The 276250-nt window shown below is 40.5% G+C and overlaps 10 protein-coding genes across 12 annotated transcripts in view; 5 read left to right on the forward strand and 5 right to left on the reverse strand.

The window, feature by feature from the left end:
• The window catches only part of LOC128373359 (inositol polyphosphate-5-phosphatase A), a 142828-nt gene extending 120888 nt beyond the window's left edge, over positions 1-21940 (reverse strand). The window contains exon 1 of the mRNA XM_053333656.1: positions 21464-21940. Within this exon, the coding sequence (XP_053189631.1) occupies positions 21464-21541 (78 nt within the window). The 5' untranslated portion in view covers positions 21542-21940. The remainder of the gene's footprint in view (positions 1-21463) is intronic.
• Positions 21941-57697: 35757 nt separating this feature from the next.
• On the reverse strand, positions 57698-64771 carry pwwp2b (PWWP domain containing 2B). Of its 2 annotated transcripts, none has more exons than XM_053333651.1 (3): positions 64488-64771; positions 60499-62223; positions 57698-58250 (listed from the first exon to the last, which is right to left on the reverse strand). In XM_053333651.1, the coding sequence occupies exons 1-3, from the start codon at positions 64745-64747 to the stop codon at positions 58244-58246; spliced, it is 1992 nt and encodes a 663-aa protein (XP_053189626.1). In that variant the 5' UTR covers positions 64748-64771; the 3' UTR covers positions 57698-58243. The 2 variants fall into 2 exon arrangements, with proteins under 2 accessions (XP_053189626.1, XP_053189627.1); XM_053333652.1 differs by having other exon boundaries at positions 60495-62223.
• Positions 64772-65775: 1004 nt separating this feature from the next.
• Positions 65776-72118, reverse strand: LOC128372562 (leucine-rich repeat-containing protein 27-like). The gene is made up of 12 exons (XM_053332659.1): positions 72100-72118; positions 71443-71537; positions 71072-71323; positions 70761-70891; positions 70401-70459; positions 69882-70034; positions 68812-69013; positions 68247-68387; positions 67834-67939; positions 67203-67300; positions 66274-66394; positions 65776-65883 (listed from the first exon to the last, which is right to left on the reverse strand). Exons 1-12 carry the CDS (start codon positions 72116-72118, stop codon positions 65776-65778), a joined length of 1485 nt encoding a protein of 494 aa, XP_053188634.1.
• A 2288-nt stretch (positions 72119-74406) lies between these two features.
• LOC128373358 (serine/threonine-protein kinase 32C-like) lies at positions 74407-161505 on the forward strand. Of its 2 annotated transcripts, XM_053333655.1 has the most exons (13): positions 74407-74646; positions 112585-112640; positions 135088-135239; positions 143759-143932; positions 149658-149695; positions 150534-150623; positions 151288-151391; positions 151501-151617; positions 155478-155603; positions 155904-156032; positions 159542-159609; positions 161295-161403; positions 161437-161505. In XM_053333655.1, the coding sequence occupies exons 1-13, from the start codon at positions 74565-74567 to the stop codon at positions 161503-161505; spliced, it is 1314 nt and encodes a 437-aa protein (XP_053189630.1). In that variant the 5' UTR covers positions 74407-74564. The 2 variants fall into 2 exon arrangements, with proteins under 2 accessions (XP_053189630.1, XP_053189629.1); XM_053333654.1 differs by having other exon boundaries at positions 161295-161505.
• A 3655-nt stretch (positions 161506-165160) lies between these two features.
• Positions 165161-171856, reverse strand: LOC128373361 (placenta-specific protein 9-like). The gene is made up of 3 exons (XM_053333657.1): positions 171576-171856; positions 165915-166006; positions 165161-165453 (listed from the first exon to the last, which is right to left on the reverse strand). The coding sequence occupies exons 1-3, from the start codon at positions 171637-171639 to the stop codon at positions 165307-165309; spliced, it is 303 nt and encodes a 100-aa protein (XP_053189632.1). The 5' UTR covers positions 171640-171856; the 3' UTR covers positions 165161-165306.
• Positions 171857-177456: 5600 nt separating this feature from the next.
• LOC128373357 (uncharacterized) lies at positions 177457-188780 on the forward strand. The gene is made up of 11 exons (XM_053333653.1): positions 177457-177572; positions 180905-181232; positions 181910-182026; positions 182743-182984; positions 184069-184234; positions 184739-184838; positions 185052-185127; positions 185354-185479; positions 186404-186571; positions 186694-186751; positions 188100-188780. The coding sequence occupies exons 1-11, from the start codon at positions 177457-177459 to the stop codon at positions 188196-188198; spliced, it is 1596 nt and encodes a 531-aa protein (XP_053189628.1). The 3' UTR covers positions 188199-188780.
• Positions 188781-190163: 1383 nt separating this feature from the next.
• tmem254 (transmembrane protein 254) lies at positions 190164-194565 on the reverse strand. Its single transcript, XM_053333658.1, has 4 exons — positions 194412-194565; positions 192135-192238; positions 191334-191393; positions 190164-190957 (listed from the first exon to the last, which is right to left on the reverse strand). Exons 1-4 carry the CDS (start codon positions 194496-194498, stop codon positions 190837-190839), a joined length of 372 nt encoding a protein of 123 aa, XP_053189633.1. The 5' UTR covers positions 194499-194565; the 3' UTR covers positions 190164-190836.
• Positions 194566-198087: 3522 nt separating this feature from the next.
• On the forward strand, positions 198088-200267 carry mxtx1 (mix-type homeobox gene 1). The gene is made up of 3 exons (XM_053332660.1): positions 198088-198109; positions 198824-199008; positions 199539-200267. Exons 1-3 carry the CDS (start codon positions 198088-198090, stop codon positions 200265-200267), a joined length of 936 nt encoding a protein of 311 aa, XP_053188635.1.
• A 20342-nt stretch (positions 200268-220609) lies between these two features.
• rhoq (ras homolog family member Q) lies at positions 220610-239171 on the forward strand. Its single transcript, XM_053333497.1, has 6 exons — positions 220610-220821; positions 220853-221183; positions 221598-221656; positions 231186-231350; positions 234001-234096; positions 236305-239171. Exons 2-6 carry the CDS (start codon positions 221042-221044, stop codon positions 236464-236466), a joined length of 624 nt encoding a protein of 207 aa, XP_053189472.1. The 5' UTR covers positions 220610-220821; positions 220853-221041; the 3' UTR covers positions 236467-239171.
• A 6716-nt stretch (positions 239172-245887) lies between these two features.
• On the forward strand, positions 245888-254772 carry socs5b (suppressor of cytokine signaling 5b). Its single transcript, XM_053333496.1, has 2 exons — positions 245888-246140; positions 251941-254772. Exon 2 carries the CDS (start codon positions 251962-251964, stop codon positions 253645-253647), a length of 1686 nt encoding a protein of 561 aa, XP_053189471.1. The 5' UTR covers positions 245888-246140; positions 251941-251961; the 3' UTR covers positions 253648-254772.
• The last annotated feature ends 21478 nt before the right edge of the window (positions 254773-276250 follow it).

A 276250-nucleotide genomic window follows, 5' to 3' on the forward strand; every position in this document is an offset into this window, starting at 1 on the left:
TTTTAAAGTTCTGTTTTTATGTCGGTGCATGTCTGTGTATAAGGTCCACGTCTAAAAATGATTATGATATTGATTCTGGAGTTTGTGTCTCGGTGTTAGGGACCATTACTTGTATCGATTCGACCAAAAGCAAAGAAGGACATTCGGTCTTAATCTTGAGAGCTACCGCGAAAGACAAATGTCACAGCAAGTGCAAAAAAACAATCTAATAAAAGCCTTTTCTCTGGTTATATGAATAACAGGCTTCTAGGCTATTAACATGCAATGCTATTTACTGTTGCTATTGATTAAATATGTCAATCATGGCTTCCCTTGTAAGCAAGATCAATCATTTCCCTCTCGACAGAAGGTGCAATTCGGCGACTCACAATAGCCTTTCTGTTCATATTTAAAGTTCTGTATGTTGACTAAAGGTAAGTCTGGAGAGGTGTGACAACATGTAAATGAGAGACTGTGAAAGTAAATATTTAGGCATCAATAAATCTGTTAGAGCTGAAGCAATTAGTCTAGTAATTTACTGCCAGAAAACTCATCTGCTGCTATTCCCATAATTATTATTAAGCAAGAACATTAAGTGGTTCTACAATAGACTCTCCAATGTGAGAATGAGCTGCTTTTTATGGTCTTGCATTATAGCAAATTGATTGTCTTTGGGTTTCGAGCTGTTTTTTGGACAAACAAGACAATGATGACATTAGTGTGAGCTGAAGGAGATTGTGATGAGCACTTTCCACTGTTTTCTGGTGTTTTACAGATTAAACAATCCAATCCGTGTTGACCCTGGCAGCTGTAGTGGATATTCATGTGAGAGGTTATCAGTCATGACTAGGTCTAATGTGTATTTTGAGTCCTCCTAAAGGACACTGTGATACTGATACTGGGGTTTATTTTGTTACAAAACAGAAAACTCATTTTGGAACTTTTACTGCATCACGACCCACATTTAGATCCTTAATTTCTATTTTAAAGCCTACATTAGGAACAAAATGACCCCTGCAGATAAATCCACTGAATGACTGAATAATCTATGATTTAGAGGGAATAAAAAGCGCCATAATCATCCTGTAATCTGTTCCTGTGCGAGAATAACACGTCATTTCACCTGTAGTACAAATCCCTATCGCCAGTATCTCTGTGCAGTATCTCTTTTTGTCAACGCCTTGAGTCTGACCTTTTGTTTTCTGCTAAAAAAAAAAAAAAAGACAAAGTATCATGCCAGATCAACAGATCATCTTTAGATTGCCCCGGTAAATAAAGTCATTGTCAACTATTATCTAAGGAGGAAGTAACAGGAAATGGTTAAGAGTAGGAGGAGAAGACACAAGACAATGTTTGTAGTACAAGTTGGGTTTCCTTCAAGTGGCGGCGCGTACCCTCCTACTTCCTGTACAAGAATTGCATTATTCTGCTGATACTGTAACTGTACTACAGCCCTGCCTCTCTGCCTTTCCTTCTTCAGGTCATCAATAACTCATCCATGAATCATCAGTCTCTGCTATTTTTTCCTTCCCTCTGTCAATGCCGTCCTCTATCCTCTAACCCCTTAGTCGCCGTATTTTTTGGTCTTTCCCACTTGCCGTTGTCTGTTCTTATCTCGCGCCGCTCTCCTGCACACAGCATCCTGTTTGCACTGGGGCAGGACAAACATTGTCTCTGTGTGACGCCGAAGACATTTCACAGGCTATCACGTTTTCAGCATGGGCCTGATATCTCTATAATTGGGTTCTTCCTGCTGTGGGAGTGCTTGAGAGAGAGGGAGAGGGAGAGAGAGAGAGAGACAGAGAGAGAGAAACAGAGAGAGTGAGAATGGAAAGGGAAAAAAAGAGGGGGAGGAAAAAAAAGAGCAAGCAACAAGGGTCAGTTTCCATTTCCACCAGGACCCCCATTAAAATGTCTGTGAGAAGACCTGCAACAATTCTTTATGTCAACGTGTACTATGTAGAGCAGAAAAACCAACATGGGGATCCGTGTCAAACTAAAATAGCTTAAATCCAACATACTTCATCGGGCAAGCCCAAAACGGGACAAACCAGACTCTCCTCCATTCTTTAAACGGGGGGAAAAAACATGTCCAAATCGAGAATATATCTCCCACGTAGTCCTCTCATTTAATGGTTCCCCTCGGCATTGACCTTCATAGTGTGCCAAAAAAGCCGACTTACAAAATAAACAGTGGAGAGGACGCTTGATTTTCTACTACAACAGTGCCTGGGCTTCCTCAGACCTCAACCCAGAACCCAGAAGTGCAGGAGTCATGCCTCAGGAACACCACAACGGGCTTTAGTGGTTAAAAGCTGGACCGGGCAATGATGTTAAGACACACGACACGCTCCTTAAAAGATGGCTGAGCGGCTTGCTGAAGTAGTAGAAATGTTCAAGTAACTTCCCAAGAGCCTATATGTAAGGGCTGATGCTGCTGATGAATAATAAGTAGTATTTCCCCATGACACTACACTGTATGTTAACTCTGAATCATTCTTCTGGAGTTACATGGTTACTCTGTATTTGAGCCCAGCCCTGGTAAGATTACTGTAAAACAAAAGGCATACATGACTTCCTTTGATTATTTTCTCCTTTTTAGGCAATTTAAGTTGACTATTTATTATGACTTGCTTGAATAATTTCACAATCCAGTTTTGCAACTTTCTGATGAACTGACATCACAGAGCAGCAGTTGGGAAAGTGGTGAGGCTAGCCCACATTTCAGAGGACATTTCAACTGTGTCGTACATTTGGCAGCATGAGTGGAGTTAACTTATTTTAGAGTTAGAACACTTGGCCTAGTGGACATGTAGGTCATTTATAAGACAGAAGGAAGAAGGACAGGGGAGAGGGGAGAGAATTAGGGATAGATAGATGCTACTTTGAGTTGAAGAAGTGTCTTTAATGAAAAAGGCTTTGATCTAAAAGAACATGAAATTTCAGTTCAAGCATTCACGCATATTTTCTCTGTTTAATGAAGTCACAAGTTGTTTGATCTTTGGTGCATGGTCTACTGTAATATCACAATGTTGGATCTATGTGGAAAAACACTTTACAGTCTACAGCCATGCTTGTGGCTCTTAAAAATGCTAGCATCAACAAGAAAATGTAGTTATAACAAGCTCATGTTTTGCAAATATAATATTTACTGCGTTTGTTAGGCATGCAAACATTTGCTAATTAGCTCCAAACACAATATGCAGCTGAGTCTGGTGGGATGTCATTAGTTTTAGTATTGGAGTGTTGGGTTGGATCAAACATTACCACAAATGATCCTATGGAGACCATGAATGTCTGAATCACATTTCATGGCAATCCTAGTTGTGGAGACTTTACACTAAAAGACTAAAATGTCCAGCTCATGGTGGCACTTCAGGAAAAGTCCCCAAAGTCATTCACATTTGGCTTTATTATCCGAGGACCATGTATGTCAATGTACGAAATTTGTACCAATCCACAGTGTAGACGTACATGAGTCAAACATTGGCCTGGGGCAAGAAGAAAAGTTTGTATCTGTTCCAAATTTCCTGATAATCAATCAAATACTTGTCAAAACATTTCACCATAAAACAAAAATATCAACCTCATAATGGCACTAGAGGAAATGTCAGGGGATCAGCAATATTATTAAGATCCATCCTTTGGGACCGTTTTATTCCAATAGTTATTTAGACATTTCAGTCTGGATTCAAGTAGTGGGCCGAATGACCGTCAGACCAATCCCCAGATCTCTGCTAAAAATCATGGCTAAAAACATTTTAACTATATATGAAGACCAGTAAATGATCTAGGAATGTAGTAAATGCCTTGGAACTAAAAATAGATGTTGTATTGGTGTTTTTGTACTGTACAGACCTACGTGTGTTATTGTTGAAGCCAGCAGCAGTACAAGCTATCTAATTTGCGTGATTTGTGATTTTCACACATCTACCCAGATATAGTGAGAAATAAGGGTATTCCAAGACCTCAAACACACACTGCTACATCACAAAAGATGAGTGGGAGCTGTGATGTAGGCAGACGATGAAAACAGCAATTCACCTGAGCAGAGGCAAACACTTTTGGGGCACAGCGGACTGCCAAATCTGAGAGTTCTATTCCTACCCGCTAAAAATGATTCATTGTTTTTCAAGCATTATTTCTCTGGAACAGTGTCCCGGCCGTCTGTCGGGCAGCATCTTCAGCGGGCTCCTGCCTTGCAAAAAAACACCACCCGGGTTCCTATTTACTTCAGTCTGTTCCCATCCATCATCTGATATATCTAATCATGTCTCTGGGGTAGTCCGGTCACTCTCTGGTGACCTTGCACCAGCATAAAGGCATACAATAAGACAGGACGAAAACTGCCACACACCCACACCCACACACCCTCATCCCCACACACACACACACACACACACACACACACACAGGATAAGGAGTGCACACTGGTCATCATGAGAGACGTGTAAACAGGAATTGAGAGACAAAGTTCTATGTAATCTCTCTGTTCCAGATGCTTAATTCATGCAAACACCCATTGCTCACACACACACACACACACACACACACACACACACACACACACACACACACACACACACACACACACACACACACACACACACACACACACACACACACACACACAGTTGTTGTCCCTGACAAAAAACTAAACCATCTGAGCTAACTCAAACACCCTGTGGAAAAAAAAACTTCACTGAGTCACAGAGACAGATGCAAAACATTGTGTGCCTAAACTCACCTTCACTTCCCCTGAGGTTAAGTGGACGTGAGAAACACACACACACTCTGGGTTTGCTCATGCGCACTCACACTCACATAGACCCTTGTGTTAGGACATTGTGTGATCTTTAACTCTGCGGCCATCATCTCTTACACATTACTTTGAACACAAAGAATGGACAACTGGTAATCACAATGACTGTAGGTAGTGGAGGAAGATTTATGTGTGCCCTCCATTTGATCCTGTTTTGTTTATCCTATAGGCTTGCTCACATCAGCATTAAAAATGTCACAATTTTGCAGGAAGAAAAGTTTATTTAAAAAGAAGTGCTACGATCAGTATGTCAAACAAAATAAACCTACGTGAATGTTTCCACTGACAAACAACAAACAGTCTTGAAAGTGCTGACCTTTAAAAAGGGAGCTATGGTTGCATATAACACATTTATTTCATTAAGATTAAACACTATAAATTACTATATACTGATATTAATACAAATACTAATTTTACAATCAAATACTGAAACAACTGAGATGCTACAACTAGAAATTGGCATTTTTGATTCAAACATGACTTAAATGATGACTTAGTTATTAAAATAGTTGTTAAATATAATAGTTATTTTCTGTCGATCAACTAAAGAATCAATCAACTCATAGTTTAAAATCTAGAGGGAAAGCGGAGCCAGAGAGTCCAAAATGGATGAAGCTATCGTAGCATATTAGCCGTGTTGCATCATCTAGCCTAATCCTCTTCTGTCAGAGTAGAAACAGCTCCACAAAACAGGAATGGTTTGAAGCCAGTCATGTGACACGAGTCAATAGTACACATGTGACTCTTAAATAAACTACATGAGCTTAGTGACCGAGCTAACAAGCTTGCTAACTGACATTTAGAAAGCTAGCTAGCTCGCTGTTATGTTCCCTACAGGCTAGGGCGTTAGCCATTAGCTCAAAAGCTACAGTAGTTCTCCAGCTAACCCTGTAGCGTTCCCGTCACACTATTCTGCTTCTACCTATTTTATGAATTACCTTAGCTAACTAGTGTATATATTCTGGATATTTAGTGTTTCATGTTTTAATAAATGATCAAAATGAATGTTTTTGTTGAAAGTCTCGTTTTTATATTAGTGAATTATGGCGTTGAAGTTTCAATAGACCACATTATAACTTAGCTACAAAATCTGTTTTCTAAGATTCCACCTTTTGCTAATCAAAGTTAATTCAAGGGCTGGTTCATTTCATTTCAGCCCTTGGAAGGACATCATCTATACTGAGAGAGAGTTCAGTCAAACTAGGAAAAGTACTAAATGTCAGCTGAGGATCAAATATCTTTTTACTCCCCATTTTCATTTTTCTTCGTGTTTATACATAATCAGCTATGAAATCAATAAGAATGCGAGGGCAGCTACCTTGACAATGTAATTCTAGGAAAAAGTCTACATCAGATGTTGGCAGAGGTTCCCACAGTCCTGCACTCGTTTTTCAGGCTGAGAAGAGGGAAGTAGAAAATATGAAGAACGGGAAAGGCCGGACCCAGACCAGTCACCCCGGCCACCCATCCACTCAAGTATGCCTTCACACACCACTTGATCTTCAGTCAGTGGCCAATCAGATAAGTCAGATAAGACAATCGCTTTTCCACTCATGTCTCACTGTCACTGTGTTTAGATACATGTATGGGTGCATACATGTGGGTGAGCACAAAAGAAAGAAAAAGCACTTCAGACTAATACAACACCTAATGTGCTTGACTTACTGCAGAGAATGTAGCTGTACAGTAGATTTCACTTAGCTACCATTTAATCCAAATACTTCTACTGATCATGCACTTTTCCAACATATTTAAAACACCAACTACATACACACTGAAGCTGCACAGTACTGGAGCTGAGGATAATTGCTGAGCATTATTTAATCTCTATACGATCAGAGCTCAAAGTTGAAAAATTATTTATGCATGACCGGTCTGATGGATGCAGCTGCTTTCTTATTTACAGATAAACTCTTGAGTCAGAACCAGTGAACAAACAAAGGTCTGCTGACTGGAGATGCTGCTATTCAGAGGGGCTAATTTAAGCCAGAGCGCTATAGAACAGAGTTGTGTTTTTCAGCCATGTATCATAGAGTCACATCTGGCTACAGTACACAAACAGCAGAAAGATATATAATTAATATATTGAAATTAAATTATGTAGACTAACAGTAATAACAGTCTACTGGTTGCTACAACATATTTAGTTTTGGGGTATAAACTGCATGTAAAATAAATTCATGTTCCTAGACTCCATATGTCTGTATTTCTATAATAGAGATTTATAATGAAGATGTACAACATGCAGCAACAGTTAGCTACAGCTAATAATTTTTTAACTCATTTTACAAGACAGAAGCACCTAAACAGATGCCAGAGCTTGTAAACCCTTGCACTGTTCTGTGTACAGACAGTTTTATATCTATTGGACGGTTTTAAATAGCCTGTGACATGACTTTTTTTTAATGCTGCCATACTACTATAACAGTGGTACAGTAAAGCCAGCTGACACACTGGGAACATTTAAACATTTTTACTTCCGCAACTTGGTTTCCATCTGTCACGCAGACAAAGCAAATACCTATAAAAGCTAAATGATGAGCATTAGCAGGTGAATAAATGTACTCTTTTAAGCAGGCATTCGTCTTGTCTTTCTAACTAGCCTCTCGTCGGCCAAATTGGGTAATAAAAATCTGTGAGGCGGGCGAGGTAGAGACGGTACCATCTGTTCAGCTGGTATGTGGACGGGTATCTCAGGGGCCGGTCTGTCCCGCGTAAGCCCCCGGAGACGAACGGACACGTGCTCTTGTGAAGGGGAGTGATGACAGGCTGCGGGCGGATGGCCAGGGCAACCCTTCACAAGAGTGTGTGCGTGTCTGTTAGTGTGTGTACGGGCCAAGTGTGAAGCCTTTTTCCTTTTATCTAACACCTGCCAATCCGAGCTCACCCGCTGAAGTCAAAGCTCGACTGTCTGCTTTTCTGCTCAATGAAAAAAAAAAGTTTTAAAGAACTGATCTTCGAATAATCATTTAGACAAGTCCAATTAGAACTTAACCCTTAAAATGCCTGATCCCTACTTGTATGAATGTCTATTATTAGACTTTCGCCCTGGTTTTGTTACTGGAAGCAGTATCACACAGTGACACACGGTTTCCCAGGCTGGGACCCTTTTTCCTGACAACACCGTAAAGAAATAATAGGATGTCTTAGACAAAGATATTGTTTTCTTGTAGTTGAGGTCTATATATAGCAGCCAGAGGAGAGGGAGGGTCTGCATTGTTCGAGCTGTCCGCTGTGGAAACTTTACTGTCGGTTGTGGAAGACCAAGTGATACCCTCTCAGCAAAGGCCGGAGATTGATAAGGCAGTCAGAGGGACCACACACACACACACACACACACACACACACACACAAACAAGACTCTTCTGTATGCTGGAAAACTGGCGAAGCCCCAGTGACAATTTCAGAAACAAAGGGGAAATCAGTGGGGAGTGGTCAAGCCCCCACCCAGCTGTTCCCGACTCAGCAGACAAATCAGCACAGTGCACAATAGAAGTGCAGCTTTAGTGTTTAGATCACTATTAATAAACACAATGCTCTTAATTACAGGAGACAATATTTTATACTTATTTTTTCCTATTATATGAAAATGTCTTTCCCCTCATTTAATAATAAATATTGTTTAGAGGACGTCACCTGTTAAAAGCTCAGAGTTTGGACCTGCAGGATTCAGTGGTGAAGCTACACTAAAGAGCTGTCAGAATAATACGAGTGGCCATATATGTAGTTGTTATCAATGAATATAACACTTCTTTTAAATGAAACAATTCATCAAAATGTGATTGTAATTGCAATATGACCTACAGACTTAAGAAAACATCTTTGTTTGGTACAGATCCATGCTAAAATCCCACCATAATCATTTTAATGTTTTTCAGTGACAATAAGAATAATATTGTTAATCATATCACAATTGCATTGTCAGTCAAAATAATCACAATTCGATGTATTTTCAGAATCATTCAGTCTTAATCATGGCTGTACTGTTGAGTAATGTAAAAAAACACAACTAATATAACATCTTAATAAATGTGAGCTCTATGAAATCTGAGTCACTTTAATAACAACAAAGTTGATATGATCTTATTGTTGACTACAAATACAGAAGATATAATAATCTGAATTTAAATTGGATGGCAAGATTGCACAGTTAATAACAGTGATTAGATATTAACCACAGTGCATTGATCCGCATTTAATACTATCTACCTCAGGCCAGATTTATGCTCTGTGTAAGCAGAGCAATAAATTAGACATTTATCACAACAAACATTAAAAAAAACTGCCTACACTTATTGCAAGCTTCAGGGTCATCATGAAAATGAGTCTCTGTGTAAATTCCTGCTTCTCGCTTGGTTTCCTCTGTGGATTTATGGAAAATCTTCATTCTATATGCTGGTGCAAAGACTACTTCAGAACACAGCACTAATCTAATGATCAATATAGCAAACGATGAATGTATTCAAAGCGGGCGACATTGGCCTTGGTTTTCTCCAGAAGTGAGGCAGAGAGAGTGGGAGGACTAATGATGCAGTAATTAAAGCAGGTGCCAAGCTCCAACACCGCAGCAGCAGCTTGCCGAGGAGTAACACTCAATACCACCACCACCACCACCACCACCACCACCCCCTCCAACCCGCTCCTCCCCAGTGTGCAGCTGGCCCTTTATTTGCATCGGAGAGAAGAAAAACAACACAAGCATTTTTGGATGCAGCACAACAACTGACCCTTGATAACTACAAAAAAAACAAACATTTCCATGTTCTGCAATACACATCTACACATGCTTTTCCACAAGTCTATTGAGCAGAAATGTGTGTGTTAGTGTGTGTTAGTGTGTGTGTGTGTGCTTGATATTATAAATTGCCCTATTATTACCCTATTAGCGTGTATCTTGGCTTTCCTAAAATGGGAACCAAAGGGTGTCAAACAGTCAAACACTGATGTTCGCTGGAGTGGGAGTTTTCCGTTATGGCTTTGGAAGCTGTTGAGAGAAACCAGACGCAAGTTCTGAATGATAGAAGATCTAAATTTAAAGCGACGTAATGTTCTGGGCAAAATTTTGAAATTACTAAAAATGTGTGTTTGTGACCATACTTATCTATAGCAGAATAACATAGAATAATACCATCCAGGTGCTCTGACAAACAGCGGGACTCCAGAGCAGGAAACCCGAACACAAGAGGCTGAAGGAAAAAGTATAGTCATAAGTGTAGTCAGTACCAGGCTCCCGCTTAATGACTTGGCCAGACCGAGCTAGTACATTTTCAAGCTGGGGGCCATGCTGGAAAAAAAAACAATGGCCATAACAGGGAAATATTCACCCAGCCGACTGTACGGTGGAGCGGAGACAATAAGCACTCTCCATCAAAGGCTTAGGGTTAAATAAACACCCGTCCTGCTGGGAATGTGTGGTTGAGTGTGTATGGGAAAAAGATAAAGGGGGAAACTGGTGAGTGTAGAGGTCACAGCGGGGGATGAAAGGAGTAAAAGGAGAAAAGAAGTAGAAGAAGTGCATACTGTATACCAGCACAATAACAAGAATCTTGACGATAGCCTCGCTTTTGGTGAGAGACTGCAGGTGAAAACTTGCTAATTATCATCTTCCCTTCCCTCAAGTGTCCAAAATAACCTGCAAAACGAGTTCATCAGAGTTTGCCTCGGAGGACCTGTGACATGTGACTGTCATCGTGTAGCCTTCAGATATGCGAGAGGACATATTTTGTAAGCATTTGTGAGGACAAGATACGAGGATAATAACATCATTGAGTCAATTAGCTTGTTTAAAAACCACCAGCTGGGTTTAAGGAGCTATTTCACACCTGTCATGTAATATATAAATCTAGAATGATGGATGAAGCTTAAAGGCCTTACAGTGTAGAGTGTACTATTAGGATTTTTACTGAAGTATCATGTCACCTTGTTACCATATGGTTGACAAATATGTAACTGTAACTGCTGATATGGATTGAGGTGTAGTAGAGCCTACAACTACATTTAAAAGGAATAGTTCACCTTTTTTTGGGGAAGTACATCTTGCACCATTCGGTCCAAAGTCTTGATGTAATTATACAGTTTATATTTATTCTAAAAGCTGCAATCACCGACCAGATCTGGCAACCCTTGGGCAGACAGTGATAAGCACATTGACAAATTATATCTTCACAAATATGCTAATTGACTAATAAAATTCTAAAAGTTTGGTAAGTTTTAGGGGCTAATTCATCAATACCAAGCATAGATGTTATTTTTTCCCTACCAAAGTCAGTTAAAATTTACAAAAAATTTTTTTGGTAAATATCATCTTCTATCATCTCAACAGCAATAAACCAACAACTCTACAGTTTAGATTATACTGGGGTCAGGATAACAAGCAGCCAATCATTAACTGTTTTATTTACTGTATTAGCTGAGAGTCTGAGCCCAGACAGAATGATGGCTGTAAATAACAGATGCATTCAAATGCTAAAACACTAATAAAGTCATTTCTGGAATAAGTGCATTGACAGTGACGGACTGCTGAGCCTATAAAAATACCACGTAAAGCCAGTAGCAAATCCAGGCTTGCAAAGCTACGCCTCCCATTAATCCAATCTATAAAAGCATGTGATATCTGTGACCAATATACAATTTTCTGCATTTTTTTTTTTTTTTTTTAACAAAGTGCAGCTGCTAGTGATAAGAGTTGTATTGGTGTAATGCAGGGCAGAGTGGAGTGGACAGCCTATCCGGAGGCCTCGCTTTCTACGACAGAACGGGGCAGGCGCCGAGCCACGACTCCTTTATTTAAGAAGTTTGGCTTGTGTAGAGATAAAAAGAGGTATGAGCACTTCTGTAATCATTCAGCATGCGTGCGTCTCCCCTGCAGACTGTGAGAATAGTCTGCACGGGCAAGGAACGAGAGAGAAAAGCATGGGTGTGTTAACTGTAACAAACACAATGAGAGGTGTAAAACCGAGGCTAAGCCAAGTTACATGATAGATTCAAATATATATAAATGGGGTCGACTCGCCTGCTGTTGCTAAAGCTAAGCTCTTTTAAACACACACACTTTGGGTTTACAAGACGAAAACGAGCCAAAATTCCTTTGATAAACAGCACTGACGCAAGCTCAAATACTGAACACAAGTCCAGGTGTAAATACCAGCTATTTCATGACACATCTGCAAACCGACCAAAAGTCTTTTACCTCGGGAGATTGCACAAACTTTGACTTTTATTGCGTGTGTGAGCAAAAAAGCTGTGAACTTTCCAACCACATCAATATGTGAGGAGAAGAAAAACAAAAAGGTCATGATTCTCGTCAATGTATGGACAGAACCCGGATATGAAAAACAACCTTAAAAAATTCTAACTGGTTCTACTGACTGAAAACTTGGCTGCTTTATCAAATACTTACATCATATATACATGACACATACATACATAGAACCTTCTTTTCCTCCGAATGTGACAAAATTTGACGTTCTTACAACACATCATTGTGTCATAACTGTGTGATCAAGACACTAACACTTCACTTCCCTGTGATCAGGTCAGCAGAAGTGTACAACCCTTGTAGACACTACATTAAAAATGACTCCTAGTTTTGCCTTACAGATACTTTGTGGCTTTGCAACAAGGTTTTAAAGGTGCTTGAAACTTGAGAGTCGTGCAAGTGAAGTTTCATTCATTTTCATTATATCAAGACATCAGAGACAGCCATCTCAAAGAAAAAGAGAAAATGTATTCTTTTAATGATTTGGTGGAATTTAGTGCATCAAGGACCTCATAATATATCATGATTATCAACAGTCCTTTTGGTATTGACTCTCTCCTTCATTATCTCTCATTGTACCCATTTAGATAACTGTGAACACAAGAAGCGAGGAACAGTGGATCTCAACATATCGTAAACGCGCTCCGCACTCACTACACACTCCACTCATCATAACACACAATGAATGACGCAACAGGCCAGCATGTCCGGACATGGAGGTAATCCACAGCGTGTGTGTTCTGTGCTGAGATAACTTCTGTCTGCATGTCAACTAGCACTCAGCATCAATGCATCTAATCAGCTCAGTGTGTTTACCAGCTCAGAGCGCTCTATGCTTGACTAACCTATTTTTTTGTGTTGATGCATGTACTGTACATGTCATAAATAGGTTAATAACCAGGTTATGGCTCACACATGAAAAATATGGTTAGGATGCCTCATTTGGTGCTAATATTAATCAATTTATAGTTAGTACGGAAAGGTTTGACCCTTTTTATGGTTGTAGCGCTACATTTTGGTGTCAGTGAAAATTGGCAGCAAGCGGTGTCGATTAAATAGTACGTTGTAATTAATTTAGAGGCTCTTTTAGGCGCGATTTGTTATTCGCTACAGCAAGAGGTGATTGTTACCTTCTGTGTAATTAAATGAAATAGAGGTGTCAGATAAAATCAGCCACAAAAAAATAATAAAACTCAACACCCACATAGCCACAGAGGAGATGGAAGTTGATCATGACACAACACGATAAGAACCCATAACTCAATACCCGGGGGGTGAGGTGGGGTGGGGGGTGGAGTAGGGGGTATGTAGGGGGTGAGGGTTGTCCTGCTCTGGCTTTCCCATCCTAGATAATTATGGCTCTTGGAGTGAACCCAAACTTCCCTTGCCCTCCGCGTTGACACTCCCACCCTTATCCCAGTTCCTTATCTGTGTCCAATGGGGCCTGGTTGTTCATTGTCCCGTCCTTACACACACACACACACACACACACACACACACACATTCAATCAAATCCTACTGAGCGAAGGGGGGGGCTGTGTGGGGCGGGACAGCGGGGGGGTCACTGAACTCTGGAAAAAAGTTGGCTGTATGGACCTTGCTGTCTCATGTTATATATCACAGTCTCAACATTCACATATATGTCTGTGTATATGTGTCATATCCCCCTAGAGACCCCAACTATAAACTCCCCACTGTCTGGTTCTGAGTGACTGCTTATTTTGCCTGGTTAGATCAACAGTTCAGACCGGCCGGGGGCGGAGGAGGAAAGGGGGGTACCGATCGTTCTCCACATCTAGCGATATAGTCGTCTCCACACCTCTGCTCTCAGCTGGCTTGGGCCTACCCAGACTCTCGTATTGTTCCCAGGGCACGATGACCTGACTCAGCACCTGGGAGATAGAGCTGAGCAAAACAGTCTGATAAGCTGTGATACAGTACAAACAAACAAGGAGGATACACCTTCAACAATTCATCGGGCTTTGAGTGGGAAATCTGCTCCCATTTGACCAGATAACGTAAGACTGTACTTTAACCCTGTACTAATTTCTTAATTTGTAGTTTAGGATGAATCGCATGAAGCAACAACAGCGTGACAGAGACCTCCAAGAGAACCGTGAAGTCATTTGGGTGAAGCCAGGAAGCAATATGACTAAAAACAAAAGGGAAGTAGGCCACCATGCATATATCTTCACAAAATTCACACTTAGTTGGATTTTAGTTGGAGCAGCATGTAGCGTCCTCCACTTTGTACTCTCTGTGCCAAAACTGAACTCAATTCAATTCAAAAAAAATTTAAGACACTAAAAAAAAATTCAAGCAGATTTAATGATTTACGCCCTCGCCAGCAAATCCTCAGCAACTCAAATAAAATTAATTGAATTTCCCGTATTAAAATGATGCTGGTGTGACTCACAGCATTCACAGCTGGAATTCCTTTAACCGCTGGTGAATGGAATTATTTCATTAGAAGTTTGTGGTCTTTCCGATAATTTCAGATGAACGCTATAAATTAGAGAAGCCGAGGTCGAAGGCTGTGACGTCAAAAAGGACAGAAAGCTTGTCCTTCTTAATGAGATAAAAAGTTATCTCATTATTTTTGCTTGACATTTAGTGGAAGCTAACTTGTAACTGTCCTGCTGTTCCATCAACAGGCTCTGACATGTCGGTAAAGGCTGGCGAACATTCCATCATTAGAGGCACTGGCTGAGTGAAGGAAACCCCGGACCACTGAGTTTACCTCTCAGAACAGGGAGAGATATGTTTAATATAAACTGAGTGACAGGCTGTGTAGAGAGTGGCTTCCAGCTGCAGGGCTTCCCTCAAGACTTTAACACTTCCAAAATGAGATTTCCATGCAAATGATCTTCCATACAACAGCTTACCACATGCAAAACATGTTGTCTTAGTGTCAGGATTCATACCAAGTTATGCAAATACCTTTCATTTTACAATTTAAGTGTTTTAAAAGGGCTTTTTTTCTATGGGAACCTAGTATGTTCTGGAGTGTTATTTGGGAGCTGCTCCATTCAGCTGCAGCTTCTTTCCGATGTCTTTTCCTTTTTCTTTTTTCGTTTTGAAATTCTAATTCCCTGTTATGACAGGATGGAGGAGGGCAGAGCAGAGCGGGGGGGGGGGGGGAGACAGAGAGGGGGGAGAAGAGAGAGAACACCAAAATAGCATCATCTGATCTTTCTTTCATAAACTTTTCCACTCCTGCAGCAACACGCTGGAACAGAGTTTTGGCAGAGGAAGAAAAAGCGAGATGGGGAGCTGTCGGATGAAGTATTTAGTCACAGGCGAGCCGTTCTCCTCATAAAAGCGGCGCCTTGAAAAAAAAAAAAAAAAACACGGGATGCAAACTTTTAAGAATAAAGCCATTCTCATATCCGTCCCGACCCTTCTTATCGGCTCAGCATCGTGTCTGGGATCACGCTTTTGTTGCCGCTTTTCCTTACACTATAAATACACACCCTGAATGCTCAATTAGATTATTCAAGTTAGGGAATTCACTACCATCAACCATGTGACTAGAAGCTAAATATAGTTTCCAGGGTCTTTGCTGGCTGCAGTCACATCTTTATATGTTTAGAGGGGAAATACAGTTTGACCGCACTGCTCCTTCTCTACTAATGAGATGCAGAGGGCTGGATTTTGTCCTCGAATTCTTTAAAAAACCACAAAAAAAAACACATTGTATTACAGTCATTGAAGAGCTTCCAGGTTTGAGGACACAGTCAGTCAGGTATTTCTTCCCCCTGCTCTGTTCTATTATTAGTGGGTGTAAATATGGCAGCTCAGTGGGGTCTGGGCGTTGATAGCCTGAGCTAATGAGCTGTCAGTGGATAGAAGAGAAAAAGGGGTGGGGGGGGGGTATCTGAGACATGATGAAAAAATAAGTTGGAAGACAAAAAGAGCTTCATAGTAATCCATTGCATCACCATATGGTCATCTTTGGGCTTGGCAAACAAGAGGTGTATGTAATCAAAAACAAAGTGGATGTAATCAAAAAGGAAACCGCAGACATTGACCGGTGTTTACTGCACTCGAGAATGTAAGAACCAATCGTTAAATAAAAAAATAGTGCACCTTTCGAAATCATCTCATCAGCTTCCACATATTAAAAAAACTAAGCAGGAGAGTTTGGCATCTGTTTGTCAGGTTTTTAATCATTCCGCTTAATCTAACAGAGTTTTCCACTGGAAAACATCCAAAAGTCATGATATGATCTCTCAATTACTGTCAGAGAGCCAGCCTCGGTTTACCAGGACACACACACACACACACACACACACACAAACAGAACAGACAAGGACACTCACATGACACCTATAGTTATGTTGTGTTTGGAGTAAAAAAAGCGTAGGAAAATTGGTCGAGTTCATTTGGGTCCACGCTGAGGGGCCGCAAGTGAAACCAAGGCCTGTGAACAAAGACTCATAAGTGGCTCATTCACAGGCCTGAGCTGTGGTAGCTGTGGTCAAACGTTTTTTTGAGTGGTGGAGGAAGTTAAACTCAGTTGGATTCCAGCTCCTGTGATTTAAATGAAGCATGATGGACCCATCTGCACAGGCTTGTCTCTGATATATTCCCTCAGATGTTCATGTCAGATAAAAGACGGAAAAACATGAAAGATATTGGAATATGAACCGTTTGTTCAGTGAGGCTTCTCTGAGCGTGACTTTTCAACATCCTGACCTTATGTTTATGGACTTGTTTTCCTGCTTCTTTGTTGGTAAAGTGGATTACGGTCACAGTTCGAGAACTACGCCTCCATCCACTTTTCGACAAAAACAAAAGCTGCGCCTCAGGCGCCGCGGTGCGCTTATTTGGTGACACCAGAGTCCAGCTATCGTTGCTTCCACCTGTTTAAACAAACTAAAACTAAGCTAAGCAAACATTATTGGTGTGAAACACACCCAAATATTAGTATTCATTTCCAACTAGAAATGAATGTTGTCCTCAAGTCATTTTTGACCCAGGAGGACAACAGGTGTTAAATCAAAAATGAGGTGTAATTTCTTTCAAATGAGGCCTATTGACCCTTATTTCCAAACATATGTATAAAACCTAATACGTTTTGTGTGATGTTGGTTTAAAAAGGTCTAACACAGAATTGGGTGATCTTTATACTTTATGCTTTATGAAACAGTCCTTGGTATTACATAGCATCGCCTGGATTTGGAAAGTCATTCACATCCTCATTAACATCCTCATTAACTCACTTACTAAGACAGTGAAGCAGGATCATTAATCGGCTTTGTCTACTGTATGCTGAACTGTAACTTAAAGGCTAACTTTAGTTAAGGAATCCTGCAGCACCCATGGGATCCCTGCAGCGTCTTCCCACTGAGTCTTGAGGATGGGAACCGATGATAAAAAACCAACCCATGGAGAGAATAAACCCTGAGGTTTCAGGGGACTTAATGTATGTTATGACTTCACCATCATTTGGGAGCGTTTTAATATGTGGAACAACAGCATGTACCATTATTAGCTCTATATAAATAAAGAGACTCTGTTACACAGGGAGGCCGCTTTTGAGCGATATCAGTGAATTGTCAAAAAGCTCAACATGGCTAAACATGAGAAATGCTGTAGTTGACTGAAACAGGATAACAGTCAAAGTGACAGAATCAGGGCAGAATCTGGCAGGAATAAATAAATCAAGACCAAACAGAAGTGGAGGGGAAATTTTGGGTCGTGTATCATCTTCTACTTTGTGCGGTGGTGGCCTCTCGCTGCTGAACCCTGCTGAGTTCAGACTGACCAAATGACCGACTGCTAAAACTTAAGAAACAAACAGACCGGCTGTCAGCTGGAGGGATTAGTTTGTTGAGTTTGTTGAGTTTGTTGAGACTCAGCAAAACGCAAATAAAAGCTAAACTCTTGAAAGCCATTTTAAAACACGAGAGGGAATATAATGTATTCCATCATAATTAGATTCACATAGAGTCGGATTGGTGGATTAGAAAATGGCTTAAGCTGGAGGATGAAGGGTTGTATTTTGCTTTAGATGCTGCTCAGACAATAGCTGATAACTGGATCAGGATAATATCCTAATGAGCTGCAGGGAGATTATTTGCCATAATGAATAACAGTGTGAAGGGAATAATCAGAGCAGTGTTATGAGGTTAGAAAAATACGGAGACATCTAACTAGCAAAACAGCGTCTTGGAACAATATTATTGTATGACTAAATAATTACAAGGCACTGAGACTGACTGAGAGAGGTTCTCTTCCCTGTTCGCTTGTCTGTTTGCACAGTCTTGGTGTTTTAATGTGTTTTTTATAAACAGAAAATCTACTGATACTGTATGTTTATGGAAGGTTTGGGTGGTATCACAGTATTACAGTACAACGGGGTATTTCAAAATCCCAATGTTATGATTTTACTGTTAAAAATACAGACTCCGAGTAAACCTGGAGTTTACGAGAAGCACTTGAAGGCGCCCCCCTCTGACCACAATGTGAGTTGCAATGGCAGAGTGGTGCCGTCCACATTTCCGCTCATTAAATTTGGCGGAAAGTGAAGATTGCAGAAGCGGCAAAATCTGAGATATTTATGTCTTGTTATGTTCACGGTGAATGAAACTCTGAAGACTTTTCTTTGCTCCAACTGATACTGACGATATGCTTTAAGTACTTTAAGATCTTAACTTTAATTTGCTACACATTCTGTACATAATGGCAATATGTAAAGTATATTGAAAATTCATAGAAATATGCTATTTTTGTAGTAACTTTCTATACAAAAAGAGTCACACCAGCGATTTAGTATTTTACTTTCATAAAGTTGAAGAAGCCCCAAGAGACAGATTTCTTTTTAAAAGGATTTGTCACAATTGGTGCAGAGGCTGTAACATCCTGACTTTTAGTCTCTAGTATAGGTCAAGCTCCAGTAAGAGCGGCTCTTACAGTGATCCACCATGCAGCTCAGTAGCTTCTTTCATTACACTCTACCTGCTTCTTTCAAACTCCCACATCCATAATTTGTAATGCAGACTTTCTGCCTGGTGTCCAAACGCTGATAATAAAAAAAAAATGTCTGGGTCATTTGTTCAGACTTTGAAAAGCTCCCTGCAGAACCATGGAGGATATTATACAACGTTCACAAGCTGTGTCTTGTCATGTTGAGTTAACTGTAAAACCAGTTAAGTTTGTTGTTGAACTTTAAATTGTACAGTTAAAAAGATTGAAAATGTATCTGAACTCTGGGCTTCAGCAGTAAGTCAAATTTATTTGTGTAGCTTAACATGACAAATTTTCCTCTAAGGGCTTCAAAATTCACATCCAAAAACTCACATGTCGTGTGTAGGAGTAAAGGCCGCAGTCCTGGACTAATGACAGTAAAGTAATAATGTTACGTGAATCTAATTTCTTCCACTCTTCACATGCTGGAGAGAATGCAGGGTTTCATAAGGCGGCCACTTTTGGAAAGTTTAGGACAAACTCACTTTCAGAACAAACGGAGCAAGTCAAACTGACTATGTCTGCTGTATTCTCTACGCACACACACTCCCAATTTCATCTGCGTCATTCCAATCAAAACCCTTAAAAACCTGAGACACCACCACAACGCCACCCCCCACCTCCCCACCCCACCCCACACACACACACACACACACACACACCGAACATCATCCGATCCATCAGTCGCTGACATTGGCTCAGCGCTGCCTTTTCCCAGCGACCTCATCTTACCTTCCACCTACACCTTCAATCAACAGGAGGGGGGAAAAAACAACAATCTGTGTGCATTCAATGTTAAAGGCTTTAAATCGATACCTGCTGAATGACACTCCTTCTTCAAACACGCCACAATTCTTAAGGATGTTAATAGCGTGTTTACATTTATAATGGCTGTAAACACAGAAGTCTGCAGCCAAGTAATATGAGTGGCAACAAGCAAGGGAAAGTTTAAAATAGCATATTTTCCATCTGGAGATCAAACTATGTGAGATGATAAGGGAATATAGGTCCAACTTTGTCTTTCTTAAGCCACCATAACACAGAATCTTTTCATCTAAATAAGATCTAATTGTGGAGACAGCGTTAAAAACAGTCCACAAAGACTTCATTCAGCTCTCATATGCATCAAAAAGCGGCACCAGCACACTGAATATGATCAGCGCGTCCACTTATAGAAGGAAACACGCTATAATGTGCATTTTGACTCAGTCTGCTTAACGTCTGGTGGAGCAAGAGAAGAAAAAAAAATCCACGAGACACCCAAAGCTGGGCGCTTGTGAGAGGCGGGCTATTTATAGGCTTACTCCAGTGAGGGAGACAGCTCTTTCCTCATGTTTGGGATCAGCACTTCACACGGGTGAAAAAGGAAGGGGGGGTGGAGAAGAGGGAAGAGGGAGACTCTCTATTAACACTAAACTGAAAGTGACACAAAGTGTTTACACTTGAAGCATTTAATCAACCTTCGAATTACACTGTACACCAGTGCCATTAGGTGCCAAGCCATGGCCTAAGATAGATAAAAGGTAGGAGTCCAAAAATTCATGATAACACCCACAGATATCATTCAACATGAACAGGCACTCCTTAGGAGACTTGACACACCTATTTTTACACATAGCGTGCTTTTGCTTTCTCCGGCCGAACAAGTGTGTTGCTTTAAAGTGATATTTAAGTACTGCCTGCTTTTATAATCGTGCAAATAAGACATTGATGTGTTTGTGTGTGTGTGTGTATACAGCTTCAGTTTTTATCATAACACACTGTACTCACAGCTTACGAAATATCCTGTATCTTGTGTTTCGGGGAGATACTTGAGGGCAGCCCTTACATGAATGAAAAAAATGAACTGGATGGTGTCAAAACATCAGTTGCCACACTGTATGTTGCAGAGAAAAAACTGTCACAGGCAATAAAAGAGGAAAGTGCTTCTCAGTAATTGTCTTGTCAACAAAAAAGAAACAAAAAAACTCAGTAAAGAAATATGCTGTGCTGCTTTTTTCCCCCCCCTTTTAAAACTTACATAAGTTTTATTGTTAGTGGCTGTGATGCATACAAGCCTTTTACCTCAGTCTTAAAAAGGTGGGTGTACTCTGCAAAGGTAAACTGCATCCTTGTAGTTTAGGTTAGACATAAGAAAACAACTGGATCTTGTGTCGGCTCTCTTAACATTGCAGTAGTGATACACAGCTTTACCTAACCATTCATACAGGACAGGCAGGAAAATCATTGCATGTGTAGCCTGTGTGTCTTTCTGCATATTAAGAGAGGCCCATGTGTTCATACGTGAGAGAGTATATAGGTGTTCAGGCGAGTCGTGACAAGCTGAGACGTTATTTAGCATCACGTCAATGACTTAAATATGTGTAGAAAATGCATAAGAGTGGTGGAAAGACACTGACAGACAGACAGCGTGTAGCAGCGGGAAAACTCACATCCTCGAACAGGGATCCGACGTTGGCTGTCACCAGCAGTATTCCTGTGCCCTGCACTGTTGTCAGCTTCCCTGCCATAATTTCTCTCTCGCAGGTGGGTCGAAGGGGGGGACTCGAACAGCGCAATTAACAGGTAAGAAACGGGGGTAAAAACTAACTAATAAACAGGAGGCGGCGAATGTCTCTCGAAACTGGTTAAAACACTGAGAATTTGCGACTGAAGCCGGGGTTGAGGCGGCTCGGCTGGAGCATATTTTTCAGCAGTGGCCGCGCATCTACTAGGAGTTGCTTTGCAGTAGAAGGTCCGTTTGGCGGCGGCGGTTAGCGTGCTGGTGCTCTCCTGCTACTTTTTCACGTTCAGAGCCATCTCGTTAAAAGTTTCCCGTTTTAATCCACGGCGAGTGCTCGAGGGCTCTGGCTCATTTCAGCGACGAGTGTTCCCCCCAGCTTTGTGCAGTGTAAAAAGTCTCCCTCCTAAAGCAGGACTCTCTGCCAGGACCATTGCCTTCACTGTTTAGAGAGGATAGGCTGGAGTCCTTCAGTGCTCTGACGTCACCGTGCCAATGGAAACACGGGGCTCTCTTAAAGGGCCAGCGCACCGTAAACACAGCAGCTCCCCCCCTCTTCACTTCACGGCGCCCATTATCGGACACAGCTGGGTATCCCATGGGGAGAGCTGTCTTTTTCAGTGTGTCCACCACTTGTGTTGTATTCAGCTGAAATATTAAAGATCCCTTCCAGGCATGTTTTGTAAAAACACTCTACCTCCAATGTAAAAAACACTCTACCTCCAATTATAATGTGTGTCTAATATGTTTTTCCACACAAAAATGATCTTTAAAAATTCTTAAAACGCCCTCATTCATTTCATAATAAAAAAAATTGCAAATTCTTTTCATTTCAGAAGTTTCACTAATGGACACAAGATGTCTATGTCACTGTAAAGTCCATTCTTAGTGTTTGTGCACTGGAGGATTCAAGTGTTCACATCACACAAATCATGCTCATGGACCCATCCCTTACAATTCAATTAACACAAAGAAACTTTCCATTTTCTGAAGATGAATGTGAAAACCTATGAGTGTCCAACTCTGAACATACATTATTTTGCACAATGAAGCTCAAATTCAACTGTATGAAAAACCTTTTGAAAGGAGGGGATTTTAAGAACCTGTCCTGTTTACATAGTATTTCTATTTTTCTCATAATAAACAACAATATTCCATGTATTTGAATGAAATCAGTATATTAATACCATGTTAATGGAGTGCTTGGCATGAACAGGTTAAATTATAGAAGCAACACGCTCAATGAACAGCTTCAAGGTTCAGAGACATACACTACATACGACAATGCAACCTCTTTGTTGTGGCATATTTGTCACTGACGACATGTGTCCTTGAGAATGCCACAGGCATGCTTTATATCTGACACAAGCTAACACGAGCTTGTTCATCCTTCATGTAAGAAAAAAAAGAAGAAATTCAGTTGAGAATGCAGTTAAAATCTAGTCCACAAGGACCACATTGAACCACTGATGGATTCCTTTTACACTGAAGTGTGGTCAGTACTGCTGAAGTACTTTGATGAGGTTAGTCAATCTAGTCACAGAATGTGAATTAGATGAAGTTATGTGTAATAGGAGTTTACAGGTATGTGTTCCTTACCTACATTATTTAGGACTCTTTTTTCCCTTTTGTTTGCATTTTGTGTTCTTTACTAGAATATTTTAAGGTAATAAAATTTATGGGAGAAAAAATGGTGCACTTTCTTGGGTTAGTTTAAAACTAATAAGGTCTTGTTTAATGCTGGTATCTAGTATGTTTTTTCTAGCTAAACTGTGAAATATTACCGGTGACATATAGTATCATCTAAAAAATAAAGTATGCTTCTATGCTAATGAGATCCACTTCATAAGTTGGACCTGTCCTGCATAACAATGCCAGTTAAGTCTGTTTGACAGACAGCTGGAAATCTCACATTTAACCTTAAATTAACCACATTTTTGTGTGTCAGAATCAACAGATATGCTATTTTCATATTCAACATTTTGACATGTTACAGTCGGAAAATCACAGGTGTAAATAATAAAGGCAAGGCAAAGCAGTTTTATTCATATAGCGCATTTCATACACAATGGCAACTCAATGTGCTTTACATAAAACAGAAAAACATGCAATTTGAATGCCTTAGTTTCAGGCTCCTGATAATGTGTACTGTCATGGTTTACTAGGACACTTAAAGGTAAGTCATTGTTACTGTTATTAATAAGGCCTGTCAAAATTTCTTCTATAATCTATAATAATCTAATCCTAAAAGTGTGCAGGCATTCACACAAACATCCACAACTTCACCATCTAACGTAACGTTCTACTTACCTCATGCCATGTGGTGCATGACAACATACAGAACGTTACACATTTTACCGTTAAAGTTGTATTGAGTCATTTTGACCACTATTAGGTAGAAATGGATGTAAATTCGTCATTTACTCTCTAATAAGGTTAGCAAACCAGTTATAAGGTATTCATTCAGCAAAAGCAGGGCATTGTGGACAGACCTTTGCAGTCTTGTGTCTTTTCCAATGTTCACTGGCATGCTCACTGGCAATGTTTTTCCACCATGGTCCACCAACATAAAAAAAGTATTTATTTAGCTTTCTAGGTGTTTTTTCATCACCCATTTCACACTGAGCAGGTAACATAACTGCTTGCAGGCTGAGAGACTGGCTTCACATCACTTTAAATAAACCAGCACTGTTTTTGTTTGGTGAACCTAGACACGGAAATTATGAGGGGAAAATGGCCTGAGGTGATGAATTTGAAACTCTGTCAAATTACAGTGAGTCATTTGCTAATTTAAAAAATGCCGTCCAATGGCTTTAATGACTTTAAAACGGCTTGTTTAATACAAAATAATGAAATCTCTATAATTATTGATACATCGTCATCATATAACACCTCTAATTAGTCATGATAGAGCCTTGAAACATGTGGATACCTCACAGCATGTATCACTTTCATCTATGTAACTGGGCTCAATCAGCAGCCATTGGCAGACAGCTAAAATGGTCCTGATCTGATACGTATGTCCTAACATGTTGTGCTATAGAGTTTAGATTAGATAGACTTTTTATTTGATTTGATCAACTTTATCAACAAATATGTAATAAAAAAACAACCTTTCAATAAACAAACCAAAAACTACCGCATGTCCAAAAAGGAGCAGGAGGAAGTCATTTCCTGCCCCTTCTCTAATGCTGAATCATAAACCTACGTAGTATAGTTAGTGTTTATCACATATCTCCATACATGTATCTGATGATCAACAACCACAAAAACAACAATAATAGCATCCACCATGAGTGTCAAAGTAATGAGAGGAGCACCCCACTCTGTAGATTATTTCTTGCATGGTATAGTATTTGTAGTGTAATATTCTAACAGGTCCATGAAATTCATAGTCTGTAATCTTAATGATATTCAGCTGCTGTTTATCTATTCTAATGGTTCTTTTTTGTAGTATGCATAATGATTGTTGGGTGATTTACAGGTGTCCCCATACCTCTATTCTGTCTATGTTGATATTATTTATCATTACTGTGTCTACTTTACAATTTCCGCAAAACATGGTAATGAACAAAAACAAAACTGCTGTCGACTGTGAATAAAATGAATTTCAATAGACTTATATGTCATTATAATGTCATATAATGTCATATGTCATATACAAAACAAGCAGTTTAAGGCCAAATTCTGACCCCTGTGTGACTCCACAAGTAATGTCCAGGCATGTTGATTTGCATCTGAACAAATTGTCTGTTTCCCATATAACCTTTCAGCCTATTAGACAATTATTGCCCTTTCCATTGTGTGAGCGATCCTCGCATAGACCGGGATGTTCTTTGCCAAGTGTGGACACACACCCTTTGATCTAAAGATTTCCTATTTAGGTTTTTGGCAGGAGGATCTTGGAAACTAAATCATATTACATCTGGAAACCACATCAGTGTGCATGACTGGATTTTGCCAAGGTGCTCAGTTACAGCTAAATCTATGTGTAATGGATTATCATGATTGAGAATAGATTATATTGGCCTGTTGCTGGCATCACAAAACCTGTTTGTTGACAACATATTGCTCATCTAGTATTAGCTCACCTGTTTACTTACACAGGGCTTAGCACTGAGCTGGGAAATCAGGAAACCACACCTGAAAATTGACTGTTCGGTGCTGGCTTAGACTCAAGAGTACATTTTATTTCAGTTGGGAGAGCTCTAAACTGACTTTTTACTTTAAAATATGTAAGTATTGTTATATAAATGGCCTTGTACACCTGTTTGAATGCAGTGGGCTGCCAGTTGCAGTCATCATCTGAATTTCAGGGCGAAAAATGTCACCTTTTAACATTTGAAACCTAACATCTGGCAGCAGCACAGCATGACCCTCCTGCATCATTCACAGATCATCATGTATTAATTACAGCCATGCTTTTCACGCGGCATGATGTGATCTCCCCTGATGGTTTTGAGGGAGCCTGGGACCATAAATAGCCCACTCCAGTCAAAGGTTTGAGGTCAACAGCTTAGGGCAGGCATGTGACACACTGTATAACAGCGCAATGAGCTCCTGTTTCTGATCAGGGCAGATGAGGCAAGAAACAGGGTGAAAGCTTTCTTTTTTTTACCAAGGTAATACATGTCAATAAACATCTACTGGTGTCACTGAGGCAGAAGAATGGGATGATGGGAAAACATTTTAGGCCTCTGATATATAAATTGTATGTCACCACATTCAATATGCACCCAGCTGTGTGGAAATGACAGGAGGGAACAGCAGCAATCCTCAAATGACTAAAGGATGGTTCATAAAGCCATTATGTTAACAGCATCAGAGAGTGTGTGTATATGTGCGAAAGTGCATGTGTTTGGGAAGGGGGACCACGGACATGGCTGACTAAGAGTCTTTGAAGAGAGCTGAGAGATTATCGCCAAAATGAGAGTGCTCACAGCTGTGTCTGGCATGGGAGTGTGTGTATGTGTGTATGTGTGTGTGTGTGTGTGTGTGTGTGCGTGCGTGTGTGTGTGTGTGTGTGTGTGTGTATGTGTGCGTGCATGCGTGTGTGTGTGTGTGACTCCATGTCACGATTGTGTTTTCAGGAGTCTATGTTTGTTTGCCGTGTTTTGTATGTGTGAACATGATATGCCACTGGATATCCATAATCAGTCATTTAGAGATATGAATAGGATATTCAAAATGCTATTGTGTGTGTAGTTTGGTGTGCAGAGGACTTTAATTAAAAATGGATCAGACCACCCTTGAAAAGAATCCAAACTAGATTACATCTCTTTTGCTGAATGTTATATTCACCACTATCACAGTAAACTCAGTAGCATTAGAGCTGTATAAACTGTGTGGAGTGTACTGGAACATTCTTAGCCTTGACTGACTCATGTTTATCATGAAGTTAACAACTTTTTGTTCTTGTATAGGCTGAAGTCAGGCTGGGTTTGGATGACTGAGAGTTAATAGTTTTACTCAGGAGGAGGCCAAGAGAAGACAAAGCGAGAGAGAAAAAAAAAATACCATTACCGGTGTCCTTAATAGGCAGAAGAAGAATGAAGGAAAGAAGAGACGGAGGATGAGGAGGACAGAGGAGAGAAGGGAGGAAAATGAAGTGGGTGCCTTGCTACAAGTACAAAAGCTCAGTGCACCCAACATGAAATAACAAATGAAGCTAATCTTTAGAGGACTAGTTTGACATTTTGGGAAATAGACCTATTCGCCTTCTAGCAGAGAGTAAAGGCCCTCCAGAAAGAGTCACTGTGACATTCATCCTAACAGCTTGTCCTCACAAAACATTTGGGTCTACAAACTTGATGATACAGGGTGTACTTGCAGAGCTTATTGGTAAACTGCTGTAGCTAGTTGTTGAATGAACAGCTGACTAACCCGCTAGCTAGTCTGGACATGGTCTAGTCAGTCACAATGACTGACTGCCTGAGCTTCTTTCTATTCTCTGTACTGTGCTGTTTACACCCCTTGCATTTTGTTCTTAAGATTTTATATCATTTATTCAATAAAGAGTTTATTATAGAGGGAAGAAACCCTCCTCAAGCTCATGAACTCGCTGAAACTGTCACATAGCAAATTAGCGTCTACTTGCAGGGCTAACTGGTAACCTGCTTTAGCTAATTGTTGAATTAACAGCTAACTAAGCTGCTAGCTAGTCAGGACATGTTTGTGCTTGTCAATTATCTCCCTAAGCTTTTTTCTATTCTCTGTACTGAGCTGTTTACATCCCCCTGGCATTTTGTTCTCAGGATAATATATCAGTTCATTCAATACAGAGTTTATTAAAGAGGGGAAGAACAACTCCTCAAGCTCATGAACTTACTGTAACTGTCACATAGCAAGTTACCGTGCACTAGCACGTAGCTAGTTGTTAAATTAACAGCTAACTAACCCACTAGCTAGTAAGGACATGCTTGTGCTAGTCAATAGCTCCCTGAACGTCTTTCTATTCTCTGTACTGTGCTGTTCTTTATTCATTTTGTCCTCAAGATTTAAAATCAGTTCATTCAATAAAGAGTTTATTAAACTCAAGCTCATGAACTCACAGCAAGTAAGCTTGGTCACCATAGACTTTTTAAATAAATTATATACACAGTTTATTCAAACAATGTATTTAATGACTAATGTATTGTGAAGCAGTTCATACTTTGACAGAGGAGGGTTAAATGAATAGTTTGACATTTTCTACAAAAAATGTGTGTTAGCTGACACCACCACACTCATGTCGGTACCACAGCTGGTTAGCTTAGCCTTTCAGAGTGGAAACAGGAAACAGCTAGTCTATCTCTGTCTGAAAGTAAAAAAAACAAATGCATACCAGCACCTCTAAAGAAACTGACACATTATATCACATTTGTTTAATCTGTTGCAAATCGGAAGCGTAAAAACGTCAATTTGGTATTTCACAGGAGGTACAGTATATGCTGAACATTTACTTGGCTGGGATCATAACTTCCTGGATTCTCTGCTGTTAAGTTAATTTGCTTTAGCGTTGCTGATTGACAGATTATTCTTTTAAAGCGTTGGTCAGAGCCAAGTTACCTGTTTCTTCTTGTCTCCAGTCTTTATGCTAATCTAAACTAAGCCAAGCATCTCCTAACACCTCTACAGCTTCATATTGCACACATGAGAGTGGTATCTTCTCTATCTAACCCTTGGCAAGAAAGTGAATTTCCCAAATTTTCCAAAATATTTCATTCTTTTTGGATTCAATCATAAAACCCCAGACAACTGAACCATCATCTTGGTCTGCTGGTTTGTTTCTGCCATGGCGAGCATGCCTGCGTCACTTTTCTTTCTGCTAATCAAACAGCTTGAAGGGAAAGCAAGTGGAAATGGCCCTAAAAATAACAGGACAAATATGTGTGGAGGTCTGTGTGCACACAGATAACAACACAGGTAATGTGTTCCATGAGGGTCAGTAAATACTACACAGTTAGCTCTAGGGAGGATATCCCACAGGGAAATGTAAGGAGGGGGTAATGAAATTTGTCTGTGCGTGCATGTGTGTGTGTGTGTGTGTGTGTGTGTGTGTGTGTGTGTGTGTGTGTGTGTGTGTGTGTGTGTGTGTGTGTGTGTGTGTGTGTGTCCATGGCTGATAAAGAAGTTGTACGCACTGGCCGGGAGCCCCTCCTTCTGCACTCTGGGTAATGGAAAAAATTATGTTGGAATTCCAGACTGCAAGCAAGTATGTGCACTTTGACCCCCATCTCTCTACAGCTTAAATTCGCTTATCTAAAAATAGGAAAACCTGGAAATAATCTGGCTTTCTCATGTCTCCAAAGAAGTAGGGATTCAGCTATGTAATGATGTATTAAGACTGTCTCAACATCTAGTTTTATCTGTAGCTACACTCAGGAATCAGTCATGTAGACCTGATGTATGTATCCCAAGAGAGCCAGTTTTGTTAGCATGGGAATTTACCATGAGAAAACGGTTTCATTAGTGGAGGTCTGGGTGCGCTTTCTTGTGTGCTGGAGGATATGTGCGTATGTGTGTGCATAGTATAAGTTTTATCTCTTAGTTATTCCTGGGACAATTGTCAAATGTTTTTCTGACATTTCGTTTCCATGTTATTTGAATGCATCATTATCCTATACTATTTTCAAATTATTATATGTGTCCTTTGGTGAGGTACAGTTTGTATCATTGTGTATTTATTGACAATTTCTTTGACTGAAATACATAAATGCAAAATTCTGTTCATTCAGCATCAGAATAAGTCAAAAGAACACATTATTCAACACAAATTTTTAAGAATAAAACACTAAATAGCAGCTAAACAAGATCAACTGATAATGTAATGTCCACATAATCATCATTTATCATGCTGCATTTTTACGAAAAAAAAAAAGATTCTGTAATACATGGCCCTACATGCATTTTCACAGCAAAACATAATTTTCACCAGGGTAAGTTTGGGATTCAGCGTGAGTTTCACTGTTCTATTCCTTTTATGTTTTTAAAATGTTTAATCTCTTAACATACAGCCTTTTGTATTCTCCTTTCTAAGGTTTCGTATTCCACACTGACAGTATCATACTCTGTATTAGCTTGTTCCTGCTCTTCATTGAAGTGATGATGGACGTTCATTCTTGACCTTGGGAAAAGTAGTCTACCATGCACATCTGATGTTATCAGTGTGTGGAATTTACTTGGTTTCATCACGAGTTAAGTATGGATTTTTTTTTATACACAAAAATGTAGCCTATTTACGTATCTTTGGGAATTTGGGATTTGTGCTGGAATTCAATAGAGTTTTGTGGGTTTGAACATCTTTGGCTGCACAGCAAGTTGCGCAAAGCACAGTATGAGGTCGAGGAAGATTGGCCCACTGGCAGGCCACTCCTTGTTGAGGGGTTATAGGATGGTAGTAATCATATCATGTCATAACATGAATTTTCAAAGCATAAAAAAGAGTCCTTGATACATGCATCATGTCAGGACCAGAATTAACTAATATCAAACCTCATAGTTAGTGCTGCCTTATATTAGCTTGTGCTGAGTAAAGGAGTTGACATGTACATTGTCGTAAATGCAGTTTGTTCTAAAAGTCAAAAAGGATATTACTGATAATGATGTTCATTGAATCATCATCCATACAAGTGAACTCATCAAAGCAAATCTGATTCATGTGCCAAACAAATATATATGTAAAAAAGTAACTTTTTAAACATTTATTTGTGAATGATATATGAAATGTATGATAGCATATTTTTCATATACAGATCTTACTAATATGTTCAGTGTCTGTTTTATTTTCATAGAATGATTGTTAATTGCTTTAAGGAAAGTGACGGTTACTGAGATGGATCTCTAAATATTTGTCAGAATAAATAATAATTTTAATCATTTACTCAGAAATATGGCAGAAAACACTGACCCTCACACAAAGACCTAAACACACAAAGAGGGCATACATGGCCATGAAAAGTCCATTTTTCCAAACTGGGACCTTTAGTTAACCCTATCACATTATTTCAGTTGGGTCAGTTTAGAAAGTTAGGCTTTTCTGTCTGGACTGTACCCTTAAATTTCTGGCATATTTCTCCACCTCTCTCTCCTGGCCAGAGTAGATCCCACTGTGAGGAAGCCTATTTTGGAGCACCCACTGGGTGCTTTATAATATCGCCTGTACTAATTTATCCTCCCTTACCAATTAATTTGGAGCATGTTATTCTTCTGGGATAAAGGTCAGTTATTTTCTGAAAGAGGCTGCTGATGGCCTAAATCTTTTGATTTCAAGGGGGACTGCCTGAGCAATGAGTTGAAGCAGGGACAATTTTATCATACTATTTTTAGCATATTTTTAATGATGTAACTTAGAAGCTCTGTGGAAATCTATTGTATATTTATATGTTTAACTTTAAAAAAAATCATATCTTGAACCATACCTGGCTACCACATTTTTACTTTGATCAAATGACTTGTGCTATATACTGTAAATGGGGTCAATCATACTGACAAACACATAATGTATTACCCTCAGTTCCCCTCAGTTCTATGCAGCTTTCAGTTGTTCATCTTTCATTGTTTTAATTTGGCAGCCTGTAACTTTAATGCCTTCGTTCACTTTCAACATTTATATCAATCCTTTTTCCAGCCACAGAAGGTGGCTCCTAAAAAAAAAAACATTGCAGGCTACTTTCCCAGCAGCAAACAAAGTTAGCAACTAGCTGGTGAACATAGTGGAGAATGTGGCACCTGCTGTAAAGAACCAGATATTCCCCTCAGGAGCTGTTAGAGACCCAAACAAAGATAAAAACAGACTGAATTTTGGTCTTATATTAGTCATGTGGACAGAAACAAGACTTTGCATTTTGCTACCACTAAGAGGCCAAAGATCTGTACTCTTTAGTATTTTTTTTTTTTTTTTTTACAATTTTATAATCAAACAATGGATCAAATTGTTACATATAATGGAGTCATTTATAATTATGAACACTAAATCAACAACATTTTAGTGGCTTCCAACTCATTGTTTCCATTTTTACAGGTTGAAAGTTAACTGCTTTGGTTCATTCAAACCTCTCTCATCAATCTTGTTTCCAGTCGCAGCAGTCAGCTGTTTTCAATAAAGCTGTTACAGGCAAAGTAAGTGAATAGCTTGTGAACGTAGTGCAGCATTCAATGACAACAGATCCAGCTTCTGTAGGAGTTGGTGGAGACCAAAACAGAACTAAAAAGAGCGTGAATATCTGACCTTTACTTGACAGCAGATTTACACTCAACACAATTGAGAACCAACTTTGAGTGACCATAAATCGACCTTAGGTCTTTTTATATTTGACCCAATAATGGCCAGGAATGACCTACCAGAGGATCTAAGAATTCCTTCAGGCTCTTACATGGGCAAGGAGGTCAGCTGAAAATTCAAGAGCTATTAATATGCTGGTGAAATTTGAGATGGTTATTAAAGACAATGCTGAGTTTTCTACAAGAACAAGTAGTGTTTAATGAGAGGGCACCGAGATGGGAGGAAATGGAATTCTGAGATGTTTGAGTTCAACTGTAGAAGGTTTGACACTATCCAGTTCTTGGTATCTGCAGTGCAAGTGTGGAGGGGGTTTAATTGATTGTTGCTAGTAGTGTCAAATGAGAGATATAATATAATAATATAAAAGTGTACCATCAGTATAGAAATGGTAACTAACCCTGTGTTTCTTAATAATATGACCAACTGACAGCATGTACATGGAAAGTATTAAAGTACCAAGAACAAATCCATGTGGAACTCCATATCTATACCAAAGCTGATTTATAATTCACAATTTCCACCCAGAATGACCTTCCTGAAAATAAGAACAGAACTTTAAACCACAGACAGGAGTACAATATACTTACTTTAATATCTTAATCTTCTTATCTCAATGTGGTGTTTATAGCTTGTTTCCTTGACAAATGACAAAAATAGAGGGAGAAAAAACTGCTTTGCCCTCCTTTCTCTTATGGTCGAAGTGTGACCTTTCACATTGAATATAACCCTTACACTTGCCCCATCATTCTTCCTTGATATCTCTGTGGTCATTCCTTAAGATAGTGACCTCCGATGTAGTGCTTATTCTAACAAAATATAACTTGTCTTGTCTTGTCTTGTCTTTTCTTCTCTTCAGGTTGGACCAAAATCGACTGGCATTTACCGGTACGTGCATACTCTTCTATCAGTGCCATCTAGAGGGGATACACAAATCATGCACACCAGGTACCTTGCTTTTACAAAATGGCATAAACTTAGTGAATGATGATATCTTCTGTTACAAAGCATTTTGTATAAAAGCAGGATTTTTTCAGTAAATAGGGTCTGCTCAGAAATACTGTGCGTCACAGGCCTGAAGCCATTCACCAAAACTAAATACGACAACAATCATTTCAGTAACAGCAGCCCATCCAAAATACATAGGAAGTTGCCCAGCTCAGGGCCAAGATCACCTCTCCCACTCATTCCTCTATTCATTCAAACCATAACTGGCAATATGTCAAGCCAACGACCCCGTGATTCAGACTTGTTGTAATGAGAGGACTGTACTAAATATAAACCGAGAGGATTAAGCCCTTTTTTGCTGCTTGTCAAACACAAAGCTCCTGAAGGTGCTGAAAACAGGCCTGTGTGTATCTAGGAAACGGTTGCTGCCAAAATGGGAAACAAACCGTGCTCTGTGCTGCTCTCCAGAGCCTTATGTAAATGTCCCGGCAGAGTGGGGCTTAATTGACATCAACTGGTGGCCCCAGCCAGACTGAAAATGATGAAATTGTTCCATGTTGCGACCAACAGATGTTTGCTTTCAGGATCATAACTGAGCCTCCTTGTCTGACCTGTTTATATATGTTTTGGCGGTTGAGTATAAATTCCAACACAAATGTAGAAACAGATAGGCACACAGACTGGTTGAATAACTCAACTAAAATTGGATGCAAGAAATTTGAAATCATTGGATTAGCTTTTTCAAATACTGAATCACTAGGAACATGATGGTGAAGGGGGGAAAAAAGCATGCAATATACACAAAACTGTAATAAAACTATGACACTTGCATTCTTACTTTATTCCAGAAGATGGCAGTAGAGATCAAGGCTTTTATAACTTGTTGCAACATTAATTTAATTTCCTGTGAGGCATCTTGCACAGTGAAAGAGGATATGAGTAAACATATGTCAAACTTCCAGTCATTAGCTGAAGTGCTGGCCCCAGGAAGACCTGCTGGAGGACACCTCATGTCCTATTGTACATGATATTTTCCTATGCATTATACTGTTGTTAACATATTAACAGATTTTTTTTACCAGCCTGTCCTTCCATAGCATAATATTGTACATATCTAAGTGATGAGTCAATTTGATGTTTGAGGAAATTCTGTTTTCAACAAGGACACCCTTATCTTGATAAGACCGTAGGATAATTGCTCAGAAAGATAATTTCATGTTTGAGGTGTCAACATCTAACCTCCATTCTTAAAATCAGTGATTCTTAAATGAGTGTGTAGAGCCATTGCTGGTGGGAAAAATGTGAAACACCTCTATAGTCTAATAAATCTGACTCATTTGGGTACAATAAATAGTCATTTTGCTTTGTTGTTTTTTCAGCTTCTGAAGGGAGACATGATAGAAACGTTTGAGAATCACAAGTGTTATAACGGTCGGGTTTCATTATGTAAGATGTGAGTTTATTTATTCACAAGTACAAATAATAATGAACCTAGATCATGTAGCAGTATATGACAGTATTACAAAAATGTTTTATAAATCCAGCAAATGGAGGTACAGAGAATAAAATAGACCAAAATACCCATGATATAATAAAATAAGATATAGACAAATAAAACACATAAAACATAGAAGTCAAGGAAATGCTCAAGAAAAAGTAAGTCTTCTTCACTGGCTCTGAGACTGAAAAAAGGAGGTTAACAGAGAGGTCAAGCATGCCATCAAAACTGCCAAACTTAAATATAGAAGCAAAGTGGAGCAAACATTTACACGGGGGAATCTCTGCCCAGCTTTGCAGGGTCTCAAGAACATGGCAGCTGAGAATACTGCTTACACCACCTGCAATCTCATTGAGGTTACAGGTAGCAGCCCTGCATCACTCACTAATGACCTCAATTCCTTCAGCACCACATTCAAGACAGAAAACAGCACCCAGATAGATGCAACCATCTCCACACTCCAACTTGGTGGCTCTGCCCTCACCATTAACATAGAGAATGTGGTGAGAACCCTAAAGGAGACCAAAGTGAACACAGCACCTAGAACAGACCATGTCTTTACCTTGAGGTACTGTGCTACGCAGCTAGAGGGCGTGTGCCAGCTCCTGTTCCAGGGTTTCATGGCCTGCATCATAATGGAGTGGAAACCCACCACAGTTATTCCCATCCTGAAGAAAGAAATTACCTCAGGTCTTTGGGTCTCACCTCTCTTGTGATGAAGGCTATGGAGAGGGTAATCAAAAACCATATTATCAAGGCAACAGACTCACAGATGGACCTACTGCAGTTTGTGTACCATGCAGGCAGAGGTGCTGACAGCACAAAAGCATTCATTATAGACACCATACATAAGCATCTGGAACACCCCAACACTACAGTAAGACTCCTATTTCTCCTGTCCACATAAGATAGCAGTGGTGGATGACTGCAGGATCCTTTCTATGGTTAAGAAAAAAACCCTTCACAACATCCAGCCAAGTGAAGAACACTCTCCAGGAGGTAGGTAAATCATTATCCATGTCTAGCCAAAAGAAGACTTCATGAGAGCAAATACAGAGAGTTCACCTCAAGTTGCAAACCATTCATTAACCTCAAGAATAAAAAGGCCAGATTAGACTTGCCAAAAAAACATCTGCATTGTGACGGCTGGGCATGCATGGCTTCTAAGTCACGAGTGTTTATTGATGATGTGACAGAGGACAGAAGCAGCTGGATGAATTCTGAGATGTACAGGAATATACTGTGTGCTCAGAGTCAGCCATATTCAGCGAAGGTCACTGGACCACTCTTCACAGTAAAGATGGAAAATGACCTAAAACATACTGTGAAGGCAACACAGGAGTTTCTTTAAGCAAAGTAGTGGAATATTCTGCAATGGATGAGTCAATCACCTGATCTCAACCTGATCCAGCATACATTTTACTTGCTGAAGACAAAACTTAAGGCAGAGAGACCCACAAATAACTGCAGTATAAGCCTGGAAAAGCATCACATAGAAGGAAATCCAGCGTTTGGTGATGTTCATGGGTTCCAGACCTCACTACCTGCAAAGGATTCTCAACAAGGTTTTAAACATTTTATTTGATTATTTAGTTTGTCCAATTACTTTTGATCCCCTGAAATAAGTGGGCTGTGTGTAAAAATGCTTGCAATTCCTAACATTTTTAAACCATATTTTTGTCCAACTCCTTGAATTAAAGCTGAAAGTCTGCACTTCAGTCACATCTTGATTGTCTCATTTCAAATCCACTGTGGTGGTGTACAGAGCCAAAATTACGAAAACTGAGATGGTAGTGATCTTCTTTGACAAGCAGAGGGAACTGGCTGCAGCAGTCATAATCACTATCCACTGGAAGCTCATGTTGAGGAATATAAGTACCTGGGCACAATCTTCAATAAACTGCTGTGTTCATATTTGCCTCTAGCACAGAGGCGATCCTCAGGAAATGCCAGCAGCGGCAGTACCTCTTGAGGAAGCTCAACTCCTTTGGGGTCAGCAAAGACAACCTCACAACATTGTACCGCTCCTTCTTTTAGAGCATCAAAACATTCTCCTTCACCTGCTTGTTCTGCTCCATCAGCCTCCAGAACAGAAACTGCCTGCAGAGCACAGTCAAAGTCTGCTTCCTGAACCCCCTGTCAGAGCTCTCTCCACACTATGTGAGCAGCAGATGCTAAGGTCAGCTGGCAGGATCCTACAGGACCCCTCACACATCCTTTTCCCTGCATTTGAGTGGCTCCCCTCAGGATGCCAGCTCTGCTGCCCAGGCTACAGGACACAGAGGGCTACCTTTGTCCCCAAAGCTGTTCAGCTCCTCAACTCCCAGACATCCCTGTCCTTCTGCTCACCCTGCTATTGAATTGAAACATAAAACCTTGATGCAATATTTATAAAATACTTTTTCTTAAAGATATGTTTTAAGAAGTGATTTAAAAGATGTTACTCATTCCTTAGATGTTTTGGCAGGGAGTTACAGGGCTGGGAGCCCTGACTACAAAAGCACAGTCTCCTTTAGTCTTGAGCCAGGTCTAACAGCCAGAAGGGCCATCACTGAAGATCTGAGGCTCACAGGGGAACAGCAATTTGACAGCAAAAAGCCAGTTAAGAAAAAGCATGAAAAAGTACATAGATCTGTGCCACAAGGTATTAAAATGTCATACTGTACTGTAATAACATGACAGTTGTAGTTGTACTATGACCAGAACTCCACAGACAAATATGCCTTCAGCTTTGTAACCATAGAAATGTAAAACAAACTATTGACAAAAGCCAGTGAAGCCACATAAATAACAACTAAAACCAGTCAGTAACATCCTGAAACATAAAAAGAACATTACTTGCATGAAAATGTGTTAATTACAAAGCCTCATGGCACTATAAATGTATACAACAGAGTAAAACAAACACCTAGTCACCTTAAAAAACCTAAAAAATTAAAAGATGCAGATTCTCCATGTAATAAAGAAGGCCATGAGATATGGCTGAAAGCTTCTGAAACCCAAAGTGGTGTGTGGTGAGATTTATTTTTGTCAAATTCCAGTTTACAAGGTCAATAATGATCCAATAAGCTCAATTGAAAAAACCTATTTGGTTTCAGTAGCAAAAGTTGGGTGATTGTTTTTTATAAGATTTAACAACGTTACACAAGCACTGTTATTATACTTATTACTATACTATATTACACGTATTCTTTATTGTTCTTTTAATTGATGCACTTCTATTTTTAGTATCCAATTTGCTGCTGTACATTTCCCCACAATGAGACTAATGAAGGATTATTTGATTTTATATTATCTCTGTGTTAGAGTCCAGTTTCTACCACTGGGTGGCAGTGTTGCATTTATATTGCTTTAGTTCTCTAGCTAATAAAAGGCCTTTGGTTGTAATTGTAAAGACATTTATTTCATGTGAAGCTGGAGTGCCAGTTTGTATTGTCCAGATAATTTGGGCAGTCAAGCCTTATTTGACCTTGTGATCCTGCGATCAGGACAGTACTGCTGAGTACTGAAAATCATTCACTTGTCAATTAACACAAATGATTCCCAAGACACATTCAGTCTTACGTGAAATTTTGGTTCAATTTAAGTTAAACAGCTTTTGAAGCCCATCACTTCAAAGTTGTGGGTGGTATCCAGGAGCCACTGTCTAATGCCCACAGTGTCCAGAAGACCATTATCCAGTCCAGATGAGGGGGCATGATAACATTCTGAGTGACAGCTCTGTGGCAGCTGTGTGGTGAGGGAGGTTACCCCCACCCCACCCCTTGCCTCTGAGTGTCCATTCACAGAGGGAGGCGTTTGTTACTGTGTGACAGCTGTCATGGCCCCCTCTCGCCCTCACCCCTTCCTCCACCACAGCTTTCCACATCATTACCTCTCACCAGAACCTGCTGTCCCTTAAAACCTGAGACTTGTCAATAAAAGGAGAAATCTGCATGTGAAGAAGGAATTTGGGGCAATGATAAAAGTCAGACAAATTATGAGACTGCAAACAATGAAATTAAGCCTTAAAATTAAAATGCTTTGTTTGAAACAAGCAACACCTACAAATAGTTAAAATGTTTTCAACAGAAACCCAAGATACAAGATGTCATATTGCACACACACTTTATTTGATTGACAGATGACATTTGGGAAATAGAATGCAATGCATCAACAGGCATTTATATGACAGCTAATATGTAGCAACAAAAACTTAGAGGAGTGCAGTAAACCATTAAAAGAAGTTGTCGGGTTCTGAATACTAAACACTCACATTTCACTTCCCAGCCTATCATAAAATAAATAAAAACATAACTTGCATGAAAACATAAAATCAGCTTCTAACTAACCAGCGGATGCAGGTAAACTCTAAGTACTGCATAAGCCTGACAATACTGAACAGGAAAAGACACTGCTTCATTTTATGATTTAAAATAGTAATACATTTTAAATACTTATACTCATATGTTATGCCCTGGGCAGCACAAGTTCATGTCATTATAAGTAGCACTGAACTGCAAATATAAATATAACTGAACTGTGATTAATTCAACTGTGGTGTGGTCATCCTGGAGACCTAATCTAAAGGTGGTCCATGGATCAAGTTGCATCCCTGTGGAACCATGTGATATACTGTGCATACATATGTAGAAAAGAGGAGCAGTGCAGTTTGTGGTGGTGATTGAGCACAGATAGTCATGGGGTTGAGTGGGCCATTGCAATGCAAGCAGATGTGGCTTTTTATGACAGGATGAGTCATAAACACGTCAGTTCTTCTGCATACTTACAGTACCACTATATTTCATGACACTGTTATTTAGGCTTGGGCAATAATGGCTTTGACTTTTATTAAAAACTGTATCTCTTCCTGTTATTGTCATCAGTTCCAGAAATGATGATGCAGTATAAACGGATTATGAAACTATGTAAAACTGAGGAAAAACATCCTGTTTTTTGTGGGAAGCACTTAATCTGGACTGGTTCTGATGTGGCAATTCAAATTCAAAATTATCAAAATGATTCTAAAAATCTTTTTTCTGTTAAAAAAAAACCCTACTTTAAAAAAGAGTCACTTTTACTTATTTCTCTGTATCACTGCAGTTGAAATGTGCAAATGATACTGTATTAACTAGAATCACAAGATCTACTCTCTTACCTCTGCATAACCTATTGCTCATAGCCCTTGTAATCCCATTAGAACCTTGAAATTTGTTTTACTTTTTAATTCTAAAGAAGTCAGCAGTGAAGCAATTTTCTAATGAATGTCTCCACCCAGAGTTGTACTGTAACTGCAGTGTTGGATTCTTTCCTGTAAAAGTACAATGACTTTCTGACCGGGAGTACTCCTGTACTTTGCTTATCTCTCTATTGTGCTGTAAAATTCAGAACAAACTTATATAGTACAGAATGAACTATGAATCACAGTATCCCTTCCCAATTCCCTACACCATAAAAGTTAATTTAATCAGATATCAAATCTACTTAATGTTGAGCCTCCCTTCCAAAAACCATCTGTCTCCAGTGCCAGTCACCCATATATTATATAATTTATTTAATCCACTGCTTTCAAGGTTAACTCCAAAGCCAACTTCACATCCTCTGAATATTTAACAATGACTTTAAGGGGAATGTAAGGCTTTTAAAGGTAGCAACTTTTGGGTTTTTTTCATTGACTAATACCTGAATAGTATAGGACAATCCAGGCCGTCAGTCGAGTGAGTCACAGGCTGAGCTGCTAATTCAGGGAGGAGGTTAATCCAATGATGGTAATGACACAGACTTTCCTGTACGTACCACTGTCCTGTTGATTCATGGCTGGGTATCCACAAAGTCCCTGGCAATGTCACCTTGAAGCACACACGCACACAAACACACAGAAAAGATCTCACCAGAGATATAAAAATCTGTATGGTCTGTGAGTAACTGATGAATGAACAAAAGCAAATACTGTATTTCACTCAAAGCGCTGAATCAGAAACTTATAAAAACACCACAGCTGCACCTGCACCTACACTGTTGAAAATAAATCACACAGTTAGTTTGTAGCTTACTTAACATTACCCCAAAAAGTCAGTAGCTCCTTGTGATACTGTTAGAATTGGTCAAGGTTATGCTACTTTGTTAGCTTTGCTTGCTAGCTAAAAAGCTAACTTCAAAAGGACATCAAAGAAATAAGTCAGAAATTTCAGAGAAGCTGAGCTGAATGTTAGCTTACATTAACTACAACATTTAGCTTCTTGTAACTTTAAGGACTTTCCTTATCTTATTTAACTTTACACTTACAATATTATTATGTTGTATTACATTAGATTAAAAAGAACACACATATACAGGGTTGAATTCAGCTACTTTTTCATGGGGTAATTTAAAACCACTCAAGTGAAAATTACAAACAGATACAATGTTGGTTTCTTCCAAGGAACCATCCATCTTTTCCAGGTGGATAACAGGCCAGAACAGACATAAATTAACAAAATTGCTTGTCAGCCAGTCCACTGCTTCCCTTTACCTTTATAAAGACACAATCTGAACCAAAGCAAACAAAAGCTAAATGGCAAGACTATGGAGGTTATGGGTTTGTGACATAGTTCACTGCTTCTTTAATCCCGCTTTACATTTAAATCCAAGGTGTCACCATCATGTATGTAAAATGATTAATAGTACAAAAGAAAAAAAATGTAGTATGAATGATAAGTCAAGTTATTGTGCTAGAATGTATCAGAGCTACTCACAGGCACACACACACACAAATACAAAAAGCTACATGGCAGCACAAATAGAGGTCATATGATTGAGGGTTGATTTTCTATGCTGCCATTCATTTTTATCATGTTGGTTCTACATGCCTTTGTCCTGTATAATTCCACTCACCATGACTCACCGAGATGGCATCAAGGTAGTCTGGCTCTGATTCTGCTCAAAAGATTACACCACTCTGAATCACAATCTGAATCAGTTTACAGGCTTATGATTTTTGGTCCATATGGTGTGTATGTGTGTGATTAAATGTGTATTCAGTTACATGTTCACTGTGTGTATATTGTGAAAGCAGCAGCCTCTACACCAGGGGCGTTTCTATTAAGATATTCTATTTCACTTCAGCTGAGAGGGGAAACATGCAGGATAATTATTTTTAGAACTGACACCAAATTAAATACAGATTGTGTCATATTTAATTAGGGGGTGATTAACAGCTCTCTCTGATTAAGGGCAAATCTCAGTTACATTCACTGGGGCTGATTACTTCAAATACATGAAGCATAAGGTAGAGTATGACTGCTGTAATACTTAGTTTATGGCTGTTCCAAAGCTGCACTGTAGTGATTTTGTCCGTCAGAGAGAGCCATTGATTTCTACCATGCTGATAACTCTGATGTGTTTGTGTGTGTGTGTGTGTGTGTGTGTGTGTGTGTGTGTGTGTGTGTGTGTGTGTGTGCGTGTGTGAGTCACTCATCTCTGAGCTGGAGCTGGGAGCTGTCGATGAGATGAGTGGAAAACCTGTCAGAGTGAGGTGGCAGTTAGATACCACCATGGCCCAGGGGAGTTGTGGGTGAGAAATGTGTTCCCTGCTGGATTTCACCGTCGTCCTCCAACCATTAACAATGTGGGGAGACAGTGTAAAAGCACCTATTAATATGTTCCAGCTAGCCTCAGTTACACTAGCCTCTGTCAATGTATTTTATGGTTGATTTTGTATTCCATTGGTCTTTCTTAAAAGCAAAAAGATAATAGTGGGAGACAAAATGACAATTATTACATTCATACTAGATTTTGCATGGGCAGGCATGCAAGACCTCAATAGAGCTGGAGCTGTTCATAATCATTGCTCATGGATATCAAAAATATCCAGTTTAGCTGAAAATATCATATTTTAAATATAATATTTTAGGTTATTGGCTAATGAAAGTAACCCAGTATGACAAGAACATAATCTGGCTAAAGATAGTGTCAATTTTACTAGTGCTTTACAAGTACTAGTACTTGGCTTAAGTTTATGAACCAGTGTAACTCAGTTAGTACATTTTAAGTATATTGCTACTGAAGTATCAGTCAGATATCAACAAACATTAAAACACAGAATTACAAAAACCTTTGCAGTGATCTAGTGAAATGTACAGAGGCTAAGAAAGGTCACGGGGAAAAAAATAAATAATTTGTGCTCTTGATTTAATCATTTGTGCACACAGATTGCTTAATTAGTGCTCTCGCTCTATTGATGTGGTGCTGATGAGTGACAAATCATGGGTTAATTAAGGAGAAATGAAAAATGTGAATGAAGAGCAGATAAAGCTTATTTGACTTACTTCAGGTTTACTTACCCTGGACCCTGAAGCTGAAGAGTTTGTATGGACTGGATGCCATGAGCAAAACTATGAAAGCAGAAATGATTACATGGAGAGAACAAATTATTAAATCAATTATCAAATAGTTGCACCAAATGTATTTGCTGTCAAAAAATTAGAAATGGGAGGTTCTATTCTTTAAAACTGACTTGAGTTTGTATGAGTCAGTCATTAACAACGGTCCCTTGAATCACCAAGTCAGTCATTTCTATGATTTTTTCTTCTCAGAATTGTAAGCAAACTTTTGGAATGTTGCAAAAAAAGAAAATAAAATGAGTATGGGCAATGTTACGAGGAATTAGAGGAATTAGAGGAATTAGTGGAAACCAAACCAGTCATCCTAGACATCTATGAGAGAAAAATGGTGGTCTTCTGAAAGTTGTTTTAATTGGGCAAGTTGTAATTGTTCTTTCATGTCAGCAGGAATCAGCAGATCAGTTAGGTGAGTTCGGCTAAATGAAGAATTGCACAATAGTGACACTTCTTGCCTCTTCTTTGCAGTTTACACTAGCTAGCTAGTACCAGGTAAGAAGTGCTAGTCAGTGAACGAGTTATAAGAACATGTCCCTCCTAAGTGAAAAGGAGTCTTTCGCTTCAACCAATTTGTTCATGACGCACACATTACTACAAAAAATGCCGTAAATGACCACGACTTTTTGTAGATGTGGTGATGATCAACGCAGTTGTCACTAACCACAGTGACAATTGCATTTCCTGTAACAGCATTACCATTAAAGCCACCTTGTGTTTCATCAGCAGTAGCAGGAAATGTTGAGTTTAATTAGCATTACCTTGGTTTATGATACATAAATAATACCAAACCTATATAATGTCCATTAGCCTCAGCTGTACATTGTGTTTAGTGCTAATTAGCAAATGCTAAAAAACAACATGGCAAACAATATCACTGTTTTCACATCATCATATTGCCATTGTGCTGTGAGCATTTTGAGGTTAGCCACACAGAGCTGCTAGCATACTGCCCTTTTTAAAGTTATTGTTAAGGTACTTAGTTAAACATACTGTTTTGTATTAGTCATAAAATGTCATAGCCTATGAGAAAGCACTTAACCTAGTTTACATTTAAGCTTTTCTCATGACCTTTTCCAATCTAAACTGAATTTTAAGAATTATATCTGCAACTGTAGAATTGATTTAATACTCACATGTAAACAGCATATTTTACATTGCAAAATACACAGATTTTTTCCCTGCTGTCGTAATATCTTATCTGACCTTCATTCAAAGTGAATGCTAACATTCCTAGAATGCACCCGAGGGGACGAAGCCTCAAAATGAACTTGATCTGACGCCCTGAGACACAAAGCAGCAATTACAGAAAAGAAATTGCACTTGTTATCGCAAAAATACACTTCTCCTTTCCTGTGCCTGGATTCATGTTGATGTTTCACACAAGTGAGAGAGTCCTTGATGAGGCAGTGATACTGAACCCTCTTTAAAATGCTTGTGCGTTTCACATGGAAAGACAGAGATAATGACTGCTATGGGTATGAACGCACACATTGGCATTTCCTCCCTCTGGGAACACAGCCCACAATCAAGGCCTGAAACACTGATTCATCAAGACACATACTGTAGGATGATACAGAGGGAGAGAGGATTTCGAAATAAAGGAGGAGAGAAAACTGAGAGCCAGAACTTTTCTCTCTCTATATTTATCATTTCTTCAGCGTCAGATGTTACTTTAATAAGAGTTTGTCGAACATTTCAAAGGGTTTTACGTGGTCTCTGGTGCAGATGTCAGCATGCTTTTCCAGCTGTGGGGCTGCATATGAAGTGAGAGTTGTGGAATGACATGAGCAGCTTCTTTTACCCACTGCGGAGAGGGTGGTGGCGTGCAGGAGAAAGGAGCTGCGGTTATTATTCTCCTCTGGAGCACCATCTGATGCTGATCTGCCATACAAGGCCAAAGAATGTAAAAAATGAGGGAGGGCAGGGAGTGGATGAAGCCGTCTCTCTTGCTTGCGTATCACAGGACACACACATTTACTTTACACGGTTGTGAACTCGCATGGAGGCAAACATCCACATGTGCGCACACACAAATACACACACACACACACACAGAAATATTGAAGAATCAACAGTTCCCAGGCCTCAGGAGGTGGAAGCTATGCAAGCTCAGCTGCTCTGACTTACAGTAAGCAAGTAAGCTCCTTGGCTTAACCACAACCTGAGCACAGATCTGTTTTCCTTTCTCCCAGAGAGCCGAGCTAAGAACATTTGCACAGTTCACCCTCAAGCATTTGAGGTAAATTGCCCACTGTGTTGTAGTATGTTATCACATCAACACTTCTCACAGCAAAATTTGATACTGAAAACACTACATTTCAATGGAATTGCTACAATCAATGGATTTACTTGCGGATGCAGAGAAAAGGTACGCGCAGTGCTTTGACCAGTTGCAAACCACCTTGCCAGTGCTGACCTTTAAAGGACCAGTGTGTCAGATTCAGTGGCATCTAGTTGTGAGGTTACAGATAAATACCCCTCCCCCTCCCTTTCCAAGCATGCAGGAGAACCTACAGTGGCAGCAAAACTCTCGCCAGTGATTTATTTGTCAGATCCAGGCTACTGTAGAAACATGGCAGTGGAACATATTTGTCCAATTCAGGCTACTGTAGAAACATGGCATTGGATCATATTTGTCTGATCCAGGCTACTGTAGAAACATGGCAGTGGAACATAACCTGCTCCCTATGTAGAAATAAGGGCTCATTCTAAAGTAATGAAAACACAATGGTTCTCATTTCCAGGTGATTATACACTAATTAAAACAAACATTGAGAAAATATTATAATCAGTTTCTGCCAATAGATCCCTCTGAATTTCACACACTGGTCCTTTAAAGGAAACCATGAAACCTTGTGATCCAAAATGGAGGAAGCTATCATATTATCTGTGTCACATTATCCACTTCTAGATCACGCTCTACTGCTGGAGATTAAACAGCTCCATAAAATTGATGTAGCACAGTTTGGAGTTGTGAGATGATACAAACATATTCCTTTGAATTAAAGGATAGATTCACACTTTTTTTTAAGTGTATTGTAATGGTGACTACATCTCAAAAGCTTCCAGCACCACCTTTTTCATAAGGACACATAAATTAATTGGTGTGACAGGGCACTAATGATGACAAAAGATGTCTGACACTTTGGTTTTGGGGCAGGATTGTACTTGGCTTTCTTTCCATTGTTACATCTTGTCTCCTCTCTGCCGTAGGAGCCAAAATTGTGAATGCTGTCTCGTTAGAGGGGTCTGCTTGCTTTTCACTGCAGTTCTTCAACTCATACAATGAAGGTCTAAAGCATCACATCCAGATCAGGCTTTAACATTAATCGTTGAGTAAAAAACTTTTAACCCCTTCACTGCACTTAAGGTGATAATAGCCATGTGATTTTAGCTTATCTAAAATTTTGTAGAATGTGTGCATCTAAACTCTTTCTGTGCCTCAAAAGTATAAGAAAACTGGATGCAAAGAGGCATTTTTATATGGAAGAGGGTGAAATAAATGTAGTCAAGTTTCACACCAACAAGTTATCTCTCAAATCTCTTATTTTGTGGCACTAATGAACTGTTTCCTGTTGGCTGCCACGCATCTTTCACACTTGGAACCAAAAATCTAAAGTCAGTCTGATCAAGTGATTAATTTAATCTGGTGAATCACAGAAAGTTGTTCAGCATGCCACATGTTGAGGTTGCATGTGTATGTCCATAATGTTAATGGCTGACTGAGGCCATTTTCACTTTGGCACCTGTAGCAGCACCAGCCCCACCCCATTTTCAAAAGGTGCTAATCCACTGGATCCTGTTAACCTCACACACACGCAACCCCGCCACCCCCCACCCCGCCCCCCTTCTCTTCTTCTTCCCTGTTAATTAGATTTGCAGTCTGTTCAGTGGAGAGAGTTTTTGGGGGCCATCCGGGGCTCCAGTAAGCGCCTGTTGTGGTGGTGCTGCAATGTTAATAGTCCTGGATTAGTGAGACAATAGACAATGGAGGTGGTGCTGAGATCAAGCTGTGAGGAGGCATGGTTCACAGATGGGATCAGCATAGCTGCAGGGCCGGGCTACACACACACACACACACACATAAGGGATGAGGGAGTAAGCGCAAGTGTGCGACAAAATCTACATACACGTGTGTATGTGAGGTCACAGACATGGAGGCGCACACTTCTGTTATTCACATCTACTTTGCACCCATTTTCTCCACTGCTAGGGATCATATTATCACATTGCAGAGTCACATATGAACACATTCCAACCCCAAATCTGAACATTAACTGACATCATCTCCTCTGTCAAGTATCACATTATCACATCCCAGAATCCCAGACAGACACATTCCGATTTAAGATCCTTAAACCAAATTCCGATCCCTAATATGAGTGCACAGTTCACTGAGGAGAACAGGATCTGTGTATGTGAGTGTGTGTGTGTGTGTGTGCGTGTGTGTGGGTGCGTTTGGCTCTCTGTGTGTGAGTTGATGATCTTGGAATGTCCTTTTCCATTGTGCCTGATGCTTTTGATGTTGGCAACATGCTGTGGTTCAAAATAATAGATGGATAAAGAAGGACCAGAGCAGCCAGAGGGCACACGCTGACTGGAGGATAACTTTGAAAAGCCAAACAGAAAGAGATAGCATCAGATAAGCAACACAGTAAATACCGCCACATGTAAGGAATGTGTGCGTGTGTATGTGTGTGTAGACAGAGAAGACCGGAAAGATGAGAGACCAAAGATGACAGATGGTGTGTAAGGTTACATATTAAGATATGAACACACCCTGATCAGAGCGTGGGCCAAATACACCTCCCTAATGTACACAACACATTCTCACACATTTTCTGGTTAATAGGTGTCAACCTGTTACAATGCTGATATAGCTCTCCAGGGAGTCATTTGATTGGCACACACACTTCGAAAGAGGTTCGAGGGGAAATTAAATGTCAACCTGTTAAGATGTGAATACATAATCAGGTGAGCCTCGGCGGTTTTATCTATTTATATTAGCTGGGTTAGCTTCAGCTCATGACAAAATGCCATAAACAGAAGCATTTGGATGATTTAAAAAATGAATTCTGCTCATACTTCTGCAAAGAAGCTGTGATATTCTACACATACTGTGAGAAATAGTAAATAAATGTAGCATACAGGCTGCTTGTTAACATTAGCATTTAGTATCTAGTCATAAACCAAAACTAGTGTGTAGCCACTACTCTCCAAAAAAATAGGCCACTGAGAGACTTAGTGGGCTGTTATATTGAATGAAAAAAACAAACAAGAAACACCAACAAACTGTTGCACTATAAATAAAAATTGTGATATGATATGACAATATCTTCACAATGACAACAGTTAACAGAAAATATCAGAGCCCTATACTAACTCCCTTTGTCTGAAACCGCCACCCAAGTGAACAGTTAAAATAAGATGAAGTCACACCCATTTGTTAATCAAGCAAGTGGCTCCTACATAGTGGGCAAATGAAATGTTTGATCTTTGATGGCGCTGGATGAAAAGATAAGGAATTACCAATGTTATCACAATTCATCCTCAAGGTTGTGTACCAAATTTTACGACAATCAAGCAAGTAATTGTTTACACATTTCACTCCAAACCAAAAAAGGTAACCTCATGGTGATGCTGAAGTGGCCTAATTAGGGTTCATCCTCTGGGAACCGTGAATGTCCATACATTTAACATTGTACTTCCTTGTAGAGCCACGTTGCTGGCATGGCTAAACACACTAAATGTTATTGTGTAATTCAAAGCTTGGAGACATGTTTGGGCAAGCTCAAAACTGTTACAGCATCGTCTTTACAGTGAATCGCACTGTGACCTACTTGACTGTTACTGTGAAATACACTTCTGTCACATGAATGATGACAGTGGTGAATGCAATTGCCCTTGAATTTCCAGTTCTTACACTAACTCAAATAAATGAAGCATTGATGATATAACCACACCTGTGTGTTGACATGACTTGCTTATAGGACACATGGCAAGAAATGGTCACCCAGTATGCACCCGATATAATCAGATGAAAGGATTAACAGTTAATCAGTAACGTATTGAAAATGAATTGGCTCTATAATGTTGAAATAGTGAAAGGCTGAAAACACAAGCAACATTATAGACTCAAATTATATAATACAAGCAGTCTGGTGACTCTTAATGTCATGTACTGCTCAGTCTTTAACTCTAATATAACTGTCTTCTAATGTCGCATGGGTTGATTATTATGAGCGACCCCTTTTACATCACACTCTTTTCATTCACTATTTGTACTTTATGAAAATATTTAATAGTGCAGCTTTAAAGAAGAAGAATACAGACCTGGATGTACCAAGACTAGCAAACACAAAGTCTATAAACAACAAAAAGCTCTCAGTGGAAACAACCACTTGGACTTGTATATGAAAGGGCATAAAAAGTCATTTACAGCCTTACTGCTGCCTGTTCTCTTTCTAGGTCAAATGTCACTCATGCCCATTCATCTAGCACTTTAACATTTAAGATCCACCCATCCACCCATAAATCCAGCATGACCTTTTAACCACTCCACTATTTCTGATGAATTTCCGTAACAGAATATACAAGAATTCTTGATACACACATCTGCCAAAACCTGCCGCAAAATTGCGCAATCATCAGTAAGCTCCATCAACATTATCCTGGCATTTTATTTTCACTCAGACGCCACAGATTCTCTTCCTTCCTATGGTGACGTTCGTACACTAGTGGTCCAAAACCATTGAGGATGTTTCGCCTGACTGTGGCTTTAGTAAAGAACATTAGTACAGTCAACGGACAATGGAGGAGGTGGTAAACAGGAGGTTGAGAAAAAGGAGAAAGAAAGGGCCAGATGGGATGACACACAAAACTGAGACAAAAGACCTTGTACTGGTAAATGCTTTTGGGGGAAAAAACAAATGAATCAACTCAATGGGGTACGATTTACACACTTCCACATCCTTAAAACTCATTTCATGAAGACATGCAGAGGAATTGCTCATGATTTCTCCATGCTATATCTCTCCATATGATTGCCCATCCCCCTTTAGTCCCTGCAGTGAGAACAGAGCAGGCAGGCTGGTAAAGTTGGGGGCAGGGCGACTCTCTTTCTTTCTGTCTCTAGAGCCCGCTGACAGCTGCTCTGAGAGGCCTGGGGCTGCTGCTTACTGTCGGGCAGAGCCACAGCCGCATCCTGGAAGATTCGGCGAAGGACTCATGCACGCTCACGACCGTGAACAGGCCACAAAACTGGAGCAAGCCCCCGAAATAAAGACGGCCTTGACAAAGAAGTCCCGATGTTTACCCAATCTGTCCACTTATGTTAATATTTGAGGAATCCCTGTGTGGCTGAATGGAAGGGAAGAGAGACATGACACAAAAGCGTGCACTGTTTAAAGGTTTAAAGTCCATCGTAAGTGACGGCTGCTTCCTGTCAGGCCCAGACCATGATTACCCAGGTCACATGGCTTGACCCAAAGGCTGTCATGTAAACCGTCAAGTGGAACCGCACCCAAATCCTTGAGAAATGTATCTGGTCTTTTCCTGGAATTACTTGAGGATGTTTGGGAAAGATTGCATGTTTTGGCAACTGTTAACAGAAGGAAATTCAAAAATTGCATAATACATCTATTAGAGAACATACTTTTATTATAAAGTCTTTCCCCAGAATCAGAATCACAGAGACATATGAGAGTACTTAGATTCACCGAGTTTCAATACTTCTTTTCATCGTCAAACCAACAAAAAACCCTGAGCAAATTACAGAAAATGACCTACATATAAGGTTTTTATTATCCTTATTACATTATAAATGGAGAGAGAGAGAGAGAGAGAGTTGGAGGCAAGGTGCTACTGAATTTAAATGAGACACAGAAGTGATCAAACCCCAAATGATTAACCAGGATCAATAAAACGACCCAATCTAAAAAGCCCGGCCAGCAAACTTAGGCTGTCAATACTGATGACAAGAATGAGAAATGACTCCGAGGCATCAAGGACAAAAGAGGAGACAGCTCTCCCATGCACAGCTCTGGAGACAAGCCAAAGCCCTCTTTTGAAGCCACCATGTCATTTGCCTAGCAACTCCAAGGACAGGTGGTACATGTCAAATAAACACAGACACGTCAAGCTGGATGGTCCTCATTTTCTTCATGACTGCAAAGCGCAGAGTCGAACATTTTCACACGCTCACAAAGAGTCAAGTTTTCCACCGCACTAAATAACAGGAAACCACCTCCTCATAGGGACGCTTGTTATACGAGGTTCTCTAATCCTGATCAGTCCGAGAGAGGAGTATGTAGTGCAAAATTATTTGTTAGTGTTCTTTCTCTCTTTTCTATGGAAGCCCAGTGCTGCCAAGAAATGAGGAGACAGAAATAAAAATGCCTAACAGATGTTATATTTTTGCTTATTCAGTGTATGAGCCAGAATTATCCAAGAGGGGGTCAAATGGACCGAGAAGTAGTTTTCTAGGAGGTCAATGGTCCATTCAAAGGGCACAATAAACAACACTGTGACTACACTGTGAGTGCTATAAAATCATATTAAAAGAATGTGAGAACTGGATATTAGACATAATATTTTAAACATGTCTAACAACCCTGACTGAAGTCATTGAGGTTTTAATGTGATCTTCATAAAACTATAACCTTTTGTTAGCTTTCGCTGTCAGATGATGGTAAGTCTGCTACTTGGCTATCCAGCTATAATGTAATAGACTAGATTATGATGTGCGCAGTCAGCTAATGCAAGGCTGTTTATTGACTCACAGACCATCACTTTTAGTGTTTTTGAAAACCAAAAAGACACAATCCTTACCAATGTTTTAAATATCGTAATGGTATGGAGCAGAGATTCTATTGTTGGTCGAGCATATACATACACAGGTCTGCAATGCATATTTACTGTGTTCAACAGTCAAACCCTTCCTTTGGACAATTGTGCAGACAGGTTATAGTAATAGGACTTGTTATGTTTTAATGGGGCAGTCATAATTGTGACTGAGTGAAAATGTTGACTATTATCTCATATTTTTTACTCAAAGGCAAAGTTTTTATCTCACCATAAGCATTTTCATTATCATCATAATTGAGTCAAAATGTTATCTCTTAAAATCTTATAAGTGTATTTATTTTCATTATAAGAACACAATTGAACTTCCATACCTGACACTACCCAGTTATACAGTAACTTGACCTCAGACTCATCAAGTCTGCTTCAACACACCCTCTTAAGAAAGTTTTAGCAAAGTTCCGGAGGACGATTCCATTAACATCCGCATCATGTTACTCCTTACATGGGACCACCCAACAGGCCTAATCTGGGGTAGCAGACATGTTGTCTGAACAATGTCAAGGCAGGTTTGCTTTCTTAGCTTCTCTCAGCGCTGCGCCTGCGAGCATCCTCTCACACGAAGCTCAGACAGGCCAGGCTTCCTCCAAAGTTAATTACGGCCACAGCTTGCATGGAGGCATATCATTAGCAGTAATTGCACACAGCATCCCACTGCCATGTGCCTCCCGTTTTTTGTCCCAGATTTACGCTGCACTGATCCATGAAGGAGCTATGCACCACTCCACATGCGAGAATGGGAAATGTGGTGGAAGGTTGGGGAAGGAGAGATGCAAGTCCAGGCCTCTGTGTGCGAGCATGTGTTCACATCTATCAACGGGAGGAAATCAGGGTCTAAATCTAGGAGTGGCTTTCAAAGAAGACGGGGTAAAAAAAAAAGAAAAAAAAAAGCACATGTTAAGATGAATTGTACAGTTCCATGTCAACTCCAGGAAATACAGGGTTTAAGGAGCGTGTTTGTTGTGTAAGCATGTGTATGGGTACATGTGCATGTTTTCATGTCAACAGTGGGACAGTTGTTCTCTCTTGCTTGGTTGAAAAACTGGTTTGTACATGCTGAACCATGAACTGTAGGTTGTCTAATCCAAATGCAATTAGCCTGTTTTTCATCTCTTCAGATGGATGAAGCCCATTTAGGAGAGATCTAGTACATCATCACACTACACCTGTATAGAAACAGAGCTCCATAAAGATTTGAGGGCTTTACATCAGATGGGTCTGAATTACAGTAATGATATAACCTTCAGGCTACTTGCTCATATCCTGGTTAAGATGAATAGTTTTGGGAAATATTCTTATTTGTCAAGGATTACATGAGATTAGATTGATACCACACCCATTATTGTTAGTTAAATATAAGGCTTCAAGGTTTTGTAGGCACATTCATGAATATCCTGATAAATATAGACTAATATCAGCATGTCAGATAATATTACAATATGTGTTCCAAAACTCCCATTGTGAATAAACAGGAGCAGCCATTTTCCTCTACTGTACGCTCCTCGCCAAAAGGATCTTCTGTCGAAGGCGATGTTGGCTGCATTTCAATAAAAACCACCCCCAGCATGACAAATCTCTCCTCAGTGGTCACTACTGTCCTGCCTGCAGCTCTTGCAGCAAACAGTCTCTTTGTTTCATGCATGTTGTGTATAAATACAAGTGTTTTTGTGTGGGATTCTGCAGGTAGGTTGTGATAAATGCCTGCATTCCTCCCCTCCGATCTCACCTGCAGCGCTCGGTCGAATCACCGCTGAGCGACAGCCACCGAGCCAAAACACAGTCTCAGATGGCGAGGGCCTGCCTGCGGGGGAAGAACAGACTTAACACACACTAGAAAAACCAACACAGACACTACAGCTGCACTAAAAACAGAGGCACCACCAGATGGGTTTATCTAAACTATAAATCAGGGTTCTATTTCCACAGAGCCTTTTATAACTGTGAATACCATACAATCAACTCTGATATAAATGAGCTTCTTCTACAGCTAATAAGTGTTGGATATGATGATCCAAGTTGGGACTGTACTTGCTTTAGTCTTAGAGAGTTATGAAATGTCTGGCAGTACATACAGCCAGGTCAGAGGTATGAAATGAGAGCAGGCGTGGGGGGGGGGAAGGGAAGTCCACAGCTGAGCCTCTATAGTAAAATGATCTGATCAGGAGATAGCACGAGAGAGAGAGAGAGGGTCAACTCACCTTGACTGGCCTATCCGCTGAGCTGCACATGCTTGTTATGCAACAGACATACTTAACCACTCCTATTTGTGACACGGAGGCTACAAATCAACACGCATGGCATGGCCACAGCTGAGGAAGAGCCTAGAGGATGGGAGGATGGGTGAGGAGGAGGAGGAGAGAGAGGAGGAAAGGAAGATAGAAGGAGAGATACAAGGAGCAGAATGAGCTCAGTGTGCCACTAACCCGGCTTAATTTAGCTCTGTTTGCACTCAAAGCACTGTAAGGCATGTCTGCCACAAGCTCCATGAATTGATACATTTGCATTACTTTTAAATAGTTCCTATGTTAATCAAGAGCCGACAGGACCCAAGTTAGAACATTTCGGCAGTACACAAACAGCTCAAGTTGTTACTAAAGCGGAGTGTATGCAACCGGATGATGGCAAACATGTGACCACAGAGAAATCAGAGGACAAGCGGTTGAGTTACATATTGAAATGGACCCAAGAGCCAAGTCTACATTAAAGCTTGAGGCCGATCCGTTAAACATTAAAGAAATAGTTTGACATTTTTAGGAAATGTTTAGCTTCTTGCAGAGAGGGGAATCAGAATGTGGATACTACTTTGTGGGGTCAGTCTGCTATTTAGTATTGCATCTCTAAAAAGTCGAAGGATCCGATCATTGTATCATTTAACAGCAGGGGTTGACATATATCCTGACTTTGAAGCCTTCAATCTCTTGAGTCCCACATTTCATATAATGCAACTGGATAGCACCTTTCATCAGCCCCTCCCTGCTTGGTAAAGGCCTACATCTTTCAAGCTCTGCACCAACTGTTTCCTGACTTAATGTTAAAAATGTGACATCTCAACAGTGTTTACAATATGTTGGATGGATTCCTCTGTTAATGACTTGCGACTATTCATGTCATCTGACAACTCAGCAGGGCTGTATGATGACTGAGTTGGTCATATGAGGGTTTTAAAATATTGTGCATTGGCAAAATCACATTAGATTTAATTACATTTAACAACAGATTTGATCTGATGTGAGGGGTCTAGGATTGCTTGTATTTCAGGCATATTACATTAAGTAACATTATTTTTGTTCTGGGTGGTATGGGTTATTTCTGAATTGCTTATGTCTAAAAAGTAGAGATAAAGATCTATGGCTTTTACTCCCTTTAAACTTTGCCTTTGTAACCTGGATTTTCAAACAGGCAAATTTGCACATTTTCAATCACAAGTCAAAATTAACACAGTCTACAAAAAAAAAAGCAGAAGCAGAAGCTCATCTTGAGGGGTGAAGAAGCCTGAATCAGTGAGGTGACACTTCCTCTGATATATGACTTCCACACTTTCATCTAACAAGTTCCACTGCTTGAGCTTTGACGTCAAAAGCTTGTTATTAGACTCTGTAAGACCGATAACTCTGATTAAGTTCTTGAGGTATGTTTGGTTGGGGTAGTATGGGCTTCTGGATGGACTTAAGACCCCTGTATTTATACGAGCAGGCTATTTATAATCACTGGAAAGCTTTGGAACAGCTACTCAGCACTAAACGTGTCTGCAATGTTCCGGAAAACGGGTCAATTTCGAAATATCACTGTACAGGTCACGAAAAGGACAAAAGGAAGGGAGTGACGGCCACTTTCTATATAAAGAAATAACATTTACTACCCAGAAACCACAAAAATAAGCAGAATTAAGTTACGTAAAATGAAAGCATTATTAAGTATGAATTTAAACAAAAATCACATGGATGTTGGCATTAACGGTATTTACAAGTCAGAAACTGGTTGTTATGGTAATGCACATACATTTGAGCTAATGACATCATCAGCTGTAAAATTTGAATCCTTTCAACAAGATTACAAAATAAAAACCCTCGGCTATCACAGCAACACTATCTTGGTCAGTAACCAATCAACAACAGCACAGGTATTGCTTGTATATTTTATTTTATTTTATGTACAGTACATGTAAAAAAGAAAACAAAAAAAGTAGCCAATAACATTGACCGACGTGGGCAACAGTAGATAGCCATGTTGCTCATTACACGGGAAAAAATCCTGACGACCGTTTTTCTCCCTCTCAGGCGTACGTACGTTTTTTTTTTTTTAGACTCTCCCGTTCCTCGTGTAAGGCTGCCTGGGAAAAAAAGAAAGAACACTAGCCGGGCTTGACGGCAAAAAACAGTCAAAACCGCAGATTATCAAAATGAGGAGGAGTGCGTCACCTGCTCCCGTTCTAAAAATCAGCACATTTCTCTCATTGACCATCGACGGGAGCCGTTTTTTTTTTTTTCTTTCAGCCTTGATTGAGAACAAAAAAACTGTTCCCCCGGACGAGCAGGAAAAAGGAGACTGGGGCTGGTTGGCTGAGCGTGACTGTGTGTGCAATTTTCTGTACGTTTTCTTTTTTTTAATGCAGACCTAGCTGCGTTTGACAGCAGTGGTCTTTGCATCCCCCTCCCCTCCCCCTTATTCCAACAGTGCTGCTTTTAAACACAAAGGTCACTAAAGGTCAGCGTCGCAGTCTGCTTTTTTTTGCCCAACGCCTCCAATAACTGCTGGCTCCCGACTAGTAGCGAGCTTTTTTTCTTCACACTTTACACTCAGCAGTTGAATTCACAGTATTCTTACAGCATGTTATTTTTTTTCTCCTCCCAAAGTCACTCATAAAGCTTTAACTGATAATGCATAGGGGGCTTTGACACATTTGTTGACCCATGTTTCTCCAGTGGAAATGGAATTGTTTTGTTTTTTTTTGTAGTGTGTGTGTGTGTATGTGTGTGTGTTTGTATATGTGTGGTAGATGAGAGCTGAGAGAGAAACACACCCAAGTCAAATGCGAGAATACAGTGTACACAACCATCCGCAACAGGTGTCTGGTGTCCCCCGAAAAATCGTACAATAAAATAAAATAATTAAAAAAAAAAAAAAAAAAAAAAAAAGTAGGTTTTTTTTGTTTGTGTTTTTTTTAAACTCCAAGGCCATGGATAGTCAACCACAAAGACTTCTGGATTCCCCTGCTGCCTATCAGGGCTGTATCTCGCAAATAGTGTTTCAGACAGTGAGCTTACAGCAGGCCACCAAGGTACAGATAAAGTGCTTTTTTTTTCTTAATGTGACGCTTTAAATAATTAAAAGTGATGTAAAAATGGTTCTCAGGAAGAAAAAAAAACAATAACAATAATGAGTCGGAGGGGAAGTTTGCTCGAACGTGACACCTCTACACAAAAAAAAAAAAAAAAAATTAAAAAAATGAAATGGAAGAGAGAGACACATAACACATTATTCTGGAGAGGACAGAGTTCAGTATAAATACAGTACATCCACAAATCCAACTAATGTCGCAGAAGAAGGCTACGAGGATGGAACACTGTGATCGCTAGAAGAGCTGGAACAGTCACTACTGTCTCTGGATGGAGCCGTTCACATTTTCAGAAGTTAAGAGGATTCAGGCTAAGACTTCTTTTTTCTTCTTGTGTTTTTTTTTTTTTAAACCCGGGGGTAAAATGTCTCGTGTCCGTGCGAAAAAGAGGAAGGGGGGGAGGGAGTAACGGGGTAGTGGAGGGTGGTGGTGGTGGTGGTGGGGGGGGGGTTTCTTTGAGGAAGCCACCGGCGTCCTCCGGCTGGACGAGTCGGACCTCGCAGTGAACACATCGGGCGGCAAGGACCGTGATAGTGACAGCAGCAGACTGGGAGGTTTTGCACGACTGTAGTAGGAAGGTGGGACTCAAACCGTGACAGATAATAAATACATTCGGGTTTCCTGTAGTGTCATTATTTCGGCTCTATTATTGAAATATGATTGAATCTTAAAAAAAAAAAAAAAAAAAAAAAAAGGAAAACAAAAACAAAAAGGAGAGGAATTGTTTAGTTCATAGTAGACCATGAGATGCCTGGCCTTGTTTTTTTGCTCCCTTATCCAGTCTCAACAACACTCCACCTTGGCGGCCATTTTCCACCAGCCTTGTGAAAAAAAAAAAAAAAAAAAAACGGCATATAAATAGTAGCCATGGCAACCACACGTACTCCCCTCCTGGGTCTTGATGACAGAGTCTGAGAATTCAGGAAAAAACCTCGGAGACCTCTCTTTAGTCCTCAGCCTCTACACAAGAGAAAGAAAGAAAAAGAAAAACAGAAAGAGAAAGAGAGAGAAAGCACAAAGTAAAGACGATGAGCAAACAAAGGCAGGTTAGATATCCGGTCCAGGGTATTTCTAACTTAGCGTTTGGAGGCTCAGCATGGGCAGTGATGTGGCCTCTTGATATGTCATGTTAGTCATCTGAAGATTATGGGAGTGCTATGAAGTGAACGTCAGCTACTTTTCCAGCCTGCTCAAACCTCTATGTAGCTGACCGAGCAAGAAAAAACACTTCTCTTTATGAGTTCTGGAAAAAAAAAAAAAAAAGCACCAAACATAGGCTTGTCTTAACCCCTTACTATGTATATTCTCAACTACAGCCAACCTCTTCTTGGCTCCTGAGCCCATAACAGAGTAAACAGAGGCGTTGGAAGCTTCCTGTCTGTCCCTCATATCGCTCAAAGACAATATTTAACCTTTGAGTGTGTGTGTTAAGGACCTGCTGCTTGGCTACACAGGGCCAATGCATTTCAGAAACCAGGGGAACAAGCTTGGCGTGGCCTACAAATCTACCACAGCATGACAATGAGCTTTTAAGCTCATAACTGACAACCTATTTTTATGTACTTGCGTTAACACTGAAAACGTATGAATGGCTTTCTTTATGCTACAGCTGCACTGTCTGTTTGTTGGATCTCACGTTCTGAAATTAGCTGTGTTAACAAGCTATTCCTGTCCACAGTCAGCAGTACAGCCTGTGCCTTCATTAAAGCTGGTATTAATGTTTGTTTTGCTGCTTTGAATTCACAGCAGCTGCTTTATGACATAAATGTGGCGGGGTGTCCTCGGCCAACACGCCAGATCTGAAAGCATTTGTTAAAACAAGTGAGGGCGGTACAGACGTACTTTTAGTACTTTTAGAATTCTTCTAGTTTAACACGAATATCATCTAATGAGATATTAATGAAGGGTAGGACTGGTCGATACGACCTGAAACCCGTGTCACAATTAATTCTCACATTAAGTCACTCGTGATAAATGAAGTGACACCTTTTTAAACACACGTGTACAGAGAACTTTCTGTCCTTGCAGTCTAACTCGTCAGGCCTCTAAAAAATCATTCAGATTAAAAAGATTTATGGTTGAACTGCTCACGGCTCATGTTCACATTAAAGCCTCAACTTGAGATGTGGGGTCACTAATAGACTTTGCTTTATTCTAAAGGGGCCCCAAGCCAAAAAAAGGGTGGGATTTGGGGTTTTTAGGGTATGGAGCTGCATTAGTAAATGCTTGTATTACACAAGCATTTGCAGGACTGCTGTATCTTTTTCTTGGCCATAAACTGAACATCATATTGTATTACCTGGTTGTTTTTCATGTGATGGAACAAACTGATAGTGTTTCCTCTTGTAGCTGCAGCTACTTTACAACTATATTTACATTTAGCTTTGTTTCTACACTGTCTGCACTGACCAGCTCTGGTTTGATTAGTTGCTTGTATTCAGGGGCAGATATAATTTGTTGTTGCACTTTCAGGTGCAGTGAAGGGGTCGGCTAGTCTGTCTGAGGTAATCAATGAATCGACTGTACCAACATGACTTATATTGGGCGAGTGAGCAAATAATAATGTTTGCTTATGTGAATTTTCAATGTACTGCCCACCCTATTAAAGACCTAAGCACAGGGACACATTCATCTAACTTTAACAGTAGATGTGATACAACCACATTCAAAAATGTGTTCATAATTTTACCAAGTCTGTCTTAAAACAACAGTCAGGAGCCCAAATAAACATTGAAACCTGTTTTTCTTGTTGCAATCATTCCTCCTGTTCATACTGACCATTAGGAGATCCTTTCATAATGCACTTACAATGTTAGTGATGGAGGACTAAATACACAGTCATCCTTCTGAGGAAGTGTATTTAAAACTTTGTCTGAAGTTAATATGAAGACTCAGCTGTCCAGATGTCAAATCAAGTAGATATGTTTCAACATTACAATCTTTTCAGTGCCAAAGTTTACTTCCACCACAGCTCAACAAGGAAACACTGTCCAACACAAAGAGGGAATTTTACCATTTTTGCACAAAATGACCATCACTAACACTGAAAACACATTTGAAAGGGATCGTTTAACAGTAAGTATGAACACAAGAATGATTACAGTGAGGAAGAAAGCTGTTCATATGGACACCTGACTGCTGTTTCAAGACACACATGAAAAACTGTGAACCTTTCCTTTAAAAGTCTGACTGCTGTGAACTAACCTACGTGTCGCTGTGGGAAAGTAGCGATGTAATCTCTGGGCTCATGTGACCCACGGCCTTGGCTGCCTCCAGTATGGCTCTCCGGTACATCCCTTTCTTTTTGCGGTTGAAGCGGGACCTGAAGAGCTCTCTGAAGGGTGACAGTTTGGCGACCGAGAGTTGGGAGGTGGTCGGCGAACCGAACCACGCCACCTTTGCCTGGGGCCACTGCGCCTCGCAATTGGCCGACTCCTGTTTGCGGGTACCGCTGATGTTGAGGACGCGTGCGGGCCACCAGGGGAAACCGTGGATTTTCCCCCACACGATGTCGCCCACCGCCACGGCGTGACCCTCTTCCGTTACACACTTTGCCATGCTGCGGGTGTGAAGTCGCACCGTAAGCGGCGGCACTGTCTTGCAGTCCTCCCGAGAGGGTACGGAAGATGAGGTCACGGAAAGGTCTTCGCCGGGCGCCAAATCGCACAGCTCTGGTGATGTGCCATCCGAGCTGAAGGACTTGGACTCATCTAGGCTGTCACTACTGCAAACCGACAGGCTAGAAGAATCCGCTTTGCGCTTACGGAAATTGATGAGAAGGGTGAGGTCGCTGTGGCCGCGGTCCGCCTCCTCCCCCGAACTCCCTGACCATAACTCCAGAGAGTTCTTGCCTTCCCCTGAGTCTTCAGAGTGGGGGAGACACGGGCCAGGTACCCTAGGGCTACGTCTCCTGGCGCCTCCTACAAGTTCTGCCTCATACTCGACCACGCTCTCGTCGCCCTCCTGCTGAGGGGGTCTCAAGCGGATCTTTGGAGAAGGCAAGTCCTGACCCACGGTCGTGAAAGGCCTGGTCAGTTTGAGTTTGGGAATGGACACTGTGAGGCCAGACCTTGTGGCATCTAGAATGTGCCGTTGTTCCTTGGTAGGATCGGAAGTCATCTTGCCGTTTTCTCCCAAGCCGTTCTGCACCAGCTGTTTGGGGCAGAACGGCTTGACGGACCCGTGGACTCGCGCGGGGATCTTCATAACTTCCCCCTTGCCCTGTGGAGTGCTGTAGGAGATCTTTATGACGGGACTGTGGGGGATAACGTCACCTCCGGGGAACTTCTCCCCTTCAGTTTCCCCCCTTTTGTCCTTCCTGAGGCGCTTGCTGTCAAGGCTGGTTCCATTTTCCCGTCTCTTAGTGTCCTTAGTTGCGACTACATCCTCTTTTCGTGACAGCTTAGTGGGGGTATCCTTATCATCTCCGTCATCGTCGCTCTGTAGTGAGTTCTCTTTTCTAGAGGCCTTGGTGTTGCTCATGCCATCTTTGCTGTCCTCATCACTGTTCAGTGTGTTCTTGCACTTTTCACATAGTACCTGCCGTGGCCGCAGACGGATAGTACTCATGGTCATGCGGCCAGGCTCTCGTGTCCGCCTCTTCTTTCTCTTGATTGGTCGTGGAGGGGGCTGAGGTACCCATTGGCTGTAGCTGTGACGCACCCATAAGGGCTGGGGGAACGGGGCTCCTTCAAAATAAGGAGGGTAAGGAGTCTGTCCAGCGGGCACTGGTGTGGGTACGGGGCAGGGAAGAGGTGCAGTAGGTATGCTGCTTTCAGGGAGAGAGTTTTCATCCTTTGGTCTGTCTGAAGCCTGGCTGGGAGATTTGGAAACTGGCTCCTCACTCAGAACTTCTGGGATTTCACAAGCAGATTTAGATATCGGGCAGTCCTCCGGTTTCGCTGTAAATTCCGGTAGACAGAATAGCCCAGTCCTGCGATGAAGAAGAGGAAAAAAGAAACAAAAAATGAATAACAGTGCAGTTACTGAGCATTGTCACAGAGCTTGAGTGACATTCATCTGAACTGACAAGTCTCACAAACATTCTTGTTACACATGACAGGCATTTCTTGAATTTTTTTAGTTAAGCAATTTCCTTCACAAGAGCTTTAGTGTAATACTGCTCTTGTATTTCACCATATCAGATAACTTCAGTTCAGGGCCTGTGGGACAGCACAAATCGAATACGTCGCTGTTTGAATTAGGCCAAAAGAGAGAAAAAAAAGCACCCTGAGCTGGCCAAAGCCTTTCCTATAAGTGGCCTAGCATAAGCTGTAAGTAGGTAAAGCTAGTTTACCATTTTTATTTTGTGGACAAACTGACACTACGCTCCCTTGTCACCTGTATGCTGAAAATTCTTTACATGTGGGGGTGGGGGACCGCTGGGCAAGCAGGCAGGCGGTTATCTGTCATGCTGCCTTGGGCCACAAAAAGCGAGCAAGAGTATCACTAGTTCTCTTTGAGTGATTGTATGTCTTCTTTTTCATACTACAGGGCTTACAGACCTGCCCAAAGAAGGCCCAACTGCCAAGGAGTCTCTAAAGGTGTCTGGCAGGCAACAGTAACATGGCTGTGCTGCTTTAGTCAGGAGACAGCAGACAAAGAGACTACAGGATGCCCAGGACACCCCCTCCCTAACATCTGACTGAACAAAAACAATCCCATGAATCACTCGGGATTCAGAGATGTAGGGAAGGAGCCAGGAGATTTCAGTTTGTTTTTGCATCCGTGTCTACTTGGGGCTTATGTGTGGCAAGATTATTAATTAGTGCACATTTGGGGAGCCCGTCTTCCTCCCCAGGAGAAGAAGCTGGCAAGCACCTCTGAAAAAAAAAAAAAAGTCTCTCGGTGAGGCTTGTTCCTCTCACCTTTTTATATGCGTCCCCAGAGCAGTTGCATATTAGCCTTCGCTGTGATTGACAGGGCACAAACAGTGCAGCCTGTGACAGGGAACAGGCAGTGCTAGTTAAGCACAGTACAAGGACGCAACATATGATCAGGCATGATTCAACGGACTGTTGCCATTTCACACTGTGTACACTGTAACTAGATGCACAGATCAGCCTGAATGATAGGCCTAGGCGATGACATTAAAAAACACTGTGGGAAACAATGACAGGAAATGCATTTCCATGAGCTGAAAAGGAAGAAGAAGTCAAATTTTTGTCAGTGACAAGGCCTGAAATATAGGCCTATTTTAAGTTATTCAAGGCCTGCCTTTTCCCGTTTGGATGGGTTATTTTCAGGACAGCTTGAACTCTCACATGAAAAACCATCCACGCATACTAAGGGGCAAAGCTGGTCAGATTCTGATTCTGCTAGTCTATAAATAGTCTAAAGCCAGTGGCTTTTAAGGTGCACAACACCAAGAGCAACACAAGGCTTACACATGTGACACACACACACACACCAAGAGAAGCAGATAAGACATGACTGTTGATACATCTTTGATTATGCCTATATGCTTTTATGATTTGAACAGCATTGAATTTTCTTTTTAACTGACAAGAAATGAGCTTGATACTCAAATACAAGCTATGATGTTCACTGGATTTGTTTAAATACAAAGCAATACTGTTGTGATTTGTCAAATCCCACATGTATCTTTATTGTCATTTCCCATTGTTTCAATAGATGAAAAGTGACTGGATTTTAAAGGCTTTCTGTCAGTACAGCTAATGTATTTCAGTTTGTTTGAAATGTAACATCACTCCAGAGACATGGTAGACAATGCATCATAATCTATGTGAATAAAAACATCCAAACACAACTGATATACATAATGCTGTTCAGCCAGGGCCTACCATTTTACTGAATACGTTTGAGCTGCTCTGTTTGATTAGGCTAACAATAAGCTATAGATGAACCCATTGACATTAGCTATTGTTCATGAGAAGTCATCATCAATCTCTGTTTGACGGGTCAACTATCTTGACATACATTATTTCACCATGCTAATAAAATGTATTTGATCATGTTATTATCAGCTAAAATTAAATCAGTGCCATTAGCCAACAGGCTAGCTACCCCTGTCAGCTACAATAACCTATATGTCTTTTGTATGGAGGCCCAGTTAGCTCACTGCTAACTTTGCTAGCACTGAACGGTTAGCATCAAAGGTAGATTAGCCGTTAGCTGAGTCTAGCAAATGAATTTCAGACATAAATGTAGACATGGGAACGTCGAAATAACACTCACTTTTTGTCGCAATCAAGTAATATCCCCGTGTAACTCCTTTCTCGATAGGTCAGCGTCACCACCAGTGTATCGTTAACTATTTGATCGATAGTGACAGGTACCCGAGAGCCGGCCAGCAGCTCGTCGGCCACAGCCTCCATGTTTCCCGGGGTGAGGTGTCCGGCTCGGCGGTGCTCGATCCCGGCCAAGGGAGCCACGGTCGCGTCGGCCAAAGATCCGTCTCCCCTTCGCAATTGGAGCAGGAGGCTACAGCAGGGCATAAAATGACGCCATCACCCCTACCAAGTCAATTACAACAGTACTGCCACCGCTGACATCACGCTCTCTGTGCTAGAGGAGCAGGAGCTCGTAAGACAAGGCCTACCCTTCCTCTGTCTCACTTTGACTTGTTTGATGCCATTATTACCGACTTTTATCTCAGGAATGCCTCCGTTTTCTCCTCAGCGAGAGTTTAATGGCGGTTTGTACTGAACTAACACAACCCACCAAAACTGGAAATGAGTTTAAATGCGAATGCATTTTCTCATATGTTTGTAAGCAGTGCAAGCATACATTTTATTGGTATGAAATAAATATGATATTTATCCGAGTAAACAACATAAAATACACATCCTCAGTCTCAGTTCTAAGTATTTATACATTAATAAATGCCTTTGAGAGTCTTATATTTGACACAGTAGGCTACTTGAAATGTTCCCTTCTGCAAATCTGTCCACTATTAATTGACCCTGTTATTTATATTAGGCTATAAATGTGGGTCAATCCTAATCTGAAAATAAACAATAAGTCAATTGAGTTGAACCTCATTATATTATCATTGTCTAATTTATGCCCTTGCTTTGTTTAGTTTACAATGTGTGGTTGTAATTCATTTATTATAATTGACCCTAGGGTGTATTATGCCAGTCTGGTGAGTCACTGTTACAGAAAACAAATGAATAGCTTAATTTCACACAGATAATAAGCAACAGTGCCATATTTGTTTTGTATTCATTTTAAGGTATTAATTGTACTAAATGTAAGGTACTAAATGTTGATAGATTAGATAAATATGAATAGATAGATATAGATAAGATAAATGTTTATTTGATTAAGTGTGTCTTACAGAAATTCAAAGAGAAAGAAAGAAGGAACCATACCATGTCAAATTACCACTCACTTGCCCAGTAACAGAATTGAGATCTTTATTTTTAAGGTGTGAGCATAACAATGGCCATTCATAAGGTCTTTACAATGAGTGTGAATTCAGCATTGCAAAACTCAAATAGCAGAACGTGACTGATCCTTATCACTTGTCAAGGAAATTCGGCCAGGTGTCTCTACCGAAGATAGTAAAGCCATTTTCACCACCTCTTCCTCGTCTTTTCTCAAGAAGTCGAGCCTGTAACTTTCTCATCTGTCAGTCCGAAAAGGAGCACACGCACACACACACACACACACACATACACAACACATATTAATATAATTATGAATAATACAATTGTAGTTTGAGAGGTGATTTGTACTGTTCAGGATACAAAGCCAGTACAATGAATAGAAATGTGATTTTTGTATGTAGAGCGGAGAAGTCCTGTCAAGAAGGACTTTAAGGAAGAAGGAAATCATATATTTTTGTCTGTAATCCCTGGTGTACTGTTCTTGTGCTGTGTGATAGTGTTGGCTTTTGTTGTTGTCTTAAAATATATGAATGAAAAGAAAGCCCAAAAACAACCACCCCAAAAATTTCAGCTCAGTATCCCTTGACTGCAGTATAGATGGGTTGTGTGAATAATACAGTAAGTCAGACCTCCTCCACATCTTGATCTGCTGCTGCAATCTGCTCGGTGGCCGTGCCCCTGGGATTTCTGTGTCTCTCCTGCATCTTTTCAACATGGGCACGGATTTGCCGCTCCAGCCTGCGGGCTGATCTGGTGGCCCACACAGGTCAAAGGTCAAAATTTCATACAGAAGGACTGAATTTAATTGGGGTGCTTCGGTATGGGCAGTGGTATCATAGCCTTTATAGGTGGTAGTTAAAAATGTATGCTTGTGACTGTTTTGTCCTCATTCAATATTTATTCTATTAATGAAAGTAGAGGGGGCTTAGGTGCATTATCTAATCTGTTAATCAGTTTTTTTCAAAGGAACAATGTGGCTCAAGAAGAACAAAGAAACTGCTGATAGCCTACAGTGGGTGTACTCTCTCTGGCCACTAGGTGCCTCTAGTGTACTATCAGCACCTGCATGGAAAGCAATAGCAGACCATGAAAAATGTGATTTGGTGGATACTTTTATGCCTTGCAGTCAGGCCAAAGACCTGTTGTCCCTGTACCCATATGGGTCAGGATGTACTGGATGAATCACTGTGTAACTTGTACACACTGCAGATACAGTATGTACGGCATGAATCACATAATAAGATGAATACAAGTACGAGCCGTTGTGCCTTATTGATTTCCCTTATGATATATGTGCCCTTCACAAAGAGAAAGGGGACATTAACACACAGGCATCCACGTTTTAGAGAGGGATTTATGAAGTTTGAGACAATGTATCAAGGAGATTTCAGCAATATTTTGTACATTCAGTGTCAAAGCAACCAGTCGTACTGACATAGCAAACTAAAAAAAGCCAATGCGGCAGGTTGGATACTCATTTTTAATACTGATCCAGGTTTGAGGTTGTTATGGATCTGTACTAAAGCTTTTGTGTGCGGCCATATAGAGTTTCATTTACCTGGCCTCATCACACTCGGTGATGGACATGGCGGGCGTTTGCCTTTGAGGACCATCACTGCTGTCCCCCACGCCTTTCTCTAAATCTGTTTCTGCTTCCTGTAACAGAGAGAGGAGTTGTTCATTCTATTGTAAAATATTTTTTCTTTCCAGAATACAGAAACTGCAACACAACAGTCTCATTTGGTTGTTTTTACTGCATTTGTCAGTGAATATTTATACTTGTGTTGTGGTATAAATGCTAAAATAATAGGCTCATTTCAACAGTACATATAAAAATACAGCTGATGACAAATTGACTCAAAACTATGTATCTGCATTATTTAAAGTGCATTAGATGTGTACTGTACATCAGCTTTGATCACTAATGGAGAGCACTGCATCACAGGCACTTGCATCTGTTGCTGCCTTCATCCTTGGCTTGATGATAAAAGATGACAGACAATGGCTTTGTATTGCTATTACCTGAAAACCCATCTCTAGCATCTAAATAAAAAACGCTTTTCATCTTGTGGCATTTCATGTTTATTGTTACAGACCTCTATCCAACATGACAGATATGGTGCTCTACTGCCCCCCTGTGGCAGGAAAGGTGGACAGGAGGAAATTTAGGCGATTCATTCCAGACATACCTCTCGTTTTCTTTGCCTTTCTTGCTTCTTCTGGTTGTTCTCCAACATTTTCTTGTCCTGTATGCTCCTGGCTTGTGTGCGCCACTTACTAAGAGCCTCTTGGCTTCTATGGGAGAGGCAGATAACAATGTACTGTACTAGATGATCTATGTCAAGTAAAAAGGTTCTTGCACTATTGTTTCTAACTGGTTGCAAAGGGGTCTTTAAATGTCTTTACATACTGGACATAATAATTATCCACACAATTAGTTACACAATGTAGGCTACCCCTGCTTTCTGAATTAATGACCTCTGATAGCTATTGCATTACCTGACCTGAATATTCTCCCATTGCACTTCAAGAAAAGCAGGACAGTCAGTACTGTACATACACAATACTCTACTGAACTGAAGGTCTTCCTACAAAAACTTACTTTTTTCTCTGTTCGAGAATGGCTTGTTTCTCTTTCAGCTCCTTCATTGCAGCCTGTCTTCTTTCTTCGGGTCTCTTATATTGCTGAGTGTCAAACAAACGGAGCTCTGGGATTATGCCGGCCTTGGTAGTCGCCTTTTTTCTGACAAATAAATTGAAAGAAAATGCTTTATTTTTATTGCTCTCCTGAGCACTGAGTCCCAGTGGTGACAGTCTGGGAGATTTTTATCACTTGGTCTCCTCTGTGGAGAAATATCATTAAAAAGTGTTTTGCTATCCTTTTCCAAAGCACCACACTGAATACTTTGCTCTCTGCTGCATCTCCAGACCTCAGCACTAAAGTTATCAACTGAAACCAAACCAATTCATCTGCATTATCCTACTATAGATAGTCATTAACACTTTCACGGATATTATTATCATTTATGCTCAACAGATGTTTGCAGATATATACTAAAAAACAGACAATTAGTCATTTTGGCATTCTCATAGTTGTTACTGACTTTTTCTTTCTTTTGCACATATAACTAGTATTCCTTTCACCAAAATGGCTTTGCATTACTCACCTTTTAGTAATAGGATGAAGGCATGATTTTGTGTTTCCATCACCCTGAGCAACTGAGCCCAGTTCTGCTTTTTCCAGGAGGATCATCTTGTGTTTGAGTTCCATGAACCACTGCAGTTCGTCTTCATCCACTGACTCACCCTGCTCCTCCATGCTGGTCCCCATCAACCCTGATAGCTGGAGCTTCTCCATCACTGGCAACTCTACCAATGAAACAACCGTGGCAGCTACAAAGATGGTGTGGGGACAGCCAATACTTTCATCAATCACCAGTTGAAGTATATGATGATTGGTGATGATAAGTGGTACAATAGCAAGAATTCCTGCTAGAATACAGAGCAATTTTTTTCAAGTGCAAGCAAATTCACACAATCAATAATCATAATTAAGTCATTCCCTTCTCAACATCTATTTGGATTGTGAAGCAGAATATGTGGACAGCAGGTTTTGAATAAATTAAGAAAATAAGTGGCTGAATGTAACGTATACTCTACACACATGTAGGATAATTAGATTAAAAAAGGTTAAATATGCCATGTTATCCTAGCTGAAAAGGGCTGATGGCAATGGTGAATCATGTATATTCAAATGTGCTAAACTTATACTCTGAGTCACCTAAATAGAAGGATTCCCCCCCGGAGACTGGAGCCCTGTCTTTGTTAATAACCTTGTAGGCAGAGAGATAAATGGTTTGATTGAGGGGTTCAGCTCTGCTCATTGTGCATCAGCAGCCTCTCCTGTGGAGGGCTGTCTTGGGCTTCTCATAGTGATTACCTACAGACAGTTCTCTGAGACAGAGAGCTCCTGTTTAGAGCCCACAGGTTATCGATCATTTTCATCTGGCTAAAAATATTACAGAGCTGCAACGGGGGTGTGGGGGGGGAGTCAGCCGAGCGGCACGCGCCTTCTCCAAGGGAACAGAAGTCACACCAGTGAAGTGGTAACAGGGCAAGGAGCTATTTTTGTCACCACCCGTCCTATCTTTGACAAAAAGAGCAGATGGCGACGATGCACATGCATACTGATCACCTTGCTGCTGCATCGCTCAAAGTTAAAGTGCCTTTGATTCACCTGGAGGGGTCTTCCTCACGCTAACTGGTCGCTCAGCCATAACACTCCTCAGGTACTTGAGGATGCACTGGAGACCCTGGCGCACAATATCCTGTGGAGGGAAGCTGATGGGGCAGTTCCGCAGGTTCAGGCCTTTAAGGCTAATCACATATCCTAGGGAAAAGTGTAACAGTGATTACAGATGACCTTTTTAGCATTTAGCTGGGACTCATATCCAGATTCATTTACAATGAGTGCATCGGTAGAGAAAGTTTATGTAGGCTACTTTTCTTCATTCCCGATGTTAATGCACATGCAAGCCACAGTGCATTAGTAACAGTTTTAGCAACACCAGCGAAACATTTGAAACTGTTTTGTATGCGCTTTCTATTAATACATATTTGTTGTTCACTGAATGTAACCCGGGTCAAAATATGCTGCCATTGTGGCTTATTGAAAATGATGAAACAAAAGGAAAGGTCGTTATTTCAGTGAGCAAAGAGACATTGCAGTTGGCAGAGGTGAAGTGAGTCAACTCACCCAGCTCCGGTGGAAGCTCTGAGATGGGATTCCCTTCCAGTAGTAGAGTTTTCAGAGATCTAATTAAACAAAATTACAGATGATTAGATGGTTGCAGAGGCTATGTGTTGATCAAGAAACAAATGCGAGGTCATAAATTTAACAGGAGGCAAGATATCAAGACCAAAAATGCCCATATTTACTTTAAATCTGGTTTATCACCGTTTGTTTTGCATTTGTAGGAATCATATTCTGTTTACTATCACATGCTACTAAACTCTTAATATCAATAGAAATGGAAAAAGTCTGAAAAATAGACATACTGCATACACCCATTGTGGCCTAGAATCAATCAGTATACACTTATAAGAATTAGTTTACCTGTGTGAGCCAATTTCAGCAGGGAGTGATGCAATTTGGTTATTTCTGAGATCCAGCCACAGTAGGCTGGGCAAGCTGGAGAACATTGAATCTGGGAGACTGCATATCTGATTGCCTTCAAGATACAAATGCTGAGGACAAAACAACGAGACGAGTTAGAACTGATAACTAAAGCAGAATAATCAATTATACTGAGATATAAACTGTTTTGGTGGAGGCATAACAGATGAATTGCTTGAAAAACCACCGCAGCATATGTACTGTGGTTGGGTGGTCAGAGGTTACAGCTGCACATTGAAATCCCAGCTGACCTTCAGTGCGCTATTTGTCAAAATACTTTGTTCAACATGCTTCAGCTTAGTTCTGCTCAGACACAGAGTCTCCAGTGGATAATGTTCAGTGAGCTCTTCTGGCTCAGCATCCTTGGGCAAGGAGTGGGGGGTCTGTGGTGTAACAGCAGTCCTCCCAAAGACACAACTCAGCTGCAGGTCAGGACCCTCCCCCTTCTCCTGCTCTGGGGAAGACATGGTGGAAGTGATGCTGAGATATTCACTTTTCACAAACTAAGACCGCTTTCACTGTTCAGAGTTCTCAGGTTTTGTAATGGTGTTGTTCTCCTAGTGTCTGAAAAAGAAGTTCACGTTAGTATCAAATTAAAAGGGCAGATTTGCCATTATTTTACGCGAGTAGGGGAGAATGGGTTTGGTTGCCACACAGGTTGTTTGTCACATTCATTAGATCTCTGTCCGTAGTAGACCCTGTTAAAAAGTGTTGGTACTGAAAGTTTCAGAATTGGGGTGAGATGTTACTTCAGAGGTAATTTCCAGGATAAACTACTTGACATTGAGATTACAGAACGTTTGTGTTTTTCATGTGAAAATGTAAATATCCAATTGTGCCAATCCAAGCGTGATATATCTAGTCCTTTCTTTCTTTTTAGATAGCAAAATGAGCAGGATTTCAATAATTCAAATAAGGTAAGGATAAAAATGCACTTACAGGAATGATTTTTCCTGTTTATATTCTCTTGATGCAGGAAATGTGTTTGTGGTTGTTGTATTTCAATAAAACTTATTTAAAATGTTTAATTTAAATTAATTTCTAAGATTGCCTCCATTTTTTATTTCCCCCCATTAAAATAACACAGGGACAACCAACCCCATAGTGTACCACCATCCACTACCATCCTCACAAGATTGAAGATTGCAAAGGAAAGTAAAAAGTGTGATTACCAACCCCGTTCTCCCCTATTTAACTCGCCTTCAAGCTCCACTGGTTCTACATATTCACTGCTGTAAGCAAACAGTTCAGCGTCTGTTCAGCCACTGAATGAACTCACCTGTAAACTGAGTAAACATCTTGCGGCACTTAGTATCTTCAAATAAAACTGAAAGAAGTTAAGAAAATACCATGCTAACTTGGTAGCCAACGCTGCATGAGTTTGGCATCGTAACCATGGCAACAAGGGCAACGCAAACTACGGCAAGTGTCCACGTGCAAACAAGGCGAACTGCATTCATTAACCACATTTCTGTATCTCTCTCTCTCTCTCTCTCACTCTCTCTCTCTCTCTCTCACTCTCTCTCTCTCTCTCTCTCTCTCTCTCTCTCTCTCTCTCTCTGTGTGTGTGTGTGTGTGTGTGTTTGTGCACGCGCGCGCGTGAGTGTGTAAAATATTTTTATTCTATGATTGGCAGGTCAAAAATCAAAGCAAAAGTGATGCAATTGTTATCAGCATCGGATATGTCACACTTTATTATATGTGCAATAGTGTAACAGAGCAGCAACAGGAGCAAATGAAGCATAGAGTGTGCATATTGGAGAGAAAGTGTTAAATCCCCTTTTCCCCCTCAGTGATCCCGGCACCACCCATCCATCCTTCTAATGAGATTGTGGAGTAATTCGCAGAGGTTGATTTGGGTTTGGCAGGCAGAGGAGCAGCAGTTGTTTTTGGGTTGTTAGAAGAGATGCTGATTTATCCTGGCTTCACCTAAAGAGGCTGCTGCTTATTGTGTTCATATGCATGACAGTCTGTGATACACAGCGACGTCGACCACAGTCACTGGCCAGCAACTGTCACACTACTCTCACATGTGTCAAGGTAGACAGAAGTGTGTATGGTGACTTCCGGTTGTAGCTTTCAATATAAAAGTCTTATTGGTAAAAACATGAAAAAAGCAGCATTTAATTATATTTTCATTTTTTTTTTAATTATTTTCTATTTTGGAAGACGGATATATTTCTATGTATCTTTATATTTAACTGACCTAGGCCTACATTTATAACTCACTATGTTTTTTTATCCAGACTACATTTCATTACTCATAAATTCATTGTGTAGGCTATATCAGATATTCTACCATGATACTTATATCCAATATACCTGCAACAATTAGCTGATTAACCGATTAGTGATCAACTATTAAATTAATTGCCAAATATTCTGGTAATTGTTTAATGATTTGAAGTTATTATTTAATAAAAAAAATTAAAAAATTATCTGATTCCAGCTTCTTAGATATAAATATTTTCTGGTTTCTTGAATATGACAGTAAACGGAATAGAATCGGGTTGTGGACTGTTGTGCGCTGTATTACACTGCAGATCAGCTGTTTCTTTGGCGTAATATAGCATGTGGTATGTGTAGGATTTGTGATTGATTGCATTTCTGAAGTTTAGAAAATGTAGAGCCAATAGAAAGGGCTTTCCGATTGCAAGGTAAAGCAGTGAAATATTATAAATATAGCAAATATTATACTGATACTGGTTTTTGAGGTGAGCCTTTATTTGGGTAGCTATATATGTTTTCCTGCGGGCCCCATCCAAAGTACTACATTGCTAAATTGTATACTTCTCCAAACCAGGGGTTGTGGACTAAAGCCCGACCGATATTTCGGTCAACAGATATTATCAGCCGATCCTGACCTGGATGTCACCAAATATGTTGTCCAATATGTCTGTGCCGATTTTTTAAAATCATATAAACAGCATCTATGTATACTTGATAATTTATCTTATTTTAAGTTTAATATATGCATGTTTTTTTGTTCTGTGTTTTTTTATTCATAGCTAATTATAATTATTAAATTCGCAGTGAAGTTTACTGTTGTGCAAATGACGTCAGTGCGCTGAAGTCATTTAACACAATAAAGTTTATACCTAAACTGTTAAATATCATGGCCTCTATAATAGGCTCTATATTACATATGTTTGTCACAAATAAACATAACCACATTTGAGGGATCATTGCAAAAAGAAAAAAAGTGTGTTTATGTATATATTCTGTACCATTATCTGCAGCTTATACATTAACTATGGATACCTCACACAACCCTACTTTAAAAAATGCCAACTACTACTTTACAGCTTTTATTTTCTAGGCTCAACGGCGTGACTTCCGGGTTTGCTGTGACTGTATGAAAGTCGACGCAGTCTTCACTCTCAGCCCCGCAAACACAAGTCTCTAGGTTTGGCTGGTAGGCTACGGAAGACAACTGCACACTGCCAGTACCGAGTGATTATCTCACCAGTCCAGCTGTAACTAACCGAACAGTCTTGTGCTGAAACATATTTCTACAGTACCTGCTTACACTCATCCTCCCCTGCTCCAGGAAAAAAGACTTTTGAATCGCGGTTGCTGACAAATTTTCGGGGGAGAATATTTAACGGATAAAAAGCGAAATAACGGGAGCTGTGTTTTTTTGGGTGAAATGTTCGGTTATCATTGCCGCTTATTGAGGAGGGCTGTCCTGCACTGAGCTGTAGTTTCTCTTTTCAAGAGGCGAGGAATGCAATCTGAGCATCAATGTTTCACTGGGGCAAGTGGAAGAAGAGGATGGGAGCCAATAGTTCTTCAAAGAGACCAGTTTTTGACGAAAAGGAAGATGGTAAGTACTGAAAAAAGAGTTTAGGTGTCTCAATATTTGATATATTGTGTATTTTTTTACGGCATTGTGCTTAAATTGTCGTAAATGAGCACTAGCTTGTCATATCACTACAGACTTTACTGAAACCGAAGCTAAGTTGTCAAAGTTTGAGCTAATGTCGAGCACTGTTGCTGCTGAGGCTAGTTAATACTAAAATGACATTGCTTTCATTTAATAAAGTTTGTATGTGTTTTAGGCGTTGTAGAAACTTCTTACTAATATACAAGTATACTGTTGACAAGGTTTATTAACCAAAGGCGATAATAAAGAGAAGCAAACTAACACGCAGTAACGCCCACACTTCACTCACAGCAATGCAAATGAGCCTATAACAGATTAAAGAAAAACCCGAATACTTTCATTAATACGTGGCAGAAAGTGTAGCATTAACACTCGGTTACAGTAATAGGAAATATATCTACTTCCCATACTGTGAGAAAATACTGTAAAGTCGGAAGGAACCCTGTGAAATAAGGACTATTTGAAGACAGAGAGTTAATTGCGTAATTAAGGCAAGATTAGTGTCACGCATGGAAGTAATGTTAATTCATGATAGCTTGTCAGTATATTTGGGGGGGGGGGGGGGGGGGGGTGTAAGCCTCTTGGAAGTGCACCAAATAAGCCCAAGCACTGAATCACTGTGTGATCAGAGCTACTGAAAGCCAGTGTTGCTACACACACACACACACACACACACACACACACACGCATACACACAGCGAGAGAGAGAGAGCTACCATCAATATGTGCTGGCTAAGTTACTGTCCAAACTTGTGTAAATGAGGTCATATCACTGCAGGGATATGGTCATATGGCCCTTGTGTGTGTGTGTCTGTGTGTGCGTGTGTATTTAGTACACACTCCTACACACATGGATAACCCAGTTAAGATCACAGCTTTTTTTGTCAATAGCCTATGAGAAAAGTGTCCAGCTCTAATTCAGATTACCATCAGGGTTAATGATTATTGAACTGAGCAGGAGACGCTGCACAAACTTAATCAGTATGTTCTCACCCTTGCAGCAGTTGACCAAAGATGAGTCCTGCATTGACATGTTAAGGTTTAAATAGATATCAAAAGAGTATTCAAGTTCAAAGCACCATCAGATTGGAATAATGTACCTCTCAATGTTAGTTCCATGTTAGCATTTTGATTGTTTAAGCAGGCACTCATTTCTTCCTTTCAGTATGAATCAATGAAGCTGACATTCTTTACTGCTTACATCTATGGTACTAGTAGGTAAAACAATCCACTGTTCATCTGTCTGTTGGAAACCCCTTGAAAACAAGATCTCAAGGGGTTTATCCTAATAAATAAATCTGAACAGGTTTCTGTAGCTGTTGACTAAAGGAGAAACCTTGGACTTCTCAAGTTGAGATTTGGAGTTTCTCCTCTTTGTCTGTGTTTAATGTAAAGTACAGTTGCAATGATTACTCGATATGATTAATTGATTAGTTTGTAGGGCTGGGTATTGTTTAAAAAATGATGATATCAATCCAAGTACCCTTTATAATGATTTCAATACCAATCAAGTACTTCATTCTATACCCATCATGTAAATAGAAGCATTACATTGCATGAAATCTCACCACTCCTCCACATCTAAATGATTTGATTTGTACACGAATGTATTTTGAAAGTCTTAAAATTATTAATATTTATTTATTTATTGAAGAAAACAAGCATTGATTGGTTGTGAGGAAGTCCGTACAAATACTCTGGGTGCAAAAGGGATCTATTGCAGATATCAAATATTTTTCAGTCGATACCTTAAAGAAATACCCTGCCCTATTAGTTGGTCAACAAAACACATAACCAGCTGCAGCTATTTTTCTAGCAAAAATACAAATCGGTGGTTCAAGGCTCTTAAATGTCTCATGTTCTAGGACATTGTGATGAACCATGGTCTGATGTTTTATCGACCAAATGATTAATCTGACATCGGGAAAATAATGAGCAGATGAATTGATATTGAAAATAATTGTTAGTCGCATCATTACTATCAGACTTAAAATATTCTCTCATCATCAGTATGACGCAGGTGTACGACCTATGAAACACTAATAACTGCTGCTCTGGTTCCAATTTCCGTCCGCAGTGTCAAAAGTCAGCGCACGTGCATCATCACGGTCATCATCATCACCGTCTTAGTCACAACCACCGCAATGACCCGCAAATGCATAGACCGCTGACTCTGTTCTCTGTTGCAAAGGAGCGTTTGCTATACCAGACTGTGGTGAAATCCTCTCCTGCACAGTATGGTTGGTGAGAGGAGAGGTAGGCGTGGGGGTGGGGGTGGGGGGGGGGGGGGTACAAATGCATTCAAAAAGAGACAACTGTTAATGTCAGTGTGATCACCTTGAACGCTCATGCAGTGCTGATGCTGATTCTGCACGGTCTATAGGGTATTTTCAAAGGGGCTGCCTAGCACTGATAACACTGGGAGCAAACCATGGTGCACTGCGTTGCGGATGCGGACTCTAGATGTCTCCTTGCTTGCCTGTCAGGTCTCTTAGAAACAGTATCTTCTTGGCTTCTTGGAAAGAAATACCGGCATATGGCCTACATTAGACAGTAATATTAGAGCAGCATTTGGCATCAGAGGCTGCAAACATAATCAAATGGTCAGGTTGATGTCGAAGCATGGCTGCCAGAAGGGCTTTTTTTTTGGCAGGTAGTTTGATTAGCAAAGGAAGGCTGTGGAATTGATTGAGGTGCACTTCCTGTGTTGCTTATTCTCACTGAAACTGTTTGACAGCAGCAGTCAGGACGGGAAGCGAATAAAAATCAGTAATAGTTAAATGGTGTGATGGCTGGCCAGTCAAGTCTATCAGACATCTTTATTTATCATTATTTATTTACATTGATCATCTATTATTTAGACCTTCTTATACCCTTTGACTGCTAAATCAGTGAATATAGTATGTTTTTTCTGAAGTTTTCTCCCAATCATTTTGTCTTGTGACCTTTTTAAAATGAAAGATGGCTTTCGTGACTTCTATCTGTAGGTTTTCTTTCTCAGCGACCTCTAAATAAAGACTTGACTGAAATAAGACTGAAATAACATGATGAAGAGTCTCGCCTCTCAGATTGTGTAGTTGGAATGATTTTTGGAGGCTTGAAGGGGGGCATATATCCATCAATTTCACCAGAAAATGCCAATAGGAGAAGAAGTTGGAGATGTTTTTTAGTCTTGAGACCTCTCAAATACGACTTGTCTTGAATCATGATTAATTAATAGAATCATTTCTTAGAGTCAGTTATGAATACAAAACATAAAACATTTGCTTTTTTAGCTGATCAAATGCAAAAATGTCATTATCCTCGCTTTTCTTTTAATTTGAAGGACACTTTGCTTTCCCCATGAAGACATCACTGTGGGCTCTGGAAACAGCTGGTGTGTTTCTGTCAATGCTTTTTAAAATTTTTACAAACAACATAATTAACCAATCAATTGGGAAAAAAAGTCAGCAAATGAATCAATAATGATAACACTCATTATGGCTTTACTCAAGCACAAACACAGTTAGGAGTTATGGACAGTTCAGTTAAATTATTAGCTGGCTTTAGACACAGGAGCACTCCACTCTCTCTGAGTCCTCATCTGAACCTGGAGCAGCGCTGGCTCGTCCCTTTTTTGAAAGAGAGCACTTGTTGTGAATGTGCTACAGTATTGAGGAGAGAGAGTGCAGATTTGACTAATGCCTGCTTTAATTGTGCATGCACACACGGACCCGGCGAGCTCGTTATTAATGCTCCGAAGGATTTACAAAGCATTCCAAATGTGTGCATGATTCTGCATTCAGAGGATGCGCTTAATTGCGTTGTCTGTTTTATTGTGTTGTATTGCTGTATGCTTTTGATCGTCCTTGTTAAGCCAAAGGCAAATTTCCACTTCTGTGGACAATAAACTTGTATTCTTTGTGTAGGCAGGCGCATGTGTGCCTGAATGTCTTAAGAGTGTGCGTGACTGCTCTTCCCGTCAAGGAAGAAGCGTACGAGGCGTTGTGAGCTGATTTGGTTGAAGATAAAGATAGATGCAGACAGAGATGGCTGATTACTTGCACTGAATACTGAGGCACTCACTTTCTTTCATCTCTGTTAAAGCCTCTCAGTTTCTCTCTCTCCCTTTTATTCAACTCTACTTCACGGCTGCCTGCAGCTACTGGCCTCCTGCCACAGCGGAGTGCCGCCGTAATTGGCCCTAGCAGTAAGGCAATAGGTGGGGGAATACTGTCGCGGTCATATTGCGGTATCATCTGATCCTGGAGTGTGGCCACATATTGAGATATTGAGTATTTCCTCCCTATAGCATGTTAACACTTTAATGATCCAATGTACAGCAACAGCTCATGTCCAAAGTACCTGTCTCAAAAATACATTTGACCTAGAACTTGCAATTTTCCTGACCAATTTAGAGATTATTTTCTATGAATAGAACTACAGGCCTATATTTGTGGTCTGCATAGCATAATCACTAATCTGTTGTTTGTACATGAATAGAATCAGATGAAACTAGAACATTTTCATTGCCTAAAATATGTACTCATAACTGTTGGAATTGCCGAAATAGTGATAAAAGTGAAGTGGCAACCAAAAAGATATGTGGAAGTCTGAGTGTAAGCACTGAATGCAGTTGAAGTGTCTGTTTAAATGGAAGCCGAGAGCACAGTTGAAGTAACACTAATGAAAGGAATTGGAATATTTGGTTGAAGTTTAATCAGTGAAAGGAGTTGAAATGTAGGTGATGGGTTGACCTGGTAGTGGCAGTTGAAGCGGGAAAAACTGGAGAGAAAAAAAATCAGTGCCAGTTCAAGAAACTGAGTGAGATGTCAGTCAAAGTGTATGGACCGAAAGCAGTTGGAATTATATGTGCATGAGCAGTTGAAATACTGAGAAAAGTGAAGGTGAAGTGGCAACCAAAATACATTACTGGAAGAAGATCAAATGGTAGTTAAAGTGGAAGCGCTGAATGAAGTTGAAGTGTCAGTTTTAATGTAAGACCTTATAATAGTTGAAGTATCAGTTCAAGTAAAACTGCAGAAAGGAATTGGAAGAGTTAGTCAAAGTTTAATCAGTGAAAGGAGTTGAAATGACAGTCGGAATGTAGATACGTTGAGCTGGAATTGGCAGTTGAAGCGGGAAAAACTGAAAGAAATCAGCACCTGTTCAAGAAACTGACTGAGATGTCATTGGAAGTGTACGAACCTGAAAGCAGTTGGAATTAAATGTGTATGAACATCGTGTCGGAAGAGCTGACGATGTTTGTGTTCAAAGGTGAAAATCTCTCACTTGAAAGGGTTTGAAGCGTCATTTGAAGTCTAAGCGTTAGATGTAGTCGAATCTCCATCTGAACATGCAGTTGGGAGTGTAATCATTAAAAGCAGATGAACTCTCATTTAGAGACTTTCATTTCTCAAGATTAAGAAATGAAAGCAGTGAAACTGTCAGTTTTAGAAATTTTGTGATCTACTATTTTTTTTTTGTTTTTTTTTTCCCCAATCGGTCATAAAACAGTAAACATAGCTAGTTTTCTATGGAAATAATACAATTATGACATTCAAAAGTGTAGGTTATATTCATTGATAACAGCTGGGTAATAATGCTGCCGATGAGTCAGGTCTGACAGTGTTGGCGCGCTGCTACCGCTGACAGCTTTTTATAAAAACCTTGTTCACAGCAGACATTCAAACCTGGCATAGTAAGAAAAGCACAGGTGTTACTAATAACATCAACGACAACCCTGCACTATTCAACTGTGTGATTATTTCCACCTGTGCTTTGCTTACTGTCACATATGAAAAATGTCTACTGTGAAAAAGGTCTGTTGAAGCCGCTTGACGTAATGTTAGCTTCACGGACCAACAGGAGAGTCTCAAAATGACTAGTACTTAAAGGTTTAACGAGAAGATAGTGACTTGGGTCATTTAAGGATGGCATGCAGAGAGCATAATGAACGAAAAGAAAGCCAAGAGTCTATGTGTTATTTTGCCAACTCACAGAATTAATGTTTATTTGCTACAGCTGAGTAAATTTGTTGGCGACAGTTATCATTATAGCCACTGGATGCAACAATCTTTTGGCTTAAACTTTGACCTGCTACAGCTCCTTAAGATTAAAACTTGAAAATACCCTTTAATTCCTTCAGATAAGGACTAATATTAAAGTGCCAGTATTTGGTTTTTGTGCTCTCAGTATTTTAAAGGTAGCTGACACTTTTTCCCCCAATTGGTCACTCTTTCATTTTGGAACAAACCTCTCACTCCTCATAGGGTACAACACTTGATGAAAGCAGTTCTCAGTGCCTCAGGTGTACTCTTTGTCCATCTCCCCGGTCTTATGTGACCTTGTTTGCTTCAGGTGATGTGCAGGTGATGACAGTCGCAGCAGCTCTAGAGGCAGAGTGAAGGAGTCTTCAAAGAGATGCGCTCAGCTTGATGCTGAGATGACAACAGAGAGAAGAAAGGTCGCTCGTGCTTGGTGGTGGTGTGTGTGTGTGTGTGTGTGTGTGTGTACTTGTTTCTGTGCAAGGAAGAAGGGATTAGGATAAGGAGAATGCAATTGAAGTGGGCATGGTAGGGTGGAGGATTGTCTGTGTGGATTTTCTCACACCTGCTGTCTTTCTTTCCCTCATTTTTTTGTCTCTACATTTATACTTTCACAAGCTCTCTAAAGGGGACTCAGTTTTATTGTTGACCATAAATCAGCTCGACTTTGTCTTTGGGAAATGACAAACTAGAATTGATAAGAGGAGCATCTAATAAAGCAAACAAAATTGTTATCTGTAGACGCCCTTGCAGCAGTACTTAGTTTAGTTCAATATTTGGCTCTCTGGTCATATAGTTCTTTTATGGAGAAATATATTCCTGCTTTCAGCCTGTGTTCAGCTCATTCCCACTGCTTCAATTACTGAACTAGATTCATGACAGAGGGAAGAGAAGCGGCACTCTCGCCTAGCCAATTCCTGCGGGAACCTGAATGAAACTGTAAGTATATTTTCACTGTACCCATGTTCAAGTATGGAAGTTTAGGAGCAACTATACTTAAGTGATAATGTGAACTTGAAAATGAAAATGCAATTCCACAATGTCCTATAATTTTCCATTATGTGAGTAAAAATGAAAATGAAATTGCAATAATCTAATTTTCATTTTCACATAATCGTATGGGCGTCCTATGACGACTACGACTTTGAAAATGGAATGTCAAACAGCTGATTGATTTGAATTTTTACTCAAATAACACATGTGGATAATTATAATGCAATTGTAGAATTATATTTTCAGTTAACGTCATAATTTTATTCTAGTACCCCACAGAGCTTCCATACTTAGGCAAACCTGTAGCAAATAAAGAGGATGGGAGAGGATAAAAAGTCAGATTGCATATCACCAAATCAACACAATTTCCTTGACAGACTGACACTCTGCAGTTTGTAATCCCATTCTCTATGCTGGGTGTGTGTGCGTGTGTGTGTTTGTAGTGTCTGTCTGTGGGGATGCCTCTGTGCAGTGCACTGAGACTAACCCTTGGCTGCAACATTTTATTTAGCAGCCAGACCAGACATTATTGCCCATGGAAACCAATTAAAACCAGTTTTCAGACAATCTCAACGACTCTGCATTGTTACCATGTCAAAATTGTTTCCATTTAAAAAAAAAAAGAATAATAGGCTGATGGTTGTCTATGTGCACATTTTGTATAAACTATATGTTGTTTTTTTTTTGTATTTTTCAGAAAAGCAATACGGTTTTATCTGCTATTTCAAGATGTTAAACTGCAGTGTTTCTGTCTCTATGGCTGCAAAAGTATGCAAACTTTTACAGCGATATTGAAATGAAATCATTGCTTTATTACGGTTGACCTTCCGGGATTGGATTTTTTTTCAGGAGGCTATTTGTAACCGAGAGAATGAGGTCAGAGGAAGGTGACTGTGTTCTTCACATCACTGCGAGAGGACAGGACGGCCAGCTGGTTGGTTGGCCAGTCACTTTGATGTCAGAATACCACACCGCTCACACCGCCACTGTACGTCTTTATGTAGAGCTCTGAGCTCAACCGGTGTGCTGCCAGAGGTTTTGTCACATTCATTATCGTTACATGCACGAGAGAAACAAGGTTATTCAGGAAAAATCTCGTTAAGGCAGGAAGTCGGGGGAACGCTTTTACACACACATACACACACACACACACACACACACAATGCAATAACAGGATTACTCTAAAACCCATGTTTACATGCTGTTGGTCAGTAATCAGATTTCTTTCTTAGCCCCAACCATATTTTGTTAACCAAGAGCTTTGGATTGAATTATTTTGGACACAAGGATGCACCACCATGAGTAATAATCTTTTCTTTCATCCAGCTGCACAAAGCATTTACTTTGCTTGTCTGAAGTCTTTGTCACGCACAAGTGCTTTTGTAAAACCCCAAGTAAGAAACCCAACTACTGCTCAGTGCACATGTAGATGGAAAAATCTGGATTTTCAGCTGTAATCTAGCCATATATTAAGGAAAGTGAGTTTGACGGCACACAAGCACACACATCCATATTCTCATTCTTGAAAATACGGCACAGCGAATGGCCACTCAAATGTGACACTATTTAAACTGACAGACTCTCCTCCCTTGCAGCTGCACATTATTCCCCCGGGGGAGTGCGTATGCAAACGAAACTCATTCACTTCATAGATCAGAGGTCTGTAAAAACAATCCCGCTGTTTCTCACAGGTGTTGATAGAAACGCGTGTCAGTCGATTGCAAGGAGAAGTGATTAACTTTTATAAAATCAGGCGTTGTGTAATCATGTAAGGGTTTTTGAAACTGGGTTCAGGTTGATGCATCATGTGAGTGCGCACCTGACTGGTGAACTAGAATATATATATACAGCTCTACAGTGTTGTCCTCAATACCTGTGAGGACTAACAGAAAAGTCAGGTGTATCTGGGCCAGAACACGACTTGTCCTGCCTGTGCTTCAAATCGAGGGCTGCTAATGGGAGAGAACTAGGCCACAGTGTCCATTTCCTCTCACCTTAAACACACACTTAAATGCACTGTCATACATGCCAGGCTTTAACTCCAGTCCAGTATGGCAGTGAGGTAAAGCAGTTTCCTTTGTTTTTAACTCCTCAGTTAGTGTCATAATGTAAGTGTTTGCATATTAAACATTTCCTGAAAGTGATCCTAAATATGGGTCGGCGATGTCGTCGTGAATAATTTGCGATATTTCTACGTCTTCACTTCTGTGCTTTGTATATGTGTTCATGTGAAGACAGCCGGTGTTGCGAGTGAAGATGCATTATTCAGCCCTCAGTGTACTTTTCACCTTCTGAGGGGCTGAAAATAAAGAGTGCTTTTTTTTTTCTTCCAAAGCTCAGTACCTGAACTCACACCGGACAGAACTCTATTTATACCATCACAATATTTTTTTTTCCTTTTCTTTTAGAGACCCTTTTGTGATTGCTCTTCCTCCTCCTATGCTTCTACCGCATTCCCTCCCACCACCTCCCACCACGCTCTAAATAGATCCCTAATGTATCCCTCTGTGAACAGTCGAAAGGTTAGTACGGCATTTTAACCCTGGAGCGTGGTCCATTTCTTCACCGCAATGTGTCACAGTCCAGTGGTTTATGAAACCAGGTCCCACTAAAGATGTGCAAGGATGGTAAAAGCGGTTAAGGGGTTGGGTATTGAGAACTATGTCTTTTCTAGGTGATGGCAGGAAGTTTGGACCCATTGAGCAGCTTTCTACATTCACAATATGTTAGAAGCTGAAAAGTGTTGTCAAACTTCACATTTCCTGCAACATAATAAAATAATCCAACTTTTTTGATGTTACCAGTTGCAGAAATCCCCAGAATCAGCTAGAGATAGTGTGTCCAACTCCATTACAACAACCATAAAACAAAGTATTGAAAGATAGATAAAATGATAAGATGTTTTTCTTACCAAAAACAATTGCAACACTCATGTCATTAATGACAAATAACAGTTTTGTCACGTTAAATCTGCAGTAAAAAATATATGTTTTGGTTATAACATATTTAGCTTTGTTAATCAGATGAAATGCAAATAATCCAATCCCAGATTTAGTAGGAACCAGGCTCTATAAGCAAAATCAGAATTGGACTTAAAAAACTAAAAGACACTAGGGCTGCAACTAAGAATTTTTATTATGGAGTTGATTACCTATTATTTTCTTGATTAATCATTTTGCTTATTAAATTAATATAATTAGGGCTGGGAGATATAGACAATCAAATATGACGATCATTTGGACCAAATACCTTAATATCAATATTGCGACAATATTGTAGAGATGGCTGTTGGTGCTTTCACAATGAGAGTTTTGATAAATAATCATCAGTAATGTGGATATAATGACTAAGTAGGTAAATGTAAATCATAGAACAGCTAGAACAGTCTTGTAAGTTCAGAAAATGACATCAGTTTACTATAATGCACCCTTTCAAAGCAGGAAAAGACACACTTAGAAACACTTATGGCGCTTTTCCACTACACAGTTCCAGCACGACTCGACTCGATTCTTTTTTGTTTTTTTTGCGTTTCCACTAGGGCTAGTACCTGGTACCTGGTACTTTTTTAGTACCTGCTCTGCTGAGGTTCCAAGCGAGCCGAGCCAATACTAAATGTGACGTCAACAGACTGCTGGCCACTGATTGGTCAGAAGACTTGTCGCTGGAAGAGTCATGAGCCGTCCCACACAAGAATCAAACCCGGCATTTTTAAATACCGGCAACAGTGTTGTAGCCATACGGCTCAATTTTCTTGCTTTGTGTGTGACAGAAAGCCACACACGTATAAAACAAAGTCACGGTAGTTTCACGGAGCCGTGCTATGACGACCCCGCCCACGTTGAGTAGGTACCTTTTTGTAATGGAAAAGGTCCTTCCTGGAACCGTGTCGAGTCGAGCTGAGTTGAGCCGAGTAGTGCTGGAACTTTGTAGTGGAAAAGCGTTTTTAGGTGCCCAAAATCTAAGACGTTATCTAGTCTCATATCAGGATATTGATATAATATTGATTTATTGCCCAGCCCTACATATAATGATAGAAAAAAGCCCTTCACAACTTCCGTAGGTGTCTTTCATAGTCTTTCGTAGAGCAACAGTCCAAATCATGATATTCAGTTCAAAATGATAGAAGATAATAAGAATATACATACATCTGTTAATTGACTGGTCAATGAATCAGTTCATTGTTTAAGTTTTGGGGACAAAGACGTTTGAGGAGTTGGGCAAGGCTGGTCAGTAAATCTATTGCTTGTTTTCAGTAAAGTAACTTAACGCCACGCTACAGGGGTAATGTACACTGACATCGATTTGCATTACGGACAGTCTATATGTATTGTCTGGTTCCCAGTTATAATAATAGGCCATTGGTAGGTTTACCATAAGTCCAGCACACAATGCCTCCTCTGTGTTATTAATGAGCCAAAACATGATGAATACACAATGTGCCCATGCCGGCCCAGGAGTTGTGTGAATCACAGTGAATTAATTATGCCGATGCAGGGACGAGGAGATGATGTGGCAGCACTGTAACATAACGTACACAGGGAGAAAACATGCACACACACAGACACACACAATGGGACACATTGCCATGGTAACCTCAGAAGTTTTCACACGGTCCAGATGATGTTTCTTTGTGACAGTGCTGTGCATGTGAGAGTCCCCGTGCTGCAGTGCAGAATTATCCTCTGAAGTGTTCTCGTCTTGCTCCCCCTTCGTCTCAACAGCTTTTAGATGTAACGATACAGCCTCCTGTAGTGATTTCTTTGTGAGTAGAGGTCCAATTTCACATCTCCCCTTTCATCCTCAGCGGCACGGCTCCCCATTTGTGAAGATTTATTCGACATCTGTGCAGGGTTTTCATACCTCATTCAACTTTACAACTCCAGAATACAGTGCACGCTCACATCTACTGTACATAACTTTTACTGTTAGATAATTATAGTAAAACTGACTTGACACTGTATTGGGACACTACCACTGTGTGAGTTTGTTTAAATTCACGGGAGTTACATCTGCACACTTGTGTCAAACTGTAGCTGTAGTTGGTGTAACAGTGGATGGTACTTTCCCTGCAGGTAGTTGAGTGGTCTGCTCTGACAGAACACTACAGACCAAAAGACCAGGTTAAAGAAATAGTTTGCTGCCTTGGTAAGAGTTACTTCAGAAGATTGATACCTCTCACATATGTCCATGAAATAGCTGCATTCAGTCGGCCTGTCTTAGCACAAAGACTTGAAACGGGGGAGAACCACTAGCCTGGCTTTGTCTTGTAGGTAACAAAATTGACATGTTATATGTAATTTGTTTAATACACCCAAAAACCAAAGTGTAAGACAGCAATTTGAGGTTTGTACGTACCAGACTATTTCTTGACTGGTGCAAAGTTTTCCTGGACCTCAGAATATACTGTCCAAGATATAATGTAGTAATTAATGAGTGTTAAAGATGCTGCTAGTTACAGACTACATATTTTACCCAGTTTCCATTCTTTATACCAAGTTAAGCTAAGCTGGCTGATGGCTGTTGCTTCATATTTACCATATAGACACAAGACTGGTATCAAAGCTTCTGATCTAACTCTTTGCACTCTTTACATGTTGTCAATAGAGAAAGAGGTAAAAGTGAAAGATATGTATAGATGACAAAAAATACTCACAGCTCCCATAGCAAAGACCTTGTTCACAGCAGTAAACTTAAACTCAGAGAACATAATTAAAGACAAGGAAAAGAGATATGGATATCTTTAAGATGTAGATATGGCCACCTAAATTACAAGCCTAGATGTCTCCATCCACAGAAGTCTAGGGATTCTGTATTGTAGTGGTTGGTTAGTGGTTGGTGAGTGATGCATGAAGAAATAAACAGGCATGACTGCCCATAGAGACAATCAGTAGTTTTTATCAGTCAACAATGAAACACCCAATAAAACTTTGGCAGTTGATGCACGCACCACTAATCAATGCTCTCCATTGATCCTCTGTAAGGCACCAGCAGTGCAGGTTCATCTTAATTTGATAAGTAACCTTAGCAACAAGGGAAGGGCTATGAATCCACTGCCCCACAAGTTGTTTTTGAATACAGGTTCATCACATTAGCGAGGCAAACACAAACACAGCGAGGAGGAAAAAAATAGCCAGATCAAGCTTTAATGGATGCTTTAATTTTCCAGCATAGTGATTCTTTTGTGTCATCATAAAAAGCTGCCCTGCAGATGAAGATCAAAAAAGCACTCTCGGGGTAATTAATGCACATGCAAGGAGACTCAAAGACGGTATAACCGCGTGACAGTCGGCCCGCAGGGATCGTGGACTCACCGCTGGAATTGAATACAGTGCTGCACCGGCACACCCTCTGTGAGTATGTCCCTATGCCTGTCCAATTATCAGCAGAGATCCATAGCTGGAATTGTCACGCGTGTAAAAAACAATGAGCTCCATAGTGCCCATGAATATTCATGCTACGCTCTGTTTAAAGAGCCCGCAATTAGGCTGTATTAGCGCTCCAGTGTACAAGGAGAAAATGATGATGATGGCTGCTCGGTGATGATAGTGATTTAAGTAAACAGATTCATCAAATGTGGCCTTCAGCGCGCTGCTGAAGCACTCTTTCCCCCGTCATGCCTGAATTTTTGTTGTCACAAGTTAGAGAGTAAACCTTTAGCTACAAACAAATTTCTGGGAAGAACAAGGGAAACGGTTTCTTTAATGAACTCTTTACAAAGGAGGTAGTTCTTTATTTGTCCTGAACAAGCAATAAATCTTAGGAAATTGAGTGTCACAGTGTTGACTTTTTTACTTGATCCTTATTCCTCAAGCTTTCAGCAAATACATTTTTCTTTGCACCTCTGAGAGCACTATGTTAAAACTTGAACTACTTGAACTGAAGCGTGCCGCTAATGTAAAATATTTCAAGCCACCATATTCTCTTTATCACTATACAAGGCACATGCAGCCGATCAAAAGAACATGTGAGTCCCCCCACCACCACCACCTTCTCAATGTTGTAATGAGAGTCCCATCAATACAGATCAAAGAAGATCAGTGGAAGGTCAGGATCAAGATGGTCTTGGAGTAGGGCTCAAAAACTAAGCTAACATGAAAAATTGAGAATGTTAATAGTAATTTGGCTTGGCTCTACAGTGAATTAAATCGTACAGTAAGTCCTCCAGCATCCAGCTCTCAATGCATTCGATTGGATGCTCAGAATCAAAGACCTGAGTGTGTCCCAGTAGCTTCTTGACTACTACAGACCATGAAATATGACTTACTACTGCAATAAAATATTCAGTAATCATGTGGGAGAAAAAGCTGCTGTAAAGCAAACAGTTCTTTTTAGACCCGTTCTTACTATGATTCTAGCTGCACTGTGTGGAGTCACATGCACAGTGAAGTGTCACATGCTCTCAGACTCTTATCCCTCTGCCAGTGTCTGTGTAGAAATACCAAACTACCGCCATGAGAACTCAAGCAAAAGCACATCACACCCAGCGGTGCCTGCTGCTGATGCCTCTAAAGCTGCCGTGCACGCTGCATAGTGTGTCTATGCACCGTGTATGCAAATGGAAACCTGTCAGCAAAATCTGAGAAATGGCTTGTACACAGGCTGATAACGTAGTGCAGAGGCAGACAGCACAGGATTGGATTAGAAGCAGAGGCGTATTCTCAAAAGGCAGAACAGGAAGGGATCGATGCTAGGAGGTTTTTTGATCCCAGTCCAACGGGCTTGTCCACACAGGGCGGGCTCACTCTGTGTGATTTGATGGCTCAGTTGGACTCTAAATGTACTGTGCATTAACATTTCAGAGAACACTTTTTGCATAGTGTCAAACTACTTTACATTTTAAAAGGCTTTTAGATATGTATTCACTTTACCCACTCTACCAATATTTCAATATTCCGATAATCATTTTAGCATTAGTGAAATAATGATTGATTGAGTGGCAGTAATGTTGGACTTTGTTCTAATGTTGGCGTGATCCACCACTTTTACCTTAGGTACAAATGATGTGTAATACAGTCCTGTTATGACTAACACAATCAATAATCACTCTCAATGAACCTCTATGATCGTCTTACTTCTTTCAGACTTTTAGATGCAAGAACATTAGTCAAGGCAGACATAGCTGTGCAAAGTGATATTCAACATCTGGATCTACTGGAAGGATGGTGTCAGTCATAGACATAGCCAACTTTTACTCTTGCATTATATGTGCATTTTCAATCTTTACTAATACTGAGGATTTTTTCTTGCCAATTAAACCTAGCATAGCCTTAGCTCATGTGTGAGTGGATAGGTCACTGAGGTTTTTCAATGTAAGTATTTTTACATTATAGACCATGTGACAGAATTCCTGCTGCAGTCTCTGGCATTTACAATTCAGCCCTCTCAGCACAACACTTTCAGACGTGAATGGAATGAGCACAGTGAACATGGCTCCATCGTATTAAGTGGTATCACGTAGATCAATGCGCTCAAGCTCTACTGACATCAAAGGTATTAGGTTGCCCCCCCATTAGGGTAGTGCTTTGCCTCTTTCACAGCCCTCTGTAGCATTGTTGCTCAGCTTGATACATCCATTGCCGGTGACAGTGGAACAGTATCATTGGTCCGCTTTATTGATTACGTGGTGTTACTCTTCCAGTTAGATATCGCCTCTTTGGGGATCCCGGGGTGAAATTGGAGGCCACTGAGGTATGCATCAATACTTAATCTTCTGCTCTCTCAGTGGTTTTTCATTAAACCCCACTGAAATTCACTTACTCTCTCTAAGTGAAGCTGATGAGGACATCTTGAGTTTAAGGGGAAATTGGGACAATGCATCACATCAATCACAAAATTACAGTGACCAACCCAAAGGGGACACTACATCAATTGTCCACTGATTCAATTGTCATGCACAGTATCTCAACAATCTCTTCGACAAAACCTAGGAAAATTCTTTATTTAATCCACTCCATTCCATAGTTTTATATCATACTGTTCGGCTCATGATTGAGCTACAGTTACAACTCAAAATAAAGTCACTCACAAAATATTTTTACTGATTGAGACAGTTGGCACGCTAATTTTTGTGCTTGTCCACATTGCAGCCATTGTAGTTTTATCACACTCTACAACACCGTAAATAGTGAGTCACGCTAACTTTTCATAAGCATGCACCATCACATAAACATCACAAACTCACAACCTTGGAGCGTCAAGCATCTGTTTAGTGAGTCATGCAATAGCTTTCTAAACTGCAGGTACTCATATATGAATTGAACTCATAATTCATCAGCATCTGTGCTCTTGATAGATTGCCTCCCCTCACACAACCCTCTTTGTGCCGGGAGCAGCGACTGTGATGGTGATTAATAAAGAACGTCTCATGAAAATTACATTATCTTAGTATTCATAATTAATGCCAAAATACGACCACAGAAAGTTTTATGCCACACACCAAATTCATATTAATTTTCATACCTTTACGCTATTTCTCTGTACCTGTCAACATGTTATCGATCTCTCTAAGATCCCAGCTTTTAATTGCATTTTTTTTTACCATGTTCCAGTAATGACTATCTTCTGATACTGTACTTGTCTTGAAAGATGAAAGATGAATACCATCCTTGTCCTTTTGACTGTTGGTTTTTTTTTTCTTACTTGATAAAAGTTATCTAGTTAAAGAGAACTGCTTTAATATTTTATCCCTGGATCCCAAAACTCTCCAGTTCAGTATTTCCCAGGTTATAATTAGCAAGGTTAATGATCCCTTTGCATAATGTATTTTTTATGGTCTTGAAGGTGTCCTCCACATGGTTCACCTTGTCTAGCCTTCTCTCTTTTCTCATCCACTGTATTCTAATTAATTGTATTCACTGCAGTCATTATAGAATTGAGCTGAGCTTTTGACCAGCTTGTATGAGGACCCTCACCCCACTCTTAATATAACTAGTGCTTGTTGTTGCTGTGATGGTAAGAGTCATCTCCTTTTATAATACCCCACCTTCAGTAGCCTCAAGCAGTGCTGAAACAGGTGATGGATTTATAATAGACAGTACAATAATCAACAGTTCAGATTAATCAGACACTGATTAAGCAGTTTATCAGGTGCTGTTGCTCAGACAAATGCAATGTGGATTCATCACCTTGGCCAATTTTCACGATTTTGTAGATTGTGGTTGGTAGTTTTTCATCCAATAATTCATAGATTTAATGTTATTGAATGTAATTGTTATTAATTGCATATTAATTGCAATTACCTGTCCAGACCATTGTGCCAGAGAGCTGTCTGTCATGCTTCTGACACCCCAGGGAGCCCCAAACTATTATTCTTGCTATTGACTTTGTCTTAGTGACTCTAAACGCTGCCAGTAGTAAGAGGAAGCGAAAGGTAAGGTGGCAGATAATTACAAGACATATCTTAATTGAAATGTATATAGAGTTGCAATTGGGTGGCCTTATTTGGGCAATCTTGAGGTAAAAGTCTGATTCACTTTTCCCATAGACGATGTTGTGTAACTCACAGCTGAAGTACCTTTCCTACTTTGATGGTTCAATCATCAATATATAAGATGAACAGCTGTGATAGAAAATATCTGGTTCTTTTGATAAAAAGTTGAAGGTATAAGCCTGTAGAAATAAAAACTTAAGAAGAGAAGTTAACTATGACTGTTTACAGTAGGTGCATTTTGGCGATCCCATCACTTAGAATTGTGCTCCATGCTCTGCTAATGGCCGGCAGACATTTGCGGTGTTGAGAAAACGGATAAGACAATCTGGAGCTTAAATCAATGAATTCTTCTCCATAGCATCGGAGTGAGTTATATTTAGTGCTGTCTGCCATTTCAAACTTTGAAACAAAGTTTAAATGATTTAAAACTGGTGGCATACTTTTAAGTATATAGAATTGTAATGTTATCCAGGAGTCCTGTGGATATCATTAGAATAAATATTTTAAATAGGAATTCGGAGAGAGGAAAAAAAACAAAACTTTTTGTCTCAGTTGTGACTTCGGCTCAATTAAAGGCTTTAAGTACATAGAGGAAGACACACACACACTCACACACTCCCTGAGACCAGACTAACAATTTGAATGCCCCTTGACATGGGCTTTATGCCAGTATTAGCTCTTCCATGGGAGCCAATCACCCACTGAGGACCCCTGCAGAGCCTACTCAGCATATCATCCTGGTTTGTCAGCAGCTTTCAAGCCCCTACAGAGGAAAAGATGTTGTCGTTCTCTTCACAGTCTCAATGGTAGATCAAATTCACTCACACGTACATGCTGCAGCTGTCTGCAGGCTCTGGCCACAGTCTTTTTGTGCAGCATCCACTGAAACCTGAGAGTGTTTGATAAAGCCAATTCTATCTGCAGACACTCTTTTCCCCCCCCTATCTTTCTCCGGCCTTGTTTCTGTTAACCTGCTGGTTTTTCTTGAGTACTACTTGACCATGAAATGACATAAATTACTGTCAGCAGTGCTCCATTGATTTAATATGACTATGGTTATAAGGAGAGCAAATGAAGGTAATTGAAGCCTTTCACTCAGCATGGATGTTCCATGGAGAGGGCCATTGTTTGTTGACTGTAGTTTATCAAATGAAAGCCCTCTGTCTTTAACTCATTTGAGATCACACCCACAAAACAGCTATGTACAAATCAACACTTGAAGCTCAGAAAGAAAAGTACTGCATACCTAAGGGCTCTCTCATAGACAGCACTAGATTAACACTCATTGAAATGCTGGTGAATGGATAGTCACACAGGGTTTGTTGATTAAGTCCAAGGGTAGAGAGAAAAACATTAGCTTTCAGATGATGACTGTCAAGGCCGTTATTGGACAATAAACCTATTTATTAGCTGAACTACTTCACCTTTGCAGTGTGAGGTGATTGGTCAAGGAGTCCAGAGAAGGTCTATGTTTTGATTTAAGTCAGCGTAAATCTTGTATGACATGAAAGATCTATACTGCCTCCCACATAACTCCTCTCTTCTACCAGAATGTGTGAACCGGCCTGGCAGTGGTTACAGGAAATGCCACGTCTGCTCTAATTATCCCCTTACCATGCAACAAAGCCCAAATCTCTTATGCCCGTGAATGTGAAGAGCAGTTCCTTTCACGAGGCCAGTTAAATGGATAAAGGGGTGGTGGTGGGAGGGGGTACTTTTGTTTTCCCTTCCCACTACCCGATGACTCATACTTCGAGGAAGCGCTGCTATGCTGGGGACATGGATCGATGGGTAAAAAGAAAGGTTGAGGTGGATGGTTAATTGTGCTGTCTGTCATGTAGAATCATGTGCAAGTCTTTCATAGTGAAATGACATTTCTTGAGTTCTTTTTAAATATATCGACATCATGTGACGCAGTGTGTGCTGGGGGAATGTTGGCTTCCTCATGCAGAAGTCAGCACTGAGGTTGAAGTGTACTTTTTCAGACCAACCACATTAATACATTATCAGAGTTGGAAATGAATACCATCTGGTACCCAGATATTACAAAAGCTGTTTGTCTGATTTAGATATTAAAATTAGATTTTTAATCTTGCATCAATTCACTTTTTGGCCACTTGGAGGCAGCACAATAAACTGTACACATGACAAATTATCACTTTAGAATGTAGGTGCAGGCTACTTGAATATCCACCAACATGAAGCAACATTAACATTGATTTGAAGTCATGTTTTGATGATCTAATGAATCCATTTTTCTTTGTTTTGGTCTACACCAACTCATTAGGAAAAAACCCATCTGGCTCTTTAGTTGCTAATTGCTCTACTGTGCTCACCAGGTACTCGCTAACTTTGTCTCCCTGCTGTGTGGTGCTAGGCGGGTAGTGTACATTGAGTTCATGAAAGACTTTTTGTTTACAACAGCTGCAGTGGGAAGCTGGGTTAACAACAGCAATGAGTCAATCAACACAGTAAAGCTGTGGACTGTAAAAGCTAAACAATGACCTAGAACTAAAACTCTCCATAGATCTGAGGGGAACATGGGTTCTTCACTACAAGCAACCCCTTATACATTACACATAGTCAATTGATCCATCGCTTATATTAAAATATTCATTAGTGCAGATTCAAATTTCTTTATTCACAAGTCTACATTGGCTCACCTGTGAATTGAAAACTTTAATATTATGTTGGACCCTTACATTATCAAACAACACGTAAACTGGGTTAGCTGTTGTACCAACTGCCATTGCTGTCGTGTGTGAGTGACCTGATTGTTGGGACACCTCTGCCTGGAGTTTCAGCCTGTTCAGCAGACTCACTATAAGTTAATGTTGGTATGAGAACTGGAAGGAAATGCATCGTTATTCTCACCCTCATCTGGAAAAGCACTGCTGAGTCTGTGAACCCACCACATTATATACAGAAGTCTCCACATTTCCCTTTATCCCTTTAATACCTCCTGGATGGTTATATTCATGGTACAGTGTCTCTGTGTGTCGGCACCAGGGTGCAGTCAGAGCCATGCCATATGAGAGGATTAGCCATGTACAAAAGACTGAGTGGGGAGAATCCACACTGGATTAGTCTGTCTTCCAGACGAAACATGCAAACCACACCTTGTGTCTTTTGTCTGGATACAACTAGCAATGTGGGGTTTTTCCCCTCATTTAGCACAGGTCAGCTGGTTGTTGGTCCATCTGAAGGAAACCAAACCCCAGCATGTGTTTTCTCTATGTCTACATGCATATAGAGCTGAACAGATCAGGATGTGAGCTTCAGAGCCTGAGTGACTTTTAAGGAGGAGCTGTGTGACTTAGGCTCAGGCCTGCTGTGCTCACATCGGCCTGGGGCACTGCTACACACACACACACACACACACACACACACACACACACACACACACACAGAGAGAGAGAGAGAGAGAGAGAACAGAATCAAGTCTCAATCAGTTTTACTGATGATGGAGAGGAGGTCGGTCAGTAGCCAGTAGCCTTCATCAGCTCACATTGCAACACTTCAGTCCAAAGTAATAAAAGACTGACTGATTCCTTTGGCTTCAATCAGTACCAGTGCATTTAAAAAAAAAAAAAAAAAAGCCTGTAAAATGTAAGTCTAAACCTTTTAACACCTTTTAAGTAATGCAGCCCAAAATCATCACTATATTCATCATCCTCTGAAAGGAACAGAAAGCAGACCAAACCATTAATCATTTTTATTTTGTATTTGCAATAGTAGCAATTTCAATTTATACAAATGTCTTAACAGGCTGTAGCAAGTGAATGTTTAAGCTGATACCTGTTAATTTCACTGCCTATAATCACAGCTGTTGCAGAGAAATGTATTTAGCAGTAGCATAACAAGAAATAAGAGATCCTGCCTGTTTTCTCATTCCTATGCTCTCTGCATGCCAGCTTCTGTATTATTTATGCTTGGTCAAAGATGGTTTTGTCAAAGAAGAAACACCACTGTATTATTCAGATTTATTTTATTTTTTTTTGTCTACTAGTCTTTTCGCATGGTCACAAAAGATCAACAGTGACAAGTCCTTTTTGACATGAACAACCTAGGTGATTACAGCTAGCAGCTTTAAATGACAGCTGGAGTTGTTGGAATCTCACAGTTAAACAGTTCAGCACACTATAAAATCATTTTAAGCTTATAAGTCTAGAAATAGACACCCTCAGGATTCAGTGTCTAGCAATCTGTCATGTCAGCATGGGAAGGTAATGCTAACGTTAACTTACAGTGCGGAGCTGGACAGTAGTATCTCCCTAAATCTCGGATTATCTTTTGTCAGTGTTAAAGTTTTGGTCATGTCCTCCACTGAATTTCTGTCATCACTAATCTCCAACATATTGAGTGCAATATTGTCACAGTTTTTATTCATCTCTGCTGTTACTTCTTAGTTCTAAGTCTTTGGTCTCATTTGATGAAATGATCAACTAAGGACTAAATGCAGTGAGCAGGGAAGCATTTCATACGTGGTTGGAATCCAACTCACCTGTCTCAATTCTTTTGCAGGTGTTTTTTTAAATATATTTTTTGGCATTGTTGTCCTTTGACAGTTGAAAGTGAAGATGGGAAACATGGGTAGAGATGCCGTTCATGGACAGAATTGAACCATGGATGTTGTGGGATGTTGTAGGTGTAGTCATCAACACGTTGGTTCATTGATGCGAGTGGTCCTGACTTGTCGTACGACTTGATGATTTGTACAAATCCGGAATGAATTTCGTTCATACGTCAGAATGAAGTTTACGTTTGAATGACTTGTTCTTACATGAGACCCCACTGATCTTAAACATTAAGAAAACATAAGTAAGGACCTTTTTAACACCATATACCCTGATGCATGTCTTTGGTGACCAGATGCCATTTGAAACAAAGCTGTTGACTGACAGATGTCAAAGGTAGTTATGAAAAGCTACATCAGGTGAATGTAACAGTATTTGTATAACACTGAATTTTCTGAAAAGTTTGCACCTAGCCATAGAGTGTCTACTCAGTCCTCCAACGTGTCCACTCTCTCAATGGCACTAGCTGACTAGCAGGATTTCATTATAAGCAGAACTGGCCAACTATGTAATGGTTTTCACTAAATGTAAAGCCACATTTGTAATCATTAGGTAGACTAGGCACTTGTCAGGTATTAGTAACATCTTAAGAAATGCAATATTGGCATTATTTGATGTGATTATACTAATTCTAGAATAAAACAAAATGACTTTGTGATAATGCAAAGTCCAAGTATATCTTGTTTAGTTTTATGGGCAGTAGTAGTTTATCTTTCTGGGGAAAACTTCAATTTAAAATCACAATCTCAGTATTGGTTTTCCATAAATCATAAATAGAGTTGAGCCAACACCCCACTGATAAGGCCTCAGCAGAAATGAGAACTGTTATCAGAGATTATTTATAGTGGGACTGTTTTTAGGGCCCAAGCACTACAGTGCGAAGGCCCTATTGTAATCGTACCGATTATTATTAGGGCCCAAGCACTACAGTGCGAAGGCCCTATTGTAATCGTACCGATTATTATTATTATTATTATTATAGTTCCTATAAAGTAAACGCCTTTTTGCCCCCCTGAACGTGCCCCAAAAGTCACCAAAATGTGCAATCATGTTCGACCCGGCGAAAAATTTGATATTTTATGGTTTGCATAAATGGGCGTGGCAAAATGGCTCTGTAGCGCCCCCTAGAAAATTAAAAAAAGCGAGCCCCACCCCTGAGATTGTCCTAGACAAACGAAATTCAGTACACATATGTATCGTGTAAAGACGCACAAAAAAGTCTCTTGTACCCATACCCTCACTCCTACAGGAAGTTGGCCATTTTGTATCGAATATGCGTTTTGGGCGATTTCCACGCATCTCATTTGAGCTAACTCCTCCTAGAGATTTAATCCGACCGACTTCAAATTCACTCAGAAACATCTTGAGACATTGGAGATGAAAAGTTATCAAAAACTTTCTGATTAGGGATCCGGTTTGGCCGTGGCGGCGCCGACAATTTCCTTCACCATTCGATCCTTCGCCATGAAATTTCAAACCCTCATAACTTGACTCCACATGGTCTGAGCTTTTCCAAATTTAATATGCTTGTTCAGTGTCCCGGTCTGAACACATGTACAGTCTCATATTTAGTGACAGTCATAGCGCCACCTAGTGGCAACAGGAAGTCACTTGCTTCAGTCTTTCACTGATTACTCCCATAATCTTAAGTATTTATAACTGAAATTAACTCAGCTGAGACATAAGACCTTGGTGATGCTACATTCTGCAACTCATGACCCATCATCAAATACTATTGGCATGACAACGCATTCAACGCCATGAAAATACGATTACAGTTTTCAGAGGCAAAGGATGCCTCCACGGTAACGAAACTCGACACACACGTCTGGAGTGGGGTCATTTAACATCCTATATACTTCAATTGGATGGGCGTGGCTAAACGGCTCAATAGCGCCCCCTTGAATATTTCAAAATTGAACCTCAGCCTTCCCGATTGACATAGAAGAATGAAATTCGGTAGGTTTATGTATCATCTCCAGACGCACAAAAACGCCATTTGGACCCATACCCTAAGTCCAACAGGAAGTCGGCCATCTTGGGAAAAATATTAAATTTTGGAGAGTTTTTTGGTCATTTCCAGGCCTCATATTTTAACGAACAGATTGACATACAGAAACGAAACTCGGTACACATGTTCATCATGTCAAGACGCACAAAAAAGTCTAGGGGTTCCATGACGTCACTCCAACAGGAAGTCGGCCATTTTGAATCAAAGTATTGATTTTAATGCAAATTGTGGCATCATATTTGAACGAACTCGTCCTAGAGTTTTCATCCCATCCATTTCAAATTCACACACAATCATCATCAGACATTGGAGATGAAAAGTTATGAAAAGCTTTTTCGCCCGTCTTTCCTGGTTGCCGTGGTGACGCGGCGAATTTCGATGCTTCGCCATGAAATTTCAAACCCTCATAACTTGACTCCACGTGGTCTCAGCTTTTCCAAATTTCAGATGCTTGTTCAGCCTCCTGGTCTGAACACATGTACAGTCTCATATTTAGTGACTGTCATAGCGCCACCTACTGGCAACAGGAAGTCACTTGCTTCATTCTTTCACTAATTACTCCCATAATCTTAAGTATTTACACCTGAAATTGACTCAGCTAAGACATAACGCCAGTCATCAAAATCTTTTTTATGACTTATTCCTGTTGGGCGTGGCTGTGCAAACAATTTCGATGCTTCGCCATAAAGCAGGAAGTCCTTATAACTCCTACAGACATTGTCCCACCTACACCAAATTGATCACACATGTAGAGGGTCCAGCCCTGAACACATCTATGCATCAATACTGCTTCATATACACAGCGCCACCTACTGGACACAGGAAGTCAGCCTCATATGACAAACATTATCTGATTTACATGAAATTTACAGGATGTGTTCTCCACATCACACACTGCAACATGACATATAATTGGTGGGTGATCTCTAGCGCCGCCTCGTGGACACATGCAATGTGACTTAGCCCCATCACACAATGTTCATTACGAGCCCGGGTGCCAAGAAGTCTACGTGCCCGCTGTGTCTGCCGTGTGACTGCAGCACGCACCGACATGCGCGTACGGGGCGGTGCGTGGGGGGGCTTGGGCCCGATCATCGCTGCTTGCAGCTTTAATTAGGGCCCAAGCACTACAGTGCGAAGGCCCTATTGTAATCGTACCGATTATTATTATTATCGTTCTGCCTAAACAAACGCGTTTTTGCCCCCCTAAACGTGCCCAAAAAGTCACCAAAATGTGCAATCATGTTCGGCCCGGCGAAAAATTTGATATTTTAAGGTCCGCCAAAATGGCGGTGGCAAAATGGCTCTGTAGCGCCCCCTAGAAAATTAAAAAAAGCGAGCCCCACCCCTGAGATTGTCCTAGACAAACGAAATTCGGTACACATATGTATCGTGTCAAGACACACAAAAAAGTCTCTTAGACCCATACCCTCACTCCTACAGGAAGTCGGCCATTTTGTATCGAATCTGCGTTTTTGCCGCGATTTCGGCGATTTCCACGCATCGCATTTGAGCGAACTCGTCCTAGGGATTTAATCCGACCGACTTCAAATCCACTCAGAAACATCTTGAGACATTGGAGATGAAAAGTTATCAAAAACTTTCTGATTAGGGATCCGGTTTGGCCGTGGCGGCGCCGACAATTTCCTTCACCATTCGATCCTTCGCCATGAAATTTCAAACCCTCATAACTTGACTCCACATGGTCTCAGCTTTTCCAAATTCAATATGCTTGTTCAGTGTCCCGGTCTGAACACATGTACAGTCTCATATTTAGTGACAGTCATAGCGCCACCTACTGGCAACAGGAAGTCACTTGCTTCAGTCTTTCACTGATTACTCCCATAATCTTAAGTATTTATACCTGAAATTGACTCAGCTGAGACATAAGACCTTGGTGATGCTACATTCTGCAACTCATGACCCATCATCAAATACCGTTGCCATGACAACACATTCAACGCCATGAAAATACGATTACAGTTTTTAGGGGCAAAGGATGCGTCCACCGTAATGAAACTCAACACACACGTCTGGAGTTGGTTCATTCAACATCCTATGTACTTCAATGGGATGGGTGTGACTAAACGGCTCAATAGCGCCCCCTTGAATATTTCTAAATTGAACCTCAGCCTTCCCGATTGACATAGAAGAATGAAATTCGGTAGGTTTATGTATCATCTCCAGACGCACAAAAACGCCATTTGGACCCATACCCTAAGTCCAACAGGAAGTCGGCCATCTTGGGAAAAATGCTATATTTTGGTGAATTTTTCGGTCATTTCCAGGCATCATATTTGAACAAACTAGTCCTACAGATTTCATCCCATCAACTTCAAATTCGCACAGAGTCATCTTGAGAAATTGGAGATGAAAAGTTATCAAAAGCTTTTTCGCCCGTCATTCCTGGTTGCCGTGGTGATGCGGCGAATTTCGATGCCTCGCCATGAAATTTCAAACCCTCATAACTTGACTCCACATGGTCTGAGCTTTTCCAAATCCACCAAAGCAAGCAGACTCGCCGAAAAATTTCATATTTTATGGTTTTTGTAAATGGGCGTGGCAAAATGGCTCTGTAGCGCCACCTTGAGAAATGAAAAACATCCATCCCCTCGCCCCAGATTGACATAGAGAAACGAAACTTGGTACACATGTTCATCATGTCAAGACGCACAAAAAAGTCTGGGTGCCCATGACGTCACTCCAACAGGAAGTCGGCCATTTTGAATCAAAGTATTGATTTTAATGCCGATTGTGGCATCATATTTGAACAAACTAGTCCTACAGATTTCATCCCATCCACTTCAAATTCACACCGAGTCATCTTGAGACATTGGAAATGAAAAATTATCAAAAGCTTTTTTGTCCATCATTCCTGGTTGCCGTGGTGACTTGGCGATTTTCAATGTCTCACCATGAAATTTCAAACCCTCATAACTTGACTCCACATGGTCTGAGCTTTTCCAAATTTAATATGCTTGTTCAGCGTCCTGGTCTGAACACATGTACAGTCTCATATTTAGTGACAGTCATAGCGCCACCTACTGGCAAGAGGAAGTCACTTGCTTCATTCTTTCACTAATTACTCCCATAATCTTAAGTATTTACACCTGAAATTGACTCAGCTGAGACATAACGCCAGTCATCAAAATCTTTTTGATGACTTCTTCCTGTTGGGCGTGGCTGTGCAAACAATTTCGATGCTTCGCCATAAAGCAGGAAGTCGTTATAACTCCTACAGACATTGTCCCACCTACACCAAATTGATCACACACGTAGAGGGTCCCGCCCTGAACACATCTATGCATCAATACTGCTTCATATACACAGCGCCACCTACTGGACACAGGAAGTCAGCCTCATATGACAAACATTATCCGATTTACATGAAATTTACAAGATGTGTTCTCCACATCACACACTGCAACATGACATATAATTGGTGGGTGATCTCTAGCGCCACCTAGTGGACACATGCGATATGACTTAGCCCCATCACACAACGTTCAATACGAGCCCGGGTGCCAAGACATCTACGTGCCCGCTGTGTCTGCCGTGTGACTGCAGCACGCACCGACATGCGCTTACGGGGCGGTGCGTGGGGGGGCTTGGGCCCGATCATCGCTGCTTGCAGCTTTAATTATTATTATTATTATAGTTCCTATAAAGTAAACGCCTTTTTGCCCCCCTGAACGTGCCCCAAAAGTCACCAAAATGTGCAATCATGTTCGACCCGGCGAAAAATTTGATATTTTATGGTTTGCATAAATGGGCGTGGCAAAATGGCTCTGTAGCGCCCCCTAGAAAATTAAAAAAAGCGAGCCCCACCCCTGAGATTGTCCTAGACAAACGAAATTCAGTACACATATGTATCGTGTAAAGACGCACAAAAAAGTCTCTTGTACCCATACCCTCACTCCTACAGGAAGTTGGCCATTTTGTATCGAATATGCGTTTTGGGCGATTTCCACGCATCTCATTTGAGCTAACTCCTCCTAGAGATTTAATCCGACCGACTTCAAATTCACTCAGAAACATCTTGAGACATTGGAGATGAAAAGTTATCAAAAACTTTCTGATTAGGGATCCGGTTTGGCCGTGGCGGCGCCGACAATTTCCTTCACCATTCGATCCTTCGCCATGAAATTTCAAACCCTCATAACTTGACTCCACATGGTCTGAGCTTTTCCAAATTTAATATGCTTGTTCAGTGTCCCGGTCTGAACACATGTACAGTCTCATATTTAGTGACAGTCATAGCGCCACCTAGTGGCAACAGGAAGTCACTTGCTTCAGTCTTTCACTGATTACTCCCATAATCTTAAGTATTTATAACTGAAATTAACTCAGCTGAGACATAAGACCTTGGTGATGCTACATTCTGCAACTCATGACCCATCATCAAATACTATTGGCATGACAACGCATTCAACGCCATGAAAATACGATTACAGTTTTCAGAGGCAAAGGATGCCTCCACGGTAACGAAACTCGACACACACGTCTGGAGTGGGGTCATTTAACATCCTATATACTTCAATTGGATGGGCGTGGCTAAACGGCTCAATAGCGCCCCCTTGAATATTTCAAAATTGAACCTCAGCCTTCCCGATTGACATAGAAGAATGAAATTCGGTAGGTTTATGTATCATCTCCAGACGCACAAAAACGCCATTTGGACCCATACCCTAAGTCCAACAGGAAGTCGGCCATCTTGGGAAAAATATTAAATTTTGGAGAGTTTTTTGGTCATTTCCAGGCCTCATATTTTAACGAACAGATTGACATACAGAAACGAAACTCGGTACACATGTTCATCATGTCAAGACGCACAAAAAAGTCTAGGGGTTCCATGACGTCACTCCAACAGGAAGTCGGCCATTTTGAATCAAAGTATTGATTTTAATGCAAATTGTGGCATCATATTTGAACGAACTCGTCCTAGAGTTTTCATCCCATCCATTTCAAATTCACACACAATCATCATCAGACATTGGAGATGAAAAGTTATGAAAAGCTTTTTCGCCCGTCTTTCCTGGTTGCCGTGGTGACGCGGCGAATTTCGATGCTTCGCCATGAAATTTCAAACCCTCATAACTTGACTCCACGTGGTCTCAGCTTTTCCAAATTTCAGATGCTTGTTCAGCCTCCTGGTCTGAACACATGTACAGTCTCATATTTAGTGACTGTCATAGCGCCACCTACTGGCAACAGGAAGTCACTTGCTTCATTCTTTCACTAATTACTCCCATAATCTTAAGTATTTACACCTGAAATTGACTCAGCTAAGACATAACGCCAGTCATCAAAATCTTTTTTATGACTTATTCCTGTTGGGCGTGGCTGTGCAAACAATTTCGATGCTTCGCCATAAAGCAGGAAGTCCTTATAACTCCTACAGACATTGTCCCACCTACACCAAATTGATCACACATGTAGAGGGTCCAGCCCTGAACACATCTATGCATCAATACTGCTTCATATACACAGCGCCACCTACTGGACACAGGAAGTCAGCCTCATATGACAAACATTATCTGATTTACATGAAATTTACAGGATGTGTTCTCCACATCACACACTGCAACATGACATATAATTGGTGGGTGATCTCTAGCGCCGCCTCGTGGACACATGCAATGTGACTTAGCCCCATCACACAATGTTCATTACGAGCCCGGGTGCCAAGAAGTCTACGTGCCCGCTGTGTCTGCCGTGTGACTGCAGCACGCACCGACATGCGCGTACGGGGCGGTGCGTGGGGGGGCTTGGGCCCGATCATCGCTGCTTGCAGCTTTAATTAGGGCCCAAGCACTACAGTGCGAAGGCCCTATTGTAATCGTACCGATTATTATTATTATCGTTCTGCCTAAACAAACGCGTTTTTGCCCCCCTAAACGTGCCCAAAAAGTCACCAAAATGTGCAATCATGTTCGGCCCGGCGAAAAATTTGATATTTTAAGGTCCGCCAAAATGGCGGTGGCAAAATGGCTCTGTAGCGCCCCCTAGAAAATTAAAAAAAGCGAGCCCCACCCCTGAGATTGTCCTAGACAAACGAAATTCGGTACACATATGTATCGTGTCAAGACACACAAAAAAGTCTCTTAGACCCATACCCTCACTCCTACAGGAAGTCGGCCATTTTGTATCGAATCTGCGTTTTTGCCGCGATTTCGGCGATTTCCACGCATCGCATTTGAGCGAACTCGTCCTAGGGATTTAATCCGACCGACTTCAAATCCACTCAGAAACATCTTGAGACATTGGAGATGAAAAGTTATCAAAAACTTTCTGATTAGGGATCCGGTTTGGCCGTGGCGGCGCCGACAATTTCCTTCACCATTCGATCCTTCGCCATGAAATTTCAAACCCTCATAACTTGACTCCACATGGTCTCAGCTTTTCCAAATTCAATATGCTTGTTCAGTGTCCCGGTCTGAACACATGTACAGTCTCATATTTAGTGACAGTCATAGCGCCACCTACTGGCAACAGGAAGTCACTTGCTTCAGTCTTTCACTGATTACTCCCATAATCTTAAGTATTTATACCTGAAATTGACTCAGCTGAGACATAAGACCTTGGTGATGCTACATTCTGCAACTCATGACCCATCATCAAATACCGTTGCCATGACAACACATTCAACGCCATGAAAATACGATTACAGTTTTTAGGGGCAAAGGATGCGTCCACCGTAATGAAACTCAACACACACGTCTGGAGTTGGTTCATTCAACATCCTATGTACTTCAATGGGATGGGTGTGACTAAACGGCTCAATAGCGCCCCCTTGAATATTTCTAAATTGAACCTCAGCCTTCCCGATTGACATAGAAGAATGAAATTCGGTAGGTTTATGTATCATCTCCAGACGCACAAAAACGCCATTTGGACCCATACCCTAAGTCCAACAGGAAGTCGGCCATCTTGGGAAAAATGCTATATTTTGGTGAATTTTTCGGTCATTTCCAGGCATCATATTTGAACAAACTAGTCCTACAGATTTCATCCCATCAACTTCAAATTCGCACAGAGTCATCTTGAGAAATTGGAGATGAAAAGTTATCAAAAGCTTTTTCGCCCGTCATTCCTGGTTGCCGTGGTGATGCGGCGAATTTCGATGCCTCGCCATGAAATTTCAAACCCTCATAACTTGACTCCACATGGTCTGAGCTTTTCCAAATCCACCAAAGCAAGCAGACTCGCCGAAAAATTTCATATTTTATGGTTTTTGTAAATGGGCGTGGCAAAATGGCTCTGTAGCGCCACCTTGAGAAATGAAAAACATCCATCCCCTCGCCCCAGATTGACATAGAGAAACGAAACTTGGTACACATGTTCATCATGTCAAGACGCACAAAAAAGTCTGGGTGCCCATGACGTCACTCCAACAGGAAGTCGGCCATTTTGAATCAAAGTATTGATTTTAATGCCGATTGTGGCATCATATTTGAACAAACTAGTCCTACAGATTTCATCCCATCCACTTCAAATTCACACCGAGTCATCTTGAGACATTGGAAATGAAAAATTATCAAAAGCTTTTTTGTCCATCATTCCTGGTTGCCGTGGTGACTTGGCGATTTTCAATGTCTCACCATGAAATTTCAAACCCTCATAACTTGACTCCACATGGTCTGAGCTTTTCCAAATTTAATATGCTTGTTCAGCGTCCTGGTCTGAACACATGTACAGTCTCATATTTAGTGACAGTCATAGCGCCACCTACTGGCAAGAGGAAGTCACTTGCTTCATTCTTTCACTAATTACTCCCATAATCTTAAGTATTTACACCTGAAATTGACTCAGCTGAGACATAACGCCAGTCATCAAAATCTTTTTGATGACTTCTTCCTGTTGGGCGTGGCTGTGCAAACAATTTCGATGCTTCGCCATAAAGCAGGAAGTCGTTATAACTCCTACAGACATTGTCCCACCTACACCAAATTGATCACACACGTAGAGGGTCCCGCCCTGAACACATCTATGCATCAATACTGCTTCATATACACAGCGCCACCTACTGGACACAGGAAGTCAGCCTCATATGACAAACATTATCCGATTTACATGAAATTTACAAGATGTGTTCTCCACATCACACACTGCAACATGACATATAATTGGTGGGTGATCTCTAGCGCCACCTAGTGGACACATGCGATATGACTTAGCCCCATCACACAACGTTCAATACGAGCCCGGGTGCCAAGACATCTACGTGCCCGCTGTGTCTGCCGTGTGACTGCAGCACGCACCGACATGCGCTTACGGGGCGGTGCGTGGGGGGGCTTGGGCCCGATCATCGCTGCTTGCAGCTTTAATTAGGGCCCGAGCGCTGACCAGCGCGAAGCCCTATTGTTTTTGCCATGATTATTATTCTTCTTCTTTTTCTCTCACAACGACGGCCTTTTTGCCCCCCTGAACGTGCCTTAAAAGTCACCAAAGTTTGCACGCAAGCCACACCTGGCGAAAATTTCGATATTTTATGGTCTGCACAAATGGGCGTGTCAAAATGGCTCTCTAGCGCCCCCTACAAAATCAATAAAAGCGAGCCCCTCGTGACAGATTGACATAGAGAAACGAAACTTGGTACACATGTTCATCATGTCAAGACGCACAAAAAAGTCTCTTGGACAAATACCCTAACACCAACAGGAAGTCGGCCATTTTGAATCAAAATATTGATTTTAATGCAAATTGTGGCATCATATTTGAACGCACTACTCCTACAGTTTTCTTCCCATCCACTTCAAATTCACACAGAGTCATCTTGAGACATTGGAGATGAAAAGTTATCAAAAGCTTTTTCCCACGTCATTCCTGGTGGCCGTGGTGACGCGGCGAATTTCGATGCTTCGCCATGAAATTTCAAACCCTAATAACTTGACTCCACATGGTCTGAGCTTTACCAAATTTAATATGCTTGTTCAGCGTCCTGGTCTGAACACATGTACAGTCTCATATTTAGTGACAGTCATAGCGCCACCTACTGGAAACAGGAAGTCACTTGCGTCATTTGTTCATTAATTACTCCCATAATCTTAAGTATTTCCACCTGAAATTGACTCAGCTGAGACATAAGACCTTGGTGATGCTACATTCTGCAACTCGTGGCGCATCATCAAATACCGTTGCCATGACAACACATTCAACGCCATGAAAATACGATTACAGTTTTCAGGGGCAAAGGATGCCTCCACGGTAACGAAACTCAACACACACGTCTGGAGTGGGTTCATTTAACATCCTATATACTTCAATGGAATGGGCGTGACTAAATGGCTCAATAGCGCCCCCTTGAATATTTCAAAATCGAACCTCAGCCTTCCCGATTGACGTAGAAGAATGAAACTCGGTAGGTTTATGTATCATCTCCAGACGCACAAAAACGCCATTTGGACCCATACCCTAAGTCCAACAGGAAGTCGGCCATCTTGGGAAAAATGCTATATTTTGCTGAGTTTTTTGGTCATTTCCAGGCCTCATATTTGAACGCACTAGTCCTAGGGATTCCATCCCATCCACTTCAAATTCACACAGAGTCATCTTGAGACATTGGAGATGAAAGGTTATCAAAAGCTTTTTTATGACTTCTTCCTGTTGGGCGTCGCTGTGCAAACAATTTCGATGCTTCGCCATAAAGCAGGAAGTCTTTATAACTCCTACAGACATGGTCCTGTCTACACCAAATTGATCACGCATGTAGAGGGTCCCGCCCTGAACACATCTATGCATCAATACTGCGTCAAATACACAGCGCCACCTACTGGACACAGGAAGTCAGCCTCATATGACAAACATTATCCGATTTACATGAAATTTACAGGATGTGTTCTCCACAGCACACACTGCAACATGACATGTCATTGGTGGGTGATCTCTAGCGCCACCTAGTGGACACATGCAATGTGACTTAGCCCCATCACACTACGTTCATTACAAGCCCAGGTGCCAAGACGTCTACGTGCCCGCTGTGTCTGCCGTGTGACTGCAGCACGCACCGACATGCGAGTACGGGGCGGTGCATGGGGGCGCGAGGGCCCGTTCATCACTGCTTGCAGTTTTAATTATTATTATCGTTCCTATAAAGTAAACGCCTTTTTGCCCCCCTGAACGTGCCCCAAAAGTCACCAAAATGTGCAATCATGTCCGACCCGGCGAAAAATTTGATATTTTATGGTTTGCATAAATGGGCGTGGCAAAATGGCTCTGTAGCGCCCCCTAGAAAATTAAGAAAAGCGAGCCCCACCCCTGAGATTGTCGTAGACAAACGAAAGTCAGTACACATATGTATCGTGTAAAGACGCACAAAAAAGTCTCTTGGACCCATACCCTCACTCCTACAGGAAGTCGGCCATTTTGTATCGAATCTGCGTTTTTGCCGCGATTTCGGCGATTTCCACGCATCGCATTTGAGCGAACTCCTCCTAGAGATTTAATCTGACCGACTTCAAATTCACTCAGAAACATCTTGAGACATTGGAGATGAAAAGTTATCAAAAACTTTCTGATTAGGGATCCGGTTTGGCCGTGGCGGCGCCAACAATTTCCTTCACCATTCGATCCTTCGCCATGAAATTTCAAACCCTCATAACTTGACTCCACATGGTCTCAGCTTTTCCAAATTTAATATGCTTGTTCAGTGTCCCGGTCTGAACACATGTACAGTTTCATATTTAGTGACAGTCATAGCGCCACCTACTGGCAACAGGAAGTCACTTGCTTCAGTCGTTCACTGATTACTCCCATAATCTTAAGTATTTGTACCTGAAATTAACTCAGCTGAGACATAAGACCTTGGTGATGCTACATTCTGCAACTCATGACCCATCATCAAATACCGTTGCCATGGCAACACATTCAACGCCATGAAAATACGATTACAGTTTTCAGGTGCAAAGGATGCCTCCACGGTAACGAAACTCAACACACACGTCTGGAGTGGGTTCATTAAACATCCTATATACTTCAATGGGATGGGCGTGGCTAAACGGCTCAACAGCGCCCCCTTGAATATTTCAAAATTGAACCTCAGCCTTCCCGATTGACATAGAAGAATGAAACTCGGTAAGTTTATGTATCATCTCCAGACGCACAAAAACGCCATTTGGACCCATACCTTAAGTCCAACAGGAAGTCGGCCATCTTGGGAAAAATGCTCAATTGTGGTGACTTTTTTGGTCATTTCCAGGCCTCATATTTGAACAAACTAGTCCTAGAGATTCCATCCCATCCACTTCAAATTAACACACAATCATCTTGAGACATTGGAGATGACAAGTTATCAAAAGCTTTTTTATGACTTATTCCTGTTGGGCGTGGCTGTGCAAACAATTTCGATGCTTCGCCATAAAGCAGTTAGTCGTTATAACTCCTACAGACATTGTCCCACCTACACCAAATTCATCACGCATGTAGAGGGTCCCGCCGTGAACACATCTATGCATCAATACTGCTTCATATACACAGCGCCACCTACTGGACACAGGAAGTCAGCCTCATATGACAAACATTGTCTGATTTACATGAAATTTACAGGATGTGTTCTCCACATCACACAGTGCAACATGACATATAATTGGTGGGTGATCTCTAGCGCCACCTAGTGGACACATTCAATATGACTTAGCCCCATCACACAACGTTCAATACGAGCCCGGGTGCCAAGACGTCTACGTGCCCGCTGTGTCTGCCGTGTAACTGCAGCACGCACCGACATGCGCGTACGGGGCGGTTCGTGGGGGAGCTTGGGCCCGATCATCGCTGCTTGTTTGGTCTTTTTTTTTCTTCTTCTTTTTGTTCACTAGAGAGTAATTTGTCATTACAAGGCTTAAAAGCTGTTTCTCATCCCTCCCATTCAACCAGGGCCCATTTCACTTTCAGGTCGTATTTTAAAATCTGTACCACACACAGGACAGTTCAATTACTCAGCAGAACACACACCCACTGAAGGCAATGAGCCAGAACATTTAACTATGCCATTACACATATTGATAAAATAAAATAAGATGAATAATTGCAGTGCTGAGTGGTTTTTTTTTCTTCTTTTCTTTCTTTCTGAAATTAGAGTCTCTCTGATGTTCCAACCAAATAAGCCAGAAATCCTTATTAAAAGTTTTCATGTAGAGAGGAGGGGCTTTTTTAATTCTTGTTTATTTGCACCATTTTAAGCACGTAACATTTGATGGTGATGATGATAATTGTTGTGGCTGTGTTCAATTTCTGCGGTTTTCTGCGATAAATCCAAAGCAAATTTATTCATTTGCCACGCTGTGAATCATTCATGACTCATTCTCATTCTCATGATAAGACAGAATGGAGAAACTTTTGCAGACCATGCCTCAGTAGACATATGAATTGAACGACATAAAAGGCATAATCAGAAGCTTTGCAGAATATAATTATTTGTTGTAACTGTTCATATCGTACATGTTTCATGTTTTCATGTTGTGCTCTGATTTTCAATGTTCCACACTTTGTTCCAGTTTAGTGGAAAATATCCTCTTTGTTGTCTTGATTCTAGCAACCCAATGTCCTGTACAGTGCAGTCACAAAGCATTAGGACAGTAATGTGCTTTTGATGGTTGTGATCCTCCAGCACATTGGATTTGAAATGAAACAATGACTATTAGGTTAAAGTGTTCGCCTCCATAGTGGATGAACAGTGAAGAACTCATTGCCCTTTTACTTTAGGACGACGTAGCACGACTTTGCCTCAAACAACATTTTTGTATTCTTATGCTAAAAAACTCACTTTTTTTCTGAAGTTTGCTCATATGAGTAATTCAAGTCAGATTCAACAAACTCTCCTAACTGCCTGTACTTTTTGCAAATCAATTTTTGATCATTAGCATAATTTACATAAATGCACACAGTAAGTTGGCAAGCCATGAACAGAATATACAGCCATCAACCACTTCATTAGGTACACCTGTGCAATCTAATTCAATCCAATACAACAATTCTGCCATAAATTCTATTTTTTTGAAGTTTATACATTTTCATTTTTTGTTGACATTGTCAAAACATGATCATTTTACTGTATGTTTATTACTAAGGTTATATTAAGTGGTGGTGGCGTACTGGCTTGGGTTCTATTGACTGGTGTTCCTAATATTTTGCCTCCCTCATGTATGGTAATGAAGTGGACAAAATATTAGGACAACCATAGTACATCACCATCACCCACTATGACCTCAATAATAAACATAAAGTAGAATTATCACCTTCCTGACCATATCAACAAAAACTATAAATGTATAAGCTTCATAAATGTAGAATTTAAAGCAGAGCTATTGTATTGGATTGCATAATATTGCACAGGTGTACCTACTAAAGTTAGTGAGTTAGTTTTACTTATAAGTTACAGACGTAGTAAGCAAGGACCTTTTTAACCATATACTGTATAATGTTATAAACATAGCACTCACCACACCAAAAAGTGAAAAGGCTTTAGCACAGGTCTGGCATCAGAGCATCACATTTAATCGCCTGCTGATGTCTGTGGGTGATAAACTTTAACGATTTATTGATTGCAGGGATTTAGATTGGCTATGAACTGTTAATAGTAATGACATCATGTTAAGTTCTGTCCCATAAAATGAGGCAGTGTGTATAAAAATGGATTTCTTACACTTTGTAAACACCTTCAAATGAATGCTTCAAGTCAGCACTTCAGAGCCATTGTTTCATTTCAGTTTAAATGTGCTGCACAGCTAAAGCAACAGCACTTATATCACTGTTGTAACACTATGTGACTGCACTGTATCATGAAAAGCAGCTGAACTCCTGCTAACACATTCTTTCTCTTCTCTCTCTCTTTTTTTTTCTTCACAGTGAACTTTGACCACTTCCAGATATTGCGGGCCATCGGGAAGGGAAGCTTCGGAAAGGTAACGCAACCTCCATTTTTCATGCAGACGGGCGCTTGTGTTCTGCACCTTCAATTACCCAGCACAGTCATTATCTCTGCTAAAGAATCAGAGGAGAGATTACACAGTAGCTCCCCATCATATTATGCTGCTTAAAAGACAAATAATTTTTCTATTTTGGTAATGGTAATAAATACAGCTTATGTAATTCCTTCTGTAAAGTCAGTTAGAGGAGAGCCAATTTACTTTTCATCTCCTGTTAGTCAACCTGTTGGGAGTTTTGACCCAACGTCTCCGTTTAATTATAGAGCAGAAATGGTGTGGCTGCATTTGTCGTGATGCTCAGTGGTTGTGCTGAACAGAGCTAATGGAAAACTTAGCGTGTGTGTGTGTGTGTGTGTGTGTGTGTGTGTGTGTGTGCGTGCTGTGTATTGTGAAACCAAATTACAGCCTATCTTTTTTAACCTTTTCTCAGGTGCCAATATCATCACTGGCTATTGCTGATAAAACAGACATTTTGGATGAACTCACAGGCCATTTGTTAGTTTAAGAATTGTTTGGTGTTCCTGTTGAATGGCTCCGTGAGACTTCCGTAATGAATTCCGAGGCGAGACCCATGTGTGTGTGTGAGTGTGTGTGTGTGTGTGTGTGTGTGTGTGTGTGTGTGTGTGTGGGGACGCACAATCGGGCTCAAGAGATTGGAATAGTTTATCTTCATTTTGAATCCCAAATATCACGGCTAATATTTGTTCATTATACTGGTGTCTGTGCACGCCTTTGCAAATTCTTTCTGCTTTGCTCTCCTCAAAAAAATCTTCTTTTTTATTTTTTTGAACATGGAAAGTCATTGCCCAATGCTGAATACATTACCATGTGAATTTATGTTAATTTTACTTATTGCTTTGTTCCCTCAAGCTGCTGTCACTTCACTTGAAGGGAATCTGCACTAAGCCAGGAAATACACTCACTACAAGCAGGCCTCGCTACAGAGACCCAAGCAGGGCAGCTCAAAGGTTTTGGCGCATTGGATACTTTATTTACTACAGTCCCAGTTTATTGGCAGTAGACGCCAACATGTCACTAAAGTCATTCATGTTTTTGGGTTTTTGAAATTCAAACATAAAGATGGAAAACGGCTTAAAGTAAGAATAAGCAAGAAATGGATGTGACAGTAAAGTTTAAATATCTTTTCGTCCTTCTCCTTGGGTCAGCGCTCTGGCTAAAGCATCAGAAAAGAAGAGAAACCAGCCGCTTCATCCAAGAGGAAGGCAGAATACATGTGGTTCTTGTCTAAGGGATCCAGATTCATAGTTACGCAATATCTGCAGCACAGTCACACACACACACACACACGCACACACAGACAAAATACACTCAGACAGTCGGACAGATGCTCACAGAGACATCCAGATAAAGTTTGTCCTTTTGTTGGAGGTCATCTTGTCTGTGTGTGTTTTGCCCGGTGTGGCCTCGCGCTGTGTTGCTGCTGTTTCTGAATACTTAACAGCTTCTCACACACACACACACACACACACACACACACACACACACACACACACACACACACACATACTAAGACCTGGGTTAGTGTATGTGTGTGTGAGTGGAAAATGTAATTGGATTAAGATGTTAATTCATTACAAAATAAGACACATTTTTTTGCATTATAAATAACAGTAATTAATATTCTACTATTATTTATGCAATGATGGTAACAATCATTGATACCGTGTGAACCACTTTAAAAGCCAAATCATAAAGAGTGAGTTGTGTGCATGATGAGGGAGATGTTTACCTCACACTGTAGGACTGTGAAACAGGATCTGTAAACTCCAGCTTGTGTAAGTGAAAATGGGTTCTTTGTTGTTGTGCAGTACTGTAAGTGTGTGTGTGTGTGTTTGTGTGTGTGTGTGTTTGTGTGTGCGTGACATTCATGGCAGCGAGAATACATGTCGTGGCGCTCACTCTCACGCAGCAGGAGGCTGCCAGGTAGCACTTCGGAACTGAGAACGGGGAAGCCGCCCCCTCCCCTCCAAAAACTGCTGTCTACAAGCACGACTGACAGCAGCTCCACTCCGCTCTTCATCTCTCCGTCTGTCTTCTTTCTTTCTACCTCTTCTTTTTTTTTAAATTTACATGCAGTCTTAAGGCAGGTGTCTCTTTCTACCAATCTTCCTCGCTTGTCACGCTGTCAACACAAAAAGCTTCTTTCTACGTCTACCCCCGTCTTAAAGCCTGTGCAGACTACAAGAATGTCAAAAAAAAAAAAATCTTGGAATTGTTTAGTTTTTTTCTGCTGTCGTATTAACGCGGGGGCGTGCATGCTATGCTGAGCTAATCCTGTGGTGCATTCCACCCACGGCCGAATTAAAGCCTGTGTCTAAAATTCTGACGATGTGAGAAATTTACAACGAAATTTTTACAATGTGATTTCTGCATGACCCACATGGAGAAAGAATTACCCTGTCCCCTATGTGAAAGCAGTGTGTGTGACCATCAGTGACAAAATCAGTTTGATTTCTTTGTTTTTGACCTGAACTTTTGCCAGATCACTTGAGTCCAAAGCACTGTAAAACATGGTGTTAAAGTCGAGGAACTGATTATTTCACATCATTTCACCACGAAAACCTAAACAAAGTAGCAGCCAGCTGTGTTTTCTACTTTAAAAAGATATCAAGCACTCGACCAGCTTTTACTTGAGTGCTTCCGACTTCGGTCCAAACCCAAGCACGCAGCTGATGCGGGTACGCGGTTTGATTTGCATTTTTAACAGACTTGGCGCGGACAGAAAGCTTCTGATGCCACACGATGCAACATGCTGTTTGGACATGGTGTTCCATGAAATAACAGAATACACCTGCAGCTGCTGGCAAAGCGACTCCGTCATAGTTATAGATGTGCAAACCATAAATATAGGCTCATTAGTAGATTAATCTCTGCCTCTGCTCCTCCTCTGTACTCTAAAAGCCTCATTTAAGCCTTAATAGACTAATAAACAAGAACGAGCATGAGTCAGGTTTTATATCAGCGGATCAGGTCGGGTCCAGAATTGATTTCGGGGACCTGGTTTGTTCTCTGCAGTTGAGCCAAAATGACTTAATTGTCTTGATACATTTTCAAAAAGCATGACAGGGGTGCAGATGGATAATGCTTGTTTGTGACATGTCTCTGCTTGCTCACATTTGCATCATTGTGCTACAATTCCCCGTGTTAGACTCATCTCTAAGGGCCTCTTGTTTTTGGCTCTAATGAATTGTGCCTGTTGTGACGAGCACAAGCACAGATTTTGAACCGAATTGAGGGTTTTGTGCCTAAGATATCCAAAATTTTATCCGGAATAGGCAAATCACGGCACAATTTGCAGCGTTTCCTCTCAGCTATAAAATCTCACACATTCTTCTCAATGTTCTGGTGAAATCATTCATCCTTTTTCTCTTATTTTGATGTATCTGCACAGGTCTTTCTCTCCCTTTCTTCCCTCTTTTTACACCTACTATTATTTCTCTTTATCCCCTTCTGTTCCTCTCACAATTCAATTCAAGTGTGTTTTATGGGCAATACAGTAAAGAAAAGCTGTGTTGGCAAAGCAATATAGTATAAGTAAAAAGAGAAAAAGAATGGCATTGATATTGTTTGAATTCCCTCTCTGAGCGCAGTCTCTCTTCACTTCTTCCTCTCATGTTTTTCGGAGCATCTGTCCTCTACCGGTTGGGGTGAAGAGATGATGTCTGCTAGGTGTGATTATTTCCACAGCAGCGGCCCATATAGCTCATTTGTAACACGCCTGCTACCGGGGCTGGATGGGCCATACGCGGCACCAGAGGAAGGATAATTGCCTGATCCCCTGTTGCTGCCTCTCTCTCTCTCTCTCCTTCACTTGTTCCTCATCCTCTTCTCTTTTACTCATGTGCATCCCCTGCATCCCTTCATCCCCACAGCTCAGGCCGTATTGAAGACAGCCGTTTGTGCCGCAGCGCTCATTAAGGCCCGTACCAGGGAGAGCTTTAGCGGGGGAATTGACACTCGAGGGAGACGTGACAGTCATTGGCAGTGACAGCAGTTTAGCGACAGCTCCTTAATGCCAACAGTCAGACGGACAGGTAAACATCTAAACAGCGGGAGGAGAGCGCCGAGGGAGGTCAGAGGTAGCGCAGGAGCTCAGCTGGTGGTTTCCCGCATCCCCTTCCTCTCTACAGTCCACACACTTCAGTGGGAATGAACCCTCATTAGAACCCAGTGTGATGGAAGCGGTGAGACAGGCCATCAGAGCACGGGCACAGGAAGTAGGTGGGTGTGGAGGAGAGAAGGAGATGATGCACAGAGGGGTGAAAAGGACAGCGACAGAGGCTGTGGCACCCTCATCATATCAGGGATGGTACCGGGTGTCTGCGGAAAGGTCAGGAGATGATGAAGCCTTTGTTAGCGTTTTCTCTCTCTCGGTTAGCCCTGCAGGGCTCCTGGGCAGCACACAGAGAGTCCTCCCACCTCTAAACACTCACTCATAAGGACTTCTCCCACTTTTTTTTTTTTTACCTTCCAGCTGCAGGTGTCGAAAGGCTCGGACAAGGGTCGGTTTTTTGCAGAGTACAGCTTTGCAAGCACAGCCCGGCCTCAGCGGTAGCCCTCGGCAACCTGTTAACCTAGAAACGTACAATCTTCCATTACAGTACTCCTCCTATAGGTCTTACAGTATAAAGCTCTAAAAAAAAAAAGCAGAGCCATATGGATAAAATAGCTTGAGGACTCAAAAAGCTGTTTGAACACAACACCCAGAGAATTCAGACATCCTGAAATGCCCCATGTTCACTTATTTTGTTTTTCAAATGTATTTATAATAAAATGTCTGGATAGATTTAGAATCCAGAGGAAATAGGCCATTTGGAGGCGTTCCTGTCAACATTCCTGCCAACAAAATATAATATACATGGTTGGGAAACGATGGGAGCAATGATGGGAGCCAGAAAACTGTCATGACTTCTAAAACATTTCACCATCTTATTCTATCATCATTCAAATATGTCGAAACATACCTTCACACATAGACTATAATTACACACATGAATCAGCTATGTATCAATATCAGTGTTTAAGAATTTCTGGAAATAATTAGCCTAACCCTAACCCTAACCCATCCTGAAAATACTGCAGAATTTCAGCATTCACACAAACCGTGTTATTATTTAGCTCAGTGAGAAAGAGCTGGAGAAAGAGTTTTGTTCCACCTCCACATTTTTCATATCTGAGCAGCTCCACAGAGAATAATTTGCAGAACTGTAACGAGAGCCAGCATTTCATTTTTTGTTCTTGAGATGAGGTGATATTTTCTTAGTTAAAATCTGATACAGGACTATGATGAAAATGACTCATTTAGTAAAAGTGAAGATAAGAATTCCATCAACCACACATTCAGTGTCCTTTCATCATCAATGCAGCTGCTCTAAGCTGGATGTTAGGATAGTCGATCACATACTTTGCCTTTGAAGATGATTTACACTGATATCATTACAGTGGTATCAGTGTTGATCATAAAAGCAGTCATACAGTCATGAATCCTGAACAGATGTATTGATACTTTAATCTATATGAAATCTGAATAAAAGCTTACATGAGAACCAATTGACTGCAATTCTCCAGAGTTTAATGTAAACTGCATTCATTAGCATTAGCATTAACATCAGCATTCATATCTGGTCAACTAGCTTAATACCCACAGTAGTGAGTGAGACTTAAGCTACTTGCAAGTTTGCGTAGTACCTCATAAACTAACTATATTAGCTTGTAGGGTTACAAGTGATAGTTTTAACCCAGTTTACTACCAACACATCCACCGTGTAGCACTTCCTCTCTGTGTGGAAGCTAGTCCTAGATGCTACCAGAGTTATCAGTGTCAGTTTATGAGTTAGCACTTAATTTTAGCATCTCTGTCATGCTCTGTATTGATATTGGGGAAGTTTACTCTCCATTAACGACAGCAAACATTACCCGAAATGGTGTTTATTTGTTAATACATTAGTTCATACCTATCCTAATAACCTTTTCTCTCATAATGTTGTCTTTTATAATGTATAAAGTTATGCTTAATAGCCAAACAGGGTTATGTTGAAAGAAATAACAGGCTAATCTGACATTTTTACTTATCATATTAATGATAGTAGTAAGCTAGTAGTAATGATAGTAAGCTCTGTACTCATGAATACAAGAACAACTATTTTGTTTTTATTATAAGGCTACTTCCATGTCTCTCATGAGGACTATCAATTAGGGAGGAAGCTGACTTTTTGCCTGGTACATGCTGTTCTCAGCCTTTTAGCAATATATCATACAGTATATGTTAGGCATCAAATGCATACTTAAGACCCCCTAAGTATACACTTGATGTCCTCATTTTAGTAGTTGAAATGAAAGTCCAAACAAAACAGCATTTCAGAAGTATCAGTTGCAAGCCTTCAAACCATCTAGAGTTCAAAGCAGTACAGCCTAAAAACCAAGATCTGACTGTATAACAGCATTGTTAAATGAGTTCTGCTGTACAGCTCAGAATGCTGGAGACTGGTTGAGAGGGATATAAAAAAGATCAATGCATGTCTCTGGAAGATATGTTGCATCTTTTAGCCCAGGAAAGATCTTCAGTGAGGACTTGTACAAAAACACAAACTGTCACAGCGTGGTGCTGGAAATTAAACATCTGTGGCTCCAATGTCTCGGTCATGTCCTCAGAATGGACCAGGGCCGCATTCCTAAAGTAGCCTTGAGATAGACTCCACCTGGAAACAGGAAACGAGGGAGGCCAAAACCAACCTGGCATAGGACTGTGACCTTGGAAATAATAACTGCTAATCTAAATTGGGGGGAGGCACAACAGGCTGCACAGGATAGGACCAGATGGAAGCTAGATAGCTAGTCACAGCATTATATGTTCCACAGGGAATGAAGAGGACTATGTAAGAAAGTAACTTCTGTATTGTGATATATTTCCAAATGAAACAGGATAGACAGGCTGGGCATATCGTTGGGAGGAATTTGATTTGAACAAAATTGGGCATGTCATGAATCTTCTAAAAGTTGAAGATTGATTGCTGAGTGGATGTCATGATCTGGTTAGTTGAAATTGGTTGATTCAAGCTTTTGAAAGCACACACATTTTATTTCACAGGAACAAAACAAGATTAGATTATTAGATATTAGATTTTGATCTAAGAATAAAAAGAAATTAATAGTTTTTTATTTTCTTTTGGCATACACTATATTATACATTTTTCATTTGATCTCAGCTTTAAAAAGTCACGTATTAGAAGCTAACTCTTGGTGCTAGCTAACATTGGCTCAATTTTGCTACAGTTTGCCTTTTTTAAAGGATCTTTATTGAATTACAAGAACAAATACAACAAAAACTGATAAAATCAGTCTGTGTCTCTCTGTGTGAAATCAGAGATATTGTTTGATGGTAAGTCCACCATCATTATCTTTGTAAACTGAGTATATTTGCTGTGCAAGAACAGAAAGCTTGACAGACATTGCAACAGTAATACAGGAGAGCGGGGCTTAGCAAACAATCAATTGTGAACGTCAAAGTGCTTTCACTATTGTCAGTGTTGAGGGTGGTCCCCCGGGGATATGAATGTAAACCGACTGACATTCTCCCAGCTCAGAGAACCAAACCTTGGAACAGAGCTGCGAGCTGTCACACACAGGGTTGAAAATACAATGTCAAATCCCTCAAGTTAACAAGAGCAGGATCGAGGTAATTGAGCAGGATGTCAATCATTGTAATGGTCAATTTTATCCCTCACTGATTCATATTATGCTTTAATTTTAAAAGAAGACGTGATATATTAAGGAGTTACAGCAGTATTTCCATTCATCACCTTGATGAATATGTATGAGATATTCCACCTTTAATGAAACATGCCGTTACACCTCTGGGAAACCTAAAGAGAATATACTCCAATAAGCCTTCAGGCACTTTTTGTGCATCTTTAGTCTCCTTTACATCCTGTGATGCATGTAATCCTCATTACGCTGTCCTTATATTTTCCCCACCTTCATACACGAGTGACTTCAAAGTCCTTCTGTGTGCTTCATGTAAATTGGATGTAAGTACAGTCTCAAGGCAAGTCTTGTCTAAATATTTGTGCTCCGACAACAATTTGGGGTCTTTAGCCAGGAGGCTTTTTAGAAGTTTCATATCAGTTGAATCATGAGCATTATTTTCTTCTCTTTTCAACATGAAACACAACAATTAGAAGTGTGCGTCATACTGTGAATCACCAATCTGATACTGTTAGGTAGTGGGGCCAATACTGACCATATTAAATGGATTGGGTATGAGCCATGACATGACTGAGCCACGATAGATACAGTTTTGTCCTATTATTATTCAGTGTTTTATCAGTTACACTCATATCAGTCACAGCAGCCTGCTGAGTCCATTTTTAGCATCACAGCTAGAGTTCAAACCAGTAGTTGATAAATCGATCAGAAAATCAATGGGAAACTATTTGGATAATGGTTTCCAGTCACCATTCTAGCAAAAATGACAGCTTCTTATATGTTCATCTTATAAGATTTGCTGCTAACTGTTAGTCGAAATATTTTGGGTTAACTATTTTCTTAGATATTTTATTGGCAAAACAATGAATTTAAATAATTATTCACAGATTCATTGATAGATAATTGCAGCCCTTGTTACCTTACATAGAAAAAATGAACTCATTTAGGTGAAATGCAGTTAGTTAGTACTGGTATCCTCAGTATTGGATGATACCCTGAGTTGCTTTGTTTTTGTTTTGGTCTTTGAAATGTCAGACAAAAAAAAAAAATCCAATTTCTCACAGAGGAAGTCTTTGAATGTCTTATGTTTGAACAACAGTCCAAAACCTAAAGATGTTCAGTTAGCTGTTATATAAGAAGAAGAAAAACACAAAGAAAGTCATCATTTAGAAGATGGAGCAGAGACTCTTTGGCCACTTGTTGTTGAGGGAGAAAAAGTCCAATATTATATCCATACTTACTTTTTTGGTTGTTGTTATGGACATGGAGTCATTGCTCACACTGTTCAGGCGTTCCCCTTGGTGACAACAAATCCCTGTATAATTTTCTCTCAACTCTCAGGCTGTCAGAGGATTATGTGTTTATGTATACACAGCATATGTGAGGCTCTGATGTGTGTCAGCACAAAACGTAATGTAATGTATTTGAGATGATTTTTAAATTTGCAAAGAGAACTTCTTTTTTGTACTATAGAGATTCACCCAAGTGAGTCTCAGGGAAGTCTGTACCATGACTGTTCTTATTAATGGTCGCGCCTGGCGTAATAGTGCATCCTGGAGCTGTGCAAATGGAGGGCCAGGTTCAGTAAACACTTTCATTTCCTGCAGGCTGACAGCAGCAGCTGCGGAGCAGAAGACATCCAGTGGAATGAACCAAATGAAACAGCAAAGTATTCCTCCTTTTCCCTGGATGACATGTTCATCAGACCCTGAAAGTGCGTTTGCCTCACTCTCCTCTCTCAAAGCACTCCTGCCCAATTGCGACATTGGCTAGATCAAGAGTGCGTGCGTGCATGTTTTCAGGTTATCCTGTACTCATGAAGCTCTTTTTCCAATCGCTGCTTGCTGACGATGAGCATTGAACCAATCTTACCAGCAGTAAACACATGCTGAAATGGTTCTCTCATATATACATATATATTACTCTCTTTCACAAATGTGGAAAGACAGGAGGCTGTCCATGTCAGATGTGGAAAGACGTGGCTTAGGTGAGGAGTGGCAACTGGGTAGAGTGTGCAGAAGACAGGACAGAACAAAAAAACTACGCTCCATCTGTAATATGGTGTTTTTAAGCTTTTCACCAGGAATATTTATAATATTTATTTGACAAATCACAGGAAGTCGTCTCTCCCATTCAGTCAAGCATTCAGGCCATGGATGTACAAACAGAACTGGATACAGTAGCCCATTCATTCCTATGAAAGCTGCTCCATGGCACACAAAGCCAAAAAAAGTTCTTCCAGGTTCTTCTTCTTCTGCTTTGCTTCCACACCATTGGGCCCATGGAGCAAGTTCTTAACTCCAGTTTTGGAAGACTCTGGCTAACTTGAATGAGAATAAAACAATCTAATCATGCAGCTCTTCTGGACTTTCAAAGTGTGATCGGACCAAACGGATCGAATTCTGTTAGTAAAACGAGTCATTTTGCGCAGTTTGTGGCACTCAACGACTCCTTTACTAATAGCATCACGTGATGTTGTAATTACATAGTTGGGCCGCTATGGCAAATAAGCTTCAAAGCCTGGCGCTCTTCCTGTGGCCTTTGTTCAGGCCCAGTCAAGACAATGGAGCTTAGCTGGTCTGCTGCGTTTATTCATAACCAGTCGCATGATAGAAGCATCATCAACACGCCCAATCACTCACTGTGAATTCTTCTTCTGTAGTCACACCTGGGCTCAATCAGACATTACATGGACTTTGAACCAGGGAGCTGGCAGGGTAAAGCCCCTTTAATATCCGGTCTGACTGATTTGGACATTGCTGTTCGCACATTACAGCTCCACCTGGTAATGTCCGATAACTCCAGGGTCACAGTGAATGTATGAGAGGGGCTTGAGAATGATGTACAGTAGATTTCCACTGAACTTAGGAGGAGACACACACACTGGTCTCTCTCTCCCTCCCTTCCCCTCCACTCTTCTATCTGTTCGTGCTTCGCCATGTGTCTCAGTCAGAGGCTTCTGGCCGACTTGGCACTTACCTGACCTAGAAAAACAGAAAATCCGCAGCTTCCTGACTAAGTCCACTAAATTTAACACCCTACCCCTTTTCTCCCTCTCTGCAAGCCTTGTTGTCTCAGGAGCTTTAGACCTTCTGACAACAATTGATAGGACTGCTAACTATAGCAGAAGAGCGGAGGGAGCGAGGAGGAAGAAGAAGGCGGATTGTAAAGGTAAACAACATGTGGGCCAACCCTGGGATTTAACAGTGACGCCTCGCTTTGAAGCGCGACATGAAAGAGCTTTTTATTTATTTTTTTTATTTTGCGGCTGAGTGATTTGTTCTGCTAATAAGCATTTAATAAGTGCACGTATTCAAGGAGCACATAGCATTGAGATTAAGCAGAGGGAGGTCTGGGTAAGACGGAGAAGAGCTGGAGGCTGAGGCAGATGTCTGGGGAGCTGCAGATCACTTGTTTTGAACATATAAAAGATTTAGAGCGGCAGAAGGGGAATTTGGACTTTTTTATTTGTTGAGATTCACCTACAGGGCCGGGCACACAAGGACACAGAGAGAGAGAAGTTTCAGGTCAGCCTACTCCGATACCTTATAGGACTATGAATCCCAGAGATATGATACCCACATAGTACTAATAATCCATGAAAGTGTCCGAGTGGTAAGAGAGTCCGCCCCAAGACCTTGTGTCAACCTTCTGGTCTCACGGTCATTGTCTAATTGTGACCAATGAGGTTGTGGTACTGTAAATACACAAGTGGATAATCCATGACTTTGGGTGTAGGGTCATTTTAAAGCAAACTATCTCTCCGCTGATTTTACATGTCAAACTCCATTACCAGTTTATCCACTGAGGCTCTAAAAACAATTTTGTAATGTCTTCTGTGGTTTTTAGGGAGCCTTGGGTCTGGGATTCTAACAAAAGACACTATCAAATTGAATTATGGGAAGCATGGGACCCAGTGTTCTTTGACTTTGACTCATATTGGGGACTAAGCACGGCACTAATTTTTAACCACCAACGTTCTGTTTTAGATGTCTTTTAAAAGTCCTCTAACATTAATGCTAGTGCAATACAAAAATAGCTGATGTGCTCTTCTGAAATAGTTTGACACTGGTTTTATTTGCATTTTCAAGTAGGGCAAAAAACATGAAAATGCTGACAAAAGCCAAATGTGCAAAAGTACAATGGCAACAAACTTACTTACATGATGACATCGGATCTTTGTGGAGTGATGAGGAAACTAATATTCATTCAATACACAAAACAGAAATGTGATACTTCCATCATGTTTTCAACATTCTCTTTCACCATTTGATGTTTGACTGGCGCCCTTTAATTAAATCATCTTGTTGGGCCTTCATCTCCTGCGATAGTTTAATGGTCCCCCAACCAGAACATTAGCACCACCAGCTGTTTATCTTAGTAAACCATCTCCTAATATTCACGTAATGGCTGTGGATGGAAATGTGCATTCATTTGAATTATCTTTGGTCATTTCCTGGAAATTTGGGCAGCACAATGGTAGTAGTGTTTAGCACTGTCGCCTCATAGCAAGAGGGTTCTGGGTCCAAACCCATCTTCTGTGGCCCCTCTATGTGGAGTTGGCATGTTCTCCCAATGACGTTCTCCCCCAGACTAGAAGTGTGGAGGTTAGGTTAACTGGTGACTCCAAATTGCCTGTCGGTGTGGATGTGAGTGTGAATGATTGTCTCTATATATACCCTGTGATTAAGTGGTGACCTGTCCAGGGTGTATCCCACTTCTTGCCCAATGTCAGCTGAGATTGGATCCAACTTCCCTGCGACTCTCTACATGATAAACTGTAAAAAACCTTACATTAAAAGTATCCTTCCATCCTTTTAAGATATAAAGACTCTCAATAACAAAACAACTGAAACAACATTAACTGGAGTGGATGTGTCCTCCCCTTACTTCATATTACATATTATGCAGCTCTGATGTTGCTTTTATCTACCAGCTCATTTTCTATAGTGAAACTAATCTGAAACACTATCACATTTGCCACGAAAATTAGAGATTCTTCATTTTAGTGAGCACATTGTTCTCTCATCTTGGATTTCAGTTTCATTTACTGCTGATAAATATCTGCTCAGAAAACAACATGATTAATTTGCTCATTTGAGAGAGAGTAATTTGCATTTTGTTCTGTCAGTTACAAGGGGAGAAAAAAAGAATAAATTATGACCCATAAAAATGATTCTTGCATACTAATACCTTTAATGGGACAAATAAGGAGATATAATAATAATACAACACTCTAAAGCCATACAAGCTTTACTTTTGTGTTGTAATAATCTATTAATCTCACCCAGCTCTGTTATTAGATGAAACAAATCATCTTGTATTGTTTCTAAACTAACCATGAGCCCCTTAGGGTCCTGCCAAGGTTTACAAGTACAATACAACCCTTTAATTGCTACTCTGCATCACATGCTACACTCTTACCTGTTAGCTCATTGTTCAGCCTAACTGAGAGATAAATGTCTAGAATATGTAGGTTGTAGTGTTTAATACCGCTGCCATGATGGATATCACACTTTATTAAAGGATAATAATGAACTTCCCTGATGCCTATTTTGAGCATAGTTTGAGGCCTTGCCTGTAGGCATGTCTTATTGTTCCAGTTTATTTCCATACATCTTCTTGCATAAATCTGGCAGCATGACACCAAATTGTTGGAAATCCGTTAGTTAATAGAAGCAGTAATCAACAGCTCTTCATCACGGGCTCTTGAACTATTTTTCTTGTAGGACTATTGGCGCCCCAAGACCAAATGAGGCTTTAATGAAATTGAACGAAAAAGCATCTGCTGGGTTTAATTAAGTCAGGGAAAGGAATTACCTGCATGACCTAATGGACTGATGTTTTGAAATTAGTATTCTTCAACACACACCGGTCACTTTCAGAAACTATTTCTTCAACCACAGTAAATATGATTCTTTTTTTTTTTTAGTGGAGAGGATGATGCTCTGCGGATTCATAATCCAATAACCTCCTAAATGAACTTCATCCGCCCATCTCGCAACGGGGTAAAAAGGCTCAAGTCAGAGCTGGATGGAGCATCTCAGTGAAATATATAATTAGCCTCATGATCTGCAGTAGATGGGTCACACTGGCAGATAGGTCACACTGACTCTCAGAGGGATTTATTTTCAAGAATATTCAAGAAGGACCATGTTGTTGTTTGAGATCTTAGACTGAATTGTATATATTTTTATCTGGTATACATTTCAAATTACTGACGCTGCAATAAAGCCCATACCGTATGTCCACCCCCCTTTTTTTTGTTAACAGTTAATCATCAATTACGGTATCTTTGAATAATCTGTACTCTGTCAGCAGGCTGCATGGTTTGTTGTGCAGTGTCTGACAGGCTGTGAAAATACTGAATTATTAATGAATTACTGTTACTTTTTTTGGTTTTCTGTTGCTTTTTAAACACGAGTTTACAAGTAGCTGCTCCCATCACAAAGCATGGAAGACCCCGCCTTTGTTATCCTGTAATTGCTGCTCGTATCACCTCATTAGGGACCCTCAAAAGTTTTTTCAAAAATGTGGATAAAAAACTGTTGTGGTTTTTTTTAGAATTGCGGCACTTTGAACGTGTTGTTCAAAATGGCAGGAACGTGTTTTCTCTGCCTTGCCAGGCGCCCCTGGCTGACGCCGCGCAGATTAACTCCAGGAAACAGCCTGCTGAGCTCCTCGTTATTAGTGCTGTTCTCCTTTCTCAGCGCTGATTAAATAATGATCGTGCTGCAGAAAAACAAAGTTAGCTCCATGCTCCATAGCTCAAAACTATTAAAAACTGAGAGACGGAGCAGTTGTGATGAAAAGGAGGGTTTCTTTGAGGATGCTCATGAGACAGACAGGTGCTCCCATCTGTGCGCTGTCCTCTGCTTCCAATTCCTTTACATCATGTGACTCCACATTTCTAAAACTGTCCAGAGAGAAATCGATGGGTCTTGCCTTTACATGTCTGTGTGCGTGTGTGGCTGTCTATGTGTGTGTGTCTACTCTAAAAAGCTCTCTTTAGCAGAGATAAACAGGTGCTATGTGCAGCTGGTGGTCAGAGATTACAGCCAACGTTGTGACAGCATCTCACCTCGGGCCAGCGCTGTCGTCCCCTCCCACGGCTTGGAGACAAATCTGGAATTCGGAGCCAAGTATAAACCCTGGACACAGCCCTTATGAATGGCCCCCTTTTTTCCACTTGAATTGTATTTGCCCATTTACCGCAACACCATTTGAGTTCCGTGCATGGGACTAGTACAGCCTGACAGCTGCAGCACTGAATATATTGTCACCTGGAGCGTAACAGCTAGTTTTTTTTTACCTTCATGCTCTGTGTAAATACAGCCGGTCAAAACACATTCACTGTTCCTCCTCATCCCTACCTGTCTCCATACATTACTGTATTCAAAAGGTCACGATAAACAAGGGAATACAAGTAAAAGCACCTTAAATATCTTTAGATATTTCCTATATTTTTCTTATTGTCAACAAATCCCATGAAAACACCAGAAGACAGATGAGTATTGTCTATATCCTAAGCCTGGTACAGCTTATTCCTCTGTGCCATGGAGCTCCATTGTTGCCCAAAAACTATTAAAAATACATCAGTGAGCCTCACTGTTGCACAGGGTGATATGTTCCCCAGTTTTGAGACGTTATCTAGCTTTTTAATGAAAATATATATTTATGAACCATTGGGCTTGGATAGTGTCATTCCACATACAGGTTAGCAAGTTGGATTGTTTTGACATGGCTAAGATATAGAATATCTTCTACCTTATCCTTTTAAAGGTGCAGTGTGTAGAATTTAATGGCATCTACTGAAACAGACTTGACAGAAATGGGACATAGTATTAAAAAGTATGTTTTCATTAGTGTATAATCACCTGAAAATAAGAACCGTGTTTTTGTTACCAAAGAATGAGCCCTTTATATCTATATAAGGAATGGGTCCTCTTCCATGGAGCCTGCCAATCTCGTACCGCCACGTTTCTACAGTAGCCCAGAATGGACAAACCAAACACTGTGTCTAGAAAGGGACCATTACATTTTTCGCAGCTAACGTAGGTTCTTCTACATGCTTGGTGTATTTATTTGGTTGTAATGTGCAATTGCCACTAAATCGTACACACTGCTCCTTTAAGTTGTTCAGTAGACAGCACAGTGACTTTCCTTTGATGGAAACTGATTCTGGGTCCAGGTAAGGAAATGCAGAGTCTCGTCTGGTGAATGTGCCAATTTCTTAGCCAGCTCTTCCTGCAGATGCCAGCCAACCAGCGGAGAGATTTGGCACCATAATCGGGACTCGCCCCTCGCTTCCACCCTGCCTCTTGGAAAACAAAATGACCTTTATCTCTGACAAATATTCAAAGAGAATCTGAATAGCAGGTGTTCCCAAATTAGAATTTAACAATGGAAACCTAGCCAGCAGTGTAATAGACGCTTGGCTCGTGCCGACCATTAGCATTTTGGAGATAATGCTACAGAATTAATTAGGGACACTTTAGTGTCCATTACTGCTCAGAGGCAATCGGTCTCACAAGCCATCACTGTGTCCTGCATCGGTCCTGAAGCAGCATGTCAAAGCGATCGCAGGAATCTTCCATCTCAACCGATTTCAATCAGGTGAAAATGTGTCCATTCATATGCAAATAGATTGCAAAACATTCAGCCTCACACATCTCGCCTCAAAATTGTTACTTTTTTTCTGCTCCATACTAAACTGGTCTAATGCATTGAATTGCTAATACGCTCTATGAATATATGAATAAATCCTTTTTAAAAGTCATCATTTCACTCCACTGACCGGCTCCTGAGGATTCTAGATAAGACGGAGCTACTCTGAGATGACTGACAGTGCAGTATCTGATTGGTTGGGAAATGCTGGGTTTTACATTTTTACACCGCTGACCACAATTAATAAAGAGGATCTAAAAATAGCTGTATGTGATGCCATACTCTGTGCTCATGAACACAGAGAATAGTATGTTCAGCAACACTGAAAGACATCTGATCAGGAAAACATGAATCCTTTCTAAATTAAAGTCTCAAGACAATGAAAACTTTAACTTACTGAGACAAAATGACATTTTGGGTGGCAAGTAGCTTAATCAGAATAGAGCAACTTTATATTTTATGCTGATTCACCTACTGGTTGCCAATTTGAAATCAGCTTTGAAAACGGGGTCTCAAATATATCTCTCTCTGCCTTTCAGCTCTTAGTTACTGTAAACAATGTGCAACATTGGTTCATGTATAAAGCTATATTTATCTAACCGCAGTCATATTTAGTCTACAGTGCAAAGCAACAACGAGCTCCAAGATATCTAGTACAAGTTGATTAAGTCAGTAATACACAGAGATCCTACATGGGCAGAAATACCTCAAAAGAAATGTACGCTTCACAGGGGTTCAAGCCCTCATGTGGTGCACTCTGCACCAACTAACTGACTAATGAGAAGCACTTTAAAGCTCATGGCTTCAGGCTGACGTGTAATCCAACCGTAACTGCTCAGCAAATCACCTAATATCTACATAATGTACATCAACAAACAAAGAAAAAGAGATGTTCTTCTCAGTTTAATCTTCAAAAGGAATGAATGCTTACAGTAATGATGATGACATCATGGCTTATTGAATGGGAGCTGGAAATGCTTTTTCGCAACATTAATTACAAGAATAGGATAGCAGGGGTAATGGGAATAATAATTATTTTTCATTTGGCCCAGAGGAGCAAAAAGGGCAAAAAGGGGCAGAAGCTTGAGCCACCATGCTCCCATCCAGTGCACACCCCTGCATTTGAATGAAACCTTATGAAAAATTCAAAGAATAATAGAAGTGGAAGCTGAAAGATGATGCTAAAAATTGAGAGTATGCATTTTACATTATTATTAACATTTTCTAAATTATGCTGTATGGTTTCAGATTAATTTCCTACCTTATGATCAGTAATGCTTTCCATTCATTTCATCTTATGACTTCACATACTTGAAATGGATAATCCTCTCCAGTGAACATTCATCTCAAAGTTCTCCACATAACGAAGATGTGAGCAGGACCATTTCTTAAAAACACTCTCCTCAGGGCTGTGTTCAACTTAACAGATCACCATCATCTCTTAGAAAACAGTGTTCTTTACCAGTAATAAGAAATAACTGCAATATCCACTGAGTGATGTACTACTTATCCAGATTAGGTGTTGGTTTTTCATCAGTCACTCATAGGTTTCACACTATACAGAAAATGTACTTTCTGCTTAGTTATGTAACCTTTGGCAAGCTTTACCCAAGAATGTTGCTTACGCTCTCAATAGTGCCTTAAAGAGATTATCCAAAATGTGTCCTGAGCCAGTGAAATGCCAGTGTCTCTAAAAATTGACTCTGCTTCTTGTTCCCATGTGACACCGACATGAAAAATTGCTCAAACGTAAATGGGTTGCGGCTCACGTGGGGGAAAAAAGTCTTATTTGTCTTAACGGCAAAAGAAGGATGGGTAAAGGGACTTTTTCGGATTCTTGTTTTGCAAGATTTAAAGGAGTTTATTTAGACTACCTTCTAGCACAGTGCAGATGGTACAGACTGGCCTCGCTGAGAGCAAAGAGAAACTGGGTCTGTGCTGAGCTCAACGAGGGAGCTGGGATAAGGGAGGGCCTGGAGCTGCGTGTTATCGCTGAGGGCTAAATAAGAAAGTCTAAAAAAGAGGTATGCTTGAACTGATTGGGAATCTTGGAATCCAATGGGGATTTTTTGATTTAATTAAAAATGTTAGTGTTGAACATATAAGTTTGACTTTTTCAACATAATGGTATATTTCCTTTTTAGGGAAAAGGACAATAGTCATTATAAGTATTTCAACCATGAAATAATGAAAGTCTGCTGTAACAGATAGTGACAGCAACATTGATAACAATACCTTGTAAAGGTTTATTGATTCTTACCTGAAATCTGATTGAAGGGTTACATGAGAATCAGTTGTCCATTTGTGTATTGTTTGAAGGGCAGAGAGAAAAGGAAGTTGGTTAGGAACACAGGAGGAAAAAACAAAAATCCAGATACACAATGCTCTTCAAAATAAACCCATGGGCATTGAACCTGCTACAGAATACATGAATACAACTCAAATACACACACATCTCTACAACCTCTCTTATCTGTAATAAACAGAAACCCTAAGACTGTAAGCTGTGTGAGTTCAGACCCGAAAGAAAACAAAGACAGGCTAACTAAGAAAGGCAACTTAAATAATATCATGTTAGATAGTCTTTCAAAACTGAAATAAGGGGAAAAGTCTGAGGGTCTTTGGAGGACTAGAATGGCAGCTAGACAAAGACAGTGACAGAATCATGACAGTGAGCTAGTTGTCCAGCTAACTAGGTTACTAGCTACAGCAGTAGCTGAGCATTACTAAGCCCAAGCAACGCAAACTTCATTAGATTGTATGGTATGACTAGCGCTTTTGCTATGTAGTACTTTCCCATGCGGAGGAAAGTCATGAATGCTATCAGAGTTCATGGTAACATTAGCTAAAGTTCATGGTTAGCGGAGTACTAAGCTAAGTTCATGAATGGGGCTAAGGCTAAGGCTAACCTTTCCTGCTCTTTACTCGTTTTGAGGTAACCCAGAAACCACAACACATTTTTAATACATTTCTGTTGTTATGTTAGGAAGGCCAAGCAGTGACTGCATTTTTTTACTAGTTTTGAGGTAACCTGGCCTCAACTCATTTTAAATTAATTAGCATGTCCAGCTAACTAGGTTACTAGCTACAGCAGTAGCTGGGTGTTACTAATTCCAAGCAGTCCTAATTACCTTAGTTTATAGAGTTACATTTTAAAAAGGCTGTTTTATGACTAGCATCCACTGTGTAGCAATTTGTGACGTCAGAAATGGTTCATGATAGGCAGAGTGCTAAGTTCACAAATGGGGCTAAGGCTAATGCTAACCTGTCCTGCTCTTTACTGCTTTTGAGGTAACCCAGAAACCACAACTAATTTTTAATACATTTCTGTTGTTATGTTAGAAAGGCCAGGCAGTGATGGCATTTTTCAATCAATTCATGGCACTTATGCTAGCTTAATTAGCTTGTTAGCTACACCTGATGAAGTCTACCAGTGACAGTTATCAAATCAGCCCCCAAAATCAACAGTCACCGACATGTGGAGCCTGCTTTGTCTAACTGTCTGAAATCAAGAACCCATTCTTTCAAAAATTACCAAGATTTTGGAGTCAAAAACCTGACAGTATTATCATTGTAAATCGTATATGTGCCAAGAATGAACTGCAGCAGACAAGTCAGCAGTAACCAAGAGAGGCAGGATTGAGCTAGCAGTCAATGTAGGCTGCTCAGACAGTCTCTCCCTCAGTATAATCTGACACTTAATGAATGAGGAGGAACAAGTTTGATGAATTTCAGCTGTGATGAGCTAATGAACATGACAGAAGCAGGGAAAATCTGAGCTCGGAGATCCAGACGGAGGAAACAGGAGAGAGAGCAGTCAGACCTGGCACTCATTTGAGATCTGTGCTCGAGTGGAAACCACAGAGCACAATTAAATAGACGGTGTCATAGATTTCCTTCTGTCACCATACAGATAATGTCCATTTTAACACCTCATTTAGTTTGGTATTCAGTCATAAAAATCTTTTTATTTCCACCGATTCAATCAAGAGAAGAATAAATCCTCCTGTGCAATGAAAAGAATGTGACAGAAGCATTTTTTATATTTATTATTTGTTTACAGTGCAGAGATCAACTGAATTTGGCAGAAAACTGCTTTTCCAACTCATTTCAAGGGAATATCACCATATTCATGAACAATGTTGAACCATACATCTGCACAACTGCACAAACATCCATCTGCAGTGCAAACAAGAGAGGTATTCATTCCATATTGAGATTTTTTTTTCTCTTTTGTAAGACTTGAAGACTGAACAAATGCTAAAATAACTAGCTGAGATGAATGTTGTGTTTTTTTGCAGTCCGTTTTATTTGCTGGCATCTGGGCCAGAATGCTGTATAACAGCCATCTGTCTGGTTCAAAATATAATGAGGAGACCTGTGTTTTAGTGGACAATTCAATCCAGCTAAGGCCTTCTGTTTATAACAGAAATAGCAGGGGGCTGTTTAGCTTTTAATGCCTCACAGGATGGTCAAGTGCTGCACTCGGCCCGTTGTGGGACTCTGTTTTTTTTCTCTCTCTCTTTTTGGGCCAAAACAGCTGGTTAGCTTTTGTTCCTGAAGCACTTTGACAGAGAATTACGGTGTGAGCTTTCTCTCTTTTTGCATAGATTTCATACTCACCATGCTCACGTGGCACGCACAAAACCAGGTTATTGAGAGAAATCAAGTTAAGGAAGGAGATCAGAGACTGTGTTTACATGCAGGTGGTCGGTAATCAGATTTCAACCCCCACCCCCTATCTAAGCTTTGAAGCAAAGGCTGGCATATTTTAAGTGCATTACAAGGATGAGTAATATTTCCTGTTGCCGAACTGATGCTTTTCCGACCTTGTTTGTGCTTGTAGAAACCCAAATAAACGTGCACATGAAGAAATCAGCTGTGCGTCTACCAAAAATCTAGCTCAGCTCACCAGATTTGTCTTAATTCTTCTCTTTCCCTGATTGAAGACACCATATTGGAGAAATCCTGTTAAAGAAATAAAGGCATAACAACATTTTTTTTTGTGCAACGTGTCATTTTGCAATTGAAGCTAGTGTAAATTTGTGTTTTCCCTCTGGCCCACTTAAGCATTTTACTGCCAGTGGTGAGGATTGGTGGCATCCCCACTCATACAAATGAGATATTACCAGCCCGTGAAGGCTGCTGTAAAACCACATTAAAGGATCGGTTCAATTTTTTTTATTTTTTTTCTAAATTTGTTGAGAGAGTTGTTTGCTACTTATTTGCTATTGAGGCAGTGTGAACAGAGGAATTATTACAGTGGCCAATAACTCCCTTGGCACACATACAGTATAGCATGTAAGCTTTGTATCAAGATAGATTGGAAACCATTCTAAAGCTATCCGGCAACCATCTTCTTTTCATGTCGTCAGCCATTGATTTAAAAATGAAAAGGTATCTGAATGAAAGAAGATAAATAAGCAACCTCAGGAGATTAGTTCTTTGTTTGTCTGCCAGGCAGGGTTTGCAGATAGGTGCATGATCCGTTCAGCGACTGCGGTTTGACAGTAATGATACTATAATGACTCTGACCTCTCTGGAGTCTTGTCCTACTCCTGACCTTTCACAACCACTTCCTGACAAAACCACAAAAGAAATAAAAAACTTGTAATAAATAAATAAATACATAACGAGACGACTTGTTTGGAAGCGGTTTGTGCCACAAACTTATTCCGTTTTTGAAGAGGACATTTGTTAGAGTTGCTCGGCGTGTCAGTATTTTTATGCATCGGTGTGCGGTATCCATCCCAGTGACTGTCATTAATCAACAGCTGAAAGACGCTGTGGGCTATTTTGATGCTTGACCACATTTGTGGAGTAGAAACTTGGCTTAGACACCTCAGCAATGATAATATTTCTTTTACAGTCAGATCTGATTGTGTGTGTTCATGAAGTATGTTTATTTGCACATTTAATCTACAAACTGTCTATATACATACATGTTCATCATGTGCTTGCATGTATTGATTTGTTTCTTCTGATTTCCCCCGTCTCTTTCTCTCCCTCCTTCTATCTTTACTTGCTGCAGGTATGCATTGTGCAAAAGAGGGACACGGAGAAGATGTACGCCATGAAGTACATGAACAAACAGCAGTGCATAGAGAGAGATGAGGTCCGAAACGTCTTTAGAGAGCTTGAGATCCTACAGGAAATTGAACATGTTTTTTTAGTAAATCTCTGGTGACTATCCTATGTTTTTACACTTTCAATGTGGTCTGCTCTTGCCTGTGTCGGTCGCCTGATCTGTCTGTTTGTGCGTTTTTGTATATTTTACCCAAAAAAGAGATTCTCAATACAGGAGTGCATGCAACCCTAAAATAGATGTCCTCTTGGTGAATATTATGTTCCTTGTGTTGCATGCACTCTATTTTCTAACATTTGGAACTGAGCAAAGGAGGAAAAAAAAGTTTTGTTAGTTTCACTTAGCAACATTTCCTTATGAAACAATTTACACAAGAGTGATATTTTTGGGCTGTTCATTTTTGACTCTGAGCCAATGAAGCACACATTTGATAATTACTGCGGTTTGAAATGACCTCACACCTCCCTTGAGTCTGATATGTGGGTGAACGGAGGCTGCTTTCATTATTCAACGCTCATCTCCAAGCGGGACACATTTCTAAATGTAATTGGGGACCTGGCACGGCATTCATGGCATATTACACAAAGCACTTTACTCCTCCGTAATTGGTAGAATGATATTACACGTGCCTATCTTTTCTGAACAATTACTGCCACAATATTTTGTTTTTCATATATATTATGATGGGTTGTATACTTAGTAAGTAGATGAGCAAAAGAAAAGTTGTGTTCTGGACCCCTTTTTTCCCCTCATCAAGTCTTGAATGATTTAAGTTTAATCTACAGGATATTTTTGTCTGCTAGAAAAAGCCACTGTACTAGAACAAACTGAGGGCATTTTAATGAGCGTATAGTAGTAGGCCTGGGTATTTTTTTATAGTATAATTCCCTGCAGGAGTGTATTGCTGCCAAAGCCTTCTGTGTTCTAGTTTTCCATGTGCTCTGCTGCTCTGCTCTCTCCTGCTCTGCATCCAACATTATTTCAAATGCCCATTAGCGACAAAGACGCTAAACTGTATCATTTCATCTATGTGGGAACGAGAAGCCTCACACTTCACACCTCCTTCGTCTGCTTTCTAAGTAGGCTGCACAAAGATGCTCCAAAAATGGCCTGTCAATCTCACGGGGAGAACATATTGTAGAAAACATGAGCTCAGCCAGATTCCCTCAAACCAAAGTTGTGATGGTCCCAGAATCAGCAGTTCCATTTACCTCAGGAGATGGGAGTCAGAGCTGGTAATGACACACAGAGTCACACTAGAGTTTTAGGTGTTCAAGAAGTCAGAAAACCAGTTCTAGCTAGGTTAGCTATTGATAGCAATACCAGTTGATAAAAAAAAAAACATTTCGCTTTATTTTACGCATACAAACAACATAGCAACATGTCCATAGATAGAAGTTGGGCAACTTTCACACTTTTGATGCATGAGGACAGCTTGGATTTTGAGGTTGGGGCTGGTGAGGTTCCTCCGACCTTCCAAGCTGGATATCCAACTTCGGAGAGAAATCCAGTTGAAATTCCCAACTGGGAACTCGGAAATTCCGACCTCTGAGTAAAAATGGAACGCACCATTACTCTAGATGATCCACATACTCTGTTATGGAACCATTACCTTTCTATTCTTTAATTCTGAGGCTCATTGACATCTATAGACGTTTTTTTCATGCTATAGAAACTATATTTAATGTGGATTCACACATCAATCATTGGCGCTGGTATTGCTAAACTTAAAAACTATTCGCTAGACTAGATACCCCTAAACTGACCCCTTTAAAGGAGATTGCCTTTGTGTGCACCCGTCCTGTATCTACAAATAAAAGCCTAATGCTGAAAATGCTTGAACAACAATGTATCCTAATGTTACCCCAAAAGGGTCCAAAATTTGAAAAATCTACAAATTTAATGAGTCTTCAGACAGCAGCTTTGTCAATCTGCTTGCTCAGAGCTTGCCTACATGTATTTGACTGGCCCTCTTGAAAAGCATAGGGGTGCTGTCAACTCTGCATGTCAAATAAAGCATCACAGTGAAGAGTGCACGAGGCAAAGGCACGTCCTCGACAGGCTGCTGCCACTGCCAGTTCAGACTGTGTGACAAGGGAGAGATGGTTCGTGAAACCAGCTGTGTGATTGTGTCTGAATGCAGCTGTTACTATACGAGTCTGTTGGCATAGCAGGCACAGACGCTGAACGTGGGCAGCTGTGTTGATGTGTTAGCGTCACCAGACCTTATGCAAAGCCACCAGAGATTGGCAGAATGTGCTTCAACAATGACTTGTACTCTCATTGTGTAAAACTAGTCAGAACCTGACCACATTTTGGTTTGGTTCCATTCACACCAAATAGCTGGATTCACATAATACTTTCCTAAAGATCATCTTCAAGGACTAAAAACCTTCCTGTGTTGGGTTTTCTCATTGCATGAACATGTATAATTCAGAGAAAGTCTTACACTGGTGAGAGGAGAACACATCTTGACATAATGGAAATCAATTAATAGCTTGAGTCTATGGTAAGTTTGTTATTTCTGCTTCAGTTTATGCAGACATTCTGTGAGCATATGTGCGTGACAGCATTGTTATGTGTTGCACCTGTATGCATCGCATTAACTGTCTCATTCATTTAGCTGCAGTTGCGAGAGACAACATCTCAGCCGGCCAGGTAATGAGATAGGACTGATGAGAACTTTGCTTCATCTTCTCATCGTCTCCCTTACTGTATAACAACGAGCAACCTAATTGGTTCACCGTGTGCGTATGCCGTTCAACTGATTCCCTGTAGATCAGACAGTTTCCAATATCCATAGGCTTGTCAGACAGAGCATTATGATTTCTGACACTTAGCATTTGGGCACTTCGGTACATCATTAATGAATGTGCAATAGAGCAGCTGGGGATTTGGGGAAATGCCTATTCTCAAAAACAAACAAAAAAGATGCAACTCACGAGAAACCAGCTTTGATCAAGCTTCACAGGAGTGTTTTTATTGATACAATGCCAAGAGGGAGCCATAGACACAGTCAGGAGTCAGCGAGAATGTGGGAAAAAGCACCAAACAGCTGTCAGAGAAAGTAATGATTCCTGCAATCACAAAGAGGGGGGAAAAAGTAGAGAGAAGGGGTGTGCAAGACAGTGCAAAGAAAGTATTTGGCATTGATTTGTTTTGTCAAAAAAAAAAGAAAAAAAAAAGACTTGCAGACTAAGGATTTGTAAGGTTTTCCTCCATCTCTTACCTACACACACAGACGCGCTTTCAGTCACGAAGCGGGTTTTGCTTTCATTGAGACATCCTGAATTCTGCTGTGCGGAACAGCTCTGTCCGTCGCTACAGAGGAAATTCATTAAGAAGAAACCCTGTGAAAGCCCACACTGAATCCCATCAGCTTGGGCGAAGGCTGCCTTAAGCTGGGCGGATGTCAAGTTTGCAGCCCACAGTAATTGCTGCGACCATACCCTCGCCGCATAGATATGATGTGTAGGAGTTGAGGGTACAGTGAATGGATTACCTTGGAGGAGGAAAAATTGACTATCATGTGCTGAATGCACCAAATCCACACAAATCCTTGTAAGGATTTGCATCACACAGGAAGTCACTGATGTCTTTTTTCCCTCACATATGTTTGAAAACCCAAAGTGCATGGGTCAATCCCCCCCCCGACCCAGTAGCAGAGAGTAACCAGCGTTAGGGTGTAGCAATGAATTGGATCCCCTGGCCTACAGAGTGTAGCACATCATTATAAAAGCAAGGTTTCGCCTTCAGCATTACATCACAACAGATCACTCTCAAACAGCATCACCCGTTCTCCCCAAGGGCCCAGACATGCAGGAGTGAATCATGACCAAATGGACGCTGTGGCTGCACTGTTGAAAACTGAGTCACAGAACAGCAAGAGTAGCTAGGGATGTTGCAGCGACTATTGTCAAGAGTCAGACCTATTAAGACAGTCCTTGGAGACCATCGTTAACATTTTTAAAGGTTTTAAAGCAAACAAAAACAGGTGAGTCATGCGGAGGAGCTGGATGATTCCTCTTATAGTCCATCCCCTCACCACAGTCAGAAAGCTAGCAAGAGGAGTGGTGAGGATGGATGGGCTGTGTCTTGTTCAGCCTCCATTAAGAATATTGATTTCAGGCCTGGATGGAACACGGCAGTGGGAGACTGTGGAACAAATTAGCCTCTACACCCCAGTTCAGCAGTTCTAACGAGCCCTGCGAGGGGGCTTAGTCTTAAATCATCCTCATAAAAGGCAAAATATGGTGCCATTCCCAGCAGCACAAGACTCTGTTCTCTAATACAGCACCCACTGACTATTGCCCCGGACTTGCAGCCCTGGAGGACTTTTACTGAAACTGCCCTTAAAGAAGAACTTTTTGTAGGACATGGCCTTCAAAGTGCACCTTGTGAAAGTAGGACAGTGGATGTGGGTGGGGTGTCTTCAGGTGGCTGGCTGAAGGCCACTGAGAGGAGAGGCAGCGCTCACTCAGACAATTGTTGCAGCAATCCTCCGAGGAGAATGCAAGTGTCTTGTGATTGAGTCATACAGCCGGTTTCCAGTCAGCCCATCTCTATCATTAACTTTATGTAGGCCATTGAAACTTTGCAGACCAAAGACAGCCAACAAAATCACAAGCTCTTGTTTTTCTCTGGCTTTTTCCTCAAAACTGTACCCTTCTTCTTCTGTCCCTCTTTTTCCCTCTCTCCCCAGGCTCATTTGTCATTGTGGCCTGATTATTTCAGCCTGTTCCTTGTACTCCTTCCAGCCGGCTAACCTTCCTTTCTTAGTCTCTGTGACTGTCACAGCCAAGTCTTACCCTGGCCTTTCTTCCTGGTTTCGGACAGTAACAGCTCTACCCAAACCTCAGATTACTCCAAGGCATTCATGTGTACCCAGCGGTTTCACCCACAACTCGTCTCGTCATAAATTCTGTTCCCTTTTCAATATGAAGAGCAGCAGAGGGCACATAAAATGAGTTTATTGGTATAAAACATTATTTTGACCCATTTGAGTGTCCCTATCTTGCAGTCCTTAAGTTGACAAAGTTCAGAAACAGAACTCCAAATAAATGCTAATTTTGCTCCATATAGGCTGGATGTGTACGTAAGTTTTATAACATTCGCCTTTAACGGGCAATTAATGTTGTGTTTACAGTTTGCTGCACTTCCTGCAAGTAGCAAAAAAAATCAATACATTTGAGGCAATGTCATTAGTTCTGTTTTCATCCATGGGTACCATTCAGTATCATAACTGCAGCATCGTAAGGTAGTAAACTTTGGACTCCAGTTACTTCAATTCAAGACTGCTTCTGTCATCATGCTTTGTAGTTGAGCTAAGTAGCAAACAGTTTTATTGATGTGTGTAGCCTATTACTAACAAACTTTTCAGGATCTTCTTGTGGGTTGTATATTCATGAAGATACAAAACTACACTCTGAACAAGCTTGTTACACATGTTGCCACAACCAGATTTTTTATCCCTATTAGGCCTAAGCCTGGAAGGAGATCATGTGTTTGTGTGTGTGTATATCTGTCTACAGATAATCTGACATACTATTAGACTAATAGCCTAATATTTTCTATGCAAGGACCTGTCGTGGTTGCAGTGATTCACAATTACTGAGAAACCTTTTTTATAACTCGTTTTGTACCACCACTATCTGCTGGTGTCCTCATTCCTCTTTACTGGCAACAACCGCAGAAAAAGGCATTTCCGTCCATTGACTAGGACAATAATAAGTCTGTTTCAGGCCACACTGCGGCCTTTGTTGCGACTCAATAACTGACATCCATGGAAAAGTTTGGGCTCATCTCGAGCATCTCAAAATGAATTCCATAATTGAGTGAGAGGTAGAGAGGGTTTCCTGTTTGTGTTGTGAGTTACAATAAAATGTTCTAAATAACAGTGTTTAAACTGAGAAGTTTAGGCTCATCCTCCCATTTAGTTTCCTTGTTAAGTTTATACAGTTAGGCGAACCCAAGGCACTCCAATATCATTACACTATTCTATGCATCTTAGAGAAAACTGAGACTATACACACCTGGTGGAGATCTGCACTCTTGTAGTTTCTACATGTATTCTTATTATCTGTGCCAAATGCTAGCACCACCATTATTCTAAATTTAGATCTGAACCCTTCACATTACATCATGTATACTAACCTCTTAAAAGTAGTAATAACCTTGAATATTAGCAGCCAAAGGGACCAACTGAGCAAACCCTCGGGGACAAAGTGATAAGCTCTGAAAACTGAAGAGAACTATTGCTCCTTTGCATTGAAAGGAGACAGTTGAGGTTGTGGCATCTGACTAGGATTTGTCATACACCCTACGTCATGTCTACCTGGGAGGTAACCCAGAGGTGAGCCCAGAGCATGCTGGATGGATTGTGTATCTTATCGGGTGAAGGAACATTTTGGGAACCCCCAAGGTAAATCCTGGAGGAAAAGGCTCTAGAGAACGATGTCTGGGCCACTGAGCTTCTTCTGTTACCACAAACCTGAATGCACACCAGAAAATGGATAAATGTTTCCAAAAAGCTTTAGAAACAAGTCCTCTTCAACTAATCCTTGTCACTTTCCTTTTCTCGATTGCTTAAGCGGTATTCCTTTCCACTACCACACAGCAGGAGAGTCCTTTTTTGATTCTGTAGGACTGTCAGATTCGTGGACATCACGTTGCGTTGTATTTGGAGCGAAATGCTCCCAAAAACGGGCTAGAATTTGTTTGTGTTTCTGCTGCTGTCCCATCCTTGGTAAGAGTCTTCAAGGTGACAGGGCTTGTCAGCGTCGAGCTTTCATATGCTCCAGTTGTCTGCCCATATCTGACATCTCCTTGTCACCTAAGCAAAAGCGGGGAAGGAAGTGACAACCAGACTGAGCGACTGAGCCACTGTACTTTCTCTTAGGGAGCCCAGATTTTTTTTTTTTTTCAGCGGTGGATTGGTTAGGACCGTTGTGTGTGGAACACCGAGATAACGAGCGCCGCCTCAGAGGAAGCTCATCTGTCAACTAGATACTGGGAAATCAGACTGTGACAATGAGGTGATAAAAAGGTGACAGTGAGAAATGGCTGCTAACGGCAAACATCATCCTGAGGGCCGGCCATCTGCTAAGGCCACTCCATGTTTTAATAGTGAGGTTAATCTTTGTAGGGTCAGGGCAAGTTTGGTTTACTGTGCCTAATGTAGGTGGTTCTGCTGTCATCTCCTGTTGAGTGCATTCACGCTCCAGGACTGTCTTGCAGCACTGGTGGCAGAGTGTCTTAAAAAGAGAAAATGTAGGAGTCTTGAACAAAAGTCCCTTTTAATTTTAATATAAAGCTGAGTTTTGGTGGCAAGCTTGTTGTTTAATGTTACATTTTTCTCTTGCAAATAAGGCTCATAATAAAATACATCAGGGGAAATGCTATATGTGTTGTTTTTGTGTTCACCAGGAGTCAGTGGAGTGTGCTTTCCGCCCATTATCTATCCTATCAGATGAAAGTCGAGGCCATTTCATCAATTAATCTACGTGATGTTTTAGGAGAAGAGAAAGACCTCACAGTACTGCAAATGTTTTTTTTTTCATTTCTCTTTGGCAGAACCACCAATCTGTGGATGAGATGGAATGATTTTCTCTCCGCAGCACAACACAGGCCCCCATTTCTCGCTTATAGTGAGGCAGGAAATTGCACCTGAATAGGACCAATCAGAATGTCCCCCTGACCAAGCCTGAAGATATAGAGGGGAACCTGCAGCTATATAAAGAAGTAATACAGCCCACAGTATCAAAGCCTTAATGGGAAAACAAAGAATTGGCTCAGAAACTACCACATTAAACTGGGTTTGATACAATAAATCTCCAAGGCTTAGTTTGTTTTTCCCTCCTCCACAGCAAATTGACATAGGGGGCCTATTAAGTTATTATACTGCTTTTATCTTTTCTTAGATGAAAAATTAGATTGTTGTAAAGGAAACAGTTGGTTTGCCCATGCGGCTTGATGTTTTGTTCAGTGTCTGGGGCCAAATGTGGAGTGGAGTGTTACAAATCCCCACCCAGATCACCGAGAGGCTGTGTTTTTAATTTGATGTGCATGATTAGTAAGCCTGATTGACAAAAAAAAAGTTAAGCGGACCACGAGCAGCCTTCAATTTAGTCACATCGAGCAAAGACGGGGCTGCATTCCTTCAAATAAGTGGCATGTTATTAGGATAATGATGTCTGTTACTCTATTACAGTGCGTGTGCATTTTCTGAGCCTGCCAAGAGAGGCACATTCATACACAATCTGCTCATTGACATCAACACATTATGCATCAAGGTTGCAGTTTTAGTTATTTGTTTGTACAGGGGGAGAGAGAGATGCATGTTTGAGGCATGTTTTCTTGTAGCTGTACATACTGTGTATATCTGCCATGTTTGCCTTTGTGTGTGTGGGTTTATGTAAACATGCATGTGTGTGTGCAGATGTTTACCGTGTAAGCTTTGCACATGTTTACTGCATGCAATCTCAAGAGCGTACAAGTCCCTACTATATGTGTGTTGTTTGTGTGCTCAGTCTTTAGCTTTGTTTGTGCATTGTTTATTCTTAATTTGGAGGGTGACTGAGCCTTGTGTCCTTCCCCCTACCTTCCCCCTCACTCCCAGGTACTCGTTCCAGGATGAGGAGGACATGTTCATGGTGGTGGACCTCCTGCTGGGAGGAGACCTGCGCTACCACTTGCAGCAGAGTGTCCAGTTCAGCGAGGACGCTGTCAAACTTTACCTCTGTGAGATGACGCTGGCGCTCGACTACCTGCAGAGCCAGCATATCATCCATAGGTACAAAGTCATCTTTTTCTTCTTTTTTTATTTGCTCAGCTCAAGGCCTCTCACAGCTTTCAAGCCTTTTGTCAGTATTTCTAAAGAATTGAGTAAGACGTGTCACCATCAACTACCTGAAAAAAATGACCATATTACTTGAAATTTTTGGATTTTTTTTTTTTAGAAACTAGCATTATATGAAGACCATTTCTCAGTATTTCTAAAATATGTAGAAGCCAGTAAGTCCAAGTCATTTTGTTGACCATAGAAAAGTTAAAGGTGCAGAGCGCATAATTACTGGCGTCTAGCAGAAGGACTTGGCAGAAATGTAATTTTATATCCATAAATATGTTTTGATTAGGGTGTAATCCCAAGAAAAATAAGAATCATGGTCTTCTCATTACCTTATAATGAGCCCTTTATATCTACACAGGGAGCGGGTCCTCTTCCACAAAAGCCCACCATTTTTCTACAGTAGCCCAGAATGGACAAACCAAACACTGGCTCTAGACAGGGCCCTTGTTTTTTCTAAGTTTTGCAGCATCTCTAGGTTCTCCTACACGATTGAAATGGAGCATTGGAGGGGAGTCACTAGATGGCACTAAATCCTACACACTGCACCTTTAAAGCAACACTGATCTCTTGTTTCTTTACAGGAGGGTTGGTACTTGGGGGCATAAAAATAAGCTGTAAACTCAACACTGACATATTATCACCTCATAAAATTGATAAGTGGTATATGTTGGCAAACATGCAGCAACATTATCATTCATCTGGAGTCAAACCTCTGTCTGATAATTACTTTTCTTCTTCTTCTTCTGCATTTTTTCCTTTTGATCTCCAATATCTCCTTGTGCTATGTTCACCAGCCTGTCTAAGTCTGTGTGTCTGCTGGTTGGCGCCGGACAGGTAGCGTACTGTGGGTTTATTAGATCTTTTTCATTGAAAACAGCTGCTGGCTGCAACTGGACACAATATGGATGAGAGCATTGAGGCTGAACCAGAGTAATAAAGCTGCTGGCCGTAAGAAACTAAAACAATCATAAAACGCTACGTTGAGCTGCAGGGAACTGTAGTCAGGTGATAATTCTGTATGGGTTTGTTACTTCAAGCAACCAGTTTCACAGTAGATAAAGAAAACTGTTTAACGATTCATGTAAAAGTGTAGTTTTAATGCAGCTTTAGTTTTTATTTAAAAAAAACTAATGTTATTTTAAGTCTGTGCCAACAATTTATTATAATAGTATTCCTTTGGGTTCTTGGTGTTCAGGTTTTACACTGAATAAAATGACTTGAAGGAATAACATTAAACATAATGACACTCTGGAGTAGATGTCTTATTTTCTGATATCAGCCAAACTATTTTGATCCAATTTGCAAAAAACAGCAGTTCAAAGACAGATCGGCACATTCAACTCAAATATACCCAAGTATTTATTTTCACATTACTTACATTGCAATCCCAAAAAACAGCCAATAAACAAGTGTCAGCCCATTACATCATTATATTATGTTTCATCAGATATACCGATCTTCAGCTCAAAGCCTGGATATCCTCCTAAAACTCTAAAGATCCCTTCGAGGTCGTAGCGGTAACTTTTAGAGATTTTGCTCATGGTACCTGCCGGTGATCAGTAGAGGTCTGCTTCCTCAGCTTGCAGCTATAATATTGGTGATTCATGAATTTAGAGACTGGAAGTCAAACACCAAACTCAATTCTAGCAAACATCTTTTTTTTTTTTACATCATTCATTTTCTCCCTCTTTATTCCAGAGGGACTGCTGCAATAATCCATTTCCTTTGTGTCATCAGTCTTAGTTTGTCAGCGCCTTTCAAACCAGCTTCCAGTGCACTTCTTTAGGCTGTAAACATGACTCAAATGTCTCAGTATAGATATATATTTTACACCCACTCTTATCATGTCCTGGTGACTAATCTCACCTGCTTCCACTTTCACCTTACAGTTACCATCACGTCCTGTCAGCTGACACTACATTATTCTTCCAGAGGGATGGATGGTGCATGTAGTCATGTCGTGTAGTCATGTTCTTAGTGAAGGTGTATGTACATTTTCTCTATTGTGCATCAGCTATGACTTCCTGTTGTATCCACATACTAATGGCCACAGTATGAAGAAGAAATTGTTTGCTATTCTCTATTTTGTAGTCCACTGAGCATGACTAAATCTCTTGTCAGAGTGATTAAGATTAATTATAGTTGCGCATAAAATTATAAGACAAAAAAATAAACCTCATAAGCAAAACATGCCTTATGCAAGCAGACTGTCCTGAGGCTTTTGTCATATATTCAGTTTCTCATTGAGTATTACCTAACATGCGGGCATCCCTGTTTATATATACAACATCTTACATACACATATAAAGATAGCTCTCGTGTTTGTTTCAGTAATTGTTACCATCCATCATCTGTAACTAGGCTGGATTTGCTGTCCGCGTCTTTTTGTCCAAATGTGCTGAGCTCAGCAGTAAGTGTGTGTGCAGCCCAGTAAGTAAAGGGGCTGGATCCCTGCAGACTGCAGATTTACTGCCACAGATTGCTGAAAAAAACCTGTTTGAACTGTGTTCAAAACCTCATTTGGGCTACACTTCTTCCTTTAAAACAACAGCTGTGTGTGTGTGTGTGTGTGTGTGTCTGTGTGTGTGTGTCTGTGTGTCTGTGTGTAGTATAAAGTTGTGCAATCTTGCATGTCTGTACACAGTGAAGCATACCTGTATCTTCCTAGTTAGTTTTAGTATTATGAAAAATAAGAATAGTTATGAAGCAGCATGTGCAAGTGTTTTACAGATTAGAAACAAGCATGAAAGCTGCATATCATAAATCATAAGTGTTTAAGGAATAGTTCCAGTTGGAAAATACGCTTATTAACTTTGTTGCTAGGAGTTAGATTGGAAGACTGATATTAATATTGATTCTGTTTAATCTAAAGCTTACTAGCTGGCTAACTTGCAGGTTAAGTTTGTTGTTGTTGTTTTTTTATTAATCTACCAGCAAAGCACACTATTAAAATAGTATATCTTGTTTGTTTAATCCATACAAAACCTGTGAACTATATCTAGCTTTCCATCTAAATGTAACTAAACACATTTCCATGAAATCTACAAAAGAAGATTGGAATGAATGTGGATTTTCATCCTCTGCAGTTATGTGAATATTTGGAGTTTGTAGGTCAAGATAAACAGCTGGTTACAGTATGAGGTCATTAAACCATCACAGAAGAAGAGGGCTCAACGGGTTGATGTGAAAGAGCTCCAGTTTAGATGTTGAAAAACGATGTAAAACATGATGGAAAGAAATAAAACATGATGGAAAGATGTAAAACATGATGGAAAGATGGCATTTTTGTTTGTTTCCTGTATTAATTTTTGATGGGTTACAGTCTCCAGTGGAGCAAAAGCATCAGTAGAAGTTGCTATTTCCATTGCACTTTTTCTTTTATCAGGACACAACTTTTTTTTAGTGCACAAATTGACACTTTGAAGTTTTATGCTGGATTGTGTGTGAGACAACTTTTTTTGGCTGGGAGCAGTGACTTCCTGGAGTCTCCTCTGGTTGTCTGATTGGCAAACTCTGAGTGATGGCAGCACTCCATCCAGCCTGCTTGATGATTAGCGCTACTGATCTTCTCATCAAACTGTGCAAGACAGTGAATCCCCCAAAATGTAGTAAAGCAGATTCAAGCATTATTAGTACATGAATCACATAGAGAATATGCAGGAAGCAGATTCACATATCACATCATAACCTTAATGACTTCCATATATGATATAACAGTCCAGGTGTGTGTGTGATGCAGTGTAGCAGAGACACTCATTTCACTATATAACAGGTAGCCACTGTTGGAGTTGGCAATTATGTCCATGATGTACCCTTCAACACCTCCAGTAGAGAAAGGTGACAAACACTGCTTATCTGTGCTTTTTTTCCTCTCTCAGTGTTTTTTCACCCTCTCCTTGACATCAGCTGTTTTGCCTTTGACACAATTGTGTCTCAAAGCCGTAATCCAATCCCTGGGTATCCATGGCCGTCCACAGCTCTACAATTTAGTTCCACCCTGTAAGTTTTTGACAGGAGAATACTATACAATTATTTTGTTGCACCAACTGAGGGAAGAAGGGTCTCTGGTCTCCTAGCAACAGTCAGCTGCCACCATGCCCGAGAAGGTAAAATTAGTCCTGTGAGAAGAAGGGAAGAAAAAGTGGAGTCTTTTCTCTTCTCTTCTCCTTTTCTTTTCTCTTCTTGTCTCTTATCTCTCTTCTCTAATCTTCTCATTTCTCCTTTTCTGTTCTTTTCCTCTCGTCTCTTCTGTCCTGTTCTCCTCTCCTAACCCTTCTTTTCTTTTCTCTTAATGTGTCTTTTCTTCTCTAATCTTTACTTGATCTCTTTTCTTCTTTTCTTTTACTCATTTCTCTTCTCTTTCTCTCCTGTCCTTCTGCTCTTCATTTCTCTTCTCATTCTTTTTTCTTATTTTCTCTTAATTTTTCTTCTCTTCTTTTCTCTTCTCTTAATTTCTCCTCTCCTCTCTCCTCTTCTCCTCTCCTCTAATTTTCTCTTCTTTTTTTCCTCTTCTCTTTTCCCCTTATTCTCTTCCTCTTCCTCTCCATCCCACTTTCAACATGTTAAAAAGCTCCTTTTGTCGGATCACCTCTCACTGCTCACCCTGGATGTTTGTTCCCGTATAAAATGACATTCACTTTCTTTGCTGTTTCAAGTTGAATAGCTGTTTCTGGGCTCGCTGCAAAATGAATCAAAATGTTGAGTGAATTTTCACACATCAAACAAAATGGCACGTTGCTGTAGCTGGCACTTGAATCAGGATCCCTCCTGTGAACATGTATGTATTCCCCCTCCAGCCTTGTACTGCTGAATCAGTACACCCCACCCAATCCCCCCACCACCCTCCTCCACCTCCAACTCTACCACTCCCCTCTTCCAAGAGTTTTGGCAGATGATATTAGCATCAGCTTAGTGCTTAGTGTTGCACAGCCACAGCGAACACATGTGTCCTGTGGGGCGTGTAGAGGCTCTCTGCGGACCGTGTGTATTCTCCACACCAGCGTGACGTGCGGCATAATTAAATAAGCTGTGTGCACTCCGTTAATTGCCTGTGGAGGGCTTGGAAAGGGCTGGGAAATGTCGAGGTGTGTGTGTGGCGTGTGTGTGTGTGTGTGCATGTGTGTGTGTGCGTGTGTGTGTGTGAGAGAGAGAGAGAGCGTGCCTGAATGTGTCTGCTGCTGCTGCTTGGGAGCCCGGTGTAATAAGCATGTGCTGACAAACCTGCGAGAGCCTCCAGGGTGACGGACGTGTTTCTCGTGCACTCCGGCAACGTTTTTTGAAATGCAGGGAGGGAGAGTTTTCTCCTTGTCGTTGTCTCACTGATACACACACACACACACACACACATGCACACTTAACATGTTGCACCAACATGTAATTCGCACTTACATCAGCCTCCAAACACCTCCTACCGACTTTCACATCCACACATACTGTACACATCTAATCCCAGCGTTCCTCACCTCAACATAAAGCAGAGACACCGTGCTTTGATTTCACTGAGAGATGCAGAAATCATCATTTAGAGACACTTGCACTAACAGCAACACTTCAGCAGTACTGTATTTAAAACATGTGTTTATGAATCACATAAAATGACGCTGAATTAATGCATTAATCTTATTTATGTGTCTTCTTTTTGTGTGATTTGTGTTTCTGTCTTTTTTAGAGATGTCAAGCCAGACAATATCCTGTTAGATGAGCAAGGTAAGGATGTGTTTGTTTTGTGTATTAGTGTGTGTGGGTGCGTGTGTGTTTTAATTAGGGCTGGGCAATAAATGAATATTATGTTGATATTGTGATATGAGAGTAGATATCCTCTTAGAGTTTGGGTATCGTAATATCGTAATATGACAGTAAACTGATGTCATTGTCTGAACTGACCAGACTGTTCTAGCTGTTCTATGATTTGCATTTACCCATTTACTCATTATATCCACATTACTGACAATACAATATTATCGCAATATCGTTATCAAGGTATTTGGTCAAAAATATCATAATTGATTCTGTCCGTATCACCTAAAGTGAAGTGAATGAACTTTCAAATACATCCTCAAGACATATGTGTTTTCTCTTCAGTTCAAGCCCTGATATGTGCCTGTGTGTAGTACAGTAGTGTGTACATCTGCTTTTTAACAGTAGTAGGAGGGGTGGGAATGAGTGCGAAAACCTTTGAGCCACACATTGCACTGTACATGCAGGAGCACATCTGTCATGACAAGCAGGACACACAAAAAAATGACCCTGCACACTGCTAATGAGTCACAATGGTAACCAGGTCAGAGGAGTCAAGGATGTGTGCCTGACTGTCTGTGTGTGTGTGTGTGTGTGTCTGTGCGTGCGTGTGTGTGTGTGTGTGTGTGTGTGTGTGTGTGTGTGTGTGTGTGTGTGTGTGTGTGTGTGTTACACAAAACCACAAGGACACACTGATCCAGTTTACTGAAATGATTTTTTTTTTTTTTTGCCCTTGCTGAAATATTACCTTAATATATATGTTAAAAAACAGAAGTTTGGATGGATTATTGTGCTTGTTTGTCCTCAGGCCACGCTCACCTGACTGACTTCAACATAGCGACCATAATTAAGGATGGAGAGAGAGCCACGGCCTTAGCTGGAACCAAGCCCTACATGGGTAATTTTGCTTTATAGTTGCATCACAGCTTTATCAACCAGTGCTGGAGCCATCATGGAGGTCTGACTGCTTCAGGCCAGTAAATACTCTTATTGGCAGGAAGTAGAAGGTTTTTATATTCTGAGCACAAGTCAACTGAATAATGTAATGGAGGAAACAGTCTTGTTTTGGCTCTAGTCTATAACCTCAGATGTATCCTGAAAAAGAGACAGACAGCTCCATTAATTGGAACAAACTGATGTTTTCCGACTTTGTTAGACAGCAGACGACCTCGGTAAAGATGTCACAAAGCCCACAGATTTGATTGCAAGCATGTGACAAGCTTGTAGTAGATTCACGCTTTTGTGCAAATTACACACTGCTGCCAGAAGGTGCTAGACTCTGATTTCTGCTGATTTCTGAACCTTTTTTTTCCTTCCCTCAGAACATGCTCATCATCACTGAATAGACACTTGTGCGAATTAAATGAGAGAAATTACAGATCTCGTGTTTTATTTCTGAAAAGCTGAGGCAAAAAAAAGCGTTCTGTCTTGTCTTGTGATTGCTGAGGTAAAATGAAGACTTTCTGTTGGTGTTTTGCAAAGATGCTTCCTTTTTAATTGCACATCAAGCAGTTTGAGAAGCCTTTTCTTCTCCTGAAGTGATTCTCCGCTTGTACTTTCAGCTCCAGAGATCTTCCACTCCTTTGTAAGCGGAGGGACGGGCTACGCCTTTGAAGTAGACTGGTGGTCGCTAGGTGTGACGGCCTTCGAGGTGCTGCGTGGATGGGTAAGGCCTGATTGTTGCTATAGTTTTGATATAGAGATTACAACACCCAACTTTCCCTTCTTCATCTTACCATGTTTCCCTTTTGTTTTACATTGTTTCTTCCTACCAGAGGCCCTATGACATCCATGCCAGTAACTCAGTGGAGTCTCTGATTCAGCTCTTCAGTACAGTCAGTGTCCAGTACAGTCCAGCCTGGCCCAAGGACCTGGTTTCCCTCATGAGGAAGGTGAGCAATTTACTTCACAGTTTAAAACCCACTGAGATATTAAAACTCTCAATTTGGGTCTATGGTGGATGTTAGTGATTTTGTGAAATAAAATGGCAGATGTCTCTTAGATGGAGACATCTAAAGAAAACTGCTTCAATTTAATGAGCGAAATTGGACATTTTCCCTTTTTTTACTACACTAATATTTCTGATTTGTGATTTTATGTGGATGCTTTGACTTCTTTTGAATCCAACACCCTCTTAATTTGTGGCAGTGTGTGGTAGCTGAAGAAATATCATGATCTACTTTCCTTAGATATACGCTTCCTTTTGATAGTCATGTTTTTACTGTAGTTAAACTACTCAAAATATCATTCAAAATCCTCTCAAGTGTTAAAAATGTGGCTCAGTAAAACTTGAACATACATTAATACATATACTTATACGTTAATGATATAATGAGGGAATGTAGATGCAGATTACAGTATTAAGTGAAATCAAAGTGAATTGAGCCGGAAGAGCAGGTACTGTATGAAAAGATGTAGGGAGGGCAGGGATGTAGAGGTGATATAGAGGGTTCATATTGAGGTAAAAAAAAAAGGTAGTTAAGCCACATGACCGGAGGATGCAGGTAGGGGAGGTCTGGAGCTGGAGGGAGGGAGGATGAGCTGAGACCCTTGGGGCAAAGGAGAAGAAAAACGACAGATGGGAATCTGAGGGATGGAAGCACAGAAAGGGAGCAAGTGGGTTAGAGAAGAAACTGTGTGTGCGTGTGTGTGTGTGTGTGTGTGTGTGTGTGTGTGTGTACTGCTGACAATATTAATCATAACAAGTAATTTAACCTCATATTGAGGCTGAAAGTGTGCTTCAAGTGAAAATCTGCCAGTTTGATGAGATAATTCCCTTTGCGTCAAAATGGGAAATGGAAACAAATCTGTTAAACGCTCGCTTGGATTAACAGTCATCTTCTCTCTACAATAACAATAGGCTGCTTTAGTCTGCCAGTATTTCTTGTATGAGGATTTTTTATTTTAGGAGAGTGCACGTGTGAACATGAGTGCGTGCGTGCATGTGCTCTGTGTCTTGAGCGTTCTGGACGGAGCGTTGATCTCTTCCGCTCTGCTGCTGATCGATTAGCGTGTCTGGACTCCAGTAAGACAGACCTAACCCTAACCCTGCAGGAGGAAAACTGAGTCAGCCTGTCACCAAAACATAACAACAAAAGCCACATCCTATTACCATTCCCAATGTTCACCCCGAGGTACAAACACCAAACAGATGGTATTCCATTAAAAACACAACTGTATCAGCAGCAGTTTTTTTCTTTTTTTCTTTCTTCTCTGCAGTAGAAGAGAGACACTAATGTGCAGCGCGTGTGTCTGGATCCCTGCAACAACTTAGAGTCAAAGCTGATGAATAGCTGATTTGATTAACAGTGCCCCCTGTTGGTTTGTACATCAGTAAGGGTCCTCTTCTTGTTAAAGTTTGGTGGCAAGTCTTACCTAATGCAAATAGACTTAAACTTACCTGATACATTCTTACCTTTACACACTAAATGCTGTGCTGACATACAGAGTGCAAATGAATAGTTCCATACATTACCTGTTGTGTGAAGGTTTGTGGAAATGCATACAAAACACTCACAAATCCAATTTTTATACTACATAAAAGAGCAAATTTAGAGGTCTGGTGGACTATAAAGTTAAAAGTAAGATTTATCTAGAGACTGTTCCAAATGTGAATGAGTCAGTATGAATTAAGAGGAATCTGCATGTTTACAAAAATGAAGAGTAGAGCGAATAAAAAGCAAAGTGTATATCAGTTAAAGAAGTCAATTTGTGGAATATACTTGAAAAAGAATTGAAAATGTGAAGATGAGATGATTAAATATAAAACAGAGGCATACATATTATTGTAAGAACCTTGCTACTTGTGGGAATATATAACTATGCATATATATATATATTGTAAATGTTTTGTGTTTGTTATGTACATAGGGATCTGGTTGAATGACTATTGTAAAAAGGGTTAGTGTTAATTCTAATCAAATGCTTCAGCATACACTTGATCAGTCAGAAAGTTTATTTATTTCCCTTTTGGTTTGTCACAGTTTCTAAGGGAGATGAAGAAAACAAGGGCATGTGATTATTTATATATGTGTATTTGAGTTTAGGGACTGAAATGAACTAAAGTAAAGTATTCACATGCATATTGAGTAGTATACAGACACACCAGTTAACAGATCACTGAATCAATTCAACATGTGTTTGCAAGCACTTCTTCCCATTTTAACTTTAGATTTGCAGGTGATGTAAATATCTAATGTAGTGGTGATTTGTCCTTGAAAATAAAAGATGAAAATAAAAATATGAAGAAAAATGAATAACTGAACTCAAAATCAAACAGCCACTGAGGCACCTAGGGAACCAGACAAAGAACAATGTCTGCCTCTCTTTCCCTGTTAGAGCCAAAGCAAGACTGTTTCCTCCCATCAACCCTTCCCGGTTCCCACTGCTCCATTTCCCTGCCTACATATAGAAATAGATTCACTTTGTGTTCCCAAACTGACCCTTACTTTTAAAACAAAAGCATTAACCAGTACTCAGATTAATTAAATATTATAATCAAACTAATTCAGCTATATTCTTTAAAACAAAGACAGCAACAAAAAATAAGCTGTGGTCAACAGAAAGCAGAAATGATCATCTGATGCAGTGAAGTACAGTCATAATTATCACATTACCTTGTAGCAATGTAGGATTTACTGTACTGTTAAATCAGACTAGACATTATCTATATTTACGCTGACACAGCAGAATCACTAAATAAAATGCAATGCTAAAGATCATTTCACATACTGACTTTGCACCTTTTTTTTCTTGAGGCTATTTCTATAATCTGGAGGATATTAATTATTCAAATTCTATTGTGATAGGCATTAGTTACTGGTTGACAGCACAGTTTGATAACAATCATTTCATTTTAAAATGCAACACTTAATTAAAATTTAGAGGTGAATATTACATACTTTGATGTTCTGATAAAGCGTATCCCATAAAACCATATAGAGTCTATTATTTAACCCTTACTTACTGTTTAGGCTCAAATGTGACCCATTTTTACTTTTGAGAGCTGTAAAAACAACTTAGACACATTTTCATTAGCTGGACTTGTCCTAATGTAACCCAGAATATACAAAAATGTAAATAAAATGCACCATTATTTTTATTTATTTATTTCTGTGCAGTTGATACACATTTATATGTATATGCAAATGTACAAATTTGACCTGCATTTATTTATTTATTTTTAAATCTTCATATTCTATAAAATGTTCTACTGGACCATAATATAGTGATTGTTAATGTCTTAATCCAACATTTATTAATGACTGTATTTATGAATGTGACTTGGTTTAGAAACTAATTATGAGTCAGAATATGAATAGTATGTAAGAGTTCATATGATCTCTGCAGTGGCTATAGGGAGAAATATAGAATATCAGATGTAAAGGTTTTAAGGTAGAATGAATTGAAGGAGACCAGGAAGGGCTAGAAATGTAACCAAATGTTTGTGGCTCTTTGTTATGTTACTTAAGCTACCCAACCCACACATGCTGGCAACACATCTTTATTCGTGAGCTTCTCTTTCAAATTGCACAATAAAAAAAAAAGGAGAGAAACCCTCCCATTGATTTTTACTTTTCACATACAATTTGTCGAGTTTATCTCACCTCCCTGAGAGAAAAGCCTGGCCACTAGCGAGGAGAGAAGTTGTGAAGGTGATATCGCTACTTGGGGAGGTGACATGATGTAGGTGACATTGTGCGTGTGTGTGTGTTTGTGTGTGTGTGTGTGTTTGTGTGCCCTTTTCCTCCAGCTACTGACAGTGAACCCGGAGCATCGTTTCTCCAGCTTGTCTGACATGCAGACATCTCCCTACCTCGCTGACGTCAACTGGGACGCCGTGTACGAGAAGAAGATGGAGGCCGGATTCGTTCCTAATGTGAGCGTGAAGTAATCAGACATCAGCCAACGCACACATATAATAAACACTTAAAAGCCTAGCACAGTCACTTCATGTTTGCTGATCGTAATGAGCATGCAAAGCAACTAAATAATGCAAAAGAAACCAAGCTTCTCTATAGTGTGTTTGACCATGCACTTAACTCTACATTCTGTGCATGTGAGTGCATTCATGTGTGTGATGCAGTGTATGCGGATGTGCACTGCAGCTGATTTATGATCCCATGTGTAAGTGTGTGTTTGTTCTTCTAATTATCGCCTGTGCTTCTCCCTGCTGCAGAAGGGTCGCCTCCACTGCGACCCCACCTTCGAGCTGGAGGAGATGATCCTGGAGTCTCGTCCCCTTCACAAGAAGAAGAAGAGGCTGGCCAAGAACCGGTCTCGAGACAACAGCAAGGATTCGCAGTCTGTGAGTGAAGCTTCATCCTCTACACACTGCTAATAAATCACATAGATGGCTGCAGGGTCCATCTTCTGCAATTACCTTCATCATTTTCTCAACCTAAAAATGTTTATTTTCATACTTTAATTGGTGCTTGCTTCAGATTTGATAGCTTTTAAGTACCCTGTATATTATCACAGTGTCTCCCAGTATTGCAGCACATTTCAGGTTTGGTTTATGACATAATATTTGTTTTATTCTAATATATTCATATTTATACAATGCAAGTTAATAGAGCGTCACAGATGATAAAAGAGAGAGAGCAGATAAAACGATAAAGATCTCATTGCCCGCAGTGTTTTGACAGTTCACCAACCTTCACCAGATGGATACAGGCATACCATTATCTGACTGGAAAAACACTGGAGACTAAATAGGGCAGATATTGAAGATAATTTAATTACTGGTTAGTGTGTATGTGTGTGCGTGTGTGCGTCTGGATTAATCAATCAATCATTAGGTCTATAAAATGAACAAGATGATGTCATAAAGTCGCCTGTTTTGTTAGACCAGGAGAACAAATGCTACAGTGGCCTCTGAGGACAAAACGCTTACAAAAGCAAAAGTACTAAAAAGTATTAAAGCTGCCCCGTGGAGTTTTCCTGTAAACAAACAAAAGTTCTGTTTACATTTTGTGTTTCTCGCCAAAACTCATTGTGTGAATGCTTGAGGTCGAATAAATGTGTTGAACACATTTCCTTCCTGCTTTAAAACATTTGCAAAGCTGCTGATTTTTTTTCTTTTAGTATTCTAAATCCTGCATTGTTTACATCAGTGTTTACTTGCCTGCCGTCTCCCTCATCCTTGCCTTTGTGGTGCATTGCTGCATATCTCGGTGCAGTGTAGCCACCTATAGATCAGGCGAATAATGTGAAAACATCATGTGGTGTGTATGACTTCTCCTACATATCCTCGTGTGTGTGTGTGTGTGTGTGTGTGTGTGTGTGCAGAAATTCCACAGGGTAAAGAAATGCAACAAACACTGAAACATTTATTTCATTGCATTTGGGTTCGGGTTTCTGTTTTTACTTTTGTCTGTGTTTTTAAAAATTTGCATAGTTTTGGATTTGCGAACAACAACGTTTCAAGTCTTGTATCCTTGACCGACAAATAAACCCCACATCTTAAAAGCCTGCAGCCGTGATGCACTTTGTGTGTAGATGTGCCTTTCTTCTCAAAGGATATCTAATAATCTTCACCATCTCTCATACTTGAGCTTTAGATGAGAGAGATAAAATACTGAAACGCTGCATTACCTCAACATTAAAAATAATGTGTTGAGGAGGAGGATTTAGCAGCTGTGAGCATGAAGGTGGAAATTCAAGATGTCACTGAATCTGTTAAAAAGCTTTTATTCCCTTTGATGATGGAAACGGTTATTTTTAGTCCCCTTTCACATTAAAAAATGCTGTTTACCATTAAACAATGCTATGATTTTTCTATTTGACCCTTTTAGCCTTATTATTTTCACCATGTAGGTGTTAACAGCAAATGAGGACACTAGCACACTGATCAGAACAAACTATTTCTGCAGGCAGTATGCTGCATGGGATTTTGACATGGGAAATGACTTGCCCATAGGCACAGTATACATGAATAGGCAGTACCAGTCTGCCTGGGATAACAATGCAACTCATCAGGTTTATGTTGGTCTCCAGTCTGTCAGTTCTTATCAAAACTGTATATTTTTAGAATAGCGACGGTGCAAATCTCAGCATTGTTTTCTTTTTTTCTTTGCGAATTATCTCGGCTCTTAGCTCACAAAGCAAAATGAATAATGTTCTATTGAGGGACTCATTGTATAAGCATATTAGCTGCAGGCATCATGCAGCCTGATTAGCTATATTGTGATCTTTGGAGATTTTATACCATCACAAACAGTCAATAATCTCTCCATATTTTACTCCTTTTATCTCTATCCTGAACAGAGGGAAATATGATCAAAGGATTCTGAGGTTAAAGTATTAGTAAGAAAATCGGCACCACTCTCACATGTATACGATAAATATGAACCTGTAGCCAACTTCCATTAGCTTAGTTTAGCTGAGAGGGTATTTGTTGTTTTTATTTTTGTTTTTTGTGTAGATATAACAAACATGAATACTATAAATCAGCTGTAGAGTTGCTGTTAGTACTGTAGATGGATTTTGTTTCTTTCGGACAGAGCCAGGCCTTTTCCCTGTGTCCTGTCTTTATGCTAAGCTAAGCTAACCTGCAGCTAACTCTATCTGTTAGCTGTATCTTCATATTTAGCTAATCTCATGGCTGGTATCTTTCTCACTATCAGCAAGAATGTGAATAATCATAATTTCTAAAAACGTAACACTACTCCTTGGAGACCATTTAACTCGTAAAAATGATGTGATAATCCTAAATATTATTATGTATGCTGTATATCTTTAAATATAACCCATTTTTGAAGTAGCACAAGTGGAAAACAGTTATAAAGTCAGTAAAATGACTCAGTAATGTCTGTTATACAGCAATATATTCTGCAATAAAATTGGCCATTATAAGCAAGTGGTCCCACCAGACCAAGAAAGGCAGAAGCAGCAAAACCCTTGAGTGTAGTAAAGTGAGCAGGTGCATTTTAATACTTCTGAATTCAACAAAAGGAGAAAAAAATGTTATTTGTTCTTATGAAAGTTGCATAGTCTGGTTTAATACAAAAGTTATTATTAGAAATCATACACATTTTTGCAGAGCAGTTGACTAAAATGATCAAACCTGTCCTGATTTACCCTGCGTATGCCTAAACCAGGATGATACTGTAAGTAATGGAGTCTCTTTGTCTCTTCTGCCTTGTTCTTGTGTTTGATTGAGACATTATTTACCAGACACAGGAGATATCCTCTCTGTATTTATGAGAAACAGCCTGTTCCCATCAGACAGTCATCATGACATCAGTGTGATTAACGTCAGTCCTGTGTGTGTGTGTGTGTGTGTGTGTGTGTGTGTGTGTGTGTGAGAGAGAGTGTGTGTGTGTGTGTGAGAGTGTGTGAGTGTGTGTGTGTGTGTGTTGTGTCACATGTTATCAGGACTGATCAGCGTGTGCAAGGAGTGTGTACCTCTAACTATGGCAGGGTTATGAGACTTGGAGTCTACGTGCATGTGTGTGTGTGCGTGTGTAGCTTGTGTGTGCTCATACTGCGTTATTACCAAGATGATTAAATTATGAAGCCTTCAGTGGTGTTGTCATGGCCCCAAGTGCTTTCGGAAATATGAGCTTCTATTTCTGTCTCGGGCCAAACATCCAATTTGAGGAGGGCTCACAAACAATTCATGACTTGTTTTAAAAAGATCAACCGAGGAAGAGGGGGGAAAAAAAGGAAACGAAGAAAAAGACATTTTCAACACGGAGGTCACGCAATTGACTGATTCAAGTCGACGTCAGAGTTAGTTTTTTTTCCTGTTGTTCTTGATGAAAATGATGTGGATGATGAGTAGGATGTTTTGTCTGTTGTGATTGCCCGCAGGAAAATGACTATCTACAGGAGTGCCTTGAAGTGGTGCAGCAAGAGTTCATGATCTTCAACCGTGAGAAGTAAGAGAACATCAGCAGCAGACCGTCAATAACACACAAGTTAAAGCAGAGTTTCGTGGTTAGTCAGTGAGCAGTGGTGCAGCAGCAGATAGAAAAAAATCATCCTACTGGACTAAATGCAAAGGTCAAGATACGTCGATGAGTATGCTTCATTTACCCTTTAACGAACATAACAAATGTGACTCTTGTTGGAGCCCAAGAGATTCACATGTCTCCATATACACAAGGAGACACTACAATATTAATTCTCTCATTGCTGAGGTAGTGGAAATTCTTTTTTTCTACACTTTTCTGCTTTTTTCCATCATTTCTATCAATCATTAGATCAATGAACTCACCCAATTAGAGATCTAAGAAAATGGGTCCAGTGGTGCAAGAAACACATTTCAACTCATGTTTATTTGAAGGTAAATTTGAAGGTTAGCACACCTGCTAATAATTCCTCATCACAGAGAACAACATTGCACACTACTAGAACTGAGCCAGCCAGAAGTAAGTCAGTAAACTGTGAAGGATCTTAACAAGAGGAGGCTTTAGGTAATAATATTGCTGTTCAGCTTTGTTTTCAAGGTTGGTTAATTTGGAGGTTTGTTTACAACCTGTCTGATCATCTGACTGCTCCACTTTCTGCCCTGTCAGACTTTGTTGTTGTTCCCAGATCTCAGCAATGACTTCAGGGATTATAATATTATCATAACCACTAAAAATAATGGTGAGGAAAGTAAAACCCAGCATGTCATAGCAGATACAAAGTTGACAATAATGTTTTTATAGTAATGGACTGGCCTGCCTCAAACTACAACTTTGACCAAAGCATGGACAAACATGGAAATAACACTGAAAACACCCTGCAGCATCACAAAACACATGTAAGAAACAGAAAAACACAAGTGTACATGAATAAGCAGCAGAAAGTGAAGAGGAACTGCACTTGAAATGCACAGCGATAACAATCTTATGCCCACTATAAAACAAAACCACAAAGCATGAAGTGTATGTAACATGTCAAAGTTACTGAGGAATGTATTCAACTTGAAGGAGAGCACTACAGTACATATTACTCCAAACCTGTAAGACATTCAAGCCTCTTTAATGAAGTGACTTGAATGTGTAAATCATAGACACATAGAACACTAAACGGATTCCACCCTGCTTTGACTTAATATTCTGCATCTCATATGTTCTATTTCATATATCTTCTGTACATTTTAAATATAGACTATGAAGTCCATGTATCATTGAATGTGTCCTTGCTGCAATGTAAAGGGTGGAATATTGGTTCAGCTCTGCTCTAAATTATTGCCTCATATATTATTGACCAGGTCCTGCCACTGTAGCATTACTGAAATCCTTCTGTATGGCAAATGTCTTATTATATCCTATCACTCTAATTAATGGCAATCTAGTTCTATTTATAATTGAGGACATGCTATCTAGAATTATGCACAGCAGAGGCAAGTAAGGCTTCTAATTACATCTAACTACTAACTGTTTCTTTCTCTATTTGTGTGTATGTTGGATTTGACTTCATTTATGAGGCAAAATGTGTTGGTAACAATAAAAAATAATGAAACTATGTAAAAAAAAATCAGACATTTTTTTCTGCCTGGTGTTCCAAAGGGGGTTAAAAATGATATATTATAATCTGTTATATGATTGTAAGTGTTTTTCTCCTCATGTTGAAGGTTGAAAAGGCGCCAGGAGGAAGGCCAATCAGAGGCTGGCGGTGACGATGCCGGCGGTGACGATGCCGATGGAGACGGTGACGCCGATGCTGGAGCCACCGACGATGACGCCGCCGAGCCAGAACCAGAACCCGATCCTGAGCCGGAGCCCGAGACATCCTCCAAACTGAGCATGTGTGGCTCGGTCTGCTCCTCCCCCGGCAGCTGCTAGCGCCACACTTCGCAGCGACGAAACGCAGGTCTCTCTGGAGTGTCTGTGCCACGCCGATAGATACGTTCTCACCTCACTCCTCTGCCGTAGCCTGGAGCAGAGGAAAACGCACAGCACAGGGCGACTGACGCCCAGCAGGACCCAAAAAATGGCTCCCACCGATTCCTTTATTTAATTAGTTTTGTTCTGTAGCATCCTTCCGGTAAGGCATGAATGAAGCAGATTTCCAGAGAGTCCCCGCCTCCCCGTCCGCCCTAGAGTAAGCTCTAACTTCTATGCAATGTTACAGTATAGCATGACAAATAAGGTATCACTTACTAGGAAGTGTTGTTCACAAGCAGAATGCTCCACGAGCATGACGACATCCTGAGCAATAGCAGTCCACGTTTTTTTGGGGGGTATCGGGGGTTGTGGTGGAGAAGCCTCCCCAACTCAGCCTTCCTCTTCTAAATCTGATGGGGGACGACTGAATTATTCAGCACACACAGGCACTCAGTTAATGTTTTTGCCTATGTCTTCAGTTCATTCTTCCCCTCAGCCTCTTTCATGTAATGTGTGCCCTAATTTGGAACAATTGTTCTTCATTTTCTCCCCGGAGCGCCTTCCTCCTCTTGCAACACCTTTTCTGAGACGAATTCTTCTCGGCTGTTTTCAGTCGGCGAACACAGTGTGACTGGTTTCCTGTTGTGAACCTGTTTAAAGAAGTGGTGCCTGTTGACGATAATCAGTATTTGTTAATTACATCGTAGCCATGGATGCGTTAAGGTCAATGCTAGTTTGATTTTCCTCTTTAGATTTTTGATTTCTGAAATATGTTCCAAGCTTTTTCGTAGGGTGTTAAGGTACTGTCATTTATGGGAAAATCAGTGCAACAATCAGAATGAAAGGTTTTGCTTGTCACTGTGTCTGTAATGGTTAAAAGATTTGTAGTATTTCAGCCCTTTGCGCTTTGCTCTGACTTAGAGGGCATTCAGAAACACTGCTCTGGGGAATAAATACCAACCATCACCAACAATCCTTTAAGAACCTATTAGAAAGCTCTGTTTGCTTCACTGCGCATCCTCATCATCTCTAAGTGCTTGGTTAGTGTAAAGATCATCATCTCCGTAGAGCTTGTTTTGGGGCTGTACCTAAATGTGTAGCTGTGCCCTGTTGGTACTTCAAATTGTGTAGATGAGCTAGTCTATTACTGCCATAGTGATAGTGGTACATTTTAAGGTGGCACCATTAATCTCAGTTTGAACAATCTGGGAACATGTAGCAAAGGTCCACCTTAAAACCGTAAGGCCTAATAAAATGAAAAACCATGTAAATAGCATACAGTGTAGGTAATTAAACTCACCACAGTTTTATGTGGGACTGCAAACTCGACATGTTAAACTCTAGGAAGAGCCGTGTGAAGTCGAACCTTCATAACTGCTTCATTCTGCTCTTCTTTCCAAGTGTGCAGGCACAACTTGTAGGCAAAATATGCCAAAGCTTTTCTACCATTTGCATAACCATTTCTAAGGAACTTTGATTGTGTGAATGTATGTCTCTTTTTTCCCAGTATAACATAAATTCAGTGTTCCTTCTGCAAGTGAAAATAATATAATTTATACAATCATATTGTGATTCTGTATAAAGCGTATATTTCAGGTAAAAGGGGGGGAGGGGGGCGTTGAAGTAATAGTTTTTGGGAAATATGTTTATTCACTGCAAATTTTAGATGAGATGATTGATACCACTCTTATGTCTGTACATTAAATAGGCGATTATTTTAGCATAGCTAGCTTAATCTATACACAAACAGTGATCCAAAACTGATACTTGATATAAAGGAATATAGATCATTTAGAGTTGGAGCACCTTTTAATGTGTTTGGTTGACTAATGAAACTAAAGTAACAATTAATGTAACTACTTTTTCAATGTGAGTAATTTACTAGATTTTTCAAATAACTTGCCCAACTCAGGATACAACAGTTTTTATGGCAAATGGTGATCATAAATATGCTAGCAGATGTTTGCCAGTATCAGTTCATGCTTGGCTGCTTCTATTGGCCACCCTTGTCTTGAAGGTTGAAGTGGCCTCTTGAGCGTTTTATGCTAAGCTAAGGTAATTGCCTCCCAGAATGGTATCAATCTTTTTATCTCACTCTGCGTGAAAAAGGGTATTTTCCGAAAAAGTTAAACTATTCATTTAAACGCTATATATTTTGATTAGATTAAGACGCTTCTTTAAACGGATATAAAGTGGCCCAAGTCTGCTAAACCATATGATGAATTTAATAGTCTCAATCCCTGCGCTTGTTTGCATGTACCTTTACAGTATAAGCCTGTTTTTGCCGAAGCCTGGAGCTTGAGCCTTACTGGCTGATTTTGTGCATGCACAAGCTTTTTTGGTAACCGCATCCCACGATGCTCACCTGATTATTGACACAGTCCAAAATCAGAATATACTGTAACTGGCCTGCGTGACTGTTTCTGGACAGTGAGTTTTGTGATCATTAAACTGTACAAAAAAATGGTATAATCCCAGTGTTATATGGACGGCATGATATTTTTTAGATGATATGCAGTACCCTTTGGCATCCTGTAGGTTGTCTTAATGCTTTGTTCAAGTATACAGGCTCGTACCCTTGCTGGATGAGTGGAATGAGGTTGTGTGTGTGTGTGTGTGATGCTCTGTTGTGGGTTAAGTGTTGCGTTATTGTCTGTGCGGCAAAAGGAAGAAGAAATCGGAATTGGGGTCGATTTACACTTCACCCCAACACAGTATTTGCTGCATTACTAAAAAACTGAATGTCTTCATTTGTGGAAAAAGAAAGGTCAGTTATTTCTAAGACTCATTCAATCAGTCTACACTCCATCAGAATTAACATAAGCCTGAAGTGGATGTGTAATTATATGGTAATCATTTGTAAATGGATAATAACTGATTTTAAGTGTAGCTTTTCCTCTAAGTTACAATCTGCAGTTTTGGCATTTGTTCCTCGATATCAGTGATGATTCCTAATTGGACAGTGCTTGCAAACCCTCCCGAAATGTTTCTTTCTGTGTTAATGTTTTGGATGCTGTTAGGTGTTTCAAAAAGGCGTTGTGCTAGTGTTTGACCAGCAAACAGCATGTCTCCTATACCGTTTTCTTTCCGATGGATGCTCATGAGGCGTACCGTTCCTGTAGATGTCTTAACTCCGTGGATACAGTTTGAAACTCGGTGCCCTGTTGAGAAAAACAAAATCGAGGAGAAGTGAAATGTAATTTACGCCACTTCTTCCCGCCACGTGATCCTATTTTGCATTCTTGTGCTGCAGGATTTTTACGGGGAATCAGTGAAAAGCCTTGTACTGTACCAACTGGAACTGCTCCGTGTGTTTAAAAAAAAGATGCTGCTTTTAACTGCTTTGATAAAGAAATAAAACTCCTTCCAGTAATTTGACATCTGCCTGTGTGTGTGTCTTTGTCATTTCCACTCAAATACAGGGTGAAGGGTTAATGGCACAGTTTGAGACAGTAGAGGGCGATGGAGAGCAGTGGTGGGAACTAACTGAGCAACGATCTTCAAACATGAGTTGTGCCACTATATCCTGCAGGAGAAAGAAACTCCTGAAATTAAGAGATGAGGTTGTTACAGAATTAATCAGAGTAAATAATGCAAACACCTAAGAAGCCAGCCTCTTCTTTTATGGAAAAAAAAACTTTTGTATTAAAGCAATATGCATACATAGATTTGCATTTAACTCATGGAAACAGATACATTATAATCATTCAAAGTCCAAGTATAAAAGCTGTCTCCTTCATTCCTTCATGGATGTCTGGTTTAGGAGTGGCCCCTCTGCCCTGGGTCCTCCAGAATGTCCACAGGCTTTCCTCCTTTGTCCAGCAGGGGGCGCAAATCTGGGTCTTCAATGGCATCCAGAAGAGCAGCCAGTTCAACCTCCAACTTCCCAACCGTGTCTTCCACATTCTGCAGGAGACAGAAGGCATATTTGTGTGGTTGCTATATAAATAATACAATAATAAGTTGTAGTATGAATAATAGAATCATCTCTCATGAATAATACAATCACTTATTCATATGAATTATACAGTTGCCCAAAACAGCTAGTAAGGTGAGGTCAGAGTAGGTCTGCAGTTTATCAGATGAGATGAATTTAGAGTTTCTCAGCATTTTGGGGGGGAAAAGGTGAGACATTCTAGTGTTTTTTTGCACATTAAGTAAGAGTGGATGTGATGTTGAGTCACAGCTTTGTCGACATCTTATCCACGAAGGGAAATGCTGAGGATTTTTTGGCCGACTCAGAGGGAGAGAAAGCTGACATTTAATAATGAAGTCGACAACAGGGAGAAAAACATCCTGAATCCGGATGATTTTAAACTGCTGCGGGCTAAATGTGACGTTGGTTTGAGAGGGGGGGGGGAAAGCACCTTCTCTACTACATCCAGGCGACTGTGAAGATTTGCATGCTCCTGACAGGCGCTTGAACGCACTGCTCGAGGCCGCAGGTCAGGCTCGGGTCCTGAAAGCAGAACAAGTGAATATCTGAGTAAGATAAACAGTGCAGTGTATAATGTAAGTTTCTAACAGCAAACAAACTGCTGAAAACCATACAAAGCATCAATATACTGATTTTAAAAGGAGTATTTCACTTAAACTCCACTCTAAAGTATTAAGATAAGATAAGATATTCCTTTGAGTCCCACAGTGGGGAAATTTTTATTATTGCAGCAGCAAGTGGATAGCAAAAATAGAAAGAGTGTCAATAGAAAGAATAAAGAGCCATAAATAACATGTAAGTATACAAACAATTTTAAAAAATACAATAGTAAAAAATAGTAACATTATATACAAAAGTAATATTGATATAGAACGATAATATACCTGAGTTTGATATTGTTATTGTACAGATTCAAAGTGAAAAAATATATGTATATATTGTATATATATTTATATATATGTATTGCACAGTCATGTACATTGAAAAGTGCAGTTTGTGAAATTGTCCACGTCAGAAGTGTGTGAGGTTGTACTAGGGAGCAGTGCTGGTTGTACTGGGAGCAGTGCTGGTTGTACTGGGAGCAGTGCTGGTTGTACAGTCTGACAGCTGCAGGGAGGAAGGACCTGAGATATCACTCCTTCACACAAAGTGGATGAAGGAGTCTGTCGCTGAAGTAGATCTTCGTCAGACCAGAAGTAAGGAACAAGAATTAGCAGGAAGTGTCTTCTATGAGAGTAAAAGATACTTCAACAGTTCAACCTATTCTTAAAAAATAGCAACATATATTCCACACATCAAATAGTTTCTCCCTAAAAGAGCAATACAAAGATATAAACTCCAATTTAGGATGCTAAAGGAATAGTTTGACATTTTTAGAAATATTGTTTCTTTCTTGTTGAGAATTAGACAAGAAGGTCGAAACCAGTCTCATGCCTGTACTTGCTATGGTAATTGCTACTGTAGAGCCAACAGCAACTTAGCTTAGCTTAGCATACAGACTGGGAACAGCCGAGCACCCTCATAGCCATTTGGTTACAATGCATGCCATATACCTGCAACGTCTCTGGTCCGAGCCTAGCAAAGGACCTTTGTTGCATGTCATACCCCTTTCTCTCTCCCCTTGTTTCCTGTCAGCCTCTCTGCCACCAACTGTCCAATTAAGGCAGAAAAGCGCAAAAAATATATTTAAAAAAATGAAGAGTGGAAACAGCCTAGTTCTGTCCAAAAGTTATCAGATAGATAGTCTGCAAAAACAGAGAATAAGCATTTTCCAAAAATCTCCTTTATGTGGAGCCTTTGGCACTACAAAATACATGTAAAAAGTGAGAAATAAACTGAAATATCAGCAGCTAACAAGAGTTTTCCAACATATTAATGTGTCTGTCAAATAACTTGAGTATAAATAATATGAGTGGTGTAATCATCCTCTCTCACACAGCATCTAAAACAGAGAATCAAACAGTGCATCAGTCAGCCCATTGAGAAGAACTGTGATGCTCTCGGTGTGAATTAACTTGAGCAGGGTGAGCAGGGCAGCACATGCATTGTTCTGCCACTTCCCTTCACAGTTATGTTTCCAATTATCTGTTTCTCTTTGATGCAGACATATTTGAGGGCAGGCCGGCATTCTCTCTCTCAGGACTTCCATTTTCTAACACCTTCTCAGTGGCTGCGGGCCAAACTTCCATTGATAGCGTTTATACTTTATAAATGAGCGAACCTCTCGTTCATTTACTGAGTGCTGGCAGCGGTTCCGTCGTCAGATGAAATATTTGGAGTGTACACGGACAGCTAAATCCTGACTGTGTGCACTGTTATTGAACATTAATGATGCTGAGGTGGTGTGGAATGGAGCTTCTGTTAACATCATTCATACGGTGGCTGGCTGCCAATGACCAAACAAGGCTGGAGTTTCACCTTTTCTCTTGGAAAAATACAGTTAGGAGCTCCTTTCCTTGCCTCATGTTTGCAAAACCACATAAAGTTTACTCTAACTGCCAACAAACAATGAGAAAACAACTTCAGTATAGTATATTTCACGTGTTTCCTGGTTCAACAGATGACCCAGTTGAACACTTATCTGACAACTATGAGAAAGACATAACTTCCCACCTTTTCCTGCCATTTAATCCTTTCATTTCCCATTTTCTGGCATTTATAACCAGTTTTCTTCTCTTTATTTGAAAAGACATCTTCACATATGATGGAAATTCTAATTTCAGAACAAAAACACCGGGTATTCAGTGTACTGTGACATAAACACAGACGGTGGATTTCTTCTTCTTCTCAGCTGTTCAGCAGCAGCAAATTTCTGATACAGACTAAAAAAAGATAAATTGGTGTTTAAAGTCCTTATTTTTCATCTTTTTGCTCTTTATCCCTATTAGAGAAATATAATAGGAAGATACAGACCCAACCCTAGCAAATCTTTTAGGCCATCATTCCGCCAGCAGAAACAGCCAGAAATGATTCTTGTATCTTATTCTGCACGTTTTGGTCCCGTGTAAGTCCACAGTCATGCCTCTGCATCGGGCTGCCTTGATTTTTACAACGACATCCCTTGGAAACATTTTACAAGCTCCATTACACCGAGCAGAGGGGTGCCAAGTGCAGTACATGCAGGAAACAGGCCAAGAAAAAAAACAAGGGATGGAGGGAAGGTACAGTAAGAGCCGTCTTTGTCAGATTTCTCTCACTGAGCCAACAAAGCAGATGCCTGCCCTAGTGTGACCTGCACGGTGGAGGCTTTTGTTGAGCTCAGTGGGGCGCTGGAAGAGTTTTTGAAAGTTTATCTCTTCAGGTTTGAGTGACGGATGAATAATCGGCTAAAGAAATAGAAATAGGTGGAGGTGGATTCAGATGTGTAGTTATCAGAGTTGTGGTTTACATGGTTGTATTTCATAACAACCACCATCTTCAGCTGTTACAAAATGTGCTGCTGGTTTTCCGATCAGCCAACAAAAAAGAAAAAAAAAAGAGGGGTGGGGCTGGGGAGGGGGGGGTCCAAATTCTCCCAAACCGCAGCTGTGCTTCCATCCATGTGTCAGCTTGTGTTTGTGTGATCAGTGTGTACACAGCACAGCCTGTGCTTTAAGAGAGGAAAACTTGCAACAGAGAGCGACATGCTGATGTTCTTGATGAATGTCTCTCCGACCGAGTCTGCCAGAACTCTTATGAAAAGGAAGGAGCGTCTGTGTCGTATGAAATAAGCGTCACATGTGATTAATGTGGCTGATACAGAATAAGATGACTGGCTGAAAAAGAGTTCTGTTCACACACACACACACACACACACACACACACACACACACACATACACACAAGTCTTTGTTTCCAAACAGCAAGAAGGTATTTGTTCCCGTTTCTGTTGGCTTTCCTTTTTTGGTCCCATTTTTTTCCCTGTCAGAAGTGTTCCAGGAAGTTGGGAAATCACATAGTAAATTCCCCCCTTCTCTTTCTCACACACACGCACACACATGCACACACACACAAACATACACACACGCTCCAAGGAGACACACTTGAGGAAAAGCAAACACAGAAAATGATGATCTAACTCACTGACTCCACCCGAAGACAATTGTGAATGACCATGAGTGTGTGTGTGTGTGTGTGTGTGTGTGTGTGTGTGTGTGTGTGTGTGTGTGTGTGAGTGTATGTGTGCAGGTTCTTCTGGCTCTGTGGGTTTCTTGCACTGACATGAGTCTCTACAGGGGAGAAGAAGGAGTGCAGTCGAGTGCAAAATTGAGAAGTCGGTGCAGGTCAGAGTGTGAGTTCACTGCAAGCTGAATTCTGGTCTGATAGACGCTTGTGAAAAAACCTCACATCAGCTTAGAAGCACCATCATGGACTTTAAACTCCAGTCTTGAGATGTGTGTGTGTGTGTGTGTGTGTGTGTGTATACCAGCATGCACAAACACCTGCATGTACCCTACCATCACTAACACACTTCTTTTTCATGCTTACACTTCATCTGACAACTTTCAATGAACACTTGAACTACTTTCATCTCTCACACCTCAATAGACATTTCACAATTTGACACTTCAGCTGTCAGCTCATAAAATTGCACCAACACTTCATCTGCTTTCATTCATCAGCTGATATTTCACACCTACAGATATTTGAACTGCTTTCATCTCCTGCCCTTTGACCAACGGTTCGACTGCTTTCAGTGCTCACACCTTAACTGACATTAAACTTCTCTTGTCAATTGGTGGGACTAAAGAGGCTTAAAACAGCCCTGCGCTACAACAAGAACCAATTTTGGTAACAAGATGGGGGAATTTGAAGGCTTATCAGATGCCAAAATACTGCACAGTAATTTATAATCATGGTGGCAACATTAAGCACAAGCAAACACACACATTCCTTCAGAAAATGTAGGTATTTCTGCTTTTTCCTCTTCACTTCACTGCTAAAACGATTTGTTGTCAGGTCAAGGAGTTTATTAAGATTAAGCCTTATGTTCATTCCAAACCGCAACATATTTAAACGCTAAATACCTTCAGTTTCCAAAAAAAAAAAGAGAGAAAAGGATAGACTGCTCGTCCTACGCAGCAGCGCTCACTGGAGTAGGTGGTTGGACGGGCCTGATCCTCTACCTCTGTGCCAGCTGTGCACTGAGCGTTTTCAGAGTGAGAGAGACATAAATTAAAGCAAAATACATCATGGATGATAATTATTATTCATGTCTATCACAGTCTCAGTGAAAACTTTCTCCTAACAATCAGTGTGCTACTCTCCTGATCTCTTCTCTCCCTCAGACAGTCAATCAAAAAATGACAAATGACAGCGTAAAAACTGTAACAGCAATTTAATTTAATCTTTTCTTAAATCACATCTAATTTTTTGACACCACTATAGAGCACAGTACCCTACGAGGTGGTGTTCATTTTGCTGTGTGCCTCTCGTACTTGTACTTGGCCATTCTTGCAGTATGAAGTCACTCTAATTCACACTTGAGGTCATTCACTCACAAATTTGGCTGGATTCACTTGGCTCACATTTTGTTCATTTTCCACTGTGGTTTAGTAACATCCGGTAAACAAAGCATACGTACACAGCTAAGACGCAAGCAGACCAACACGCATGAAAGAAGACGTTGTTGTGTGTGACGCTGTGCTGACAGTTTATCAGATGAAGTGAAGCTGGAGTTGTGGTCAAATTAATAACAGATGTGCAGGAAAAAAAAAAACTCCCCCGAACACACACACACACACACACACACACACACACACACACACACACACATGGATTCACGTATATGTGTATGAAGACAGGATGTCAGCTCAGCTTCACATGTGTTCATCCAGCCATCATCTATACACACACTTACACACATCTGGGAGAATCTATGAAACATTGTACCATGATGATATTCACAATAGAGGTGAATTTTTTATCATTTGACTGATGAGAAAACTGTTAAGTTATACTTCACTCATCCATAAATCAACACTCCCAACAGACTGAAGTAGTGATTTGCCCGGCTGATTTTCCAGCTGTGCGTTCTCTGCCCCTTCCTGTGTGACTTTTGACCCCTCTACCTTCCCTCTCCTCCAGACCGCACCCCAACTGCATCCCTTACCTGCTGCAGCGTAGCCAATCAGGAGCAGGAGGAGTCCAACCGTAGAGGTGGGGGGACGGATCATTGTGAAGAGAGAAACCTGTGGAGCAGCTTCTGACAAAGAGTGTTTCAAAGAGTGTTTTAAAAGGAGAGAAAAATCTTCAAATTCAGAACCAGCCTGAAAAAAAAAAAAGGATTTCTCCTTTTCCTCAACTCCTCCCTCCCTCCCTCGTTGCTCTTGGGTACGCTCGCTCGCTCTCACTAATCTCTCCCTCCTTGGATTTGGTTGCGTCCAGTTTCCTAATGAAAACATTAGATGCAGAACAAAAAGCTCAGTATCTGAGAAGGGGCGGGAGGGATGAACTGGGGAGGGGACTCGGATCTCAGCTCACAGCCGCAGACTTTCTGACTTTTAAGGAGGGAAATCTGGTTTTACTTAATTCATTCTGCTGTGTAGGTTTTGGGTTACATCTGTGGCCACTGGCGTTTTCATGTTCACAGTGAATATGATAAAAAAACATGACATAAAGGAACTAACCCCTGTTAAGGATTATTTACAATGTACTCAGTCTCTCTTTGGGCTTCGAACTGAGTGTAAGAAAATGCTGTGATGCATTAAAGATAATTCATCTTTACCCAAGGTGAGGTGGAGGTAGATAGCCTCTCTTTTGATTTTGTTTGAACTGTATTTTTTGATAAAATCAAAAGAATAATAAAGAAGTGGAAGCTGCAGCTCTGGTAAAAACAGCAAGTGTATGTGTGTGTGTGTGTGTGTGTGTGTGTGTGTGTGTGTGCAGGGGGAAGTCAGAGAAATCAAAAATCAATTCAGCAGCAGAGAATGCCCTTTATTATAGCATTGATTGGTTCCTGTTATTCCCACTGAATTGACGTCTCTCTGTGTGACTCACAAACACACACACACACACACATACACACACACACATACAGGCAGACAGGACTGTTACGTAGTAAACGTAGTTATCTTCATTAAGCCAGACTGTCTTCAGCCTCGTGCTGTGCTCACTAGTCTGGCCTCTTAAGCAGATCTGCAGGTTAAGCAGCAGAAAACAAAACTGGAGGAAAAGTGAACCACAAAGATCAATGAGGAGGAGAGAGACAGGAAACATGTTTTCTGTCAGTAGGTAAAAAAAAGCATTGCTAGAGGTCAAGGACAGAACAGTCACTGTATATAAAAAGAATTATAGACTATACTTCACACATGAACAACCTTGTAACCCATTGATTTATTCTATAGATTTAAAAACATCACTACAAACTCCTACGTCTGGAAAAAGACAGAAAAGATTGTATTTTATTCTACTTATTTGTTGGTTTAATAAGAGCAACGTGCTTTAATAAACACTGCTGTAAATATGGCAGAGCTAGCCCCTGGACACATGTTATATAGTCACCCTAAAGGAGAAAGTGATATTAAGATATTATATAAAAGTTATTGGAATGGTTTATAAGCATGCAACATTACAAAAGGAGAATATTAATGTTAATAAAGATATCATTCATCCCACCATTATGCTACATTGTGAGGCACTAATTAAACCCTGTGCACAATACACTAAAGCAATAAAGTGGGGTTATTAAAAAGTTCTCTAATGATTTGATATTGTGCTCCTAAAACATTGTCACACTCACATTATCTTTTTTCTTCAGGTATTAAAATGAAGACAGTGTAACCAGAGATATAGGATTTTTTTTTCTATTTTCAATCCCAATTGATGCTGATTTAAGTGACAATCTATCAGACTTCACACAGCTCCCACTGCAACTACAAAAGGCTTCATACAGCTTCTTCCACATATGAAGTCACCAAGACCTGTAAACAAACAATGATGTATAAAAGCACAGGAATTCCATTTTAATGGTAAATGGAGTGGTATAAATGTTATATAATTAATGCAATTTACATCCCAACAATGTCAATTTGATTTCCAATACTAGAAGTAATTATAAACCCCCCTTTTCCTTACAATTGAGGTTATTTTTATGAAGTATGTTTTATTTTATGCTCTATTTGAACATTTTTATAATTCTAATGTCCTCAGTAATTCTGCACATCGACAAGTTGTCATGTGAACGGTGCATGAAGCATATTTGTACTCTATTTTAGGTTGTACTGTTTACTTTAAAAATACTACTAAACAAATACCAGTATCATGGCACTGACTCTCAGTAATCTCCTGAGACTTCCATGAATCAGAATAATATTAAATGTGAATGTATGTCAAAGTTCAGCTTGTGACCTGTCATTCAGGTAGTGAATGTTGGGTCAAATCTGACCAGCAGACACATGCTGAGGCACAAAGCGTCTACATGGACACAGAGTGAGAGGATCATGGCGTCCAGTCATCTGGCGTCACGCTGATCTGTGGTGTGACAGACTGCTAGAGGCGGGGTCACCTTCTCACCGTCTATTTCTGTACAACCCTCTTCTTTCTGCTGTCGATGTGTCTGTTTGTTTTGTTTGATATAATGCCCGCCAGTCATATGGTGACCGAGTGTCCTCATGTGAAAGATGAGTGACATCTCTCCAAAAACTGTGACACTTCAGGGTCAGGACTTGTGTTCAGAAGTAATGAGGGATGAGGATTAGGTAGGGGTCATAATAATGGAGGGTAAAACGTATTTTAGTGTGTACAGAATGATAGTTAATGTGTGGTCCCCGTAAGGATAGTAAGTCCCCGTAAGTCCCCGTTTTGCACACTGCAGCCATTAACCTATGTGACACAGAAAATAAAACCTGAAATCTTTCTCTATTAAATTGAACAATATGCACCGTCACCTTTCATTATTTCATCCAGTCTCCCCGTTATCTCCACCTGAAAATGGACCTCACTAAACCTTGTTGTTGCCAAGAACTGAGCTCAGCCTTCGGTGCCCGTCTGGCCCCTGGCATACACTGCCTTCCTGCCACCGTTTAAGGAACTAAATCTGATTTGGGTGAGGTGTGTGTGTGTGTGTCAAGTCTTTGACTTCATCAAAAGGAACAAAGCTGCGCCTTCTGCTTTTTAAGACAAGCAATTAGTTGACCCTTAGTTTACTTTGACTGTGTCCTAATCCTATTGTAGAAATGATGTACTTAAAAAAATCAGCAGGGTTTTCTATGTCTTCCTGTTTGATACAACAACTGTGTCACAGTGCGTCATCACTTCATCATATAATACTGTATTTATCCAAAAAATGTAGATAGATTTATTAACAATTCAAACTGGTATTACCTTTTGTTTCCATGGTTTGTAAATTCCTCCAATTTGTAATCCTCATCAGTCCTCAAAGGCTCAAATTACAATAAGACATTTTTTCCATGCCTTGATATTTTCAGCTGCCTGGCACACATAACTCAGGACATCTAAACAACACAAGTTATATTTGAAATCCTGCAGACTAAGTGATCGTCTGCTGCTAAAAGATTGCTCTTTTTGCTCCTAAAGTGTCTCTTTTAAACTTTTATTCAAGTCAGATATGTTTGTGTGTTCTAATGGGACACTTAAAAGCATAATTTTGCTCTTGTGTGACACAAGAGAAACATTTGAAGCACTTGAAGTACTTGAAGCAGTTAAAGCAGTTGAAGCACTGAAGCAGTCCAAATGTCCCCATGTGCCCTTCTGGAAGCCTTAATGGTTTTCTGGTTGGGTCATGTGTCTCTCTGGTTAGCTGAGGTGTTGTTGGGGTTTAACCTTAAAAAACTATCATAAAGGTTTAGCATTGCATTCCTATCATATTTTCAGTTTCATGATGGACAGTTTTATTGTTAAGAATCAATGTCCGGGGTTGAGCATAGCTCAGCGGGTAGAGCACCCGCCCCATGTGTTGAGGCTATAGTCCTCATTGCAGGCGACCCCGGTTCAAATCCCGAGCCAACCGGTCTTATCCTGCGTGTCATTCCCCTCTCTCTGCCTCCTGTTTCCTGTCTCTCTACACTGTCCTGAACATTAAAGGCAAAAAAGCCCAAAAAATATACTGAAAAAAAAGAATCAACATCCATGAAGCAACACCAGAAACATAATCTTTCTTAACTCCATGCATTCTTCCTCCTTGTCAAAATTGCCCACATTACCCATAATGCACATTTACTTGATTCCTTCAGCTATACTGATTAGAGATTATTTGTAGCCTTCAGCCCCAATCAAGTGACATCAGTCAAGGCAGTTTGTGTTTTTTCACATATGCAGCAGAACTTCCCAAGACCTTTAAGTAGACTCTGATGTGTAATGATGAGTTCCCCTTTAAGTACAACATACACTCAGTGAGTCACATAGCACCTTATCATTTGACACATCAATTTACACCTGCCCCATGTTGCTGGGATGTGTCAACCTGGGGAGCAAATGTGATAAAAAATTCAGTTTTTCTGAGGCGTTGCTGTACTTTGATGCTGGGAAATAGGACAGTGGAATACCCTGATGTGTCAGCACTTATCTCATGTCATGATGCTGCCAGTGTGTGTGGCCCTTTAGGGACCAACCAGAGTGGTTACCTTGTGCAAGATGGTGATGCTGTCTCTTTTTATTTTATAGTATCTGTGTGTTATTGGCCTGGTCAGTTCCATGTATTGAATTGAGGAATTGAGGCTTTCTATCAAGCAGGAAATCATTTTATCAGTGAGCCAAACAATCAACACACTTGTGTAGTTCTTTATGGACTATCAACACACATATTATAGTTTACAGGCAAGTGTCAACAAGTCAAGTCAAGTCAATTAGACCTTTTGGGCGGATCTAGATGGAATAGTACCTGTAGATACTGATAATAATATCAGTATAAAATAATAATTACTGGAAATGTAGATAGTTACTGGAAAACATCTCTACATTAATTTCCTTTGCTGTGTCCGATTGCTTACGTGATAAGATCTGCACTATGCTGACACAGTAAACCCCACCCATCTTACACTGCATTCACTACTCTCATATTTACCTGCAAATACTTTTTGAGCCATGTCTGCCGAAGGGATTATCTCTGATTATACACAATCCCGGAGTGGTCTGAGTTGGTGCACAGTCATTATCTGGAAGGTGCCTGTCCAGTGGATGCATCACTGTTGTTCCCAATTTTTGGATTTGAGGGACATGTTGAAAATTAGATCAGGGCTGAATTGGATCTGGACTGCCTGCTGAGTGCTGGCAGAAGCCAATTTACCTCTTCTCCACTTTCCCCCAAAGTCTCTGTTATCTGTCTGGCTGGCAGCGTGTCTCTCTCTACAGTTATACTGCATGTTCTCTTCGGTTGTGTTATTAAAACTTTTCCAGGGCAGTCGTGCTGCCCTTCAGCAACATCCTGCTTCATTTTTTTTCCTACAGCTGACATCTGACAGCAATGCACCGAATGAAGATTGTCTACTGATGACCCTAGTGTATCTCAGAGAGGCTAAAGGTGATTTGCCTCGCATCTTGATTCTAGACACGTAAAATGGAGATATGAGTGTTACTTATATATCTTTCTCAGATCTGGCCTTTTTCTGGGTGCAATCCTTCATTTCTGATCCTCTCCTCACAGTTGTCTCTTCTGTTTGGTTGAGCCTACAGATCACTGCTCCCTAGATAAACCCTAAGTCTGCATCTATCTCCTTAGACCGTCTGATTAGCACTACGTCACAGAAAGGAGAAGTAATCCCGGTCTGCGACCAGGAATAGAGCCCTGGGAGGGGCCAGGCCACTGGAGAGATGCTGCAGAGCCAACATACATGCGTCCCTGGGTAATCCCGTCTTAAATAGCCCCTGGGCAGGGAAAGAGGGAGGGAGCTGGTGCAGGGGATGTTACACTGTGGTAGCAGTACCTGTCAGTGTCCACTTATCCCTCGGACACACCACAGCAGCCTGAGGAGGAGAGGGACCAGGCTACAGATACAAGACTTTTTGGACTTTAGGAGGACGTTGCTTTTTCCAGGATGAACTTTGCAGCCCAATTATTCTACTCAAGCTACCTGAGCGAGCGTCTCGAGCGATTGTATTGTCCAAGGCCTGCAATCAAAGACTGCGATGAGAATGACCCCTTCTGGCAGAGGTGGGAAATTGCAACATGTAGTAACCCAGACCCTTCAGATCCCTCAGAACCCTCCCCTACCGAGATTAGTACAGTAGTGACAGATTTGGACCCTGCCCTGGACAAAACTCAACCTCCATCCCAAAACCAGGACAAGCCACAGATTCCTGCTGCACTTTCTAGTACGAGTTCAGAGGCAGATGCTACTTCTGCAGCTTCAGAGACTCTTTCTCTTTCTCCTCCTCTTTGTTTGCAGTCTCATCTAACAAACACACCCTTAGCTGTCGTATCTCCCCCTCAGCCACTTTCCCCTCACCAAAATCTTGAAAGGGAACCAACAGAAGCCCCTGCAGACTCCAAACTCCCTTCTGAAAATCAACCCTCTCCTCAGGTGGTTCTCCCCAAACCTTCTCCAGCTCCATCCAAGCCCCCAACAGCAAACAGCAAATCTTCCACTTGCCCACCTGTTACCTCCTCTTCCTCAGCTCTTGTTCCTTGTAGAAGAGTGCTACTCCCTTCCATCCATGCCCTGGTGAACTTTCTCCTCCACATGGTCCTCTACGTTATTCTCCTTTTTTTTGACAGGTAATTCTTATATATTTTAAGAGAGACAGAGAGTTGCAGAAAGGATCAGAAAGTTAGTGAAGTAAAGAAGTGGCTCCCTAAGAATCTAGTGCAGTACTGTGCCACCATACCAATACTGTTTGATAAATATAGAAGACATCAGATCCAGGGTCAAACAGGGGATGCAATACTTGTGTTTGTTGTAACCAACGTGGAAACTTTCTGACACATCACTTCACACTTCTGGTACCTAAGTAGGGTAAAACAAACCAGACAACGACAGAAAAAATGCTGTCTGACCCAAGTCTGGTAGATGTAAAAATACAGAATTGTGCTTATGATGATGAATAATCAGGGTCATATAGTGCTGGGAGATATTTCCTCCCACATGCGCTTTGTTTCAGTGGGGAAAGGAAGTAGTACAACAGGCAGTTACATTTCAAAAAAAGCCTAAGAAGCTGAGATAAGTACAATGATGAAAGCCTGGTGGGCTATAATGTCTCCTTCACTTTTTGCTTCATCCTCACTTTCGTTTTATTTTTGTACCATTTAAAATGAAAAGGACCTATTTTTACCATTTCAGCTCTTCATCTGCTCTTTTTGAGGTTTGATACTGACTGCTGTGCTGCTCTTTTTGCACCTTTTGATGTTGTTTTTGAACCCTGCTTTTGAACCAGTGCACTCTAATCACAGGTGTAGCCTTGGACTTTACCATTTACAGCTATGCTAAAGAGCACACTGTGTGCTGGAATAATGGACTGACAAGTGGGGCAGAGGGCAGCAGTGGACACAGGGGACCAGGTGAAAGGTCACAGTATTGTTTATGGCAGATCATTGTGATATAAATAGACCAGGATGTTCTCTGGATAGTGCTGGCAGCACTTGATGAAATTCAGTTTTTGTTTGGGAAAGCTGCTCCACCTGGTGGCCTTTTGATAGCAGATAGGACATTTGTCAACCTCAGCTCTCCATTTGTTTTTTATTTTACTCTTCTTGAGTTAAAACGTAGACCCGTATACAATGTTTCAAACTTACTTGTTAACCATTTGTGATCTGCTTTAGTGGCTGGGTGACAGGGTTAATCTCTGTATTATAATCCTATTATTATGTTTACTCTGTGTAAAGGGCCTCCTGGGTGACTACATGGTTACAGAAGAATCCACAAATGAGTCAAGGTGTTTAATCCAGTTTTGTGCAATGTCATTTGAGAAATGAAAGTAGAATCAGTGTTTGGAAAGAATCCAAGCTATTTAAATGAGTTGTACTGTTTGATTATATTCAATAGACCTTAACTGAGCTGTTATATATCAAACTGTACTGCCTTTGGCCCTAAATTGCCACTTTAATAGTTTGTTTCCTAAAAAGAGGAGCTGAACGACCCAAATTTTATATTTTTATTTTTATAGATGTAATCTATCACAGGAACTCAATGCTCGGTTGACATGAAAGGTGAATCAATTCATCTTAGACTGAAGGATCGTGTGTGTGTGTGGGTGGGTTAGAGGAGGTATCATTCACATACTTTAATGTCAGGGTTGAGGTCAGTTCAATTTCAATTCAATCAATTCAGGAAGTAGATTTTCTTCAAAAGTCAAAACTGTAAAATGTGTCACTTTAGAAAGTTTCTTACATTGAGCCTTAAATGTCAGCGACTGTGTTGCAGTTTCAGTGTATAATTAGAATTTGGTGAACAAATAGTGATATTTAAAGCCTGCTGTGTGTGGGTTGGGCTTGCAGGTTAACAGATCATTGTCTCTAACACTATATAATGATGACTCATGCTGATTGTCTTCCAAATCCTTTTCCTGACTTAAGATATTGTCTGCCAAAGGCCACGCAGACACATCACCACTGGTTCATATCCAATAGAAATCTTTATTTGTAAATTGACCGACGTAGAGTCTATGATGAATACAGTACACTTTCACCCCTGAAAGTTTTCTGTCCAAATCAGTTCTAAAACAGCTTGAAGTTTACCCATTTCATCAGAGTTTGTTCCAAGGGACCCACTTATGGAAATGTTCTTGTTATTAGTGATTTAGATTTGAATTTCATAAATCGCGGCGATATAAATTAGGTCAGCTTTTTGTGCCGCCTTCGGTACAGTCATTTTTCGACAGACTAATTTTTGCTAATTTTTGGAGAAGTCAACAAATCACACACACATCCCCAGCAAGCATTTCCGAAGTATAATACAGTATTTTGGGATTTTGTGAATATTTATGCACAGATTCTAGTAATCCATCAAAGTTGTTGTTGCATAATAGTTTGGTGGAAAACATGCAATTAAATGCATGAATTGATCTGAAAAGTCTTTTGGGAAGTTCCAGCATCATTGGTTAACTATTTAAAATCAACAAACTATCAAATTTACATAGATTTGGATTTTACACAGCATATATGTTTGCTAATTGTTTATCTTCTGAAATGAATTTTAAATCTTATTTAAAACATCAGAGCTTCCTGACCACAAGTATTCAACACACAACACTTGATACATTTTAAACCAGTCAGTGATTTCCATACTGATGCATAAGCATGCAACAATTACATACAGCAGGTTTTAGATGTTAATTTTGATTTACTATACTGAAAGTAATGAAAGTTTGGAAAGCAAAACTGAATGGAAAATGATTGTATGTGACTGTACACTGTTCTATAGGATTTATCTATGTGTGTCCCATATGTCAAAATGTTATGGTACTTGTATGAATTGTCTGTGAACTTTCTGACAGTAATCTCAAGAGCAGCATATCTCACATGGATATTCGCCTCTTCTTTCTGTCCAGAGAGGAGTTGCGTCTGGGCCCCTCGCAGCCTGGCGGCCCTTACAAGGGAAGTTTTGTCGCTAATGGCAACGTAGGCCGCAGACCCACCCTCATTGAACCGGAGAGGCTGAAGGACTTTGGTGAGGAAGACCTTCTCAATGGGGACGTGAGAGTCTATGAGACCAGGGTGGTCGGGGGCCCAGAGATCGTGCTCATGGACCCGCCCAAGACCAGACGACTCAGCGAGTTCAGGGCCGTCGCCAGACCTCCTATTCAGTACCTCCGCTTTGAGGACATCAGTGCTGCGGCCTTCAGGATCCAGTCAGGGATACAGAAGACACCCTGCACGGTACACTCAGATAATATGAGCACACATTGTGTGCAGTGATGGGGGTACAATGGGTGATCATTGACCTCTTAGGAGAGGAAACACAATCTCTATCAATACATGAACATAATAGCAGCTGTTCTGGTTTGGAAATGAATCTAAAATGATGTTTATATACAGTACATCTGTGACAAAATATGAAAATCCTGCATACTCTGTAAATACAATGTAACTTCATCAGCTGAATTTTCTTCTTTTTATGAGGCAAATATCATATAAAGTCTTTCAGTATATATCATATAGATATCAAATATCATTAAATGCAATAGCTGCCCTTTTTTAAAACTAAAATTCTGTCCTCAGGTGTTATTAAGCATAATATCATATGTTTCTGCTCAATATCAATGGAATTGTTAGTTTGCACATTTGCTGTAATGACATTGTGTTACATTATTTAGTGCTGGGAAAATGCAGTTTCTAAAATATAATCTTTCAAGTTAAAGCTTATCAAATCAAATTCGACATAAAATATATATTTTAAGACGTATGAATTTATTGTTCATTTCATTTCAAACCCAGTTTCCTAAATTATCATGATAGATCAACTGAATTTAGAGTGTTTGACCTTCTGTACAGCACAGATTCCTTGTGTGATTATACACAGAGCTGTTCTTAAAACTTGTCTTTATGTTTTTCAGTACTCCAGACTGTCTAAACAGTACGGTATGGAGATATATCTGAAGAAGGAGCACCTGCACTACACAGGCTCCGTGAAGGAAAGAGGAGTGCTGTACCTGCTTACCTCCCTCACACAGGTAATACTGAGAGAGAGAGAGAGAGAGAGATAGAGAGAGAGAGAGAGAGGGAGAGAGAGAGAGAGAGAGAGAGAGAGAGAGAGAGAGGATGATCTCTTCCGGTCTGTTGGGTCAAGTCTGTAGAAGCTGCCTCGTCAGTGTGATCTACTAATCTGTGTGTACTAATCATGCATGTTAAATAAGCATACTGACCTATGTGGACAAAAATAGTCTAAATGCAGTGTTTATAGGCATTGGCTTTAAAATGTGCCTTTTTGCATTTGTGTACTGAGTCATATTTTAATCATTGTCAAGACTACTAGCAAATTTTGGGTTTTTAAACTTCTCAAATGTCAGCTTTAAGCTATTTTGAGTTTAAGTGCTGGTGTTGGATTGAGCACACTGATGGAAAAAACACTTCCAACTTCTTTATCCTCTTCAGTAAAGCCATAAAACTGAAGAGGCAAGGCTCAGGCCAGGAAGCAGGAAACAACTCCACTGATAAAATTAGCTTAAGAAAGATCATATGGAGAATTTCACTGTGGTTGCAATGATTATATGCTATCATAAGGCCAAACTCTTAATTAAACTGATGATGAGACAATGTTTTATGTTGCTTATTTAAAGCCAAAAATCAACCTGACTGATGAAGAGAAAAGAGTTCATCTTATTTATGCTATATTAGATAAATGCAAAGTGTTTTATAACATCTTTTCTCTCACTTCACGTCTCTCCAGGAGCAGCAGAGGAAGGGTGTGATCGTGGCCTCAGACTGTAACTTCTCCATGGCTGTAGCCCACCATGCAGTGGAGTTGAAGATCCCGGTGTTTGTCATCATGCCGTCATGCTGCTCTTCACCTCGCCTCAGGATCTACAGAGACTACGGCGCCATGGTCATCTCCTACGGCAGCACCAGCCACGACTCCATGAACCACGCCCGCCATCTGGCCAAAGAGAACGGATACCTCTACCTGGAAGAGTCAGTCTCTTTAACATTCACTCAGACATTCGATGTAGCAGAGTTCAGAACTATGTGTAATGGCTACTGAATTATGGGGGCATGTGAGCCAAACAAGTGAAGAAGAATCACTCTCTGGAACAAATCTATACAGTGGTATTATGTTAATTAAGAACTACAACCGAAATCATCTCTTTTTTCACTTGAATCATGTAAGCATAAACATAGAAACTACCCAATAATCAATCAAATCAACTTTTTTTCACAAGGCAGGAAAAAGACAGGTGTAACTCATGACGTTAATGATGGCTGCGTCCATGACCCTGGTCATTGTTAATGTTAGTGAACCTGTGCTTCTTCTTGTAAATCATAATATAGACTGGTTTCATCTTCTTGCAAGGTGCATGGATGAAGGAAAGTGTCTTGAAGGACCACTGTTGTAAGATTTAGGAGATCGGTTTGCAGAAATGCAATATAGTTTTCAAGGTATGTTTTAATCACCAAAAAGAGGAATAATTAGGTTTCCTATTCCTTAGACTGAGCCCTTTACAGTATATCTACACAGGGAGCAGGTCAAACCTAATGCTGGCTCTCCAGTGGGCCTTTCTTGTGGGAACCTGAATGATGAAGAAAAAAGAAGTCTTTCACCTATATGTCTTTCACTATGTTGGTTGTCAACTCTACCCGCCCCATCTAGCAAATTTGCACATTAAGACCCAAATACAATGTGTTCAATTTAACAAGAGTGCTTATTAATAACAGACACGGGTCACATGTTAATACCAAGTCTGAATGGAGTCATATTGTAACAGAAGTCAAGAAGTTTCAGAAATGTAGAAATCTGAAATAAAAACAACAAACTAATGTATAACACTATGTTTACTTCTCGATGCGGTGATAGAAGTTCAGAAATAGAAATAATATTCATACCACAATTTCCCTTTTGTTAGATAACAAAGACAGATGTATTAATTCTGTCATCTACTGAATTAAGTTTTCTGAGAGAAGGTGATAAAAACGTGTATAACAATACAAAAAACTTTATGAAACCCACAAGGTGTGCTGATCCCAGAACCTTTTTCTTTTTCTCTTTTCTGGTGTCCAGAGATGAAAGTGCAGCGTACCTGGCAGGACTGGGCACTGTGGGCATGGAGATCTATGAACAAGTGTCCAAACTGGATGCAGTGGTGGTTCCTGCTGCTGGGCAGTATGGTCTACTGGCTGGTACAGCTGCAGCCATCAAACACCTCAACTCACGAATTCTTGTAATCGTAAGTAGATGCTCAGAGGTTAGAGTCTAGTGATTAAGGGAAGCAAAAGAGAGAAGAAGCTCACACCAGTGGTATTGGTAGAGTGAGTCTTTCTCAAAATGAAGTCACATTTCCCATACACCCTTGTTTCTCATTGTAAATGTGAGGTTGCTACCTGCCTCCTACATCTCACTGGCGTTGATCCAAGTGTGTTTTCAATGTCCTCAGATTTCTTTATCAAGATCAGTGTGCTTGAAATGTTTCCCCTGTTTTCTCTCTTGTTCCATCATCTGCAGAAACACAGCTGAAACTCTCACTATGTTTGACTGATAGAGGCATTGAAGATGTACAACATCTATTAGTCACTGCATGTTATATGTGCATACATTGAGTGTACAAACATATCTGCATCATATTTAAGAGAAAACACCACTTTTATCCTTAAAGGGGAAAGTTAGATGAGGGAAGGCTGTAGAAGAAATGTTGGTTTGTGAATTAATCAACTGTATGGGCTTTCTTCAACAGGGAATTGAACCAGAAGGTTTCCCTCTGCTGCTACAATCCCTGAAAACAGATGGTCCAATCAAAGAAATGCACAGCAACCCCAATAAGAAACTTTATGGAGGTAAACTTAGTTCATATCTGGAAAGATGTTTAAAACACTTGCAAGATAAAATACAGAAAGGATCCATCATAGTTCACACATTTAGTGCAGAACTGTAATGTGATGTGTAGGTTTAAAAAAATCTCATCATTATGTGCACATTTTCCTGTTAGAGGCTCTTCACTCTCTCTGCTGCAATAACAGAACATATGTTGATCTTCTGTCTGTTCTCAGATCTTATGCAGCGCTCGCTCGGTATTAACACCTTCCAGCTGGCAAAGAAACTGGTAGATAAAGTCATCTCTGTCAGGTACTGCATCTCTACATCACAGCACATTCACACTTCCAGCCTTCTTTTGAAAGCTTTAATCTAAACTTAGATATACATTCTGCAAAAATTACATTTTGTCTTTTAAAATACTGCCTGCTGAATATCAGATACTTGATTTTAGAAACTGGCTTAACTTTAGGACGTGCAAGTTATTCAACTTGAACTAACGCAGCTGTCCCGATGTCTTTTCTTTACTTGCTCACAGTGAGGAGGATGCTTTGGTAGCGATGTTGCGCTTTCAGGAATTTGAGCGCTCCACTGTGGACACAGAGGGAGCCATGGGACTGGCTGCCATCCTGGCCGGACAACTACCAGAACTGAGAGGCAAAAAGTGGGTCCCACTTGTTAATATCATGTATACCTCCATGAGGTGCATAAAATGTCCTTACAGAGAGGTCAGAGGTCAGAGTCAGCTGCATATGGCTGGTGATTTTAGCAGAATCAAGTATTGTGTGTATCCATAGCCTGATATATCATTTTCCTCTGTGCCGTTGACCTCCAATGTTGCCCAAAAACTATTAAAAACTCGTCAGTGAAGCAGATGGTTGCACTGGTAGTAATGTTCCTTTGTTACAAAGAGTTTGAGCATGGTACTTTGTGTAGCAACAGCTCCAAAGACTAATAACAGTGATCATGTTTCAGTCTCCAGAGAACAGTTCTGTGTATGGCAAAGGAACCACATTCCTGCTGTACCAGAACTACTCTCTGGAGACTGAAAACATCATTGCTGTTAATAGTCTTTGGACAACAGTGACGGTCTACTGCACAGAGGAATGACATAAATCAGGCTTTGGAGACACACACAACACTTGTAAGCAGGATTGATTTATTTTTGGTTTGCCTCTGCACAAGAGATTTGCAGACACTAATAAAAATATTATCTATCCTGGCCCTGGAACTTATAGGGAATCAGTAAGGGGTTGAAATTGTGTTCTCCTGTTGAAGAAAGTTCTTACTTCACTGCTATCTGCTAAGGTCAGCGTGATGTTAACTGCTATGAATATACTTTGATTTATTTAACTTAAAATATGATTTCATGCCTAAATATTTCCTGTGTATGTGAATCCGGGTTGTTTGAAACAATGTCAGAGCCATTTTTATCATTGTAACTACAGTTCAAGCTCTGAGGGTTGAGACATTTTTCTTAAAGCCTGAGAAAAGCTGACGTTTTGGCAATACGGTGATGTCAGCACACTAATCCGATTGGCTGCAGATGAATCAAGTTTCCCGTTCTGTATTCCTGTTTCTGCTGCAGGGTTGCTGTGGTGGTAAGCAGCGCTAACATGGAGCTGGAGCTGGTGAGGCAGTGTGTGGACCGAGCCTTGGTGCTGGACGAACGGGTCAGTAAATTCTCCGTGCAGCTTGGAGAATGGCCAGGAGACATGGCCAAGCTGCTGGACATCCTGTCCAGAGAGGATGTCAGGTGGGTCAACATCTCAAACATGTTTTGTAATGCTCCTGCAGGCTACAGTTCAATCTCTCAAGTTGTTACAGCATAAAAGAAGACTCTTAATTCTCTGCTCTCTTTGTCTTTTCCTCCCACAGGTTGTTGGATGTCTGCCATCGGAGACACAGTGACAGGTCAGACCTCTTCAAGGCAAAGGTAGGCGACTAATCTCTCCTCTTCCCCTTCTTGTCTTTCCACCACCTCCATGCCAATCTGCTCATCTGCTTTTGTTGTTGGCATTGATTTGGCAGGATTTACAAGGCCAAGAATAGTCGAATAAAGAGATATGACTTCTGTTTTATATTTTTGGAAGCAATCTGTGTTTAGCTTACATTGCAAGAAATATTAGTACCACCATCTACTTTAACAAGACAACCCTTATAAAAAGGTTACAAATTGTAACTTATGTCTTTAATAAGGGTTAATACATAGTTTACTCATACTTTATGGAACAGTAATAAACAATGAATAAGAGTAATTTGGGGTTGCTGAAAAATCCCATTGAATGGTTGGACCAATTGATCACTTCTAGAAAAGTGCTGCACACAATTTGAATCAAAATCCACTTACTAACAACATATCAACACTTACAACTGCAGGCCTGATGACTTATTAAGTGAGAAACACTGAAAATTGAATAATGATTGTTGTTTGAACATGTATAACTGTGTTAATACCAGAGTCGATAGACAGCAGTTTTTACAACCTGATTATAAAGTATTAGTAAATAATTGAGTAATCATTAATAAAGCCATACATTATAATGTATAATATCTTTATAAATGATGCCTTGTTCGAAAGTGGTACCAAAATATGAGTTGCACTAGGACAAGGTATCTCAATTGTATAGGAGTGTAAAAATCAAATTTTTATTTTAAACAAATGGGATTTAAAAAAACTTGATTCCTTTTATTCAGTAAAATGTCTGTTTGTTAAAAATAATGAAAATTGCATTGGAAACAAGCAGAATTGTCTCGTTATGGCTCGCCTCTGCATTATTTCCTCTGCAGTATACACTGTTAAATTGGCATCAGCTATTCACTATTTATTCACCAGCAGTGTCAAAAGGTGAAAGGTGTTGCATAATTAACTGGCAACTTGGTCACTGCTCTAATTGTGTGTGTGTGTGTGTGTGTGTGTGTGTGTGAGAGAGAGAGAGAGAGAGAGAGAGAGAGAGAGAGAGAGAGAGAGAGAGAGAGAGAGAGAGAGAGAGAGAGAGAGAGAGAGAGAGAGTTTGACTTAAGCCACTTTCGGGGACACAAACTTAACACCAATTAATTGGTTAATTGGTTAATTGGGGACAGCTTGTGCAACTGGGGACAAAGTGGGGACAATAGATTTTTGGGTCAGTGGTTACAGTTAAGGTTAGTGTAAGTCAGGAAATTAATGAAAATCTATTTAAGTACCCCAGAAGTGACAGATGTAAGCCTATGTGGGTGTGTGAGTTTGTGTGTGTGTGTATATGTGTGATGTCAGAGAGCTAACTGTAACTGTGTGTTGGCAGGTGGAGTGTGTGGTGGAAACCAGGGATAAGACACAGAGCGTTCAGCTGCGCAAGACGCTGAATGAGCGCTACCCTTATCTATGCTGGCTGGACCGGTGATCACAGCAACATCAACAAAGACAAACTGTATTTGCAATAGGAAAGTTTTAATAAAAAACAAGAAGATGAAGTGACATATTCAATAAAATGTGAGATGACTTGCAAACACATCCTGTAACTATGACATGAACTCTGTTACATAAAACTCATTAAGACAATGGCTGTTCAACAAACCTAAGTGTATACAGACAAGCCTTGAGATTATAGAGCAAATATTACTCATTTTACTTCTACTACTTACGCTGCTATTGTTCTTGAATCACGCCACCCTGTAATTACAGTGAAGTGGTTAGACTGCACTGAGAGGATGAATTATAGTTCTTATAGTTTACCATGACTGTAGACGCAGGCTTCCTCCTCCATTGAGCTCCTGAAGTAAGTAGCTCCCTAAAACAGGCATAAAAAGATATATTTTTCAATCCATACTGTTTTTAAACTGTTGTATATATTTCTGTATTTATACTGTTCAAGGTGGTAGTGTCAATCCAAGTACAATTGTTCTCCAAATAAAAATGGACAAACCTCCATGACCTGCCCTGACTTGTGGTGTTTGGAGGGACAGTAAAAGAAAACCCTTGATCATTTCCCTCTACTTTGTCTCTTAAATAACTTCTAGAGCTCTTCTTCATGGTTGGTTTATTCTCCTGAGAGTAAAAGTGAAGCAGGATGTGAAAGTAGTTCCTACACTACCCATTCCTGATTGATGGCTGGAGACAGCTCTAGTGAAGACTGGGCTGTTTAAGACGGGCTAATGCTCTTAAGTTCATAAGCAGAGGACATTGTGACCCTGTGCCATTGCTTCAGCCTTGTTCAGGTGACGTCATACTTTACCTGTATGCCACAAACACAAAGGATTCCTGGATCGAGGCTGCTCTAAATCAATGTTTTAATATTGTCTATGAAGATGGTGGAGTGTAAATCGGAGCTAGAAGGAGAGTGAATACTGGGTTTAATATTTGCCAGACTGCTTGAAACATCACTCATATGAACATTCATGTTTTTATATTCCTGTTGGATGTGTTCACAGTGTTGAGCATAAAGTACAACATTGGCTAACATGTTTGCTTACCTTGTGAGGCAGCTGGATTCACAAGATCACGACATCAGTGTTGCAAATCCAGCTGCTCAGTTAGGTAAGACGGGGACAGGCAGACGGTTCATCCAATCATTTGGCAACAATTTTTTGAAAGTGTTTGCCCTTTTCCAAACAGTTTCCATGAAAAACTTCTCAGATGTTTGTATAACAAACCATCTGCCACATCAAGCTACATGACATGTTTGCCATGTCAACTTATGTTGCTCACAGTGAGGAGGACGCTGTGTATGTTAATGTGTCAGTGTTGTGTTTATAGCTTTATGCTGTTCACAAGTAGTCAAACAATCTGTTAGGTAAGACTGGAATATTTGCTTTCTTTTAGCCAAGCTAACAGTGCAGCTCCAGTATAGTTGTGTTGGTTGCTTTAGTCCTGACTGAAAAATCTCAACTACAGATTAGCATGACATTTAGCACAGATATTAATGGTGCCCAGAGGATGAATCATAATTCTGATGTTCCCCTAACCATTGACATTTGTGGTTTTTGAGTGCAATGTCTCTATAACTATTAGAAAAATCGCTGCAAAATTTGGTACATTCATGTCCCATGGTGATCCCTTTACTTGTCATTCAGCATCATTGTCAGACCCAACTTTTAAATTCCCCAATACTTGTGGGTTTATTTACCAAATACATTCAAAACTAATGATATTTCCATCAGCTGGACTCAGCAGCACTTGACAAATGTTAGCATGCTTACATGCTGGACTAAGATAGTGACCATCCTAAACATTACAGCTGCTGAATGCATGTCAACATTGTCACTGAGAGCATGTTAACATGCTGATGTTAGCATTTAAAAATTCTATGAAATACAGAGTCAGAGCATTTTGAGCATTGTCAGAGGAGTAAAAATGCAAGAAATCACACTTTATGCAGTTTGTAAGTCTCTTTATTCTGCAGAGTTAGCATTAAGAAATTCCAGTCTGTAGTTTAAAAAATTGAGCTCACAGCATTTCAGTATAGGAAATTTAAAACGTGTATAGAGCAGCTCTCCTCTTTCTTTTTATTTTGGAGGATTTGTGAAGCCAGTGGCAGCGCACCATCTGCAGCCAACCTGTCTGACATTATGTTCAGTACAGCAGCTGAGAAAATTACTGCTGCCATCCAAGCTGAATGTAAACATCATGAGAGTATAAAACCATTTCAGAAAATATTCCCCTGTACTGCACAAGCTCAGGGCAGATTCTTAAATAACTTCAGTTAATATTGTTCTCAAAGCAAACTTTCAACATATTATCTCTAGGGTGCTATTGCCTTCAGTCAGCTTGTATATAGAAAATCTATGGAATGAAATTGAGATTAAGGCTGATTGTAAGAATACATGGAATAAATTAAGACATGTATGTAGTGTCAAATGATAGTAGTAGATCACTTCAATACTTTATGTTAAAAGAAACACTACAAAAGAGAAGACTCAAGTGTCTTCCTCCACTCTGTGCCCCTCAGCAGGTTTCATATCAGAGGGGACGACAGTGGAAGATGAACAGGCACAAGGAAGCAATTGATTCTCAAGGCTGGTATTGTTCTGTAGGCTGCCGGGTCAGTGCTGCTTGGGGCGCTCAGGGTCATACTTGAGCAGCAGGCCGAGAGACGCGAAGCCAAACAGAAAGGTCTGGAAAAACCACATGCAGCGAGTGGCCGTGTTGTTGATACCTTTGTTGCTGTGGAAACGTGGAGAAGAGCCAAGCCAATGTTAATTTAGAAGCTATCTAAATAGGTCCAAAGTCTAACAGTGGCCTAGAATTGTGTAAAAAATTTGAAGACTTCTGCTTACATGATGTGTTTTTACTGTTCACATTTGCCTTTTAAATAGTATCTTCCAGGTTTTGATTCATATTAACTCTCCATTAAGATCAAATTAGACAAAATGACATTTACATTTGGTTTGAACAGTGTGTTTGAAATGAGTTTTAAGGCTTTAGGGGTCATTAAACTTTTCAGAAGACCTAATTTAACAGAAGAGTTGTAGGAGAAAAGTCCACAATACAGGATATTACATCACCATCTAGTGGACAATATGGTTCATGACATTCTTACCTGCAAACTTTTAATGCAACCAGAGCCTCAAAGACATGGACGGCCCAGGCAGCCAACCACCTGTAACAGAGAGTTTCTATTCAACTGAGTAGTGATAACATACACATCAAAGTTAAAAATCACAGTCTTTAGTTCGTGGTCTGAAACCTTAACAACATGTTAAGGTTTCATAACATGTTGCATCTCATGCAAAGATGACTGACACCCTGCAGCCATGACGTCACATGACAACCTACACAAAGATCAGCCACAAATTTTAAAAAACACTACCAACTAAATAAATGAATAAAAACCCACCAAAAATAAAAACAAACAAACAATGCTTTCCAGTTTAACACTCTTCTTAGTTGACACTTAAGGACTGTTCTGTATGTCATGTGACCATATGTCATCTGACTTCACCAACATCAATACATTATCCTTTCATTGCCATCTTAATACTCAACAGCAGTCATGTGACTTAAACAGCTAATTAGCAAAGTGCTCCCCCTGTGGAGATGGTGGTAACGATGCGTAAATGGTGAAAAACATTAAGGCGGTAGTTGATTAAATAGTGGATTTCAGCTCTGTGGGGACACTTTGCGCATCATTTGATCGTTGATGCTGCTTTTGCTGTGAGGGAAATCTGTTACTGCCTTTTATTATAATAAGGGGTAATCAATACACTTAGAAGGGCATGTGAGAACTACAGAACTTTTGTATTCTAGATCAAATTCGGACATGTTTTCATTCTTTTACAGAATCAAACTGTACAGTAGGTGTGCTGTATGTATTATTTACACACACTAAACAAAGCCTTACCCTTTGTACATAATGGAAGCATAGTTGTCCACAAGGTATTTGCAGAAGGTGCCAAATGGACCGAGAAGCTCGAATGGGATTTTTTCTGGCACGAACACGGTGCACTGCAAAACACAGATGGAGCAGTTAAACACTTAACTGTGTAAACCATAAACACATGCTGTATAGTATGAGAGAATTTTTTTTTGCAATTTTGTTAACAGAGTAATACATGAGCTTGTTCACCCCAAATCATGTTCGGAATCAGTGCCGTGATATAAAATACATTTCAAAGGGCTGATTGTGTCGGTAATGACTGCGGAGTGATCTGGTTTGTACTTCATGGCTCACAGCTGAAAATGAAATATGAATAATAGCTTCTTCTTTTAAAAAGGACACACTGTAGTTCCCAAAGTTCTGATCAATTTGGTCGCAACACTCATGTTCTTTTTGTAATGTTGGTTGATTCGACTATCTCTCTGCTCTCAGGCGATGAGCTGAATGCAATGTGATAATGTTAATAATCAGCAGTGTGACTTTATGTTTCCTATGAATGGTTCCTATACAGCATTTTTTGGGACCATGTCTGCACTCTCTGCATGTAGCGCAAAGGGCAAGCCTTGTGTGATACGCCACTGAAATGACATTTGATACAGTTCTGGAGGTGAATTAGTTCTGCACCATGTTGGGTTTTTTGGTGGGTTATAGTCATATGGGTGTGGGTCTGGTCATGGGAAACATGCCACAATACATCTCTTCAGGCTTTGAGCTTCCCTCCATATTTTCTATATTACAGCCAGAATCTAAGTTAAGTTTTTTCCCCACATTTATATAAACTGAATCTGGTTAACCTGACAGCATCTCTATCTCTGCTCAAGTCTACAGCAAACATTCAAACTTCTTACTACACAGGAGAACAACGAGGGTTGTATTGTGTAGCTGTGCAAAACAGAGTGTGTACAGAAAAGCAATCCAAGGCACTTAAGTTTTAGAAAATGCATCAGATTGATTAGCATGAAAACATTTTGATCAGTTATTTATCCCAGCAGCTGTTGCTTCAGTCAATAAAGTTCTTAAAATTTAAGGATTTTAAATGGGGGGAAAAAACTATAACTGAAAATGAATCTGAATGCTTGAGCTGTATATTTTGTCCCATCATATACATTTATATACATTCTGTACTAAAGTGTTACACAAATACAGCCCTCAGATAAATAAACATGACAATTAACTAATAACATTAACATCCTATAGTACAAGAAAACATGCTTGAAGTTTGAAACACACACAGAGTTATACAACAGACAATAAGTAACACTGAAGCTCTGATGACATAACGTTGCATTGTGTAAGGCTACTGTTGTCCTCCTCTGTCTACCTGTGTCATGTCAGGTATGTGTCCATGTGGACTGAGGCTGCTGCATAGAAAACACAAAGGGTCATTGTTGGCAGGGGCCCTTTGGACACAACTGCTGTTTGAATGTTATAACACTTAAACACACCTACAGACTGAGCTTGTGTTCATTCAGCTACTATTGATTATGACATTATGGAATTACTTGTCTTATCACACTGTGGTCTAGCATTATGTTGGTGTGAAGTAGTGGTGAATGTTTTTATGTCAATTTGCCATCCATAATGTCGATTTAGATGGAGAATTACATAATAAAAAGGAAACACTTACATTACATTACTAGGACATTACATTAACTAAAAGGAAACCTAAACTCTTCTAACTACCTGTTAGTTTTAGGAATACATTTACTGACAGACGCCGATTGAAACACTATCAAATAAACATTTGAACAGTTTCAAGTCATGTCGATGTCAGTGTGTACATTAGCCAAATAACATACTTCTGCATAAATTCACCATATTTTGAATGGAGTTTGGCGTACTGGCTACTAAATGGCTACTAAAGGGCGGGACGTGCCGGACAGCTGTGCTAACTTGCTCAATGGACTTTGCACAGATGTTTGTTTGAGCTGTCAGAAGACTGAATGAATCCTGATAAGATAAACACTGACTATCCATAAAACTATGACTTGGCAATGACCTCGAAGACTACACAAAACCAGTTTCACGACATATCATAAGTTAAACAGCGAAATATAAAAAAGACATAGATACAAATGTCCCTGAAAGTTCATTACAGTAATGTTGTGTGTTTTTAATCAGAATACTAAGCGAGCCGGAGGACATTGAACGCGACACGACAGGAGAAACAAAGACAAACATATGCTTTATCTTTACTCTGCCATACTTCTGCTTCACCTGCAGCTCATTGAATGCACTTACAGTAAAATATCCCATCCCCAGAGTCACGGAGACGATCCAGAACAGGCTGGTCCGTTTAAAGAAGTCTCCTCCATCACTTTTAGCCATAGCTGCTGCTCTGCGCTGGTCCAGCTGACAAATACGTCCGTGTGATTACAGCAGAGGGAGATAAACAGGGAGGACAGCCTCAGGGAGAGAGCATTACTACGTAGTTACATACACGGAAAACTAGAGTCATTGTATTGAGAAATAGTCTTTGAGTTGACCTTGTCAGTCACTCTCACTGTAGCATTTTATTACTGTAATATATAATGATAAAAGTTATAATAAACTGTATCTTACATACTATAAAACAGCATTTCACTACAGTGCTGCCCCCTTGTGGCTCTTAAGCTTTCCATCATGTGTCTGTGATTGTGTGGGGCTGGAAGCATAAGACATTTTATAAAGCATTAAATGAATAAATTGAGGTGGACATTGAATTTAAAATAATATAATATAATATAATATTTATAATATTTTATGCTTATATAATATGTGGAAAAGATGTGAAGATAAATAGGGTAGATTAGTTTTACTGTGACACATCAGATTGCTGATAGAACTTTGAAATTATTTGATTTTTGTTGATTATTTTCCAAACATAAACAGCAAGTATTCTTTTATTACATCATTTATTATGATACTATACACTATATGTTATAATATGCTATAATATTATTGTACTGTTCAGGTAGATAGAAAGTTTGACAACAAATGAACAAATGAGGCGTACTGGAGGAAATGATCTTCTCACTTTCTTCCCAGTGTGAACACACCACAGTTAGGATCAGTATGGCTGGTGTACAGATGAAGTTCGCAGCTGCTGTGAGGAGATGCATTTATTAACAGACTTTGTCCTGCTGGCTCTGTGCAGAGCTGTAAACTGGCACACATCCCATCTATTACCATGAATGAGAAAGTGTGTCCAAAGTTTGGACTGTAATTGAGAATTTTTACTTAATATAATGAATAATGAAACAGTGGACTGTCAGCCCATACAGTCACTGTAGTATTTCAGACTATAAGCATCTGGCTATTGACAAACACTTCATTAAATTTAATTCATTTTGTAGCTATGCAGTTGCATACAAAAAAAGAAGAGCTTGGATGTAGAGAGAATGCTCTTAATACACATAATGTTTTCTATCATAATCAGTATGTCTTCCATTTTGATAATATTAATTATAGAACATTTATTTTCCAGTATTTTCTAATGTCATAATCATGTATCTTTTCACACAGAGCCAAACCATTAACATATGTCAGTAATTGTGTATTCATAAAAAAATCAAACCTTCGTCTCATCTTGTTTTTTTAGATGATTTCCCACAAATACCAACTTCAAAACTAACATATTTCATATAGTACAGAATATCAAATGCATTTTAAACTTCTAATTAAACATGAAACATACAAATTCAACCTTATCTTATTTCCAAAATGTGGTGTATAAGTTATTTTGTCTGTGCAGCCTTGTGACTCTCTGACAGCCAGAGTGTCAGCATCACTGTTTTCCTGTATGAAGAATTATGCTCTTCAGCTCACATGAAGAGATAAGCTGATCAGATGACTTGTTGCTTGTTAAAATATGCAGATCTCTACTGGGTGAAGACAAAACTAAACAAAGCACTTTACAGTGATTTTGCATTACTTGAATAGCCTATGGGCTCAACCAGTGTTTAGTCATCTTTAATCACTCGATCATTGTATGTAAACTTTGGCATAGCAAGTATTTAATCTGCTTGAAACGGTTCATTGATAAGACTCTTTCCCATCTTATTATTTTATCATACTAATTTTAGATAGTGAAATATACAGAGCAAGTTTGAAATACGGCGATTCAGATTTTAATAGAAAAATTAATTCACATTAGTGAGTTTAGGATCTTCTAGAGTCTACAGAGTGTTGCGTATGATGTCTGATAGGATTTGGATTAACCAGAGGGAGAGTTGGTGGGACTTTCAGGAGCCGTCTCCACACATGGAGACATTGATTGTGCTGGCAGTCCAGATAAAGATAAAAAGACCTTACTGCAGATAACTTTGGTAAACTTCAAGCTGCATTGTTTTCTAATACACTTGCAAATACTGTAAATCTGTGCCTGCACTTTGCCCTTTTGTACTATTTGACTTTTGATTCAGTATGGTAGAATTCACATTTCCACTGCATTTCTAGCTGATGCTCTTATTCATTGTGCAAGCTCAGAAATCATAACAAATCAACTAATGGGAAAGAGGTCAAAGGTGAAGGCTATTATGTAAATGGACACAGGATGAGATATGTTTCACGTATCACATTTATAATTAAATAAAACGGGATATTTTATTTCGGCAATCACGTGGCTGCTTTCTGGCAGGATGAAGACACATTTGACATATAGAGGTTAAAGGTCACAGCATCTGCATACAGCTTGGTGAAAGCCTGGACATGTTAAACCATTTGACAAGCTCACTTTGTTGCCCACTGTAATGAGGCTGCTGCATGGGACCAAACAGCCATCCAATTAATCACTGAATAATTACCCACCTTTGTCTTTTCTCCTGTGATAGCAGGGAGCTGCCCCGCATATGAACAGAAAACAGGAGCCGCTGATAGGCTTCAGCCTCAGAGTGCTGTTTTGTATTTTGCTGAGGCCTGTGAGTTAAATATTTCTCCAGGGCTATTGTTGGTTGATTAATGTTCAACAGTTTGCAAAGCATCTAAGGTTTGTTTGTGCTTAAGACTGATCAGATGACTCACAGTAGCCAAATTTGAATTAAGGGACCTCCATGATCTACCATACTGCAATCTGGGCAGGGGGCCCTTGAGCAGAAAGGGGCCCTCAATGATATTTCTTGATATTATTATCTTATTATTATTATGGTCATTATCAGAAACCTAGTATGTCCAAAACAAATGATGGAGTTACAAGGTTTTCACTCAACAGCAATGTTATCCAATCAGAATAAAATAACAGCTGTTTGAGTGACAGTGCCCAGGGGCCCCTGGAGGTACTAATGCAGCCTTGGAGACAGCCCTGAAATATTAAAGAAGAACAACATTGCCCTTATACAGTGTGTATCAGTATGCATTATTATGATATGTATTAATGACTAACTACAAAACCACAAGCACCACAAAACACACTGAATCTATCATCATTAAAATAGGAGCTAAAGACACAAATCATGTATGTAGTTTAACAATGATGAATAAATGTTTCTGAATGTGGGGCCTGGCTTGTATATTGCCTAATGTGTCACATGTTCAGCAACACACACATACACAAAAACCTAAACAAATAATTTCTTATATGAGTACTTGTCATCTATGAGCTAAGTGGTATCGACGAGGCTAATGACCCTCATACAGACTTTCTTTTGTTCTCGGCCCAAATCATTCTAGTGTGTCATATTTGCTATTGACCTTGCCACCACTTTGATAGGGATTAGGTGATAACAGGGGGTGGAAGAGACCCTCTGCACAGAGTACTTCTGTCAACTGGCCATCCTCAAAGCAAAAAAACGACACCCCACCCTGAAGCCTCACCATGGCCTTCTGAGGTCTTCAGGTGATCAATATATAAGGTACCCTGACACAAGCAGGAGACACACTCAGAGACTCCCAGTGAAGGAACACACTATCAGAAGTGCATTAGAAACATTTCATTGCTGCAATGTGGAAGGACTCTAGTAACGGTAAGACCTGCTTTATACTCTATAAAATTAAAAACAGGGAACTTTGCTTGCTTATTTTCCTTTGCTCATCTATAGATTGAATAGTTCAGTATGTGTTTAAACTGCTTGGAGAACTTGGTTGATAGTTTTACTGCACAGTGATGACTAAGACAGGTAGAGTCAGGAACAATGCCAACAGAACAGAAAAGCATCTTTAAAATTAAATACAGATCATTGTATTAAGTTATGCAAACATATTGACAGTACTTGCATGGCAGATGTAAAACCTACCACCTACAAAGCTAGAATTTGCTAGTATTAGAATAATAGTTTGGTATAATAATATAATATAATAATAATATAATAATATATAATATATATATATATATATATATATATATATAATATAATAATGTTTTTTAGGCAGCACACAGCATCACAAATCAGTGCTTTATTCTTGTTACTCTTTTATTAATTATTCTCATTATAATTGGCGTCATCGTTTGCTTTTTTCTGTACATATCTGTTTTGTATGCTTGGTGGTACAGCATCTATCACTGTAAATCTTCATTGCAGCAGTCAGGTTTACTGTTTCATTACAGTTGTAGATTCAATCCTGTAGTGTGATCAAGCAGTCCTTGGCTTAGTTTACAACAAGAACTCTGTGACTGGAATTGGAAAAGATTTGTTATGGATCCCATCTGATGTAGAGCATGCTCTCCTCTCTTTCCTCAGATGATGCCAGACCTGTGGGCTCCGGTGGCACCTCCTCTCGCAGTGCCAGCCGTAGAAAGAGGACTAGTTTCTCCAAAGAGCATGTGGAACTCTTGCGCATCACCTTCGAGACTGACCCCTACCCTGGCATCAGCCTCAGAGAGAGTCTATCCCAGACTACAGGCCTTCCAGAGTCACGCATTCAGGTATGTAGTCACCTCTGGCATCACATCAATTGCAAAAAATCTGTATTCTAGAAATTATGAAATTAATTGTTTAGAGTCAGTGAAATTGTTGGTTCAGATTAGTTTGAAAATTATCTTTATTTGGGGAATTGGATTCTGGTGTTTTTCCAAGATCAAATATACACAATTGTGCACGCTTTGCACATCAGTATGTCAGTAAACACACATGGTTGTGTGGTAAGTCATATTGTACTGTGCTTTCTTATCATTAGAAGGACTCTGTTTCCAAATGCATCCTGCATAGAATTTTTGATACCACTATCACTCTCTCACTTGATTTCCCTATCTTTAAAGATGACACAAGCTGTTTTTATCAGGATCTTGTTTGAGGTGACAGATAGACTGTACAGCAGGCTCTGACAGCTGACAACTACTAGATCTGCTCCCACCCCCCACTCCTACACTGGTGCCTGTTTGCCCAGAAAAATGATTAACAGAACAGAATGTGTTGTTTATCTGTCTAAGCTCTTCTCTTCTTTTTTCCTATTCAGGTGTGGTTTCAGAACAGAAGAGCTCGCACCCTGAAGTGCAAAGGGGCAAAGAAAGCACTGTGGCAGACTGATAGTTCAGTCCAGGAGGCACTACCTACACCCCACGCTGGTGCCAGGGGCCCTCAGGCTGGCTCAGTCCCACAGGGTCCCCCACCAGCCTACCCAACCCAGGTGAAGGAGGAGATGGAGGAGGCCTGCTTTTATGGACAATGTCCTCCAGCTTACCCCCCTATGGAGGAGCATGGCAACTATGGCTCCATGTATGGGCCCCAGCAGAGCAGCCCACCCTTGAGGGGCTACTGGTCCCAACCGGGCAGCCAAACATCCCCCGTCACACCGCTGTGGTGCCACTCTCCCATGGAAGCAAGAAACTACAACACAAGCTCTAACCAGGCAGCAACCTATATGTACCCCAGATCAGCAGAGCAGCAGATCTACATGCCCTGCTCCACCTCCCACTCCTCCACCCCGGACACCCCTGATTCTGGATACTGGGACACCAGTCTCGAAAATAGCCCACCACAAGAAAGCCAGTACTGGCAGCATGAGGAGTCGTGGAGTGGGGCTCCTGTGGATGGATGCAGGGAGCCCGGCAATCCATCGCTGGTCCAGGACACCCGCCTGCCTGAGCTGTCCCTGCAGGATATTCTGAGGGAGCTGAATGAGGACTGGCTGGGAGGAGAGGAACTTAACAGTCATGCATCTGAGGAGAAAAGGTCTTTGTCCTGATGACTCTGTGATAACATATGACAGGACATTTATAAATATGTAATATTTTAGTAATTTGAATATTGCTTCTGAGATGTGTACATAAAAAAAACTCCAAGAACTTTGCATACACAATGTTTTTCATCCCAAATTGACAACAGGTACATTTATTTTTTCATTTATTCAGAATTTAAAACCTCTATTTATGATTTTCTACACTTTTATACAAATAAATCAGAATTAATAACTCAAGGTTTCTTTTGTTTTTTTCATGCAAGAATTAACTTTGGGTTAATGTTAACAGAGACAATTATTGCATTACAGTAGTCCTTCAGTTGTCCAAGTGTGACAGGTTTTCTATGAAGCTGGGAGGTAAAGTGAGTCATGCACTACAACCAGTAGATGGCGCTTTTGAGTTGGGAGAAAAGGAAGAGACGGCAACAGATTTATTTCTGACCCTTAACCTGCCTCTGTCATCGGTGGGGACACAAGGTCTAATCATTTTCAAAGTGAGAGGATTCTCATTAAAAATATAAGATTCAAGATTTTCTGTGAGTTAAAAGAAACACATTTTCTTTTAATATCATGAAATGACTATTATATGCTGGCATAATGTGTTTTAAATATTAAAAAGTTACTTTCATCTCAAATCTGTCCGAAACATTCAAAGTACATTTAGACACAATGACCTGAATGTACAGCAGGAGCATTTAAAATCTAAATACAATTATATCGAGATTTAATAGTCATGAAGGCCTGAAACTGACAAAATAAAAAGTTATCTGACAAGTCAAATATGTTGCTAAATAATTTGTGGTTCTTGATGCAGAAGAAGAAACATGTACTTGAAAATTACTTTAAGCAGTGAGTCTGTGAACTTTCATTCTGAACATGCAAAACAGGGGAGTAAAACAAGTTAAATAAACTTTTTTTTAAAATAATAGTTTGAAACATTTTTCTACTATTCCATAATGCTTGTGTTTAAAACTTGAATTAATTTAGTAATTTTACATTGTGAAAAAATAGACTAAAGCTCACCCATCAAATTTCCCTCTGTAGGTTTCTCTGATGGGTGATAGTTCCTGATATGATGACCCCAATACATACTGTGTTATCAAACACGCAATGGGAAAAGCCCAAAAAACAGTACACAGGATGTTAGTTTTGTGGCTTGATGCGGTTTCCAGCAAGTGAAACATGCTCACGTTGTTTAGACTGTTTTGGCCTCTTGCCTTCATCCTCAAGATGAGAGGAAGGGTGTTGTCCTTTTGTTAGTGTCTGGTGTGGGTTCCTGTTCCCTGAAAAAACACACAATAGGCCGGGACACAGGAGGGGAACCTGGCTCCTCAGCCTCTGTACTCACTCAAGATAGCTCAGCTGAGGAAATGTCGCAGACTGTCGCCCTTTGACGTGTGTCGGGCAGGTGGTCAACAACACATGATGCTCAATACACAAGACGTGGACAGCTGAGTGTAAAGGATACTGGCAATAAACCAGAGTGAGATTGGAACGATTAGAGCTAACCTTGATACCAGTAATTATTCAGGTCAACAAATTAGTACCATCTGTTTTTCTTAAATGTTCTGCAGATGATGGAAATGTCTAAGTATTGGATGACAAATATAGCTCAGTATAGCCTACAGAGGAATACAACTTAAAGCAGCTATAATCAATTTCACATTCACCATGGCTGCATAAAAATACTGGCAGGAGTTATAGTGAACCTGCAAATTAGTTGGTATCTTCTACACCTACAATACTAACTAAAAACATCTGGATTTTGTCATGAATGCTGAGTCTTATCTCTGTATATTTGTTCATAGTGGAACACACGCCTTGAGCCACATACATAGAGCCTGCCTATGAGATGAATGTTTGACTCACTCTAACTCACTTTTCAACCTTTAAAACCCTTCCGAAATAAAGAACATATGTATAACATGACCAAAATTTGGCAGTCACAATATCTTTTATTATTCATTTTAGTCAATAACATTCAGATTATAGCAACTGCAACAAGTCATTTGACACTGAAAATACAGCAGACATTTTATCTTTGAATCAGAATATAAAAAACATGAGGAAAGCATTAAAAATAGTCATACGTGCAAAGAAAACTCTGAATAAGTAGCTATGGCATTGTTAAGTTTAATAGGTTCTAATAATAAATGAGGCCAATTCACTTCAATACAACAAAAGAAATTACTGTTAAGTGCATTTAAGTGCTGGAGGTCCATTTATACCACTATGTAATTCCTTTACGTACTATTCCCTGAGATAGAATGAAACTTCTCTACACATTTAATTACAAAAAGTACTTGTTAGTTTGTTTTTTGATATTATATATATAAAGAATCAGCAGTAAAGCACTCATAATGCATTTGCCAAAACAATTCTGCATGACATAAATACCCATTTTGTCTTGTTTTTTTATCTTCCCAAATATTCAAACATAATTTTAGCTACAACAGTTCTCAGACGTGGATTAATCATGTTTATTAGTCACTGCATTAATCATAGTACAGCCCGGTTCCTGAGGCTGCAGGTTACTGTAAGTCACCGCAGGCAGTGGCTGTAGGAGCAGATGGTTACTGTGGGCTGGAGGAGGAGGCTGGATCAGTGGATGACTGGAAGAAGCAGTTGGCGGAGTTTGGCAGAAGTTTCAGGGGGAGGGGGGGGGGGGGGGGGGGGGGCTCTCCCAACTTTCTAGCAGAGGGAGTTGGCTGCAGCTGTCTTTCAGTATCTGCAGCAGGAGGCAACAGTGCAGGTAGCTGTAGAAGTTGGAGGCTGGAGGCGGAGATTTGGGCTGCAGCTGTTTGCTGGCATCTGCTAATGGAGGATTGAGATGAGCTTTATTATTATCTCAGAGGGAAACTGGTTTGCAGTGTGTGCACAAAACCCAACATACACAATAAAAACATTCACACTAAGAAAGAAAGAGAAACAGTAGAACAGTAGTACAATAAAAAGTCCACATATGGCAGAAATCCTTTGTAAAAATACACAAAAAACTACAGTACTGCTGTAAGGTAAGGCATGGTGTAGGTGGAGATTCAGATTGCAGCTCTGCAGGTGGAGGGGTGGTGTAGGTTGCTGGCAGAGGTTGGAGGCTGCAGGTTAGATGGTAGAAGCTGGAGGCTGGTGTGGAGTTGTCTGCACAATCTACAGGTGGAGGAGGTGATGCGGGCTGCTGGTAGAGGTTGGAGGCTGAGGTTTGTGATGCATCTCTCAGCACCAATCTGCAGGTAGATCAGGTGGTTGGAACTGGTACATCTGCCATATCTGCAGGTAAAGGCAGCGGTACAAGCTACTGGCAGAGGTTGGAGACTGGAGGCTGGTGGTGTCTGTCAGAATCTGCAGGTGGAGGTACAGATTTCTGGCAGACTATGTATGAATGCTTGGCTGCAGGTGGTGGTTTGGGTTGTAGCAGTGCAGATGTTTGGTAGAGGCTTGTGGGTGAAGGACCAGGCTACAGCTGTCCTAGCCACCACCTGCAGGTGAAGTCAGCAGTTGCAGGTTGCTGGCAGAGGCTACGTCTATCTGCTGTCTGTAGGTGGTGGCTAGGACAGCAGATGACTGGTATCAGTTGGAGGCACAGTTTAGATCTGATAGAGGCTGAAACAGGCAATTGGTGGAGGGTGAAACATGGCAGCTCCACCTGCAGAGGCTGCAGGTGAAGGCTGGAATAGCAGAGTTAGAGGTGGATGTGTAGCTGGGTGACAAAGAGGCTGAAGACAGAGGCTGCATTTACTGTGAAATAGACAATTCTACCGGTTAAGAAGGCTCAAAACTACAGTATTCATTCACAAATTTGATCTTATTGAAATATTTACACACTAGTGACACTTTCAGTTCAGATTCAGTTCTTAGCTTGGTCCTGGTGGCTGCTCAGGTTCTGGTTCTTCTGACAAATCAACATTATAAAGTGAAGGATAGACTTCGACCCTGTATGATACAGCTACATTTATAAGCCCGTCTTCATTGGTTGATGTCGTAAACGTGGGACAGTTCAGTCTCTCCCACAGCGTCTGCTTGATACGACGGCCAAGCTCCAGAGTGTACGGACGCAACCGGCCATTCTTGTATCTGTGAGGAGTGAAAGAAACATTTAATAATCATGATATGTGGGATTAAAAAAAGGTTTTATATATCAACTTTTCAGTAATGATAAAAATGTGACAATGATTTGATTGAAAGTCACACCTAAGCATTGCATCAACCACTTCATGGTAGATCTGCCGGTACTCTTCCACAGAATGGTTGTGTATCTTCAGAGGGCCGTCATCTTGCAGGGGTGCAGTGGAGAGCAAGGGGCTGCAGGAGGCCACAGTTGAGACCACTGGCAGGTCGGTAGGAGGGATGGCGGACCGAGGGACCAAATTCAGCAACCCTGGAACGTCAGCAGCTGGGCCGGAGGGCCGTGGAGCGCGAGCCAACATCTCCGAGGGTTCAACAGAAGGTTTGGAAGGATGGGCCACATAGGTCCACTTTCTTTTGTGGGGAGGTTTGGCAGCAGAGTGCTGGTGCTTCTGCTCATGGGGAAGTTCAACAGAGGATAGAGAAAAATCTGCATTAATTGCACCACTGAAGACTTTGGAAAAGTTAAAAAAAACCTTCCAACCACTAGATTATTCAAGTCTGGATGCAAGATGAATTTAATTTCAAGAAAAATAATGTCACAGAGTACAGCTGTGGGTTGGTGGAGTTTGATGGGAACTTCACAAGAATGTTAAATGAAGTAAGTATGCAGCACATAAGCCTGTGCAGCAGAGGCTGTTTCCTCTTTCATTCCTCACTACATAGTGCACTATGTGTTAAGCTGTCTGATTCTGTAGTTAGTGAGGATCCATGTACCCTTAATAGTAAATATTATTACAGCTTAATACCCTAAATACTGGACTCAGATTATACAACTTAAAAAGTTAATGTGGCGCATTCAGTACCTCATGTGACATAAACAGTGTCCACTTTTGTTTTATTTGACAACAAGATAGTGTTCACTTATACAACTGGCTGCAGCTAGTGTGTTGTTAGAGGAACATTTTTTGATTTTCTACAATTCCTAAATGATGTAATGGTTTTTAAGTCATTAAAAAAAATACAAAAAATGTCAATTCAAACCTGGTCATTCCTGCAGCAGGGACACTTGCTCCAGGCCGCAGGCTTCCTCGCAGCATCTGCCCAGCGTGCAGAGACTCTCCTGTTTCTCAGGTAGTTGTGGTCTTGCAGGATGATGAGCTCCTCACACTGCAACAATATAAACAATGTTAGAACGAGGCTCAACAACTACAGAAAATGCAACAAATGGCACTGAATAATGTGAATTTCATTTAGACATTTCTACAAAAATATTTCAATTTTCTGAAGAATATGATATGACTTTTAATCAGTATAACAATGTCACATATCTGCTGGGAATAATAAACCAACTTCAAACACTCAGATTTGTACTAAAATTCACAACCTCAAAATGTTTCCAATCAGCTAGGAGCACCATGTTATAAATAATCCTATTAGACATTTCAAGTCGTAGTAAAGCAGTGACTTTAGTTATTTTATGTACATCTTTTCTATTTTTTAATGAATATAGAGTTTGAATGGAGTTGGTATAGTCCAGCAATGACAGTGTGCATCATTGTAATAAAAATTACCAAATTGTTCATAACACCCACATGCCCATCATTTTTACTCTTATTTGTTGGTTAATTATTTCTTGACCATGTGACCCCAGGTTGGAAGAGTCAAATACATTAAAAACACTGCAAACTTTCAAAGTGTTAAAATCTCACATTTTCCATGATGGAAGTTTGCTTTCTTGCTCTCGTCAGTCTCATTGAGGCTTTAGTCCTTAACAGGAAGTCCTTTGCAAGAAATTGCTGACTGAAAATTGTGAAAACCTTTGTTTATGTTTTGTTTTATGTTTAAATGAGGATCATATAGAATTGATGCACCTAGTGACAAAACATAGCAACCATGGAATCCTCAGAATTTTGTACACATCTGTTTTTATAGTCCTATGGAGCCTGCAGCGTATATAATAGTATCATATGCAAAGAAATGGGCATTGAAGTATTTATTTAGGAGAAGTATGTTATTTGTGTATAATGTAAACAATTCACAGTATGATTTAAGACACACAGATAAACCTTTGATTGACTCTAAAATAAATCAGCTTTTTCAGACCACAGTACTGCATACTTACTTAAATAAATGTACAATATGTGCAGTATTAAGCCATCTGGTGCTGTCTCATCTTGTTTCTCTTGCTGGGGCTGATCTCTACTGTCACCCATGGTCTCTGTTACGTAATCAAAGACCACCTAGCTGTGAAAGACAGTAAAACACAGATACACTAATTAGATCCAGAGATCATTGCTGTAATATGCAGTATCTTGAAGGACATTTTCCCTCCTGTAGTTATTTATAACCACTGCAAACATATTATATACAGCATTATATTTGACCTTGTTCTTCAGTCTCAATATGAAGATGTTGCTTCCTTCATTCCTGGGGAACTTTTCCTTTTCCTTTTCCTCTTCTCCTTCTTCATCATGGGCCTGTTCCCTCATCTTCATTTGAACTTTGGTACTGTCTCTCATCAACTGGTTCATCCTGGGGTTGTCCACTGTCTCATGTCTCCCATTCAGGTCCTCTGGAGTCTTCTTTTCATCCAAGTACACTGAAGAGAAAAAAAAACAATCACAAAGAAAACAACCAACCAGGTGAAATATAATACGAACATTTCTCTCTTACATTTAAAGGTCAGTAGCATAAACAATGGTAAATGGACTGTACTTAAATGGCACTTTTTTAGTCTTCTGACCATTCAAAGCATTTTTACACTACGTGTCACATTCACACATTCACACACACATTCATACACCATTGGTGCAGCTATCAGGAGTAATTTGGGGTTATGTATCTTGCCCGGGATACATTGACAGTAGTAGGCAGTAGGAACCGACAATCTTCCGATTAGTGTTAACAGCTCTACCTCCTGAGCCACAGCCGTCTCTGGCTGAAGAAAGTGTAATTTGTAGTTATCAAACTCATCTTTTATATTCCATCTTGAATGTTGGCCTGTTTTGATCCTCAGTCAAACAATCGGGTCGAATGTGACTCTGAGAAGGTGATTCTCTTATGTTGACTCTTTAAGATTCCACCATGAAGAGGATTAATGTTATTTACCATATTTGTCCTTTTTGGTCTTTGTTTCCTCCTGGTCACCGCCTACAGAAGTTTGACAAGCTGCACCAGTGCACTGAGTTATTTGTCACTGTTGACACAGCTGTTGGTCTCCTGTGAGCGTATATAGATGTATCAACCTCAGTGACATCCTTTTCTCCTGTGACAGAGAGGAGCTTCTCTGGGAGGACATAACACGTGAGAGGTTCACATTACCCCCCCACCCCCCCTATCATAACCTAACTCTGGCAAACACGTCACGTCATCACAAAACCTCACAACACGACACTGCAAAACCTCATATCAGGTCATCGCACAACCTCACAACACATCACAATGCGTCATAGCAAAAATTCATGTCACAAACCTGCAAGACCTCATATCATGACACAAGGCGCCATTGCAAAACCTTACAACACCTCACCAAAAAACCTGACATCATGTAACCACAGGTTCACATTATCCCCCCCAGGTTATCCCTAACTCTGGCAAACGCGTAAAACCTCATATCATGACACCGCAAAACCTCATATCATGACACTGCAAAACCTCATATCATGACACCGCAAAACCTCTTATCACGACACCGCAAAACCTCATATCACGACACCGCAAAACCTCATATCATGACACCTTATGTTTCATTACTGCTTTTTGCATCAGCTGTGTGGAGAGGAATGATAATAAACTTAAACTTATATGTCATGTGATATCACATCACATGACATTACATCAAATTACATCACATCACATCACATGACATTACATCAAATTACATCACGTCACGTCACATCATGACACATCACATCACGACACATCACATCACAACACATCAAATTACATGAAGTTACATCAAATCACATCAAGTAACATCAAATTACATCAAGTTACATCACAACACATCACGTCACGTCACATCACAACACAACACATCACGTCACATCACGACACATCAAATTACATGAAGTTACATCAAGTCACATCACAACACATCACAACACATCACTATACGTCACATTACATCACATTACATCACATTACGCCACATCACATTATGTTGCATCACATCACAAAATGTAACGTAAAAGAATCTCTAAGTTTCCTAAATTAACTTCTGCACATGCGTTTTCCTGGAGGGACTCCGTCCACTTGTCCAGCAGCTCTCTTCTGCCCCCTGATCCCACGCTGCCGGTTCCTCTCCTTAATAATGGCCTTCAGCTTCTTTACCCACTGTGGCCGTGGACCGGTGCTGATCAGCTGGCTGCTGCCCAACGTTTGAGGTCGGGCAGGGGGGCACGAAGTACCAGGCTGGTTGGATGCTGCTGTCCTCTGAGGGGAGGTACCGGGCTGGCTGGGTGCTGCCGTCCTCTGAGAGGAGGTACCGGGCTGGCTGGGTGCTGCCGTCCCCTGAGGGGAGGTACCGGGCTGGCTGGGTGCTGCCGTCCTCAGAGGGGGGCTTCCTGGTGGCGGTTTTCTCAGGAAGACCTTGTTACGATCTTGCACCACTGCACAAGTCCAGTCTTCACCCTCTGGGACCCTTGGAGAGCTACAAGGGGAGCTACAAGGGGAGCTGGAGAAGGAGCTAGAAGAAGAAGAAGAAGGGGAGGAGCTGGTGGAGGAGCAAGGGGATGAGCAAGGGCAAAAAGAAGAAGAGGAGGAAGAGGAAGAGGAAGGAGGAGAGCTACAGGGTGAGTTAGAGAAAGAGCTGAAGAAGGAGGAGCTCGGGGAGGAGCAAGAGGAGAAGGAAGAAGAGGAGGAGGAGGAGGAGGAAGAGTAAGGAGGAGAGCTACAGGGTGAGCCAGAGAAAGAGCTGGAGAAGGGGGAGTGAGAGGGAGAGCTTAGAGGGGAGTTAGAAGGAGAGTGAGAGGGTGACCTGAGTGTGGAGACCCTCTGAAGAACCAGTCTGGGACTGCCGGGCCTGCTGGGGTTTGGGAGGAGGGTGGCAGTCCAAGTGAAGCTCTGGTTGACCTGAAAGTAGAAACAAAGCCAACATTTAATGAATGTCACATGAACATATGAACTTTTTTACCAGCATGACTTTCTGTAAAATGTTGTCACATCTTTGAGTTGAAATGATCATTAAAACATTCTAATAAAACTCCATTCAAAGCTAATTAAAACATACACAAAGTTATAGAAGTATTTGCAGTAAAGTGTCATAAAACATGTTGCTGCTGTAATGTCAAAGGAAACATGAACACTGTGCTTTTCCTCATGTCAACAAATCAAAGAGCACAGACAGCACTGGTATAGAATGTAGTTTTAGATTATTGATGGATAATAACATCATACTGCTGCAGGACAGGACATATTTAGTTATAATGTAGTAAATTCTGTTCAAACCAGTACAGCCATGTTTCTGTCACACTGGACATTTTAAAGTCTAAAAATACATCATATGTTTTTCTTTGTGTTGAGTTTGTAACATTAAATGCCAGATGTCAAATAACATGAATCTTAACTTTGTTCTCAAATCAGGTGGATTGATTGTACAGGATCATTTCATCATTCAGATAATTGTCACACTATAAGTCTCATGCCTTTGCATATCTTATATTCATTCAGATCTACAATTTAAAAATATTTCATTATAAGTGAAATTCCTACAGTCAAAAATGTACTTCAGTAAAAGTACAAAGGGATAAATAAAATGTACTCAAAGGTAAGATGACTCATTATTCAGTCAAATGTCACCTGTCAATGTAATGTTAATGTATATATCATAATATTGAATTACCATTAAAAACTCATTAATATCTATACATCATTACGGTATTGGACCTAGGAAAGTCACAGCTAATTTAACCATTTTACTTACTGTTGACTGGTTTTATATAAAATAACGTGTTTATTTTATAAGAAGATGATACAGTTTGTACATTAAATATTAATTTCTTAGAGTAGTACTAATGTACATTACCCACTAAAATGTAGAGAAACATGAAAATAAATTGAAATATCTCAAATTGAGTACAATACTTGAGTAAATATTTTAGTTACATTCTACCATCTGTTCTATGTTTCAAGACTAAGGAGCATATAGATTATTCCATAGATTATTTCCATATATTTATTCTATTTGTTTATATTTATATTTATTATATTTTATACCAAAGTTTTCACAAGTTTGAGAGGAAGCAACAAATCAACAGCAGGTAATCTGCTGGATGACCTGAAATTTACTTTATTCATTCAGTGTTGTAATGTAACTTTCCTTGGTGTAAAATAGAGTCTGTCTTCATTTTACATCTCTTTCAATGCTGAACTGATTAAAAACTACATGGTCAAGTCAAATAATGTTTCAGTTGGTCTGTACGAATATTATGACTTATTTATTATATATGAAGATGGTAAGTCTAAACTATTCAGATGAGGAAAAAAATCTCCTGTAAGAAAAATGATGAAAATATTGATATAACCATATATCGTATCAAAAGTCATGGATTTTTATTTAAGTTTTGAGTTTGAAATTAATGTTGGACTCAAACATTTGAAACAGGCTTCATGCTTATTTTTGCAACAGGTTACTTTATTGATCCTGAAAATGAGTATGCATTAAAACCTTCTGTAAACCATGCACAGTCCTTTTAAAGTCTTTAAAGAGTGAAGTTTGGTCTGAAGTCTGTCAGATTTGATTCATTTACATTTAATTACAGGTTGTGAACACCTCAGCAGTTTAATAAACACTAAAACAACATGGACCTTAAAATAATGACTCTCACAGCTTCCATAATGAAACCAGTTTGCTGCTGTCAGTTGGTATCAGTCCATGTGTGGGTGATGAGAGTCTGTAACAGCTGTGTCTATGGCTCTGTCTAATATGTAGGTTTTACATTTTCATATAACCTATATCAACTAAACTCAAAGTGAATATTTCATCACTTTAACCGCCACTTCATCTAAATCTCTAGACAGATTCAGAATAACTGGGAACTTATTTAATTAATAAAAAGACATGTGGCATATTTTCCACTGAGATGAAGGCAGAATGATATGAAATCAGGTCAGATCTATGAATTTATGGTAATATCATTATAAAGAAATATTTGCTTTTGACAGGCGTTTCATTTTCCTGTAATTTATTATTTAATCCAGACTAACTGTTATTTTTACTATGTGACCTCGGGTTGGGGGAGTGTTCATGTGTGAACCTTTTCACTAAACATCAGTAACCTTCTGAAAGTCTCAATGGTCAAATACATTGAAAACACCATAGACTGTCAAAGTGTTCAAAATCTCACATTTGCCATGATGAAAGTTTGTTTTCTCTCTCTGGTCAGTCTCTGTGAGTCTTTAGTCCTTGTCAGGATGTAAGAAGTCCTCACTAGAAGCGTCTATTTCAGAGAAATCGTCGAGTGAAAGTCGAGAAAAGTCACTTTTGTTGAGCGTTCAGTGTTGTTTATGTTTAAATGACGATCATGTAGAATGATGCGCCTGGAAACCATAGCAACCACAGAATCATCAGAGTCCATTTTGTACACATCTGTTTTTACAGTCTTATTATCTCACCTCTGTGTAGAAAGTTTCATCCAATCAACCTGAAAAAGTCCTGAGATCAATTTCATATCTGACTATGAAGAAATGTTTAGATGTCAGCTGCTATATAAAGATTTCAGTCTTTATATAAAACAGCTCATCATCAGGGAGACTGTATCTATTTTGTCTAATAAACTACAAGCTCTTTTATTAGAAATTGTTCAAATAATATTTTTTTAATTTTCACTAAATCTACAGACTATCTCAGATTTGCAGCAGCAGGATTGACACGTGCGTCTCCAAAGTGAGAGAGGTGCTGTGCGCATTTTTACGCACGTGGCACAGTCGCGGTAATTTCATGATTCCCTGAAATCTTTCAGTCAGGATCTAAATGTTACTGACCTGCAACACTTTTGCTGTTACACACAAACTCCTGTAAACACCGGCCAGTCTATAGAGGAACCCAGGATTTCCTCCAATGTCAAAGCTGTTAATGATTATTACAGCAGCAGCCGCGCGAGACGCTGTTCGGTCCCAGAGGAAGCACAGCTGGGTGGAGATGTGATATTGTTACCTTGTAATATAATGAGAACGTGAGAGCAAATCAACTCAGCATATGAATTCAGGATATTAAAGAGTTGAGGGAAATTTTATGTTTCAGGCTACTGTTGTTAGTTGCATGCTTGTTGTTGGGTTTTTTTCAATTACACAGCCAGTTTGTATGAAAAACATATTTCAGCTTATATGTTACTTTATGACTCAGTCTGGAGCTGGCTTTAATGTTTAAATGGTATATGTAACACTATACTGTGTGGAGGAATGTTAAAGAAGGAAGTGTTTTGTTGTGTTGTGTGTACAGTGTAATTATCTTTACTCTGATACAGATTTTTCTCAGAAGTTTTTATCCTTTTCCAACTCCTATCCCACTACCATAGACCCATTTTTGTTTTTTGAAAGGGGAACTATAAGATGGCCATGTCCATGTTCAATATGTCTCATAACAATTTTTGGGTTGATCGTTTGTTACACAGATTTAGTGAAAATATGGTCAGAAATCCCTTCATAAAGACCTTAGAAATAGCATTTTCCTGCAATTGGAAGGTGAGCATTTCTGTTCTGGAAATTACTTAGACACCTTCTTATTGCCAATATACATAGGAATGCCATACATCCCCTTAATGTCTGAGGTCTCTAGTATGTGGTTGTAAAGTTTCATGAGGATGATATTATCCTAGAGGTCACAACACAGCATTTTATACAGTGACGTTTTTGTTTTGTTTTTTAAAAGGTCTCAATACAATGGAATGACTACTATGGGACTAACATTATCAAACATATACAATTTAGCTAATTTAATGAAAATCTAAGCAATTCCCAGACTATTTTGGGACCCCAGTATGCAGAAATATTCAATTACACCATTTTTAGAATAGGTGAAAATAACAAATTTATACTGAATGCAAAAAAAGCATATTTTCCCCACAGCTGCAATTGGCATTAAGTGGGCATGTCTGCAAAGGAGAGATTGATTGGTTTCCATAGAACTCATTTTCATTCTGATATCTCGAGTTGAAAGGTCAAGGGACCAGTCTGAAAATGGCCATGCCAGCTTTTATCTTTTATCCTCTCTCCAGCTTTAAAACTGAGCTACCTGCTACAGCCTCTGAATGACGCTGGTGTCCTTGTGCAGTTTATAAGGGTATACAGCAGCGTATGTGAGACTGTAGAGGATATTCTATATCAGTCATCTATTAATATGATAAATGTCCTGTCCCTTTGTTTGTGAGGCATTGCTTACATAGATAGAAGCATAAACACACCTACCCTGACAGCTACCATCAGCCACATGAACTACTACTATGTGTGACTGCACCTGCATAACATAGAGGCAGCCAGCTGAAGCTGCAGTACTATATACAACTATGGAGTGCAGTTCATAAGCATTTGAACACTGACGTTTTGCTTTTTGGTTATGCAGTTGGACTTAAAATGAAACTATGACTGAGACTAAAGTGCTGACTATCAACTTTCATTGCGTTACAACCCTATATGTCACACAGTCTCTCAATTAAAGGACATTATATAAATAAACACATAAAGTGACCAATAAGTTGTCTTTATGACTCAGCAGTGGACTGATTTTTCCCCTCATTCTGACAAATCATACCAAATCATTGTGTGAGTCAACCACTGAAAAAAATTATCACCCATCCACTATTTAGCTAACGGTATAAATAGGATCTTCCCCATTATGCACGCTTTATAGTATATATGTGTATGTAAAGTATGTATGCTGCTACTCGGCTGTTTCTGTTTACTGTAAATGATGAAGTGTGAGTCTCATCTTGACCTTGTTACGGTCAGATTGCGTAAGTGAAACATTTCCTCTAAATGCATTAGATTACAGCAAATCCCGCATTCAACTCACAGTGTGTAACATCATGCGCTTTATCATGTGTTTCATGGTTACTAAATAATACTAAACTCCATCCCCTTCTTCCTATTAGCCAGACATGTTGTTGTCTGCTTGTAATCAGCTGCAGATCATCAGATCATGGGATGATGGTTTAGTGTGTGTGTGTGTGTGTGTGTGTGTGTGTGCTTGTGGGTGTGTGTGTGTTTGTGGTTGAAGGTGTCTAGTGATGCTTTGGAATGATTGACATATCTGACATACCCCACATTCCCCTGCAGACGTCTACATGAGGTCTCTTTCTACCAATCAGTTCATCTCTGTCTGTCTGTCTGTCTCTCTCTCTCACACACACACACACACACACACACACACACACACACACACACACACACACACACACACACACACACACACACACACACACACACACACACACACACACACACACACACACACACACACACAATCCAAAATGATTATCAAACTACTTAGCCTGAACAAGGGTTGTGAGATATTACTTGTAATTAAATGCAAGGGTACACACACACACACTTACTGAAACACACACAAAGCAATAAAACAGTGGATTGTTTTAGAGGAATCGTCTCATTTTACTTCTGCTCACCAGACACAAACACACACACACATACACAGTGTTCACAGCTCTAGTGTTGAACTAACTGGGGGCAGACAGGCGTGTGAGTGATGGTCCTCAGCTGCTGGCAGTGTTGCAGTGGATGAAGCCTAGCCTTCACTAAAAATATGGCCTGTAATTTAACCAAACCCTCCCAGGGAGTCCACACTGGCTACACACTCTAATTTAGGAGCTCATCTGAGAGCTTTGTGATTGCACTGCGCCACTCTCTCCAGTCTGCTGCCTCATCCTCAGTTTGCATGTTCAGACTGATTGATGATGGTCAGTGACAAGGAGGAAGTGTGTGTATGTGTGTCTGTATTTGTATTACTGCTTGTGTGCTCAAACATGCGTACTATACAATCTAGAAGATAGTATCTGGAAACTGGATAGGAGACATGGGAGTGAGGAGCTCTTACATTTGTTTGCCTTTCCCAGAATAGAACAGCAAACCGCTTGCTGGCCTGACTGCAGTTCTCTGTAAATAGACTGATGTAAAACTATACTATTGAATATGTTCATTTTGATCCATATTCATTCAGAGTGTATAAAACACACATAAATGCAATTTCATTTTCATTCAAATGTCCTCAGAGGATACACAGAGTGAACAGAAATATCTTGTGTTTACATGTTTTGTTTACATGTGAATATGCTGAGATGCAGAATGCTGCAAACCAATATATTAAACTGAAGCTGCCACCTTTAAAGTTGGCTCCATACAGAAATAGACAGTTGATATTAAATGTCATCCACATGGGAAATAAGGTCAGCCGCTCACTAATGAACTCCTAGGCAGGAAAGTCTTCTGGTACCTGCCAGAGCTAACCCACACTGCAGAAACCTAATACATAAAGCACATATAGGCTGTATGAACACAGGATGTGCCCTTCACGAAATGACATTTAAAATAACGCAAGTCTTACATGGTTAAATCCCTCCAGTATGCCATAGAAATGTTGTTATCATGCTGAAGCATAAGGAATCGAAAAAACCCATGTGGGCCACTGATACAAAATTCAAAAAACCCATTAAAATAGAAAATTCTGCTTCACACGAGGCACCATGCTGTGAAGCTGAATTTAACCAAAGACTTAAGAATAAGTCCATTTCATGCTTTATCGTGCATTATATGATGATGTACTGGTGACACTTTTCAATCAAATGGCCTTTATTTCTCATTTGTTCTTTTGGTTGGGTGATTATTAGAGTTTACAGCCATAGTGGTCTGTAAATCTGTCATCATCATCATAAAGAAAACCAAATAATAGATGAACCAAAGTGTTGGACAAATTGAAATGTTGACCCAATGATGGTACTGTAAATGGAAAGGTAGGAGATCATCAAAGTTAATAAAGACCATAAATGTCTGCAGCAAATGACATAATAATCCATCCAGCAGTCGACCAGACATTTAATCCTGAAGGACAATTATAAATATTAGCCTGCTGGGGGCGCCAGAGGAAAAGTGAGTAGATTTCTAAAGTCTTAAGATTTCATCCTCTAAGGACCATGAATGTGTTTATCAAAATGTATGGAGATGTTGAGATATTTCACTCAAAACAAAAATAAATCACCTACAGCTAAAATCAGTGGCTATATGAAACCTTTGACCTACTGGTGGGACTAGATGAAAAGTCAGCGGGTCACAGGGGGCCAAGTCATTAAGATTCATCCTTTTGGCACCATAAATATCTGTATTATATTTCATGGCAAATAATCTATCTGATAAGTTGTTGAGACATTTAACCAAAAACTTTGATATACAGTTAATGCTATAGATGAAAGGCAATGTACCAATAAAGTCAGTAGGGTTCATTCTCTGGGAACCATGAATGTTTGTATGAAATTTAAGTTACTAACTAACATTGATTACATTGACTACTGATCTGTCGGCTATGACTCCATGGACTGACCGAATGTTGTGTTGATGTGTATGTGCATGTGTATGTGCATGTGTATGTGCATGCGGCCAATCATGTGTGACAACAGGTAGAGATAGAGATCATACCATCATGTTAAAAGCAGGCAAGGGGCTGTTTTCTCTTTGATTTTCCCATTTCACATAGCATTAGTAACACTGGCCTGACACTCCAGGGCTATAACTGTTAGATGCTACTGTTTGTGAACATTGTAATTCATTTTTTATTTGTAATATGACACACTATGTTCTGCTTTGAGTGTGATTTGTTTGGAATGATTTTTAAAGATTTTTTTTAGACCAAACGTTACGTGAAATTATGGTCTTCTAGAAATGATGAGGTTTAGTATAATTATATTGAATAATTTGAGTGATATATGTGCACACATACCACTTAGAAGTCAAAACATTGCTAAGCTTGGCTGAATTCTAAAAACCACTAAACGGGACTAAATAAGGAGCTGTTTGGGAGCAGAAAGAGGCTCTTTATCTGACTCACTGAAAAGAGCCAAATTGATCTCATTACAAATGAAGTTAACTAGTTTATTTAGGTTTAGGAGCAGAACCACACCTCAACCACACCTCGAATCACCTGTCAAGGCCACTTATAGCTGGTCAACCCATCCCACCCTGTTTGTCTCAGATTCTCAACCCTCCTTCCCTTTTCTTGTTCATTCATCTTTTCCTCTTCCTACCGTATTCTAGGTACTGTCTGAAGGCCAGTAATCAATTCAGGTGGAAACATGCTTGAGACAGGACCCCCCACACAGAGTCTCCCAAGATCAGCCTAACAGATGACATCTTCCCACATCCACTCACATGTCCTCTACAGTCAATACCTCCTGAATTCCCATTAAACCTTCAAATGACACACTGTGTGGTTCTTGCTAATGGATAATAATCCAGCAAAAATGAAGAAAATACCAAATGCAAACACGCTTAATATAACCTGTTTTCAATTTGTGTAATAGACGTTCTCCATTCTGTTTGGACAAAACACACACAGGCTCAGTGTCTGGTTGGTCAAGCGCTATGTCATACTAACTGAAATATTCAAGTCTTAGCTGCATTTTTTATGATGACATGATCACATCAGATGACAAAATCTGATACGTCTTCTCATTTCAAAGACTCCTCCTATTAATATCCCTGTGGAATTAACATATTACTTTCAGATCTTGATAGACTGTATGATTGAGTAGACTTGCACGACATCTCATCACACAGCGTAATGTAGATAAGATTAGAGATGGACGTGGCATGTGGTATCAGTGGTTAAAAATGTATAGAAACTCATCATATAGGTCAGAGTGAGCAGGATAAGCAGATAAAATGGAAGTAAAGATATAGCTGCTCATAAATCAGTGGTGGTTTATGTGATGAGAACTGCCTGCAGGTTATAGCTCACCTTTCTTATTTAACGACACACTAGTAGCTATGAGAAAGCTGGAGTGATATCACAATGACTGATGTTAGGAGTCTGTACATCATCCTCTTAAGATCCCAGGATGCTGAGTTTTATCATTTCAGACGCAAGACCCCCACCTCCCTCCAACCCCCACCCCCCTGTTGCTGGCCTGCCCAGCCCACCACAGGGAGCTGTGTCTCCAATGCAACACCTTCAGTGGGAGTACTACATGTATGAGGTAATTGTTGTTTGGTCATGTGAGCTGCTGCAGCAGCTGTCAAATGTGATGATAGCAGGAGAATCCTCGGCCCCGCCCCCTACAGCTGATTGGACAGCGCCCAGCCGTCTAGGGACCATCAACCAAGAGATCAGCCTATAGCAGTAGTAGGACACTGTAGAGATAAGTTTCAAGCCAGAAAGAGAAGGAAAAGGTGAAAAAGAGAAGTAACATGTTAATATTGTGAAATTACACATGAAACTGTTGTTTTAAGAAATATATACTGTATATGTCTTAATTAATTTCAATTTCTCAGCTACTTCCTTTTCTCCTAGCTTTCCTGTTATTTTACTTTACTCATGTTTTTATTGCTGACTGTGATGTGAGGGCAAGGTAAGGTAAGGTAAGGTAAGGTAAGGTAAGAAAATGATTACATTTTGCAATGTTGCTTATAGAGCGCATTTCATACACAATGGCAACTCAATGTGCTTTACATAAAAACACATTTAATGGTAAGAATTGGAAACAAAAGACATAAAAACATGCCCCCCCCCCCCCCCACACACACACACACACACACACTCTAAGAACTCCAGTTCCCGTCTCCTGTGATTCCCATGAACTGACTTTCTTGTAGCTGGTGTTTCAGAGAAATGTGTTACATGATACAAGTTGTCATTGACACACAATATCTTGTTGATTTGGCCGACAGATAACTGCATAAACACAGTGACTGATTCAGGATCAGAAAATGCATTAAAATCATTATAACAAGTGCACATGCCAGACCACATTAGTAGTCCAAACAAACCAAAATAATGTGTGAGATGTAATATATACTGTATATCTTTAAAAGTAATGGGTAGTGAATGAGTATCAGTTTTTCAAGTGTTTAGATTGACTGATACTAAAAGGAACAATCAAGTTTGGGGACTCCCACACTTGAACATCAAGTGGCAGATGTTTATAAGGAAGCAGAAGTGTGATTGACATTTTTACTCTTGCAAAATGTAATCATTTTCTGTCTGACTTTGGGATCCCCTGTATAGCTTTCTTAAGGCCCCTGGAGTTCCCCTCACTTGAGGAACATTTGGCTTAGAGAGCAGACAGAGAAGCAGAGACAAGAAAATAATATGCATGTACACTCATTCCTTTCTATTTGCAGAGAGAGACGTGCTTTATTAAGATGGTTACGAGCGCACTAATTCAAGGAGACAGCCCACACCTGGCCGACTGCATCGCCGAGGTCAAATCTCTGTATCTCCTCCCCTCCTTCTTTCACAAACACATACCTCCTCCTGTGGCGTCTCCATCTGCAGCACCTTGCTCCCATCTCACATACCCCATCCATCCTAAACACACACAGAGGAACACGTACACACAGATACAGTTGCACAGTGAGGAAGGATCACCTATTCATCTCCTCAAAGCACAACGTCATGTGAACCTATATGACTTAAGAGTCCATTTCAAGTTACAACATTTGGGTGGAGTATAGTGCATGTTATGCTGGATTCTATAACATATTAGTCCCACAAAGGGGAGTATTACAGCAGCAAGTGTAAAAAATAGAACAGCAGTAAGAAAGAATAAAGAAAAATAGTACAATAACAAGTATATAATAAAAGATAATAATGATAATAATTGTGACATTATTTACATTATTTACAGCACAACAGTGATACTGGTATTGAGTGGTAATATACCAGAGTATATACCAGTTAATGTATCCACAGGCTGTTGGGTTTTGGACTGGTATCAGTGTAATAGTCCCATAGAGTCCTATGGTGTGTGTGGTAGTCATGCTCAATGGCAAGCTTATGATCTTTCAGAATGTTGGTTAATATTCATATCAAGTATTAATAGTCTGCTCATATTTTTAACAGCCTCTCAAGGGTCTAACATAATTCCTGTGTTTGTATAATGTTATAATACTAATAACCCTAATATTTTTCTATATGAAAAGTCCTTGATCCACACACAACCCCCCCAGCAGGCGGAGTGCACTTTATCCAGAGCCCCTTGCTTTCAAACCTAAGCTCCGCCTCTCCAGCAAGCGCACCCACCTTGTCCACCAGCAGCACAGTGCGCCAGGGAGCGAGCGCACAGGCGTGGGTCACACCGGGGAGCACACGCCACTGACCGGTCTGCAGCACGAGAGCAGCGACGGTGCAAGCTCTCGGAGAGAAGAAGGTTGTCTCTGGTGCTTAGGCAAACCGCAGTAAGACCTCCCTTAGGTGGGGTGTCTGTTAATTTTGTCAGCCAGTGGAAAGGAAACTCCTTCACGGCCAAATTTGGGAGTACCGTAACCGGTGGTGGTGGTGGTGGTGTTAGTGTGGGGAGAAGGAAGAGGAGGGGGGGAAACGATGCAGTTCCAGTCCGACTCGGTGAGCCGCGCAGTCCGCCTCAGACGCTGGTGATGCCCGCCGTGCAGGGATCACCACCACCGCCCAGCAGCAGCAGCAGCAGCAGTTGGAGGAAGAGGAGGAGGTCGGGAAAACAGGGCGTCGGGCCGGTGATGATGATGGTAAGGTCGGGATCATGGCTAACGGAACCGGTACTATCATGTTAAAATGCGTCGTGGTTGGAGACGGTGCAGTGGGCAAAACGTGTCTTCTGATGAGCTATGCCAATGACGCCTTTCCCGAGGAGTATGTCCCCACAGTCTTTGATCATTATGCAGGTAGGAACACAATTCTTCCAAAATTTTGTCTGTCATGAGTCTAATAATAATAATAACAACAGCATGACGTGTTGAAGTGTTACTGTGTTGTGTTTTTAACAATAACATTTAATAAGAGGTGAGATCATGTGTAGAATAACGCCTGAGTTCAATCCCCTGTTTCCTCTGCCACTCTTTCTCTCACTGCACTGGCTTGCATCTGTTGCTATAATCAAAACCACTTGTTTGCCTTCTTCATAGCAGAGAGGGGTTGGGGACCCTGAACCCCCCCCCCCCCCCCCAACCCCCCCTTCTCCCTCCCTCCTGTCCTCCCTCCCTCCTTCTCTTTTTATGCCCCCCCCCCTCCCCTCCCCTCTCCCCAACCTCACCCTCTCTCCTTCCTCCTCTCAACTGCTCTTTGTCATTTCCTTGCAGTGAGTGTCAACGTCGGTGGAAAGCAGTACTTGCTGGGACTGTACGACACAGCTGGTCAGGTACAGTTTATTTTTTACTCTGGCCAGGTGCCAAGCATGTCAAGGACATACGCACACACACACATGCATACACACACACACACACACACACACACTCTGTCTCTCACTCTATCTCTATCTCGGTCTCTCCATGTGCTCCTGGGACCAATAACTATTCGACGGTGCCTCCAACACGCCCACAGGCTTCATATTCGGGCCAGACACTAAGCTGCAACAGGTGATGGTTTTCGCACATGGGTTTACTGCCAGGGTCTGGTGTGCCATGGACAGTGATGGTAGTGAGGGGGGGTTTCAATAGTTCTATTATGTGGAGAACAGGGCTTCTATGTCCAGTAGTGATGTCACAGGTTTGTTAATAGGGCTGCCTAATGCCTGGGCTTTTTCTTTACAATGTGCCATTCAGTGGACAAGAGTTAAAACTCGGCTGAAAATGTGATGGCCTACACACACACTCACTCACACACACAATAATGTTTCCACTCAGCAGAAGAGCCAGTGTACACACACACACACACACACACACACACACAGACAGACAGAGGCGACAGACACAAGCTCATTGAGGGTGACAGTACAGGGGATGGGAAAGACTCTGTATCATTTGTTAGCAGTGGATCCACTTTCATTGACTAAAGTTTTACTATTCAAATGATAACTACTTAGTCTGTATGCAGAGTGTTCTAGTGCAAATAGTAGCCAGCTGGTCTACTCATGAAATAAAGTTGTGTAGTCTGTCATACATTTTCAAGGATGAGTGTTCTCTCTCTCTATCTCTATCTCTCTCTCTCTCTCTCTGTGTGTGTGTGTGTGTGTGTGTGTGTGTGTGTGGCTTAATACCTTTTTATGACCTGGTGGACCACGCATGCGGAAGCAAACAGACCATTACCTTGATTAAAAGGACGGATTTCTCTAGGTTTGAGCATTGCTAGAGACATTTGGGAACCAATCAAACTATATAATACATGTAGGTCCAGTCATTTTTTAGACAGTATAATACTCTGAGCAGGGCTCCAAAGTGGCTCCATGCTGGTAAAATATGCAGTTGGATGGTATATTTGCTTTACACATTAGCCCAAAAAAACAATGGTAATCTATGGAGTTTCTGGTAATATTTGAACATTCACAAGCCATTTGGCCACTGACAAAAAAGTTAATTTTGAACCCATAAAGTTATTATACTTTTCAGTAGTCTGACTGACATTAAAGCAATATAGAATCAATGAGTAAAACAGTACTCTGTGTCAATAAATCGGCATGAAAAGCAGCTCACAATAAAAATCCATGTGTCTTTTGTGTTTGCTGTAAACAAACAGAAACCTTTCGGACTTAACTTGTGCCCTCATTACCTGCCCTGCCTGGTCCTCTTGTGACTGACAAGCATGACACAGACAGGCAGTGAGTGACAGTTTAGCTTTCACTTTCATGATGTAAACTCTGCACAACTGGATGCAAGACACCATACATCAGTGGGGTGAGAAGCAACTCGCTATGAAAAAAATAACAAAGTACTCAGCTGGAAAAGTTTTTTTAATGTCCGGTAGACAGTTAGCGCTTATGGAAAACCCTATGTGTGAAATATTAGGCATTCATTGAACTGAACAGTTAATTAATCAACAATAGAAAAGAGAAAATGAAAGTTTGCTTCCGCTTCTCACCAAACTATATTTGCAAACCTGAGACCTGTGCTGTTGTTACGACAGAATACGTTATTTAAATATAACTTGTGGTGTAACAAATGATGACAGGCATGTCTCAACATTTTCTAGACCAAATGATTAACTGACTAAAAGAATCTTTTGGTTTTAAAAGAAAGAAGATTAACGGTATCCTGTGGACTTTTTAACGACTAGGAGTGCGATAGAGCTACGTTTTTTTGTCTTTAAATATTATTTTTTGGGCTTTTTGTTGGTGGCAGTTGGTGGCAGAGAGGCTAATAGGAAACAAGAGGGGAGAGAGAAATGGGTGTGACATGCAACAAAGGTCCCTTGCCAGACTCGAACCAGGGATGGCTTGCACACAAGGACATGGACATTGTGATACATGCACAAATATGTGAAAATGTTCCAACAAAAGCAGCGAATAGGTAGACTGCAAGCCAGCATGTTACTTTTTAGACCGCAAGAGCACATATGTTGCGTTTTGGTAACATAACTTTTACTTTACTTTTTACGAGAAAACTCCATGGTGCACCTTTAAGTTTAGATTTCCTGCATGACTTGTCAACAGTGATGCAGTCATTTTCTGCCCCGTTACCTTTAACCTCCTGTCCCAGCAAGCTAAAAATGAACACACGTCAAATGTTGAATAGTTAACACTTTCCTCAGGGCCCGATTTAACCGCGTGAAGTCAGAACGAGTCACAATCTGACATTTGATCCGTTCATCGAAAAGACAAAAAAAAAACTAAACTCAAGAAAGGTCAGCTGTGGAATATTCAGCCATCTCTGTGTTCTGCTCATTCATGAATGCTAAATGCAGGAGTCTGAGTATGAATAGCAAATCACAGCCACCCTCCCTCCTCCTTCCTACCCAAACAGCTACCTGTGGCTGCCTTATATATATATATATTTCCTGAGAAACAGATGGTAGAAGTGCTACTACTCGGTAGTAAAAAGAGGAACACAACCTTATTGTCTATTCTGGCGTGTTTGATTGGATGTGTGTCAGAGGAGGGTTTGTTTTTAGCTGATTCAGAGTCTCTCTGAAATGGAGAAGTTCTCCCAGATGTCGGCCGCGGGTGCCGCCGGGCCGCTGAGAGTAGAGTTACTGCTCTTTCAAAATGCGGCCCCTCCGCCCCCGACTCGGCTGACCTCTTTATGTGGAGCGCAAGGCCAGCTGGTAATGTTTATAGCTTCAGCATCTGATCAAAGACTTACGCCCCAAAGAGAGAAAGGGGGGGGGGGGGGGGGTGAGAGGAAGATCGAAAGAGGAAGAGAGAGAGACAGATGAAGAGAAAGAGAGAGAGGGGGGGGGGGGGTAGAGTGAGAGAGGGGGGTGCAATTGCTCTCAGAAAATGTTTAAATTCAGCCGTCTTGGTTTCATTTTCTTTTCTCTTTCATTCTCCGTCAGTCAACTCACAACTCGACCCCTTCGCTATCTCCACCTCCGGCCTGCGCTACACATGTTCGATTGGCGTCGAGCTCCACTGTAATATTTATATATTCCTGGTATGGCTTGAGCTCCCACAATGCTTTGCTGTTCTACAAGAGTATCAGCAGCATTACAGACGCGCCGCCGCCGTGCCCTCATCCGATGCGACTCCACGCTGTCACATCGGTGTTACGAGTCAGGGCCACATAATCACAGCTCGGCATTGAGCTGAGCGCCGCTGCACTTTGTCTGCAGTTGATACCGCTTCCCCGCCTGCTATTGTCTGCACACACTGCCACGTCGCTCCCCGAGGCGCTGCCTATTGAATTATTCCATATGGAAGGTCTGCAAAGTCTGTTTTGCTGAATGCGACGAGGGAACAGAGGGGAAAGTCTTTACTTATTCATTCATTCTTATACTGCTGCTACTGCTGCTGCTACTGCTGCTGCTGCACTCAAGAAAAAAAACCCTAGCATACCAGCCTGTGGAGGAGCTGGAGGAAACAGGAAGTGGATGCTAAGTGCTGTGGTACCCATGGAAACGCTTGAGGGAGGAACTGGGGAGTTGGGACCCCCAGCGGGATTCCCACTGTCCCACTGCCCTATTAACCCCCACTTTGTTTTCGGACTGTTCCTCATTTGCTCAACCCTTCAGATGCCCTCACACTCAACTGCACATCCTGTAACCCCCTTTTACCACTTCACCTCACCCCTTACTCCCTCACACTCCAGCCCCCATCTCTCTCACCCTTCATTGCTTGGTATAGTCCGGTGAGTCTTTTTTGACTCAGCAGCCCAATGTGGCCCAGTGACCCTGAGACTGTCCCAGCAGGGCGGCAGGTGGGTATGGGGGTGAGTGTTGGAGGGGGGAGACTAGAAATGGTTTTACCCAGCTGGGGGCCTGTCACCACTCAGCTGCTCACACACACAGACACACAGAAATACCAGACATGGCTCAGATCCCTTTTTCAGATTGAGTTCATACTTTGGAGTCGTACACATATCTGTTACAATGTATGACATATGTTACATTTTTACATTTTTCGAAGGCTCAGTAACAGCTGGGTACTGTAGTTTTTAGCTTTAGACTTACACATTTTTGTGTATTTACTGATGCATTTTTAATACTTCTTTGACAATAAATGGAGCTCTATGCCTGATAACATGATCATACATATTAGATTTTAGATACACATGTGGGTCAATGAGAGTGTTTTTTGTGTCCATATGGTTTAGTCACATTTAAGGGGTTATTTGAAAATAAACATAACTTGCACACATTCTTTTTTTGTGAACCCAGCTTAAAATGTCTGCTTTTAATCCATTTTGAGAGAATATATTCAAGGATTATGGCAAAAATGTCTAAGTGGTGTAACAGTAAAAACTTTGTAGCAAACAACTAACAACGATCTTACATTATAACTTTTTCTATTAAATAAAGGTAATGGAAATTTAATCGTGTCAATCAGGAACCATTTACATTCAAATTTTGTGGTTACACCATTTGACATTTTCAGGAGCATTGAGTCTTACTTTTGGTTCAAAACAAAAAATGGTGCAAATGTCATGACAAAACCAACAAAAACACAAAATGTACATTTTAACAAACCTGATGCTGCTTTTAAAACAATTTTTAAAGATATTTTTGAATTGTTATTTTGCCAACCCTTCATTGACCCACTAATCAGATTTTAGATACACATATATAGTTGTTAATAAAATGTTGTTGACAATAAGAAACATTTAGAATATTGCCAGCCTTTTCCTTTAAAGATCCTTAGTCCTCGAGCTGATGCTGATAAACCCTGATGACATCATCACACTTGGAAAAACCTCCTCCAGAGGCACAGGAGGACATTATATAACTGTTTTCACACTAGTACTATCTGTGATGAGGAAACATTCATGTTTAAAATTGTTGGGATTTCCCTTAAATTAATCCTCACCATCAGTCATTTCAGCACTACACTCTTTTGAAATCTGGATCATCTCTAGCAGCTAAACAAATGGTGACAAAAAAACCCAGAGTGGAGGCGGTGTTTTTGGTTTGATATCTGCTCCTAATGAGTCATAAAATGTCTTAATTTATGTTGCACCGTTCTCAGTATACACTCCCACTGGCATTAAAGGTGACATTAAACTGTCGGATGTTCTCACCATACAGACATGAACAGACAAGAGTGCGTCAGCGCCTGAGCTATCGTTAATCACCATTAAAGGGCCACTTATAAAATGAATAGCTCTTTTCGCAAAATGTGCAGATTTAGAGATCATGGACGGGACTCGGTTCGTCTGGGCTTGCGTTCCCCACCCGGCGGCCAAGTAAGAGCAGGCGTCTCTGACTCTGTTGACATAGCCAGTTTTTAGAGCCCCGAGGAGGAGATAAGAGTAGAAAAGGAGAAAGAGAGAAGGTGGTGGTGGTGGTGGTTGGAGAGGGGGGGAAAGGCGGCATTGGAGGAGGGGATGACTCACTGATATCATAGCACTCATATGTCACTGAGTCAACAGCACACTGTGAAGCTTACACAGTGGCCGAATTAGTACGCCAAGCTTTGCAGTGATGGAACTGTATGGACATGTATGGGGAGACACAGACACACACACACACGCACTCATTTCCCTCATTTCCTTTTTTTCCCTCTATCATTCCTCCTCTTTCCACTGATCATATTTACTGTACACTCCTGGTTACCTCGGAAAGACTGTTACGCAATCCAGCAGTGATGCACTCGTGGACCGTTCTAATAAAAGTACGCAACATACTTCAGGTGGAAACTTTCATCCTTTCATCCAGCCTGAGTGTAAACATTTCTGTGCTGGACTATCGAAGCTATGTAGGAGTACGTGCCTGTGTCTCTGCCACACTATATACACACACTGTGAGCGGTTCTAGCAGGCATACTGTGTTTGGTAATGTGTCAGGGGTGTGTTGAGGAAGCTGTGTGGAGAGGCAGGGAGGCAGGGATGGGTCTCAGAGAAGCTCCGGGCCTGTTTACAGTAAACTGCTGAGTGGCTTACACTGTGTTCCTTTATGCGTGGGGCTCTCAGGGGGGAATATGAGGATTCACTTTTTGCAAGCAAAGGTCACGAGCACTCAAAGACACATAAACACCACTGTAGTTGATCCCATGTGACAGATATGTAGTGTATGTGGGGACAGATGAGAGCACATAATGCATGCAGAAAGGAAAATCAGTATGTGGTGATTGCCTGCTTCTCAAAATGGGTTAAATGAGCAGCATAAAGCAATACGACTTCATATTGTGTACCATCAGATTATATACCTTTGTCAGCTGTTAGAGGTTTATACTGAGGTAGCTATCCCTTTAATATGTCTGGTTGTATTAGGCTATTGTGGGCAATGTTGCAAATCACTGCGCAGGACTGCTTTATGGCGGTATTAGATTCATAGTGATAGTTGCATCACTGTGATGAAGTACCTTCATTTTTCAGGCGTTCAATTTGCTTGATGGACCAAAACAGACATTTCTGTACAGGGAATATATTATATTATATACTCTATGTTGATATCACAATAGGGAATTACATACTGTGATAGAGTATGTTATTTTATAGAGGGGTGGGCAAAATGGATAAATTCTTGTTGACATTTTACAGAGTTTCTGCTCCTGTTTGTCAGGATTGTCAGTCATTGGGCTGTTTAGCTCTGCATTTTCTAACAAATACCTCAAAACGAGTATATGATGGTGACACAGACAGATCCTAAGACATCACACCTAATTGTCAATGTAGTTAACAGATAATGGTTTAAACAGTTAGCTCACTTGTTAAAGGTATACTATGCAGGATTTTTGTTAAAAAAAAACAAAACCCAATGTATAGTCTCATAAAAACATAATCTCTATAAAACATAGCTTATGACCTGCTAGAAGTGTGTGGCGGTGTATCTGTAGAGATAATGCCCTCAGCCTGTATTTTCATATTATTCTGCTGTGTTTGGGATGCTTCTGGGCGTAAACCTTTGGGCACTGGGTGTGTAGCCTCCAGCCAATAGCAGCGCACAGGGTGTGAGATCAGGACTCATAGCATAGCAACCAGGTTACATCATTGTCTCCGTGTCTCTTCTCTGCTCTCTCTCTGTGTCATGGATGTATAAAGACAACAGGTCTCTGGGTCTGTTGGACTGAAACACATAAAACACATACAGTGTGTGCTTCGGCTGCATTCACACCAAATCTGGCAATGCAGCATGGGTTCTGTGGAGGTGTGGGTGTATTAATTTGTGCTTTAGAGCGTAATCGCCGTGAAATAATCAGAAAATAACGTTTCATTCATCCGATTCAGTGCTTTGTTCTGCCTGCTTTGTTCTTGTTAACGCCGTCGCTATCTGTTTTCAGCTTCATTCAAGTTAGTAGAGGACTAACTCTGTGGCCCATTGGCCAGTGGAGGACTCTGGTGCACATTCTTTATGGGCGGCGGGCCTCATAGAGCTTGTGCAGCATATATTTATCCAGGTTATTTATTTACAGAGGGAATTGGCTCTTTTGGCCCTTCCAACACTCTATCTAGTTCTTATACATCCATGGCAAAAAACATGTAAAAGTCCAATACTGCCATAAAGCAGTTCTCCTCGTTGCTTTGCAGCATTTCCCACAATGACCTATACGCCCACAGATATTAAAGAGGTACTCAAGCGATTTAGTATTGTATTTCCATAAAGTTGTGGGACTTCTAAATGACACATTAGGAGGCTGAGATATCCTGACTTTTAGTTCCTACTACGGGTCAAGTTTCTAAAGCACTGGATCCTACTTTTCCCCTAATGCAACTCAATAGTATTTGATGACAGTTGGCAGATTCAGCATCAGATCATTTGGCTCATGTTTGAGGTCTTCAGGTTGATGCTTCAGCTCGCCTCGCTTCAGCTGTGTTTAGAAATCATCTTTATCGTTTCTGTCAGCTTGCGTTAAGCACAGATGGTTGGCCCTCATAATAGATTTATCACATCAGGAAGTTCAGATTGTGTCAGATAAACTGTCACAGGAAAGCCATCTAACTTAAAAAAAACGGTACATCATCCCACATGACAATCCCCAACCCTCTAGCAGCCTCTCAGTCCTCTATGAACCAGGTCTGTTAAAATACTGCACTCATTTGGAAGTAAGAGGATGAACAACTCATAAATGTTTAAATTATGTCCACTAGACCCACTCCACTGAGTCATCTACAATACGAGCCCAGGCGTGAGTTGTTTTTATCATCTACTCCCAGCTAATATAAAGCTAGTATATCTTAAACTCATTACCCAGTCAGTAAAAAAGGAACGACACCCTTGCCTGGACGATCTAGTGCAGAGAGGAGAATCTCCTTACATTCAGCTCATTTGCATTCCCATTTCCCCCCCCAATCTATTTGTGTGAGAAAGACTCGTCTCTGGGGTTGTAACAGTTTGATCATATTGGACTGTGCAGTGTGTGTGTGTGTGTGTGTGTGTGTGTGTGTGTGTGTGTGTGTGTGTTTGGCAGAGAGCAGGACTTGCTGATGGCATCAAAATGAAAGACTGTCAGGCCAGAGCTCACTCGTCCCATTGCAACCATCTCTGGCAACAGTGGGACCTTGTATCCAATTTGCTTTGATTTTAAGGGATGTTGACGATAAATTTCCCAGACAACAGAGTGAGATTGATTCACTTGGTCCGAGTTGGTCTGGTTGAGTCATATCTAATTATCGGAGATCCCCATTGATTCCCAGCGTCTTCCAACAAACTGTCGAAAGCCAAACCCCCTGATGCGTGAGGGCATCGCTCAGAGATCATCAGAAGAAGAAGAAGTGAGACCGGGTCGTGAATATTCATATGTGTGCAAGTCCGACACTCTGTCAGAAGGGTTTATCTTTGGCGAGGACAAAGGAGCTCTTGATGTGGCGCACAAAGGATGGTCTTGCGTGTGTGAATTAGGCATTTACACCACACAAATGTCGGAGATGGCAGCGTGTCTGGTTTTTCAGTGTCTTGTGGCGATGCCTTGTGCTCAGCTCGCATTGAAGGACTGCGAATGAAAAACAATCCCTAATTGTCTCAGTCGGAAAAGGGAGGGCGAAAGGGAGAGCGATTCTCAAGTGAAGGTCATCTCCTTGCACATTCTTTTCGCTTCATAACTCAAATCCGGTCGACATTTTTTATGAGTATCGTTCTTGTCATAAATTTGCTCGTCATTTGTATAAAACAGCCAAGCAGCTTGACAATAAAAGAAACCTCTGGATAAGCACAGAATAAGTTCGCAAACCTCTTTTCTAACTTTCATGGCTCTAGTAAAGAGTGAGAACCTGTCTGTTTGGAGGGCATCTTTTATACGCTTTAATAATTCATGAATAATCATTTCTCAAATGTGAATCATATCTGGTCATTGGCTCCTTTCTCCCCCCCCATCCTCCTCTGACCCAGAATGTTAACTGTCACTGTCTCACCATCCTTCTCCCCAGGAGGACTATGACCGTCTGAGGCCGTTGTCCTACCCGATGACCGATGTCTTCCTCATCTGCTTCTCGGTGGTTAACCCTGCCAGTTTCCAGAATGTGCGTGAAGAATGGGTGCCCGAGTTGCAAGAGTATGCACCCAGTGTCCCCTACCTGCTTATTGGCACCCAGGTGAGTCCTTAGGCCTGTCACAAGAACTACTTTTGTTGGACAATATTACTGTCAGATGAAGATCATTTTATACCACTGATATAATGATTATGATATATGATAGCATAATAATGCAAGAGGAGTGGGGGAGAGATAGAGAGATTTGTTTCACATACATAATTAAAAATGAATAATTGTCAGTTTCTTGGAGAGTCGCAAAATTAATAAACAAGAGTGATTGCAGAGTAATAACACTGAGGCTCAGATGCCAAGACTCGCTCTCACATTCTCATTATCTCATACAAGCCATAAACAAAATAACACTTCAGATTCAAAGTCAGACTGCACTCAGACTTGCTTGTAAAAAAGTGTCTAAGACTAAGAAATTGAAACACAAAAAACAGAACCCAAAGATGAGTGTGAGGAGACACTCGCACAAAGGAACCTGAATTTGGCAATCTCCGTTAATGTCAAGAGTAAAGTACATTATGAGCTGGGAGGAAGCCAGAACTGTCACATCTAAGCGCCACCACTAACAGACATTTAAAACAGGCCCAGGGGACAGTAAACAAGGATGGAATGGCTCCAAACCTTCCCACACCTGTGATGCAAAAATCTGCCAGGTAACACCAGGAGTGACTGTCATGCCATTTCCGACCACCTGGAGGCACTTATCACACCATCACCGCCTTTAATGTTAGCATTCATGTCTGTAATAGATCACAAACTCTACATTTGAGACAAGGTTTCCTTTTTTAATGAATTTACGGATTTGTTTGGTTACATTACTAATCATTAATGAAGTTTTAAAGAAACATACATGAAACCTTTTCTTCATTTGATTGTTCTAACAGTTTTGTTTGAAGTTGAACTATGATGGATTATAAGCATTAACTACGTTTGTTTCCTACGTGTTTGTGTGTGGGTGAACAAGCTGTAAACAAAACTGCCATATTATCACCTTATAAAGTTCATATGGTAAATGTGTTAGCATCAGGTTTCGTATGAGTATGAGGTTGTGGTTGCAGAGAGACTAAACCGAAACAAAAAAATTGTGGCTTGAAAACCAAAATGGTAAACTGAAAGATGGGGAAATAGGAATAGTTTGTTCTGGTCAATGGATGAATTGATAAAGTTCGGTCTTGGTGTGGTTAAGGTGAACCATAATGCCACATGACAACTTTCACTCCCTTCATTGGTTAGATGTGGGAATGTAAACAGAGGAAGAAAAGTCCTGAAGAAGCTCCTTTGTGCCAAAATATCAAGAAGGCAACATATTTAGTTGTTTGTCCTAGTCGCCTTTGATTAATTGTCCGGCTAGCTGCTAACAACTGCCCAAAGCTCACCTGACAACTGGAGCCATTCAGCCCGAACTTGTAGATTGAGGTCAGATCATGTTCCCACCACCAATAAACCACTTTTTTCAATTTGTTTGTGATGTGACCGAGGACACTTCTTCTTAAGGTTCTCAGTGCGGTTGTTTTGGTCCCCACCTTGGTACAAATGCTGTGTTCAGTTTTGCCCAAAGTAGACTAAGTATAACCAAGGGGGGAAATGAACCAGAATCTCTTTCAATCACACTATGCAACCCAAGTTTGAAACACCCTTAATAGTCTTTCCCATTGTTAATATAAAAATAATTAATAGTACAGCTTTAAAGTAGAAGTCATTTTTAAAAACGGCCTCCTTTTGCAATCCTGAACCTGAGCCATGGCGAAAAATTAAAATTATTTTAAGTTGTAACAGCCAATATAAACCTGGCAAAGGACCTCAGAGTGATCTGGCTCATTTGGGTTTTAAAAGTCTGCAGTTTGGTGCTGGAGCCCGCCCTGCCTTACAGGAATGTTGTTGAAGCCCCAATTAACTTTTGCAATACATGCATCACTAAAGTCTTATAGATGTTTAAAGAAGGCAGTAGCCCTGCTTATTTCTTGAGCCTTACTATCCACTGCCAATACCATATGTCCTCTTAAAAATGAGCACCGGCTTGTGGGTGATTTTTACTCTGTGTTCCCTGGCAACCAAAATGCCAGTGCAGCCAGGGCCCAGCGGTGATGAGGAGGATGGAGTGGGTGTCTGATTTATCGTGTGTCAGCTGATGTTTACTACTCTTTTATCAGTTCTCGTCATAACTCTCTTGCTCTTCATCAGCCGGATGCTGTCATGTACACTTAAGATTCATAACAACCAATGCTGCCACAAATCATATCAATCAATAAAAGGGTTAATGAAGGTTACTCCCAGTAAGACGGCGCAGATGGATGCAGTCATCATAACTGGTTATGAGATGGGGAGAAAGTGTGTGTAGACGAGTCGTGTGTGTGCTGAGCTTTGCAATGAATAAAAGAAGGGTGAGGAACCTTGTGGTTGGCTGTGAAATGGTTTTGCACAAGAGCAGGAAGTGTGGGACAACATTCTTTGTTTCAAAATGAGAAAACACACTGTCATTTATGCAGTTCAGCACTCAGAGGCATCTCACAGCTATGTTTAGAGGCATGGACTGAGTGTAGAGCTAAGGTGTTGCTCAGAAAAGCAGCCAAATACCCCATCTCAGTTAAAATCCTTCAGTACAACTAATAAGAAAATATATGTAATTAAAATACGCATTATTATGGTAACAGTGATCATGGATGCAGTAGACTTGAGAGAACGTGTCCATTATCTCTTTCAGATTGACCTTCGTGATGATCCCAAGACCATTGCCAAACTGAATGACATGAAGGAGAAGCCGATAGCCACTGAGCAAGGACAGAAACTTGCAAAGGAGGTTTGTATCTTTGCCTGTTTTGAAGAAGTGAAGTAAAACGTAGCTGGTGGAACACAGTATAAGCTCACATTTTCACTTTCAGTGTTGTAGAATTTAGCTGTCAGATCCACTTAGATTCCTGAGTGCTGATTTGACCCAGGAATGCCTCCGTAGGAATGCAGTTTATTTGGTGAAAAGCTCGGAATCAGACCTCTGTCCATTCTTTGTCTGAAAATGAATCCAGGAATACATTCTGGGTGGACATACAAATGTCCGGTGGAAGTTTCAGAGAAGTAGGATGCGGCTACTGACTGCGGTCAGTGATTATTCCCTCCTGTCCGGCAGAAACCGAGAATACAAGTAGACCTTTCAAAAATTCCAATCTAGACTCATTTAAAGGTCATATCTGTGCTGTTTTGGCAACTTAAGATAGGATTTATGTCTCATGGGACTCATTTTTCAGAGGCCACAGAGTACAAATTAGATCATTTTAAGATATTTTCAAATCTCTAAAATTAGAGTTATTTCCACTCAGTGTTGGCAATATTTTATCTTGACAATTATTATATTTAACTCTGTTTTCTTTATGGATGACCTGTTCTCCATTTAGTTGTATTTCATAGTTCCACTCTTTATTGCCGATTAGGTTGACCGTTGTTGTATATGTATTTGTTAAATTTGTTTGACTTGTAAAAGCTTTAAATCATAAAGTGTTTGTGCCTCTCATGCAGTAGCATATCAGTTGAGTCACAGAGCTAAAAAACAAACAAAACAAGCATATGCTGATTTTTGAAAAAACCCTGCAGGTAGCTTAACGTTGACCAACTGCTCTAAAGATATTTCCTCAAACATGAAAAAAAATTGTCTGCTGCATGATTAAAAAAATAAAAAAAATGTTGTGATTACAGTTCCTGTCCAGGTAGCCGGCAATGACATCCTTGCTAGTTTAGTCTGACATAAGGAAAATATAAACACACTACTTAATACGACAATACAAAATAATAGGAGCCAACATTAATAAAGACGACTATGACCAGTAGTTAAAGCTTTTGATTTTGGATCACGTTGTACAACTTGAGCAACAACATGTCTGGCTAGTCATTTACAGTAATTCTGAAATAATTCGTAAACAAGTAAATTACAAATCTTTATTGTGCAGCAGATTCTGAAAATGTCTCAAGAACAGCATTACAATGACAATGTATTGGAGTTTGTATTTTTTCCTTGAAAGATAAAAAATGGTTACTTGTGAGGGCATCTAGTATGTTGGTAGTCATAATAATAATAAGTTAAAACTGTAACCACTTACATTGTAAATGTTATCCACTTGTAACAGGCACTGAAGCTAGTTAGCATATTACCTATATCACAAAAGCCCCTTCCAGATGGAATATGTAAAATTTCTGGCTTCATCTATCTATTTAATTAATGTATGTTTCGTTATTCTGACATACAGTATGTGCCCGTTGCAGAAATGTTTTACAGCATTTTTCACACATGACTTGACGGTTAAGGGAAGCTAGCAATTCTCTCATTTTGCACCTAGCAAAGCTGTAAACAAGTTCAATGACCAATATAGTTATAACATGTGAACGTTATCATATTTATGTAAGGAGGTGTTTGTCTGAAAGGGGCTTTAAGCTACACAAGATCATTCTTATCAGCTGCTATCAGATACCAAAGAGGCAATTTAGGTACTGTTACAGTTAGCAATAGCGAAGCTTCCTACTGTTGAAAATGTTTTAGAAAAACAATGAACATCCCTATTTTAGCTCTGCTTAGTACTTACCATTAGCAGCTAAAGTTACTCCATAATATCAACCATAGCCAAAGTAAATGATATATTATTACACTGCTAGCGATGTACCATCATAGCGTTAGGTTACAGAAATGCACTCATTCATCCTAGCTGGCAGCGCTGCTGCTTGAGTCTCTGCTTCTCGTTGTTACATTTCCTGTTAAAAAATGTGAAATCATTGATAATGTGCCAAACTGTATATAATGGGAAGTCGTTGAGCTGTCAAAGTGTCACCCTAAACATCATTTACTAAGGTATTTTGGTGCTCAGGAAATGCTGTAAGCTAGGCTGCTAAATAAAGTGTATATCAAGTAGTTTAGAGATTTTTACTCATGTTCTACACTGCTGAAACATGAAAGTCTTCACTTTGACTTTAACAACTTTAAATAACTGCTAGCTGAACACTGTATTGTTTCTTTCCATCTCATCAGATTGGTGCATGTTGCTATGTGGAATGTTCAGCATTGACCCAGAAAGGTCTGAAGACAGTGTTCGACGAGGCCATCATTGCCATTCTGGCTCCCAAGAGAAAGAAGGGAGCTCTGAAGAGAAGACTGGGACCTCGCTGCATCAACTGCTGCCTGATCACGTGATACATAAACCCAGAGATCATTCAGCAGCAAACCATAAACCAAACCTGGACTGACGGCTAGAGACAGACGAAAGAAAAAAAATGCACAGACAGCAGAGCAGAGACAAAATAGAGGACTGAAAAAAGGACAAATCAGGAGCTCATTTTAAGCTGCAGTGCTCTTGAAATGCCATAAGTCTCTCCTGCTGTCCAGCACTTGAGGATGCAGTTTACTACCAAAGGAGCACAAAACCCAAGTCAGTCTCTTCTCCTGATAGACTTTTTTGCCTCAAAAGTACCTTCTTTTATAACCATTTTTAATCATTTTCCTGTACAAAAGTGTTGTAAGCTGTCATACGAAAAAAACTCAAAACATTTCAGTTTTAAGAGAAATGCTACCTTCCAAGTCCGTATTATTTCTATGATTTCGGAAGCTAGATTATTGATTTGAGTGAATTTCTCCATTAAAGATCAGATGTCTTCATTTGATGTCTTAAAGAGAGAACGCATACAGCTGATAAATAATGAGAGGCAGATTTTAGCGACACTGTGACAGTGTCCAGGGTACATTTCTGGACATTAGGGCCCAGTTCTTTGGATTTAAACCCTACAAAGACTGTTGGCCCGCAAAGTCCGTCTCTGATTATTTGTCATTTGACGAACCGCAAATGAAACCACATAAGGTGTTTTGCCTTGTGTGGAGGATAACGCGCGTCATCCACAACCAGTGAAATGGTATTCAAACAACAGCTTTTGGACCTGAAACTGTATTCTTTTTAAGTTTGAGAGGCTTGTTTTTGCCTTATGGATATACCATCATTTTATAGTGTGGCATGTCAGAACATAGAGGCTTCATCAGATACTGAAGAGGTATATTATCCATTTTTAAAATATATATTATCTAGAGTTTATGATTCTGTATCTCTAAACAGGAGATGATCAACGCTGTGCAAACATTATTTTGTTGACCGATAGCTTACTTTTTTCTTTTTGTTATCCTGCAATAATGTGTTATCCTTTTATCACCTTTAAGAAGGTTTCAGAGGAGAGAAGAAAAAGAAGAGGGATCTCATTTTAGAATCATTCATATCTAACATCCAAAGACTCAAATGCACACATACTTTCATCAAAATCAGGTGGCTAATGTGACCCAATACTGTATATTTAATGCACAACATGAAGCACAGTCCACACATCTTCATTTCCCTGCACAACAAAGCACATTCCTCTGCTTTTAAACACTGTTCCTCTTCCAGAAAAGGCTGATTCAAGCACAGACAATGCACAACCTTACATCAGGCACAATATATGAGCACAGTCCACCATCTTAACCATGCACAACTATTGTCCAAAGCCTCTAAAATCTTGTTGCAAGGCATTAGGTGAAAGCCTTGTGTTTTTTTTCAGGAAATACAGGAAAGAAACTGATCCAAGCAGTTTTTAAAGCATATTAGAAGTGGTGGCAGCTGCTTGCACCAGCAGTTCCTATAAGCTCACACTTAGCTTGCACAAGTCTTTACCATGGAGATGTGTACATCACTACAGTTTAACAGGTTGCACCACACATACCATGACTTATGCTGAGAGTAGTTGTTGCTCAATATTTGCACCCTATAGCTGCCAAGTGGAGCTAACGGAACCAACTGAAAAAGATAACGTTAACTTAGATTGACAGACCTAAATAATGACAGTTAGCTTAGCATAAGCGGATATTTTCTGGTCACTCAAAACTATTTGAGTACTAACTCTGAAACAAACGTTCATTCATATATGTATATAATAAACATAGTAGCTGCCAAGTGGAGCTAACGTATCCAACAGAAAAAAACCCTTCGTTAGCTTGCTAAAATATGGTTTAGATAGGCCACAGTCACTCAAAATTATATGAATACTACTCTGAAACAAATGTTCATTCACGTATCTATATAAATAAAACAGATATGTTTTCCTATAAAAAGGATTGGCTTGGCCCCATGAACTGTTGTTTTGTAGCCGTTATGTTACATTGACTTAGTTGAGTGGACAGTGCTACAGATGTTTCTCCATGAGCTGATTTACACTTTACTAAAGGTCTTTACTAGCTCATACATTAATGTAGTATGAATGGTGCAACCTGATTTCATAAATTAGGAGGGACTTTACCTGCAAACTCTGTGACGGATTCAGGATAGCTGGTGCAACTCAGTCTGCCAAGGTCATTCCTGTACTAGAATTTAAATTGCCAAATAATCACCAAATCTGAAGTCATGAGGTCCCTCTGTGACAGCTGTAAAAGGATGTATATAATGTAATGGAACATCATTAGTGTGACCACCATCCATTTAGAAATCCTTACATTTACACAACAGAAACAGATTACCCCAGAAGAATTCATTAATCTATAGTAAAGTCACACTACAACATTTCAAATTGAAATGAGATAATATAAAAGGTATGTCAGGATTTAGGTAATAGTATAAAATATCTACAAGCTGAATAGTTTCAAGCCTACAGGTCTATAATACTAGGCAATGTAGTAGGCAATGACTGAACTTTCCCTGCAAGACATCTAAAAATATTGGTTGTACTTGTTTTTATGCATTTGTTATTGGCTTTTTCTAACTTTTTTTAATCAAAGGTGCCAACTCTTGCTAAATGACTTCTGTTAATGTTCTGTTCAAAGTCAGATATGATGATTGATTAAAGCTTTAATGTAAATGGTGCTCCTCCTCTCTGCCCCACAGCCTGCGTTGCATATTGTACTGTCTTTTTCGAGCAGCGGAGTGGATCGCGGGGTGAAAGGCCTTCTTTCTCGGACAGTTTTTGCTTGCTTACGTTTGTGTGAAGGTCCACCCTCAGGATCCAGGACCTTAAGTGCCGCAGCCACCAATGCATTTACCCGTTGATGCTCCTCTCTTCTCAATAAACGTGTTTACTGTGTTGATAAGCCGGCTTGGAGGGTTTTAACTTCACAGACAGCGTCAGATGTGCCGCAGGACGGATTTGTGAAATTAACTTTTGCAGTGTTTATTCCTGGAAATAAGGGCATTCATGTTCATAATGGGTCAGACAGCACTGGGTTGAGTTGATAAGCAGGTCACTGGAATTAAACTCTGAGGCATGTTTGTATGAAAACACAAATACACATACTTAACGTTCATTTAAGTATGATTTGTATAGAAGGTTTCTAATTTAACATTTTAAAGTTAGTTACAGTATTTCACCAATTTGCCCAAAGACCAGTCGTAGGGAACTCTGGTGCATGAGCGCCACCTGCTGGCTACATTTAGTGTTGCATCCCTCAACTCTGCCTTTTTACTCAACATTAACAGGCATTTCAGTATACAAGCTTTAAATTCTACTGTAGTTTACCCTCTGAAGGTTATTTCAACCACTGGACAGTTTCTGTAGCTATTGGGGATTAAGCAATTAAATAACATCAGACATGATATATGCAGCTTAATTTTGCTACAGTTTAGCTAATCCAAGCATATAGACACCCTACACATGATCCTCTATATGAAAAGATCGGAGCGTTGGAGGATTATACACTACATTACATTATTATCAGATCTGTTTTATGTGTATGACCTGACATACAAGATACTATATTGGTGCACAGCTGGTCAATGAGGTGGTCATTGAACTGTGGCCTCATAGCATGAGGGTTCAGTGTTTGAACCAGGCAGACAATGAGCATTACAGTGTGGAGTGTGTATTTCCTTCCCTGTTGGTTTCCTCTCAAAGTCCAAAGATATGCAGGTCAACAATGTGAGAACATTTCAGCACAGCAATTTATCACCAACTATAGCCTACGATTAAATAGATCAAAGTAAAAGTAAACTTAAAGGCAGCCATAGTAGCAGTTTCATTCATTTGTGAATTTTAATTCCACAGAAGTATATAAATCAATCTGATTCATCAAAACATTTTAAAACTACAATCCATCATAAACAAAACAGCATCATATAGCAATAGGCTGCATATACAATAGAACACACTGCATTTCGATTTATGTCAATGTATGACCAAAAAAACAATATGTCTTTAAATGATTTTTTTAATTTAATATTTCAACTGGATTATAAAACTGTATACACAAATGTGTCAGATGAAAAAAGACAAGATGAAACAGCATTTCACTGAAAATAAAAACAGCAGCTATGTAGAAAGGTGAAGTATGTAGAGTGGGCTAAGATGAGCCTCTCAGATCTTTTTGGGACATTCCTAGCCTGACACTTATTACAGGTCTTGGTGTTCATCCTCTGCACACCTTTCATCACTATACAACTGAAATTCGAGACTGTTTAACTTAGCGTGAAAAGATCCAAAGCACATGATTTACACAGAAGCCCCTCAGAGACAGCAGAACCATCGCCTTGTGTAATCTGTATATATTATAGATGGTTGCATGTTTACCTTCCATTATTGGTGCAATAAGTAATCATGAGCTCATCGTGTACACCAGTGTGTCATGCTGAACCCAATGACAACATGTGTGACTCAAAATGTATCTGCCCACATCCCGTATGAGCTTCCTGTATGCTGGGCTCACAATCATCCTTCATTTAATCATGGTGAGCAAGATTACATACACACATATGAAGAACTGTGTTAGAAATTATCAGTATCAGCTGATCAATCATATTCAAACAAATCATGTCAAATGGAGACAATGTGTTTCTTCTCAGTGAGCCCTGCTCTTCCTGATCTAGTTTCTTATTACCATATATGGTGATAGCATCTCTCTTGCTTTGTGCACTGCTTCCTTAAATTAACAAGTGAACCCTTCAGGAAGCTGAACTGAGAATATGTACAAAAGGTTGTTGAAGCTTCGATTTGTCAATACAATCAATAAATACCAAGAAAAATCAAACCAATCAAATCGACTATGTTCAAAGTTATGGTCATGTTGTTTGGGCATTTTAGAAAATGGTGGCCATGCTAGATTTTTACATTTTGTTCACAAAATGTAAATTAACCTCAGGACATAATGCAGGATTAAGGACTAGATAAATAGGGAAAATACAGTTATAAATACAGTGAAGTGCTTTTCTAAGTCATAAAATGTGAATCCATCAAATATACATGAGGGATAATTACAGTCTACTAAAGCCAACTGCAGTTTTTTACATTTAAATAATCACCAACAAAAACTACTGTGAATGGGAATAGATAGTAAGTGTTCCAACTGTTGTAAATACATGCAGCGTTATACTTAATTTTGGATTATAGAAAGAGTTTCAACCATGAGAGTTTTCTGTGACTTATCTGCATAATGAGGTTTTATCTTCCAGTCTGGATCGGCATGCAGAATGTACTGCGGTCTTATGGACATGAAGAAGCAATTAACATGTGGCACAGTAACACACATTACTGCCACTTCCTTTGATGTGCAGCAGCCAGCTGAACAAAGACCAGCCTGTCTGTCAATGTAATACTTGACTCCACTGTCCACACATCAATATATACATATATCAGTGGAAGCATCTCTCCAGTTCATTCTGTTGTACCTCCTTTTTGCTTATTTTACATAGCTTTCATTTGTATGCTCCTTGTGACTTAGCAACATGTGGTAAAGTAAGCGTGTCCACAAATATGCTCTAATCAGGTCTTATAGATCTATATAAGCCTCATTTTGCACAGTTATTCAACCATTTGGAATTCATTAAGAAATCTTTTAATCAGTGATATAATGTCAGAATGTTACAAATTTGGCATATATAATAATTATAACCTTTTACTTAACTTTCTTTTTTATATAAAAGATTCCAAAAATGGACAACGTATTATTTTCCTAAGTATTTTGTCAAAATGTTAGACTAAAATAATCACAAAGTGATAAACAATCTATATGTTGCTCAGAAAACATTATTTAAACATATTACAAACCATTCGATGTTGACTATACTGTATAATGCTGAGATATGAAGAAAATGTGGACCTTTGAACTTATGTTGAGTTGTGATGTTGGACACTGGATGGTCTGTTCAAATCAACAAATACTCACAGGAGGTACACTGGAGAAAGTTGGCACAAATATTTGATACGAGGACAAGCTGACTTTTAATATGACCCATAGGTCAGAATGACTGGTATATTTATTGAGCATGCTTGACCTTATAAATTACAAGTGAAAAAACACAGGTCTGTCCAACTTCCTGTATCCTCATACTTGGGTCATGACACTAGACATGCCATTTGATATGCATTGTACAAGTTTACCTAATGTCACTTAATCACAACCACATATTTGTACATATTACATAGACTATGAGAAAGTCTAAGAATGGACAGTGGAACAGTATTTGGACTCTTTCACACTGCTTTTTCCAAACTCCAGATAGCTGTCATGCACCACCAGTGACTTCTCTCTGGCCCTGGACCCAAAATGATGCAGTGCTGCACGGACTGTACTGTACTGAGTCAAGAGGATTTCACATTGTTTTCTCTTCTGCTAATGCTAGGCGCTATTTATTTATTAATGTGAATCGCACAGTGTAGATATAAAGATTGCAGTTCTACTCTATTCCAAAGAGAGAAATGCATTACATGGCACAACCTGTAGCTAATATTAAGGTATTATTTATCATGATGACTGTAAAGGACAAACTCTAAAATTAACAATTCACAAAATACACAGAGTGGGAGTCCTAAAAATTGCTTGAAAGTTGCCTTCTGTTTGCAATAAAGTGCTGCAGCAAAACAAGCATTTAGACCTGGGAGTGTTGGATACAATGACACCTGGTTAGCAAATACCACTTTAAAAGGTATAAAGGGGGAAATAACTCACGCAACTTATGATAAAGCAGGTTTGGGGGGTTGAGAAACTTGCAGGGTGCAGAAAATCTGACTGTGATGTTGATGTTTTGTTTCCATCCTGCTGCCACAAGATGGCAACACTGCCTTTGTCACCACTTGAACATCTTCTAGATCCTGTACATCAAAATTAATATAATACATTCAAAACAGATCTCATACTATGAAGATAATATGCTATTCTTTTACCACTCTGCACTTTTTATTCTGACTTTCTCTAATATATGCACCCTACTTTGAATATAAAATATAACATCATCTACACCAATACAAATGATGTAACTCCTGAACATTATCACCACTAATGCTGGCATGAAACTGTGCATCTTGTTACTAATCTCCACACTGAGCAATTACCGCAGTCACAATTACATTACAAGAGCTGCTTCCTGATGGAAAAAATGTATGGAAATGTATGTATACATAATCTGCCATAGCCAGAAATAAACAGGCCAACTCTTCTTCTTACAGTAATTCTAGACGAAGTTATAAAATGAAGCAAAAGACAGTAAGAATGAAACTGCTATAAAGGTTTGTTTCTGTAGACGTGCACTAGTACTAAATGAGGTACCTAAGTAGAAGACTGATCCAAACACCTCACACATTGATCCTCGTGTACTTTTCTTAGTCACTTTCCAAGGAAATAAAATATGAAACCGCTAAACATCCGACCAAACCTCCGCATCTATCCAACTGGTCAATATCACGTCTGATCTTGAATCCAAATCTATTTCTGTACTGAGTAACTGCGCAGGCCCAAATACTGTCTGTCAGCACTCATGATTTGTTTTAGTTTATTTGGATGTCAGACTAGCTGCTCACTGCAATGGACTCAAGTTTTTATAAAGCAAATTGACGATACACTTTATGTGATTGACACCTCAGCTGAAACTATCTAAATTATCCAGGAAGAATAAACACAAAGACTAATAAATGATGTGTGTACTTTGCAAATAGTTTTGAATAAATGTAAATCATTTCTAATAAAAAAAACAGGGGTGGAGGTTTAGACTCTTCAACTTGTGGTGCATTTCTTATTCATAGAGCGGGTATGAGTATACAATGTTGTCATCAGACCTTTCATTTTCAAGTCCAACTGAATCACACTGGACTCAGTAGTAGGTCCATGTATCTTAATGGCGGATTGCTTGCAGATGACACAGCATAGACCTGGGTGGAGAGAGGGTCCATGTTGACTAAAATAGTGTGAATCACTCCTGGCAGAAGAATCAGTGCTAATGCAATTCTCTTTCATTTCCTTTCATAAGCACAAATTAGATCAGCATCTCGGAGATGTAAAAGCTAATGTGTTCAGACTGCTGGTGATTTCCCCTTGAATTCAAGCTCGGCCCCGGCTAACTACTACATTACTCACACCACTTCCACTTCCCATTACGCCTTGTGTCATGTGCTCATGAATGATCTGACTCCAGGAGATGACCTCATGTGTGGGTGCGAGTGACTATGAATGCTCCTTTGAGGCGTCTTAATTGTTCTGAGATTTACTTTGGTACAAGCTATGGCACATGTTCACTGGTCTGGTCTACATAATGCCACATTTAATTCAACACTTGAGGCCCTCAGAGAGTGGCTGTAATAACTGTTTCACTTTTGTTTCACTTGCTGTAGTTTTCTAATAGTTTTTGCCTTCCCTTCATGTCCACGGGAAAAAAAACCCAAAAAACTTTTTTTTTTAACTTTAAGAATGGATAAACGACTTTGTTCCAACTTTAAAATTAATTGACATTTTGCCAGATGAATGTACATGGAGGCCCCATGGCAGAAATGACCACCTTGTTCCCCCCAATGTCTGCAATGTGTGCAATTTGTCTATGGTAGACTTCCACCTGGCCCCTGACCCATGGTTTGCTGTGTGGTAATTTGATTAAATAGAAATACATTTAGTATTATGGAAAAAATGTAATCATAAAACTGAAATAATGTCCTAAAACAAGATTTTGACACCTTTTTCCAAGACAGAGCCTAAAGATAAAGAATAATAATGTAGAAAACCTTAAGGCTTTAATTAAAATGTACTCTTGAAATAAGTGGTGCTTGTTCCAAAAATACTTTTAAATTTAAATTAGCACAAACCAACTCATTTGAAAAACTGTGAGCCTGAAGCTTTCAGGGTCCCAGAGAGAGTTTTTGGGTCCCATGGTAGTTGCCCACCTTGCCATGAAGTCTAAATTTTGTATTATGGGGTCTTATTAGTGAGAGAAATGTAATTAGAGTAGTTTTTTAAGAGAATCTCTGAAGAATATATGAACTGAAATTAAACAATCCCTCTCTGTGTTGTGTGTTCCTTCTCTCTTCCTCTCACCTGGATGACATCAGTGGATCCGTGGTCTACAGCGGCATCACTGCACCTCTCTCTCCACGTTTCCAAGTAGCTGCCAGCGAAGAGCTTCATCCTCCTTCTCTCCTCTCATTGGCGACGCAGGACGCCCATCACGGCGAGACAGCTCCGGGGCATTCCCCATCCGCGTATTCCGTCGGAAGTGGTCGTCCTTTCCCTTTTCCTCCATTGGACCGAGCCGCTGTCAGTCGGTCCCCCCTCACGGTGATCGCAGTCCGCCTCTCTCCGGCTCTCTCTGTCTGGTGAGCCCGCCGTCATATTGGCTGCGAGAAGCAGCAGCAACCACGGCGGAAAAAGAAGACCCCCAACATGATGAAGAACGGGCTTTCGCTGCTCTCGAACACTTTAGCCTTTTAAAGACATTTGAGTAGTAGTATATTTGGGAAACATTCGGGATGATACCATCAAGTATCCGCGGACGTTTAGTGCTTTTTACCGACACCGTGGTCCGCCAGGGGGATATATGCCTGACTTCTCTTAATAGCCATTTTTTGCAGACAAAGAGAGCTGTTGAATAGAGCTTTCAGAAAGGCACACGGGTAAGATATGAACTCTAGAAACAAACCATCACCTGTCAAACATGTCACGTATGTCTACTTAGTGTTCCTTGGCCACACAGCATCACTCGGTTGATTTGTGTCATTTTTTGTGTCGATTTTTCTCAAGCTAACACGCTAACCCCCGCTAGCTGGCTGGCTAGCCAATGCTAGCTTTTTGACAGCTCTTAAGCCTGGTTCGTAAGTTAAGCTATATCTGCTGCCAACGACCAGAAACCAATTTAAATGTCCTCTGAGAAATGTAACGTGTCTGACTAACCATACCAGCTTGTCAAATACGAGTTTAGCTAACGTTATCTTGACGGCTGAAGCTTCATTTAGCGGTATGCTGGGACTATGGTCAGCGTTACCGTGTTAGCATTGAGCTAACTTGGCTGGGAGCAGGGGAAAAGTGGGGCCTCCAGAAAAAAAACCCAAAGGCCTTCACACCATTATAGAGCAGCTAATAAATAACGTTATGGCTCGATAGTTGGTGGTCTACTATTGACATTAGTGTTAAAACATAACTGTCATGGTAGCTAATGTTAGTATAACGGGGCTGCACTGTCCAACATGAGTTAGTATGGTTAGGTAATATTCAAACGAAGACAGTTTAATGTAGGACTAGAGGGGGTTATCTTTAACCCTAAAAGCTGATAGTGTTAAAATCTATGAATTTCTTTTCTCCAGTTGATTTGACCAGATTTATGTTAAATTAACCTACATTGTGTCGACACAGTTTGGGATTAATTACTGATTAGAACCTAGAAACAAAGCTACTTAAGAGCAGGATAATTATTACCCAAGTATTATAGTTGTACTCCTGAAGAACAATGCAGAATTAAATTTAAGTTATATGTTAGATGCTGCATAATGTCTCTATTTAAAATGCCTATTTATAGCTAAAAATACACCCAGAGCCTGCATCTTAGTTTGCAACATCAGCATTACTGTTAAAATGGTTAATATGTGTTGAGATTTAAATGATAGGAAGGATAAATGTGCTGTATCAGTCATTTCCAGACTCCTGCATGGCTTTCTGTCATTCCACATATCTCTCAGTACGCGAGACGCTGCAGATATCTCATTAACTCTGATCTGGTCTGAGCAGTGAAGGCGTCCTCTCTTAATCTTGTCTTCTCTCCAGCCCTCTCTTAGATCAGTGTGATCCCTGGAGAATGGGTGTGTTGGCCTGCCGGAGAGAGGAGAAGTAGCCTAGTTCTCTTTCAGGGCAGCTTTAAATGGTTGTGGGACTGGAGCTTGACTATCGGTGTGGTTGTTTGTTATCAATGGGGATAGTCATAGAGGATGACAGAGGAAGGGTCCAGTTAAAATAATCAATCTTGATCGAGCTAAGCAGAGTGAATTCCTAGAAATCTGTAATCTATGAGTCGCCCTAGATGTGTGTGTGTGTGTGTGTGTGTCATGTTGTAGACATAACATTTAAATTCTACTTATAATATCACATAAATATTTAAATCAGGAGTTAAACTTGATGGTAACAAACTCGTCATTACATGGTTGCATGTTCCTTGCATTGACCTGAAAGGCAGTGATGCTGTGTTTTTACTTATTTTTTTTTTTTTTTATTTAATTTTTAAAAAATGGAACCGTGCTAATGAGGACAGCCTAGGGTCCACTAAGATAACCTACATTGTAGCTGAGTTTTAAGTTCTCGGTGGTCTATTCATAACATTTGTAGTAACTCATACACTCTGTACAATTTCCAACTTTCTGTCTTTTTGCTTGTCAGGTCCAAATTCTAAACCCTCATTAGCCATTTATTATAAATTAATATCTAAATATGTCAAAGTGGACATGGTTTTCAAATGTGTAGCTCTAGCATTATCAGTATTTGGTAGACAAGGGTGTTAGGGGTTGATTATTACATTGTAACAGTAGTTATAGGTGTATTTTTAATCATACTCTTAAATCCTCTGCACTTTTTGTTAGCCTTTTGTGTGTGTGTGTCATTAACTAGCACTTTTCATTGTTTTGTATTTTTGAAACGCGATTAGCCGGGCCAAGGGATAAAACACAACCGACCCCGATGGAAAAATCCAGGCCTCTCAAAGATGTAGCTGATATGACATTAGCCTCACAATTCCAGTTCATCTGGGGGAGGAAAGACAGCAGCAGGGGTGTGAACGTGCAAGCCTTCACTTTTGTAAATCAGCGCCTTCATGTTGACAGTCAAATTACAGAATGGGGACAAATGCTGAGCAAATTGGGGTTGTGGCCGGTGAGACTTTGCGCTCCAACACAAACTTTGACGGTTAAGAGTTGGTTGCTTTGCGTTGTTTTGCTTTCTAAAAATCGAATTGGCTGGACAAAGTGTTCGAGGACAGGGTTTTTTGAGTCATGTTGCCTTTGATAAAATCTCTGATTGGCTGTCCTGAATCAGGCAGTTTGAGCCTGACTTAGGATTTTTATGAGGAATTGTCACCATACTACCACCACCACCCTAAAATAATGTGTAAATAACCTAAATAACACTGCAGTTAAAACGCATTGTGTTTTATTGTAATTAGAGATACACTACTACCACTTTTTCTCTCCTATTTTTAATACCTAACTGATTCCCATTACAACTTTGATACCAATGCTCTTCTGTATACCTCAGCTAAGTATTCAGTCGGTTATAATGTACCTCTTACCTATAAGAATATACGTTATTTTTAGGTTTGAGCAGGTTTTGTGGATGCTGTTTCAGAAAGCTTATAACATTGTATTTATTGTTACACATTTGGCAATAACAGTGATTAAGACACATTATTCATTGTGGATCAGGCATGTCTTGCTGATACTTAATCCGTTAAGATAAGATAATCCTTTATTGGTCCCACAATGAGGACATTTACAGTGTTACCGCAGCAAAAATAGAAGCATCAATAAAAAAGAATAAAGAGCAATGAACACAATCAGTAAGAACCATTGGAAATAAATAAATAGTGACATTATATACAAGAGGAATATTGGTGTAGTCAGATTAATAATATACCTTAGTGTGATATTGATACTGCACAGTTGAACTGAAAGAAATAGTGCACCTGAAATACTGATATTGCACAATAGTGATGTAAAATGTAAAGTTCAGTGTCAGTATTAGTGTCAGTATTTAAATCCTTATTCAGACTGACACATAGTAAGACCTCTTTTCACCAGACCAATAAAATGATAACAACTCGAAGGTAATGAGTTGGAATGGTGATAATTAATTTGTTCAATCAAGAAGTGCTGAGTTGGCACAGCGTTATGCGTGCGTTCCCCCGGTGACAGCTGAGGTTGCATACAGTTGAGATACTTGCCAGAACGTGAGAAACTATGATCAAAGCATTTGCTTCGGGCACAGTGCCAGCGGCTTTCCATACGTCAGTAACAGTGTCGCCCATAGGTGTTGCTTACCTTCACGACTTGCTGCAGGAGTTTTGCTTCTTTCTTACCTGCACTGCTTTGTCTCAGCAGGTCATGATCACAGCTGCTTTTATGGTTTCCTCAGGATTCCCAAAAACAATGTTAAATCAGCTTATATTTATGCTCCCATTGTGTGTGATGTATTTATACATATATCTGAAGCCCACAACTCCCTTTTCAGTGCAGCACTGATCAACTGACTTGAAAAATAGCAAAATAGTGAAAAAATTGTGTGTAAGCAGAAATGGAAATCTTGAGGACAGCATTATAGCTTTCAGTTGACTTTTATTTTGAAGGATACATTTAATTACTTAATTGTAAGTGCTATGAAAAAGTAATTTAAATCAAGTATTCATTTAAAAAAGTACATATTGTAAATTGGGAGATGATGATGATAGATTAATAATATTGCCAACAATTGATAAATAGTGATAAATAGGTGCAAGCCTTGCAAACCAGTTGTTCAGCATACTGTCACTGCCACACTGTAAGCAATAACAAAACTGAAGTTAAGAAAATGGAGAAATTTGTCTGCCATTTTAAATGCTTGATATTAATGGTAATTATTTTATGAATGTGGACATATAGGAGGAAAAAGTATGGTAATCAAAAATGAAGATGCATCAATAATCGTTTTATAATTGGACGTAGTTGCGGAGTAACTCCCTGGCCACAGCTGGTAGCACTCAACAGTTTGCTAACAAGAATTGTTGGTGAATATGTGTGTGTGTGTGTATGTGAATAATGGGGGTGGGGGTGCAAGGCAGTGATGGCATAGGCTTCATTATTTATAACTGAGATAGAGTCCAAAAAAATCTTTACAAAAACATTTCAAATGTAGTGATTGTGATTATCTTTGAAGTGCACATGTTGCTATGATCAAATAATTCCTCAGTGATGAATTTTCTGAATTGGATTTCGGTGCTGAAAAGTGTGCGGACACTTTTCCAGCTGTGTTTTCAAAAAAGTTAACCATGACATCAAAATATTGTTTGTTGGAGATCATTTCAGGTTTGTCACGGAGCGATGAAAGTGTAAAAAAAAAAAAAAAAAAAAAAGTCTAAGCATTTGCTGTGTATTTCTGTACTGGCAAAGAAAGGACATCCAGGGATTGGACAATGCACAGCCCTCACTCAGGCCCAGTGTGCAGATGCATAAAGAGCAGAGAATAAGAGAAAAACCACAACGAGGAATGAGTCATGTCACATTTGGTGATGTATGAATAAGATATTATTTTTCATAGCGCAGGCTGTTTTCGTAGGCGTCTATCTAATGACCCTCAAGTGGAGAGACATCATCTTTTTTTGTGAGCTTAAAGCAAGTCAATAAGCGGGGGTGACGTCAAGAGTTTTGTTAGCGATAGCCCTCAGAACCACTCTCTGCAAATCAACTTAATCAAGTCATGTGCCCAAGACCAATCTGGTTTCCTGTAGATCACAGCAGCCTCTCCTATCACAGCTGACTGTGCAAATCCATAATGTCTATATCAATATTAAACTTCCCCTCTGCACGGAGGGTCAACGTGATGCATGCTGTTGATAAAAAATAAAAAGATGAGGGAGGGAGATAGACTAGCCAGAGAGAGTGAAATAATAGCACATACAATTAATGCAAGACAGGGTTAAGAATTAATTTTCCAACAGGACATAAAACAAATGAGTAAAAGATGAGAGTGAGGTAAGGTTTAAGACTTTTTGCATATTGGAAAATGTTAAAGTTTCTGTTACAGCTGTAATGATTTGGATTGCCCTTAAATAAAATGCTTGAAGCTCAGAAACAATGAAACGTGTAATGAAATACTTAATTTTAGAGTCCTTTAACGTTTTGTTTTTGGCAAACTCCCCTCCCTCCTTTACTGTACCTGTGGAGACTTTTCTCAATGTACAAATGTGATTCATTCAAACACGGCTTCTCCCACTACTTTGAAATGCCTGTCAAATTGTAGTAGAGCGATAAATCAACGGCATATGAGAGTGCGTATGTGCGTGTACGTGTGCCCCTGTAATGCTGCTTGTTACAGGGAAAGTTTTTCAGTCAGGTCTAGACTGGCTCTGTAATACAGTACATACCAGCAGATCAGCTGTGAGCAGATCCCGGGTTCATTTATAGCCATGGCCTTGTGTCCCTGCACGTCTGCCTGGCAACTCCTAACTCCGCTGTTCCAACTGCTCAAGCTTACCCACCTCTCAGACACTTTGGCCCCGTTATACTTACACCATGTGTAATTACTAGATACACAGCAGTCTGGGGAATTGAAATGTAGGACATTCTTTATGTAGCTTGCGCCTCAGTGTTAAATGCAGACGCTGTTGCTGTTTGCAAGATTTCTCCACCTGTGGCTTAATCTCTTTTTTTTCTCCTTTTCCTTTCCATCTCCTGTTATCTTCAGGTCCCCGGGGGGCTCCAGTGGATGAAGAAAGCGAGCAACATGTGGAGCAACCTGAAGAGCAAATGCCAAACACTCTTTCACAACAGCAGTTCAGGACCCGGTGAAAGCAGGGTTGAGGCAGATGCCGTCCACTGTGTGGTGGATCTCTGCCAAGGAGGCAGCTCAGGTGAGGCTCAGGCATCGGGAGCCTCCAGCCCATCGAGGAGCCTCCTCCCGGTGCCCATGGTAACAACAGGACGCCGCCATCACAACTGCGTGTCGGACATCCCCCAGCTAGTAGAGATCACTATAGATAAGGATACTGAGGATGTTCGGGGTGGGTCGGGGGGTGTTCCACTGGCCCGGAGAGACTCCTATTCCCGTCATGCTCCGTGGGGGGGAAAGAAAAAACACTCATGTTCCACCAAAACCCAGAGCTCTCTGGAGGCAGACAGGCGATCTGGGCGACTACGTGGGAACCGTAGGGACCGGCGTTACGGAGTCAGCTCCATCCAGGAGATGAGTGACTCCGTATCCGGGGGACGTAGTCTGAATGCTCGGTCGCTGCGTCAGCGGCTGAGTGATACTGTAGGTCTGTGCTTACCCCTGCCAGCTCGCAGGCGCTCACGCTCATCTAAGAACCCCGTCACCTCCAAGCGTAAGATCCACCTGACCGAGCTCATGCTGGAGACTTGCCCCTTCCCACCTGGCTCAGACCTCGCCCACAAGTGGCACCTGATCAAGCAACACACAGCACCGGTCAGCCCGCATTCCTCCACCGCCCTACTGGATGCCTTTGACCCGGCCCACCCCTCCCCTGAGGACGAGGAGGAACGTCTGCGTGAGCGTCGCAGACTTAGCATCGAGGAAGGTGTGGACCCACCACCTAATGCACAGATCCACACCCTAGAGGCCTCAGTGCCAGGCTCCTCTCTCTACAAACTGGGACCAAAGATGGCTCCTTGCATGGGAGAGGCCTCTGGGGAAGGCCGGGCCACAGCGGCCAGCAGCTCTGGGGGTGCTGCGTCATCAGGAGCCTCTGGGCAGGTGTTGGGGGCTACGGCATCAACCCAGGACTGTGACTCTGAGGAGGATTCCACCACCCTCTGTCTACAGGCCAGGAGGCCCAAACAGAGGCACGCCTCTGGGGATGGTCACCTGAGCCGACAGCAGCCCGGGCCCTGGAAGGTTCACACCCAGATAGACTACATCCACTGCCTGGTGCCGGACCTATTGCAGATAACAGCTCTGCCCTGCTACTGGGGCGTGATGGACCGCTATGAGGCTGAGGCGCTGCTGGATGGACGGCCAGAAGGCACCTTCCTGCTCCGTGACTCAGCCCAGGAGGACTACCTCTTCTCCGTTAGCTTCCGCCGTTACAACCGCTCACTGCACGCCCGCATCGAGCAGTGGAACCACAATTTCAGCTTCGACGCACACGACCCTTGTGTTTTCCACTCTTCCACCGTCACAGGACTGCTGGAGCACTACAAGGACCCCAGCGCCTGCATGTTTTTTGAACCGCTGCTCACAGCGCCTCTCCATCGGACCTTTCCCTTCGGCCTGCAGCACCTGGCACGAGCTGCCATCTGCCGCTGGACCACTTACGATGGTATAGGCTCCCTGCCGCTGCCCCCTGCCTTGCAGGACTTCCTCAAGGAGTATCACTATAAACAGAAAGTACGAGTTCGCTGGCTGGAGAGGGAACCGCCACTCAAGGTCAAATAAGGCGGGTTTCTCCACAGCCTGTACACACACACACACACACACACTGCAGGAGGATTACAGAACTTGAGAAATTCCTCATTAGCCAATTAGAGGCTATACTGACATGGCTCTCTTTCTGGTGGGGGATGGAATTAAAATGTAACAAGCTATACAAGATTCATTCTAATCTTTGTTTTAGTTATTACTTACATCACAGAAAATACATATGATTATATTCAGTATAATGCTGTCTGGCAAGCACATGTTTTTGTGTTGAACAGGTTTTTTTTTTTTTTTTTTTGACAGGGAGGGAAGATACAAATATCAGTGCTTTTGTGTCTTTTCTCTCCCGCTTTGTGCTAAATGTCTGCCTGATCCCACAACATCACCCTGCCTGTAGACCTGCCTGCATGCCTCCCTGTTCATCCCAAAATTGCTGTTTAGGCCCACACGGCTACATTGTACAGTTCACTTTGTGCTTTCTCTATTATTTTTTTTTCTTCCTTAGCTCGTCAAAGCACCTAGTGGAGCACCTTCCTAAGAGGTGTGTGTGGGTTGAGAGGGGCTTCTGGAGGTGCTATTGGTATATTGCAGTCAGAGCTTGTCCCGTGGATGAAGCTACATAAAGGCACATTCTTTGCCATCTCTTTGCACGCGAGCATCAGCTAAGTCGGAGACGGAGACAGATTCTGAGAGGGTCCACAGAGTTCAGGACAGTACATCAGGGAAATGAAGTGCTTTCTAAAGACTATAGATTAGTCCTTTTTAAAATAAACACCAGTTCCTCAATAAGCAGTAATAGCGAATGACGAATAACAAATCAGTAAACTGTGTCGTATTTAGTGAGCGAGCGAAACTTGTCGACTTTTATTCCCACTGTGCGCTTTCAGATCAGGAGGGACAGATTGTCAGGAAATCTTCTCACCGTTGTTAGTTCTCACAGCAGTCTGGCCACAGGCAAACTTTTACGCATGCTATTGTGTGTATACATGCACAATTCATTTCTTCCTGTATGAAATTTAGCTCCTAGGGTAGCACATGAGCAGTCTGGTCTCTTTATGGAATGATATTACAGCTTTATAGCGTCAAGTTTTACACCAACGTCCGTTTTTTTTTGTTTTTGACCCACCGTATCAGTCACTTTTCTTCACCCAGACACTTGTAACATTGGTGCAGCTAGTTTTGAGCTTCAGTTAGAGAAAAGAAATGCGCTAACTAGTCTTGTCAGAGGAATCGGGGGGGGGGGGGGGGGGCACATGTGACAAGTGGTAGGTGAAGACAATCAAATAAAAATCAGAATGCCAGTGTCCCCTTTTTTAACATGACAGTGCGTCCAGTGAGGGAATGGGGACACCGTATAGTCAGAGATCATAAACCAGGATGACAGCTACCGTTATATGATAGAGTTTACAAGAATGTCCTTGTGAAGGATATGAAATACAACTCCCAGGATTAAATTGCAGTACCCCTTTCCTCTTTTAATTTATATTTTTCTCTCACCGAACCATGTTTAAAATGTGTGAAGCAGTTTTTAATGAAGAGCACGGTGTTCTTTCCAGCAGGAAAGAAGTGATGTAGCCTTTTCCTGGGAGTTGATTCTTGTCACCTTTGCTGTCACCACTTTATGGCTTATTACTATACGCCCACCCCCCCACCAGATCCCCTCATTGCCCAGGCTGCATTTGTAGTCCGTGTAAAGGCAGCACTCATCTGTCGTTATCTTGGCATTATCTTTGGAGAGCTTTAGTTATGTCATCTGAATGATTTTAAGCTGTGTGACTCGGAACATACACACCGCTGGCTAGCCGGTCATTTCTGTCCTGTTCTCATTGTGAAGAGAAAACAAGTGTAACCTATGTGCCTTTGTTTTTTTGGGTTTTTTTAAGAGAATTATTTTCATCTCGTTCCGTAACCGTCGCTTTTTTTTTTAGTAATCCGAAACCCGGAGGTGCTTCAACACAGTCCACTCTGATGCCATCAAATGAGACTGAAGAGAATAATAATGAAGAGGTGCATGAGCTGTAAGCTCACTTACTTATGGTGCACATAAAAAAATTTTCCTTTTTTTTTTTGTAAAGGATAAACGTTTAGTGGTGCTATGTTGGTTAAGCTATGACGGATGATTGAAATGATTAGTTGTAGATTAGTTACATCAGTTCTCACTCACTAATGCATGCATTATGTCTGGTAGTTTTGGAGTTTTAAAAAAAAGTATTAGGTCTCTAGTGGGTCCAATGCCAGCCCTACTGTAGCATATACCAGTGAAAAATATCCATGTCTGTCCAGCTCTGAACTGTTAGGTTCTAGTCTAACCTGATGAATAGATCCTGATGAGAGGGGCAGGAAGGTCAAGCATTTTTATCTGAATAACACAACTTCTAGTGACCATGCCTAAATAATTTGTCAGGGAGCTGTTAGAACTAATTAATCACCAACGGTCTTTTTTTAACTTAGTTAGTAGTAAATACACATTACCTAGCTTTTTAATAAATTCAATTAGTTGAGCTTTTAATAAAAAATGCACGACTGTGGGAAGATGAGATGGGTGGAGATGAACAGATTGGTTCCCTTAAGGCATTTAAAGATCTTTCATAAAGAGAAAGTGGAAAGAAAAATAAAATAACAGCAGGTAATGTGTAAAACTAAAAGTATTACAGCTGAAACACACATGAGATGATGATCACTGGAAAGGTAAACCTCTTAACTTCTCAAACTAGTTCATATTTAGTCTGTGTACTTGTGCTCCGTTTTTGTCAGCCCACACGTACGTTAAAGGTTATTTGAATCCTCCTCAGGGAGGATGAATCATGAACAAATGTGTCATGTTTTTCTTTTTAATTTTTTTTGCCCAATGAATATCTAAGAGTCTGTGACCAAAGCCAGCTACCCACTGCGTGTATTAACTAGTAGGCTTATCGCTGTTGCTCAGTAGTGTTAAAATGAAGCGAAATAATATTGAAGCTTTTACCATCAAGTCAAAGCTAGCTCCGTACTCCCAGTATGTAAGACTGCTCTTCTCTGTTATAACATGTTCTCCAGGGGAAGGGGGAGAGAACTCGGTCCTGTCAAGTTCACACCTGAAAAACCAAACCCTGAAACTCAACGCTGCACACCTTTTCTCTCCGATCCATGATTCTCACATCTGAATCAGGCAGGCAAGACATTTTTTATTTAACACAGGTGGTAAGAGATAATTGGCATTTTGTCATGTTGTTTTTTTCCTTTTTTTAAAAAAAGAAAAAAAAAAAAGCCACATATCTCACCAACCAATATTTACGTTCTTTCCACTGCACTGTGAATCGATCCGAAACATTTCCTCACATAAAAAAAGTCCGAAACATTTTCCACTGCCCCGCACTTTGATCTCAGAAGAAAAAAAAAACTTGAATACTGCATGTGATTTGCCTACATGTGTTGGGCTTTTAAAGGAGGAGGAGGAGGAGGGGGGCATTTAAGTCGCATGCATGTGCACTTTTATGTTTCAGGATTTTTTAGCATCCACACTGAAAGATATATCTGCAAAGACACGCACACACATCTTACCATCTCTGCCACCTGTCTATTGTGCTGCCTAGTAATAGAATCCAGATCCTCACAGGCTAATATTACCATGTTGGGATGTAAATTTACTGGGTACTAAAAGGGCCACTTTTTGGTTGCTTTAAAGGTGTTGTGCGACTGAGGGAGGCCTTTTATTTCTTAGCCGTTAATATTATATCCACCTCTCCACCTGGCCACATCCCTAACAACACAAGCAGAGGTGGCTGAGTGGACTTGCGGTCTGGTTTTTTTTTTTTTTCTCCCACTTTTTCTCTGTCTGAGGGACGTTAGCTTGCCGTTAACGTTACGGAGCGAGAAGGAGAGATGGAGCTGGCTCACTGAGTGCCCCCCGGTGTTGTGGCAGCGGCACAGAGGGCAAGGGGATTTATTTTTTTGAAGTAAATAGCACTTTAATTGTGTACTTGTGTTCCACAGTGCAGGCAGCGAGTATCAGGACAGTGATGCATTTTTGTTGTGTCTGTTTACTTAAGCGTATTGAATTTTAAATGAATGTTGGGCGTTAATTAGAGGGTGTGTCATCCATATTGGGGGAAACAGTTAAATAATCATATTTTTATTAATACTATATTATTAAGTCATTTCATCCCTATAAAGCGTTTGGTCTTTATCACGTAAGACATCTTAAGTTGGATTGAGGTCAGGTGACTCAAACTCATTTGTTGCCTTATCCATATTTGTAGGCTCATTGCTTGCTCTTTTTGGCATTAAATGTCAGGATTGCGTGTTCAATATAAAAAAACACTTCTTTAAAAGAGGTATCCTATTGACCCAATATGGGATTTGAACACCCTCAAACATACTTAAAACTTGAAAGACAGCAGTTTAAGCGCACAGTCTTTGTAATTACCAATGTGCTGGAGTACAGCACCTAAACAAAAATTCAAAAACTCACTGTCTGAATACTCGCTGACCGCACTGTATGTGTATTAGCTCTCAAGATGGCGAGACTTGTGTGAGTGTTTTTAGGAGGGAAAAAAAAAAAGCAGGCGGTCCTGAGATATTTCACTTAAATTCAGGCGTTGTAAGCTGCGTCGCGTCGATGGAGCTCGATTCTCGGTGCGCGTGCATGTTGTGTGGGAGGTATATTTGTGTACGGACAGAGCCACACGGCGGGTTCCAGTGGAGGGGGGGACGCAGAGTCGACTGTGAGGGGTGATGACTGTGTGTGACTCCTATGAACAATGCCTCTGCCCTTGTCCCACCCCAGCCCCTTCACCCCTCCACCCCTTTATTCTCAGGCAGGCCCATTGCAAGGAGAGTCCCAGGACCCTCTCAACCCAGTTTTCCCCATGGGAAATATCTGACATTAACCGTAGCACATGTTTGCCATATAACCTGTAGATTTAGAAGAAGAAGAAGAAGAAAAAAAAACATTGTATGTATGATGAATGATGGAGTTATGTAACAGGAGCCCGATGAAAAGACATTTTTATTCTTCTGTGGTGCATTAAACTGTCTGGAACACACATGAACATTTGCACACACTTAACTGTCAACACTTCTTCTGACACCTGCACTATCCCCAGGTATCGACACACACTCACAACCCCACCACCATCGCCACCAACACCAACCCCACCCTAAGCCAGGGATGTGTAAACATGGACCACATTTAGCCAGCACCACCTGTCTGTGTGAAAAACAAAGATAGGTGTTTACGTGTATATTCTATGTTCTTAAGAGAAAAAAAAAAAAAGAAAGCAAAATGCCGTGAATTGAACTATTTTGACCTTTATATTGTCATTAGTATGACACTATTTAGCTGCACTATGAGAGCCTCGTTTGTGGCAAGAAACCACTGGGTCCGGTCTGGATGAGAGACGGGCTGGCCGTGTCGCCAGCCGTCCCGTTAAACTACAGCACCAACCCTGGATGTAGGACTCCTAACCCCACCCCCCGACCCCAACCACCTCGGTACGACTCATGGTTTCAAACAAACTAACATTAAGAAAAAAAAGAAGATATTTTTAACATTTTCTTTCATGTTTCCCATATATATTTTAGAAAGCTGGGTTAAGTGCTATATGCAAACAGAAAAAGATGTATGAAAGAATTATTATTTTTCATTATTACTTCTCCCTAATATGCAATGGAGTGTAGTGTAACAATGGTTGCAATCCTCTGTCACTTTAATGCTGTATGTGCACATTGGTTGCTGTGTGGATGTGGGTGCCGAGGCAACAGGACTTGACAATGATGGGAACTAATGGTTGTCGCTCTGCAGTAGCGCAGTGTCCCCAGACCGCCTTATTCGTTCTGACCAATCACAAAGAGCCCCCTTTTTAAATCCGGGGCCGCAGCCACAGGCTGACCAAGCTGTCGTCAGACGAATATCTGTTCCAGTTTTTTCTTCTGCTTTTCCTCGCTTTTTTTCCCCCTCTTTTTTTTTTCTTTTCTTTTCTTTTTCTCCTCTGCTGTCAGGTAGGATTTGGAGCGTGTAAATGGCATAATCATGTTCACATTTCACTGTCTGTTCTGTGTATCTGCTTCACCATTCAAAGAGAAAAAAAAACAGTTGTTTTCCAGTATAACCTGTTCATTTTAAGAGCCGTATGATGCGACACTTGTAGCTGTCACTCTTGGTGCTTGGCTTATGCTTCATTGTCTTAATATTCCAAATAAAACTGTTAAGTGTAATCCACACTGGCCCATGATATAATACTGAGTTTGTTTTCTTTATCATGTTGTAATAACCAGTGTCCATGGAGTCAGAGTGTGATGTGGTTGCAGGTCGAGGTGACATCTGGGTGTTCAGTTTCAGGTCATGTTCCACAGCACAGGGCTCAGTATCAGATAGTATATAAGAAATATATTTTAATTTATGTAAGTTGGCCACCACACGATTACCATGACACATCATAATTACATCATTGATTAGCGTTAATTCATTGATAGCTTCAGGTAAAAGTAATCTTCAATTCAAAGCAGTTAGTATGTTTCTACTTGAGACATTTAGTAAAACTGAGTTTGAAAGAAAATGTCCAAAACTGATTCACTATATTAAATGTATTTTTTAATTTGAAAGAGCAGTGTATGTATCGTCATAGCTCCAACCCAACTAGTTCATGAGGGCAGTCGTATAGTAGTACTATGATGTGGCCTGGAGTACCTTTTTGCTGTTATTCTCTTTTGACAGTAGAATTAAGTATTTCCTTCAATATTTCAAATTGCCTCCAGTAGAGTTAAATTCCCACCAAAGATTTGATGATGTTATTAAACTTAAGCTCTGTTTGTTTTTATAAAACTAAATATGACAACTTTATAAATTGTATTCCTTTCCAGTACATTTTTGGAAAATTATTGAAATATATCTGCCTCTCATTTCATTTTGAATAGGATTCAAAAACTGTCAAGCCTTCACAAATATTGCCTTTCAATATCCTGTCAGACAAATCCCAAACACTTAACATGGGGCCAACACACTTATTCTGCAGCTCATGTTCAAGAAATGTCCTTCATCACAAAACACACTGCTGCAGGTCTGGTTCAGGTGTTGAAGCCTAAAACTAATGTCTGCTTCACTTCAAGTAAACTACCAAAATTCAAAATTCACATGCATCATTTGTTAGAGTTGTGAGATGATGGGTTGTCACCAGAGAAAGAAGAAGTGGACTTCAGAGCATTAAGAGCACCATACTGAAATAAATCCATCTACATCATTATATACATATCTAGAAATAAGAGAATGAAAATCTCTGGATTTTAAAAGATGTTCTTTTGAGCTCTGCCCTTCAGTCTCACCTGTGGTGTTCGGCCTCTCTTCCCAGTAGACAGTTCAACCTCGCACCCCCTCCCACCTGGTCTGCATAACCCCCCCTCTGCCCGCCAGTGGCTATGCAGACAGACACGATCAAGCTGCCTGGAACTTCACAGTTAAGTATTTGTTCGTTTGAAATGAAGTATAAATAGCATGTGGGTTATCGGTTTCAAGTTAGCTACCCAAGGCTTATGAATAATTGACGCTCGCCCAGGAGCAGAGAGGGCGAGGATAAGAGGCTTTCTTTGGGGCGCGACGAGATGACGAGAAAACAGACTCGTAAACTTATAAAAGTACACTTGCATTCATGCTGTCAAAACATACCACGTACAAGTCCCCTGTTAAATCCTCTGGCTCAACTGGAATAGAAACCGAGCAATAACTCTCCAGCAGTAAGTTGTGGAATCCAGAGTTGGATGTGGGTCACTGACAAGAGGAGGAGGATGAAAGTAGAGATGATGAAGGTCCTGTCAGTTTATCAGCAGGCCAGACCTACCTGATTTCATCTCGGTGTGGCCCCGTCAGCTCTGGGCTGAGACGCCTCCTCCTCAGCCCAGCGTGCAGGCCTCCACGCTGAGCACAGCTCTATCTCTGCTTGGCACATTGAGCTGCAATAAGCGGTTATTGTTGGCAGCAGCTTCAAAAGACATGTCAAGGGTGAGAACCATCACACTGCTATCAAGATAAGAGGGTTTGTTTTGTCTGCTGTTCCTGGCCAAGAACATTATTTTTTGTTTTTATGTCATTTGATAATGAGGGTTCACACAAGAACTCGGTACTTTTTTGGGTAAGACACACTTATTTAACACACTTAAATAGCCTGGTTCCACATTAGCGTTCTGGCATGCAATGTACTCGCCACGCTGTATTATTTTTTGTTTTAGCGTGTCAATGAGTGGAAAATGTTGTGTTGCAGTAAAATATTTCATGAATGTCAAATGTTGTAGGTATTAAAGCGATAGTTTGACATTTCAGGAGATACACTTATTCGCATTCCTGGTGTGAGTTAGATGAGAAGAGTGATAAACGGTCAAAAGTGGCGGTTCTAGCTTGTATGTATGGCGCCCTGGGTTTACCATCCCATACACACACACACAAATTATGTACAATCATAATCACAAATACCAAAAATGAAGTATGCAGAAACATATTGCTAATAAAAACAAATAGAACAACACACTATTTTTAGTGTGACTAATTTTACTTTTTGTATCACTAGGCTACCATACAAAATTAGGTGTGCTAGATTGGCAAAATGGCAATGGGTAAATATAGTGTACTATATAGTCAATAGGGAGTTATTTCTGGTATTACCAGTATAGTCAAATCTAAAAATATAAACTTTCAATATTACTAAATATATGTTCCAACTAGATTAAGTACTTAGGAAATACATTTTTTAAATCTGCTTTCATGTTGACAGATGAAAAGCTTGACAACGCTCTTATCTGTCTGCTAAAAGTGAAGCCAAAGCCAGCAGATAGTTATACTAGCATAGCATAAAGAGCACACAGCTGGTCTGGCTCCATCCAAAGGTAATGAAGCACCACTAAAACTCTCAAATTAACACCTTATATCTCAGTCTAATCTTTACAAAACATGTGGTCTTAAAATGTCTTAAGTCAGTCTTAAAACATATTAATTAGTAAGAGGTTGTGGTTATGAGGTTGCCATTTTGTTATCGAGACCCCCCGTTGTAGTATGTATGGCAGCCTGTTAGCTGTCCAAGTGCGAGTCCGCAGCTGTCCATGTTGGTATTAGAAGTATGAACAAACCTTCAGTGAGAGTTTAGAGGTGCAGGAACACAGATTTTGTTACCTCCAAGCACAGCCAAGCTAGCTGTTTCCAGTCTTTATGCTAAGCTAAACTAACCATCTGCTGGCTCCGGCTTCACTTTTAGCAGACAGTAAAGAGCGGTGTCAATCTTTTCATCTGTCAACATGAAAGCAAATAAAAATGTGCATTTCCTGAAGAGTTAAACTAGTAGGAACATATATTTCGTAATGTTGAAAGTTTATATTTTTAGCTTTTACTGTACTGGTAATTCCTGTGAGGCTAGTTTTACAGCCCCATTTTCTGAAATCAGCTACAGCATGTGGGGGAAACTTTCCTCCTGTTACACTCTCTTGGGCTCATCTGACTCCCGTCTCACTTGTGAACTAGTTAGGCTTTTCATTTCCTTCACTTCTCGTGCTCTGAGCCCACATTTCTCCCCACACACAGTGCTAAGCCCAGAGCTCAACACAGATACACGCCACATGGCTCCCTGCATGTTATCTGCACGCAAACTACAGCAAACTGGCAAGAAGGAGAAGACGAGGAGGAGGAAGAGCGCAAGTAAGAGACACTGCTGCTGCTGCTCTTTCCAGCGCTGGAGCACCGCCAAGTCTGTGGCGGCAAAGTGAGCCTTGACCTCCAGTTAACCTTATACGAATGCACACACACACACACACAGGTGTTCGCTCCACACAAGGCGTACATCCATATTTCATAGCAGAAATATATCCGCCCGACAGTATTTTACACCCACTCCCGAGCTCACCTCCCAGTGGCTAAGAGAGCAGAGGAGGGCCGGGCCTGGAGGCTGCGAGGCTGCTCCCCTTCCAGCGACCAAGCCAAGAGCAACAGGGCCAATCGCACAATCCTCTGGAGCAGAAGAGTCAAGGCAGACAAGGGTTTATAGAAGAACCGCAAGAGCCATCAGTCAATTTCCTAGCTTTGTCTTGCCTTGCATCTTGACAAATTGATTGAGCAATAACTCTGAGCTCTGACTGGACTAATACAGCTGGATTTTTTTTTTTTTTTTTTATCACAAGTGCTTCCGAACAGGTTACAGTAAATGGTAGCTTTACCTCGTGACCTTTGCACCCTACAAATTCTCTCAGACCTCCTTGAAAGTTGACTCCCCACCTGTCCAGCATCTGCTAGCCAAATGAAGTCCAGGTTCTGCTTCGCATAATCTGATTAGAGCCAAACCCCCCATTTATATCTCTCCTCCCGAATTCCCCCCACCTCCCCCCCAACCGAACCTCCCTCTTCGACACTGCTTTTTTTCGTCAGTCTCTCCACCCCTCAGCTCCAGAGAAGTTGGACCACATGTGAACAGTCAGTGAACGGCATCTGGACTGACCTTTTTTTTTTTTTTTGTTCTCTGGCAGAGACAATGGAAAATTTCAGTGGGCATGTCCTGTTAATTCCTGTGTCTTTCCCCCCTCCTTTGTGCTTTCTCATTCTCTATTACCATCTCCCTCACCGATCCTATCTTAATCTTTCAATCTATATCTGTATGTATGTACAAACACTCGTCCCATCCAATGTTTTGATTCTGAACATATCCATTTCAGATTGCAAGGGTGTCCTATCCATCCTCTTCTCTTTGCTTCTCTCCTATTCCCCTGTGTTCTTCCCTTCCAGTGCAGTGTATCATTGCTGCTTGGCTGGCCTCTGCATAAACCCTCGGTTCGTTCAGCAGCCATGCTTACTCTCACCCTCGGCCTCCCCGTCGCTCAGCGAGCCTCCGGAAAGTTCTCCTCGCTCGGAGCGCTGGCACTGCGATCTGAATCCATGTATGTGTTTATGGAGTTCTGACAAATTCCTTCCTCCTCACTCGCTCTCTTGCGTTAAAGACTTGACATGCGAGCATTATATTTAAACCCTCATTCCCCATGCAGGCAGAGGCAGTGTGGTGGAGGAGCTATGGGGCCTGGAGCTGAAGCTATGGCCTCTGTGGTGGCTGGTGCACCATTATGGAGGCAGCAGGACAGGCGAGCGAGGTTCAGATAGGTCTTGTGGTAGAGCTATGGGATATGTGGTGGGCCTGTATTTTCTTATGGCGGGGTATTGCCTGGGTCATTGGCATTGCGAATACTGGTCACTCTTTAATTAATTGAATTACAAGTAAGATGCTCCAATCCACTGGTTATTATGTTCTCCAGTAGATGTTGAGAAAATAACTGGGTCTATGCCTACTTCTGCGCTTACTGGACTGAGTTGCACCACATTACGGTTAAGTAAAATATAAGAAAGCATAGTAAAGTTACCACACATAATGGCATACCACATATTGCGTTAATAAATCAGTCCCATATAAACCCAGACTGGAGTTATGATTACTACATACAGTATATACAGTTAGTAGAGGTTGAAACAACACTGTAGGCTGTAGCATGCTTCAAACTCAGTGCTTTTCGAACCTTCTAAGGATCAGTTTATGCTCAGTCAGCATTAGTTCATACAGTTTATTGTCCAGCCACATCAGATATGTTAATAGTTATTTCAAACACTTGGTTCTCAATGAGGGTGGTATCATTTAATATATGGGGATAATGGCACATATTTTCAGGCAGTCTCTCCTGCAAGGATATTCATAGTGTTGCACTCCACTGTTCACATTAAAACAGACTTAAATAATTGTGCCAAGAACAGAAAAAGAGAGCAAGAGAAAACAAATTCAAACCCTGGCTCTTTTTTCACCTAAATTCATCTGGCCAATCACAGCATCAGTAGAGTGTGAATGTCAAATCCTCATTTTTGGAAAGTTACCAAAATGGCGCTACATAGATTCCCTAACCAAAAGATGAAAAGGTGTATTTTCTGAAGCTTTGCAACTGCCCGACTACCAGTTCTGATGGAGCATACTGGCTGATGGTGGAATCGAAGGGCTGTTTCCAAACATTTTTATAACTTTCCAAGGTAGACAATTATACTAGCAGGTCCGCTTAATGTAGTGATTGTCTAAATGTGTGATTGCCCAGATGGGGTTTTTTTACGCTCAAGTGCAACACTGTGAATACTTTTGAGGAGAGACTGTCTGAAAGTGTGTATGGTTATCCCCATTTGTATGATTTATTACATTGACAACAAAATAGTACTTAGAAAGAGAGATGGGATAGCAGCTCTATTTGGCCATGTATGGCTATTCAAAAGCAGTTCAAACAATTAAAATTAAAGTTTTAATATCCTTGAGGAGTAATATGGATTATAGACAGCAGTCAATACATATACATATCTATTTTTCCACCATGGTGGAATATAAAGTTTTATTCTATTCTATTCTAAGATGTGGTTGAGCAACATCTTGTAGGCCTGCAGCCAAGTGTGCTTGAAGTATACTGAGAGTGAGACCTTAAGAGTTTAAAGCCACGGTAGTAACCTTTACAACCCATATGCTACCCCGAAATAGACTAGTGATTTAAAACCTGCAATGATTGATTTTGGCCACTTGGAGGCAGCATAGCAAGCTGTTAACACAACACTGACATCAAATTATAAAGCTAACACGGTGGATATGTTAGCAAAACAGTTGCTTTTAAATTCTAACAGTCACAAAGTAACATAGTCCAATATTCACTCTCCTTTTAGCTCAGTATTTGTCGCCAACTTCTGTTTGAAATATCTGACTCTTGCTAAATGCTCACCACTAACTATCTGTACTGCTGTTTGGTGGTAAACAGGTAGTATAACTTGTGTTTATCAGATCTTTTTTTTTTTTTTTTTTACTGGAAATAGCTACCCTTTAAGTCTGGAAAAAGATGCCAAAACAGAGACCAAAACAATAAAGTTGTGGGCCATAAAACCAAAACACACAGCTGCAAGATGCTAAAATGCTAGAGCTGAGAGGAAGCAGCATAATTCTCTCTGGGTTCATTACAACAAGCAAGACCTTTAGACACATGGACATAAAAATATTGATTAGAGCAGCTTTAAACCAACTAAATAGCCATAATGACTTCCATTTTGAAGGCCTTGCCTCCCCTGGCAGTGCTAAAACAACGCATTTAACCATTTATTAATAATGGCAACTGCACTGATGAAATGCAAAGTGATACCATACAGCCTGAATGATATGAGGCACAGACAGATCTATCTCTTTAGTGGTGAAAAAGACAAAAAGAGAGGAGATCAAGACAAGACAGTGAGAAACAAGGCTGTTATGTGGTTTCCTTTCTGAGTCGTCTTTCCCAGAAGAGTGAATCAGCTAAGGGTGACCACAAAGGAGCCCAGAGGTTTTTCATCCAGGCCCCAGGGTCTCTTTAGGAGGGCTGGGGGGTGGACGGGAGGGGGGTTGAACCACCACTCAACTGTCACACTGGCCCCTCTCTGTTTCCCAGTGACTCACGCAGCTGTGGGGCACCATCTATATGACCACACAACCCACCCAGGTTGTGGAAGGTTCACTTGCTTTGTTAATGTGTGTTGACATATTTTCTCTGGCTGAGATCTGACCATAAAGTCTCTATATGATGTTTACATGCTGTTCACATTGTCTGGTAACTATTACACATGTAACTCTGCTCCAGGGATATAAACATAATATATGAGCTTCTGTGGCGTTGAACGATCTTCCTTGACCTCATACAGTGTGGGTGTACTATGGAAGGTTGTTGGTGTTGATGCTGAGCCTAACTACATTGGTAGAATACTTTATGTGTGTGTGTGTTTTTAAGAAAACCAGCTCCGACCAACATACCCTACCAGGAGGTTCTGTTGACCACATGCTTTTCCTTTCAATAGAACCTCTACTACTTCAGTGGAAATTTGAACCAAGTCATTTTATCTGCCATTTCTTTGTAATCTTTGTTTGAATAGAAAAAGGTTCTCGGAGCTCCCTCCTCTTTTCTAAGAGCAAGGCACAGCTTCACATCCTGCATGGGAGCTGCCCAAAACAACCACAGGTCATTGAGCAACTCGACTGGAGCTGTTGCTTGTTGGGTAACTTGCTCAAGGGCCTCTGCAGATCTGAACCTGTGACTTCTGGCTGCAAGGTTTTCTATCTACGCACTTTTTTTGTTTTCCAAGGTAATCTGACTCAAACCTTTGCTTCATCCAACATTGTGTAAACTATGCATGTTTCATCCTTTCCTTATCAATGGAGAGTATGAATCAACCACTTAACCGCAACATGGGTCATATTTTTTTTGTAAACTGCTAAGAACACTAACACTGGGAGTACTCAAAAAGATTGTGATGTGGCAAGAATCATGAGCGACTAGACAATCAGACAATTGCGTCGAGGGCAGCTAAACCCAGACTGTCCACTGTAAACATCCATCACAATATACAAACTAGGGCTGGGTATCAGTACTCAGTACCTTTAAGGAATCGACCGAAACAAACGAATACCAAGTAAACGTCTCCTGTTAAACGATACCTGCAGTCGATTCTTTTTGCACCCAGTTAGAAAATAAGACTATTTGTATGGACTTGCTCACAGCCAATCAACTCAAGCATTCTTAAATTTAATGTGACATGTGATTGGCCCACTTTGAAGACTTTCAAAATGCATTTGTGTGAAAATCTAATCATTTAGATGTGGAAGAGTGGTGACATTTTATGCAATTGAAAGCTTAATCACATGATGGGTATAGAATGAAGTACTCAACTGCTATCGGTATCACTTTAAGGGGTACTTGGACTGGTACTGGTATTGTAATTTTTTAAATGATACCCAGCCCTAATACAAACCAACCCTCTGGTTAAACCTGACATTGTATTTATGGTAGTTTTCCTTTATAATGAGGGATCATTTATGTTTCAGGTTCGCTCACACCAAATAAAGTGGTTTGGATAATAAGGCTCAGATTTTGGCTTGTTTAAAACCCATCTCGTTAGCTGACTGTTTGTTTCTTGCCATGTTGAGTTTTAATGTGGCAATGTCAGTACAATGGTATAATAACATATACAAATAAAGGCCTAAACTACAAAAATTGTCCAAGTCATAACTTGGACTTGAAAGTAATCCTTGTGTCTTTTAGGGCTCCACTTTTGCTCCATTCTTCAATCACTTGCCAATCAGGTTTGTTCAGCCATGGTGGCTCATCATTACTCACGCTAACTACTCATTACTCATTTTACATGTTGTAAATAAACCACAGATATGAAATGCATTATTTACTGGCAGTGAAAAAGACCCAGGAACAAGACTAAACTAGCAGCTCTGTGAGGCTTCAGTGGTGCTTTGAAGCTAAACGCTAACGTAAGCAAGCTGACATGCTCACAATGACAATGCACAGATTGAGATTGATGTTAAGCGAGTGTAATGTTTACCACTCTCTCCCTAATATTTGCCAATTAGCACTAAAGACAAAGCACAGTTGAGGCTTAGCATTTATTTCAGTGCATGGGTCAGTCCCCTCTGCAGCTGCGGCCATGCTGTGATCCACACTGCTTGAATGCACACAGTCATTCTGCTGCCTGTTGAATGTATATTTGTAGAGTGATCTGTATAGTCTACTGTCCAAACTTTGTCTTGCACTCTCTCTTTGCACTGCATGTGAGGTCCTGTGTGTGCACCATATGGCTCGGGATAGTGTACTGTAAATTATGTCTGTACCAGCATCAGTATAGATTTCTGTAACTCAGTGGAGCTGCTTCTGAATCTGCAAGTCATGGAAGAAATAAAACACACACACACACACACACACACAGAGAGAGAGAGAGAGAGAGAGAGGAATGAGTGTCATTTGTGAAGATTTAAAAACAGTTTGAAGGCTCAGCACTACATGAAAACAGCGCTGTTTTCTCAAGTTGAATTGCCGATTCCCGTTAGGAACATGTGAAATTATTTAACCAACTTATTCGCGTGTCAGTCCTAAATCAAACACAGTGGTGGTGAATCACAGCCCGAGTGTCTTTGGTTTATCTCGTGTGAAGATGTGGACAGATTCCCACAGCGGATGCGCTCTGCTTCTGGTGTTGCGAGGAACGGTGTGATTGGTGGAGAGGTACACACAGAGCATTTTGAGTCTGCTTGTGGTCGAAAGCGCAGCAAAGCCCTGCAACAGGAAATGACAGAACTCGGCACAGAGGCTAAAAATAATGCCCGTTGTTAAGGGAGAATAGAGCCGGGGAGGCAGCGGAGTACAGCAAATATTATTTCAATTAAACCGCAGGCACAAAAACCACGGCCTTCTTCTTTTCAGAGAAAAACCCAGGTGGTTGCTGGGAGGGGAGGGGAGGGAGGAGAGAGGGAGAAGAAAGTAAGGGAGTAAGAGAGGGAGAGGTGAGGAGTTGACGCTCTCACAAATGGAGTGAAAGGTTGGGTGTGGGTGATGGTGTTGGCTATGGGCAGGGTAAAGGGTTGTGGTGGTGGTGGTGTGTGGGGGGGGGATTCTGAGTAAAAATTCCTGTAAAGTTATGCCACAGTGTACTGACTCACAGACTGCATTACTTTGGGTCTTTTTCGCAATGGCTTCCTCCTCCTCCTCTTCCTCCTTCCTCGACTTCACTATTGTTACTAAAAGAAGAATAAAAAAAGAGGAGGGGGCGTTTGTTGGCATCAAACTGACACTAATGCCACTCCACAGCTCACCTCCCCATTTTTGTAACCACCACCATACACCACACACACACACACACACACACACACACATATAAACACACACTGGCAAGCTCACAACACACCCTGGCACTCAGCGGTGCCGAGCTAAGAATGGAGCGCTCCTTCAGCTCACGCAATGTGGTGTGCTGAAATTTCCTGCAATAAAAAACATGATTGGGAAGATACCCATTAAAACGTGTGAGGAAAGAGGAAAGAGCCGAGAGCCGCCCGGCAGCCAACTCCGCACAAAGAACGAAGAGAGCGATGAGAAGCAGAAGAGGAGGAGGAGGAGAGGTTCATATGGAAAGAGAGAGAGAAGTTAAGAGGAGGAGAAGTACAGCAGCGGAGAGAGAGGGGAGGTTGAGGGATATTCTCCTCGCTGCGCTGACCACTGGCTACCCTGCCACCCCTCTGCACACACATTTTGGCTTTATTTGTGTTCTCTCGCACTCCTCTTTCTTTTCTTTTTTTTTCTTTTCTTTTTTTCAAATCCTGTTTTCATTTAGCACATGGCAGCGCTCCCTCAAACTCTTGAGTTTCCCAAACCAAAAGCTATTTCCTGATTCACTCCCTCTCTCATATAATTATTCTGCTGGACCGTGTTCCTCAGTTCTCTCTCTCTCTCTCTCTCTCTCTCTCTCTCTCTCTCTCTCTCTCTCTCTCTCTCTCTCTCTCTCTCTCTTCTTTTTTTTTAGGCCTTCTTTTCCAGCACTGCCTGTTCTGTTCTGTACTCGGGGTGACATCACAGCCTGAATGGGGCAAAAGGCGGCCCGGCTCGTACTATGGGTCAGAGGTCAGTGCTGCTCCCACTCGTTCACACATACTTCAGCTCTATTTATGCTCATATTACGAGTAGGCCTGATGTAATTTTATGAAACACATTTGCTTGGGATAATGAAATTTGCCTCTTTGAATACAGCCAATTAAAGAACTTGAAGATTTGAGATACTGAAACAAGTTTTATGAACTACTCTTGGACTTTTGCTTTTTTTTTTTTTTTGGGTGTAGGGGTGTATAGCAGGAGAGCAGACTGGGGTTGTTTCAAGACATTTTCTGAGTTCAAGCGGGTCACATGGTTAATATGTTAAGGGCCCTTGTTAAAGGCTGCGGTATTCACCCCATAAATGGCTGCATTGTTCCCGTTCACACACACACACACATTCATGCATACACTGAGGCTTTTTATGCTATAACCATTCTGAATCACTTGTAATGTGCACTCAAATCTGCGGTTAAAAGTGCACACTCAGTCGCACAGGGCATTAACAGTGCAGTTTTAAGCCACTGAACCTGTGTACTGTATGTTTTCGAAGTGTCTCCCCTCCCCTCCCGTCCCCTCCCCGTCTTTCTCCCAGCTGTGTTCTTCTGTCCTCGTTCCAGCTGTTTGGGTGTGGTTCGGGTGCTGCTGGCAACCTCCACGAGCTCAGAGAAGCTGTGCTCATTAATTGACTGCTGCTGGAGACCGTGAGGCCGTGAGATGAGGCCGTGAGAGGAGAGATACTCATATGTCTGTGTTATTAAATGTGCATGTCCACAGTGGATTTTAATCCACTGTAGCAATGTTTGAGGGTGATGACATATTTATGACGAGGCAGAATCGAGCAAAGCACCAAAGAATATGAAGATTGATCAACCTGCTAACAGTTGTATGAGCGTATGGTATTTAAAGCTGCACTAATCCATATTTTTATATTAACAACAGGCCAAATGACAAAAGTGCTTCTCATAGTGATGAACCCACTGAGAATTGTCACCCAACTCTGCCGTTCTCTTACACTCTACAGAGCTTTTTCATGTCTTTCAGCTCTTTGTTTTGGTTTTATGACCCGTAACTTTATTGTTTTGGTTCACTCTCATCGCTCTCATCAAACTCAATATTTCCAACCACAGCAGGCAGCTGGTTTCAGTTCAGAAGCTCTGATATACAAACAGCACTCTACCTGCACAGTACCAAACAGCAGACACACTTACACACATTAGGTAGACAAAAACATGGCTCCAAATGAATGCTAATATCGCTCCTTGTCTGCTGGATGTGTAGATAACCCACCAATAACCAAGTGTAAAACATACAATTAACTTAGGTTTAAAGGAAAGAAAGTGATCAATAAGTCAATATAACTAACTATGCTCATAGTACCTGTTGAATGTTAATGGTTAGGGCTCAGTATTGAGTTTGAACACTATTTCTAAGTTTAAACAAACCTATAGTGTATAGCCATGCTAGCAGCTGGATCTAGGAATGGCAGTGTTGGTCTCTAAGTCTGTAGGTTGAACCACCACCTTGGTCCAGACTGAATTTTGGTACCCACATTCCCCTCAGGATACAGTTTTTGATCTCATGCCTCATCTTCAAACATCACCATTAGGTTAAAGTTACAATTTGTCTGAGCTGTAGGTATTTAGTGCTAATTATTGACTGTATATAAATATGGATGATGTGTCTCCACTTCCTGCTGCTATGCAAAAGTGAAGCCAAAATATCTCCTTTGCGGGTGATAATGTGTGATGTTATTTGTGACCAGAGTCTGTGCAGTAGAGTTGGACTAATTAAAAACAAACTTCTCAGAAAAATGAGCAGTTGAACCACCATCAGAGTGATAACTACCAAAAATGACAGAAATCATCTTTAAAAAAATGTATTTGCTGTTTTGTTTTGTTTTTTTTTTTGGCTCATGTCCCATCCGCTGTCATAGAGGGGGCGGGACTTGTTACCTATATACTGCAGCCAACCACCAAGGGGTGATCGAGATGTTTTGGCTTCACTTTTGGGAAGCTGCCATGACATCCATAGTCATATACAGTCAATGGTGCTAATTAACATATGTTGGCATGGTAACATGCTATAGTAAGATGGTGATCAAGGTAAACATTACAAAGGCTTAGACGCAGCATGTTAGCATTGTGAACAATGACAGTAATGTTATCATAGCTCAAAGCATTACTGTGCCTAAGTGCAGCCTGTAGCTACTAGCCTGTAGAACCACTTAGTGTGGTTTTCATACCTCACACTGAGGAATATGAACAGGGTTATTGAAGCTAAGTTAAGCCACAAAACTATCTCTATGAGCTACTTCTCAAATGCATTTGCTTAGCCTAAATCGAATGCAGTCTTAGGAAAAACTTTTATTTAAATCAGGACAATCTGATCAAGGAATGAATCAATTCAATAAGGCAATCAAGTATTTGAGGCCAACTTTCAGAGTTTGAAGGTTTTTGACACTTCAGTTAATAATAATAATTAACTCTAATTATGAAGATCAAAGATAAGACACATGGCAGAACCACTTCAACACCAACCACATACAGTAGCTGCGGGGTAACAGAGGAACAGCAGATTCTATTTGAGATATTTATGAGATATGTATCATATTTCACAGCAGATTGAATCATTTAAAAGGAACTGTTGCATTGCTTTCTTGTTGAGCTCGACTTTAGTGAACTTTTTACATGTAGATACTTACTGTTTACCAACAGAGAAGTTATTTTGAATCTGTTGACCTCATAATGGGTGGTTAAATTATGGAGTCCAAACAGCTAGAGGCTATCCAACTCATTCAGTTTGATATGGTTCTCATCTGGCAGGGAGAAAAAATGCAATGAAAAACCGTGGCATGGTTTGCTGTTAGTTCTGATACAGGATCAAATAAATGCCATTAATGGCAGGTTTTTCTCTCTCTCTCTGTGTGTGTATGTGTGTGTGTATTTTATTTTTATTTTTTGGACTTTCCCCTTCTTGTCCCAGCTTGGGAATGGCCAATTCCCCTAACGCTGCAAGGCTCCACGCCTCTCTTCCACAGCCTGTACTTTTTGTATCCTGGGCGTCCACAACTGGGTGTTTTTAATTGTGTTTTGATGCGAGTGATGCAGCTAGTTTCAGAGCTGTAGCTTCTTGTGCTATTATGACAGTAAATGGGGCTGTAATGTGCCATTGGAAACAAAGATATATCTGTCTTTTACTTGGAATTACTTCAGTCAAACGCTGCAAACCTTCAGTGTCTGTAAAAAAACAAACGGAAACAGAGTAAGACAGCGTAAGAATATTTCTGTCTCCGTGCATCAGATATCCAAGTTGATGATTTGTACAAGTATGCAGCTTATATCTGATCTGCAGCCTTAAAAACTTTCCAACTTTCCTCCTCGTGTTTTCACTTATAGCAGTGCTAAGAATAGCCTGCAGACTAGACTACAATATGCACTGTAACAGCAGCAGAAATCCTATACTAGTCTAGAGGTCATGCAGTGTGCATGCAAAGTGCCGCGCTGACTCGAGAGAGCACACATGAGTTTGCAGGTCAAAATATAGCCGATGTGTGTGTTAAGTCGACAAGCATGCACGCAACCATAAGAATAAGTATGTGCATGCGTGGAGTTAGAGTATATGATTGGCTGATGATGAACAGGCATCTGCTCAGTGAGGTTAGCGTAGCATGCCAGGGGTCAGAGTAGGGCTTAGCGCCGATGACCATGATATAACACACAACAGTGTAAGTACAGACAGCAGAGGCAGCGAGCAGCGCTTTGACTGTTGTCGCCATGGTTACAACCACCAAGATGCTGACACACCCTGCCTATGAAAAGCAAGCAGTTGCACAAGAGGAAGTGCTTAACAATCAATGCAAATAGATGCACATAAACAATGCAACAACAAAAGAAAAGACAGAACCATGAAGGTTGTGGAGGAATCTCATGTAGAGGATAAAGAGTCATTCATTTATTCTAAATCTCAATTCAGACATGACATCAGGTGATCATCTCAGCCCAGTAAGCCTAAATTACTTACCTGACCCAGATGGTTTTGATACACAGAACCATTATCTTGTGATCTTATGAATCCAGCTGCCTCGCACGTTAAAGGAACTAAATACAAATTGGGAGAATTTGCAACTTAAAATCTATGTCTAATGCCAACATTCAGTGCCAATGTAATAGTGCGCTCTTTATGTAGTGAGGTGTGTATGTGTGAGGAGTACGGAGTGGTGGATGAATGTGCCCGTCTTCATGTCTTAGCACATATCTATAATTAACACTTACCTTTCTATTAACAGTAATGATTTTCCTTGACTTTAAAGCAATAGTTTACCATTCTGAGAAATGAAGCCTAGTGAAAATTCAATCAGGACTATCTTTTAGCTAACTTTTCTAGGCCTGTTACAATAATTACCAACGTATCGTATAATGACGGAATTATCGGCAGCATCATGTCTATATTTGGACTTATCATATATCATATCATATATTTTTTCTCTGAATATTGCCACACTTCACATTATCAGCTAAGAGGCTATTCATGCTACATTGGCTAAGCAAGTAGTGTCCTCCATTCCTCACTATGCAGAGTGGGGACTGCAGAAGAATTAAAGGTAAATAACTGTCCCTAACCCTAACCCTAATCCACTCTCCAATCCCAACCCTCACTCCCTTTGCATTATTATACTATTATATTATCATTATATCAGTGGTATAAAATGATCTTCAAATGACAATAATATCGTTTATCACAATTATTTCTGAGACAATATATCGTCCAACAAAAGTAGTTATCGTGGGCAATATTGAGGTAAAAAAAAAGATCAAGGTCATGTCCATGTATCATATCATAATTGGATATATGGACATGGTGATGTTGATAATTATGTTGTTGTATAATAAGTCAGTAATGTAATTAGGTGACAGGCCTAACCATAACCACACTTTAAAATGCTGCTGTTAAGTTTTCTAGGTTTTGCTGAATCGAAATCCAATATGGCCCTTCTTGTCAGTTGATAGCGCTGAGCACCCTCAGCTGCTATTTTCATCAACTGTGTCTTATTATAACAGCAGCTAAGTGATAATAACCTGTCAATCAGTCATTGCTTTCATTTGTTTACAGATAATTTGATATAAGCTGCATCTTTGCCATAGCTCAGAGTTCAGTGAGTTGATGCTCACTGAGTATACAAGTGATACAGACCCTGTTTAAGGTGTGAAGTTGAGCCAGGGAGCTA

The sequence above is a fragment of the Scomber japonicus genome, chromosome 14 (assembly GCF_027409825.1).
Source record: "Scomber japonicus isolate fScoJap1 chromosome 14, fScoJap1.pri, whole genome shotgun sequence".
Classification (NCBI taxonomy): domain Eukaryota; kingdom Metazoa; phylum Chordata; class Actinopteri; order Scombriformes; family Scombridae; genus Scomber; species Scomber japonicus.

What these genes read in the sequence shown, in the direction of transcription:
- pwwp2b (XM_053333651.1), bottom strand. Translation starts at nt 64,747, where the DNA reads ATGCCCTGCTGTAGCCTCCTGCTCCAATTGCGAAGGGGAGACGGATCT. An exon ending in TTACTTGATTGCGACAAAAA is followed by an intron (nt 62,224 to 64,487) that starts GTGAGTGTTATT and finishes TCTTCATCGCAG; the next exon opens with GACTGGGCTATTCTGTCTAC.
- LOC128372562 (XM_053332659.1), bottom strand. An exon ending in ACCCATTCTCCCCTACTCGC is followed by an intron (nt 71,324 to 71,442) that starts GTAAAATAATGG and finishes AAGCGGTCTTAG; the next exon opens with TTTGTGAAAAGTGAATATCT. An exon ending in TGACAAATAGCGCACTGAAG is followed by an intron (nt 70,892 to 71,071) that starts GTCAGCTGGGAT and finishes TTTTGTCCTCAG; the next exon opens with CATTTGTATCTTGAAGGCAA.
- LOC128373358 (XM_053333654.1), top strand. Translation starts at nt 74,565, where the DNA reads ATGTTTCACTGGGGCAAGTGGAAGAAGAGGATGGGAGCCAATAGTTCT. An exon ending in TATCCTGTTAGATGAGCAAG is followed by an intron (nt 149,696 to 150,533) that starts GTAAGGATGTGT and finishes GTTTGTCCTCAG; the next exon opens with GCCACGCTCACCTGACTGAC. An exon ending in TGGTTTCCCTCATGAGGAAG is followed by an intron (nt 151,618 to 155,477) that starts GTGAGCAATTTA and finishes CTTTTCCTCCAG; the next exon opens with CTACTGACAGTGAACCCGGA.
- LOC128373361 (XM_053333657.1), bottom strand. Translation starts at nt 171,639, where the DNA reads ATGATCCGTCCCCCCACCTCTACGGTTGGACTCCTCCTGCTCCTGATT. An exon ending in GATTGGCTACGCTGCAGCAG is followed by an intron (nt 166,007 to 171,575) that starts GTAAGGGATGCA and finishes TTCTGCTTTCAG; the next exon opens with GACCCGAGCCTGACCTGCGG. An exon ending in GCCTGGATGTAGTAGAGAAG is followed by an intron (nt 165,454 to 165,914) that starts GTGCTTTCCCCC and finishes TGTCTCCTGCAG; the next exon opens with AATGTGGAAGACACGGTTGG.
- LOC128373357 (XM_053333653.1), top strand. Translation starts at nt 177,457, where the DNA reads ATGAACTTTGCAGCCCAATTATTCTACTCAAGCTACCTGAGCGAGCGT. An exon ending in TACAGAAGACACCCTGCACG is followed by an intron (nt 181,233 to 181,909) that starts GTACACTCAGAT and finishes TATGTTTTTCAG; the next exon opens with TACTCCAGACTGTCTAAACA. An exon ending in ACTCACGAATTCTTGTAATC is followed by an intron (nt 184,235 to 184,738) that starts GTAAGTAGATGC and finishes TTTCTTCAACAG; the next exon opens with GGAATTGAACCAGAAGGTTT.
- tmem254 (XM_053333658.1), bottom strand. Translation starts at nt 194,498, where the DNA reads ATGGCTAAAAGTGATGGAGGAGACTTCTTTAAACGGACCAGCCTGTTC. An exon ending in TGGGGATGGGATATTTTACT is followed by an intron (nt 192,239 to 194,411) that starts GTAAGTGCATTC and finishes TGTGTTTTGCAG; the next exon opens with TGCACCGTGTTCGTGCCAGA. An exon ending in GCTTCCATTATGTACAAAGG is followed by an intron (nt 191,394 to 192,134) that starts GTAAGGCTTTGT and finishes TCTCTGTTACAG; the next exon opens with GTGGTTGGCTGCCTGGGCCG.
- mxtx1 (XM_053332660.1), top strand. Translation starts at nt 198,088, where the DNA reads ATGTGGAAGGACTCTAGTAACG. An exon ending in GTGGAAGGACTCTAGTAACG is followed by an intron (nt 198,110 to 198,823) that starts GTAAGACCTGCT and finishes CTCTTTCCTCAG; the next exon opens with ATGATGCCAGACCTGTGGGC. An exon ending in TTCCAGAGTCACGCATTCAG is followed by an intron (nt 199,009 to 199,538) that starts GTATGTAGTCAC and finishes TTTCCTATTCAG; the next exon opens with GTGTGGTTTCAGAACAGAAG.
- rhoq (XM_053333497.1), top strand. Translation starts at nt 221,042, where the DNA reads ATGGCTAACGGAACCGGTACTATCATGTTAAAATGCGTCGTGGTTGGA. An exon ending in TGTACGACACAGCTGGTCAG is followed by an intron (nt 221,657 to 231,185) that starts GTACAGTTTATT and finishes CCTTCTCCCCAG; the next exon opens with GAGGACTATGACCGTCTGAG. An exon ending in ACCTGCTTATTGGCACCCAG is followed by an intron (nt 231,351 to 234,000) that starts GTGAGTCCTTAG and finishes TATCTCTTTCAG; the next exon opens with ATTGACCTTCGTGATGATCC.
- socs5b (XM_053333496.1), top strand. Translation starts at nt 251,962, where the DNA reads ATGAAGAAAGCGAGCAACATGTGGAGCAACCTGAAGAGCAAATGCCAA.